Source organism: Cavia porcellus, unplaced genomic scaffold, assembly GCF_034190915.1.
Source record: "Cavia porcellus strain 051 isolate PalLab524CR breed Dunkin Hartley unplaced genomic scaffold, mCavPor4.1 scaffold_7, whole genome shotgun sequence".
In the NCBI taxonomy this organism is placed as follows: domain Eukaryota; kingdom Metazoa; phylum Chordata; class Mammalia; order Rodentia; family Caviidae; genus Cavia; species Cavia porcellus.
In genome coordinates this window covers 21,527,801-21,792,977 of record NW_026947490.1, presented here as the reverse complement: position 1 = coordinate 21,792,977, position 265,177 = coordinate 21,527,801, and the positions used below count along the sequence as shown (strand labels likewise).

Genomic DNA, 265,177 nt, shown 5'->3' with positions numbered 1-265,177 from the left:
GGATTATCCCACATCACATAAACACACCCCAGAGTCAGAAACACCTGGTCACCTGGCCTCATAATCCTAGCACTTAGAGCCTGAGGCAGGAGGATTGATACCAGTTGGAGGCCATCCTGGCCTATAAAGTGACTTCAAGTCCAGCCTAAACGGCATAGCCAGAGCCTACAAAAAAAAAAAAAAAAAGGCTGTACACCTACTCCTACACACCCCAAATGAGGGTTCCAGGCTTTGGGCCAAGTCATCTCAATACAAGGCCTTTAGGCCACAACATCTATGACAAGTGAAATGGGCCTTAGCTTAGTCACCCCTAAATAAGTACTGGTAATTTCCTGAGTCACCCATAAATTAGGCAGTCACCCCAAAATTAGGCATCAAAGTTGGCACACCTAAATGAAGCTTTCCTCATTGAACTCTAACAAGCATCTGAAACCCGAAGTAAATTACCCATGATCTGGACAAATGGGCCCAATCACTGCATTCAGTCTGTGACTTTTTCTCAACACACTCAAACTAGAATAGGGGATTGGCTGGTGTGCACTTGTGATCCTAGCACTCTAGGAGGCTGAAGCAGGAGGATTGAAAGTTTGAGGCCAGCCTGGGCAATTTAGCAACTTAGTGAGACCCTGTCCCAAAATAAAAGTGCCAGCAATATTAAGACAGTAGTAAAGCACTTGCCTAGCAAGTGTGAGGCCCTGGGTTCAACCTTCAGCATCGGGAGGGAAAAAAAGACATTAAAAAGATATGTGTACTTCTTTTTTTTTTTTTTTTAATTTTTATTGATACCAGGGATCAAACTCACAACTGCCTGCTTGCAAGGCAGGCGCTTATGCTGCTGAGCTAAATCCTTTTGCAGATGTAATTTAGAGACTGTGTGTGTGTGTGGGGGGGGGGTACTGAGTCTCAAACCCAGGGCACCTTAGCACTGAGCTTTATCTCCAGCCATTTTGGATTCATGTTGAGACAAGGTCTTGCTAAATTGTCCAGGCTGGGCTGGAATTTACAATCCTTGAACCTCAACTACTCAAGTAGCTAGGATTTACAGGCATGTGCCGCTGGGGCCAGCTAAGGGAATGCTCTTGAGATTAGGTCACTCTGGATTTCCTGGGTGGGCCCTGAAGTCACTAATGAGTGTCCTGATAAAGCACAGAAGACAGGGCAGAGAGAGAAGCAAAAAGCCATGTGACGTTGAGGCCAGAGGGCTGCAGCCACAGGCCCAGTGATTCTGGGAACCACCAGAAGCTGGGAAGGATTTGCCCTGGGAGGATACAGGGGAGGTGTGTCCTGTCCCACCTTAATTTTGGGCTTAGAGCCTTCAAATTTTGAGAGAATGAATTTCTGCTGTATATTAGACCACCAAGATTGATACAGCAGACATAGGAAACTAATATAATGCTCAAACCAAGTCTCGGGACTCCCAGACTGATTCAGTGATTCCCCCTACTATGCCCCCAAAATAAGGATGGGGACTGTCACAATCACATGCTCCAAACTAACCTCAGTTCCCTGGACTAAGCTTTTGGGTCTCAGACCAGTTATCTAGCATTGTAGCACTTGGGACCCAAAGTCACCCTGAAATTTGTTAGCTATGCCCAGAGTCTCATTCAGCTCTCAGGACCATCATGGAAATAAGCATCAGGCTCCTCCCACACATCCAACCTGCTGGCCACCACAGCTTCCCCAGAGGACAATGACACTGAATCACAGCCAAAGGAGGCGGCTGGGCCTCCAGGCTCAGCACCCTGTAAGTAAAATAAGCACTCAGGCCTCCCTAGTGTTAAACTCTAACCTGTGCATCTGAACCCCAAGAGCAGTCCCTCTTGAACTAGATATTGAGACCCTGAAATTAAGCTACTCCTAATTAGACATCTGGGCTCCCCAGGATCTGGGTCTCCCTGTCAGTCATTCCTAACTAGGAATCTGGAGGATTAGCCTTGGACACCCCACATCAGGCAACAACACCCCAAACTCCATCATGCCTAAGCTAGATACAAGGAACAACAGGTACCTCACACCTTAGCAAATGGGTCTTGAAGCTTAGTGAGCCCCAAATTGAATGGAAGTACTATACTAGGAACTCATAACCAGTAACCCCAAAACTAGGTATCCAGTCACCTCATTCCAAATGCCTCCTCACAAGGACAACCCTCCAAAGAGGCCCCTGCTGACAGTCAACCCAGAGTGATGCTGGGGTCACCACTGTGGTCACCCTTCAACTGGACAGCAGGCATGTGGACTCCCAGTTGGTCACCCAAGCCTCAGCATTTGGGCAGTGTATGTTAGGCCCACTTTAGTTTAACCTCTAAATTAGATGCTTGTTTTTCATCAGCTACCCATAGACTAAACCTACTTGAAATCTAAGCCCCAGATTTGCTCACACCAATCTAGAGCTCTGAACTTGCTAGCCCAATCTCCTCATTTTGATGGTGTGGTAAGTCACTGCTAGGTTGGATTTAGGGCCTTAGCTTTTGTCAGTGTTCAGATTAGAATTTAGGCCACAATCTCCTTTGCCCCTACCTTCAGGGCCCTACATAGAGAGCCCGAAGAGGGGCTCAAATTAGGCATCTGACTCCAGTCAGTCACCCACAAGTTCACCATCCAGCCTCCTAGCCTCAGATATGCACCAAACCATGACCTGGGGCCCACGCTCAGTGATCCCCGAACTGGGCACGAAAATTCTAACCTGTAGTCAACTCTGAAGTAATCAATAGGACTTCAGAATCAACACATGGGCTGCTAAACCCGGTCACCATCACAAACCCTAAAGCCAGGTGCCCTAAACTTGACAGATGAGTCTCAAGACTCACAGCAAACTTGGCAGGTGAAACACCACAGGAAGTCACTTCTGAGCTAGACCCTGGGGTCCCCAACTGTCAACTGTCATTACTAATATGAACATGGGTAGCTCCCCATAACACCACAACACTGGAGACATAGTTAGCCCAGCTGTCTGCCACCCACTTCAGGAAGCTGGTCCCCAGACACCTGGCAGGAGACACTCTGGTCACTTCAAACTTAGTTCCTTGTTTTTTCTACTAGAGACTGAATCCACTGAGATACATACCAGTCTTTTTCTTTACTTGTCTTTGTTTAAACTTCTTTTTAATCAGCAATAGAGATTAATGGGTTTCATTTTGGCAAGTTTGTGCTGGTACATACCATACTTGGGTCACTCCCCCTATTCCTTTCTTGCCTTGTCCTCCCCCAGTTCCACATTTTTGGGGGGTTCAATGCATATAATGTACTTAGACATGTGTACTGGTCACACACATCCCCCCACCTTCCACGCCTCCTACTCTTATTCCCATGCCCCCGTCGAGTAATAGTCTTCTACTTACATTTTTTTTTGGATTCCACATGTTAGACAGAACAGTCAATATTGGTTTTTCTGAGTCTGGCTTATTTTACTCAACATGACAGTCATCAGGTCTATTCATTTTCCTACAGATGACAGGATTTTATTCTTCTTTATGGTTAAATAATACTCTGCTGTGTATATATACCTTGATTTCTTTGTCCATTCATCTGCTGATGGGCTCCAATGCTGGTTCCATATCTCGGCTGTTGTGTGTTATGCCACAATAATTGTGGTATGCAGGTATTCCTGTAGTATGCTGCCTTTAATTCCTTAGGGTATATCCCAAGGAGTGGTGTGGCTGGTGATTCTATTTTTAATTTTTTTTTGTCTTTTTCCTTTTTATCGGTACCAGGGATCGAACTCACAACTACCTGCTTGCAAGACAGGTGCTTATGCCGCTGAGCTAAATCCCCAACCCCCTATTTTTAATTTTTTGAGGAACCTCTACATTGAGTCCTAGAGTGGCTATACTAATTTGTGCTCCCACCAGCAGTGTAGAGCAGTTCATTTTTTCTCCACATCTTTGAGCAGATTTATTGTTTTTTGTCTCCTTTAATTTTATTTTTTGTGACACAATAGTTGCATTTATGCTGGGGAATTGGTACATATGATATTGTATTTTTTTTCCAAGATAGGTCTTGCTAAGTCGCTAAGTTAACCAGGTTCAGGTTGAACTTGCATTTTTCTTGCCTCAGCCCCTGTTGTAGTCAGGGGTTGTACACAGAGAGCAATTCAGATCAGGACATGGAGCTTATAATATTTTTATAATGGTCACCGGAAGTTAACAAAGGAGAATGCGGGAAATCTATCTGCAACACCAGCGACATAGATTATTTAGTCAAGAGTCTAAACCCCATGGCAATGTCCCAAATGAGTCCAGATAAAAACCCAGAGCTCAGGACAATGCCTCCACGAGTCCAACTGGAAGTCCAGAGCCCACAAGAAGGACTCACGCCAGTCTCTTTTACGGATTCGTGCTGGGAAGACCCAAGGGTCAGCGGTGGAAGCCAGAAAGTCTATGCCAGCAGGATGAAGGAGCTGTGCTAGTGGGATGAGGGTTCTACGCTGGAGCTGAGAAGTCACACAATAAAGAGCGGGCTATCCTGAAAGGCACCACAGCTGTCCTCAGCGACACAGAGGCCCCGAGCTCCTCCTCCGACAAGCACAGTCGGGTACGTGCCAGGAAGCAGCGTGATGAGTTCATCCTGGAGACCAGGCAGCACATGTCTTCCCCTCCGGAGCCAGGAAGCAATGCTCGATGTGAAGACCAAAGCTTCTCTAGGAGAACCAACAGCTCAGACAGCAACTCGTAAGAGAACCCACAATGACTCCTTCACATCTCAATCCCTCCCAACACCTCTCTTCTTCTCCACCTATTTATCCTGGCAACCCTCCTCAGGTGGAGCATCTTCTCTCAATGCCTGCTGATGTAATCCAGCTGGTGTTGTGTTGACCACCAGTTTTCAAACCATAACAGCCCCCTAGAGTGTGTTGGGATTTTTTTTTCTCATTCTGTTAAGAATCCAAATCCCCACATTCAGTATCTTATGCTCCAGCATTTATCTCCCCACCAAAGGAATCTGGGTCCCCAACTGCAATCACCTGTAAACAACGTGTCTTACCCCCCAAAGCCCTGCTTATGCTTCCAAACAAGGCTTTGGACCTGCAGGCGGATGCTGTTGTGTCCAGAAAAGACCATAGAGTCCCAGAGATCTTCACAGTAACTGTGTTTCAACATTAGAGGCAGTGGGGTGCCATTTCTGAGCATCTTCCAATCAGGTGTCTTCGCTTGTCTCTTACTGGCACTGAGATGGCTCTGACTCTCCATGTCCCGCCAAGCCCCACAAGCACATCCTGGGCTTGGAATCCTGAATGCCGTGATTCTCCCAGCTCCAACTCCAGCTCTCACCTTCAGTGGGAACTGCTCAGCTTTCCTGCTGCAAGGACAAAATATCTGGCTCTCACAAACAGATGGAGGAGTGGTTTTGTGGGGTCATAGTTTCAGAGGTTTTAGTCTATGGTTGTCTACGTCTAAGGCTGGTGCATGGCAAGAGCAAAGCACAGAGGAAGAGCATCAGCAAGAGACAGACCCTGAGAAGGCGTGCCCCTGTCGACCCACCACCAGTAGCACATTCAGTTATAGACCCTCACGATCCAGTCACTTCTCCAGGACTTTCTCCTCTCTCTCTCTCTCTCTCTCTCTCTCTCTCTCTCTCTCTCTCTCTCTCTCTCTCTCTCTCTCTCTCGTCTTTTGAGGCAGGGTCTCCCTATACAGTTCAGTTGGTCTTGAACTCACAGAGATCCTCCTACGTGATCCTCCCAAGTGCTGGGATTACAGGCACACATCACTATGCCTGGCTCCAGGATTCTCTTACTGGAGTTAAGCTGACAGTAACATTAACTAGCACAAATCTACCCCTTGTCAACTTGACACCTAATCACACCTCCTTAAATCATACTTAATCTCCAAGTAAACATATCAACAAGTTAATGAGTCTACCTAACATGATGAAGCTATCCTATGTATGATTTAAAATGCAATAATGGCTTCCCCAAAGCCTCAACAGTTCCAGAATCACTCAAAAGCTCATGTCAAAGTCTCCTCTGAGACACAATCCAACCATTCGCTGTGAACCTTTTTAAAAATAAAAATAAAAAAGTTACATAGTCCCGAGGTAAAATGACATAGGCCAAGCTGGTTAAGGGTGGTGTATGACAATAATCCCAGCACTCTGGGAGGCGGAGGCAAGATCACAATTTTGAGTGAAACTGGGCAATTTACCAAGACTACATCTCAAAATTAAAAACAAAAAAGGGCTAGGGGTGTACGTCAGTAAGAAGGCCCTGGTTTCATTCCCCAGTACCACAAACCAAACGAAACAAAAAGGCACAAGGTAAACACACCCCTTTTAAAAGGGAGGAATAGGGGACTAGAAAAGAATTAGACCAAAACAAGACTGAAACCCAGTGGGGAAAACATTAAGTCCTGTAGCTTCATACCCAGCACCCAGGATCCCAGGTGGCGTGACATGAACCCCAAAAGGCTTAGGCAGCCCACCACTGCAGCCTTGCTGGTCTCAGCCCACGGGGCCTCTCTGGTGCTAGTTCTGTCACTACTTCAGCTTCGTTGGTAGATGCTCCATGTTCCTGGCATCTCCAGCTTCCTGGGTCTACAGTGCAGCTTCTGCCTCCCTCTCGTAGCTCCATGCATGGCCCTCTTAGGGCTCCTAGCAGGGGCTGTGACCTCGTGACACATTTTTGTCTAGCCTCTTAGGCCTTCCTCTGAAATCTGGGTAGAAGCCTGCATTAGCCCATGACTTGCAGGCAATGTGCCTGAAAAACCAGCACCACATGAATGATGTTAAAATTTGCTCCAACTTAAGCAGTAATCAAGCTCCTTGGACCAGGGCTGCAGTGGTCTGTGAGTTACTAGATGGCTGAGAACAGTGAAATAAATCCTAGGGGAACAAATTCCCTAGATGGCCTTTCTCAAGCAGAAGGTCCAGGAGCTTCTGTGTCAAATAAAAGGCTTCACATTTGCACTCTTGAGCGTAAGATGGGTCAGGTCTTTCTTTTTGCCCTAAAAACTTCGTAGTTTTTAGTGGCTTTAATCTCTTCAGCAACCACGCCTCCTCTGGCCTCAACTTTATACCTGTTTCTTTGTTAGACCAAAATTTAAGTTTTTCAAATCTTTCTGCCTTGCTTTCTTTGCTCCTGATTCTCATTATATATTTGGCTAAAAGCAGCCAGAAGTACTCATGCCCCATCCTGAATGTTAGACTGTCTTAAAATTTCCTCTGCCAGATCAGTTAGTCTGCCTTTACATTCAGCCTTACATAAAATGTTAGGATACAGACAAAATGTAGACAGAGTTTTTGCCAGAATATAATCCGCAAGGCATTTAGTCCAATTCCCAACAGAGTCCTTGTTCCCGCATGAGCTGGCCTTCACTCTTCACATCCCTATTAGCATTCTCATCTTTGAAGCTCCCACAAGATTCCCTCGTCAGGCTCTGCTTCTAGCATTTTAAGCTTTCTCTATCCTACTTTTTCAAACTTTTCCAATTTCCTCTTGAAAAATAGTTCCTCTTCCAAAACAGGTTTCTGAATTACATGGTCAGGTATAGTCAGAGCCCAACCTCCACCTGTCTGGTACCACTTTTTTGGGTTGGTCAGCTCTCCCATTGTGGGGATATTCACAAGTTATCAGAGAACAGGTTTATTTTAGCTCATGGTTTCAGGGCTTGTTAAGTTAAAGCTCCTTACTTCCTGGTGGCCATAAACCAGAGCAGAGGGGAAGAACATCAGTGGAAGACATATCTTCTGTAATGTTTGGTACATCACATCGTGTCAGGTTGAGGAGTTTACAAGTTTAACTAAATGATTCAGCAGGGGCCAGGTTCCTCACTTTGTAAATGCCTTTATCCTGTGCAAGAGGAGGGCAGAGAGATGGTGTGAGTGCTACACCTGCTGTGGGAGAGTACAGCTCACAAAATAAGGGGGGAAAGAGGCTTGTGCTCTCCTTTTTGCTGTTGTTGCTTGTGCTGTCTTCTGCCGCCATCAACCGTTGCTCCTCTGCCAGGCCACTCTGCTTTGAAGTCAACTGATTATGGATTATGACCTCTACAAGGTCATGTGAGCTAAATAAACCTTTCCTTCCTTAATTTTGGGCAATGAGTATTTTGTCTCAGCAGTAAGAGAAAAGTAACCAAGACAGAATTTGGTATCAGGAATGGAGTCACTGCTGTGACTGTACCTGACCATGTGGTTCAACAGCCTTTGGGAATGACTTGTGGGAAGTTTGGAAACGTTCAGAGATGCCAGTTGAAAAAGTAGACCTGGAACATCTTAGATTGTTCTGGATGGGAGATTCTGGTCAGAGATCAGAAGACCGGAAGGCTGATAGAAATCCTGCCTGTAAAGACCAGGCGAGGAAGGTATCTGTTGGAGAGAAGGACTGCATTGGTTGTTGGACTCCAGATGATGTATGTTATGGTTTAAGAGAAAGTTTGTCTGTATGTTGCTCATGTTCAGATACTTTGCCTGAGACTGAGATTAAAGATGGTGGACTAATTAATCTGGCAGAAGAAATTTCAAGGCAGTCAAATGTTAAGGTTGGATATTGTTGGGAGTTTTAGCCAGATTTATATTGTAGATAAAGAACAAAGAGCTCAGCAGGATGATTTAAAACGTTGCAAGTTTGGCCATAAAGGAGGATCCGGTAAAGCTGTGACCTACAAAGATAGAGCTGAAGAGATCTTGGTTGCTGAGAAGTAACAGGAAAATATAAAAGATGGCCAGATGGCATCACAGGAAACAATAAGACTCCACCCTTTGCCATCCTTAAAACTACAAAAGTGAAAGAATTTGCTTTGAGATAAAAGCTGCAGAGTACTATGCTCCAGAATGGTGGCAGCATAAAATACTTGTTAGTCAGAATTGGATTCAGAGTTCCCAGTGATCCAAGCACTCAACTCAAACAGCCCAGAGAGAGTAAAGCTTGGCTATCCCTCCAGCTGGCAATATGTTGGCATCATCCATGTGGTGATTGCTTTAGGCACATGCAGAATGCAAGAGTTTTGGGTGTAAGGAGGCTTCCACCTTGATTTCAGAAAGGCCTGGGAGGCAGGCAGTGTGCCCTTGTGAGGACAGTATGTGAAACTGAGGTGCACTAGAGATCCGGAAGCTTAGAAAAGCCAGGAATGTGATCACCTGAGGAAAGCAGCAAGGAGGGAGCTAAGCAGGACTAAGAGAAGTTGTGGGAGCTACAACCACTCGAAGTGCTGTCGGGGTGGAGCTATCCAAACCCTTTGGAGCTCACGGTGTGCCACAGATTGCTTCAGATTCTGGAAATGGAATTACAGGACTTAATGCTTGCTCTACTGGATTTTGAACTTGATTTGGAATCCCTGTTTGTAATTTTTGGAATGAAAATGTTTATCTTGTGTCATTGAATGTTGGAAGCATTTAACTTTTCATTTGTACAGGGGTTTATAGCTAAGAGTTTGCCTTACGTCTTAGAGGAGACTTGGGATTTGGACTTTCCAGCAATGCTGAAACTGTCAAGACTTTAGCACCTCTTAGAGATGGACTAAATGCATTTTGCGTAAAGGGATGCGTATGAGCCTTTTAGGGGCCAAGGATGGTTCTAATGTAATAAAATATTGATAGACTTAGTACTAATTCTTTTTTCTTAAGGCAGGGTCTCACTATGCAGTTCAGGGTGGCCCTAAACTCATTTTGTAGCCTAGGCTGACCTTGAACATACAGCATTTCTCCTGACTCAGCCTCCTGAGTGCTGAGATTACAGGTTACTACAGCTTCTTAAGGATTGTTAAACCTGTGTTATAATGTTCGAGTTGTGAAATTAAGAATAAGCGTGTCATTGTACCTAGAAACTGGTTCAAAGAGATGTGTCTGGCTGCCAAGTTGACAAGGGGTGGATTGCAGTGGTTGATACATTATGACAACTTGAGAAGTTTAGAAGTTTAAGTGATTCGGCATGGGGGACCAGGGTCCTCACTTTGTAAACATTCTCATTCTGTGCAAGAGGAAGGCAGGGAGATGGTGTGAGCACTATACCCACCCTGGGAAGTTAGGCTGCGCTTGTTGCTTTTACTGTCTTCTGCCACCATGCACTGTTGCCTCTGCTATGCCACTCTGTTTTGGAGCCAGCTAATTATGAACTGAAACCTCTACAAACAGTGAGCTAAATGAAACTTTCCAGGGCTGAGGATTTAGCTCAACACTGTAAGCACCTGCCTGTCATAAGTTCAATCCCCAGTACCACAAATAAATAAATAAAACTTTCCTTCCTTAATTTTGGGTGTTGGATATTTTGTCTCAGCAATGAGAGGTTTAGTAACCAAGCATACCTTCAGTGACCAACCTCTTCCAACTAGCCCCACCACTGAGCTATGCATATGAGGGGATTCATCCTCTGATGAGTATAGTGTTCCTATGATCCTGTCATCTCTCTAGAAGTCCCTTAATCCAGTCAAATTGACAGTTAAGATGATCTGGCATATTCAGTAACCCCCAAACATGGCTCTATTCCCCTGGCTATACTTAACTTAGAGGTCTGCGTTTATTCAAGGCCCCACACCTTCATGCAAAGGTAACCCTGACTCAGTTGCCCCAGGAGCACTCAGGTATCTTTACTCTTAAATTTAGCCATTAGGAACAGGCCCAGGACCTCAGGAGGTCCTGGAGCAACACTTCCTGCCACCTCAGATTTAAAAAGATAATTCTTAGCCTCACCATCTCCAGTTGCACCTCTAATCTCTGTACCCCGAGCTCGGCCTGTCTCTGTCACTTGGAACTGAGAGGCTGTATTGCCCCAAACGTGACAATCGATGAATAATATCTGGCACATCAAGATAGGCAAATGTGATCCCACATTAGCAAACTGAGCACCCAGTTCCCAACCAGAGCCATACAACTAAATTTCTAGGCGTAACCACCTAGCACCTTAAAAATGTCCTCAGATGCCAGACTCTGTCCAGCAACCTATACAATTGAACCCCATTATTTTACCCAAAATCAATCTAAGACCTCCATGTTAGTTGGCTTTTCATTAAGACACACTACCAGATACCCACAATTTATTTATTTATTTATTCATTGGTACCAGGGATCAAACCCACAATTTAAAGTAGGAAAGGTTTAACTTGGTTCATGTGCTCAAGAGAGTTAGTCCATGGTCAGCTCACTCCAAGGCAGAAAAATCATGTGTGAATGGCCTGATATATAAAAGATGCTTAGTTTATGGCAGGCAGGAAGCAGAGTTGGGGAATAGTACCAGAGAAGAAGGGGACAGAGACCTTATATGGTACCCAAGGTTCACCCAGACTTCATGATCCAGCCTCACCCAGACTTGTGTTCTTACTAAATCCTTAGGCAGCTCCCACTTGAATCATGTCAACGTTTGGGCTTAACCATGACTTCCCCAAAAGCAGATAACCAGCCCCTGTCCTCCATCATTCAAAATATACCCAGGGACCCTTCCTGAGTCAGTCAACCCCAACAGTCCTTGGTAACTTAGATTCATCCCGTAAAACTGAGTAACAAACTCTCAATTTTTGTCACTAAAGACTCACCTTGGGACCTGGCTCTGTCATAATGAACTGGTCAGTGAAGCACCTAGTCTCTACCCCAAGCTAGATAAGTGAACTCCCAAACTAGAAACCCAGACCTCTGTAATTTACTATCTGCAGCCACTTGGCCAGGCCCCAGCAAATCTGCTGTCCAAGCAGACAATCAGAGCTATAGCTTCTGAATCCTTATATCATTCAACTTATTTATTTCTCAAGCTTTCTCATCCTAAACCATGTCCCTAAACCCAGGGTCCTTACTCCAAACTAGATAATAGTTTTTTGGTCTCTACAATCCCAAACTTGGCCCTTGGCCTTGGGGTCCCTACCACTCCAAATGAGATAAGCAGAGAATAAGTCTCAGGTAGCTCTATGCAGTTCAGAAGACCCCAATTTCTGCTGCTCTAAACTAATCACTGAGCCCTCAATATGGTCCGCAAACTGTACTTTTCAGTTTCTTAACCTAGCTGTCACTCCAAAAGAAGCTAGACCACATTTTCCCCATGATGGTACCAGGACTCCCAATCTGATCATCCAAAACTAGGCAATTATACTCCAACCTGCCACCTTGTATTAGTCTCTGTCCCATCTCAGGGGCAAAATATGTGACACCCATAACTTAGAAGGGGGGTCTATTTTGGCTCATGGTTTCAAATAGTTCAGTCTGTTGACTGGCCCCAAGGCAGAACTAGCATGGTGGTTAGGCGTGGCAAAGACAGCTGCTTACCTCCTGGCAGCCAGAAGCAGACAAAGATCAGGGAAGAGCAAAGGATTACCCTTCCAGACCAGTCTGCAGTGACTTATCCCTACAATCAGGCCCTACCTCTTAACAGTACAGAAACTCATCAAAAAATTAATACACTGATAAGTATAGTATTCCCATGATCTAATTGCCTTCCAAAAGCTCTACTCCTGAACATGTGAGACTTTGGGGGAGCATCTTAATCTGAACCATAACACACCCTAATGTAGATCTTGACATCCCAGCCCACACAGGAACTCAAGTCTCTGACACCTCAGACAACTATGGTTCATGTCACTTCCAATAGATAAAGATCCCTAATCTGTCACTTAAAACGCAAGAGCTGACCCCACTGTGTCTTTAACCTCAAACTATGTTAGCAGGCATTCCCCAAACTAAGCTATGAGATCCTCTAAGGTGCTATAGCTTCACGCTAGGCAAAGGAACTTCTTCCTTAGGCTCTGTTGTCCTAAATTATATAACAGGACCCTCAGGCTCTGTCTCCACCAGCGACAACTTTAGCTACTGCAGCTCCACACTAGACAACATCACATTTCTCTCCTGCCTCAAGCCAACAACCACACCCACTGGGTCATTCTCAGCCAAGGGGACACCCTACCTTGTCACCCCAAAACTAGAGCCTGGACTAGTGCCTCACCACTCAAGATTTGCCACCCAGAACTCAGACCTCAGGAATCCTCTGTGTCATCTCGAATTTGATAATAGATCGAATTCTATGACCCCAAACTGGAAGCCAATGTGGTCAGCCCAAACAAGCCAACCAGATTCCTGATCTGAACTCCAGGCGTTCTCCACAAAATAGACAACCAGACCTTTAGCTTTTGTCCCCTAGATGAGAGAACGAGCCCTCCTGTTTGTTATCTTAAACCAGATATTTTAATCCCAAGGTCATTTGGAGGAGGCAGGTGGGGAAAGTCCTCACCAACCCCAAAAGAAACTTTTTTTTGGTACCAGTGATTGAACTCATGACCTTGTGCTTGCCAGGCAGGCACTTATGCCACTGAGCTAAATCCCTGGCCCCTAACAGAAACTTCTAGTTTCTCGGCATCTTAGTGAATCAACACCAGAATCAAGGACCTACAACGTTACCCCCGATTTGGCTTTTGGTCTGAGTCTCAATATCCCCCTCAGCCCAGCCTGCTGACCTGATGCTCCAGTGATCTGTCTCAAGTGTGTGGCCTTGGACATCTCCAAACAAGAGAACTGACCCATATGCAGACTGTGATGGGCATGGAGACTCAGTTTCCCCAGGGAACATTGGCATTGAAACACCAGACAACACACCCTATGATACCCAAAATTGGCTTGGGGACTCTGGCCTTTGAGTAAACCCAGGTGATCTGACTGGACCTCAGGCCCCCTAGGTTCCCAGCCTGCTGAGGTCTCCCAGGTTGTCAGTTCCTGGTTCCCTCCCTGCATCAAATCCAGAGGAAGCTCTTGTCTGCCCTCTGGTGGCTCATGCTGGAAGTGAACCTTCAGTGGTAGTTTCAGTCCTACTTGGACCAAGACAGCCAGGCTTCCTGGTCTTTCCATGATGCCCAAGGCCTGAAACCCGGGGTCATCCTTGCCTGTTACTCCCCACTCAGCTCCCACACATGTCAGTAGCCAAACTCTGTCCCTCCTTTTCCAGAATCTGTCTTCTTGTCATTCCTCTCCACCCCACATCCCTACCCTCCCCAGGTTGGACTATGCCTGATCTCACACGCAACCCCAGAGGGACATTTCTAATACCCCTGCCTGACTCTGTCTCTTCCTTATACCAAACTCTTCTGCCGTCCCACATTACCTTAAGCTAAAATCCAGAGAGCATGGTCAGGCCGCAGGTCTTGTGCCATCTGGCTGCCGGTATCGTCCCCAGCATCATATCCTAAGGCTGCTCTATTCACTGCAGTCACAGGGACAATGACGCTATTGAGCGGATCCGACCTTGGGGCCTTTGCACTGGATGTCCCCTTTGACCAGAATCCTCTCATCCTAGACTTCCAAGGGGCCAAGCTGCAACTCATTCTCCAGCAGGCCCTGCCTTCCCTCCAACTGCTTCCCAGTCTCACCGACCCAGGCGCGCTCCGATTGGCTTCAGGGGTACTCCTGAGGGCTTCTTGCTGATAGCTTGGATTGCTTGTGTATCCAAGGTTCCCTCACAAAGGTGAGCTCCAGGAGGGCAGGCGCTCCTGTTTATAGCACTGCTGCCTGTGCAGCATCTGTGCCCACACAGCATAGAAACAGAGCCCAAACCATGGTGTACCTCTCTCCTCTCTCCCCCTGGAGTAACCTAGGGCCTTTGCATTGAGCTACATTCCAGCGCTTTTTAGTTTTTATTTTGCTATTTTTTTTAATTTTTAGTTTGGTACTGGGAATCAAACTCAGGACCTTGCGCTTGCCAGGCAGGTGCTTGTGCCACTGAGCTACATCCCCAGCCCTTAATTTTTATTTTGATACAGAACCTAACTCACTTTATGTGCCCAGGCTGGAATTAAGCTTTCAGACTTCCTGCCTCAGCCTCCCAGAGTGCTGGGACTGCAGGCATGTGCCACCATGCCTGGCAAGAACAGCATTTAACACAGCAGACTGAGGTCACTGGCCTTGGACAGGCCTATGTACGCAGTTGGTTTCCTGGCTGGTGCCGGGGATCTCAGATCCAGGAGGCCCTTCTTTCCCAGTAAGTGTGGCTCATTGTGTCTAGACTGCTTGTGCAAACAATGCTGCGAGTCTAGAAATTTGGTTCACAGATGCACCAGTAACAACCCCAGGTACTGAGACTTAATGTTTTACATGTGTTGTCACAATGCATTGCTAAAGGGAGAAGCTTGTCCTGTCCATGCAACCATGCTGGAAGAAAGCTGAGCCTGCTGTGCTCTTACATTGGCCCCCAATATGTCTCCTCTTGATTCTTTGTGTCCTTGCATGATAATCACAATTTAGGGGTTGGGGATTTAGCTCAGTGTACCACAAAAAAAAAAAAAAAAAAAAAAGATAAAAATATGATAATCACAATCTCAGGATAACTGTGCACTACACCCTAAGTTTTCAGCATATCACTGAACCTCAAATCTCTTTTTTTTTAGATGGAGTCTCACTGGTTTCGACTAGGCTGTTTTGACCTACTGATCCTCCCGCCTCAGCCTCCTGAATACTGAGATTACAGATATATGCTACAATGCCCACGTTCCCTTCTCAACTCCTCTCCTCCTTAGTACCTGACCTCTTATAATATTTCGCTTACAGGGCTGGGGGGTTAGCTCAGTGGCGTAAGTGCCTGCTTGGCAAGCACAAGTTCATGAGTTTAATTCCTGGTACTAGGAAAAAAAATTTTCACTTCTATAGCTTGCTGTTTTCCCCACACCTAGAGCATCCCTGGCACGCCCCTGAAGAGGCCCACAAAGACACAGGGAGATATTTACTGAATGGCAACTGTAACGGCTTTATTTCTAAAGGTGGAGCTCCTCTTTGGACTTGTGAGGAGACGGGTGCTTCTGGCCCGAGCAGCACGGAGGTGCAGGACAGGGGTGGACAGGGATTGGTGACTGGCCCAGGAGACCAACAGGTTGCTGCAGATACCTCACACAGGCTCCATCTGCAGCTCCTCCCCTTCTGCGGCCTCGATCTGGTGGAAGGCAGCGTGGGAGCCAATGACCACCAGAGTGGCACCTGCAGAACAAGCAGTTTAGAGCCGCGCCTCCTCACCTGGCCTCCCCCACCACCCCCTCACCTGGCCTCCCCCACCACGACCCTGTACTCACCCAGGACCCAGAAGACAGCTGAGCCTGCACCAGCCAGCCAGAAGAACGGGAAGGAGATCCCTCCAGCCAGAGCATACTGATGGGCCGGGCTCACCTCTCGGCCTGAGGGCAAACAGCACTGGCTGGCTGTTCTATCCCTGACCCTCGGTACCCTCTCTCGGAGTGACCCCTGCTGCCTCCTCACAATCTGGGGTCACAATCTCTGGAAGCTTCAGGGTTGGACCCAGACTCCCCAGCCCCATCCTGTTTCCCCAATGTCCCCTGTACCACAGAATACAAGCCTTCCTGAGGCCCTGCTCCTCTCCCTCAGCCCAATTTGCTCTATAAAGTCCCAGCCTCCAGCTCCCTAGCCCTCCCTAGCCCACCTGTATTCAAACTGGTGGCCTCGGGCCCAAGTCTGATTTGAGGATATGTTCTTGGAGAGGTTTCACAAGAATCTGGTTTGTGGCCAGCACTGAGTGATCTCCCATAACAATGCAGCTTTCTGGCCTCTCACATAAGACTGGAAAGGGCAGTCCCATGCTCCATAACCGTAAGTGGTGGCTGTGATTCAAGGGCTCCTTTCATACCCTGCCATGCACCCCATCTTTTGCATGAACATATCTTGAAGCCCCTTTGAGGACTTTTTCTTAGGTCTGTCTGATTTATTCCAAATCCCTGTTCCTATACAAATCTTGGACTTTTCCTGGGTGGAATTTCCCCTGGCGTCTTTTTTCCCCCATACATCTCGTTAGCATGCTGGAGCCCTATGAGTCAGAGGCCTCAATTTCCCTCTAAGATCTTCCTGGTCTCATCCCAGGGAAGGAGGACAGACCTTGGCCTGCATAAGGCCGCCACCTGGTGTCCAACATGAGCAGTTGCCGCGGGTGCTTCCCGCAGAAGTCAGGGAGTGGGTGGGTCCTGGGGCGTCTCATTCTGAGTTTGGGGAGCTGACACTGGATGTGAGGATCATATGTGTCTGAGATTTTTAAAAAAATTTTTTTAAAGGCTAGTCAAATGAAGCAGTGGGAGTGGAGAAGGAACAAAGAAATCTGTAACTGGTTGTGATCAATTAGTTGTAAACACCACTGCACTCGGACCAGCCTTGTGTCTGAGATTTTACAGACCAGAGTAGATGATCTAGCCGACTTGGGTCCCAAGGACTTTGGTTTGGGGTCTGAGATTTTCATCCCAAGAAAACTAGGAATCCATCTGGGCAGGGCTTTCTCTCACCAAAGAGCACAAGCTTGGATTGCAGTGTGCGCAGATAGAGAATGTAACAGGCGCCGAAGAAGACAGCCAGAGCGACTAGCAGCATGGGAGATGTCACCCTGGAGAAAGAGGACAGGGAGAAGTCAGGCATGTGGGTTTGGGCCAGCAGGGGGCCCTGGCCTTGTAAACTGGTGGGTGGAGGCCCGGGAAGGCTGAGTTACAATAGTGGGGGAGTAGAAACCTGACTCTAGTGACAAAATAGCAGAGGTAGGCCACGGAGGCCGGGCCCGGGTGGGGTGGGTCCATCTGACCCGAGGGCGCGGCATGGGGCAGGGCCGGGCACTCACACGCAGTACAGGATGAGGCCCAGGAACACGAACACATAGTTGCTCTGGTAGTATTCCACGTTTCGTACCAGGCGCTGGCACAATTCGCCCAGGTTGCGGGGTCGTGAGAAGCGCTGCTGGTCCACAAAGGCTCCCCAGGGCCGGATGGTCGCCCGTCGCCGCTCCAGCCACTCCCGGCCTACGCCAGAGGGAATCAGCTTCGGCAGCAGGGTCCTGGCAAGAAAGCAGGGGGTGGGGACGTGGGGGTGGGGACAGCGGCAGATCAGGATGGGGCACAGACCTGGGGGTAACGGGGGAGCGGGGGCCGGACTCTGGGGCCCAGGAGGGCAAGTCCCAGGAAACCTGGGTACCAAAGAAGAGAGGGCAGGGGACCCAACTTTAGGGTCCCTGAACAGGAGAAGGGGTACTAGACTTCTGGTTGGGGGCTAGGACCGCCAGGATTCGAGCAAGAGGGGGATCGGACTCCCGCATCTGGGGTCAGGGTGACTGGAGCTGGGTAGCTCACGTGGCGCTCAGCCCTTCCGCTTCGGCATCATTCTGCTGGTCCTTCTGGGCTGCCATGTCTGCTCTGTGAGGGGTACGCCTGCCGTATCCAGCCGGAAGTCCTGCAGACCCCGCCGGCTCCGTCGGAGCCTGGCTCCACCCGGCGGAGCCGACGTGGAGCAGCTCCCGAGCCGCAGGGGGCGGTAGTTGCGCCGTCGAGCATTGTGGGAGTTGTAGTTCAGACATCGGCAGGCAGGGTGCGCGCCACTGTGGTCTGACTCGCAAAGTACCTAGGGAAATGTAGTCCCTGAAAGCGGCGAGCCCCCGCTCGGCATTGTGGGATTTGTAGTTTCAAATGTGGAGTTGGGCTGGTGAATGACAGAAGCGAATGTTGGGTGTTGTGTACTCTCTTGGGGGATAGTGTGGCCCCGGTGCAGAGCTATTTTCCTGACTCTACAGAGCATCTAGAGAACTTGATAAAACAATGTTCTTGGGTCCAATACCAGATGTTCTGACTCAGTGGGTCTGGAGTGAGCCTATCAGTTGCATTTTTAATAACTTCCCAGGCAATGCTGCTCTTGCCGGCCTGTGAACTACATTTTTTTAGTATCAAAATTGTAGACAATCTGTGGAAATCAATTCCTTCCTTAAGAGGCTGGGACTGGGGAGGGGACTGTGGTTGCTGGAGAGAAGCTGTCCCATCCTTGGACTCTTAGGGATAAATGGGTTAGTATTAAGGATGTCCTTGCACCACCCCACACCTCTGGATAGGAGGGAGGCAGTGGAAAAAGAATGGGTCAAGGATTCTTCAAAGAGGGAATTATTATGTGGTATATATACACACTTGTGTACTCTTCAGCCATAGAGGATATATTTGTGGGACTATGAATGCACCTTGAGTCCAAAATCCAGGAAAAAAAAATGGGACACAGAAAATTAAATATCACACAGTTTCTCTCATAGGAGAACCCAAAGTGTAAATAACTTACAAGCAAAATTCTAAAAGAAAGATGATGGGGGGGGGCTGGGGATTTAGCTCAGCGACATAAGCACCTGCCTTGCAAGCAGGTGGTCGTGAGTTCGATCCCCGGTACCGATAAAAAGAAGAAGAAAAAAAAAAAGAAAGATGATGGGAAACCAGAAGATAAAATTTGTGGAGACAGGAGGGGGATCTGTGGGTGGGAAGAGACAGGATGGGCAGAGGAATAAAAAAGATCAAGGTGCAACATGTGTATGTACCAACCCTGCATAATGAATATATTTATTATGTACTGCAAACAGACACTAATACATTTTTTTTTAAAGAAGAGAGATTACTATCCCAAAAGAGCTGAAATTTTGGAGTTGGACACAGGAGAAAACCTGGGGGGGTGGCTTTGATCTTGTCACCTCTCTGAACCTCAGTGTCTGCATCTGGATGTAATAATGAGGTTGCTTCAGTTAAATGCTGCATTTAAAGTGCTTGAAAGAGCCTTGACATTGTTTCTTGGTTTTGTTACCAGAAATTGAACTCAGGACCTTGTGCTTGCCAGGCAGGCGCTATGCCACTGAGCTACATCCCCAGCCCACCACCAGTACATTATGAATATTCTGGTTATTTCCACAGTTCAGTCTCCTCAAACTTAACAGTAACATGTTAGGAGCTTGGATGTCCCAAAGAGTAGCTGTTTCTGAGGACTGGGCCACTCTTTCTCCAGGTCCCACAGGCATGGGTCTGTCTTTAATCAAATTTCTCCATGGCCTGCTCCAGCCCAGGTGAACAATTAGAAATCAAAGGCAGAGCTCTTAAGGTCCCTAGGCGGGCCATAGGTGGTCCCTCAAGAAATATGCCTGGGAATGTCAGAAAAACTGAGCATCCAGGGGGATGAGATCCTGATTCTCTAAAGCTGGGTGAGGCAGTAGAGGAATATCCAAGTGAGGTCTTTCTTTCAGACAGGATCTTGCTATATACATAAGGCTGTGTAGCCCAGGCTGGCCTCAAATAAGGCAATCTTCCTGCCTCAGCCTCCCATGTGTTGGAATTACAGGCAAGCACCACCATACCCAGCCCAAGTGACTCAACCTCAACTCTTGCCTTCTAAGGTCTACACCACTTAGAGTTTGTGTTTTGGGGCCTGGTAAGAGATATTTCTTCAGGAGTGGAAGAATCCCCTGACACGTGCTGGTGGGCACTTGGGTGTGCCACTGGGTGGGTCCCAAACTGATCAAATAGCCAACCTTTGAAGACCAGTTTAGCTGGTTTCTGTTTATTTCCCTTTTGTCACCCCAGGCTGTTAGTGTACTTAGCTCAGGTTTTCCAACCTGGGCCCAGTCTTGTTTCAGAAGTCAAGAGGACCAGGAATGTACAATCATCCGGGAGCATTACCAGAGGAGCAGTGCCAGAGTTCAAAGTGATGAGGATGCAGAGATAACTATCAGAGAACCCCCAGGACAAGGAATCCCGGGAACTAGGCTAGTGGCAGAGGTCCAGCTGCATCTTCCCATGCTAGCAAGGAGAGTCCTGTTTTGCCTGTGTTTATAGGAGCTGCGCGTTTCCTCAAGAGAAGCACGTGAAAGTCCTTTTGTTCCACAGCTGGCTTCTAGCAGAGGACATGCAAAGGACTAGAGGTGCCACAGCACATCCATGGCAAGACACAAGTCTGCAGAGGAGGGGGTGGTGGGGCCCAGAGGCAGGGACGCTGGACATGTGTTTTCTGAGTGAGAGTGTGGAAGGAACTCTGGGAGTTAAGGTCTTGGCACAGGGGCAAGAGGGGAAGGAGCCCTTTGAAGCAGGAATAGTGGAAGAGAGGGCCCAAGACTGAGACAGTGTGCAGGAGGAGGGTGATGCATCCCTGGGACAGGGGCCCATGGCAGATGGGCCCTGAGTTAGAGAGTGCTGGAGGATTATGGGAGACAGGCACTGGCTCTGAAGCCTCGTTCCTGCCTCTTGAATTCCAGAAGAAGGGGAGCTAGGAGGGCAGGAAGATGTTAGCACAGACAACCAGGAACCTGAGTGATAGTCCCTGCTATGTGACCACAAGAAATCCCTCCCCTCTCTGGACCTCATCAGCCCCTCCTTGCATTAGATGAGCAAAGCAGTGTGTTCCAGTCATGCAGCTCCTCCTGTGACCACCAGGGGTCGCAGCACACAGGGCCTCCCACTGCCTCCGGGCTCAGCTCCGGAGCTGCTCTCCTGGCCGCTGCCTGCCTGCCTGTGGCAGGTGCCTGCGTACGCCATACACTCAGCAGCCGCCAGAGTCCCGGCCCCAGACACCTGCACCGGGAGGCAGCAGCTTATCTGGCCCAGTTCCTCCTTTCACTTGAAGCTCTGGGCTGTAGGGGAAAGGCAGCTTCGAGGGAAATGGTTTAGTTGTCCAATGTGACTACCCACGTGACTACCACGAAAAGGACAGAGGATGCTGACTGGTCACAGGGACAGTACTGAGCCGCCAACTGGGGACTTTCATATATTGCAGGATGCAGACGGACACGGTGCCTTAGAAAGGGTCTGGCAGGTCCCACTAAAGCTGGACACAGCCTGTGACCCAGCATTTCCTCTCCTGGGCAGGTCTGTACCCAACAGAGATGGGTGCATGGTGTCACCGGGAGACAGGACTGAGCCAGGCATGGTGTGCGCACCTGTGATTCCAGCACTCCAGGAGTCTGAGGCACCAAGACTCAAAATTCTAAACCGGCCTGGGTGACTTAGTGACCATGGGACACTGTCTCCGTCCAAAATATGGACAAATTAAAGAGCAAAGTAATGAAATAATAGGAAGCAGGGAGGTAGGCCTTTTGTAAAAGGGAAGGGCGCCAACAGAGGCAGGGAGGGGAGGGGATGAAAGAATTGCAATGTGCCATGTATGTGCACCAACTCCTGTGATAAGCCAGATCATTATGTATTGTGGACTTTACAAACAAGAGCTAGAGTATATAGCTCAGCGTGAAGGCCCTGGATTCAATCCCACGATCATAAGTAAAAGGAAAAAAATGACTGGAATATTCCTATTCCTCATTAGAGTAGCCTCCAACCTGCAAAAAGCCCCAGCATCTGTGAGAGGATAATGGGTAAACTGTGTTGTCACACAATGGAACACCACACAGGGGTGAAGAGACAGGCTACTGATGTGTATAACGACATGGGGACGCCCACAGTGTGTTGTGGGGAGCATGGAGTCACACACACAAGCCTGTGGACTGTAAAATTCTACATAGCTGGATATGGTGGGGCATGCCTGTAATCCCACCACTCCGGGGGCTGAGGCAAGAGGGTCAGCTTGACTTCGAGGCCAGCCTGGGTACATAATCGAGGTTAAGGCCAGCCTGAACTACATAGGAGACTCTATCTCAAACCACACCCCCCAAAAAGATTCTGTTTTCATGAAGCTCAAGAACAAAGTGATATGGTACCAGAATCAGATCAGTGGTTGCCACTGGGGGCTACACAATGGCACTTTCTGGGTGGATGGAAATGTTGTGCCTGATGTCATAGAGGTGATTACATGAATGTAATTTTAAAACCACAGAGTTTTATTCTTGCGATGTATGTGCTTTGAGGCAGGCATGGTGGTACACACCTATAATCCCAGAGGGAGGCTGAGGCAGGAGAATTGAAAGTTTGAGTCCAGCATGGCCATTAAGTAATTTAGCAAAAACAACAACAAAAACAGACAATAAAAAGTGCTGGAGATGTAGCTTACTTAGTATGAAGGCCCTGAGTTCAATCCCCAGTATTAAAAAAAACTCCCTAAAACCCAAAGATGTGTATGGTTTGCTGCTGAAAGCTGACTTTAGTAAAACAAAAGAAACTGGCATAGGGATCCCTGATGGGTCACTCTTAGCTCCTGTGTGGCCATGAACAAGTCATCCCCCTCTCTGTGCCTCAGGTCTCCTGGGGATTAAATGAGCTACGATGTGCAGAGTACTTAGCAGGGGCATCGGCGGTCACTGCCATCATCATCTCCACATTGTGGCCCCCCAGGGTCCTCCGCCCACAGGAGGGGATCTCCCCCCACCCCAAGTGTCATTCACTTCCTCTCTGATCTTGTTCCGTATTCCCACTCCCCGAAAGTTCGCTGCCTCACTTCTGTGGAGGCTAAAACTCCATGATTCAGTGACTGCAAGTGTCTTTGGCTCCTAAGCTGATGCCAGGCGTGAGTCACCTGGGAGTGGTGCCAGCCAAAGGGACACATCCTGCCCATGGCCCAGCCAGAAAGCAGCACAACACGCAGCCCACTGCTCTCTCCCCTCGGATATATTTCATAATTGTCCGGAACCAGAGATGGCACGAGCCGGGGACCAGGGCTGACGGGGAGTAAAAAACAGCCCAGGGAGGAGGCTGGGAGGGGTAGGGACAGAGGGACGAGGAGGAGAGAGTAACAGACACAGAAAAGGGGGAGGCAGGGCTGTGGGGGACAGAAGCAGCCAGAGAGAGGGAGACAAGGAGGGCAGGAAGGACCACGGGGGGTGGGGGCCAGGCGGGGCCACAGGGAGAGAGGGCCCCTCCCTCCAGAATACAAAATGGCAGGACCGGAGGGGGCTGTCCTGGGCGTGGGGGCAGGGAGGAGATGGGCAGTGTGGCAGGGCTGAGGTCAGTAGTAGGTTTCTTTCTCCACCCAACCTAGAGAGACAAAGAGGAGACACAGAATGAGAGATGGAGACAGACAGGAGGACAGAGGTACAAATCTGTAGTGGGGTGGAGGCGGAAGGCACAGAAATAATAACGATGAACCCGAAAGAGAACCACACACTTGGAAAGACAGACAGGAGGAGGCTCAGAAAGACAGGAAGACAGAAGAGGGACAAGGGAGAGGAATTCAGATGGGCACCAGGAGGGGAACACACAGAGACTGACATGGGACAAGCCACCCATGACAACCTGACCCCTTCTCAGGCCCCCAGCTGCCCCATCCTGGCCTCTCACCCCCAGGGTTCCTGCGTAGGATGAGTTTGCGGATTTCATCATAGACGAAGATGAGGAAACTGTAGGGGAAGGCACAGAACCACCAGCTGGGCCTGCAGAGCGGAGAGAAGGGCATGAGTGCAGGACGCGGGGCAGAGTCCCTGTGGGGATGGCAGGGTTGGCCTCCCAGCATCCTCTGGAGCAGCAGAGGGGGCTGCCCTGGGGCCTGCACAGCGGCTTTCTTAAGGACGGGCCTTGGGGAGAGGGCCTTGGGGGTACTGCAAGAGGGACAGCAGTGGTACACAGAGTGGGGGATCCAGAGAGACTCCAGGGGAAGTGGGGCCAGAGGTCCACAGCTGTGCCCAGGGCTTATCACGGGCTTGGCCTGTGAAAGTGTCTCTTGGAGGAAGGCTCTGTGGAGGGGACAAGAAGGGGTAAGGGTGCTTACTTGAGAGGGTACATGCGAAGGGCCACGTCCATGCCAGGGCAGTAGGACAGGAAGGCAGCAAGGGCTGTCTCCTCAAACAAGCCGAAGATCAAGATCTTGTTCCTGGAAACAGAGGCGAGGCAGGGCTGAGCCTCCAGAACCCGCCAGCCGACAGCCAGAGCCACAGAGACAGGTGGAAGAGACAGAGATGGTGATGCAGGCCCAGAGAGAAGCGAGAACACAGAGGCAGTGACAGATGGGCAGAGCCCAAGAGGAGGGACCAACAGAGATACTGAGACAGAGAGAGACACAGACACACAGAGAGGTACAGAGATGGTGGCACAGAAAGGAGAGGGGACAGACGGACAGATGCAGTGGTATAAAAAGATAAAGCAGAGCTGAGGACCCCAGCACCCCTTACACCTCACCGGGAGACAGACAGAGACAGAACTCAGACACATGTGATCCTTGTTTAGAGGCAAAGCTGGAAGTTCAGGGCATGAGTGGAGGGACAGACGGACACATGGACTGGAAGGATGGTTGTGCAGCCGCCTTGCACTGGCCCTCACTTCATGCCCTGCTGGAAGACTGAGTTCCTCCGGGTCTTGCAGATGATCAGATCGGCCCACTGGACGACCACGATGCTCACAAAGAAGGCCGTGTGGCACGTGAACTCTACCACCTTCCTCTGTTCGTATGTCTGCAGGAGAGAGGACGGGTGCAGTGTCACCGTATGGCTACAGCCCTGGCCCAGGTCCCACAGCCCAGATGCCCATCTGCCCACCCCTGCACAGGCTACCTAGGCCTCAGATGTGCTCCTGTCTCAGAGCTCATAGACCCGGGGCAAGGAGGAGATGTGGGGAAGAGGAAGGTGGGGCCTCAGCTATCTCCTAGAGACCAAGGGGACAGACAACAGTTGAGTTTTGAAAGGACAGACAGAGAGGGAGAAGAAGGCCTGGCAGGTCAAGAGCTTGGGCAGTAGAAGCCAAGGCCCAAGCTGGACCAAAGCTTTAGGTAAGCCCAGGTGTGTGGGGAGGTCAGGACGCTGCCCCTCGGGTACAATGGTAGGACTGGACCCCTCATGGCTTGCACAACTTGTCCAGGGCTCCTCTAGTGGGCAGAGATTCTGGCTGTGGGGCTCCCCAGCCAGATCCACTCACCCACTGCTGCCCGTAACTGTCCTCCAGGTCATTGACAGTACGGTCATCCCAGTTCAGCCGGATGCCGACCAGGTTGCTGGGCAGGAAGCCATTTTCTGCCAGGATCACAAAGTAGGAGAAAAAGCCACCAAGAGCCTGGATCATCCCTGGAAAAGGAAGGAAGGGAGCCGAGTGGTCAGCAGCAGGCCCATGAGACCCTCTGTGGGCCACCTCAGTCCTCTTGCCAGGCCCTGTCATCTGTGGTTTTGCTTTGTTTTGTTTTGTTTTGTTTTGTTTTAGACAGGGTCTCATTACACAGTTCAGGCTGGCCTCAGCCTCCCACATGCTGGGATTATAGGTGTGTGCCATTACTCCCTGCAGCTCTCCTCTGGAGGACCCAGGGGAGAGCTCCTGGGATGGCTGCCTGGGCCAGATGCCTTTGGGAGTGGCCTGTCCTGCATGAATATCTTCAAGGCTCTGCTCCCTGACCCAGCCACTGGAATACTGCACAATCCCAGAGGACCCCACTTGAAGCCTGGATTCAAGAATGAGCTCCCCCAGGCCTCTGACCACCAGAAGGCAGTTTCTGCTTGCTGGGATATCCCAGGGCAGCTGGTCTGCACCTGTAGGGCTCTGCAGACATAGTTCCCAGCAGCAGGGGGCGGAGAAGGACAGGGTTGGGGCTCTTGCCCCGCCCTCAGATCATTCTCAGGCTGGCCGCACCATTTCCACCCCGTAGGGCCAGCAGGGGGCTTGCGGTGCCTCTGCAGGGCAGCCCTCAGCCAGGCACCTCGCCCCTCACCGATCTGTCCGTAGGCCATGCTGATGAGCCTCTCATTGACCAGCTTGTCTGTGCGTGGGTTCCTGGGCTGTCTCTTCATGATGTCGCTCTCGGCAGCCTCATAGGCCAAAGAGATGGCAGGGACCTGGGAGGGAGAGCCCAGGTGAGCGGAGAAGGGAAGATCCCACCGCCCCGCTCTGTCGCTGCAGGCTCACCATGTCAGTGCCCAGGTCAATGCACAGAATGGTGATGGTGCCCAGGGGCAGGGGGATGTTGGCCATGATGAACAGCAGGAAGGGCGTGATCTCGGGGATGTTGCTGGTCAGGGTGTAGGCGATGGATTTCTTCAGGTTGTCAAAGATCAGGCGGCCTGTTGTGGGGAGGCAGACTCAGAGCTTGGCAGCTCCACAAGGGAGCCCCAAGCCCTGCCTCTCCCTGCCCAGTCCTTGCATTCTTTCTAGTCTGTCCCCCACCCATCCACACTTTTGTTTTTTCGTTTTGTTTTGAAACAGGACATTGCTATGTAGTTCAGGCTGGCCTTGAACTCACTATGTAGCTCAGGCTGGCCTCAAACTCGCAATCCTCCTGCCTTGGCCTCCCGAGTGCTAGGATTACAGGCATGCACCACCACACCCAGCCTTTACCCCTCCACATTCGCACACAAACTTTTGACCATGTTGCCTAGTTCAACCGTCTTGAAGTGCACCCACTATGGAAGCCTGTTTGGTAGTTTCAATAAAAATTAAACATCTTACCCCAAGAACACAGGAACCTAACTCCTGGTTTTGTATGCAAGAGAAATGAGTGCTTCTGTCTCCCAGAGACCCAGTGCAAGAACATTCACCACGGCATTATTCATCACTGCTCTAAACCTGTCAACCCAGTGGCAATGACAGGTGTTTAGATGAATAAACGTTGGGACACTCATGCAGAGGGACACAGCACAGCACAGAAAGAAAGAAGCCAGAGCCAGGCATGGTGGCACACATAGAATCCCAGCACTCAGGAGGCTGAGGCAGGAAGATTGCCATGAGTTCAAGGGTAACATGAGCTACAGGGTGAGCTCAAAAAAGTCAGCCTGAACTCTACATAGAAGACCCTATCTCAAAGAAGAAGCAGCAGTGGCAGCAGCTATGGACCCATTAACCCCAGGATGACCCCACTCATTGCATGTATATAAAAAATGTGGCTAATATAGTGTGTACCTAGTAAAAATCTAAAGACTAAGCCAATAAGCCCCATCTTCCAGTTTTCCCCTTGTGCTAAGAGGCCATGAGTCCCTGCACAAATCATGAAAAACAAGTAACCTGATTAAAATATGGGCAATGACCTAAATAGACACTTCTCCAAAGGAGACATGCAAATGGCCAACCGTTCTATGAGAAACTGTCACCATCACTGATCATCAGGGAAATATGCAAATCAAAACCACGAGATGTTCTTTCAGCTCGGTAAGAATGGCTGTTACAAAAAAGGAAAAAGATGATAAGTGCTGGTGAGGATGCAGAGAAAAGGGAATTCTTACAGGAATGTAAATTCATATGGCTTTTATGAAAAACTGTGTAGGGCTTTCTCAAAGACTTAAGAAAGAACTACCATACGATCCAGGAATCCACTCCTGGGTATATGTCCACAGGAAATGAACTGTCTGTCAAAGGCAGCTCTGTACTCCTGCTGCTGACAAGAGCCAAGAGCTGGAAACAGCACCTGACGAATATGTACAACGCCAGCCACAAAGGACATGTGCATCTTCTCCCTCAGATGTACAATTTTTACAAGTTGATGTCATAGAAATGAAGACCAGATGATGGCAGTTACTCTGGGAAGATTAGGGTGGGGAGGGGCTGAGGGAAAGTTGATCAGTGGGTATGAGTAAAGTTAGACAGGGGTACGGGCTGGAGGTGCAGCTCGCAAGAAGCGCATCTATGGAGCTTGTGGGAGGCCCAGGGCTCAGTCTTCAGTACCACAAAAAGAAGGGGGAGGAGGAGGAGGAGAAAAGGAGAAATGAGAAGTGTTTGAGGAAGTAATCGCTTAACCTGATTCAAACATTACAGTGTGTATAGCTGTCAAAAGATCACATGGTACTGCATGTATGTATAATTTTTTTTATGCTTTTAGGTATCATTTAAAGCAAAAACAGGCCCCATAGGCTGCAGAGGGATCACCTTCGTGTAACAAAGATCCCTGGGTGTCCCCCCTGACCGTCATTCTTTCTCCCTGCCCCTCACAAACTACTTGCTTCTCACCTCAGCTGTGTTCCTGGGTGAAACAATGGCTTAAGAGTGGTTAAGCCCCAGTGTGGCCAGATCAGCCATGCCCTGGTCACTTGGAGTCGGGCATTGGTTGTAAGGATTTCATGATGCCAGTTACTCCTCTCTGGTATCTGTGGAATTTCACCTAATGAAAGGTAAGCTTTCTTCTACTTCAGTGGGGCTTCTTTGCCCACACTGTCTAGGTTGGACTCTGGTTACTAGCTGTCCTGGCCCCTGAGTGCTTCCCCCTTAGCACTGTTACAAGTTGCGATTATGTCTTTAGCATGAGCTGGGGTGAGGGGATCTCTCCCAGCCCAGGAGAGCAGGGACCCTGTCTGCACTGCTCACAGCTGCGTCCCTGGAGTCTGCAACAGACAAGATACAAGCCCAGGAAGTATCTGGAAGGTCTGAGTGCCTGGATCTGTGCACGGCTGCATTGCATGTGCGTAGACACTGTCTGTGGAGAAGAAAGTCAGCCAGGTTCCTCCTGGGACACTGGACACGAGGGCTGTGGGTCTCTAATGTGTCACTCTACTGTTTTCCCTCTCTATTAACCAAGCTAGTATTTACAGCGACATTTCAAATGGGGAGAGAAATGGAAGAAACAATCACCAAAGTATAAATAACACTTATTTCTGGATGGTGGGGCTTTGGGTGGTTTGAATTTTTCTGCATTGCTGCATTTTCTATAGCTATAACGAATTACACTGATGATCAGGATGAAATGACATAGGAACCAGCCACAAGCTGCCTCACCTCAGCACCAGCCCCAGCCGACTGCACTCCCCAGGTCCCTCACTAACATTTCTCGGCCACACAACTTTCTCCGCCTGCGACTCCAGCCTCCAGGCCATCCAGGTCACGCTGACCATGAGCCTCCCAGGAGCCTCTGCTTCCTGGCCACTGCACTAAGCAGGTATTTTGTTTTTCATTTTAGTTTTTCGGTTCTGTTTTATTGTTGTTGTTGTTATTTTTTGTTGTAGAACCCAGGAGGCTCTACTACTGACCTATTCCATTTTCCCTTTTTATTTTTAATTTGTTTTGCTTTGTTTTTGAGATAGGGTCTCACTCTCTAGCCCAGCTGGCCTTGAACTCACAGTGATCCTCCCGCCTCAGAATTACATATGTGACTCACTACGCCCAGCTTGTTTTCAATTTTGAGACAGAGTCTTGCCCAGGCTGGTCACAGGATGGTAATCCTACCACAGCTCCCAATGCAGTCGGGATTATATAGAGTTATGTGCCATCACACCATAAGGAGTAGTAATTTGTTCTCCCCCAGCACTGAGGATTGAGCCCAGGACCTTTGCATGGAGCTACATACTCAACCCTTGCCTTTTATGTTAATTTTGAGACAGAGACTCCCTAAGTCATAAGTTGTCCAGGTTGAGTTTATATTTCGGATCCTCCTGCCTCTGCTTCCCAGAGTGCTAAGATTATGCACATGTGCCACCACACCCAGCGTGAGTAGTGCTGTGCTTCTAAATGCTTCAGGTCAGCTTTGTGCAACAGATTGGGTCTGTGGGTGCCAATGCAGTGACCCAAAATGCATCAGCCCAGTCCTGCCCCAGGAAGCTCCCAACCCTAGGAGCAGGGAAGATAAAGAAGGTAAGCTTAGCTCCCCCGCCCTGCTCCCATGCCTGGCAGATACTATGATTTGTACTATGCATTGCGCTGCTACTGTGATATTGTGCCCCTGGCCCTTCTCTGGCTCCCTGTAGTCACCCCATCTCCAATAACACCCCAGACCAACTCACCCTCCTCCACACCAGTGACGATAGAGGCAAAGTTGTCATCAAGCAGAATCATGTCAGCTGCCTGCTTGGAGACGTCAGAGCCAGCAATGCCCATGGCCACCCCGATGTCAGCCTTCTTCAGAGCAGGAGAGTCATTCACACCATCACCAGTTACGGCCACGATTGCTCCCTGGAGGATGGAGAGGAAGAATAAGATCCAGAGACCTCTAATGTTCTTCTCCTTCAGACCCAGGGGTCCAGGCCCGGCCCCCTCCCTCAGACCCAGGGGTCCAGCCCACCTGTCTCTGACAGCCCTCCACAATGATGAGCTTCTGCTGAGGGGAAGTGCGGGCAAAGACGATCTCCGTGTGATTTTGCAAGATCTCGTCGATTTGCTCTGAGGTGAAGTCCTTGAGGTCAGTGCCATGGATCACACAGGCCTTGGCATCCCTGGGAAGGGCAGAGGAGAGCCAGCAATCAAGGTCAGGGTGAGGAGGGGTGCAGGCTAATTGACAGATGGGCTCTATACAGACAGGAGAGCCAGAGGCCCAGGCCTAGGAGAAAAAAGAGGCCCCCAGTGTGGGGTCCAGACCTCAGGAAGGACTGAGAGGCAATGAGCTATGCAGGCAAAGGGGTGAGGAGACAGACACACAGCTAGGCCTCAGGTGGGAAAGCTGAGGAAGTCCGAAAGACAAGACGGAGGAGAGACAAAGACAGAAAAGAGATTGACACAGAGAAATACAGGGCTTCACTTAACTTTCTGAAACACTAAGCACTGGTAGCCCATTCAACGTATTTCCTTTTGATTTATTTTTGGTGGCAGGGGACCCAGGGCCTCGTGTGTACTAGGTAAGAGCTGTACAATAGAGCTACCTATACCTGCAGCGCTGGTGGCCCATTTTACAGGACTCTGAGGCTCAGAGATGCTAAGTGACTCATCCCAGGCTGCACAGCTGGGAGGTGACCCCAGCCTGCCAATCCCTGCGGCTGCAGCACAGGGCGCCACTTTCACAATCAGGTGGAGGACAGGGAGGAAAGGAGATGGGTCCCCCACTGTAGTGACAGCTTTGAGGGCCGGGCAGGGCAGCTCACCGGGGGTTGACCTGGCTGACAGGAATGTTGAGCCGGGCAGCAATGTCCTCCACGGTTTCATTGCCCTCAGAAATGATGCCCACTCCCTTAGCGATGGCCTTGGCCGTGATGGGGTGATCGCCGGTGACCATGATGACCTGCAGGAATTGTTCTTTAGGGATGGCCCAGTTTCCCCTGTGGGTCACCAACCCTGCCTCCCTGCACTGGCCCAGGCCTCACCTTGATGCCCGCACTGCGGCATTTGCCCACGGCGTCAGGGACGGCTGCTCGGGGAGGGTCAATCATGGACATGAGGCCCACGAAACAGAGGTTATCTGTGGTGAAGTTCACGTCATCACAGTCGAAGGCAAAGCCCTTGGGGAACTGCTCCTCAGGCAGGTAGTAGTGGCAGAAACCTGGAGCAAGGACAGGTTGGGGCCATGAGGCTTCACCTGGGGACCTCCATGCCTGCACGAATAGTCGGTTCATTCTCTAAGCATGCCCCTCTTTCTCATTCATGCATCCACCTGTGGTGCGTTCTAGCTTTTTTTTTTTTTTTTTTTTTTTTTTTTTGTCTTTTTTTTTTCGTTTTTATCGGTACCAGGGATGGAACTCACTACTGCACACTTGCAAGGAAGGCGCTTATGCCTCTGAGCTAAATCCCCAGCCCCGATGTGTTCTAGCTTTGGGCAGCATCGTACCCTGCTTTACCCCAAGGAGCCCCCAGAGCCGGTCCAGTTGCCCCATGACCACACTCAACCCTCAATGCGCACCGAGCACTCGCTCTCCCAGGCCGCCGAGCTCCAGGTAGGCGTTCTGGAAGGCCTCCTTCATCTCCTCATCCAGTGGCTGCTCCTTGCCCTGCAGCAGTATGGTGGAGCAGCGGTCCAGGATGCGTTCGGGAGCACCCTTCATCACCAGCAGGTATCGGTTGTCGTTAGGGTCCTCGGTCTCGTGGATGGATAGCTATGACAGAGCAGGGGCAGCACGCCTGAGCATGGTGGGCCCCAGAGGCTGCCTGTGTCCAGCTGGGTTACGGCTGTCCCGCCCGCTGCCCAGAGCCATGGGCACCAGGACAGAGGTCCTCCAGGAGCATTGCCTACAGCTCTCTTAGACTGTGTGTGTGTGTGTGTTTGTGCATGCGTGTGTGGTGCTGTGCACTGCACCACACTTTAGCTTTACAGTGAGCTACATCCCAAAGCTTTTTGACACAAGGTCTTGCTAAGTGAGCAAGTTGGCCAGAGCAGGCTTGAATTTGATTCTCCTGCCTCAGCTTCCTATACGGCTGCAATTACAGTACCAACAAGCCCAGCTAAAAGATCTCCTTATTTATTTATTTATTTATTACATATCCAGCCCTATTTATCTGTCTCCTGGATTCTCTCATAGAGATATCTGCTTATCCTGTCTCTCCATCTCTTGCACTCTGGGTTTCCCAGAACCCCTGGCTATCTTTCTTTGATTGTGTGTTCACTCTCTCTGCCCTGGCCTGCTCCCTCTTATCTTGCCTCTAATGGGCCACCACATCTGGTCTTCTTGCCTCTGTTTCTTTTCTTTTCTTTTTCTTTCTTCTTTTCTTTTTTTTTTTTTTTTTTAGGTACCGGGGATCAAACTCATGACCTTGCACTTGCCAGGCAGGCAAGCCCTTACACTGCTGAGCTAAATCCCCAGCCCCCTGATCTTGCCTCTGAAATTCACCCAGAATCTGGCCTCTTCCTGCTTCCACAGCTGCCCCCGGCCCTGGCCTGGCTACTGTCACCCCCACCTGGATTCCTGAGATTGGTGACGGTGAACCTTTTAGAGCTTTCAGTGGTAACAGACTCGGCTCACTGGGGCACTCGTGCTATTGGTTCGCCTCTGCCGCCCTAGATCCACGCTACCCACATGGGCCAGGCTGGGCATGGCTCTGTGGTAAAGCACTTATCTAGACGCTTGAGGCTCTGGATTCCATTCCTAGCACCGCAAAAAGTTAAAAAAAAATGAGTGACTAGAAAACGAGGTGGTCATTTTGGCAGGCAATTTGGCAGTTTCCCAGAAGGCTAGAAAGAACGACCACATAACCTGGCAACCTCTGAGGAAGAGAAACACAAACACACATCTGCATAAAGGCTTGTGTACCAAAGCTCCCAGCAGCATTGTTCATAAGAACCAGAGGATGAGTAGAGCCCAGATGCCCACCAACGGATGAGAGTGGTCAAGCCAAATATGATCTATACATACAACAGGATATTAGCCTTAAAAAGACAGGAGGCTCTGACACACACCATGGATGGATCTGGAGACCGATGCTAAGTGAAAGGAGGCAGACATAAAAGGCCACAGGCTATAGGGTTCCATCTTTATGAGATGTCCAGAATAGGCAAGCCCCCAGAGATGGAAAGTAGGTTAGTGGTTGCTTAGGGCTGGCAGGATGGAGGAAGAGGAGGTGGGTGTTAGCTAAGGGGTGCAGGCTTTTTTTCTGAGGTGATAAAAATGCTCTAAAATTGACTATGTAGGTGGATGCATGTATCTGCGAAAACATTCAAACGACTAAATTATACACTTTAAATAGATGATCATGGTATGTGAATTATAGCTCCACAAAGCTATTTAAAAAGATGTGAAGCCTGGCACGGCTTCCTAGCATTCTGGAAGGCTGAAGCAGGAGATCCAAACTTCAGGCCCAGCTTGGACAACTTAGTGACTTAGTGAGATTCAAAATAAAAAATAAAACTAAGGCCAAAGAATGTAACCCAGTGCAAAAGCCCTGGGTTCAAGTCCAAAGTAAGTAAATAAATAAAGTAAATAACAAATAGGTAAGTAAATAAGTAAGAGGAGATATGAGTGGCACAAGCACCTGCCTGGCAAGCATGGCCTCAGCACGCTTTGCCTCATGCCCTTGTCTCCGGCTGTCTTGTACCATTACAATGTCAACTCCAAAGGGGAGCGGCTTCACTCTTTCCCTCACCACTGTGTGTACTGTCAGCACCTAGAACAGGGTCAAGATGTGGTGGCTGCTCAAAAAAAAAACATTCGACAAATACATGAACATTGCTTCTCTGCCCAAGAGACCTCTGGCAGGTGCCCAACCTCTGCTGCATGGAGCTCTGTGCTCCCCTGCCTCTCATTCCAGCAAAGGTCTCGTGCTTCCTCTTGCTCACTGATTTGGCCAGTTCCTCTTCCTATGAGCCGGGTGTTATCATTCATTCCCAATTTCTAGGAGGGGAAACTGAGGCTCTGAAACCAATATGTTGCCCAAAGAAAGGGGGAAGTAGGGCAAAGATGACTGTTGCAGGGGCAGAGAAAGTGAGGCCTCAGCCCCAAGAGCCCCGTCCATACCTGGTATTTGTTGGTGGAGTTGAAGGGAATCTCGGCTACTTTCTTGTTGCGTTCCCGCATCAGCTTCACGGAGCCAGAGGACAACTCGATGCATTTGAGCAGGGCAGACTCGGAGGCATCCCCAGCCACGTCCCTCTGCGGGAGAGGGTGCTGTCACACAGGAGCGCAGAGCGGGGGACTCAGGCACGCCACGGGGAGGCTGGCACTACACCTACCTTGAGCACAGGGATGTTGTCCTGACCACCCTTGAAGACAGCACGGTTGCAGAGTCCAGCGATGTGGGACAGAGCCACCCAGGTGTGCGAGCTCTTGTCGAATGAGGTTCCTGAAGGAGACATGTGTGAGGGCGAGGCGGGGCCCCTGGGGACAAGTGCCCATAGCTCCCCACTCTGGGTCCCCACTGACCTGACTGGTCCTCGGTGGTGTCAGCCTCGTGGATCTGGTTGTCAAACCACATGTGGGCAACAGTCATGCGGTTCTGGGTAAGGGTCCCTGTCTTGTCTGAGCAGATGGTGGACGTGGAGCCCAGAGTCTCCACAGCCTCCAGATTCTTCACCAGGCAGTTCTTCCGGGCCATGCGCTTGGCGGTCAGGGTCAGGCACACCTGGAGGACATGCAAGGGTGAGTGAGACGCAGGTGGCAGCCTGTGGCAGGTAGGGATGAGCAGCATGGATGCCACAGCTGCCTGCCTAGCCCCAGGAAATCCTTCGATGGCCTGGCAAGGACAGATATCACCCAGCAGTGCTGCTCCCCAGTACAGACCACTAGAAACAGGCTCAGATGTGTTCCCGAAGACATGCTCCGGAATGTTCACAGTGGCAACATTTCTAATAGGCACAAATGGCAAACAACCCGGTATCCACTAAAAGCTGAAAGGATGAACTAAGGGATCAAAAATGGAATACTATACACTGATGAAAAAGTAAAAATGACTGCCACCTGTAACTGTGTGGATGGAGCTCAAACACAAGTTAGCAAAAATAGGAACTCTGGATTTAACTCAGGGGTAGAGTGTTTGCCTAGCAAGTGCAAAGCCCTGGGTTTGGCCTTCAGCATTAAAAAAAGAAAAAAAATTTAAATGTTAGCCTAAAGAGTCAAATAAGAGCTCATACAGAATTATGCCACTGATATTAAGTATTAAAAAGGCAAAATTAATCTGTGATGTTAAAAGCCAGATTTGGAGGCTATTATATATTTTTTCCCAGGACTAGGGATTGAAACCAAGGCCTTCACACTGAGTTACATCCCCAATTTCTTAATTTAATTTTTTAAATTTTGATATCAGTTCTTAGTAAGTCATTGAGATGCCCAGGTGGGGCTCAAAACTTGCCATCCTTCTGTCTCCATCTCCCAGAGTGCTAGGACTCAAGTGATTGCTGCCATACCCAGCTTTAGTAGTTAATTCTTCATGGAGGGCAGGTGGGGAAGACACTGTCTGAATGAGGTTGTGAAGGGGGCTTTAGGAGATCCCACCAAGGTACAGCTGATGCAGTGTGCTGTTGGCATCCTCAGATGTGTCTTCCTAGTATGTGCAGGCGTTGCATGTACGTGATTGCCAGTAAGAAGCCTTTAGGCATCGTAGTAGGTGAACTTTGCACCATATTAAATAGAGGAACAGAGGGCAGCACAGTGCTCCTAGGATGGCCCCACCCAACTAGACCTGGAGCTGGATGGTAGACATGGGCTTAGCTTGCATGAAGCCTGGGTGCCACCTCCAGCAACATCCACGGAACAACAAAGGAGGCCACATCTAATCCACGTGGGCTTTGTGTATTTTCCAGGTATTTTTGTATTTAGTCACTCAAGTCTCCATTTATTTATTTGCAAGACCGGGACTTGACAACTGTCATTTTTTTTTTTTAATCGGTACTGGGGATCAAACTCATGACTGCCTGCTTGCAAGGCAGGTTCTCATGCTACTGAGCTAAATCCCCAGCCCTGACAACTGTCATTTTTTAACTTGACCTCATATGTAGACTTTTTAGCCATGAGTGTACGCGTGTGTTCATCTTAACTCAGTAAATTAAAAAGTAATAGGATCGAAGGTTTTTTTGTTGTTGTTGTCTTTTTCCTTTATATCGGTACCAGGGATCAAACTCACGACTGCCTGCTTGCAAGGCAGGCGCTTATGCCACTGAGCTAAATCCCTAGCCCCAATAGGATTAAAGGTTTTTAATGCTCTATGGTATTTCTTTAGATGCTGGCTTGTTGCTTGTTGATTTTGATTAGGAGGCCCTCCAAGTTCCAGGCTCCTTCTCATTCAGGAACAGGAGGCTCAGACCCACAGGATTCTTCTCAAGAGCACTGCGATCCAGGTCCAGCCCTCCTCCCTTAGACCGAGGGGTGCAGGCCCCAACTCCTTCCCTCAGACTCAGGGACCAAGACCCCAGCTCCTCTCTGTCAGACCCAAGGCATCAGGCCCCAGCCCTCCACCTCAGACCCAGGACGCCAGGCCTCCACCACCCTCTCTCAGACCCAGAATCCAGCCTCACCGTGACAGTGGCCAGCAGGCCCTCTGGGACATTGGCTACAATGATGCCGATGAGGAAGATGACAGCTTCGAGCCAGGTGTATCCAAGAATGAGGGAGAGGATGAAGAAAGACACGCCCAGGAAGACAGCCACGCCAGTGATGAGCTGGATGAAATGCTCAATCTCGATGGCAATGGGTGTCTTGCCCACTTCCAGGCCCGAAGCCAGCGTGGCAATGCGGCCCATGACCGTGCGGTCACCCGTGGCCACCACCACACCCCGAGCAGTACCTGCAAGGCCAGAGGGTTGGTGCCAAGTGAAGTAGGGTTCATGAAGGCTTTGAGAAGTCCAGCCCTCTGAAGCATATTGCTCTGTGTACCCCCCTTGCGTGTTCCCAGTGAGCCTGCCTCACCTTCCACACAGTTGGTAGAAAAGAAGGTGATGTTCCGAGTCTCCAAGGGGTTGTCATGTGTGCAGTCGGGGGAGCGGGTCTGGGGCTCAGACTCGCCGGTCAGAGAGGAGTTGTCTACCTGGAGGTGGGAGCAATGGAAACAGGTCTCTGTCCGAGGCCTGGGGTCAGAGGGCATGTATCCAGAGGGGTTAGAGGGGAAGCCTCTGACTGATGACAAGCTAGAAGCCTGGTTGCCCAGAGGGCCCAGAGGACAGAGACTGGGATTTTGAGGCAAGAAGGTACAGGCATGCTTGCCAAGGTCTTAGATACATGAGGCTGTCTGAAGACTGGGGCTGAGTCCTGGAATCCTGGGTCTGAGGGAGGAGGCTGGGCCTGAACCCTCAAGTCTGAGGGAGGGAGCTAGACCTGGACCCATGTCTGAGGAAGGAGCCTGGGCCTAGACCCCTGGGTCTGAGGGAGGAGGCTGGGCCTGGTCCCCCAGGTCTGAGGGAAGAGGCTGATCCTGGAATCTGGGGTCTGAGGGAGGAGGGACTGGGGACCTGGACCCCCAGGTCTGAGGGAGGAGGCTGAGCCTAGACCCTTGGGTCTGAGGGAGGAGCGACTGGGGGCCTGGACTCTGGGTGTGAGGGAAGAGTGGATGGGTCACAGGGCAGGGGGTATTGCGGGTAGACTCCTTGGTGAGTCTGCATGGCTGGGATGCAGATCCTAGGCTCACCTTGCAGCCATGAGCTGAGATGATACGTAGGTCAGCTGGCACTCGATCTCCACCCTTGATCTCTACTAGGTCCCCAACCACCACCTCCTCAGCGTTCACCTGCATCTTTTCACCTTCCCGGATCACTAGGGCTTGCTAGGGGTGGTACAGAGAAGAGTTACATCCTGGACTCCTTCTGTCTGGTGGTCACTAGTCATGACCCTCTGCCCACACCCTTCTAGGCCCTTTCTGGGCACCCCTCACCTGGGGAACCATGTTCTTGAAGGACTCCATGATCTTGGAGCTTTTGGCCTCCTGGTAATAGGAGAAGCAGCCGGTGATGATCACCACGGCTGCCAGCACGATCCCCAGGTACAGCTGCAGGGAGACATTGAGATTTAAGGTCACGGTTGCCCTGAGCCACTCCTACCATCCTGAGTTTGTAGTCTGGAAGGAGCTTCATGACAGTGAAGGTCTGCATTTTGAGTCTCTTTGTGTGTCTGTCTGGGTTTTGTACATGACTGTGTCTGAATTTCTGGGAATAATTGTGTATCTGTGTCTTCTTGCCGCCATTCGACAAGCTGAGTGTCTGTCCTTGTGTCTGTCTGTGTATCTGTGGATCTTTCTTCATGCCTGGCCTTGCACTTACAGGACTGTTTGTGTTGGAATCTCTGTACGTGAATCTCTGTGTTTCTCTGCTGGTCTGCCTTTGTCCGATGATTTGCATCTGTGTGTCTGTGTCTGAACCAAGTGGTTATGGTTTGAATCTGTGTCCTAGTGTGACTGTCTGGGTTCACTCTGTCTGATTCTGTTACCCAGTGATAGTGAAAGTTGGCTGTCAGAACCACTGGCCTGGAGGAACAGGGGATTCTAGGGGACACTGGCCCTGTGGACTGTGGCTATAGAAAGAAAAAGGACAAAAGTACATTTTGAAAACTGTGAAGGGGCAGGGAGACATTGAAGCTCTGTGTATCCCTAAATGTGTGTGGCTCTGCAGAGGGCAGGATGGACAGTACTCACATTGTCACCAGAAGGGTCGTCCTCAGTGCCCGCCTGGATGCCATAGGCGAGGAAACAGAGGATAGCCCCTATCCACAACAGGATAGAGAAGCCCCCAAAGAGCTGGCGACAGAATTTGACCCATTCCGGTGTGGTCGGTGGCGGTGTGAGTGCATTAGGCCCATCTCTGGCCAGGATCTCCTGTGCTTTGCTGTGTGTCAGACCCTAGGAGACACAGGGCTCACACAGAACAGTCCCTAAGCAGCCCTGGCACCCCAGCATGCCCATCACCCAGGACACCAAGCCCCCCATCCTCCTTACTCAGGCCCTGGCGTCCACCCCAGTTCTCACCTGCACGCAGTCCGTGTTGTACTTCCGGCAGACCTCTTCTACGGACATCTTGTGCTCCGTCTGAGGAACAAAATGTAGGGGAGGTGATGAGAAAAGGCCTGCCGGAGCTCTGGGGGGCATGCTGGGGGGGCCACAGAAGTAGGACTTACCATCGCCACCTCTTTCTTGAGGTCATCCAGATCCCGGCGTTCCTTGCCTTTGTTTTTCTTGGGCGAACCCTTGTCATCTTTCTTGTCCTGCGAGGTGGCGACACGATAGCTGTCAGAGCCACCAGACTGCGGGCGAGAAGGGATTCCAGAGGGACACCGGCCCTGCGTGCCCCAGCTCACCTCCTGGTCTGGGTCCCTGTCTCTCTGGCTGTGAGGCCGTCTCTGGGAGTCTCCCTCTGTCGCTCAGGGCCTCCCTGTCTCTGCCCAGGGTCTCTGGGTTCTCCTAGAACCTCAGAGACTTGTCTCATCAAGTTGGCCTCACTGTCACTGGGATTCCGGGACACTGTCCCCTAAGGTCTCTGTCAGCTTCTGCCTGCGTCTCTCTCCGCATCTCTGTGGGTTGCTTCTCTTCAGTCTCTGTCTTTCTATCTCTGTGTGTTTCATTCTGTCTGTTTCTCCCTGAGCCCATCTGACCTTCCTGGGCCTCTGTCTCTTGCTAGATCTGTCACTGCCTTTCTCTCTCTCTCTCTCTCTCTCTGTCCCCCCCACCCCCACCCCGCCCCAGCTCCAGGTTTCTGTACCTCTCTTTTTGCTGTTTCTGTTTACATCTCCTGTTTCTTTCTCTCTCCTATACTGGTCTCTATCTCTCCCGGGCTCTTTGCCTCTCTTGATCTCTCTTCCCCCATCTCTGTTGTCTCTATCTCTTTGTCTCTGGTTCTCTCTATGATTTTTGTCTCCATCTCTCTCTGATCTCTTCCTTATGTCTGTATCGTATGGTGTCTATCTTTGTTTCTTGGAGATGTTTATCCAAATCCGTCCTAGTTTCTGTGATTCTGATTCTCTCTGGGCTCCTTCCTCCAGGGTAGGGGCTGCTGAGGCCCGCTGCTGAACATGTCTCTGCCTTTCTCTCTCTCTCTCTCTCTCTCTCTCTCTCTCTTCCTCCCTCTCTTTCTCCCTGTGTCTTCCTGTCTTCCCCACTCTTTCCCCCTTGGTATCGCTGTCCTTCCAACCCCAGAGCTCCAGGTCTTCCCATATGTCATGTCTTCTTAGCTGGTTCTCCTTCTCTGGACATCTCTCCAGCCCCATGGATATCTGAGTCAAAGGACTAGAAAATCTTGGCAGACCTCACAGGGGAGTCTTAGCTTGAGAGATAAACAGAAAGGCACAATCAAGTCAGCCAGAACCAGGGGGAAAGATGCAGAATCAGAAAACACTGGACTTTAGAGACACGTTCAGCAGCAGGCCTCAGCAGCCCCCACCCTTGCAAAAAAGGAGAGGCAAGGGTACTTCAGATGTTGGGCACAGCTGGGACAAAGGCCTACATGGGTAAGCAGCCTGCTGTGCATAAGCAGCCAGTCCTGAAGATCTTGACGGATAAGACGTGGACTCTGGCATCTCGCCTGGGAGACTGTGGAAACCACAGATGGTCTTGAACAAGGGATGGGCACAGTCTGATCTTGGAGGACTGAGTAGGAGCTAGCAGGGATTTGGGGTACAGACAAGCAAGAGGCACAAGCATCAGACCTAGCTTAACATGGGCATGGTGTGAGGGGAGGGACTGAACTTGCAGCCTGGGGGCCTGGGTGGATGAGAAGGGTAGTGTCCAAAGCTGGCAGGAGAGGTGGGCTGAAGCCAGGTGCTTGTAGCAGGCTGAAGCCAGGTGCTTGTAGCAGGCTGCTGACAGATCCTGTGGGCCCAGGGCCAGGCTGGGATCCAAGGCTCAGCGAGGCTCAGCGCTAATCTCCTTGTGACCTTGCAGAGGCTGAGCTGTCTGCCCCCAGACCTGAGGCTGAAACCAAGAGTGCCAAGATGGGCAGCAGCCTGGAGGTCTGGGAGCCTCAAGAAGGGGTTCAGTGGGGTGGGAAGAAGGCTTGGCCCCGAGCCAGCCCTGCAACAGCACTGCGTCTCAGACATGGAGGCACAGAAGCTTAGGGCACAGTGTCTTGAGGGACCAATCCTTATCCCGACCTTCATGCCAGGGGCTGGGGTCTTGAAATTCCCAGACAGGATAAGCATAGGTAGAGAGATGTGCCTTGGGGACAAGAAGTTATGAGGTCAAGGTGGGAAGTGACCGAGGACTTAGAGGAACAGGGCACTGGCAGAAGTAAAAGAAGCCAGTTGCCCATCTCTGAAGCCCTAGGGAAGGCCGAGAAATTGCAGCCTGGGTTTCTTTGAGAGCGATGGCTGGTGTCCAACCCGTTCCCTAGATCTTCAGACACAAATAACTGGGGGCCTGGACTCCTGGGTCTGAAGGAGGAGGCTGGGACATGGACCCCTGAGTCTGGAAGAGAAGCCTGGAGCTTGGACTCCTGGCTACTGGTGGGGAGAGACTGAGGTCTGGACTCAGGATCTAAAGGGGAGAGGCTGAGGTTCCCAGGTCTCTGGCAAGAGAACCGTAGCTCCTGCTTGCCCTTGTCATGACCAGACTCCTTGGGGGGTAGTTTCCATCTGTTGGAGTGGGAAGCTGAGGCTTTCCCAGGCAAGGCAGGGGAGCAGATGGGCACACTGCAGGGCAGGAGCACCTCTGAGGATGAGGGACACGCCTGTCTCGCTGTAGCCCGCCTCTGCAGCTCCTCGCCATTTTCCATGCTGTCTGCCTGCCTCGAGCCTGCACAGCTCAGCCTCTGCACCTCATTGGTCCCCCACCTCGGTGCGGATGGCCGTTATCTCTGAGCTTGTCCCCCCTTGACCTCCACTTCTCTCCTCTGGCTCCTCCTCCTAGCATTCTGGCAGACTGTGTTGTCTCTGAACAGGAAATGTCTACCCTTGTGCGCCTTCATCTCAGTCTCAGTTTCTCATTTTGTCTCTCAGTGTCTCTCCATGTCTCTGTCTCTCCACGTCTCTCTGCTTGTCTCTGTCTCCATTTGTCTTTCTCTCTTTCAGTGTCTCTCTGTGTGGGCCCATTTCTGTCTTTCTATTTGTCTGTCTCTCCCACCCATATGGAAGCCCTTTGCTTCCCCTCCAGTCCCAATTTCTTTCCCTAAGAGCCCCCACCCCATTTCTCTAAGGCATTTTGGCCTCAGTCTCCCCCCAATCCTCCCTCATTCCCCCTCCATTCCACTTACCTGAAAGCCATCACTAACTCCCACCTCCCTCTTCCCCTTACTCCTCCCTCCACCCAGTTCTCCTCCCATCCCCCATCACTCTCCCCAACCCACAGATCTGCAGCCCCATCCCCCACCTCCATCCCTGGGCCCATCAGCCTTCCTCCGCCATCTTTCTCCCCATCCCTCTGGTGCTTTTTCTCAACCTCTGCCATCCCCATGACCCATCTTTCTTAATCTCACCTATCCCAACCCACCCACCTCCTTCCCTGGCTCTCCCCCCAGGCCCCGCCCCCGACACACAGGGAGGAATCCAGGGCTGCAGCAAGGGTCAGGTGGTCAGTTAGGGAAGGAGGCGGCATCTGCTGGAGAGACTCACAGACAGAGAAGGACACACGGACACAGACAAGGGCATAGCAGGCGCTCTCCCCCACCACAGCTTTGCATTCGCACACCCTTAGGCAAGCACTCAGTCTCAGGCACTGCTCTCCTGCCCCTTCAGCCCTGTGTCTGCTCCGCCAGATTAGGGGCTGCACACACATTCCGCAGCCCTAGTCCGAGCGCACTGCAGACTCCCCCACAATCAGAGCCTCTTTCTCCTGGAAGGAGAAAGAGAGGTCATCTGGTGTCCATCCCAGAGCCTGGCCATCAATCCACCCCGCCAGAGGACGTGGGTGTTCAGTACCCCCAGATACACTAATGCAGCTCTCTGACATCCCTAAACGCGGGTTACAGGCTTTAACACAGCAGGGGCCACAGAGCTCAGGCAGCCCAGGGCCTGCCAGAGTTGGGAGTCACGCACACACACACACACACACACACACTCGTGCACCCGCGCAACCGAACACATGCAACCACACACATGCAGCCCCGCAAGGTCAGGCAGAGATGCGGGGTCCAGCCCACGCTCCCGCGGGCCCCAGCACACAAAGCCACGCCGACATGCGGACATGCGCCACAGACCCCCGCCGACCCAGCGGCCCCGGACAGCAGCCACACAGCCACAAGGACAAATAGGGTCAGCAGGCCCACATGAACACGGGACATAGACCTGGGACGCATGGGGGCCTGGAGCCCTCGACCCCAGTGTCACTGGACCCACAATGTCACACATGCAGCCGGCACCTACCCCCATCCTGGCGGTTCCGCGGGGAGAAGGGCTGGTGCGTGGGCGGCGGCCTCAGGGCGGGCTCAGGCGCGGGCTCGGGCTCGGGCCTCTGCAGCGCCCGCGCCTCGGTCGGAGCGAGCTCCGTCGGTCCTCAGTCCCACCGCACAGAGGCTGCGGTGCCCGACGCCTCCGCCTCCTCATATGCCCGCGCCCGTAGTGGGGGGCGGCGCGGGCCAATCAGGGACGCCGCTGCGCTGATGGACAGCCCGCGGCCCGGCCCCCAGTACTGCAGCTGTCCTCCCCCCTCACCACCCCATCTCCGCAAAGTGGCGGCGCCACCAAGAGGGAGGAGCGCTGCGAAGGAGGGGGAAGTTGGGGATCCCGGCGACCACCCCCTCCCTCGCGGCGAGAAACCTGGAGACCTCCTGGGGCCTCTGAGGAGGGGGCAGTGAAAGAGGAAGGACTCTGAAAATCCTGTCACTGTGGAGTACTGTAGGGAGAGGACTCAGTAAGGGGGTGGACACAGGGAGGGGGAAAGCCCCAGTGAACCACCGCAATAAGGCAGGGGCTCCACAGCACCCCCTCTGCAGTGAGGCGGGTGGGGGAGGGACGAGTCTAGAGCAGCGTTGTTCAGGAAAAGTCCTGCAGAAGCCTCATATCTGAGCCCACTCTTAGGGGAAACTGAGAAGCACAAGAGAGTAAGGAAGACCCCCCCCCCAACTGAGGAGAGGTGGTACAGAGAGGAAAGAGCTCCTAGGCCCCCTCTCGGTGCGCCCCACCACCACCACCACGGTGTGCCCCTCCACTTCCAAGACTGAACTATCCCATAAGCCACAACCACACAGCACGCAGGAGACACAGCATATATCCAGGCTGCACCAGGAGGCTCCGGAAATGCTCAGCAACACAGGTAGCCATCACCACAGCCCACACATCCACCACCACCGGATCACAGTCACGTGCCCTCATACATCAGCCTGGACCCTCGAACACCCACCATATATCACACAAGCACGGGAAGCACATGCGGAGCACGCATGGTGCACATCCACCACATCCCAACAGAATCACACTTAGTCCTAAAGTACCGTGTAGATCCATGCCCCTTCAGGACACTACACTGCAGACTTTTGGGTCGCACTCCCTACCACACCTGACCTTGCACCATCTCCCAGACACTGCCCCGTGCAACCCTGAGTCAGTACATAGCTTCCCTCAGCACTATCACAGACACATAGGCTTCACACTGCTCCCAGACACACCGCACAGGTTTCCATGGGCACTACTGTGTAATCACATTCCCATCACTCATGGTATGTGTATGCACACACATACACAGTCCCACAGCTGGCACCCCATCCCAGGTCTGCACACATATACAGTGCCCAAACACCCATCAGCCATCCTCCTGGAACCTGAGGAGTCAGGGCTCCCACCCTCACTCCAACACCACCTTGTGAAGAGCACCCTCCATTTTCCCGGGGGAGTGGTAGGATATGGAGTGGGGGGATGCCTAACCTATGGCTTTCTTAGCATAGGCATCCCTCCCACATGTGAGATATGAGGGACACAAGCAAGGGACAGGAGTAAGCTTGGTGTGTATGCGTATGTGTGTGGGGGTAAGAAACCAGGGCCTGGTCAGGAAAATATGTGAAAGGACACAGTGGCTGAGGCACAGAGATGGAGGAAGAGTCAGAGCCACAGAAAAATGGCCTTAGACAGGCACAGAGACAGTCCAGGGAACAAGGAGGCAGGGAGGTTTCCCCAGCACACAGAGCTTCATCCCAATTCTGTTCTCTGACCTGTCCTCATCCTTCCTGCTGTCCCTTGTTGCCACGGTAATAGGGAGACTGACTCTGCAGCAAAGGAGGCTGGGTCTGCAGGCCAGGCTGTTGCCATGGAGACTAGGAAAGGAGGAGGAGCCACATCTTTTAACTCAGGTGCATCACCTCCAGACACCCCCACTCCCCAACTCTTCCCCTTCTCCAGGAAAAGAGCTGGTCAATATGCATCTCTTCCCTCTCCTCGTGCCTTTCCGTGGAGGTCTGGGCCAGGACCATGGAAAATGGGACTGCACAGACAGGGGAGCCCGAGGAGGGGGGCAAACTCTGGGCTCCAGGAGATGTAGGCTGTCTTCCTGCTCTCCAGCTGAACTAGGGGAGTATTGAGCCCTCATGTACCACCCCAGACACAGACTCAGGCCCCCTCGTGTGCTCCCTCCCAAGCCACGAGCCTGGCTAGACTGATGACTATGCAGCATGCTCCGGCACAGGCTCTGCGGAAGCAGGGGGAGGGAAGACTTTGGAAGGTCACAGGGGTGGAGGGGGACATAGGAGCTCGGCGTGAGATGTAGAAGAAGAGCTAGAAGAAGAAAAACACAGACTAAGACCAGAGAGGCTGAAACAGACGGAGAGAGACAGACACAGAGAGAGAGGGAGGTAGAGAGCAAAGTCAGAGATGAGAAAACAGGCAGACAGCAAGAAGTACTCAGTGAAGGTGAAAGACACCGGGATTTAGAAAGCCTACTGAAGACAGGTTTGTCAAGCGGGGGAGACTGGGAAAAAGACAGACTTTGAGCAGAAACTTGGTGGGGGAAGATGGCTCAGAAATGGGGAGACAACAGAGAAGATCAGAGAGAGGAGACCCCATAAACGTCTGCAATCCTGTTCTAGCCGTCTCGAGTCCATCCTGGGATTTAGCATCTCTAAGAGATGTGGAGGCCATAGAGAGATGCTGGCGTTAGCCCTGAAGGACACAAACACAGCAAGGGCCCGAGACACAGAAGGGGCAAGGTGGGGATTAAGCGAAGCGGCCCTGGGGTGCTGGATGTCGGGAGGAGAATCTCTCCAGCTGCAGCGGGCCTGCCCGAGGCCTGCGGGAAGCGGTCTGACCCCGGAAGCCAGGCCCCTCACTGCTGTCCACCAGGCGGGTGCTGAACGGACAGCTCCCGGGCTCGGCGTCTGCAGCTGCCTCTCTCCAGCCCTCTCTGCCTTTGCTCATCGCTGGTCTCCGTTTACCCGCGCTGTGTCCCTTACGCTGCCTGGTTCCTCGCTTCCTCCACCTTGTTCTCTCCCCTCCTCCAGTCTCCTCTCGCCCCCATTCCTCTGCCATCCCTCCCTCTCCTACCTCCCTCCTAGTCTCCTCTGCCTCATGTCTACCTCTCCCCTACCCACCCCGTCTTCCTCTTTCCCCATCAGCTCCATCTCTCCCCTTTCTGCTCGGCCTCGTTTTGGTTCCCGCCGTTTAACCTTCACTCGTCCTTTCTCAGCTGCAGTTTCCACAGAAACCTCCAGTGGGGCGCAGGAGGGCGGGGACAGAAGGCAGACCCACCCTTTTCTCTGCTTAAGCAGCCCTTCAGCCTCGTCGGCCCCCACCGGGATTCCTTGCTTCCCCTCTCAGGGTCTGGGGGGAGGCCCCGAATTCAACAGAAACACAGGGTCACAGGCACCGTGGCCTCACTGACGAGCACTCACGCTCCCGATTACCAAGTCGCTGAATCACCCTGGCCCCAGGACACGCTTCCCACCCTAGACGCCACCCCAGGCTCTGACACAGGGAGCTGGCTCACTGGCCCTCCCTTTCTGAACCCCGTTTGGTTTCTCTCCGTGTTTCTGTTGCCCCCCATCTTCGCCTCTCCAGAGCCCCGCATCGCTCCACCTGTCTCGGGGTCCCTGTCGCAGACTCCCTGTCCTGAGAGGAGGTCAATGGAGGGGCTCCAGCTGCTGGGGCCTAGGCTGACCTGATGGCTGCAGGCAGGGCCGTGGGTGGAGTCACCCTCAAGGCTGTGGTTCCAAAAGCCTCTAACACCCTCCTACCCCCAGGAAACGAGACCCGGTGTCCCCAGTTTTGGGGTTTTTGTTCTTTTTTTATTCCAACAGGGACTGAGATGTGGCATGGGGAAGGGTAGGGGCCCAACTGACCCCTTCCTGGGGGGGTTCTCATAGAAATTTCGAGGTTTCTCCCCCGCAAAAAAGAAAGAGCGGTGGGGTGCCACGGGACACCCATCTGTCCAGAGGTGCTCCCCACCTCCAGCAGTGTGAAGGCTCGCGTCAAGTCTTGGGGCGCCTGAGCAGTTCCTGGATGTGGTGTTCCCGGTTTTCGGGAGCAGCCCCGCAGTCCTGGGCCCTGGAGTCCTCGGCTCCTGTGCTCTTTTGGCCTCCGCGCGGGGTGCGGAGTGCGGGCGCTCGCGGCGCGCTCTTGTGAGTCCGCTAGGGGGCGCAGGCCAGCTCCGGCGCCCGGCCTTGGACTTCGTCGGGAACCCAAGGCAAAATCGCGGCGTCCGGGGCTCCCGGCCCCAAGTCCTGTCCTCCGCCCCCTGAGACAGCGGGGGCGGCCGGGGCCTGGGGCGGGCCCCGTCCCTGTGGTCAGTCCGGGCGCCTGCCCGGCCCCGCCCGTGGTCAGTCGTGCTCGGCCAGCTCGCGGGGGCCGGCAGGGCCAGGTCGCGGCCGGGGCGGACTGGTGGCCTCGGCAGGGGCGCCCAGGCCACGCGGGGGCGCGCCGGCTCCCGAGGCCCGCAGCGCCTGGATGCGCCTGCACTCCTGGCAGACGCGCACGTGCGTGCAGGGGGTGGGGGCGGCGGGTCGGGGTCCACCGGGCGGCCCCGGGTCGTCCAGGAGGCGCTGCGGGCCCCCGTGCGCGCCGCCCGCGTCCCCGCCCGCGCCGGCAGAGTAAAGCTTGCCGTTGCTGAGCCGCATCTCGCGGACGGCACGCAGGGACAATAGGGCCCGGCTCGGGCCGCCCGGGCGCCGGCGCCGGCGGGAACGCGACGTCTTGCGGCAAGACACGGCGTGGCGCAGCTCCTGCAGCATCTCCTGGCACACCGACACCTGGAGGCACGCGGGGCATCAGGGCCACCGTGGGGAGCGCTCCCCGCCGCCCTTCTCTCAGGCTTCCTTCCCTGCTAGCTCGCCTCTGCGCATCCCCACTCCCCTCGCCCTTTCCCTCTGCACCTCCCCCTTCTCCACCCCAATCCCTTTTTTAGCTTGTGTTCTTCCACCCTCTCCAGTCCCAGGACTCTTCACTCAGTCCTTCGTCGCCTCTTTTCTGTCTCCACTCTCCAGCTCCGTCTTCCTTCTTGCGTTTGTCCCTGAACCTGCCCTTCACTTAGGAAAGCTCCTGTAATTTCTCGTCTTCACGTCTTAAGTTTTCTGATGAGAAACTCGTCCCTGCAAGGCAGATCACTGAGTGCCTACTGTGTTCCAGATGCTGTCCTTGCCCTGGGGGATCCAGCAAGGAACAAAACAAATCCCAGCCCTTGGTGAAGTTATGGTCAAGTGTGCATGCATACAGAAAATAAATACCTCAGTGTATGCAGTATGTCGGACGCTGATGAGTGCTTTAGAGAATATAAGGTAGGGAAGAGAGGTAGGTGGTGTGGATCAAGCGATGCTGAATTATGAGCCAGGACAGTTAAGATGGCCTTGCTGACAAAAGCCTTTAGGGAACTACTGGGCAAGCTCGTGCAGGCCCTGGGAGGAGGCCACGTGGGCAGAAACAGAGCAAGATGGAGGTGGGAGGAGCTTGGCAGGTCCAAGGAATCAGCTCAGGTCAGAGACAGGCATGGCGGTGCAAAAGGAGAGAGAGGGCAGATGAGGTCAGAGGCGCCGGGGCCTGCTCTGGTAAGGCCTGTAGTCCTTGGAAATCAGATGGGAGCTACTGAGGAGACTGAAGTAAAGGACTGCAGGGTTTCCACGGGATTGCTACAGGTTGCAAAGAAGCCGAGGGCAAGAGCAGGAAGCCCACAGAGGGAACTGTGACAACCCATGCAGGACGTGCTGGTGGCTGGACACTAGCTTGTGAGCAGAAGCCAGACTCTGGGTATATGGTAAAGGTGGAACCAACAGGATTTACTAAGAGACTGTGAAAGAGAAAGGAGTGAAAGATAACTCTACATGAACAACTGGGAGGCTGGCATTGCCTTGTGTGTGTGTGTGTGTGGGGGGGACCAGGGCCCAAAGTATAACATTATGCACATATCACACGTCCACGTGGTAATGACAGGTATGGAGCTAAATTTACAAACCCCAGCTCAGGGAATTATGGTAGGCAGCTTCTGAGTTTCTACACTCTGGTCATCACACTCTCATGTGATCATCTCTCCCACTGAATCAGGGCTGATCTGTGTGACCAACAGAATATGCCTAGGTTGTCTGCAAATCTGACGCCTGCCTTGCTGTGTCACTTGGGTCATTTGCTCTGCAGGGCATCAGCTGCCATGGCCTGAGGACACTCAGGCAGCCCCATGAAGAGGTTCTTGTTTGAGGAACTGAGGCCTCCTGCCAGCTGCCCTTGAGTATATTCATCATGTGTTTTTTCATGCTTTGACATTTTAAAAATTTCACAGGCTAGAAAGACAGTGCTTCTCCTAGAAGTAGCCAAATCCTAGATAGCAAAGCGCTCAGCCACCTTTCATATGCAAACCAAACCATATTGATGCTGTACCCCAACCACCCATTTTACCTAATTTCACACACCACCAATATTTATCCTGCCCTAAATCGATCCAGGCAGCTACAAAACAACTAGAAACAGCTCTGGAGTTCAGATTCCTGAGACGGACAGGACTCAGACAGGCGGATCCTGAGCGATGTTTCCTGTCTTGCCTTTTTCCTCCTTCTCACTGCCTTCTGACCAGATCTGGTGTCTCCCCCCTGTGCTGTTTTGCCTCGTCCCAGGAAACATAAATAATAAGAATCTCCTTTCAATGGCACTGGCCTCTGTGTCATCAATCAAAGTCCGATGGGTACATTCGAGACAGTGCGAAATTGTGCAAGGGGACACTGCAGTCCCAGCAGTCTTTAGACCAGTGGTGGTGAACCTGTGGCAGGTGTGCCGCGGTGGGCACCTCGTGCCCTCTCTGTTGGTGTGTGAGCCATGTGTGTGGAGTTTAATTACAGTATTCAGGCTTAATTGCAGCGTTGGCACTTTGCAATAAATGAGTGAGTTTTGGGTTGCAGTTTGGGAACTCGGTCTCTAAGGTTTGCCATCATTGTTTTAGACCATAGCAGCCACGGCCAACATCATGACTGTGACCTCACCAGCGACTCAGAGGACCAACCATAAGCTGCTTTCAGTTCCTGGTCCCTGAAACTGAACTGATACAAGATTGCTATCTTAAACCTGTTAATTTTGCTTGTTTGTTTGTTTTGGTCTTTTTCAGACAGGGTCTCATTATGCAGAACTCTAAACTCACTTTGTAGTACACACTGGTCTTGAATTTGCATCCATCCTCCTGCTTCAGCCTCCCAAATGCTGGGATTACAGGCATGCGCCACCATGCCCGGCTTGTTAATTTGTTATAGTAGCAATGAAAGGTAATACCAGAGTCATCAGTACACCATGGTGGTAAAAGCCATTCATGGGACAAATGGAGAAAGAGAAGCAATATGAGGATGGAGCCCTGGGACCTCCCACGACAAAGAGGCTGGGGAGAAAGAGGGACAGGACAAAGGAGCCTAGGAAGGAGTAGCCAGAGAGGGAGGAGGAGAGAACAGCAAGCAGAAACAAAGGGTGTTGAAGCTAGAGAATAATAAATAATGAATAGTATGCAGCCTGCTGCCCTTCACAGAAATGAAGCCCGAGGCTCAGGCACTGGATACCAGATGTGGAGGGTGCCAGTGAAAAGAACAGAGTGGTGGATACAGAAGCTGAATTGGAGCAGGCCCAGGAATGAATTGGAGGGAAAACACTGCAAAGGGAAGAGAGATAGAGCCCTTGGAGACTGAAGCAGCAGAGAGATGAGGTAGCACAGTATCTGGGAGCACTGGGGTCCAGACAGCCTTGATGGCTCAGTCTGACAGAGGGACAATGGCTGAGGTGGAGGAGAACAGGAGAGAGATGGAGGGCTGTTCTCAGGTCGGGAACCTTCTGAGGAGTAAATGGACCAAGGGGAAAAGAATGCAGGCTGTAGGTCTCCAGAGCAGGCTCCAAGCCTGATACGTGGTCGGGGGTGGTGGCAGATAGAGGCTGGAGGGGCTAACAGTCTTGGGGGTGAAAACAATAATGGTCCAGAAATGCAAGGGGAGAACCTGGCAGCACCCAGGGAACTCTGGAAGCAATGGCTCTGACAGCATAGGGCTGCTCAGCTCAGCTCTGTTCTTGTCCCTTGTTTCTCTCCTTGCTTTACCACTTCTGTGGCTCCCTATACCCCTCTGTGCCTTGTCACCCCCTTTCCCTGTATCATATTGCTTCCTGGGCTTTCCTGTTCTCTGTGCTTTCTCATGCACTGGTCTCTCTGTCCCCCTGTCCGCTGTCTTCACCTCTCCTGGGACTTCTGTTGCCCCAGGAGTCCTCTCACCTCTTGGCTCCCTAGGTTCCTTCTCCCCCTTGCGTGCCTCCCCCCTCTCCAGATGCCCACCGTCTGCTGGCTTTGGCTCCCAGTGCCACAGCCTTCACATGTCTCAGGTCTGGGGTCCTTCTCTCCCTGACCCCATTCTGCCAACCTTCTCACCTCCTCGGACTCTGCTGACCTCCGTGTGGACCAGATGAATTCCATAACAGCCACGAAGACAGCAATGATGAGGCCACATATGAGCACGACAAAGATGCCGCCAATGTTCTCCATGCCCAAACCTGGGGGGCAGGGGAGAGCCACAGGGTTGGGGCTGTGTGGGCATGGTGGCCGCGAGGGGGTCCTCAGGTGGGGCACGCTGCAGGTGGGGGTGGCTGACCTTTAGCTCGATGGTCCTCCTCCTTGGGGCACCGGCCCCCCTCCCACCACTTGCGCTTCAGGATCTCCAGCCGGTTGTTCTCTTGGAGCTGCAGGATGGCCAGTGTGATCTCATCCCGGAATGGGGAGCCTGGGCCAGGCACACAAGAAGGGGTGCTGTTGGGGCCCTGCCCGTGCTAAACCCCAACTGCCTCCTCCCAAGTCTGTCAAGTGCCGACGCTTCCCTGCTGCCTCTTCCTAGTCTCTTCACACACAGCCAGAGAGGCTGTTCGGGAGCAGCAGAGCAGGCCTTGCCTTGGTGAGACCTCTGCCGTGGCTCCCCACTGCTGCTAGATGGAGGCCTTCTGTTGGCTGACCAAAGGCCACCACTCTCAGTGGTCCCTGCTCAAGGCTCTCTCAGCTCTAGCACAATGGCCTGGCAGGTTCCCAAATCTGCCAAACAAAGTCCCACCTTAGGACCTTCGGCTCTGCTGGAACAACCTCTCCCTCATCATTCAGGTCTCTTTGCTCAGTGCTGGCGGTGCAGTCTTCTAAAAGCACTTTATTTTAATGGCACCAAGCACCCCACTTCCTGTCAGTCTTTTCTCCTGCACTTGTGCCAGAATATTGACACACCTTGCAGCTCACAGGACACGGCTCTGTGTTCTCAGTCTCTGCTGTCCACTGGCTCACAGGCAGCAAGGCTGAGGCATGGCAGTAGCTGCTGTGCTGGCCCAGAGTCCAGTGTAGAGCAAGTGCAGCAGACCCATTTGCCAACAGAACGATCCCTGTCTTCCCCTCCTCTTTCCTCCTCGCTTTCATGTTTTCCCCATCAACCACCCTTGGGCCCCTTCACACCCTGCCTGTACTTCCTTCCTTCATTTCTTTCTAAGATGCTTCTTGAGCACCTACCAGAGGCCAAAAAGTAGGGATATGGGTGAGTGTGGTGATTAATATTTATCAGGCATTTCCTCCACGCTAGACCCTGGGTTTACAGAAATTCATTTAAGTCTCACAATGACCCTGAGGCAGACACTGCCCCCCAGGGCAGCTACTTCTGAATGAGGAGGTAGTTCTCTTTCCTAAGGTTATACACTGAGTCAGGGAGCAAAGGGGGATCTGAATGAAGGTTGGTGTGACTCCAGAGCCTATCTCTAAAGCACCAGGCTACACTCCTTCCAGCGACAATGTCAAGTCTCCTGCAAAGCTGCTAGGGTCTGGGTGATTTGCTGTACAATCACAGGCTACTGATGCAGGCACCATCAGGACATAGATGATTTTTAAAAGCCAAAATGCCAGGTGGGCACAGTGGAGTACACCTATAATACCAACACTGGGACGCTGAGGTAGGAGGATCACAAGTTCAAGACCAACGAGGAAATTTAGCAATTTAGCTGTCTCAAAATAAAAAATAAATAAAGGGCTCGGTGCAAAGGGCTCCCTGAGTTAATTCCTAGTATTGAAAAAGAAAAGTGGAGAAAAGTTGGTAATGGATTCATGTCCTAAAGAATAAACAGGCATAACCCTGCAGATCTTACTATGGTCCTTCTTCTCTCCCACCTGTCCAGGATTTTCTGAGGACCTGCTCAGCTGTGGGCCTGATTCACAACATATGAAGCAAATAAAACCAAGTCTTCACCCTCAGAGGGCCCTTGGGCCAATAGTGGAAGACAGCAAGGCCCATGATTCACATGTACTGAGCCATACACATAGAGTCCCTAGATTCCCCCAACAACCTGAGAGGCTGGGACTGACCGCTCACTTTCCAGGTGGAGAGTACAGAGGTTCAGGACGGTGAGGACACCTGATGCCAACTACAACACCCCTGGCCTGCCTAAGGACGAGCCTGGCCTGGCCCCAGCCTGCTCACGCATCTCAGCTCCGGAGGCACAGGGCCCCGTTCCACACCGTGCTGCGGCCGTACCCAGTGGCATGCCGATGCCGTAGCCCTTGGTGTCGAGGAGGCCCCCAATCTGGGTGAGGTTGCAGTTGAGGCGCCGATGATATTCGTTCATGGTGGACTCCAGCAGAAAGGCATAGCGGGAGTTGAGGACACGGGCAATGCCCTCCTCGGTGCTCTTGACAAACACGCTGGGCTGCTTTGACTGCATGTAGTTCCACATGCGCTGGTACGTCTGGTACCTCGAATTCTGGGCAGGGGAAGCATAAGGGAAGATAGGTAAGGGCCTCCGCACCCCTGTCCTTTTCCCTGGGGCGTCTCCCTCACCCTGAGAGAGTGAGGAAAGTAGAGGAAGACATAATGAACTGAAGATAGAGGAGAAAGAACAGACTGTTTAAGGTGTTCCCCATACCCTTTCTTCCTGGGTGCCCCACTGCACCCCTGTTGACATAGCAGCCTCCCAATCTCTGCCTGGGAAACTCAGGAGTTTACCGCCACCTCGTCTCCTCTAACCCTCCAGCCTGTGGTCTCTGTTCAGCTGTGGCTTCCTCTTGACAACTGGTGGGCCCCAACCCAGCTTCAAGGAAATTTCTAACTTTAATGGTCACTTCTTGCTCCCACCTGCTCAGGTGCAGGGTCCAGTCTTAGTGCATGCTTACCCTGGCTTCTGAGGCTTCTAAATCTCTGACCTTTGCCAGGCTTGCTTTCCTTTCCTTTCCTTCCCATCATCCCAAATACAAGGGGTTAAACTCCTTTCACCCTGCAGGGACCTTCTTCCTCTCTGCTGGCCATGGTCCTAGCCCCAACCCTTTTAGCAGCCTCCTCACTTGCTTGTTCTATACTGAATGGCACCGATTCAAACTCAGGTCCCACATCTGTTCCCATGCTTCCACTGAAGGCTTAGGTCCCCAGCCAAACAGCAATGCTCCCAGGAGAGCAGGAGTGTATCTTCTGCTCTCCAGCCTCCCTGACTACCATGGAGGCTCCACCTAGTCCCACTTGGAGCTACGTGCATGGCAGGGAGGATTGGGGTGGCCCCACCTGGAAGAAAGTCATGGTGGAGCCAGCGTGGATGGTGCCGTACTCAATGTTGGTCTGGTCCGCCAGGTCATCGGCCGACTCCACGGGCACCTCCATACGCTGCACGGTGAGGAAGGCGGCTAGGTTGGCCGTGTAGGAGGAGATGATGATCAAGGTGAAGGCCCACCTGAGGGGGGAGGGGTGAGCTACAGGCTGGAGCCATCCCTGCCACCTTGACAATGACCGTGTGCCCACTGATGGTGCCTCCCTCTACCACCGTGGCCCTGACATTCGAAGTGATCAGTGACTGCTGACCAGTGGACAGGCCACAATTCTAAAGCCAGACCCCCTCAGTTTACATATTGTTTCCAGAGACTTCTACTTTCAGATATGAGAATAATGTGGTCCTGACATACTTTCCTGCTGAAGACAGCTAGAAAAATGGACCAAATATAATAACTACTAAAGACAGAGGACAAGAGACATCACAGGATTGTGATCTCCAAGAAAAGTAAAAGGGGAGCCTTATCAGGCTGGTTTGGTTTTTTTTTTTTTTTTTTTTTGGCTTTTTCGTTTTTATTGGTACCGGGGATCGAACTAACGACTTTACGACTGCCTGCTTTCAAGGCAGGTGCTTATGCCGCTGAGCTAAATCCCCAGCCCCTATCAGGCTGTTTTGCTCCATTTAACTTACAAACTGCAGCACAAAAGGAAATCCAAGCCAAAAAAAAAGTAGCCCAGCAATCCTGCAGTTTTGAGATGGGGATCAAAGACGGCATATCAGGGGGCAAGATGGCTGGGATCTGTAGGACCAAATATCGGAGAAGAGGGAACTACAAAGAAAAGGACAGTCCCCTTGAGTCTCTGGCTGAATATCAATCTGTGAGTGGTATAGGGTGAAGCTCCATGGAGCCAAAAAAGAAGAACTTTCCAGGAGAGAACAATTCCTAGCGTTTACCAAGGACTGGGAATTGTTTGAGCTTCTTGAGCCAAAGAAGCACTATCACTAAATATATGAGACACTCATTAGGGAAGCAAGTGCAACATTCTAGAAATTGGGCTAAGTGGGCCCGAGAAGAAAGGCTACACCAGGCCTGGCCGACAAGAGCTTAAAACAGGCCTCAGCAGATCAAAATAATTCACAAGTCAATGCCAGCAAAAGCCCAGGACACTTGGAATGGTTTTGTTTGTTTGTTTTGGTGGTGCTAAGCACATGCTCTACTACTCAGCTACACTGGCAGCCAGAAGTACAAGACCCTAACAAACATGCTCCACAATGTAAACAACAGAAAATTCATAGTGCATGTTAACTAGTTAAAAAATGCCCAAATCTACAAAGGAAGATACGACCTACAGCCAAGAGAGAAATCCCTTAAGTAAAACTGACCCAGAATGGACAGACATGATGGAAAAGCCATGGAAGTACATTAAAACGGCTATTATAAATACAACTGGAATGCTGGAAATATGCAGAAAAATATGAAAATAATGAGGAAGAAAATGGAATACATAAAAAAAGAAGTAAAGGAAACTTTTAGGGATAAAATACATAATACCCAAAAATTTACTGGACAGGATTACGCAGAATAGATACTGCAGTAGAAAAGATCAGTGAAATTGAAGACAGCAAAAGAGTCCATCCAAAACAAAAATAACAAGAGCAGAAATGACTGACCATGGCCAGGGCTTTAGCTCAGTGGCCTAAGTGCCTTCCTGGCAAGCGCAAGGGTATGAGTTCAATCCCTGGTACCAAAAAAAAAAACAAAAACAAAACCAAGACTGACCATAAGTGAGGCCCCTAGATTGGGAGAGTCCCTGAGTCCCATCCCCAGTATCTCAAAAAACAAAGAGGGAATAACCATCTGCGACATTTATGTATCTAATTACAGAGCCTCAAAATTCATGAAGCAAAAATTGAAAGAACTAAAAAGAAAAACACACAATTTATTTGTAATTATAAGCAGAGATCTCAACACTCCTCTCTTAAGTATTATTAGGACAAGCAGACAGAAAATCAGTAAGGATCTAGAAGCCTAGCATAACCCACTGGGCCTTGCTGACACTTTAGAGCAACTACACCCAACAAGAGCAGAATACACGCCCAGAACCAGTATACACAGAATGGTCACCAGGACAGACCCTATGCTCAGCCGTGAGACAAGTCCCTGAATTTAACAGGATTAGAGTGTTACAGAGGCACTCTGACTGCAACAGAACTAAATTAGGAATCAGTAATAGAAAGATCTCTGGAAAATCCCCAAATCGTGGCTCAACTACTGTGCAGATGGATGACCTTGGAACTGAGTTTTGTTTTCTTACTCTGAGGCAAGTACAAATATGGGCCCTTCTTCGTGGAGTTTTGTGAAGAGTCAATCCAGCACACAGAGTATCTATGGGTGTGAGGGGCACTGGGGACTTGAACTCAGGACCTTCACACTGCGCTACGTCCGAGGTCCTTTGTTTTTTTTGTTTTGAGATAAGCTCTTGTTGAGTCACCAAGTTGCTGGGGCTGAGCTTGAACCGGACATTATTCTCCCTCAGCCTCCTAGAGTACTGGGATTAGAGGCATGTGCTACCATGCCTTGCTAAGTGTCTGCTCTTATTGTCTCAGTGACCCAAGACTGATTTGGGAGGGGAGGCGCCCACCAGGCTGGCTGCAGAACTGTGGGGCAGCCCTCTCTGTTCTCACGCTTGGCAAGTAAGAAGAGCCACGCAAAACTGAGGGGCTGAAGACAGAGAGACTGAGGGCCTCCTGGGTCCCAATCTCCAGCCAGGATAAATAACAGTCAAACTAGCAAGTGGCCTCTGCAAACTGCAAGGCACTGGGTGTACTGTAGAGCTTGACAGAAGGATAATAATACAGCTTCCTGTAAAACAAAACCCAAACTCAAACCCACAAGACAGGGGATGACACAAACTCTCTGGAAACCAAGCCTCTCCAGAACTACCCCATGGGTCAATGTTATCATTTGCTCAAGACAAAATTATCCAGGGCTGGTACCCACCAGACACCATGCTAGCCCTTGAGGATGCAGCCTGGCTGACTGGTGGTGGCAATTGGACAGGAGAGTGATGACAGGTCCACTTGCCAAGAGACAGCAGGGGGAGCACAGATGAGGAGTCAGACTGGAGAGCAAATATGTAGAGTTTGGACCTGCCTGTCAGGCAGCCAGGAGGAGCAGCCCAAATTGGCTGGATACATGAGCAGTTTGGATGTACAGCTAGATAGCTAGGAAGCCTGGGAGTGGGAGCAATGACCCCAAAGGAATGTGCAGAGTGGTGGTCGCTGGCGGGGTGTAAGTGGGAGGAGCAGGGGAGGTGGTGAAGTGAGGGGACTCTGCTGGTTAGGGTGGTTCCAGCAGGTCACCCAGGAAGCCCCTGGTCATGCTTCCTCATTAGTTCCGATGGCTCCAGGAACACTCTCTTTTACACTCCCAAGTCCTCCCACACATCTGCTCACTTGACAGATGTGTGTCTCCAGATGTGAGTCTCCAGATGTGACCTCAGCACAAGGACTCAGCAAGCCAGGTTCCTGTCCTTTTGGGAATGACACTGCAGGAGTGGGATGTCAGTTTGAACAACAGAGTACATGACTACCAGTCAGTACTATGCTTAGGTAGTCACAGCCAGTACGGCGGCTCCGTGGTACAAGAAAACTCAGGTATTTTTTGCATGGTTATAACATAAAATTAAAATCTCCAGAAATGCATCTCTTGTTCAGATTGAGGAACCAGATGCTATTTTGTGTGGGACTTTCCCAATTCCCCGTGTTGGGAAGTCACATCTCAGACAACTACTCCACCTGTATTTAAGTCCCCAAGTCAAGATGCTTGGACCACATGCATTAGCAAGTCATCATGTTCACCGTGACTTGTATCTGCACAAACACACTCATTTGCCAACTATTTCCAAGTGTCCAATAACAAGTGTCAGTCAGTTTTAATAAATAAGCCAGATGTGGTGGTGTATGCCTGTAATCCCAGCACTTGGGAGGCCAACGCAGGAGGATCACTGCAAGTTTGAGACCTACCTGGGCTACAATGTAAGTTTAAGGCTAGCCTGAACTCATACCAAGACCCTGTCTTAAAAAGACCAAAAAAAATTAACAAACGATCTTACTTTTCATCATTCCAAACTTTGCATTTTGTCTTCTGGAGCAGCCACACCCATGCATTTATGTACTGCTATCATATTATTGTAGATTTTCTTTTTTTTCTCCTTCATATTACAATTAGGATATCATACTGATTTTTTAAAAAAAATTATATGTGTAGATAAATATATTACCTTTGAATTTCAGCTCAGGATAGGAAAAGAAATATTTAAAAAACTGTTTCGCACATTAGGAAATGGAGAGAGGCAGGAGGAAAGAGATATAAAAAGAATTAAGATGCATTATGAGCAGGGACCAACTCCACAATGAATGTAATCACATGTACTGCAAACAAGTATTAACAAAATTTTTTTTTAAAAAAAGAGGGCATTAGGTGTGCATATTGAGCCATCACTGGTGTGCAGCGGGTCATGTGAGCAACACCAAGGAGAAAAGCAATCCATAGCAAAATGAAGCTGAGGACCACGTAGCCAGAGATGAGAGGACACAGCAGCCCAGGAGCAAGGACAGAGTCTGCAGAAAGAGGTGACTACTGACACAGACTGCCTGCGGGTAAGACAGGGATTGAATGTATGAATAAGCAGTCTCACTCCATCCTGGGGCGTCAGGGATGGGCGGAGGGGAGAGGCCAAGTGTGGCATGATCTGAAGTTCTGGAGTTTTCTTGCGGAAGGATGTGAGGGAAGGAGGGCCTGGGGAAGGGCTGAGGACAGGGGCTGACAAGAGGGCTGAGGAGCTTACCTGGAGATAGGAGGCCATGAAGGTGAGCAGAGCTCAGAGAACAGGGAGAAGGAGGTCAAGGGACTTAGTTAAGGGAGTGACCACGAGGCGGTCTGGAGAGATGGGCATGTGGTCAGAGAGAAGCTTTGGAAACACTGGCATCCAGGGCTGAACTGTCCTAAAGGGTGGGCATGGCTGTGGGATGTGTGGGCATTGAAGTCCAGGGGCCCGGGAAGCAGGTTCCAGCTGGGCTGATGTGGGTCAGGTGCCAGCAAAGCACCTGAGGGTGGCGGTACCAAACTCCCTGTCACCCCACCTCTGGAATGTCAGTCTTAAAAGGACAGGGACCTGGCCTGCTAAGTCACTGTACTGGGGTCACATCTGGAGACACACATCTGTCAAATGAACAAACAAATGGGAGAACATGGAGTGCAGAAAGGTGCCAAAGGAGGGCGCATGACCAGGCGCTTCCTAGGTGTCAGCGAGGTGAGCGAGAATATGCAACTAGAAGGCACGATTCTCCATTCTTGGGGAGAGGTTCCCTGATCAAGAGCCAGAAAGGGCTGCTCAGCCAGGGGCAGTGGCACATGCCTGCAACTCCAGCATGCTGTAACACTGAGGCAGGTGCTTCGATCCAAGCTCAGCCAGGACAACTTAGTGACTCAGCAAGACCGGTCCAGGAAAAACAAATGAAAAACAAAGAAAAAACAAACAAAAACCTTTAAAGGACTTTGGATATAGCTCAGTGCAAAGTCACAAGAGTGCTACTAAAACAGATGGGGTAGGGGACACCACTGGTCCCCCGACCTGAAGTGGGAATCAGGCTAGATTTGTCACAGCAGTGCTCCTCGAGCCCTCTCTTAGCCACCTCCTTACACAGCCCTCTCCCCTCCTCTCTGAATGAGTGTCCCTCTGCTTGGTGTGGGTGACTCTGTGCTGGCCTTTAGGACTCAGTCTGGATTCTCTGTTGTTTCCTCACTACTCCCTGACTATTTCTCAGTAATGCATCTTACAGGCATCTGATGCATCATTATGTTGACAATATAAAGATGTTCCGTTTAGGGTGTGTGGTAGCTGAATAAACCCCTTCCCACACCAGATGTCTGCTTCCTAACTCCTGGAAAACACGAACTCCTGGAAGAGACTTCACAGGTGCAATCAAGTGACGTGAGTGAGATGTGATCAAAGGGTGAGGATGAGATGAGAGACAACGTTCAAGTTGCCCAAGAGACTCTCAAGGGTCCTTCTGAGCAGAACAGGAAGTCAGAGTTAGGAATTTGAAGGTGTTACATTTCTGGCTTTCAGGTGGGCAGGGGCCTTGAGCCAAGAATGTAAATGGCTTCCAAAAGCCGCAAAAGGGAAAGAAAAGGCTTCACCCCAGGAGGCTCCAGACTGAACCGCATTGCCAACAATTCGATTTTAGCCTCTTTTGGACTTATGACCTTCGGAACTGTTAGATAATACATCTGTGGGTTTTTGTTTTTTGATTTTTGGTACCAGGGATCAAACTCACAATCTTGTGTTTGCCAGGCAGGCACTTGTGCCAGTGAGCTAAATCCCCGGCCCCATCTGTGTTGTTTTAAACGATATTTTTTTCCAGCCACAGGACAGAAATACAGGGGTACCATTAGAAAGGATGCAAATTCAAAAACATTTAAAAATCATTAAGACTTGAAAGTTTCAAAGCCAGTGGACCAAGGGAATTGCAAATGACTGCCATATGGCAGTTAGTTCCGCTTAGCTGGGAGAGAGGAAAACCTGTCACCTATTAAGGTTAGTCTTGAACAAATTTAAAACTTGACAATGTCAGTCCAGGGATATAGCTCAGTGGCACAGCACCTGCTTTGCTTGATCTTGAGTTTTATTCCCAGTACCAAAAAAACAAAAAGAAAAACCCCACAGTGTCTTTGAGACATAACCTTTAAATAAAATGTGACATCCGGTGTTTCTGCGTTCACTTGCACAGTCTCAGCTCCTCTGTCTTTAGGGGGCAGGGACAGGACTGACTCTTCCTTGAGTGCTGGCACATGGAGGGGTTGGACAGGTCCACAGGTGCAGGCACTTGATGGGGAAGAGGTGAGGAGGCAGTGTTCTAGGCTAGGTGGCTGGGTGGGCCGCAGAAAACCTATTGTGGGCCTTAGGGCCAGGCTGGGCCTGGGCAGCTCTGAGGGCCAGCACAAGGAGTGGGCCCAGTCCTAGCCTGGCCTTTCCTCCAGCTGAATGCACACTCTTTAATAAGCCACTCCTCCTTCCTGGGTCTTCTAACCTATAGAACAGGGAGGACATTCCCCATCCTAAGATTTGTTTTCTGTATTCCTACTGAGCATGAGGCAAAGGAGTTGTACGAACCGTAGCCAACTGCAGGGCAGCAAATGCAAGGCCTGGGCAGACAGTAGAAGAGGGCAGTGTGGGATGAGGTTGATGCCTGTGAAGATGCTGGCCACTACCACAAGATCTTGCAGATCTGTAAGTGAACTTACCCAAGTTTTAAGTGTTCACATCTAAGTCTCCACTTCTTGAGATTCTGGGCCAGTCACCATTCACTGTTGATGGCCGGCCCCAAAATGGAGCTTCCTGGGAATTGTTCTAGGGGCAGTTCTGCCTAGGCTACTGGTTTGCTGTGGCATGTCCAGGACTCTACAGTGACCAAGGCAATGTCCATGAGAGCAACAGAAATGTCCTTTGTGCCTATAACACCTCAAGTTAGCACAAGGTAAACCAGCACTATCCTGTGATACCTGATTGAATCCTTACGGCTGAGACATGAGCCTTTTTAATCTCTATTTTTTTAGATGGAGGAGACTGAGGCATTGAGAGGGGGCATGGCCTCCCACGGGCACATAGATAGTGGTGGTCACACTAGGGCTCAGCTTCCCTCAATCAATTCCCTACCATAAAGTTTATTGTGAGGAAAAGGGAACCCCCTGGGAGAACACAGCTGTCCCCTCAGCCTCCAGAACTCAGAGATCCCTCCCAGCCCTGCCATAGCAAACAGAAAACATCTCACCAGACTCCGCTGACACAGCGCGTGGACAGTGCCCGGGGCATGATCTCTGAGCCTTGCTGCATGAAGCCCCCCACAGGGAACCAGAGGCTGTTTCCCAGCGTGTACTGGTTCTCCAAGATGTGAGGACGTGCCCGCAGACACGGGTGGGGGTTATACCACTCGTAGGGGCTCAGCCTGTGGAGAAATGGGTAGGTGGATGGGGCCACGATGTGGAGGGAAAGGAGAGAAATAGAGGAAAGAGATGGAGTCACAAGTGATCAAGAAAGAAGGGGAGGTATGGGAAAAGAGGAGTAAGGCAGAGATGGGCAGAGGCACATAGGCAAGGAAAGAAATAGAGGAAGGAAGGTATAGGGGATCGAACACCCCAGAGTGAGGATCCAGCAGAAGAGGAAACGTGCAAGTCGGGTGCACGGCCCAGACAGTGCCTCCATCCCACCTGTCCTTCCCAGGCTGCAGGCTGTGGACTCACCTGGCAGCCAGGAACAGGACACAGCTGACAGCCAGATAGGCGAGGAGCATGAAGAGCCACACAGCAGGGGAGAAGGGATCCAGGAAGGAGAAGTAGCCAGGCTTGCGGCCCTGTAGGGAGAGGGAGTGAAACCTAGAGCTGCCCCAAACCTGAGCCATATATTCACCTCTGCCCCTGCCAAGGACCCATGAGCCAGAAAGCCCCATCCAAGGTCTGGTGGGAGTCCAGCTTCCACTTGCAGCCCCTGCCTCTAGCCTGCAGGTCAGGCTGCAGCCCATGGTCCCCAGGAGAAGTGTACCATATGCACTCGGTAAAGGATGCTGATCCCCAGGGTCATGAAGGGTTTGGAGAAGTCGATAACTTTCTCGCGCTCAGCTGTGATGGTGAATGCAGCTACAGCCAGGTCTGCCTTCTGCTGGAGGGGAAGCAGGGAAGGGCAGAGGGGGAGGAGTGGAAGACAGAGATGGGCAGTTAGAGAGGATCACACTTACCTTTGAGACAGAGGGGTGAAGAGGAGAGAGAAAAAAATCAAAAGGAGCCGGCAACCTGGACTGGCTCCAGGAGTCTACCTGAAGCCAACTAGGCCCTCTGGACTGCCATCTGTTATAACAGCCACCTGCCACCTCTGTCCTGTGTGGCTGTCCCATCCCAGCCATTTCTCGGTCCTCTCTTCCCACCAAGTTTATCATTAGGGCCCTGCTTTATAAAACCCACCACTCACACCGTCCCCTCTTCCTGCCCCAATGTCATACAGACAGCCTGAGTCTGGACACCAACACGCTGTTGGTGTCCCACTTCAACAAATAAATACTTCAGGTCTTAGTTTTACCTCTTCTGTAGTACTGTTTAGTAACAGGTGACATTTATCAAGTGCTTACTATGTACTATTTATTAAGCACTTACTATGTGCCATTTACTAAGCACTTACCATGTGCTATTTATTAAATGCCTACTATGTGCTGTTTATTAAGTGCTTACTGTGTGCTAGGTTCCATGCTGGATAGCACTTCACAGATTATCTTGTACACTCCTCCTACAAGCTGCCAGAGCCATGCCTAGCTCATTTGATAGATGAGGAAACTGAGTTTCAGAAAGGCAGAGGTACCAGTGAGTAAAAGCTGGAGCTAGAGACTACAAGGGAAGGGCATAAACACTATTTTCCTGACCCTGGCACACACTAGTGATATACATGTTTGATGCCACCTCCTGCCACCAGGACCAGGAAACAGCTCAGCTGACAAGACCTTGGAGAAGGATATACACAGTCCCCAGGGCCAGAGGTGCTGAGGTCCAGGTCTAAAGTAGAAAAGGATGGAACCAACTGAAGGCTATTGGCTGAGGGTTGGCTGGTATATCCTGAACCCCTTTCAGAATGCGCTGGTTAATGTATTTATTTATTTTTTGCAGTACTGGGGATCAAACTCATGACTTGCCAGGCAGAGGCTTATGCCACTGATCTAAATCCTCGGCCCACACTGGCTAATTTAAAAGGGACATTCACTCTGGCTCAAGGGGACATCAGCCAGCTGAGGGCTAGACACAAGGCTGGAGAAAATAAAAAACCTGTATTTCACATATCCTCTTGCAGTCCAAAACACGCACACATTACATGTGCGAGGACTGTACAGCCAGTCCATGCCACCACTGACCTGTGCTCAACACCCCACACCCAAACATGTGCCAAGACAAGACTGAAGCAGCAGCATGCACCACTCACATGTCAGCTCAACAGAACAGACTCAGTGGGCAGTCCAGCAGGGCCCAGCTCATGCACATGTGCATGCACACACACACACACACACACACACACACACACACACACACATGACAGAGCAGGCAGAAGCAGGGAGCCTTGGCTCTAACCCAGCTTACAGCAGGACCTTGGGCAAGAGCTTTCACATCCCTGAGCCTCAGTTTGTGCACCTATAAGGAGGAGGCTGGGTGTCATGTCACCCACAGCTCCTTTGGTCCTGAGTTTAGAACCAGACTCCCAGGTTGTCCCCTCCTGGATACTGACTTCATCCCCTGGATCCTGATGCTGGAGATGGAAGGAGCCCCTAAACCTAAATTCAAGAAGAGCTCCCCAGGGTGCTGACATAAAAAAGCCAAAGTCCTAAAAGAGCTGTCAGAATGCACAAAGGGAATAAAGGCCTCGACAGAACCCAGGGTAGAGAGACAGGGGCTGGTCAGAGTTCACCAAAGTTGGGGGAAAGGTCACCCAGGCCCTAGCCCAGTCTGTAGCCAAGGAAAAGGACCCCCCCACACACAGCACAATGTCAAAGCACAGCCCTGGTGATGGAGAGGTGGCCCAAACTCAAAACATAACACAGTCAAAAATAGGAGGCAGGAGATCAAAACACAAGAACACAAGCCTAGGTCACTGGGAGATGACACAGAGCCAAAGGGTTACAGAGGAGTGGCACAGGCTGACAACAATACCCAAGTTCAAGGAGGAAGCAGACAGACTCCAAATGAAATCCAGAGCCAAGGAGAAAAAAAGATGGATCCCAAAACAACAACTCAGTGTCAGAGAGAGTAGACACTGACCCAAACGGTGAGCCAGAGCAGAGAAAGGCCGCACAAATGCAACAAACAAAACAAATGCAGAGGGGAAAAAACTAAACGCAGGGCCCAAGAGAGAGACGGCTCTAGTCCAATGTAACAGGCACACAGAGATTGCTCAGCTCCAAGGCAAATCCTAGGAGTGCCATGTGTGGCAGAGGCCCAAACCCAGCTGGGTTCTGAAAATACCTGTGGGAATTCCTAGGTGCGAGTGGTTATTCCCTTTCCTGTGCACTGGCCATGCTTATGACTAAGGTGTGAATCATCGTGGGAACAATCCCAGCGGATAAGGGAATCCCGTTATTCCTGTGCACCTCCAGGAGTCTGTCCCTGGAGGCCCAAGTCCTCAATTCAGTGCTGAGGGAGTGCTGGCCTTTCAGATGGGCTTAGAAGGGCCCTGGTGGTCCTCAGGACACGTGCTCAGCACCCCACTGCCTCATACATCTTCAGGGCTCTGCTGCCTCTTTCCATGCAGCCCTTTCTGGCCGCCAGCCCTCTTAGCCACCCCAAGGCCCTGCTGCATCCCCTCCTTCCAGTAGCAAAAGCAGTGACTCTGCTCCCCAAACACTTTCAGATCTGCCCACTTCTCTCCACCTCCACCACCCCGGGCCATGCCTCTGCTGTGCCTCTCAGAGCAACTGTATTTGCCTTTTCATCACCCCCTCCACCTCTCATAAACTCCTAGTCTATTCTCCATGCATAAGCCAAGGTGTTATGGATTAAAAACTGGTGGTCAACTCAACGCCAGCTGGATTATATCACTATAGTACTGAGTGTAGATGTCCCACCTGAGGAAAGTTGCTGGCTTAAATAGAGACATGGAGAAGAAGCTAGGCGTTAATGCATTGAGGCGTTGGGTTCTCCTACATGTTACTGTTTGAGCAGTTGGTTCTCCTGGAGGACTCTGGTCCTCACATTGAGCATTGTTTCCTGGGTCTGGAGGGGAAGACGTGTGCCGCTTGGTCTCCAGGATGAACTCGTCATGCTGCTTCCTGGCATGTACTCCACTGTGCTTATCGTTGGAGGAGCTCAAGGCCTCTGTGTCACTGAGGATGGCTGTGGTGCCTTTCAGGACAGCCCTGGTCTTTGTTATGAATGTGGCTTCTTGACTCTAGCATAGAACCCTCAACCTATCAGCATACCTCCTTCACCCTGCTAGCATGGACTTTCTAGCTTCTCCGCTGGCCTTTGGGCCTTCCCAGCACAGATCTGTAAATAAGACTGGCGTGAGTCCCTTTCGTGGACTCTGGACCTCCACTTGGACTTGTGGGAGGCATTGTCATGAGCTCTGGGTTTTCACCTGGACTCATGTGGGACACTGCTGTGGGATTTAAGCCCCTGACTAAATATTCTATGTCCTTGGTGTTGCAGATAGATTTCCTGCAGTGTCTTGTGTTAACTCTGGGTGACAATCATAAATCGTATTATAAACTCCATGTCCTGATTCTAATTGTTCTCTGTACAACCCCTGACTACAACACCAAAGGGATCTCCCCCTGTTGAAGACCTTTAGGGCATTATCACAGCAAAACCGTTTTATGGTCCGGGGCCCTACTTGAGCTGGGACCCACCTGCCTGCCACACCAGCCCTGCTCCCCTAACCCTCCCTGCTTCAGGCACTATGGCCTGCTCCTTGCTCTTCGATACAGCAGGTTCATTTCCTACCTTGCTGCCTTTACCCTTGGTCCTCCCTAGCTCCTCTTTACTGGAGGCTTAAATTGTGCCTTACCCCTTCCACCTTCTCCACAGCAGCCTCCAGACCCTAACTTGCACCCACCCAAAAGTCCTTTGTCATATTACCTATTCCCCTGATTTGCAGTTAGGTTACTTAGGGATGGGCTGTCTTCCCCACTACATGATAAGCTCCTGGCCTGTTCAGTCCCCAGGGCCTACACAGAGGAGGCTCCCCACAAATGCTAACTTGGTTTCGGCCACATCCAGCCTCCGAACGGCCCCCACAGCTCTCTGCCTACCCTTGCTCCCATTTCCAGGCCACTCACCATCCTTGTCTCCTGCCAGTTTCCTTCTGCCCACTGTTCCTTTAAGCAGGCCATTCCCATAGCCTGGCCCAACCCTCTGAGGGCACTCCACACCTTCCCTCCTCTGGGATCCCTTCCAGGGGCTCCACATATCTGAATACCACCTGTCTCACATCAATCCGGAATGTTTGCCTTCCTGCCTCTGCTATAAAACTACAGGCCTTTCAAAGACAGTGGACTGGATGTGTTGTGCTTAGCACAGCCCAGCATAGAGCAGGGTACCTTGCACATCCCACCCCATCCTCCTCTGCTGAAGCCCCCCAAATTTGCTGCTGCCTCCTGGGCCTCTCAGCCGCTGTCAGATGTAGTGACTTCTTCCCTGGTGCCCCAGTGGAGCAGCTCCTTTTGCCCCGAGAACAATCCCATGCATAAGGACACCATTTCTACCATGCACGCTGCTAAGAAACTGAGGCACAGAGAGGGTAAGTAACTGATCTAGTAGCCCCAGTGACTTGGAACCATTATCCCCTTAGGGGCTTTTCTTTCTGCTGTCCTATCCCTCCAGGGCTGGGGGGCCTCTGAGGTGAGGTCTGCCACTGACCCCTCTCTGGTTCCCAGGGAGGACAGGAAATGGGTGCTGCCAGACTCCAGAGGGACAAGCAAGTTCTAGAACCTCTGAGAGATATATGGCAGCCTTAGCTTCCATCCTGTCCCCCAGCACTGCTTTGAGTTTCATCTTCCCGGACCCCATCCCAGGAAAGGGCTGGAGGGTATTCTGCACACAGCCATCTCCTTCTCCACCTTAGCACCCTCCTGACTGTGGCCCCAAACACTCATGGAATTGAGTTGCTCCTTTCTGCTTCTGCTGCCTGATCTTGCCCTGGCCATCATCTCTGACCAGAAAGCTCCTGGGCTACTCAGCTAGTAGCTTGAGGCATCTCAATAAGATACAATCTGGTCACTCTATCCCCCTGCTCAAATGCTGTAACAGTGCACATCATTTGTTAGCCATCAGTTAAATCCTCACTTGGCCCCAAGAGACCCTGACTGCACTGCCCCTCTATTAAACTCTGCTCCATATGGCCCCTACAACCTAGCCTGCCTCATTCCCTGCCATCTTGCCCTCTGTCCCTGCATTGCAGTGACTCTGCCCATTCCATTTGTTCATTCATTCATTCATTTAGCTACTAAGCAAATCTTGGCTCATCAGCCCACATTGGCCACATACAATTCTAGCTTTGGGAATACAGCCATGGAACATAAACACGCTATGTCTGGTAGTAATAAGGGCTATGAAGAAAAATAAAAACCAAAGCCATAGAGGCCCGCTGAAGTCACTACTTTGGGTACAGTCCCCGCTGTGAGGAGGTCTGACATGAAGGAAATACGGGGCAAGACAGGAGAAGTCTGGAGGTGAGAAGCCAAGGTTGCTGCCATCAGGGAGGAGGCAGCAGAACTGCAGAGGCGGGAAATGCAACAGGGCGGGACCAGAGCTCTAAGGTCTTCAGGCCCAGACTGTGCTGAGGGACTGGCTTTTACCCTAAAGGTAATGAAGGACATCCTGTTGGAGGGTGTGAGCCAGAGGCAACATGATGTGGATGCTATGAGAACAGACCACAGGCAACAGAGGGACGTGGGGACCAGGCTGTCAGCAGCAGATGCCCAGGGAGATGAGAAGCAGCAGTGGAGGTGGAGAGAGGCGATCGATTTGGGTTTTGCTCTGAATATAGGACAGAAGGATCCTTTGACGCTGCAATTCCATTCTAAGCTCTTTTCAGAGCCTCTCATCCCCAGCTCACCCTCTTTTCTCTGCAGAAGTACCTCTAAGAGAAGTCTTCCTCCCCCTTAGTAAACACCTCCACTTTACCCCAATGGGACGCAGATAGTTGTTTAATCTTTGGAATGAAATCAGTAGATAGGGGCTGGGGATTTAGCTCAGCGGCATAAGCGCCTGCCTTGCAAGCAGGCAGTCATGAGTTGGATCCGCGGTACCGATAAAAAGGAAAAAGACAAAAAAAAAAAGAACAGAAACCAGGAAGAATTCAAATTAGAAACGACAGTGTAAGGGAGGGGTCATTTAAATGCCCAAAACCAGTCAAAATACTTGCGATTGTCTCGCGCTCTGAATTCAACCTCGACAATAGGTTACTGTAACCCTCGGTCCCGATTTGCCACCTGCTGTCAGACTTCACCAGTAGGGGGCGCTAGAGGAGGATGCAAGTGTGAGGAAGCCTGCTCCTTCCAGTCTCCTCCGCCTCTGCCTGCCGGCCTGCTAAGATGCCCCAGGCAGCAGAAGAAGCTAATTTGCCTCTTCCTGCCCCATCCAGCCCCGCTGGGGGTTGCCAGTTTTAGCTGCGGGTGCTCTCTTCAGGGCTTCAGTTTCACCCCATTTTTAAATTTCTGTTTAAGTTTTTCCCTTTGTTCTGTCAGAACTGAGGATGTACAGCCAGGCATGGTGGCATGTATCTGTAATTCCAGCACTCTGGGAAGCTGAGGCAGGAGGATGGCAACTGGGCAATTAAGAACATCTCAAAATTCAAAGAAATAAATAAAAAGCACTGGGGATGTAACTCAGTGTAAATGCCCTGGATTCAATCTCTAAACAAAAAAAAGGTCGGGGAGGCAGGGGAAAACCTACCCACTTGTTTGAGCATTGTCTGTTCTCCAGACAACAGAAGGGGTGAGTGGTGACAGAAAGGACTAAAAGTCAAAAACATGTACTTTCTGGCCCTTCAAAGCAAGGAGTCAGAACTCCTGACTTGGAATTCTCTCATCTAGAGAGAATTCTAGGTATAACACAATTATACCCAGAAAAAAATTTTTTTTCTTCATTCAGATACCTGTATGGTTTGCCCCCTCACAAAATTGGACCAGTGCAGATAGGACATACCCAGGTCTGGATAGGAGCTCAGTCCCTAGGCACACCTAGGCATGGTCAGATGCTGAGTCTCTAGCAGGGCCCAGGAAGAAACAGCCCTTAAGCTGTTTCTCTAAGCTGCTCTCTACGGGAAACGGTTAACCGCAGATGGCACCGTTTTGCTCCTGTGCGTCACCTACTGGTGCCTGCTGCAGCTCCATACAGCACCCTGTTTGCCCCCAGCCCTTCGCAGATCTGTGGATCTGGTGGGTTAGCAGGCCCAGAGGGAAATCAGCCTGCAAACAGCTTGGACTTGCTGCAGAGCTGGCATACACACTAGGTTTTACTAGAAATGAAAAGCTGTGTGGACTGAATGGAAGGCAAGTAGACTGGGGCTGCACCACCCAGTGTGCAAGCTGCCATCGGCATCCAAAACCCTGTCAGATGTCACCAGCACCAAGCAAACACAGGGCCCTCCTCAGACCCTGAAGTTTGATTTCGGTAGGACCCAACTCTGGGCTTCCAAGTTTTTATTCTCTCAATCTCTTCTTTTATTGCCTCGGTCCTAAGCATGGCAGCTATTTCCTGCAGTTGCTAACTGTGTGACTGATATCTTTTTATCCTTCGTTAGCTGGTTAACAACTTTATATTTCATTCACAATACTTTATATTAAATCCTTTTTGCTCCACTAATGATTCTAAGTAAAGTAACTGGTGGTATTTTCATCTCCAGATTGGACCAGACTTAAATGAATAAAAGTTGTTTGGGGTTTGTTGTTTGTTTGTTTTGCCAATTCCTCTGACAAAACTACTTCCTGCTCGTCAGATCCGACCAGCATAATGTTGTCAATGCAGATCAGTGTGAGGCTGTGAGGCTTCTTGAGATCAAGTTCTCAGCAGCCTGCATCTCGGCAGAAAGCAGGAGAGCGGATGTTGCCCTGAGGCAAAGCTGTGAAGATGTGCGCTCGGGGCTTCTGGGTGGTCTTTGGAAATTGGTATGGAGAGAAAGCCATTGCCAGGTCACTAGCTCACACTGGCTGCCAAGGGCTGTGTCGATTTGCTCCAGTAAAGATACTTCATGTGGGACAGCAACTGCAATTGGAGTCATCACCTGATTACAGTGATAACAACCCACAGTCACTCTCCAAGATCCACCTGCCTTCTGTGTAGGCCAAACTGAATGGGGTAGGGTCAGTAACCCTGCTTCTTTCCAGCCGTTAATGGTGGCACTAATCTCTGCAATTCCCCCAAAGGATGTAGAATTGTTTTTGAATTACTATCCTGGGAAAGACAGGAATTCTAGGGGCTTCCACTTGGCTCTTTCTACCATAATGGCCCCAGCTCCACGGGTCAGTGCACCAATGTAGGATTCTGCTGGCTGCCATGTATGTGTATTTCAATTATAAAGCCAACACCTGGGAAAACAGAGAGTCCATGGCCCTATCAGGCCCATTTTGAGTTGAATTTGAGCTCAGACACTATCAATCACCTGACCATATAAGCCTACCTATAGCACACCACTCAAACAGGAATAATCAAAATGATTTGCTATCTATCAAAATAACAGGGGATTGCCTATCACTACAAGCCAAATGAAACATGCAATGCTGAGAAGGAACTTGTTTAGAAACTGGTGTCATCATTCTAGAATGGAATTCAACAATAGAAAGAAAAGCCATTCAGTCATTCTGGAGAATCAATCTAAAGAAAATACGCTAGGTAATCTTGTGCACCTGTAGTCTCAGTCTCTTGGCTAAAGGAGGCAGCAGGATGGCTTGAGCCCAAGTGTTTGAGACCAGCCTGAAGACCCAGCAAGACCCAGGCTTAAAAAAAAATAATAAGCTGCAATGCAGGCAAAGCTTTTGTGCATAAAAGATGTTTGTTTGCTGTTGTTTATAACAGCACACGCTTTAAAATCTAGCAAAAACTAAATATAAAGGATAGTTAAAATAAATAACAGAACAGCCACAAGCAGATCAATACATGTCTATGCCACATTCTGTTTTGGTTAAAATAACCAGGTACTATTTTGGGCCTTTCTAATTGGCAAAGATTTTTTTTGAAAGATTGATAATTGATAATTGTTGACAAGAATATAGGTCATTTGACATTGTCACGTACTTTTGGTGGGAATATAAATTGACAGAATTTGTTTGAACAATCATTTGGCAGTATATACTTAAAAACTATTCATACCTTTTGACCCATGATTTCCACTTCTTAGAATATATCCCTCACGAACATTCCCACAAATCCATGGGCCAAGTTGATAGGGTCATTGCCTATGCTGGCACAAAATGGAAACCACCCAGGTATTTACCATTATGGGTAATTCATGCCCCCGTCACTCAGTGGAATCTCTACATCTTCCTTTGAATTTCAAACAAACATCTCAAAGAATCCATATCCAGTGGCACTGGGGTGGAAACCAGCCTTCCTACTCATCTAGTTGGCTCAGCCAGACCTGCAGTCTCCCTGTCTGTATACCTCCAGTCTGGCAGCCCACCTGCTGTAACTGTCACTCAAGCCCCAGCCAATGACGTCTCTTGTCCATTCCTTCTCTCAGCCAACCTCCTATGTAGACCATTTTGTTTCTTCTCCTTCACACTATAGCTATTTCTCAAGAGAATGGCCAGAATCATTTTTAAGCAGTTTAAAAGATTCAGTATATCCATGCAATGGAATATTATTTTGCCATAAAAAGAATGCAGTACTGATACACACTGCGATGTGGATGAACTTTGAAGCATCATGCATAACTGAAAGAAGCGAGACACAAAATGCCACATACCCATATCAGCTAGGCCTAGCACTCAGGAGGCTGAGCTAGGAGGATGAAGTTCAGTGCCTACCGGTGCTACATAGAACATCTCAAAAAGAGTAAGACACCAATACAAAAACGGGGGGGGCCAGGGGTGATGGTGGTGGTGAGATGTTCCTCAGCAGCAAAACACTTGCCTAGCATACAGAAGCCCTTGGATGCAAGTTTCAGCAGAAGAGGGAGAAAAGGAAGAGGAGGAGAAAGAGGAAGAGGAGGAGGAGGAGAAAGCACCTATGTACTGGATGATTCCATTTATATAAAATATCTATAATAGGTAAATCCACAGAAGCAGCAAGATTGGTAGCTTCCAGGGGGTTGGGGAGACAGGGAGAATGAGGAGACTGTCAATGACTCCAGGGTGTTCCTTGGGGGTTGCGAAAGTGTTTCAGAGTTAGAGAGATGATAGTCCACAACACAGAATATGCCAAATGTCACTGAACTGTGTGTAGCCTGTAAATGGTTAATTTTGATATATAAATTTTATCACAATAAAAAAGAGGCACACCCCACTTCAACTATACAATAGCTTTTCAACACAATAAAAATAATATCCAACATTTTACCTGCATCTACTAGATCCCACCAAGTGGTGATCTGAGCCCTCTGTTGGACCTCACTGCCCCTACTCTCCCCTGCTCTCTTGCCTCACCCAACCTGGCCCAGCCCCTTCACTGGCCGCTGGACACAGGCAAGCTCAGTCCTGCGTCCGGGGTTTACACTCTCAGCTCTCTCTCTGGAAAACACTCTTCCTCAGGCCCGTCTGCTCATTAGCAAGAATTTACCGAGCACCTGCTAAGCATCAGCTTGTGCTAGGCACAGGAGATACAGAAGTGAGGCACACAAAGTCCTTATCCTGTGACCTCTTCCCAGTGGGTCTCGCACTCCAGCACTGGAAATCCACCCTACAGGCATGCTACCACTGAGCTAAATGCTTAGCCCTTTCTGTTTTCTCATTTTTCTTACTGCTTGACTGTGTATCATGCTGTGATTATATATATAATTATATAATCTAGGCAAGTAAGAGACTGGGGATTGAATCCAGGGTCTTCACTCTGAGTTATAGCTCCAGACCTTTTTTTCTTCCTTTTTTTTTTTGTTTGTTTTAAAGAGAATAAAACACAGAAAAATAAAAAAGCATACAAACAAAACAACAACGACAAAAAAACAGTGATACAGGATTTCAAAGCGAGATAGGAAATTAACAATGGGTGTTATATTGCATATTGTTATCTTCAAAATAGTTGCTTAGCTTGCCAGACACAGGCATGCAAAAACTGATCAAACAATAGAGACTAAGTGTTCCTTTCCATGAACACAATTAGTGATATGATTATCTTTGCTATCTCGTATTTATATATATGCTTTTTTTCCCGTTCCTCTTCCTTCTTTTCCTCATTCCAGTTGTTCTTCCCCTTTGAGCAGTTTCTTTCCCTTCCACTGTATTTTCTTTATTTTGAGGGTCTAAGTCACTCATTTGCCATGACGGGGCTCAAACTTCCTGAGCCTCCTACCTTACAGGTGTGCACCACACTGCCTGGCTAAGAGGCTGCTTTTAAGTGGTCTATGACAACTTTTTTTGTTTTTAGTGCTAAGGATTGAACTCAGGGTCTCACACATACTAAGCACCCATCTATCACACAGCAACTCCTCCAGCCATGTGACAGCCTTCGATGCCACGTGGAAACACACAGTGCTTTTTTTGATGCATATACATTTTGGGCAAATGGAATTATATTTAATATATATTATTTTATAACCTGAAACACAATATAATATCAATTTTTTAAATTAAGGGTTCAAAAATCTACATATAACATGAGATAACTGTTTAACGCATTAACTAGTGGTATCTTGCAGCGATATTCTTTCTCTTCTCTACACCTACCTGTGATTTTTTTTCAATATGTAAAAATCCTGGAATTGGAAGACAAACACAACTTACTATTTGAAAGTGTCAATCTAAAGGACTTGATGCAACCCCGGAGACGGGGCCAGATGAGGACCACAAGCAAGAAACCTGAAACTACGCACTCTTCTTGGCTGAGGAAAAACTGTGCTGGTGCGTCTCCCTCTGGATGGAGGGACCACAGTGGCAGTTCTGCAGACCCCTTGACAGAATCATCATCTGTTCACTAACAACTCATTGGGCACCTGGTATGTGCCACACAGGCATGAAGAGCTAAGCAGAAAGGCTCCACCCCGGGGTGAGGATGCCACCAGTGAGGTGCGTAGGTACTATCCCAGTGATGACAGCATTTGCACCCTGTACTGACCTCATCTGTCCCCAAGGCCGTTATTCCCCATTTTTAGAGACAGGAGCAGCCATGTCTACATGTCACACAACCAGCAAGGAACAAATAAGTGCAAACTTGAACCCAGGGCTACCCACGTCCAAAGCCCACCCTTTGAAGAGCATTCCTAGACATAGCATCTCACTAGTGAAGACCACCTGCAGACCAGGCCTTCTTTACAAATGCTCTCATTTAATCCCCCTAAAATTCCAGGTGGGAGTAACACCAACATCATTTCAAGAGGGGAAACTGAGGTTCAGGGAGATGAAGTGGCTTGACAGGGATCCTGGGGGACCAGTGGGAACCTGGAGCTGGCTGTCTGGTTCCCAGTTAGTGCATTGCGGTACTGGATGCTGTGGTCACCTTAGGCCCTAATTCAGGATCAGAGCACTCATTCCCCCAGCTGCCCAGGCTGTTGGGGGCTGATGGCTCCTAGCAGCATCAATAGGAGACAGTTTCTCACCTTGGGTCCTGGCCCTCCCAAGGGCAAACATGTCCACTGACATGTTAGTGGGGGCATAAAGCCCCTTGCCTCCAGGGGAGATGATATCCTTGAAGGTCATCCCAGCTCCAGAACTGTCACAGGCTGGCCGAGGGCCAGCCATGACTGCATTACAGCTCAACTCTTCCCAAGCTCTGGACCTGTGACGGCTGCTCTGCTCTGGAGGTGAGGCTAGAAGGTGCAGACTTTGCTAAGGCACTCAGGACTTTGGTAAAGCAGGTATGATCAGATTTGCACTGCAGAGAGATCCTATTGGAGGACGAACTAGAGTACAGAGTCCTGAAGATAGGGATGCCAATGAGAGAAGCAGGAAGGGAGAAGGCCAATTCCAGCAGCGGCCACTGGGTGGAATAAATGGACCATAATTTGGCCCAGGATCCCTGACCAAAGGTGGCTAGGGTGGGGAGATGCCAGTACTGTGGGCTGTCTTCCATCTAGAAGTCACTCTCCAGCTCTGCGCTAGCCCACCGGGGTGCTGTCCTGGCTCTCCCAGTCATTAGCTTCGTGGCCTGGACAGGGAATGTTAATGCCTTGCCTGTGCATTTGAGAAAATGTGGCTAATAGCAATCCCTCCCTCACTAAAGGCTGTGACTCCTTAATAGGAGTCAATTACACAAGTGCCTGACTGGTCCGGAATGCTGAGCATTATTGGACTATCCCAGGCTTCCCAAGTACCTCCTGGGGGTCTGGGACAGGCACAAGTGTAGTCCTGTGTGTTGGAGGCAGGTCCCTTTGCTACTGAGCCCCAGCTCTCATGCTGGTAGGAAGGCAGCGATCCTCTGGGCCATGAAGGATCATCCCAAGGGCAAAGCAAGTAATCCTTAGAATGTGCCTGCACATGGTGCGAAGTCAACTAACAGCAGCTGCTTCTGCTGTGGTGACAAGGTGACAATTCCCACGTGCCTCTGCAGGCCTGGCCACCCCACAGCAAGCAGCACAGACTCAGTGAAGCCAAGTCCCACCCTTCTTTCTGCTCCCAGCCTGCTCCTCCTCCACTGTTCTCTCCCTAAATGTCATCGCCAGCTGCCCCAGCCAGACAGGGGAAGAACACCAACTCGCCAGCCGCCTCCTTCCTCCCGCACCCCACACACACACACCAGCAGTTGCCAAGCGCCGAGCTCTGAGCCCTCCCTGAATCTTCACCATTGCTGTGCCCCAGCCGCAGGCCCAACGTCTCACCTGGAGCCTCCTTGCTGGCCCTGCTACCTCTGCTGCCCCCTCTCACTGAAGCCAGGTCACAGCATTCTGAAAGCATCCCATGGACCTGCTGAGGCCCAAACTCTTTAACCTGCCCAGCGAGGGCAGGGCCAGGTCTGACTTGTTCACCGCATCACTGGGGTAAACTGCAGGACTAGGTAAACAGGAGGTGATCAATAAATACTAGCTGGGTGGTAAACAGACAGATGAGCGCACAAGCACATGCATGAGCTGGCTGGCCATGCTGACAGGAATGAGAACAATACAGCCAGGTGTGCTGGTGCATGCTTATAATTCCAGCGCTCTGGGAGGCTGAGGCCGGAGGATCACAAATGTAAACTAGCCTGGGAAACTTAGCAACTTAGCAAGATCCTGTTTCTGTCTCAAAAAAGAGAAAATTTAAAAGGACCAAAGATGTAGCTCGGAGCAAAGGCTCTAGGTTCAATCCCTAATATTACCAAAAAAAAAAAAAAAAGGGGGAATCATTGGATACAGGCACACAGTACCCCCTCCTACCAGGCCCTGTTCTGGTGTGGACTCAATCATTTCAGGCTCATACCCATGCCAGGGGATACGTCTCCAGGTTTACAGGGGAAGAAGCTAAGTTAAAAAGAGGTTAAGTAACTTGCCCAAGATCACAGCTAATACACAGCAGAGCCAAGAGTCAAATAGGACTTAAGACTCCTGGTCACAATCACAGCAACAAACCATGAAAGCTTACCCCAGGCACCAAATCTTCTCCCTCACCCTACCAGAGAGACTCAGGGGTGCACAGGCTAAGCCTGACCCGAGGCCAGGCAGCTGTGAGCACTGTGGCAGACAGCCTTCTTTGCTGATGAATAAACTGCAGCCCTGTTCATAGTGATTGCAGTGGGGGCCACTCCCTTGCAGGCTGCTTATATATGGGAGTCCCACAATGAAAGGAAATGTCTTTTTTTTTTGTCTTTTTCTTTTTTATCGGTACCGGGGATCGAATTCACGACTGCCTGCTTGCAAAGCAGGCCCTTATGCTGCTGAGCTAAATCCCCAGCCCCATGAAAGGAAATTTCTAAGCTTGCATGACTGAAGTCCCAGCTGCAGAAACAGGCATGGGCAAGCCTGGCTGTCAGGCAGAAGCAGGGTTACCGGATCTGGGCCTCCTCCCCTGTCTCCTTAGGTGCCTCTTTGGGCTTCAGTCCTTAAAACACACCCTGAAGCAAAAGCTTTCCAGCAGGAAGCCTCACAGGGCAGTGCCTTGGGGACTGGCGGGGAGGCAGGGGTGGGGCAGCTGGGGGGTGTTGGGTAGGGAGACCAAGCAGCTGGGACTCAGGGGCCCTCCCGCTTCTGCCTTCATCAAGGCCACTATGCTTCTGTACAGGATTCTGAAGAAGCTTTCAATCTGAGAAATTCTGCTGTTCAAAATAATTTTTGAAAATCAGTACCCAAAGGATAAATGTCCTTGTTGGGCAAAGTGCCCCACTCGTGTCTACCCTGGTGACATTCAGGGGCTCAGATGAAGTAGATTCATCTGGCATGGGAGAGACATCCAGGTGAGAATCGCTGGTGCTGGTGTGCTCAGCCAAGTCCAATGTCAAGGCCACCCTGACTGTTCCTGGCAGCAGTTCCCTGATCTCCACACTAGCTCTGGGTGTGCCCTAGCCAGGGGCCTATGTGGCACAGCGCTGCCTCTGGGCACCTGCCCATCTGGTTTCTCTGCCTGGAATAAACATTCCATATTGGCCTTCCTTCTGACAAGCAATGCATGAGGATCTTGCCTTTGCTGCCTGAAACATTCACCTCAGCACAGAGCCACCGGGTAGGATCCTACCTTCGGGAAGGAAAAACCAAGGCTCAGAGAAATTGCTCACCCCAGGTTTGTTGGACTCCAAAGCGTTCTTCCCACTGTACTCTTTCCCCTCACCTCCCGTGGCCCTGCCTCACTCCTTTCCTCACCTCCACCCAAGTCCCATCCACATGAGGGCCCCTCTGCCTCCTCCAGTGCCCTCTCCTCTGCTCCAAGCACATTCCCATCCGCTGAGCCCCTCACCTGGTGCTTCGCAGCCTTTGTGAGTCAGTTGGGCATCACCTTTGCTGGGGAGCCTGCCCTGGGTGCCCAGGCTGGTCAGCGCCTGCAGTGGGCACCTCTTCTGAGTTTCCTCCATCCCGGCCCTCCTAAATCTGGTTGCAGTCATTTGTTTCCTGTGTCTTTAAGGGACTGTGAGTTGTTGGAGGTAGGACCCAGGTCCTCAGTGCTCTCCACTGGCTAACACTGAGCCCCAAGAGAGGCGAGCCACCCCCAGGTACTCCAGGAACACCTACTGAGCGAGTGAATGTGAATCCACAGGATGCCAGCTCTCCCTGTCGGGTGCTGGCTACAGTGAGTTCAGAGGACATAGCCCCTTCTTTTAGCTTCAGCTGGTGCAGGAAGCCTTCCTTGACCACTTCAGACCCTTGCCTGACTCCTAGTCCTCGTCAAATCACTCAACGTGTCTTCATTTGCTTTTTGAGCCAAGGTTTTGTTATGTAGTCCAGGTTGCCTGTGAGCTCATTATGTCACCCAGGTTGGCCTTGAATGCACAGAGATCCTCCTGCCTTAGCCTTCTGAGTGCTGGGATTACAGGAATGTGCCACCCTGTCTGGCTTCAACAAATCTTTGAGCACCAACTAACTCAATGCATTTAATGAAGTGAGCCACAGGGAACTGGCACACCATCACCCATCTTCATCTGGTTCCATGGCACACTCAGGTGCAGGTGCCCAGCACTGGTACCATCAGCCAGGTTGGTAGAGAGGCCCCTAGGATATATGCGGGGCTGCCACCTGCCTACCCTCCCTCTTATCTGCCCCATGGCTCTGTGCCCAGCCCCAGCCCAGCCATACCCGGTTGATGAGCTCGCCAACCATGCCAGTCCAAGAGCCGTTGGGCTCAGGGGCCCCATACAGCCCATCCTCAACCAGCCGCAGGCGGTAGCGGAAGCGCAGCAGCTCGGCCAGCTCCCGTAGCATGTCCACACAGAAGCCCTCGAAGCGCTCGTTCCCCGACAGGGCCTGGAAATTGGGCCGACGCATGACATACGGGTTCTCCTGGGTAGGCAAGAAAGGAGAGCAGTTAAAAGGCTGGCATTTTAGGGCTAAGTCAGGGATTTGGGACCACAGGTAGTGCTGGGACACCTGGAAAAGGCAGCTAGATCAGGAATCTGTTCAAAGAGGGGGAATGACAGCTTCATTGCATATAGTCTTCACTTAAAAATGCTTGAAAGAAAAAAAAAGTTAAAAATTTAAAAGTGCAAAAAAAAGGGGGGGGGGCGCCTGGAGGTTTAGCTTAGCGGCATAAGCACCTGCCTTGCAAGCAGGCAGTCGTGAGTTCGATCCCCGGTACCGATAAAAAGGAAACAGACCAAAAAAAAAAATTTAAAAGTGCTTGAAATGTTAATCCCAGCCATTTAGGAGGCTGAGGCAGGAAGATCACAAATTCGGGACCAGCCTAGGTAACAGGAGGAGACCTTGTCTCAAAATAAAATTTTAAAAGGGCTGGAGATAAGAGCTCAGTGCTAGGCCCTGGATTCAAACCCCAGGACCAGGGAGTAAGAATAGCTCAAAGTAGAAACAGGCCTGCTAGCTGGAGGGAAACAAAACAAAACAAAACAAAAAAACCCACATGAACCTTGCCAGCCTCTAGCAGATTGCAGGGATTGCAGACCGCAGACAACCTGACATTCATTGGTCTCCAGCCTAAGTGCCTAAGAGACAGGAGAGAGCTTCACAGAAAGCCAGCTTGGAGAGAACTTGTGCCAGGCTAGAACAAGAGTTTCAAATATTTTAGTGACCCACAATGAGACAGTGTACTCTGCCACACAAGTCACCCCCTCACCATCACAGGCAATGAGTATCATTTCCACAAAACAGTCCCGGCCCCTCGTGACTCCAGTACACTCCAGTATTTTTTATTCTGCTCTACTCCACCTTTTCACAGGGCCAGCAGTGACTTGGTAAACTGATTTCATGAGGCATCTACGGCCAAAGTGTCTCCCTCACCAGGCTTGGTCTCCAACCCTGCACCACTACGAGGGAAGCAGACCTGAGGTGCCAGATGGTGCGACTTCAAGAGGATTTGGAAACCTAGACTGATTTGTAAAATCCCCTGATTATAAATGTTAGCAACTAATTCAAATTCTAATACTCGGTTAAAAAAAAAGTTTCACAGGCCAACCCACACACACCTGCCAGTTTGCAGTCTGTGGCCTTTTGCTGCCTTGGTGCTTACTTCTAAGAGGCACAAGCAGGATTTACTGACCCCAATGCACAAAAAGAGAAGAAAAGAAAGAATGAAAAAAAAACATGTAAGCCGAGAACATCCCGTGTGTTAGTAAGACAAGGGCATGAAGATGACTATGACAAAAGGAAAACTTACACTGCTCTAGTTATTGTCTAAACAGTCGTTAACGCAGTGCCACCCTGGACTGATGAATGAGAGGCTTAGGAAGCAGATGCAGGGGTGGATGCCTATAATCCCAGCCCCTTGGGAGGCACAGGCAGGAAGATCACAAGTTTGGCATCAGCCTGGACAACTTAGCTGGAGCCGGTCTTACAATAAAATTAAAAAGAGCTGGGAGTGCAGCTCAGTAGGAGTGCACTTGCTTAGGATTTTCAAGGCTTTTGATTCAATCACCAGCACCAAAAAAGTCTTAAGCCATAGGTGGAAAGTTGTGGCAACAACTCCATGACGGCTGCTATGCTGTGAGCACTTGCCCTGTGTGTGTTCTGTTTCCTTATTTAATTCCTCACAGAGACCACGTGCCAAAATAAGCATTATTATTAGACTAGTTTTTCAACAAATGTGCACACTGTGGCTCACAGAGGGCAAGTGACCTCTGTCACCTTTCCTAATTACTGAGCTCTCTGGTAGATGTGAACAGAATATGTTGCTTCCTCACCTATCACTGTATGAAGTCCACTTTCTCACTCCATTGTCAAGCCAGCCTTGTGACTTGTTTTGGCCAAAAGCATGTGGCGGAAAGGGAGTTGTGCAGATTTCATTGGTTGATTGATTGGTACCAGGAATCAAACTCAGGACCTTGCTCTTACCAGGTAGGTGCTGTACCACTGAGCTATATCCCCAGCCCATAGATTTCAGAACTTTGGTCTTCAGAGAAGCCTCTTCGGACAACTGTGTAAGGGAACCCAGGGCAGCCTGCTGGCAGATGAGTGGATTGGGTATGCCAGCCAACAGTGGGCTGGCTACCAGCCGCATGAGCCCCGGTAAGACCATCTGAGAACTACCCAGCTGACCCGTAGAATCATGAGAAATAACAAATCACTATTAGGTCTCTGGGTATTTAGAGTGATTTGCTACACAATGACAGAATGACTTACCATGGGGCCAGGTCCTGTCATGGGCCTGGACTACAGATTCCATGGAGGTTCACAGCTAAGGGATTATGCGATGGAGAGAAACCAATGCTTTTTTTACTACCAAGATGCCTTTCCAAATCCAAAACTGTGCAACTGGGAGCAGGAATGTGAGATAATACTAATAATAGCAGCAGCAGCTAGCGTTTCTTGTGGGCTTGCTATGTGACAGCTCTTCTATCAGTGTAGGAGGTCGGTATTCTTACCTCTGCTTTAGCGCTGAGGACACTGAGGTCCAGGGAAGGGAAGTGAGAAGTGGCTAAGAAAGACAAGCCACTCTGACTGCAAAGTTCTGCTCTCTGACCCTGTGTTAAAGTGTATTCACATGGACGTAATTAGAGGAATGGATATGGGAGAAGTCAGACAGGGCAGGGGCATCATATTTGGGTACTGAAGCTGAAGAAACAAAAATCAAGACTCTTCGAGCCAACCACCTATACTAGAGTTCAAAGGTTCTCATTCAGCCCTGTGTGTGTGTGTGTGTGTGTGTGTGTGTGTGTGTGTGTGTGCGCACACGCGCGCATGCATTTCTGGAGATTAAATCCCAGGAGTGGTTAGTTATGTCCCCAGTCCTTTTTGAAACTGTATTTTGAGACCGGATCACATGAAGTTTTGCAGGTTGGCCTCAAATTTATCCTTTTCCCCTGCCTCCCAAGCTAAGATTACAAGTATGCACTAACCCCATGCCCAGCCTTATACAGCTCACTTGCTATACAGAGGAAGAAACCAAGGCTTAGAGAGGTAAAGTGCATATCTCAAAGCCAGACGTTAAAGCAGGGTAGTGGGGAGAGGGGCCAGAGCTGAAATTCACAACCCTATTTCTGTACACTCTGAAGGTTTTATTCCCTCTACTATGCCAAGACAATTTCCAAATGTAAAACTGAGGAACTTGGGTTTAAGGTCTCAAAATCAGGACCTGAACTCACACAAAAACAGAGATGGGAGCCTCCTATATGCTCAGGATCTAAAAGCAATGACCTAGGACTCAATTCAGAGCACTGGGCCTTCACAACCATATGTCCTCTAAGGAGCCACCAATCTAAGGTTTTCAGACATCAAAGAGAATCGCATGAGAAGTCCAACACTATGGACAGGCAGTGGAACACAGCTAAGTCAGATTCTAAGAATCCATCCTCCTAGAGACTCTGTTTCTATGCACAAAAATCCAGGCCCAAGAAAATCACTGCAGCAGTATTCATGATGGGAACAAAGAGTGAAACAACCTAATTTGGGACAAGTTAAAGAGATCATCGATGTCATAAAAGAATCCCAGGCAACTACAAAAATAGCAAAGTCTATAAGATATATTAAGAGGGGGAAAAAATAAGCTACAGAACAGTGTGCACAATATGCTATTCTTTGTGGAAGAAAGAATGGGGATGCAACATTTCTGGGATGATGGTACCTCTGAGAAAAGGAGGGATCAGGGGAAAAGAGGCTGATTTTGTCCTTCCTTATTCTTTTTATCCTTTGATTTCTGTTCTCCCGAGGTTTATGTTATCTCCCAATGCTAGGAATCTTTAAAAATTGAAGTATTTATTTAAAAGTATATGGAAATAAGCCAGGCATGGTGACGTAGACCTGTATCTCAAGCCCTGGGGAGGCAGAGGCAAGAGGATCTCTACGAGTTTGAGGCCACCTTGGGCTACATAGTAAGTTCAAGGCCAGCCTGAATTACATAGCAAGACTCTGTCCAAGAGAAAAAAAAAGTATGTGGAAATACAAAGAATCAAAAAGAGCCAAAGGAATCTGAAAGAAGAACATCAAAATTGGTACCTTTACTCTACCTACTAACACTTAGTTAAACCATGGTCTTAAGAGTAAAGGTGGACAAATGGACAACAGACTGGAGTGTTAGCAAACCTGTATCAAAATGGATATGGATTTCCAGTGAAGATAAGACTATGGGAAGAGAGAAAAATGATTGTTTTAATAAATGGGCCAAATTAAACCTCCATATGAGAGAAATGTATTCTGAACCCTACCCTCTTACTTCATAAGACAAGTCTAGCTGATCTGTACATTTTAAAAGTCCCTCCCCACTCCCAACTGCAAATCAGAGATTAAACTGAAGGTCTTTGCACTGAGCTACATCCCATCCTCCCTTTTTAGTTTTTATTTTGAGATATAGAGTCTTACTAAGTCTTGTGGGTGCCCAGGTTGGGATGATCCTCCTTTCTCAGCCTCCCGGAATTCTGAGATTACAGGCATGTACCACCATGCCTGCCTTCAGATTTAAATGTAAAAGGAAAAACTATTAAGTTTTTAGAAAACAGATAGCAAAAGGGGCTGGAGATGTAGTTTAGTGGTGGAGTGTTTTGCATGTGTGAGGCCCTGGGTTTGATCCCCAGCACCACAACAAAGAAAATAAAACCCAATGGTTTATCCTCATGAACTCGGGGTAGGGAAAGGATTTTTAAATTCTAAGAGCATTAATCACAAAGGGAAAAAACTGATAAGTGAACAATAAAATTAAAACCCCAGTCACTTTATAAAATTATACAAGTGAGAATGAAAAGGCAAGCCACAAAGGAATTGTCAATACATACAGCTGACAAAGGAAGTATATCCAGAATGTATAAGTAACTCTAAAATCAATAAAAAGGTCATAGAGCCCACTTTTTTAAAAAAGAAAGAAAAGAAAAAACTTGAGCAAGAACTTCCCAAAAGAAGACTTCTAAATAGTCAATAAACACAAAAAGGTGGTCAAGTGAAAAGAAAAACCACCGTTATCTTGGTATCTTTATACACTCACCACTGGAAAATGAAAAATAAATTCTCAGTCGCACACTGCTGAGGGGAATGAAGTAGTACAATCACTGCGAAAAATGCTTTGGCAGCATCTATGCAAGCTAAGACACACCTGCAGCCAACAGTGCTCCTCTCTGAGCTGATCCAGCAGGAGAACCAATGCAAATGCCCCAAAAGTCGTGGCACAGAACAGCAAAAGTGAACCTTGTAGACATGTGTGCCCAAAGTGCAACCTAAAACACTTTTATTTATTGCAAGGTGCCAACACTGCAATTAAACCTGAATACTGTTTAGTTTAGGGGAAAAAAAACTCATACATTAACACCTTTTATCTTAAAAGAAAAACACATGTGCCATAGGTTCATTACCACTGGCCTAGAATGTTCCCAGTAGTACTGTTCATAACAAAAAAAAAAAAAAAGGAGAAACGGTTCAAATGTCCTTCTACATGTGAAGAATAAGTAAACTGTAGACACATCCACAACACAGAACACGTAGTGAAACTAAATCACATGCAAAAACATGGATGGATCTCACTATGTCGAGCAAAAGGAGCTGGATGAAAGAGAACATGCACTGTGGTGTGAGGTTGACACAAAGCTGGGCTTGGTGGCCTGTGTCTGTACACCTAGCACTTTGGAGGCTGACACAGAAACTACCCCAAGTTTGAGCCTCACCTAGGCAACCTGGTGACTTAGTGAGACTCCATCTCAAAACACAAAAAGGGCTAGGGATGTAGCTCAGTGTGAAGGCCCTAGGTTCAATCGCCAGTACCATCACTGACAAAAGGGCCAGGGGTACTCAGTGACTCTGCAGTAACCAACGTTGAGACAGCAGTTCCCCTAAGCAAGTCAGTGAATGGAAGTGGAGCAAGGAGGCTTCAGAAGTGGAGGCTGGTTATGTAAATGTTTTGGAAAATTCAGTGAGAAGTAATTAACAATCTGTGCAAGATTCTATGTGCACGTTACACTGCAATAGAAATCTCTTATGGCTTGGTGTAATACTTGCCCAGCATGTTTGAGGTCCTGGGGTTCCATCCCCAGCACAAAACAATATAATAATAATAATAATAATAATAATAATAATAATAATAAATAATGTCTTTTAAAAATTCAAGGAGGATGGCTTTTAGAACATCCTCACAAGCTGACTGCTTTTTATGAACTTGGGATCCAAATCCAGGTTCATGATTTTCTGGAGTATAATTTATATGATTCTGATCTACCCCAATTGCCTCACTCTGTTATGAACACTTTGACACCCTCACTATAAAGAGGAAACCTAAGGCAACAGAAGGGACCTGCTCAGGTCACACAATATGTAGACAGCAGTGTCAAGTTCAGAAAAAGAGTCCTGAGGACTGGGGAAAAAACAGAAATCAAAGCAAAGTGGAGCAAAGGATAGACACACAGGTTGCGCCAACTCAAATGACCCTGTGCACTGTTAGCTGGGCGACCTTCAGCAGTCACTTAACCCTCCTGTACCTTAGTTTCTTTGTCTGAAAGTCAGGGTCGTAAAGGTACTAATCTTGGGGAGGTAGTGGAGACTTAGGTAATGCTGGCAAAGACCTCACAGCGTTAGCACTACGATTGCTATGTTCACCAAGGACAAAGGCTGGGGAGGCAGGGCGCTCATAAGCACGCAATAGGCCTTCCAGCTGGTACTGCTGGGGCTCTTGGGGCCTTCACTGCTTCCACGGCCCCTCAAAGTACATCACTGGACCCATTTTACAGATGAAGGTGAGGAAACCAGTTAAAAGACTTGAAACTGGGGGCCCAGAATAAACTGGGGTCTGTCTCCCCCAGAATAGGAGCTCAGACTGCCACAACAGCCACTAAAGACCGAGGTGAGGTCATGGCCTGAGGAATGGATCATTAGGACTGACTGTGTGCTTGAGGTTGGGCTGTGGAAAGAAGGCCCCAGCTTGGTCTCATGTCCTTGGGATTTCTGCAGCTTCACCCGCCCCTCAGGCTCTCTCAGCCTTGAAGCTAGCTCGCCCCTTCCAGCTGCAGAGCTGTCAGCCCCATCCCAGGGGCAGTCCCAGCCCATACCCATCGTTTCTTCCTGCTCCATGGTAAAGTGCAGGTGCCAAGGCCCTCAGCCCCTTCCCCCTGCTGTCCCATAGGCCCCAGAGCACATGTGTCCCACCACTTATCACCTATCACGTGTTCTCCTCTGCTTGGCAGGTGTCAGGTGCCATTCTGGGCCCTTAGGCAGAACAGAGAAGGAGGTGAGCCCTGATTCACGTCTTACCAGGCACCCAGTTGGATTCACATCAATCCCCAAGTATGTGACACAAGCCCCACCCCAAAATCTGTGTCAGAAAATGCTGGTGAGGGGCCACAGTGTGGTCAATGGCACAGTGCTTGCTTACCACACATAAAGCCCTGGGTTCTAACCCCAGTACCCAAAAGATAAAGGGAAACAATGATGATGGAATGAAATGTAGCACTTTGGCTTATACCCACCAAGGCTGCTGGCCTCCCAGCTGTGCTGACAAGCACTTCCTGAGTCCTTGCTCCTGCTGCCTGAGATATTCTCTATGCACAATTTTTAAAACCCTGTCTGATGCCACCTCCATCCACGGGGAGGCCCTTCTTGGGCTTTAAAGCTCTGTCAGTCCCCTCTTTCTCCGGGAAATCCTTGTTACCCAGGGTAAGAATTACTATGTCCAGGTGCGTCACCTCCATCAGGCTGGGATCACCTCCCCCAGTGCCACTTGAGTGCACCTGTGACTCATTTCTGTGCCTCCAGAATTTGTGTAAGACCAGGCACACAGCAGCTTTAGTAAATATTAGCGGAATGAATGAGTGAACCAATCCATCAAGAGAAGAATGAACCTCATGAAGAGAAGAACAACATTAGCTTTTGGGCCTTGGGGAGCAGGGAAGAATGTGAGAAAGGGATGCATCTGACCTCTTCTCCCTGACTTCTACACCCTGCTCCCCACCAAGGACCCCAGGGATTTTCAGGAGGCTTCACGGACTGACCATATACCACATGGCCAGCTGCTCCTAGCCAGCCAGCACTCAGGGCCTTTGATGAGGCTGTTACCAAGTGTCTGGTTTTCTGTCTGCAGCCATCTGTTGCTCCGCAACAGGTTCACTGGCCCTCATCTAAAGGGATATGGTACACTCTAGATCAGGAGTCCCCTAGGGAGTGACCGTGTGACTTGCTGCTTCTGAGGGCCTCTGACATCCTGTGGAACTCTGCAGAAACTCCCTCTGAACATCAGTGCTTACAGCTCTTATCTGGCCCAGCTCACAGCATGGTTGAGGGCTTCTCAGGAATCGGGGGAGCCAGTAGGTCATGAATTTGACTATAGTGAAGAGTGTGGCTGCCTGGCACATCCAGCTTCCAGGCCCAGCTTCTCAGGGAAGCCCTACTGTCTAGGCCCTGTATGTCACCACCTCTCTGACCACAGTATGTGGCAGGAGGCAGCAGGCAGCAGGCACAGTGGTGAAAGCACAGGCTCCACTGGGGTCTCGGTAGTCTTCTTATCATCAAAAGGGGGACAATAAGGCCAATCCTGCGGGCTGGCTGTGAGGTTTCAAGAGCAACACCTGATAAGGGCTTCACTGTACCTGGTGCAGAGCAGGTACTTGGTGAACAATGGCCACACCAAGGTCACTTCTTCTCTGATTTTGCAAAATGCAGGAACAGCAGCCCCTGAGGTACCAGACATTGTCCTTAGCTGGGCTCAAGAATGGAGAGGACTACAGCTTCAGACTACAGCACTTAGAGACTCAGGCTCTGGAGCTACAGAGGCGCAGCCTTCAGTCCTGGCTATGCCATGCATCTGCCATATGATCCCAGGCTAGTTGCCTCACCTCTCTGATCTTCCAATTCCACATCTTCAAGATGGAAACTACACAAGTTGGAATGTATCAACACACTAGGATGGTAAATGTGACAAAATGATCATTCTACCGACTGTGATTATTGAAAACCTCCCATTGACCAGAAGCCCAGGGCTGATCTAGTTGCTACGGCAGATTCCGTACCTTCCCCTCCTCTGGCAGTGGTTAGGATGGTGATGCTTTCCATGGTCACAAGTTGGGACACAGGATGTGAGTCATGTTTTCTGCTAGTCTGTGCACAGAGTCCTGTGCACATCACAGGGAGCTAGGACAGGGCTGGGCCCTGCATTTGGACCTCTTCCCTTACTGACCTTTCCCTAGCCCTCAACCACTCACCAGGATGGTTGTGACCACCAGCGTCTTGTTGGCCAATGTCTGCGACAGATTGATGTCCAGGGTGGTGGCATTCATGGCCAGGGTCCGGTTAGAGTACCACACCCCAATCTGAGAGCAGAGAAGGCACTGTCAGCACAGGACCTACCAGGGAGGGTCTCAGCAGCTTCTGGGCCACCCCACCCATACCCCAGAAGGGCTCTGGCATTGCCCTGAGCCTGCTCACCTCTCGATGGCCTTGCTGAGACTTTTCTAGGATGCGCAGGGTATAGTTGGTCCTCTGCCCTTTGCTGTTGAATTCCACCCGCCCGGTCAGCCCATCATACTCTACCTAGCAGGGCAGGAGGTGGGGCAGAGGGAGGGGTGACAAGGCCCAGAGATGGGCAGAAAAGTCCAGAGGGGACCAGACATTCAGAGAAAGGCATAGAGACAAGGGTGGAGGGGACAGAAAAGAAGGAGCAGGAAGGCTCAGAGTCATAGAAAAGACAGCACACAAGGAAACACAGGTAGATGGCACACAGGAACAGACAAGGAACAAGTCCCAAAGACAGCATGCAGACCAGGCAGCAGAGAGCAGCAAGAGTGAAGAGAGGAGATACAAGAGTGAAGAGAAAGCCAGGACGCAGGGGCAGGCAGCAATGGAGGGAAGGGACAGGGCAGAGGGCAGCAGAGTGGACACAGTGAGTGCCACCACCTGAGGTGGTCACTGCCCACCCCTGCACTCTCCCCTGCCCCTGGCTCACCATTCGCAGGTAGTTCATGAGGCTGGTCCCGTGGGGCCAAATGTTGGCCGAGGTACAGGCCAGCGGCTTGACGCCAATCTCCTGGCTTCGGTTCAGCTCTCGGACTGCACTCACCACCACGTGCACAGCATCAAACATCAGGGCAGCAGACAGCTGGGGAGGGGTAGAGGAGGGTGGGGAGGTATGGGAAAGAGGCAGTTTAGCCAAGAGATCCCCCAAGTACCCCTATGGTGTCACCCCAAACCTATGGACAGCTCTCCTCACAGGCATGGCTCAGGGAGGAGGAAGAGGTCCTGGTGTCTTTCCCGGGACACAACACACGGAAGACAGTGGGGAAGATGTGCGTGTCACCCGTACCTCGGTGGGACTAGCTCCTCCAGACTATGTGTGCAGGAAGACTATGTCTGGAGAAGCCCAGGATACTGAAAAACTCCTCCAAAACCAAGGGTACATTTGAACAAACACCTGGCAGTGAGGGGGCAGCCACAGGTTCCGTGGAGAAGTATACGGGAAGCCAAGGATGAGCACACACAAAAGTGTAAAAGTGCACCCATTCCTGGGCCATTGAGGCCCCTGGAGAAAGCTGGTGTGGCACGGCACGGGAAGTGGAGAGGAAGGAAACACAGGTCAGACATACCCAGGACTGTACCACAAAGCCTCTGGAAGTGCCCGGGAGTTCTGTGCAGGATCTAATTTGAGCAACGTCCCCTGTGAGTGTCTGTGCATGGTGTGTTTTTGAGTGTGACTGGGTGTGTGCTCACCGCAGGGCCTGGGTAGGTGCTGGCCTCACAGTTCTCCCTCCAGGACATATTGAGGCTGCGCACAAACTCAGGGTAGAAAGGGTGGGAGGTGTTGAACATGGAGAAGCCCAGGATATTGGAAGAGTCCTCCACAATCCCATCCAGATGCAAGATAGGGAAGTCCTGGAACCGAAAGGAGGTGCTGAGGGCTTCACACAGGGCAGGTGTGGAGGCAGGGCGACGGGAACCAAAGGCAGTACGCACCATGGTGGTAAGGATGTACTTGTAAAATGCTGAGGTCATTCCCAGCTCCGAGGCCTGCAGAATACAGGAGAGACCAAGAGACAGTATGAGAGGCAGGCAATGGTGAGGAACCCAAGAGAGGAAGGGAGACTTAGAGACAGGCCTGGTGAAAAGACACCTAGTGCGAAACAGTAAGAGATGATCATAATCATGATGGCAAGGCAGGGAAGAGACGAGAGAGGACAGAGGGACTTGGTCCCTTGCATCCCACCATGCTGGGTGCTGTTGGGGGTGGGGCAAATAGATTTGTTGGAGAAGCAAATAGGGCCCTCTCCTGAGGGCATTCATACTTCCTCCTGGAGAGAGACAGGGTAAGCAGCAACAGAAACCCTAATACTAACTCCCATGTGGCCCAAAAGGGTTACTATCATGTGGGCCATGGGGTGGTCATACACGTCAGAAAAGTACTCGTCAAGAAAAAAACCAAATCTTGAGGTTCATTTTTGGGAAGCCCCTTTCTCACAGTACTGGAGAAGCCCTCTCCATGTCAGGGGTGCCCCATGGGGACTTCCATGAGAAACGCAACATTACAAGGTGCCAGTTTCCATTTCCATTTCCAGGTGGCAGAACCTGGGCTCGTCCACGAAGTCCTTGCAGAAGGTTAAGCTAAGAGTGGATGAAGCATCCAGGATCCCTGCCCAGGCTGACATGCTTCCAGCCCAGAACCTTGTCCCTAAGCCATCCTGTCTCACGAGCTCATTCATACTTCTTCCTAAGGGCTGCAGTCAAGGGTGATATATGGTTTTAATTAAAAGAAAGAAGAAAAAAGTGGAGAAAATACAAATTTGATTATGAAGAAAAACTAAGAGCATAGAAGCTTATGAATGATTAATGAGTGGGGTCACTGGTGGACAGAATATGCCAGCTCTACAGAGGAAGGTCCTAGTGTTCCAGGCCTTCCTTGTGTGCTACTGAGCCAGTCACCCGCAAAATGCTCAAGACACCAGCCCTATAGGATTAAGGACTGACGCAAAGCACTCCAGCCCAGAGCCCAAGAGCGCTCTTAATGGCTGTGACCTGGGCACATTCACCCTGGGCCAGCATCACACTAAGCGCTACTCTTGCCACTCACTTACTAACTCTCACGACAAGGCACCAAGGTAGGAACTGTCACTGTCCTCTCTTCAGAGACATGAGGTGCCCTCCAGGGCCATGTGATTGGGGGGGGGGGTGGCCAAGCTGGCAGACAAATGTTATGACCATGAAAGCACCTGCAAGTAAGAAGAGGGTCTCAATAACCTCTCCCCACTACCCAGGCCCCAGAGCATTAGGTGACTTGCTGACAGTCATTCAGGTTTCTGCTCCCTGGTTCTTTCCAGAATAAGAGATGGAGGGGGGCCCACCTTACGGAGGACGAGGTGGGAGATGGACGCATTGGCATCAATGATGATGGTGGACACTTTGTCATCTCGGATCTCCTTGAGCAATGGCGTGGGGTCCCGGCTGTCATCTAGCATCCTCACTGACAGCGTCTCCTTGGAGATGAGGAAGCCACGTACCAGTTCCTCCAATCGCAGCAGGCCTGAGGGAGTGCTGGGCCTCAGTTTAAAAGAAGAGTTCTATCTTCTGGCTACCCAGCCTCTCTTTTCTCCTCCCCAACATGGGGTACCTGGGCAGAGGACTGGAGGGATACACCAGGGAGATGGGGACAACTTGGGCCAGCTGGGGCCCTCACGATACTGGGCTTGAAAAAAAAAATACTAGGTCCAAGGATCCAATGCCTGAGTGTCCTCCAAGCAAAATTCCAGTGTAGATTCCTCCTAGATCTTCAGACTCTTGGCCCTGTCTCCATCCTGACCCTTACTGGAATGTCTAACATCACACTCAACACTCCTTGTCCTGACCACCAGCCCCTGTGCCAGTCTCCCACACTGGGCAAGCAGCAGGTACAGCCAGAATGCTGACGGGAAGCCCTGGCTCTCTCTCTCTCCCTCATCCATGCCCAGTCCATTTAGGCTCTATCTTCAAAACATACTGGAACCCATCACAACACAGCACTGTTACCGTCCTGGCCCAAGCCACTGTCATCTCTTGCCTTTGGCAATAGCCATGCTTACCCATTGTCTGTTCCTTCCACAGAAGCAGAAGGGTGAAAGCAGAAGTGCATCTACTCTGCACCAAGCCCTCTGATGGCTTCAGACCTCCTCCCTTCCTTGGCTGTGGCCACCCAGCCTCCTTGGCCTCCTCACTGATCCATATACGCAAAGCTTTCACTTCTGTCCTGCAGCCTTGGGCCTGGTGGCTGCCTCTACCTGGAACCCTCTTTACTCAGGTCCTCACCCCCTCCAGGTCATTACCCACCTGTCACCTTCTCAAAAAGGCCTGCACTCACCATGTCATTTCTAATTATCCCCGACTCAACTCCCAATCCTTATTACGTGCTATCATGTTTCCATGGAGCTTACTAAGTATAACCGTACTTATTTACAGGGTTTGTTGCTTAACTCCTAGCCTCAGAATAGAGGTTTGAACAGTGATTCCCATCTGCCCTACTTTCTGCCATCTCCTGAAAGCCAACAGTCTGCCATATAGCAGGTGCTCAGCACGTACTCTGGAAAAAGGAATTCCTTCCAGGGGTTCTGAGGCATGGTCCATTCTCTCTCAAGCCACCCACAAACCCACCAGTATACTGGACATCACACTTTTTTTTTTTTTTGGTACTAGGGATCGAACTCATGACCCTGTGCTTGCCAGGCAGGCACTTAAGCCACTGAGCTAAATCCCCAGCCCCCTGGACATCACACTTAAAACATCTCCAACACATGCCACAGCCAGCGTGTGCCCCTTCTCACCACAGAAACCTCGTGTCACCCATGACCATACCCTCTCCACTCCCTCCTCTACTCTCCTTAATCTGTGCAGGGTCTCTATCCCCATTGCTACAGCCTGAGCCAGGGCCCTCATGTCCCAGCTCCTGCCTCTCACAGGTCTTCCTGCCACACCTGTCTCCTCCAGTCTGTGCTCTTTCTATGACATGAATCTGGCCACGTTCTCTGGCCTCACTCTGATCCAAAACCTTCCACATGAACCTCATTCCTGCTCCTTTCTCCCACACTCTGGCCACAGAAGCATCCTTGAGCCTCTCAGAGGGGTCACACTCCCTCAGCACTCCACCTTTATTCCCACCAGCCCTCAGTATCTCCCCACAACCTTCAGGTTCATCTTAAATGTCCCCTTCTCAGGATGTGGGCTCTGAACCTCCGAGATAGGCGAGGACCCCTCCCAGAAGTTCCACACACCTCCTGGTGCCCCATGTATCACTGTCTCAAGAGCTCAGTGACCCATGGCCTCCCCTGGACCCAGAGTCCCTTGAAAGTAGAAACCAGGCCCAGCACTGGTCCCTACCAAACCCCCAGGGCCCAGCAGGAGGCCAGATGAGCAAGAGCCCTAGTCACCAGCTGTGGATCAAATGGGTCTCTCTGGGGGCAGAAGGGGATTTCAGTTTCTGAAAAGGGAAGATAGGGTGAGAACCTCATGCCCAGATCACCTCGGGGTTCAGAAGGTGGGGACACTGAGTGATTATATGGGTCTCCAGAGCTGTCAGGAAGCCATGTTTGGGGGGGAATCAAAAATAAAACATCCGGTTATCCTCCCTCACACTCAGCCTTGGCACAGATGAGGCTGGCCGAGGGGTAGTTGAAGGACTTGAGGATTCGGGAGACTGCCAGGCTGACATCCTCATTACTGGGGTACAGGCTGACAGACGCGAAGCGAAGGTACTGAAGACGGGGTGTCTCCTCAGGACCCACCTTGATGTGGGGGATCTGGACAGAGAAGGAACTTCTGTTTGCATTCCGCTGCTCCCCAACCTCACCTCCCAGGTACAGATCCCTCACAGCCCCACACTACCCCGCCTCACCTCCTTCTCCCCACAGATATGGCTCACAGTAGAGGCAGATGCTGGGCTGGAGGAGGGCCCCAGGACCGACACGACCCCCTTGGGGAGGATCTGACACACTGCAAGGGGCAGAGAAGAGACCACAGAATCAGGGATCCTCTGTTTCCTCTCTGCCCCACCCACCTCAGGGCCACCCTGGTCCAGGAAAGGATAGGACACTCAGGGCTGCCTGATCCCTCTCCACCATCCCAGATCCAGAGGCCAAACAGTGACCCTGCTCAATGCAGTGTACAACAGAAGGAGAAAGAAGAGAGAGAGACAGAGGGACAGAGCCATAGAGGGACAGGTCATGCAAAAGGAAACAAAGGGAAGCAAAGAGAGAGTAACACCAGGGACCTCCTTCTGACCTGTGGACCCAGTGCCAGTTGCTCTGCCTCCTGTTTCTCAGTCTTTCCAGCCATGTCACCACCTACAAGTCACCCAGCACTCCTCTACCCTGAAGTCCCAGCCAAGCGCCCCTGGTTCTCTGGGCTCCAAACATAGCCTTTCGCTGCATCTACTTACTCCTCCTTCTCCTCAAATTCATGTGTCTCAAGACTCAAGAGGTGGGCACTTGGTGTTTTCTCCCGCTCAGGACCTGTTCTCATGGAAGAACTCTAACTTTTCCTGGGAGACTTGCACTGCCCCTTGGTCCCTGTGCTTCTCAGGACGTATTATTGGCTCTCAGATCAGTTCTAGCCCAGCCCAAAAACACAGTGACTGGTTCAGAGACAGGTATGGGCTCAAATCAGACCAGAGAGACTTCTCCATGTCTTCTGCCACAATTATTATTGGGTTTGCTAAGTTGGTGAGATGTAAGCCATCTTGTCACCAGTTAAGAAGGATATTCCTGAAAATGAAGCCAACCCGCAGGAAAGCAAGACCCACAGATAAGACAGTGCTTCCTAGAATATCATTTGAGCACCTGGATCCAGCTATGCCATGCTTAAAACTAGTACCTAGATCTTTCAGTGACATGATCTCATGATATGGGTTCTTTTCGGTTTTGGAGGTGCTTTTTTGGCTCTGAGGATTGAATCCAGGGCCTTGCACATGCTAGGCAGGTACAGTGGAACCTTGGATCATGAACTTAATTCTTTCCATGATTCTGGATGCAAACTGAATTGGACAAGAACTAAATCAAATTTTCCCAGAAGGTCAACACTGAACCTAACCACTGAATTTGATTTTGGTTCTTGTCCAATTCGGTGTGTGACTGAAATTGTGGAATTAGTTCATGAACCAAGGTATCACTGTCCTCTACCACTGAGCTTCTCTACTCCTAATGTCTCTCTCTCTCTCTTTTTTCATTAAAGTAGCCTAAGCTGCTTTACTAACTAAAAGCATCCCGTCTTCTCTAAACTTGTTCTTTCTGTGACTTCTGAGTTGGTGATGGTCCCACCAGTTACACAGACCAGATGCCTGAAAATGATTCAGGCCTTCATTCCCTCTAATAAGAGAATAATTAGTCATCAAGTCTGGCCCTTCTTTGTCCGCAGATTTTCTCACATCTGTCCCCTTTTCTCCAACCTCTACAAGCCTCCTCACTCCTTATCCAAAATCAGCCTCCAAATTCACCTTCCCGAATTTCTCGGTCTAAACCCACTGACTGTTTGTTACCTATGGTCTTGGCTCAAAGTGGCATCTTACAACCCTAGCAGTGCAGCCCCTCAGCCAGCCTGCCAGGTTACCCAGCCTTTTCTCCCACTGTCCTGTCATACTCTAGCCCAGGCATCACTCATGACCCCTTCCTACAGGCCCTGAATCCAGGTGGTCAGGGCAGCCTGAACCGTACACTGCATTTCTTGGCTCCAGATTCTTCCTCATGGCCTCCTGCTCTAGAATCTTATCAGCAACACTTTCTGCCTCCTCACTATCCATCTTCTCCCAGATAATGTATTGCTCTGTATCTGCCCAAAAAAAGTCTGGGGGTGATCCCCAGTACTACCACCAAAAAAGCAAAAAAATCTGGAAAACATTGTACCCCATTCTTCCTCTCATAACTTGAAATATTCATAAATATAATAAAGCTTCTGATAAGGCCTGCAAGAAACCTGTCTAAAACATGTCCGGGTTTTTTGGAATAAAAGAACCCAAAGCCACATGCGTGCTAAGCAAGTATTGAACCACTGACCTACACCAATCCTTAAAACACATTTTAAGACAGCAACTCGCAAAAGTCTACGAGCTAGCACATCTGTTCATCTAGCACATGTTAACAGTCATTCAGTCTATCAGTATTCAATAAACACTTCTGCACCCCTACCGTGTGGCAGGTCAGGTCCTACGGGGCATACTGGAAATGACATTACCCTTCTACATCCTGCTTGCCCACCAAGGCTCTGCTCCAGCTTAGCCTTTACTGACTGGCATGCCCCTGAGACACCTGGCTCCATGGTCTGGGGTCCTGTGCCCTGAAGCATCCACCTCTGGGAAGGAGAAGGCAGAGACAGACATGAAGGAAGCAGGTAAGAAGAAGCCAGAAGAGGACAAGGCTGAGCTGAGGAGGCCAGGGGCAGAATGATGGACTGAGGGTCCTGGCCTGTGCTGCCTCACTCCATGCCCCCACGGCCCCGCTCACTGGTGTCCGTGGTCTCGTACTGGCTGTCCCGCTGCAGCTCAAAGATGTCTACTTCCACTCGGGCCTTGGCTGGGACCTCGATGATCCCGTTGATCTGCTCCCGGGCCAGGGCCAGGGCCAGTCGCTCACCACGGCCACACACTGTCTGGTCATCCAGGATTGCAGCTGAGGGGACACAGGGGTTGGGAACCAGACTTCCTGGGTCCTGAGGAAAGAGAGTCTGGGGTCCTGGACTCCTAGACTCTGGAGGGAGAGTAAAGGTCTAGACTCCTGAGGCTAGAAGATCTGTAGGGGTTGGGTCTCCTCGTTGCTGAGGAAAGCTGAGACCCGAGACCCAGAATCCTGGATCCTGGGGGACTGGCATGCCTGGGTTCCCAAAGAGGAGTCCCAGGGCCTGTGGGAGGGTCTCTGTGGAGCCCGGGATGCTGTAGGGCCTCACCCATGCGCAGTGATGAGAGCACCTGGCAGCTGGGGCTGGCAAAGGCAACAATCAGCAGCAGCAGCAGCTCAGCCGGCATCTTCCTCCCCTCCTCATGGGGACGCACCTGCCGCGGCCCCCACTCGCCACCTGCAGGGACAACCCCGACCCAAGTGGAGATTGCTGATACAGGGGGACAAAGTCCCTTAAGAGGACTGCTGGATATGGTGGCAAACGCAGCCCCCAGGACATTGCTGGTGAGGAATTTACAGCTCCAAAGGATTTGATCTGACTCCAAGCTCAATAGTACTAGGTCACTACTAGGAGGGAAGCGCAGGCTCAGAAGGGCACTAGAGAGGAGCTCATAGCACTCAGATCTGAGGGGACAGGCACTGCTAGAGGATGTGCACAGCGATCTAAGCAGGGGTGAGGTAATTAGAGATTTCGGGTGGGACTAGTTCCAAGAACCAGCCTCACCCCAATAGGAAATCAGGAAGTATTACACACCCCACACACTCCTGTCCCCACCCAGTCCCACCCCTGTATCTGGGCAGGCAGCCGTCACTAGGCAACAGAAACCGGCTGGAGAGGATACAGTGGTTGCTAGGCAACCCCATCCCAAGCCTCACTTGCCACCTTCCTGACGTCCCTAGTTCCCATAATCCCATGGGGAGCGAAGCCTAGACATCCGGGGTCTGGGGGATGGGGTAGAAGAGTATCCAGGACTTAAAAAACTTAGGGAAAGATGGAAAAAGAAAAAAAGGAAGAGAAAGGCATACAGATGAATGGACCCAAAGTAGCAATGAAGTAAAGTAAAATGACCCAAAGTAAAATGAAGAGGAAATAACAGAACACAAAAGACAGACTTAGAGGAAAGAAGAAACAAAAACCATGCAAATATATAATGGTACAGGAATATGTAGATTAAAATGGAGAGAAACAGAAGAGTTGCAGGGAGCTAGGAATGGGGCTAAGAGAGAGAAAGAAGCAAGTGGCAGAAGATGAGATGTACAGATACAGACAGTGCAGAGCAGAGAGAAAAAGACAACAAGGCTGCCTGACCAACAGGACATCAAGACACAGAAGATGAAGACGGAGTCCGAAGAGAGACACTAACCCACAATGCAATAAACAAGAGTCAGAAGAAAGTGAGTATGGCTAGAAGTGAGCTGCCTGCCAGAAGTGCATGTCAAACTGCTGCCCCCACCCTGCTCAGGGGATCTCAGGAAGAAAAAGACAGTGTGCAAATCTTTCCACAAATCTCCACCACAGAGAGTGAAGGATTGCTAAGGTAGAGGGAATGCTCTGGATGCACCTGGCCTTCTGCAGAGGAATCCCTGGGCAGGGTGAGTTTGACCAGATGTTTATGCAGTTTTCCTTGCCAGAGGGCTGCGCCCCAAAGGACTGAATACTTGCGTTTCCATAAAAACAGTTATTGTTTGGCCCAGAATGCTATAAGGTGAGCCTCACATCCTCCTGCACCCCACTTAGTCCCCAAAGAAAGAGGACTTAGGTTTATGAGATGCCAGAATGAGAACTGCTAGGAACAAGCAAAGATGCAAGTGGATACCTCAGATCATCAAACATGGCCAGGAAAGCCCAGGCAAGGGCAACAGGAGACCCCTGTAAGTCCCAACTGTGCCCCCATGCTTCACTGTGTGACCTTGAGCAAGTCACCACTCTCTTGGTCTCTGAAAAGGAGAGGCTGGGGGCAGGAGGGTATGTTGGACAGGCTAGTGTCTGCAGACTGTAAATCATACCTAAGGTGGAGGCTTGTCAAGAGTGGAAGCGCAAGCCACACTGGGTGAGCCAGAGAGAGAGCTCTCAGGGAAAAAGTAGAGAAAAGGCCCAGGAGAGGGTGGAAGGGAGGTGGGTCATCCTTGGATATGTGAGGCAAATGGGCAGCAGAGAGCAGAAACAGAAAGACCCAGAGAGAAGAAACAGAAGGGCAGGGACCCACAGGTGGTAAGCATAGGTAGAAACCGAACAGAAACAGTGCAGGCTGGGTACGGCGAATGGATACAGAGAACCAGAAAGGCATGCATTACACAAAAGTGGTAATGGGGCTAAATAGGGCCAGAGAAGCACGCCCTCGAAGTGAAACCTAAAGAGGCAAAGAGCAGACAGAGCATGTGAGAGAGGAGGGCAAGGGCTTTAAGCAGGCCTGGGGCTCACCGACCTGGAGCCCAGGCCAAGTCAGATAAACATGGTCAACCAAAGAGCGGACAGGCCGAGGTAGGGGACCTACAGGAGTTTGGGGAATCACCAAAGGTACAGCAAAGATGAGGAGGCAAATAAGGTGAGGGAGAGGCCCTCCCCAAAATGATAAATAACAGCAAGAGCAAGAGCCATGAGGAGTGAAGCAACGAAACTCTGAAAAGAGGACTAACCTAAGGAAGATGGCCAGGGGATGAGAATGAATGCTGGAGCTGCACAGCAGCCTAAGAAGAAGAAGAAGGGGCAAGAGGGCGTGAATGGAAAAGCATGAAGGTGAGAGAGATGGGCTTACCGACCAGAGGACAGGAACAAGGAGAGTTGGGAGGAAAACTGAGGCACGGAGAAAGAGTGAACATGCTAGGGGGTACAGGCAGCCCACAGAGAGGTGCAACCACCCGGCAAATACCAGGGATGCTTGCCAAGGTCCAGAAGATCCCAGAGCCTGCAAACTCCCGGCTGTGGGCAGGAATGGGAACACAACGGCCACTGGGGTAATGCAGAAGTAGGGAGACAGCACGGAAGACAGGACCACGGGGAATGAGGAGAGGTATCTACAGAGTGAGGAAGGGGCTAGGAACTCAGAGTGGGTCAGGGTGAGGAAGCTGAAAAGCGAGGCAAAAGCCAGTCTCTCAGCCTCTCAGGCTCAGCTGGAAAAAGAAGCAAGGACCGGGAAAACAGAGGTAGAAAGATTGGTTAGGCTGGGCATGGACACCTCCAAGAGAGACGGGTGAGAGTTTAACAGAGGCACAAACTGACCACAGAGACATGGTTATGCTAACAGCAAAGAAGAAAGGAGTCGGGCAGGGTCAAAGAGAGGTCCGAGAGACACCCGAAATGAACACTCAAAAGCAGAAAAGACATTCTGAGGAGGCAGGCGGGATGTGATGGGGACAGAGAAGATGAGAGGGAGAGAGAGACAGAGAGAGAGAGAGAGAGAGAGAGAGAGAGAGAGAGAGAGACTGAGACTGAAACAGTGAGCAGCAGCAGGTCAGGGACTGTGACCCAGGGCTTGGAGAAAGCAGTGGCAGGGACCCCCTGGGAGCCCCAGAGAAGTGTCACACCGCTAACAGCTGGTCACCCCCTGAGACCCCAGGAAGCTGAGCGAGTAGGCCAGGTGTGAACTGTGTACTCACAAGAAGGGGTGCGAAAAGGTCGGTCGCAGTGAATGCAGGTTGGGGAGGGGGGTGGAGGGCAGGAAGCAGGCCCCTAGTCGGTGAGGTTCCTGCCATCTGGGGAACAGGGAATTCAGGGACCCTGCCGGTGGGGAGTGAGCCCTGCCTTCCAGGACCCAGGACCCAGGACCCAGGACCCAGGACCCAACCCGATCCCCGCCCTGCAGACACTCACGGATCCTGGTGGGACGGAGGGCTGGGCTCCCTCGAGGCCCGAGGAACGACCACGGAGATGCTCTGGCTCTGGCTTTGGGTGACGGTGTAGTGGGGCAGGGGGAGAGGGCAGTCCACGGGGCCCCCTCCCCCGCCACCGGCAGTGGCCCCCGACTAATCCAAAACGGTGGCTCCCGAGGAGCCGGGAGGAAGGACAGGTGGAAAAGGGGAGGGCGGGCCAGGAGGGAAGCAAGGGGAAAGGAGAAAATGGAGGAGAGAAAGGGAGAGAAGAGAGGGGGAAGGAGCAAATGGAGGGGAAGGAGAGAGGAAAGGAGGAGAGGAAGGTGAAAACGGAAGGGAGGGGGGCACAGGCAAAGCCGGGGGAGGGGGAAGCCGGCCCGGGAAAGGGCCCCCGCCCCCTCCCCTAGCCAGGCCGGCCAGGGGGGGCCACTGGGGGCGAGCACTGGGTGGAGAAAAGGAAGCCGGCCATCGGGAGACGTGGGGGAGGGGAGGGTTTCTTGGGGGGGAGGGGGTCACCCCGTCCCCCCCTCCCCCCAGAGCCTTAGCCCTAACCTGGAGGGGGTTAGGGACTGGAGTCCTCAAGCCCTCAGCCTCAAAGAAAAAAGCATGCTGGGGCCAGGGAAAGGCCAGACAGTGGAGAGGATGGGGAGGATGGGGCGCTGGCAGCCCCAGAGAGGCCGAGCAAGGGGCAGACAAGGTGGAGAGAGGGAGAGGCGGAGCGGGAAGGGAGGAGATGGAGAGGAGCAGGTGGAAGAGGAAGGCGGAGGAGGGTGGGGTGTCCCGGGGGCGGCCCTCACAGGGCCTCGGAGGGAGGGCTGGGCCACGGGCTCCTGTCCCCTGTGAGAGCAGCCGCCGCCGGCTCAGTGTCCCCAGCTGGGCCTGCCCGCCCGCTGCCGGCCGCCGCCACCGCTGCCACCACCGCTCCTTCTCCCTTCAGAGGCCGCCGCCTGCCGCCTGCCGCCCGCCGCCCGCCGCCCGCCGCCCGCGCTGGGTCCTGGAGCGCGCTTGGGGGGGGGGGTGTAGAGGGAGGGAGGGAGGCAGGGAGGAGGGCAGGCTGGAGGAAGGGAGGGAGGGAGGCCGGCAGAGAGCGAGGAGCGAGGGGAGTCGGGGGAGGGGGAGCTCGTATTGGTCGGTTGGTAGGGGCTGGGGGGGGGGGGCGCGAGGAGAATGCTGATGAGAGGCCGGAGCTGCATTGGATGGAGGGCCCACCCCCGGGCCACCCCCTCCACCACACCATGCCACCGCCCTGCCCAGGCAGCCCTGGGCACAGGAGCCCAGGGAAAAGAGAGGCAGTGAGGAGACCTGGGGACAAGGCTGTGGAGATGAGAAGACAGGGTTACAGATATGAAGCAAAATGCAGAGAAATAAAAAGATAGCCACAAAGACCCAGAGAGGTGGGCCAAACCCCCCACAAATCCCACAAGGACAAGGACCAGAAAGGCCCCCAATGAGAAAGGTCCACAGAAGCCAGCAAAGGGACCTCAGAGACAAGGGGCAGCTTATAGACACAGAGAGGCTCCTGAAGATGGGAGATGGGCCAGACACAAAAGAGGCCCACACAGATGGAAAGCACTTCTTGGGCATGGGGAGCAGTCTGCAGAAGGGCACCAAGAAGGCAGAGCAGAGAGGAGGGGGAAAAGATCCAAAAGAGATGGAGGAGGTCACAAAAACAGGGTGAGGAGAGGCCCAGGGACACCTAGTGTTCCACAGAGACAAGATGTAGCTCACAGACACAAGACACCCACTGAGGCGGAGTGGCTGACCCTTGGAAATGAGGGGAAAGCACCCAGAAATAGAAATAACACTCATAGCGAATATGGGAATTCTCCATACTGCACAGAGAAATCCTTGGGGCACGCAGAGATGTGTGAGAAGAGGGCTTCATTCCATTCCCGGGTAACCAGAGAAGAGATGCTGCAGAAAAGGTGGACAGTGCACAGGCAGGGACCTGAAGGGGAGAAACAGCTGGGGACTCTCTCCTAGGAAACATTCTGCTACCTCTCTCAGGAGAAGAGCAGGGCAGGGGGATGGAGAATCTCTCTACACAGATCTAGTGGGGGTGGGTGGTGTGCGACTGGATGGGGGTGAAGTTTGGGGGAAAGGAACATGACAGTTGGCGCTGAAGGCTGAGCCCGTGACTCACCACCACCCCCACGCTCGTGATGGGGAGGAGATACTGACACACTCACGTGCCATTCCCAGCACACGTGACCATGTGCCCTGCACACACCTGGCACATGGCAACTGAGACCACACACAGGCCTGGCATGGGGACCTCTGCAGCTGGTAGGTGGGCCATCCCCATCATACATATGACACATATATCTGACCACTAACCTCCTCATCCTTCTTGGGTAACACCTACAGCCTCCTAGCACCTCCTACAGCTCCAGCCAGGCCTGTGGCCCAGACTAGGCCTTTGCTTATGCAGGGACCCTAATATAGAACACCTATTTTCTCTAAATGCAATCCATTACAGAAGGCTTGGTCCACTGCTACCATCTACAGTATGCCTGACCAGGCCTCACTTTAGTTACTCCTGTATCATCTGAAAAGACCTCACTAACTCAAATAAATTGGAAAGTCCAAGTAGAAGGTTCTAATCTAGGAAAAAAGACTCTAAAAAGCTAAATTCATCCCTTAGATTTTTCAAGTGAGGAAAAATAGGCCTCAACAGCAGCAAAAACCTGCCTAAGTGCACAATACCAGTCCAAGGCAGAGCCTGGTTTCTTCTTTGGCTCCCATGTCGCGTGTCATTGCCCTCAGGACAAACCCAGACTGCCTGAGTGCAGACAGGCCCTAGCTTTAAGAGCTCATTAATTTCCAGCAGCCTCTTGCTCTGCTTGTCATGCACCCTCAGCATACAACTAGAGACCATCCTGCCTGCCAGGCAATGGAGGCTGGGGACTAAGAGTACAGCTCTTAGGTAGGATCAACTTCTGGGTTGGAATCCTGGCTCTGTCTTGTCCTAATTATAGGAATTTGTACAAGTTACTTAACTTCTTTGGGCCTCGATTTCTTTGTAAACTCAGGAAAGTAGTTTTTCCCTCAGAGAGTTTTTGAGAGGATTAAACTAAGTAATGCATAGAAAGCACTAGGCATAATTTCTAGCACATCACCTCATACTCAGATGTCAGCTATTAATTTTGGGCTCCTTGAGATTCTAATAAATAGCTTTGGCTTCATACCTCACAATCACCCTTTGAGACAGAGGCTGTTATTTTACCCCCCATTTTATAGATGAGGAAACCGAGGCAAAGAGGAGTTGCTTTGCTCAAGGTCACAGAAAGTGACAGGGCCAGGACTGCAGTCCAGGCAGCCTGGTATAACCAACATGAATCATCTTAGGGAATTAGTAGAAAGCTAGGACACTCAGAAAGTAACAGAAAGGCAAAGCAAAGGTGACTAAAAAGTCAAACCTAGATCTTAAGGTGTGTGGCTTCCTGGTACCTTTTTGGCCTCAGGTGGGTAAATACCTCGAAGTTTCCTCATCTGAGAAATGAGAAGGGTCAGGGAGGTCTGACCAAGTGCATTTCTTCCAGCTCCCCTGTCCTTGAGTGCACGGGTAGCTCTTTGAAAACGCAGTGGTGATGGTTTTGGTTTGGGGATTTAAACCAGGGCCTTGTGCGGGCTAGGCAAGTGCCCTGCTCTTGTACTTAGCCACACCTTCAGCCCTCTCTGAAAACACTGGCAATGGAGCTGGGCCAGTCTGTTGGACACACGTGGTCTCATCTTCCCTGAGCTGTGCAAGGTCAGTCACCCTGACAGGTGACAGGCAGCAAATAGTCTGTTACTGCTATAGGATCACCTTCAGGCTCTCACTCGAGACTGTTCTCTGGTCCTCTAACCGCGTTTCTTTGAACGAAACTTGCTCTTTTTCTTCATTTCCCATTTCCTCCCGTATCCCTTGAGTTTTTCTCGTTTCCCGACTCCTCGATTTACCAACACAGTGTATCCAACCCATCCCACTGCCCCGTTCCCTTTTTCCACTCTCTTCTTTTTTTTCCCCTGTAATAGAACCAGCCTGGTATCTCGGTTCCCACGTTTATTCCTCCTTGTGATCGATGCCAGTTCCCCCTCCCCCCTCTTCTTTCACTCTGGGTGGTGTTTCACTTTCTCTCTTTTGCCCTCAGGAGCTCCAGCGCTTCAATTCCACTCCTCCTGCTGTCGGGTAACAAACACCTCAATTGCCGGCACCTCCCCCAATATCCAATGCCAACTCTAGCCTAGCACCCCCAAGATGGCGCCCACAGTCTCGCCCCGCCTACTGACGTCATCGCGCTGGCCTCCGTTCAGCGCTCCTCGAGTCGGAGGCGGAGTCGAAGAAAGGTTGGAGGAGGAGCATCCTCCAGGCTAAAGAGGCGGGCACTATCAACCTGAGGGCTGGCCAATGAGTGAACGTCGCTAGAGGATTGGTTAGGCGCCAAGGGAGAGCCCTACCCTTTGCCCTATTGGCCCAAACCTCATAGACATGATTGTCGATTGGCTGGGCAGCAGGTGCCAGACGGGCAGTGATTGGGCGCGTTTTGCCGTCTGTGCAGCGGCCGAGGAGGAAGGTGGGAGGGGCGTTGCTGAGGGCGGCCGGGGGCGAGAGCTAGGCTGTGGAGGAGGCGAGAGGAGACGGCGAGAGCTAGAGAGGACGCGGTGCTAAGCTTTGGTGTGAGGCTGGCCGTGACCGGGGCCTGGGGTGTTCGAGACAGCTGAAGCAGGTGAGTACTGGCGGGCCCTTGGAGGACCAGCTCGGCCCCCTCCCCACCACCCGGGCCTGCCCTAATCTCCCGGCTTGCGCAGTGAGGGCCGGAGGGGACGCGCGCCGGGCGGCGAGGGCGGAGCGGCACCAACGGCCGCGGGGCGCGCGGACGGCCGGTCGGGGGCGGGCCGGGACGGAGGGTGGGAAAGGGGCTAGGATCGCGTGCAGGGCTGAGCAGGGCACGGTCTCCGGCTGCAAAATAGGGTGGGGGGCTGGATAGGAATGGAAGGCCTTAGAGCTGCTCTGGAGGAGGCTTCTAGGCGCCGTGGGCAAAGGACTTGGGTAGCAAAAGTAGTCCAGCACTGAAGAGGGGCGGCTAGAGGACTCTTGGGGGTCAGGCACGGGAGTGAGGGAGAGTTTAGGGTGCAAGAAAAGAGATAATGAAGTTAACGTGGGGTGGAAATTAATTATGCCTGGGGAGAATGAGGGTAGAGGGCTTGGTTTGAAAAGGTATTAGGAAACAGATATCCCGCAAAAGGAGGTTAAAGGAGAGGTCCAGGTGTGAAGAATGGGGTTAAATTAATGTGAAGAGGTATTAAAAGTGATAGCTGGGGTGGGGTAACTTTTGGAAGTGTTGAACAGATTCTCTGTAGAAAGGGTTATGTTCATGGGGAAAGAGTTCCTGTCGCTGTGTCACACGAGTGAACTGGAGGGAGGTAGTTTTTGTTGTTGTCGTTGTTTCAAAGAACTGGTAACTAGGCCAAGGTGAAGATGAATTTGGATATCCAGGAGAGATCTATGCTAAAGAGAGAGGCATAGTTTGGATATTTCTGGAATTAGAACGAGATGCTACATTGATACCGAGTCAGGAAGGGTTTTGGTAAAGGAAGAGGGGAGTCTGTCTACTGGGTTAGGATGCTGATAGGGGTTCTGTAGGAGATGAATTTGGAGTGCCTGGGTATCCCTGAAGGGATTCTGGGCAGTGGGAAGGGAGTTTAAATCACCAAAAAGTGATCCGGATATCCCTAGACTGAGTTCATGTGTGGGGATCTTTTTGCAAAGAAGTGGTTCTTTTTTATATGGAGTGGGGCTTTGGGAATCCCTGAAGTGAGTTAGGGTTGGCATGGGCTTTTACCCAAAGAAGAGAGTCTTACTGGGTGTGGTAGCTCACGCCTCTAATCCCAGCACTCTGGAAGGCTGAGGCAGGAGGATCATTGTGAGTCTGAGACCAATACGGGCTACAAAGTGAGCTCAAGGCCAGCCTAAACTGCATAACAAGACCCTGTCCCAAAAATACAAAAAAAAAAAAAAAAAAATCTTATGTTGATATGAGGAGGAGATTTGGACATTCCCAGATGAGTTAGAATTGGTGTGTATGATAAAACGGTATTTAATATAACTAGACGTTATGGCATATGCCTGTAATCCCAGCATTTGTGAGGCTGAAGCAAGGAGGATCACTAAGGCCAGCTGGGCTACATAGTGATTTAAAGGCCAGCCTCAACTACATAGCAAGACCCTGTCTCAGAAAGAAAAATTAAAAAGAAGAGAGATTTAAGTCAATGTGAAGGTTCTCAGAAGGCATTAAAATTGTAGGTTTGGTTTTGGTACAGAGAAATGGTGATTAACGTGAAGACTGAATACCATACCGTGGAAACATGTCATAGGATTACAGGAAAGGTCTAGCTACGAAGAAAGGATTAGGCTTTTATGAAGATGGATCTGGATATTCTGGATATGGGAGTTGGTTATGGTAAAGACCCTTGATTTATTGAGGTTTAAGTAGTTTCAAGAGGAGGGTCTGGGTATCATTAAGAAGTGGTTAAAATGGGAAAAGTCTGGATGTGGAGATGGGTTAGAGTAATGTGAGAAGACTAGAGGAAGGATTGGTTTGAATGGGGAATCTGGGCACAGAAGGAGACTTTGGTTTGCAGTGATTGTGTGTAAAGAAAGGTCTTGTCAAAAGTGAAGTAGTGACTGAATGTTTGGTGTGTGCTTGTAATCCCAGCACTTAGACTGAGGCAGGCGAATTGCAGTGAGTTTGAGGCCACCCTGAACTACTTAGTTCAGGGTCAGTCGGAACTACATAGTGAGCCTGTCTTAAACAAACAAAAGTGAAGTTGCATGGCATTGGGGCAGTTAAGTGATCTGGGTATAAAAATAAGTCTAAAACCCAAAGGCCATGGGAGGTATGTGGCTGAGAGGAATGGGTCAGGGACCTGTGTGAAGATTGTCTTGAGCACCTTGGTGAGAACATAGGGAGGAGAGCATAAATTAGAAGGAGCTGTGAGTGGAAGTGACAGTTTCTTTATACAGAACAGGACCTTGGGGACCTACTGTGACTGGGAGGATAAGGGAATTGGATAGTTTATAAAGATCTGGTGGGTAGAGTTTGATAGGAATTGGCTGAGAGGTGAGATAGGGGTAGAGGGACTATCTTCCATGTTTGATGTTTTTGTTCAAGGAACAAAAGATTGTTAGGGTGGGGAGTTAGAATGAAAAAAACTGAAGAAGTTTTCAGGGGTGGGGGTATATAAGGTATTATATAGGTAGGGGAAAGAACTGCCCCATGGAAGGACTGATTTGTCCGCATTCTACCCTTTTGTAGGTGAGGACCTCGATGCTGCCATGACTGAAGAGTCAGAAGAGACGGTCCTGTACATCGAGCACCGTTATGTCTGCTCTGAGTGCAATCAGCTGTATGGATCCCTGGAGGAGGTGCTTGTGCACCAGAACTCCCACGTGCCTCAGCAACATTTTGAGCTCGTGGGTGTGGCTGACCCTGGTGTCACTGTTGCCACAGAGGCAGCTTCAGGCACAGGCCTCTATCAGACCTTAGTACAGGAGAGTCAGTACCAATGCCTAGAGTGTGGGCAGCTGCTGATGTCACCCAGCCAGCTCCTGGAGCACCAGGAGCTGCACTTAAAGATGATGGCACCTCAGGAGGTAGTGCCAGCTGAGCCACCACCCAAGGTACCCCCACTGAGCTCCAGTACCATCCACTATGAGTGTGTGGATTGCAAGGCTCTGTTTGCCAGCCAGGAACTTTGGCTGAGCCACCGGCAGACCCACCTCCGGACAACACCTACCAAGCCGTCTGCCCCAGTGGTCTTGGGGTCTCCAGTTGTCCTGGGTCCCCCTGTTGGCCAGGCCCGCGTGGCTGTGGAACACTCTTACCGGAAGGCAGAAGAGGGTGGGGAAGGGGCAGCTATTCCATCTGCAGCTGCCACTACCACTGAGGTCGTGACTGAGGTGGAGCTGCTTCTCTATAAGTGCTCTGAATGTTCCCAGCTCTTCCAGCTGCCAGCTGACTTCCTGGAGCATCAGGCCACCCACTTTCCTGCTCCTGCCCCAGAATCTGAGGAGCCTGCCTTACAGCCGGAGACTCTGACTCCATCACCTGTAGAAGTACCTGTGTCTCAGCCTGACCCTCTGCCAGCCTCTGACCACAGTTATGAGCTGCGCAATGGCGAAGCCATTGGAAGAGATCGCCGTGGGCGCAGGCCACGGAGGAACAACAGTGGAGACCCAGGCGGGACAGCTACCCAGGAGCTCTTCTGCTCAGCCTGTGACCAGCTCTTTCTCTCGCCCCACCAGCTACAGCAGCACCTGCGGAGTCACCGAGAGGGTGTCTTTAAGTGCCCCTTGTGCAGTCGTGTCTTTCCCAGCCCTTCTAGTCTGGACCAGCACCTTGGAGACCACAGTAGTGAGTCCCACTTTCTGTGTGTAGACTGTGGCCTGGCCTTCGGTACAGAGGCCCTCCTCCTGGCACACCGGCGAGCCCACACCCCAAATCCTTTGCATTCGTGTCCGTGTGGGAAGACCTTTGTAAACCTCACCAAGTTTCTTTATCACCGGCGTACCCATGGAGCAGGGGGTGTCCCTCTGCCCACAACCCCAGTTCCACCAGAGGAACCTGTCATCAGTTTTCCTGAGCCAGCCCCAGCAGAGACTGGAGAACCAGAGGCCCCAGAACCCCCTGTGTCTGAGGAGAGCTCAGCAGAGCCCGCTGCCTCTGGCACCTATCGTTGCCTCTTATGTAGCCGTGAATTTGGCAAGGCATTGCAGCTGACCCGGCACCAACGTTTTGTGCACCGCCTGGAGCGGCGCCATAAATGCAGCATTTGTGGCAAGATGTTCAAGAAGAAGTCTCATGTGCGGAACCATCTACGTACCCACACAGGGGAGCGCCCCTTCCCCTGCCCTGACTGCTCCAAGCCTTTCAATTCACCTGCCAACCTAGCCCGTCACCGACTCACACACACTGGGGAGCGCCCCTATCGCTGTGGGGACTGTGGCAAGGCTTTCACACAGAGCTCTACCCTGAGGCAGCACCGCCTGGTGCATGCCCAGCACTTCCCCTACCGCTGCCAGGAATGTGGGGTGCGTTTTCACCGCCCTTACCGCCTGCTCATGCACCGCTACCACCACACTGGTGAGTACCCCTACAAGTGTCGTGAGTGCCCACGCTCCTTCTTGCTGCGCCGGCTACTGGAGGTGCACCAGCTCGTGGCTCATGCTGGGCGCCAGCCCCACCGCTGCCCATCTTGTGGAGCGGCCTTCCCCTCTTCACTGCGGCTTCGAGAGCACCGCTGCGCAGCAGCTGCCACCCAAGCCCCACAGCGCTTTGAGTGTGGGACCTGTGGCAAGAAGGTGGGCTCGGCTGCTCGGCTGCAGGCACATGAGGCAGCTCATGCAGCTGCCGGCCCCGGAGAGGTCCTGGCTAAGGAGCCCCCGGCTCCTAGGGCTCCGAGGGCCACTCGCACACCAGTCACTGCCCCAGCAGCTGTCGGTGGTACTACCACTACAGCCCCTGCAGCTCCTGCTCGACGCCGGGGCTTAGAGTGCAGCGAGTGCAAGAAGCTCTTCAGCACAGAGACATCATTGCAGGTACACCGACGCATCCACACAGGCGAGAGGCCATATCCATGTCCAGACTGTGGTAAGGCCTTCCGTCAAAGTACTCACCTGAAAGACCACCGGCGTCTGCACACAGGTGAGCGGCCCTTTGCCTGTGAAGTGTGTGGCAAGGCCTTTGCTATCTCCATGCGCCTGGCAGAGCATCGCCGGATCCACACTGGTGAACGGCCCTACTCCTGCCCTGACTGCGGCAAGAGCTACCGCTCCTTCTCTAATCTCTGGAAGCATCGCAAGACCCACCAGCAGCAGCATCAGGCAGCTGTGCAGCAGCAGCTGGCAGAGGCGGAAGCAGCTGTTGGCCTGGCTGTGATGGAGACTGCAGTGGAAGCACTGCCTTTGGTGGAAGCCATTGAGATCTACCCTCTGGCTGAGGCTGATGGGGTTCAGATCAGTGGCTAACTACCCCATTTTGTGCTTCCACAACTGTGCCCTGTTGCTGAAGGCCCTTCTCTAACATCCCCATAAGCCTCTGTACATACTGTGTCCCTTCCTCCTCCCCTCCTACTGCCATGTAAGTTCTAAAATTGGATATATTCTATTTTCAGAGGGGGGTGCTCTGGGGTCCTTGTTATGCTTAAAGGTGCCCCCACCCCACCTGGTGGCCCCAAAGTGAAGTCAATAAATGTAAGTTGAACATTTATGTCTTTTTTTTTTTTGTCAGCCCTAGTTGTCTAGAGTGGAGTTTGGGGGTCATGGAACCAGGTACTGGATCTGACTTCATGTGGCTGTGTTCCCAACACCCAGAACAAGGCCCAGTAGGTAGTAGGAGCTCACTAAACCCTTGCTGGGTTGATAAGTCTGCAGAGTCCTTTGGGCATGGCTCTCAGGGAAAACTTCCTAGATGGAGGCAATGTGGCACTTTTGCCACTAGAGGTCCTTGCAACCCTATGGAAAAGCTTAAAGCTATTTGCATGTAGAAGGAGGCGAAATTTAAATAAATCTTGAGAGAGCTGCGCTCAGTGGCACACACATTTAATCCTAGCACCTGGGAGGCTGAGGCAGGAAGATCATTGCAAGTTCAAGACCAGCCTGAACTGAATAATGAGACACTGTTTCAAAAAGACAAAAAACAAATCTTGAGGGTTTGTTTTTTGAGACAAGGTATCATTAGGCAGTTCAGACTGGCCTTGAACTCCTGATGATCTTAGCCTCCAGATTGCTGGGATTGCAGGTGTGCACCACCATGCCTGGCATTCCTGAGATTCTTATCACCCTTGTCCCTCCACTTCCGTCTCCATGTGGGCCATGTACCCTAAGGCAGTTAGGCTTTTTCACTGGATCTTTGCAGGCTGTCAGGTCAGGCCTGATCTCTGGGGCAATAGAGGAATGTAGTTCCTGGGCCAGACCCAGCAGTGGATTGGAGAATAATGTAGCTGGGGTAGGAAACATGAGGTGCCTTGAAATATGCCCCCACATATATACACATACCAAGCTATAGTTAGACTGTGGCATAGTCAGTAGGTCTTCGTTGGAAAGTGGGAGTAGTAGGCTGGCTGGCCAGCCAGTGTTTGAATGCCTAGTATGTCTCAAGTATTTTCTTGGAACACACTAATATTGCATTGTCCTGTGAAGAGAACAGAGAAGGAGTCTGAAGTAAAAAGCATTGAAGTGACTTGGCCAAGATCAGCTCAACCCAGACAAAATAGAGCTTAAATTTAAGTCTGGTTTTATTTGGTTATCCAACCATCTGCCTTTTTATTCACTGTGTTTGTTTTACATAGTTGGAGAAGAAGCAAGATAGGGAATATGTGGCCAATGGGAATGCTCAGTTGCTGTGCTAGTGTTTCCGCAAGACAAGATTTCTCCAGATCTTTCTATTGGGAGGAACTCTTGGAACCCCAGGACATGAGAGGTAAAAGGGAAGCTATTTGTGTTGACACTTAAGGAAAGGAAAGACTAGGCTTCCCTTTTACTCTGCCCCCTTCACCTCCTTCAGGCCTTTGGCCCTCTGTGGGTACTGAGGCCCTGGGACATTTGAAAAAAATCACTGGTTTAATCTGTTGCTTAAAGAAAGTTACCAAAGCCACACAGGCAGTAGAACCAGAACTAGAATTCATCTCTCCAAATGCCGCTGCTTCTTTACTAACTTTTAAACAACATGTTTGTTGTAATAATTTCCAGAAAGAGAAAGCTTTATGTACTTGGTATTCTGACAGCACTTAATGAAGATTAGTTCTCTGTTGAGCATTTGTTTCCCACCAGAGCGTGTTGATCACAGACATCTTTAGTAACTACATACCCTCCAGCCTTTATAGCCCAGCATGCCAGATCCATCCCCCTAATCCCCAAGAAAAAAAATTCATTCCTGAACTGCCTCTTCTCAAAAAGCTATAATATCCTGAAAGTCATCAAATAAGTCCTTAGTACAATTACCAGATAAAAATCAGGCAGGATCAAACAAAGGGACAATAGAGGAGGGTGCTGTCTACTTAGGGTGCTGTTTGGCCACAAGATAAAAGGTAGTTTCAGCAGAGAATAGCTCTGTGACAGTGGAATAACTCTCTTTCCTCCATTGTTCTGTTTTGGAGCCTATAATAAAAGCTTAGACTCCCCTGAGGAAAGTTTATGTGTGCAGACACAAAACCAGAGGATCCAGGGGCTGGGGATTTAGCTCAGCGGCATAAGCACCTTCCTTGCAAGCAGGCAGTCGTGAGTTCGATCCCTGGTACCGATAAAAATGAAAAAGACAAAAAGAAAAAAATCAGAGGATCCATTGTTCCCTATGCCCTACTGAAACTTAACAGATGATGGATGAACCATTGTTCTAAAAAAAAAAAAAAGCACTAGTTATTTGTTAAATGCTAATGTTCAAACAGGACAAGCAAAAGTTGTCAAGCTTTAGTTATGGGTATTAGGCAGCTCCCCCTGGGATTTGGATTCTGCAAGAGCATTTAGGGTAACACTCAAGAATCAGAATTTTATATACTCCAAATTATAAATGAGATTTGTGAAAGCCAAATAATTAAAAGGATAGAACACTGCTCCTTTAGTGCCCAGTAGACTTTTTGTTTTGGTTTATTCAGGTTTTTGGAGTTCAGGGGATTGAAACCAGAGCCTTCACAATTAACTACATCCCCTGTCTCACCGCCCCCCACCTTTTATTTTGAAATAGTGTCCTGCCCAGGCTGTGCTGAATTTGGGATTCTCTTGTCTCACCCTCCCTAGGTGTGGGGATTGCAGTTGTGTGGCACCATGCCCAGTTTCCAATATGCTTTTGATAAGAGGAATCCCAAGAGTGTTTGTGGAAGGTGGCACACATTCACCAGTTACAGGTGGAATTTTTTTGGGGAGGGTCTTTTTGTGACTGAGTCTTGCTATGGAGTTCAGGCTGACCTTGAGCTTTGTAGTCTATGCTGGTCTCAAACTTGTAACAATCCTCCTACCTCAGCCTTCCAAGTGTTGGGATTACAAGTGTGCGCCGCCACACAGCTTGACAGGTGGATACGTTGAGGCTTCAGGACAAGTGCCGCTCCTCCCAGGGTACTCTCAAGTGTGGCATCTGTCTGTCATGGGATGGTCTATAACAGTGAACCTTTTAGAGCTTTGAGTGATAACAGCACACATGTTATAGGTTCACCACTGCTCTCTATAGGGTTGACTGTAGCAACTTGAACCCTGGAGACTGGAAGGAAAGACCTTCCTCATCTGACTTTTTTTATTTGTACTAGAGATTGGACCCAGGGCATTCACGCTGAGCTACATCTCCAGCCCTTTTGTACTTTCTGTTCTTTAGGGGTTTTTTGTGTCTCTTTTCTTGTTTCATTTTTTTCTTTTTTTTTTTTTTTAACCAGAGTCTTACCACATAGTTCAGCCTGCCTTAAACTCATTATATGTAACCCAGGGTGGCTCCAAACTCACATCGGTCCTTCTACCTCAGCAACCTGAGTTTTGGGATTACAAGTGTGTGCCACCATGCCCGGCTTATATTTTTATTTTGAGATAGGCTCTCACTAAATTATTAAATTGCCCAGGCTGGACTCAAATTTGTGATCCTAGAGTGCTGGAATTAGAGAAGTGTACCTTCGGCATACTATTTTGAAACTCCATTCCTGCTGATTAGTCTATAAGAAATGAAGAGGGCCTTTTTTTTTCTTCTTTTTGTGCTGGGGATGGAATCTAAGGCCTTACATATGTGTTACACAACTGTTCTACCACTGAGCTATAACCCCCAGTCCTTGTTTTTTCTTTTAACATGTTCCCGCTGGCTTTAGCCACTGGTGGAACATGCATGACTGCCCTGTCAGCTGGCTTTTTACTAATTTATTTGTAAAAAGAATAATAAAAGTGACTAGATCTGTTTGTACCACCAATGGCATAAGCCACCCAAGGGGACAGTCATGCATGTACCATCAGTTGGTCAAGCCACCTGGCAGACAAATTACAATGCCATTGTGATAGGAATAGATTGAAGGGAAAAAAAAAAAAAAAAAAAAAATCCCATTGTGAGCCCAAATGATGCAGTACTAATATTTTTTATATTACTAAATTATCAAACCCCTCCTCTAACTTCCTGCTCCTGTTCCCCTAGCCTTCCTTTGAATTTGCTAGATCCTATTTGAATTTGCTTGCACAGTAGCAAGGAAACCCCATGGCTTGCTTTCTCAGACTGCTAAGACTACCTGATTTTTGGTGGTAACATGGTTTGACCTGGCCTGTTGTCATTTATGCCAATGATCTATGTAAGATGAGCAAAATAACTTGAGTGAGAGTTGTACCTCTGGGGCTGGGGATTTAGCTCAGCGGCATAAGCGCCTGTCTTGCAAGTGCCACAGTTGTGAGTTTGATTGCCAGTACCAAAAAAAAAAAAAAAAGTTGTACCTCTAAGAAGAAAGGGGTCGCAGCGTATATGTTATACTACTAGACAGCCTCGAAATCCACTCTGGTTTTAAAGCATCTTTTTAATTCTCTGAAGAATCATCCAAGATGGAAGTAGAAAAGTACTTGCTGGTTTCTGGTCTTCTTAAGAGTTTCATTTATTGAAGACAATGTGCTGGAGATAAGTCCATCCTAAAGCATTCAATTCTCTCAACCTTGTGAGGTAGGTAAAGCATCTCAATTCTCTCAACCCTATGAGGTAGGTATTGTTCCTATTATACAGATGACAAGGGGGAAACTCATATAACAAAGATCTCATAAAATGTCAAAACTCTGATTTGAATGCAGGAATCTGAATTTCATCCTGAGTTAAGGCTTAGTTTTCTTTTTTTTTTGTTTTGTTTTGTTTAAAGGACTGGAGAGCGCCCTCGGGTCTCGAACCACTGGACCAATTGGCCCTGGGCGGTTGGGAAGCCAGACTCGAAGGAACCGATGGGCTAAAGCCAGCCCCGAGGCTTAGTTTTCTTAATGGTGAAAAAAAAAAATTGTTCAGGCCTTCAAAATACGTATTATTGAACAGAAGTGAAATTCCTGCACCTCTCACCCCTGCCCACCTCACACATCCCTATCTCACCTTGATTTCCTCACCACCTTTCCCAGAAGAAAGTTCAGAGACCAAACGAGAGCAGGTATTGTTTTCTTTCTGTACAGTTTTTAATTTTTTATTTTTTGATGTTTGTTGTTCAGATGAATGACACACTCAAGTTACAAAAACGGGGCCTTAAAAGAAGCACATTGTACAATGAACAAGCAGATTGGAGTTAAGAACACGGAAACGCTAACCCGCTACCACGAGAAGAGACAGGGAAGGGGGTGTGGGGCCGGAGAGGAGGGGCTACCAACACAAGGGTCAGACAGCTGAAAGGAGGGCTAACCCGGTGGGGACAGAGGGAAGGCAGGTGTACCCCAGGACCTACTCAGCGTGTGGGTGCCACCACCTGTCTCCCTCACCCACTGCTTGCCACCCTAAGTCTTCCCACCCCATTCCAACCTGGTCAAAGCAAGTCAGTGAGAGACACCCACCTCGGAAAGCACTGAACCTATCAGATCTTTACGAGGCAGGAGGTCACCCTGTCCCAGTGCAGTCCCGGATCTGGGAGGTTATGGTGGCAGCAGTGGGGATAAGAAGTCAAAAAGGAACTAAAGGCCCTGAGGTCAGGCCCTTTGCATTTCCCCAAAGACTCCTGCCTCTTTCCCCAGCCCACCTGATGCAAAGGCTCTCAGCAAGTTGTCTGCAGAGGCCCCTGTCACCCTGCAAATATATAAATAAATAAATACTGGGCCCCAGGGCTTGGGGGACAGGTTAGGGGAGGGGCAGCAGGGATAGAGGAAAGGAGGAAGGGGGAGGCAGAGGGGAGGGGTCACAGACATAGTAAATAGTTGTCTCCGTCCCAGCAACACTGCTCTCTTTTTTTGGTTTTTTTTTTTTTTTTTTTTTTTTTGCTCCTTTGTTTATTCACAAAGGAACTAACATCTCAAGGACAAATACTTAAAAATATACATTATTTTTTCTTTTTTTTTTCCACCTTTGTCATCGTCGTCTTGCTTTGGAGACTGCTGAGGTCAAAGTTTAAACCGCATGAAGGAACTGCGGCTTGGAGTTTTTGTGTATTTTTTTTTAATTTTTATTTTAAAACTTTTTTCACTTTTTTTTCCCAACGTATAAAAAGGTAGCGGAGTTGTCTGTGGGTTTTTTTTTTAATGGTTAAATCTTTGGTTTGTTTCTTTTTTCTCTTGGAGGCCTTTATCTCTCGCACTTGCCTTTCCCACTCAGAGACTGGTGGGGGCCCGCGTGTCTCAATCTTGCTCCGTCTCATTCTCTCTCATTCAATACCCCTCACTCTGGGCTAGAGGTAGAGAGAGGCACCCTTGGTTTGGGGTGGGTGAGAGAAAATAGTCAAGAGGTCCCCACTACTCGGCTAGTCCCTTACTAGGTCTCCCCGGGGTGCTGAGCCTAGAGAAACTCTTGGCCTTCCCCAGGGAGCTGTGTGGAAAACTCACAACTTTTCTGATCTCAGTCCCAACTTCTCAGAGGACTTGCGGGTCCCTGTGACTACCCATGCCCATACACACTTCCAGCCCTTTCCTTTCGCTTCAAGGATTCTACCTTCCCCCTCCCCAAGAAGAGAACAGAGGTGGTTTAGTTACTGGCATCTTTTTTTTTTTGGCACAATTAAAAGGCCCACTCTTGGGGTAGACCCAATCTCTGTCCCTCCTTTAAGTAGGAGGTCAGGGACGTGGAGAAGGAAAATTCAGAGGGCTCCCTCTGGCCCTAGTTCACTGACTTCTGTCTAGCTCAGGCTGCTGCCCACCCTGCTGACATCTTGAGCTAGCCCAGAGCCTGGCCCCACATAAAGCTCCCCAGCCCTCCAACTCGCTCACACACAGACACACGGACACAGGCTCTGTACAGACCACAAAATAAAAAGGATGAGATAGTTTTGTTTCCCGGAGTCAAGACGGGGGTCTGTAGTGGAAGGGGTAGGTGGGGGTGGGGGGCAGGAATTCCCCCATCACCTCCCCAACCCTGACTCCTTCCAGCCCCCAGCCCCTTGCCCTGGCTGGCCCCCAGCCAACGATATTTGGTTTCCTTTTTAACATTAAAGTTCTATGAGGTATTTGGTGCCTTATCTCGAGTCCTCGGGGGAGGGGGTCCCAGGGGGGAGACCTGGGGCTCACCTGCCCCTCCCTCCCTCCCTCCCCCCCTTCCCAATATTTGGTTTCACAGCTGTAGTTAAAGCTTGGGATTTGGTTATTTTTCCCCTCCCAGGGATTTTCTTTTTTCTTGTTTTTTTCTTTTCTCAGTTTTGGGGGTTGGATGGGGAGGGTCCCCATCACTCCCAGATGCACGGGGGTCCTTCCACCAGTGTCAGGGCATTGCCCCATGCCTGTCCACTTCCTCCGCTCTGCCCTGCTCCCCCACGCTGGGGTGGGGAGAGGTCTCAGGTGATGGCACTGGCCAGGGAGGAAGCAGGATGAAGTGGGTGGTGGCGAGTCCTGGATTTTCTTCTTTTTTTTGTTTTTTTTTTCCTTTTTTTTTTTTTTTGTTTTTGTTTTTGTTTTTTGTTTTGGTCTAGAATAATAGCTTTTATTTGAGTCATCTCCACCATGCCTTCCATGCTGCCTGTCCTCTCGGAGGGGGTTTTTGGTTGTAATTCCTTTTACTCTGTCCTACTCACACGTCCTTCCTATCTGGTCAGGAGCCCTTGGCCCCCTTTCTACCCTTAGGTGGGGACCCAGGCTGTCTCGCCAGTCCCTTTTCAGGAAATCAAAATGGACAAACTCAGAGGTAGGGTGAGGGCAGGGAGTCAGTTCAGTGGAGATGCTTACATTCCAGCAAGGATGGGCTGACGAGGTGCCAGGCCCCATCGGTGCCAGGGGTGGGAGGGGCAGCCACTCCATCACTGCCCAGTCAAGGCACCCGAGGCCCCTGCCACGGCTGAGTCTCTCTCTGCTGCCTCTGTGGCCCAGCCTGGTAGTTTCATTTCCTGGGTGGGAGAAGGGAGACCAGAAGAAAAGAGAACGCTGAGGCCTGGGACTCTGTCTGCCTCTCCTCGGAGTGCCCAGCAGAAAGTACGGAGGCCGCCCTGGCCTGTGCCAGGCTGTCCCCTCCCTCTGCTCCGGCCCAGCCAGGGGCGGAGGCCACTCTGATTTCAATGGCTCGCGTCCTTCACAGCAACACTTTGGTTTGAGGAGAGATACAGAACAAGATTGAGAGAAGTGAGGGAAGAGAGAAGAGAGAAAAGAGGGGAAGAGACAAGAGAACAGAAAAAGAAATCATAGGAGAAATCAAACCACCCAAAAATTTAGTTTTCCTTTGTCCATTCTTTTTGCTTTCTTCTTGTTTTTTTTCCTGTCTTTTTTTTTCTTAAAGCTTTTTCAGTTGATTGGGGGGGCGGGGAATTTGAGGCTCTTCACCCCTGTCCCTGACACCCTCTCTCAGCCCCGCCCACCCGCTTCCGTCCACCCTAGCTGAGGGACAGGCCCTGCCCCAGCCGCCCCCCACTCCGGCTTTCCCGAAGACAACGTCCATGAGGTATTTGTGAAGAGAAAGAAGCATCCTTCCTTCCATCCGCCTTGGGGACCAAGGGCCTGGACCACTGGTGCAGGGGCTTGGCTCCACCTCGCGGCTCCTTCTTATTCTCGAAGAGTCCTCATCTTCTTTCCCTTAAATATATATATATATATCTATAAATTCTTTTTTTTTCTAGTTTTAATTTATTGTTTGTTTGGTTTTCTGTTTTCGTTTTGTTTTTTGTTTGTTTGTTTTTGGTTCAAAACTTTGTTGGCCTCCACAATAGCAGGAGGGCAAGGTGGCTTCCCAGCAGTGTCTCTCTTGTCCACTGTCAAGATGTGTCCAGGGCTAGGCAAACGCAGGGTCCAGCCAAGACTCACAGAGGTCTTGTGGGAGCGGTGGCCACCCTCTGAATGGGGACCACAGGGCATGGCACTGTCCCCACCACATGGACCTGGATGAGTTGCCATCTGGAGGAATCCACCACTGGGGTGCGTGCGTGTGTGCATGTGGGAGAGGGGGAGGTACGTGCCAGTGTCAAGGGGCACAGGGTGGGTGGGGTGAGGCGAGTCATCTTTTTGGTTTCTGGTTAATGTCAAAGAACATGAAGGATCCCACGGATAGGCACTGGAATATGAATTTGTTTTCAGGGAAACTGACAGACAGGATGGGAAAAAAAGACAACTTGAGTGCCCTCACCTGTCTTCTTTCCTCTGAAACCTCCACCTTCCCCTAGTTGGGGAGGGGGGGCAGATTCCAGAGCAGAAAAGGGTGATGGTGGAGGAGGGACTGGTGAGAGCTGAACTTGGCAAAATGGCCTAGCCCACCCTTCAAAGGAAAAAGGGAGAGGTGCAGGGTTTAAAAAGCCATCCCCAGACCTTCCCCTGAACTCTCCTGGGGGTGGGCGGAGGAAGGAGGTTAAAGCAAGGCCCCCTGCCCAGATGGGGAGAGTTGTGGGTCAAGGAGGGGAATGGGGACACATGATAGGGACACATTCCGTTGAGCACAACACTAAAAATTCTGTACATCCTTTGGATGAAGCTACTGAATATTTGGTGTAAGGTTGTTCAGGCCTTTCTTTTTCACTTTCTGGAAAGGACATTTGGTGGATGGTTCTGGGCCCAGGCCCTCTGCTCCAGGCTGTGCCCTGTCTCTGCTGGCCCAGGACCGAGGCTGGAGTCAGCAGGCTGGCACATTCTCTTGTTTCTTCTCTACCCTCACTGGGAAGGGCAAGAGTGGGGGATGACCCCACAGCCAGGGCTCACAGCACGAGGTCCAACCTGCAGGAGGCTGCTCTGCGCCTGGCTGGGGTTCTTATTTGGTGTGTAGCAGTGAGGGTGAGCACTCTGAGGTCTGGCTCGCGACTGGTTTTTTTGGTTTGATTTTGTGGGGAATTTTTTGGTTTTTTTGGTTTGTTTTTCACCTCTGGTTCCTTTGGGGCAGCTGGTTTCTGTTGTGATTATTTTTGGTTTTCTTTTTTGTTGGTTAGTTTCTTTCTTGTCTTTTTTTTTCTTTTTTCTTTGTTTTGTTTGTTTGTTTGTTTTTCTTTTTGTTTTTTGGTTGGTTGGTTGGTATTTTTGGTCTTTCCTCTCTTGTCACTCCTGCTCCAAGGATTTACTGCAACCCCACCAGTGGCCTCTTCGCCCTTTTCCTGGGCAGGAGACCAACGTGAGGGTCAGAGGAGTAGGAGGGGAGGCACAGTAGGCCCTCACTCGGGTTTGGACCCTGCCTCAGGCCCCCCTGGGCCTCCAGGGGTCTGTGCCGCCGCCTCGCTGCAAGTGGAGGAGGATGAGGATGAAGAGGATGAGGAAGAGAGGCCAGGAGACTTGCTGGAGATGGAGGCTGCCACGGCTGCAGCCGCTGCTGAGACTAGGCCCACGGCCGGAGGGGCGCTGAGCAAGGGCAGCCCGGCATGGTTCAAGAAGAGTGGTGAGGTCACCAGGCTGGGGCTCCCCGGGGCTGCGCTGGCTGCCCCCAGCACCAGGTTCCCGCTGCCATCAAGGCTGGTAAGGGGCAGGGTTCCACCAGAGGCCAGGGCTGGTGGGGAGAGAGAGAGGCTGGGCTGGGGGCACGCCAGGCCAGGGGAGACCTTCGCCTCCAAGTGTCCTGCCCCAGCACCCCAGCTATTACCCCGTCCTTCCCAGTGGCCCTGTCAGCACCCCTCACACTTTCCCCAAAGGTGAGATGGGGATGAAGAGGCAAGTGATGCAGTGAGCAGGGGCAGGATGGCATGGCTGGAGCAGCAATGGGGGGGCCCTGGAGGCAGAACTGGTGGTGATGGGAGTGACATGAGGCAGCACGCACCTTGGATAGTGGCCAAAGGGTTGTTGCTCACGAGGGCTGGACTCAGCCCGGAGCTCAACCCTACCATTGTGCTTCTGCAAGAGCAAAGCAGAGGTGTTAGCAGGCAAGAACCTGAGGCGGGACTGGGTTGCAGCTCCCCACCCTGGAAGCAACAGCGACCCTGCTTCTCCCCTCAACCTCCAGAAAGGTAGCTGCACACTTACCCCGTGCTAGGGTTCAGGCCCGACAAGCCGATAGCCGAGTGGCTGCCTTGAGGGCTGGGATTTGTGCTGTTGGTGGTGGCCGGGGGTGGGGGAGTGACAGAGGGGATGGAATTGAGGGGGGGCACGGCCCCACCCCCGCCCCCACCCCCTCCAGCTGTCCGGCTGGGGTGGAGCGTCCCCACAGCTGAGGATAAGGTAGTAACTGCCAGAGAGAGACAGAGATGGGGGTCTTCAGCTTCCACTGGTCCCCCATGGAGGGAGCCAGGGTCAGGCCCTGCTTGTCATCCATTCCCACCACCTCACTCAGTATCTCCTTAGCCAGAACAGACCTAAACTTCTCTGCCCTTCTTCCCAGAGCCCAGCCCAGACCCACTTCCTTGTGCCTCTGCCATGGGTACAGTGATCACAATAATCAGTTGCAGCAGCTACCACTGCTGAGCCTGTGCCCTGAACTACATCCATACAGACAAGAAAAGGGCGCCCTGGAGATAAAGCCTGAGCGCTCTCTCCAGGAGCCGGAGAGTGGGAGCAAGGTTCAGACAGCTGCTGGGCAATGAGGGGAAGGGGACGGCTCAAGTAGCCAGCTAGGGACAGAGATTCCTGGCTTTGTCATGTCCCTGTGTGTCCCTGGGTGAGTGCCTTCACCTCTGTGAACTGCAGTTTCCTCACCTGGAAAATGGGGATAATAGAATCTATTTCATTAAATGGATGTGAGAATTAAATCAGTCTCTCTTCTCTCTCTCTCTCTCTCTCTCTCTCTCTCTCTCTCTCTCTCTCTCTCAAAAAGTATATATATATACTTTTTGGGTTTTTTTGAGACATGGTCTCCCTATGTAGTATAGTAGGCTGGCCTTGAACTCATCCTATAATCCAAGTTGGCTTCAAACTCATCCTCCTCCTTAACCTGGCATGTTGGCACATGCTATGATCCTAACACTAGAGCTGAGGCAGAAGGATCACCATGAGTGTGCCTGAACTACATAGCAAGACCTTGTCTCCAAAAGCCACGAAAAAAATAGAAACAAAACATGATCCTCCTGCCTCAGCCTCTGGAATGCTAGGGTCAGAAGCAGGCATCATCATGTCCAACTTTTTTTTCCAGTACTGGAGACTGAACCAATGAACTCACACATATTAGGCAAGCACCTACCACTGGCCACCTCCCCAGCCACTTTTTATTTTGTTTTGGTTTTTAAGATAAGTCTCACTAAAATGCCTACACTGGCCTGGAACTTGCAAATCTTCCTTCCTCCTCCTCTTGAATAGCTGGGATTATAGGCATTGGCCACCACACCCAGCAGTCAGTATATGTTATAAAGAGCTTAGGATAGTGCTAGGTATTATCCTCTTACTGCTTTATAAACCCCCAGGAATTATCTCTTAACCTGAGAAGGCAGTGTAGTATATTTATGTATGTATTTTTCTCCTTGGTGCTGGTAATCAAACCTTTTTTTTTTTTTTTTTTGGTACCAGGGATCGAACTCACGACCTTGCACTTGCCAGGCAGACGCTTACACCACTGAGCTAAATCCCTGGCCCCTATGGTGATCAAACCTCATATGTGCTAGGCAAGTGCTCTACTACTGAGTTATACTCCCAGTTCCTACACTCTTATATGCATGTATTTATGTATATATACATACTTGATGTATTATACATTCATAATAACTTTATAAAAAACGAGGCTAAAAAAAAAACAAAGGCTCAGAGAAATAGAGCAACTTCTTGAGTTCAATTAGCTTATAAAAACGCAGAGCCTGAATAGTGGCCTGTAATCCTAGAACTCCAGGAGGCAGAGGCAGGAAGATCACTCTGAGTTCGAGACCAACCTGGGCTACACAGCAAAACTCTGTCTGAAAACAAAACAAACAAACAAAACCCAAGGATGTCACATTTTAGTAATGCCTTGGGCTGGGGATTTAGCTCAGCGGCATAAGTACCTGCCTTGCAAGCGTGTAGTCGTGAGTTTGATTCCTGGTACGTTTTAGCCACCCCATGTTTTTCCTCACAGGAAATCATGTAGCAAATATTAAGAGTCCAGTTGCTCTGGTAAAAGAGGAGTGAGGTCTGCCCTCTGTCTTCCCCATGCCCCCACAAACTTCCAGACTCAGCCTGGAAAGTTGGTGGTCCATGACCACCCAGAGCCTGGAAAACCTCGGGCTATAGCCCATGCCATGTCTTCCCAGCCCTCCTCACCAGCTTTTGCCCTCCCTGACCTGTTGTGCTCAGGCTGCTGGAAGCTTGGGACAATGGTAAGGTCCCTGCGCCCCCTTGAGGTGTGACCTGGGGAGAGAGGAAAGGAAGTGCAGTTAGGTTACTGTTTCCTAGTGGATACCCCCACTGCCATGTTTCCTAGGCATGGAACACCCACTGCCTTGGCCCCGGGATGGCAGGGGCGGGGGGGGGGTGAATATAATGCCATGTTTATAATATGTCTGCATTTGTCATCACATCCTGCTTCACATTTAGCCTAGGTCAGTGGTGACAAACGTGTGACACGAAGGTGCATCAGATAACAGTTGTTTTTTCTGAACTAAAACGTCAGTATTCAAGTTTAATCATCACGTTAGTACCTTGTGATAAACAAGCGGGTTTGGGGTTGCAGTTTGGGCCTTTGGTCTCTAAGAGGTTTGTCATCACTGCCCTAGGTGATCCTGAGCCATGAGCAGGAAGGAATGGTCTCCACAGAGAGGGCCTCCTGCTTCCCGTCTTATCCTCCCCAGGCTGACTACAGCAGTACCCTGTCCACAACTGTCTCAGTCCTCCTAGAAACAGCACAGGTGGAGCGGGCAAGCAGGACAGGAGAAGCTGTTTGCCAGGACAGAACGCAGGCCAGGAAGGAGCAGGCCCAAAGTATGCCTCTGCGCATGTGCAGGGGGCTTGAGAATAAACTGATGCAAATTTTTGTGTCCGGGTGTTAGACTGTCATTACTTGATTTTCCAGAATCATCTTCTGGCCTCCTTCCTGTCTTACCTCCCTCTAATCTCACCTTCTTCCTTTGTCTTTTTTGAGACAGGGTCTCGCTACACAGTTCAGGCTGGCCTCAGGACCACTATGTAGCCCAGGCTGGTCTCAAATTTACAACGATCCTCTTGCCTCAGCCTCCTGAGTGCTGGGATTACAGGAGTGCACCACCATGCCGGGCTAATCTCACCTGTCCATTAGTCCAGCAGCCTTGCTGAAGTTAACTCTGGCCCTCCTCAGTTGAAAAGTCTTCCTTAGCTCCTTACTGCCCGTGGTTTAAAATCACTGTGCCCACGGTCGCTCACATAAATTGTGACACCAGTCACATGGGCCTGCTTGGGAGTTCCTCGAAGCAGGCTTGGCACTCTGATGTCTAGGCTTTTGTGCCAACCAGTCCCTTCACCTGGGAGGCTCTTTTTCAAGTGACCAGCTAATTCCCTCATCTTTTGTGTTTCAGTTTAGAGGGTCCCTTCTTCCTACATAATCTGGAGCAGGGGACTCTTCTCTGGAGCACCACAGCCCTTCCCATGAATCAAAATACAAGGATGGAATAAAAGATATTCCAGATATATGTGATACCAACCAAACTTGTGTATAGTTGTGATCCTGAAGGGCCCTCCAGGGGTGCAATGATGAGCCTGCCAGGTAAGCAAGCACCCCTTCCAATCTCTGTGAATACTTGATATCATACCTGCCCTGGGTGCAGGTATCCATCCCTGCATAATTATGTCACTATAACAACCAGCTCTGTTAGTATGTACCTGCGTGTCCTTGTAACCCACATAAGAGCTGGAAAATGTGTGTCCCCATGTGACTGCGGTCCCTACGTGGTAGCCTGCGTTTAAGAAAAACACTCTTAAAAAAAAAAAAAAAAAGAAAAACACTCTTAGCCCCTGTTCTAGGCTCTGGACAATCAGGTAGGTTTGCTTCACACAGATGCCTGTCTGGCTTGCCCCCCCACACACACACACACAGGGCTCCCAGTACCAGGTGGGGGCTGTAGCTGGCCGGCTTTCCCGGGCTGGGCAGCATGGGGGCTGCGCTGCAAGGGTTGATGCGCTTCTCCTTCTGGCGCCGGTTGCAGAACCAGACTCGGATCACTTCCTTTTCCATGTGCAGCTGCTCAGCAATCAGCAGGATCTCCTCTGAGGTAGGCTTCTGGTTCTGCGGACAGAGGGCTGCTTAGTTCCGGCCCTTCCTTGTGCCACCCCTCTAGAGGGTCCACCCCTGAAGGTGAGAGCTCACCGCTAGAAAACTCTTCTCTAAGGCGAAGCGGACATTCGTCTCAATGCTGGTCCTCTTCTTGCGTCTCCGGCCGGGCAACCCATCGAAACCCAGGCTGGGGCTGCTCAGCTGGTTGGGACTGGGCAGGCTTGAGTCCACAGACATAGTCTCTGTGCCGGGGGAGCAGATGTGGGTTTCAGAAGCCACTTCCCTAGGCCACCTCTGGCCCGCCTCCTGCCCTCCATGACCTGGGAGCCTCCACCCAGCCCCACCTGCATCATTTAGCCACTTCTCCAGCAGGGGCTTCAGTTTGCACATGTTCTTGAAGCTCAGGTTGAGGGCCTCAAAGCGGGAAATGGTCGTCTGGCTGAAGTCATTGCCGTAAAGCTTGCCCATGGCCAGGCCTACATCACCCTGGGCCAGTAGGGTGGAAATAGGGCAGAGATCAGGGCAGGGCCTTCTGGCACTGGGCTAATCTGTGAACTAGCAGGACATACCACCCCACACTGCCCATCGCCTGGCTGACAAGGTGGTCCCAGACCTGCGTGAAGCCCAGCTTGATGCGGCGTTGCTTGAAGGTTCGGGCGAACTGCTCCAGTTCCTCCAGATCACTGGGCTCCTCGGGATGGGATGGCGGCTCCAAGCATTTAGGGGGCTGCGGGTGTGAGAAGTGCGAGTCGGGCAGCGTGGGGCGGGTCACGGCCTGGTCAAGGTGGGGCAGGTGGATGAGTGGGGTGCAGGATGGAGGAGCAGGGTGATGCTCAGCAATGGCTGTGTGGTCCCCACTCCCTCCTTCCAGTCAAGCCTCTCCCTACAGACTCCCATCTACCTGCCCAAGGAGGCCTCTCCACACTCGCTGTCCAGTTGTTCGAGGTTTGACTGTTGCCTCACAAGGGGCAATGCCTGGGACTCTCTGCCCTGATCTTTCGAGCTGCAAACTCTCAGAGGGAGTAGCTATAGCTTTACTCTTTCTCTGGAGCTGGAGCGGGGAGAGGTTTCATTTTTCCTCTTCACCAGCCACAAATTAAGGGCTGGTTCTGCCACTATACCGCTGGGTAATTTGGGGTAAGCTTCGTAACCTTCCTGGACCCTGCTTTTCCCTCCACACGATAGAAACCATCACTGCTGTCCCGTCTGCTTATTGGGGTATTGGGAGAATCGGGTTTGGAATAAGTGGGTTGTCCAAACCCACAGAATGTGCAACACCACCACTCCAGTGTTTGAGCAATGAACTGTGATAATAATGATGTGCTGGTGTCGGGTCACAGATGATAGGACAGGAAGCGCTCCGATCGAGAATGTTGACGATGGGGAAGATGATGCATGGTGGAGGGGGGAGGTATGAGATCTCGATCTCCTATTTAGTTTTGCAGTGAGTCTGAAATTGCTCTAAAAAATAGGTCTTAAAAATTAGTACATAGCATATAAAATAAAAGTGCTTACAAATGGACAGAGGGGACAGTTAAGGCCACTGACGAAGAAGCAACAGCTCTGTCTGTGAGGCTTCGTTGCCCGGAAAATAAAAGGTCTGAAGCAGGTGGTGGGTACAGCGAAGTCTGTCACCCAGGTCCTTGATGATCCAAGCCCCTGGAGCCCCAGAGGTTTTTGTGAAAATGAGAAGTTTTTCAGATTTTAGGAAGCCCGTCTAGGGCACAAATTATAGATGGTGTGATGCCTCAGTCAGGGTCAGGGGTCACCTCACAATCACACCTATGACTAGTCCTGCAGTAGCAGGATATCCCACTGAGAGGGATAAGGAAAAATCATTCATTGCTTCATGTCAGGCAGTGCAGTTTTAGTGCCCACATCACAAGCATACTTTGACTCTCGAAGCATTTTGAATTTCAGCACTGCAGCCAAGACCTGGAATGGTCTCTGAACTTTCTAGTCTTTATGAAATAGTTCATATATTTTTGTGGTTCTGGTGCTGGGCATTGAACCCAGGGCCTCAAGCATGCTCAGCACATACTCTACCACTAAGCTACTCTCCCACTCCTGCAGCCCTCAGAGAGTTTTGGAAGGGCTATAAAAAATAAGTAGGAAGGGACCAGGGATTTAGCTCTGTGGCACGTGTGCCTGCCTGACAAGCACATGATCATGATTTTGATCTCCAGTACCCAAGGGAAAAAAAGAGTAGAAAAAAATTTAAATGTATCAAAAATGTCTGTAATGTCAACATTACAGACTGAGGCTGTGACAGAAAGATCATTACAAGTTCAAAACCAGCCTGGGCTACAAAGTGAACCCAAGCCCAGCCTCAACAGCATAGTTATAAAAAGATTCTTCTTAAAATCTTAAACCCAGTGCAAGATCATAAGTTTGATCCTTGGTACCAAAAAAAATAAAATAAGTCTTTTTTTTTTTGTACCAGGGATTGAACTCACAATCTTGTGCTATCAGGCAAGCCCTTGAGCCACTGAGTGAAATCTCTAGCAATAAAATAAATTTTACAGCTGGGTGTGGTGACTCACGCCTGTAATCCCAGCACTCAGGAGGTTGAGGCAGGAGGATTATTATGAGTTCAAGACCAACCTGGACTACAGAATGAGCTCAAAGCCAGCCTGAACTGCATAGAGACCCTGTCTCAAAAAGAAAAATAAATAAATAAATCTTACACTCAGGCAGCAAACTGAAAGGCTTTAGAGTCCATGTGATGGAACACTGAGGTCCCTGGAGAGCAGGGATCCTATCTAAGGGTGCTTGTGTAATGGCCATGGGTCCATTCTTGCCAAATATTCTGCTTTGTGGAGAGAAACTGAAAATTGGCACTTTCTGAGAATTAAGTTGACCAAATAGGGGTCAGAGAACTCTCCAGTCACAGTGCTAACAGAGACTTCAGAGGCATTCCTAATATAAAGGCTTGCAACCTTCTGAAATGTTGAATGTTTGTGTAAATGTGCATTTTGGAAGAATGGAGATCAGACTGACATCCTTCATCAGACTCTCAGAGCTGTCCATGTGTCTGAAAGGTTTAAGATCCTACTAGTCTGGTTCAGTTGTCCTCATCCTCTAGTGAAAGGAGCTTGCCTCGATAGGAAATATGCCTTACTCGAGGTCCCACAGCAAATCCGTGGCAGAGTAGGCTGAGCCCCAGGGTCCCCAGTTGCTGTCTCAGGCCTGTGGCTGCGGGAAGGGAAAGTTCACCCCCTCACACCACCTGTACTCCCCCAGTCCTTAGCTGGCCCTGCTGCCAGCCTAGCCTGGCGCATTTAGTAGACAGCCTCACCTGTGTGGGAAGCCCGGCCCGGGGCTGGGAGGTCAGAAGAGCTCCCTGGGTTTGCTGAGGTAGCTGGAATAGATTTGGCGTCGGTAGCAGGCCTGGGGAGACAAAGGGGGACACACAGGGTGAGGGAGGCAGCTGAGAAAAGACCTGTGGAGGCACCAGGGAGGTGGTCAGTAGGGCCTTACCTGGCTGACTCTGCTGGGCCTGTGGCAGCAGGAACTGAGCAGGTGTCTGGAGGTGGTGGCCTGGCACAAGCACTAGCTGCTGGAGCTGCAGGAGCTGCTGTATGTCCTACAGGGAGGTGATGGACAGAAAGACGGTCTGAGTCCTGGCAGGGTTTCATCCTCTCTGCATTACCTGAGCCCCAAGGGCCTGAAAGCAGGAAGGAGGCGACCTGGCCCTAGGCAGGGAGGGATCGTCCCCCTGTCTGAGTAGCACTCTGAGCTGAGGGCACCCAGAGGCTTCTCAAACACAGGATCCCAGAGTGTCAAGTGGGTGGTCCTGCCAGGGCTCACTCTTTATCTTCTTTTTCCTTCCTGATGAAATTTTTGCCTTGTTTTACATTCCTACTGAATAAATAGACTTAAAAATAAAAGGTAAAGCAGAACAAGTCTTTCACCTTTTTAACACACTCACAAGGCAAATGATATTATTTCTGAATTTGCTTTAAAATTCTCAGAAAACACAGTGGGCATATAAATGTATGCAATACTGTTATGGGTTGAAAAAAAGGTATGATGGACTCCTCACCCCCTAGAATCTCGGGGGGTGATGTATTTGGAGATGGCATTTTTGCAAGAGATTAAATTAAAATGAGGTCACTGGAGTTAATCCTAATCCATTATGAGCAGTGACCTCATAAAAAAAAGGCAAATTTGGACCCAGACACAGCAAGAAGAAAGATATGAACAGGCATGGAACACGAGACCATTGATAAGTTGAGGAGAGTGGCCTAAAACAGATCCCTTCTTCCTAGCCCTGGGAATATGTCATGCCTACCAACCCCATCACAGATTCCTGGCCTCCAGAACTGTGAGGCAAGAAGTGTCTACTGTGACACCTTGTGCTCCTCTGTCACAGCAGCCTTAGCAAACCGTGATAGGCACTGTCTACCAGAACTGAACACACACCTCCTTATGACCCAGTAATTCCACTCGGGTTTAAACCACCTTAAATGCATGCATGTGTCCTCCATAGTCCTATACCAGAATGTTCACACACACCGTCTGAAATGGCCAAAACCTGAAGATGGCCCTGGTACTCATAGATAGCCCTACAAGAATGGGTAAATTCCACCAAGGTGATTCAATGAGAACACATTTGATTCCACTCAACAATGAGAATGAGCAGCCACAATCTAAAATGACATCCAATAATACAACTTCCCAAACACAGTATGTGAAAGAAGCTAGTCATAGTAGAGAACATTCTGTGTGATTCTGTGTGTGTACCACTTATATACTGGAAATTCAGGGAGCTTCTGGGTGCCCATTATGGGGGTAAGCAAAGTTTGTGGGTGCCCCCTGAGCTCTATACTTATGACTTGTGCATGCTTCTGTATTTGTTGTACGTCAGTAAAAAGATATATTTTTTTTTGGTCTTTTTCGTTTTTATCGGTACCGGGGATTGAACTCACAACTGCCTGCTTGCAAGGCAGGCGCTTATGCTGCTGAGCTAAACCTCCAGCCCCCAGTAAAAAGATATTTTAAGGAGAATGAGACAAGGAAAGAGGAAGAGGTAAAAATCCACCCCCTTCCAATTGAAATCCTATTTGCATGCAGGACTGGAAAAATCTTCCCATCTGTTGAGTTGAATTATGGGTTTGTTGTGTTCATTAAATCATTCTCCTTATCCTTGTGTCTATTTGAACATGTTCAAAAGAAAAGCATTGTATACACACACACACACACACACACACACACACACGCACGCATCCATAGGTGCACAATAATCACCTGGTCTATGAAGCCCTCTATACGGACGCCTGTGCTAATCTCCCTGACCTCATCTCCTCTGCCGTGTCCTTCTCTGGCTATGCTCTAGCCATTTAGCCTCGTTCTCTTTCCAAAAACACCAAGCTTGTTCCTGCCTCAGGGCCTTTACCATACTGTTTCCTAGTCTATGAGGACCCAGTTCTTACACAAATTATATAAATCATCCCACCACCATGTCCGCCTTCATGAATGCCCATTTCATCTTGTTTGTAAGACTTTCCACATCTTAAGGTGTAGCTCTTTCCATTCATAGCCTGCCACCCTCCCTCGCGTGTCAGCTGCACGACAGTGAGATCTTCCCCTGGGCGCCACTCTGTCTTCAGCACCAGAATCACATCTGGCTCTCAGTAGGTGCTCTGCACATGTATGTGCTGATCCAAGACTAATACATCATCATTTCCTTTGCAAATTCGATGCATACACAGTTGAAAGTTATGTTTTTTCCCCTTCTGTGAAATTTGCAGTGTTAGCAGATGCCCCTCAATTCTAGATGCTAATATTATTCTAAAGACCAATTTAATGTTCCAAAAAGTGAGCTAATTGAGAAAAAAAACAAAAGCAATTTGACAGAAAAGGCTCACTTCTCTAATATATAAATTATAATTTATAAATCCATAAGAGAAAAAAAACTAAAGACATAGTACAGGTAGGTCTGGGGAGGGCCCACAAGAGGAATAAAATCAGCACCAAGTGAGTACGTGTTCAGATCACCCACAGTACGATAAACAGAACAGTAACAGCACCAACTATTTTACCTCTCAGATTAGCAAAGATAAAAGCAGTGTGCAACGCAACACGTGGGAGTGTGAAAAAACAAACACTCTTGCACATGGCTGGTGAGGGGAAATCAAAACTACAAATTACATGCCCTTTGACTCAGCCACTTCACTGCGGGAAATTTACCTTAGGGGCACATGTACGCATGTACAAAATGACCTCCATGGAAGATATTCCCTGCATCAAATGGGATTCCAGCAAGGGCAGAAACCAGTTGGGCACATAGCAACAGGTAGACTACTATATAGTCATTAAAAAGAACAAGGGACCAGCCAGGGAGACCCAGAAAGAAATCTGCCTCTGCCTCTCCACCTTCCCTACCCATAAGCAATGGGACTTGACACAGGCTGAGATGATCATAACTGAATTAGGGACGCAACCTGACATTTGTGTTGTTTGATTGACTGTGCAAGCCTGGGGCAGGTAATCTGAGCAGCTATTTAGAGAGTAACAATATGCAATATAGTAATGATGATGGATTTCCTACTGTCCTATCAGTGTTCTCTTTCGCTTCATTTTACTGTTTTATTCCCTTTAACAAAAATAATAAATAAAAAGAACAAAGATGCTTTTTTGCAGGGAGTACTGGAGACTGAGCCCAGGACTTCACACTGAACTATACTCCCAGTCCTTTCTATTTTTATTTATTTTTGAAACAGGCTCTCATTAAATCACTGTGTATACTTCCTGCCTCAGCCTCCTATACCACACCCTCCTCGGGGGTGTTTTCTTCGTCCTGATACAGAACAATTTCCAGACTATTCTGCTGAGTGGAAATCTCAAGAGATAGAACAGTGGGTTTGATGTGCTGCGGTTGGTGTAAAGAAAAAACATCTAAGTATTTGCTTAATATATAGATGATATCTGGAAAACTATTTCTCTAAAAAGCCACACTGTAAATCCTTCTCCGTTTTGTGAATTTGGAACATTTACCTGGTCCAAGTAAATAGATTTCCCCATCCCAAACGGTACACGGTGAGCAACGTTCATTTTATCATCCAGTCATCTTAGAAAAGTTGAGTTGCTGCCTGCGCCCTGCAGGGGGCGCCGCTCTCTCAGTGTCCGCCAGGGGAGGGGCGCTCCCCCTGGCATTTGGCCGCGCAAATGCCAATCACCTTGGAATCTGCTAAGGGCTCTGAAAACCTCACCGTACAACCTCCAAAACCCAGTTGGTGCTGCCTTCCTCCTCCTGGCTCCACCGGCCCAGTAACCCCGGCGACTATCTCGCTCCTGGGAAGCTCAAGCTCCCGGGCCTTCCACTGACAATGGGTCCTTCTGAGCCCTGGGCCACAATTTTGGTTTCACATTGTGCCTTCTTTCTTTCTTTTTTTCTTCCTTTTTGTCTTTTTCGTTTTTATCGGTACCAGGGATCGAACTCACGACTGCCTGCTTGCAAGGCAGGCGCTTATGCCACTGAGCTAAATCCCCAGCCTCTTTCTTTCTTTCTTTCTTTCTTTCTTTCTTTCTTTCTTTCTCTCTCTCTTTCTTTCTTTCCTTCTTTCTTTCAGGTGAGTTGGGCGCGTTCATGATGGTATAGCTACAGACCTGCCTTCTTTTTCTCTCAAAGGCACTCTAAACTGATGCTCTTTAAGTCTCACAAAAGGAGACCCACTCTGCTCTGCGTGGCACTTGTTTTTTTGTTTGATGTTGTCCTGATTGTTTTCTGTTGGCACTGGGGATTTAACCTGGGCCCATTGCACTGAGCTACATCCCCAGTTTTTTTGTTTTTTTAAAAAATGTGTTATTTGAGGCAGGCTCTTGCTAAGTTGTCCAGCCTTGAACTCATGATCCTCCTGCCTCAGCCTCCCACAGTGCTGGGATGACAGGCACCACCATACCCAGCTCGGTGCTGCACTCTTCACAAGGCAATGCATTTGCTGATGTGCATTTTGGCTCTGCTAATTGAAACTCTAGCAGCCAGAAGCATGTCTTACTCTTCTTATATTCCACACCTTTCATGGGGCCTCAGAAGCCCCCATTAAGTGCCCACTGAATCGAATCTGACAAAACCGGAAATAAAGCCTTATTAGCAGTATAGAATGTGTGTGTGTGTATGCGTGTATATGTACCTTTCTTCATACTGAGCCACAATCCAAACCCTTTTGATTTTTTTTTTTTTTTTTTGAGACAGAAAGCCAGGCATAGTGGTACATGCCTGTAATTCCAGCACTGGGGAGGCCGAGGCAGGAGGATCGTTGCTGGGCTAGAAAGTGATCTCAAGACCAGCCTGAACTGCATAGTGAGACCCTGCCTCAAAAATATAAATAAATAAATAAATTTGAGACAGAGTCTTTCTAAATTGCTAATGTGCCAGCTTGGCTTGAACTTGGGGTCTTCCTGCCCAGCCTCCCAGAGTGCTGGACCATGCCCATTGTGCCAGCCATGCCATGCCATGTCACCATGCCCAGCTATTGCCAGTATTTTTCTTTAGTGTGTTGATGAAAATATTTACTAACTCATGTCTCCTCTGATCACGACTCTGAATGAAAACTCCGCTTTCTCTCCAGAAGCCTAGAAAAAAGATGCCTGCAGTTTTCCTTCTGAATCAGCAGGAGAAGGAAGAATCAGAAAATACATCCGGGATTGCACAGGGTCTTATGATAAGAAGTCCAAACGGAAAACAGCCATCCAGTGAATGAGATGGAGACTCAGGGGTCAGCTTTGATCCTCAGCTTCCGTCCTCTTCCCTGTTCATCCAGTCCACCCTCGTCTCTTACAGGCTCCTTCTCTCCACTGCCACTGTCCTGGCCCAAGTCACCATACGATCTACCCTGGCCACCCATTCTTCATGGAGGTGGCTACCTAGTAGGATGGAGTCCCAGACTTGCTTATCCTTGAATTCTCTGGTGTCTGACAAAACTGATCACTCTCTCCTCAGAATCAAAAATATGTAAAACATATAGGGCTTTACATGAAGTTAGTTGTATTGGAATCTAGTTGTTCTAAATTGTGACGTACCAATCTGTGGGCTCCTTCATTAGCATATTAAATAATAAGATCCAGCAATAGGGCTGGGCTTTAGGGTTTTTTTTTTTTTTTTCCTTTTTTTATCGGTACCGGGGATCGAACTCACGACCACCTGCTTGCAAGGCAGGTGCTTATGCCACTGAGCTAAATCCCCAGCCCCCGGTTTTTTTCTTTTTGAGCCAGGGTCTCACTATGCAGTTCAGGCAGGCCTTGGGCTCACTTTGTAGCCCATGCTGGTCTCAAACTTGCAAGGATTCCTTTGCCCCAGCCTCCCAAGTGCTGGAATTACAGCAATAGGTCTGATAAGTACCATAATTTCAAAGCAATGAGGAGCAAAAACAATACTTTAAGAGATTTGCAACAAGAAGAGAATATAAAGATCTCTGTGCATCCTATTAGTGATAAAGTCTTAGTAGTACCAACAATTTTCTGACCTGTTGCCTATATTCATAATAAAAGGAATGTACATTTTCAGTTAGAGGACAATAAAAATAGAGACTATTTTTCCCATCCAAGTTCATGGAACATGGAACCTCTGAATTCTATCCACAGACTCTTCCTGGGAACTGATCTGGTCCCTTTTCTAAAATATAAATAATAATAAAAATAAAAATAATAAAATAAAATATAAATAAAAGGCTTGATGGCTCCATGAGTAATCCTAGCACTCAGGAGGCTGAGGCAGAGGATTACTGTGAATTCAAGGCCAGCCTGAAATAGATATGTCTTCCATCACATCTGTAGTTGAATTCAACTCCCGGGCTTAGCTTTTCCTGCCCCAGCCCCCTGCTTGCCTCTCCGTCTGTCCACCTCCTGACCCTCTCACCCCTAAGCTTGGTCCAGCCACAGCAGTCTCTTTGCCGCCGCTGAAACCAGAAAGGTCTCCCCGCTGGCAGCGCCTCGCTGTTTCTCCTAGACCTACACATGGCTAATCTTCCTTTTCCTCTGCCACTCTGTTATGCCACATTCTTTTCTTTCTGCACCACAATTATCTGCCTCTTGTCTACCACGCAGGTAGCGCTACCATCAACTCCATGGGTGTACAGCCTGTTCACCTAATATCTGTCCACTAAAGGAGCAAAAGAACGAGAAGACTCTGGGTGATCGGTGAGCAGGGTCAGGACTGGATTCAGCCGGTAGGGGGACCCATTTCTCCATGCTCTAAAAACCTCATGGCTCTGTGTGGCCACTTGGGGGCGTGTGACACCCCAGTCCGATAGTGGAGAAGTTACAGTACATTGAACTATGCTGGGGAGAGGCCCCTGTGCAGCATTTTGCGGATCAACTGCTCTGTCTCTAACCTGCGAGGAAAACTGGCTCCAAGGTTAGCATCGCCCATGAAAGCTGAGCGGGAAAGGGACCAAGCCTTGCTATCACTGTATTCTAGAGCATATGGCTAACTGGCAATCAGTGCGTTCTCAATGAATGAATGAGGCAAAAACCTCAGAAAATATTAACTCTGTTTGGCCACAGCTAGAATGTCGGCTGAAGACTGGGGGGCAGAAAGACAGTTTATAAGGGTTAGGGGAGGGGTGCGATCGCTCACTTTCCCATCTGGGCTTGGTTCCACCTGGGGAGAGAGAAAGCCCTTAAGAGTAAACTTGAGGAGGCCCGGGCCCCAGAGCTGGCCAGCTGTGACATGGCCCAGGTGCTGCGCCTCACTCCAGTGCACAGGGCGGACACCCCATTCCCCTGTGACTCTGACCCCTGGAGGAGCCTCACACAGTGCCTGGGATGGTGTGGTGACACTTGTTTGCTATCCCTAACATGGCAAGTTGTGACAAGTTACGGACTCCATTCTGAAACATGGAGTTTCAGCTTCAGTCCAGAGCAGGGGTCTAAGCACCATGTAAATGATACTGTGAGCCATTATGCTCTAAATGTGGGAGGGAGGTGGAGTACCCGTCAATGAGTACGAAGTTTCAGCGAGGAAGAATAATGCTGATGTTTTACTACACAGTACGATGTTAACAATAACGTATATTTCAAAGTAGCTGGAAGAGGGAAAAAATCTGACACATGCCTGGAATCCCAGCACTCAGGAGGCTGAGGCAGGATTGCCATAAATTCAAGTCCAGTCTGGGCTACATAATGAGTTCAAGGCCAGCCTGATCTATATACCAAGACCCTTCCAAAAAAAAGTGAATATGGGAGGAGAGACAGAGACAGGAAGAGAGAGAAGGGAAGGAGAGGGGAGAGGAGAGGGGAGGGAAGAGAGGGAAGGGGAGGGGGGGAGGGGAGGGGAGAGGAAAGAAAGAAAATTTTTTGCAGGGCTGAGTATCAAAGCCCTTCTCACACATGCTAGCAAGCACTCTACCACTGAACTGTACCTGTGGATTTTAAATGTTTTTACCACACAGAAATGATAAATGCCTGAAATTATGCATATAGTAAGAAGCTTAATCTGCTCATTCCATACCATATCCGCTCCCTCTAGGGGCTCAGGTCCCCAAGGCCAGGTGGGGCTGATCCGACCGTCACAAGAGCTGGGCCACCCACTCCCACCTGGCCCAGCAGACAGGGTTGGTCCCCCTGGGCAGCAAATGCAGCAGTGCTGGCACTATTTCTGTCTGCCCCTCAACGAAACAGGGAGACAGAACCCTGGAGCTGGGCCCGATATTCCAGGCAGGGTTTCCAGTGATGTGAGCCAAGTGTTCCTATTTCTTTGTCAGGCACCTAGAGCTGAACTTTGGCCTGACTGATGCCTTTACTCCCACCCAGCTCACCCTTCACTACCTGTTGCCCTCAGCTGCCCGAGCCTGCCCTGGCCCCTCACTTCGTAGTTCTTGCTCCCACTTCCTGGAAGCCCCTCCTCTGGACTTCCACCTAGCACAGTCCTCCGCCCCCAGTCTCCTTGGTCCCCTCTGAGACACTCAGCTCCACCCAGTGTTTGTTAAACTTTATTTTCTATGATCCTATTAGGCAAACAGGGATCCCCCCCATTAGCACCTCCCCCCAATACAAAATGATTTTTTTTAAACAGCTAATGTAAATTTTTGGTCAATGCCAACCCCTACTCCAGACATTCTGAATACTCGCCTGGAAAGATGCCTTCCCTTTTCTTGGTTGGAAAACTGCAACAAAACATCTTTCATTGATTCAGTAAACATCCACATAGCCTCCTTGGTAGAAGGCATGCTGAGCTCTGGACAAATTACAGAACTGTATTATAAACAACCCTTTGTGGGTACAGGCTAAGAAATCCCAGGAAAGTATCCCGCAAAGTGTCTGACAGACATTATGGAAGAGGGACTTTCCTGGCATACTTGTGAAGTGACAGAGATTTTGAGTGCTTATTTTTTGTTTGTTTGTTTGTTTGTAGTGCTGGGGATGGAACCCAGGGCCTCACAAAGTCCGGACAAACTCTAGTTCGTGTGTTCTTCTGACTCTTTTTTGGGCTTCTCAGTATTTTTCAAATGAAATCTTCCTTAGCAATGCTGCTCAGTAAAGAGCCATGTGTGCCAGGAGGAAGGCAGATGGCACAGCTGCCACTGCAATCTCTGGGAACCCTGTCCTGAGAAGGAGACAACTAACTCAGGCAGCAGCCACCGGCTGTGTGGTTAGAGCCCCAGGCTCCCAGGCCTGGCCTCCAGGTCCTGCTCATAACATGACATGGGGATGTCATTATGCCCTACGGAGCCCTGGTTGAGGTAAGCATGCATGGCGTCCTTACAAGAAAAAAGACATTTAGATACAGGGACAGGCATGCACAGGAAGAAGGCCATGTGACATCAGAGGCAGAGGCCGGAGGGATCCATGTCCGTCCTTGGAACACCAAGGGCTGCTGGCACCACCGGAAGCTAGAAGAGGCAGTGACGGTTTTCCTCCAGAGCTTTCAGAGAGCCTGGGGCCCTGCTGACACCTCTGATTTTGGACTTGTGATCTGGGACAATATATTCCTGTTTTTTTTCTGTCACCTAATTGGTAGCCTTTTGTTAGGACAGCCCTAGGAAACTAACTTTACCACTAATTCATGATTCATTACCGGACACTCCAGAATGGGAAGAAACAATGCAGTGAATGAGATTCCTAACTCAGAGATCACAGTAGCTCCTTTCTGAAAGGGCATCCTGTTGGGTGCATCACAGGATAAGATGTAAAACACTGATGCTAATTCTCGGCCTTTCATTTTGTGTCCACACAAGTCCCATTCACGGGGGCACCTCTCATTTTCCTCACTTGTGGGCTGAAGACGATGATACGAACTCTCCCAGGAGGGTTCCCTCCCAGGAGGCTCTGAGCCGTACTTAGGGAGACTGTAGGGAGACGTACACCAGCCCTAGGCCAGGGCTCCTTAGTCAGGGTGGGACTGGACCCATCTGTAAGATGGGATGGCAGCAGCTCTCAGGGCTCACTAGGGTTGCTGAAACCTGCCTGGCACATGACTGCTAATCAGGAGGGTCAGGGAGACTGGCCGGCCCCCCCGCATATGCACAGGCACACTCACTGCTTCTGCTAGAGGAAGAGCATGGCCCAGTGGTCCCCCCTTACCTGTGCTGTGAGCTGGATGGGTTGGGACAAGGTGAGCTGTGGGGTCCCAGGGGGCTGGCTGGCAGGCTGTGGTGGTGGCAGGTCACCTCCCCCAGAGGAGGCTGGGGGCTGTGAGGTCGAGGAGGAGGCAGAGGAGGAGGAAGAGGAGGAAGAGGAGGTGGAGGAAGAGGCAGCGGCGGCGGCGGCGGCAGCGTTAGCGGCGGCGGCGGCACTGGACTGCTGCACAGCAGCGGCCAGCAGCTGGGCCTGGGCTTGCTGCAGGAGGAGCTGCTGCTGAGCGGGCATCAGTGCCGTGAGCTGTGGGCAGGGAGCAGGGCCGGAAGGGGCAGAAAGCAGAGAAGGCAGAGAAGGGTTAGAGCCTGAGCCAAGCGGGTGAGGGCCAATCTTCCTAGAGGACAGAGGAGGGTAAGAGGCAGCGTGAGACAGTGGCCGTGGCCTTAGTGGGACTCCTCGTCTGTGAGTCCTGTGGCGGGGTGGAGGTGGTTGGTTTTTGCCCCTGTTCTCATCCTTTCCCGTATACTTACCCCAGCTAGCTGGCTGCCCGTCAACATGAGTTGGGCCTGGGGCAGGTGAGGCTGAGCCGGCTGGGGGTGCGGGGGTGCTGCTGGGGCTGAGTCACCGCTGGGGTCTTCAGCCTTGATCTGGGGAGGAGAGAGGCAGGGTCCGGGACCCCAGAATGTTAAGTGGAGGCCAGAGAGAATGCCCACCTGTGAACCAAAGAAAGGGCACATGTGTGGCAGTGGCAGCCTCAGGCTGGCACAGGAGAGATGCCTGAAGTATGGAGGTGAGACTCAGCTCAAAGGCCACAGACCATGCCTCCGGCTGCAGTTTCCTCACCGGTCAGATAAGGCTACCACATCGCCTGCACCCAAATTCCCTGCAAGAAACCACCTTCCTCCCTCTGGAGAGCACCTTTCTCCTGCTAGGAGTCAGTTTCCCCATCTGTAAAATGGGAATTGGTGCTCCTAGGGACCTAGAATATCAAATAATGGGGCTTGGGATCCCCCACCCCTCATCTGCTTCAGCCAGATGAGTATCTCTTATTTGCCCAATGGAGTAAGGCTTTGTCAGAAGGAAGAGTATTTATCAAAATCACCATCTTGGAACCTGGGCCACAAATTCAAAGGATTATGGAGACAAGCAGAGAGCACAGATGGGTGATGGGGCAGGCTGTGTGCAGGAGGGCTGCAGAGAGCAGGCCCCGCCACGGGGAGGCCTGAGCAGCTCCTACTCTGCTCCCACTTATCCTTCATTTCAGAGTCTAAAGCACAAACAACTGCCGGACAAGCAAAGCACTGTTTCCGACAAGCCAAATGTGGCCCAAGGGTTGCCAGGAGCCAGCCTCTACACCAGACATCCAGCAGCCCCTGCCCATCTCTTCCTCATGTTGCCATATTTGTATCAGGCACATAGGACAGACCAGCACAGAGGCTCCCTGCTTTTTTCTTCTCAGCCAGGCAGCAGGGGCTGTGGGCTGAAAGGTTGCTGGTCACAGCCACACACATCGGTGGGACAAAGCACAGCTTCATGGGTCACACACTCCGGGCCCAGAGTGGACATTAGGGAATACACCGCACCATTTTGCAAAAGGAGGTCCAGAGGGGCTGGGGATTTAGCTCAGTGGCATAAGTGCCTGCTTTCCAAGCAGGCAGTCGTGAGTTCGATCCCTGGTACCGATAAAAACGAAAAAGACCAAAAAAAAAGGAGGTCCAGAGAGGGAAAGTGTCTTGGGCAAGGTGACCCAGGAGGCTGTCAGAGGGATGATATTCAAAATGCGGACAGATAAACAGAGCGGCAAGAGCGCAGGAAGAGACAGATGAGAGACATCATGGCCCACACTTCGGGACACAGGTGTCAGGATATTTTGCAACTACAGGGATGCAGCATGAAATGGCACTGAGTATGAGAAGTCAGGGAGATGGATGTCCCTGGCATTGTTCAGGCCTTGGGAAGGCTGGTCACGTCCCACTTGGGCTGATGGTTGTGCCACAGGTGTGCTTGGCTTGTGGAAATTCAGTCATACGCTGACCGCTGACTGTCTGTGAATGTTTTGCTAAGGGTCATATTTAATATAAAGTTTAAAAAACAAAATGGCGAGAACACTAGATCCCTTTGAGGCTTTTTTCATTCTTTCTGGTTAATCTCAAGAAAGTGTGCGAGTGGCTCAAAGATGTCTAAAACATCTGCAAAACATTGGCTAGTCTCCCCTTTACCCAATGGGAGAACAGGTTTTGGACTGGTTTTGAGTTGATCCTTCAGCCCGCAAGAGACTCTGTGTAATTTTAATAATCATTGTATTTATTTCCATGGCAAGTGACTCTGGTTTTCCATTCATGAAATTTCCATTTAAAAACCATTTATTCAAGCTGTTGAGTTGATCGTGGATGCTGAGCTGATTGGTGGGTTCCAGGGTGGGGGGTGGTGTTTTCATTTTACCCTTTCTATTTCTGTGTATGCTTCACACTTTCCATAATAAAGTGTTTTTAAAAGTGGAGCCAATTAAACAATAATTATGTAAATACTTGTACACAGCGGGAGGTGGACTTGTCCAAAACCATCTCAGCAGCACGGGATCGCTGCAGTGGGGGTAGGGGGTGGACAGGCAAAGGGTGGGGCCAGGGTCAGCTGTGGACAGGACCCAGGACTGGGAAGCACAGGCTGGCGTCCCTAAAAAAAAGAAGGCTGCTGCTGGCACCACGGCTAAGAGGCAAAATCTGAGATGGGGGGATGCAGAACTCAGTCCTTCTCAGCTGGGCCCAGTTCAAAGTGCTCAACACAGAAGAGACAGTACCAGCTCACCAAGCTCATGGTCTCTCTGTGGCAGCATCTGGGCCCACTGACATGAAAGGAACCTCAGGCACCGTCCAATCTAACTACTCCCTCCCCCACCAGTGTTCGAGAAGAGGAAACTAAGAAGCCCAGAGAGGGGAAGTGACTTCCCATGGTCACACAGCAGGGCTGCAGCTGGGTGGGGAGCAGTTTCCAGCCCCCCACCCCATCCTTCAGCCACCTCTGGTCAGGGTTAGGATCCTGCTCATGTCTCCCCTCTACCCCTATCTTTGGTACCACTTTCAGATCTCCAAACAGGCCTACTGCCCGATACCAGGTTGGAGGTGGAGGCTTGGACTCAAGGTCCCCATAAGCCAAGCAAGGCCTAGCATAGGACTCCATCTGGATGTGGAATTTGTACCATCTAGCTGCTTCTGGCTTCCCGAATCATCCTCTGCTCCCGCATCTCCAAAGCCGTCTTTCCTAGGTCTGGCATCCTCTCTGCTCCACGCTGTCCCTTGTCCCTGAGTGAGTGCGTGTTGGGGGACTGGATAGTGCAGGTCCCTTTAGTCAGGGAAGTCGGGATGGGGGTGGGGCACTGGCTTCCTGTTGTTCATTGCCCTGGGGCTCTGGGGGGGATTTCCCTGGCCACCCCCACCCCCTAGGGAAGGGGAAGGAGCTTGCGTGAGTCACAGACCTGGGACAGGAACCCGAGGGTGAGAAGGGGTGGGAGAAATCTTGTCACTGGGTGCTCTCTGGCCCTGGGCCCCTCTCCCATAGCCCGTCCCCTTCCCTGGATGTTCCCAAAGCAGTGCTTACCTTGGTGCTGGGGCCAGTCGGGGACACGGAGAATGGGGAGGCCTTATTCTTTGGGTTCTGCAAAGAGAAAGTTGGGGCAGGGAATGGGAACGGTGCTGTAAAACAGCTTCAGACACCCACCTCTCGGTGGCTTCAGAGTCCCCCAGGCCCCTCCCCTCCTGCCACCTGCCCCTGACCTGATGGTTAGTGTCTGGTCCATTTCTTTCTGTGTCTGCAAAGAGAGGAAAAGAATGTATTGTCATCAGCTGTGTCCTCACCACACCTGTCTTCCCACGGTTTCCCCAGCTGCCACATTTCGTTGCTCACTGTGACTCCTCCACTCACCTGTGTGCTCTGACGGGGAGTCCAGACCTTGTTTCTCGGCCTCCAGGGGCTTAGACATTCTTATTTCTAGGGACAAAGAAAGGATGAACATAGAAGGAGCTGGAAGAATCCCAGAGGGCTTTCAGGCCCTCCCCTGCAGCCCCTGAGCCTTTCCAAATGCTCTGCCTTCTGTCATCCTTGAGGTCTGTCTCTGAGCAACCGGTTCTCTCTGTTCTGGGCCTCTGCCCTCCTCTGGTAGGACAAGAGCCTGCCCCGAGGGCCCTGGGGGATCTCGCCTTAACCTTTAACTCCCCCAAAAGGTGTCACCCACAGTGAGGCCTGGGCCAGGGAGGGAAGCGAAGGGTGGTCGTGAAGACATGGGTTGCCTGAGAGGAGGCCGGAGAAGGGCGGGCAGGCGGGCGGGCGGGCAGCTGAGGCTCCCATGCTGCCCCACCAGGTTTCGGGTGAGACACGTTTTCCACTCTGAGTGGTGCCTGGGAGACATGGTGGGGCTGTAGTGTTTCCAAACAAGGGAGTTGTCAGATCTCGGGGTGTGATTCAGCCACCCTCTGGCCCAACACTTTCCCTGTCCCTGTGTCCCCCCCTCAGCCTGCCGTCCTTCTCGCCTTCAGCACAGAGAGCTGGCCACTCCATCTTGTTGTTCTCTGACTCCAGATCCACCTGCCTCTCCCCCCACAACCACGTCCTCCAGTCTAACCCTAGACCTTACCCAGGACTTCCGCCTTGAAGCCCAGGTGCGCCTTCAAATCAACCCTACTAATGGAACCCCGATCTATGGTTCCTGAGATCCAGGAAATGAAAGGAGGTGACCAAGGGGAGGTGGAAGCAGCAAGCAGGGCACCAGAGGAAGACACCAGTGGAAAAAAATGCTCCGAACACACAGCACTGACAGTGAGTGTGGAAAGTGGATGCTCATCACTGAGCTACGCAGAACTCAGGGCACACATAAGTGGTGGGTGCTATCATTACCCCATTTTTCAGAGGAGGAAACTGAGGTTCCAGAGGGATGTTCCCCTCCCCATGAGCATGGCAGGACAGAGGCACCCAGATTGGACCCAGGTCTTTGTGATTCCAGAACTCCAGTTTGTAAGCCGAATCACTCCAGTCTACTGGACCCCAGTCTTGACTTCCACTGTAGCAGTTCCCAGCCTAAGCTCCAACACTAACTTCTACCTTTCCTGGTCCTGGATCCCAGCACAGAGCTGGGCTTTTGTCTCACCCATTTTCAGTCCCCTTACCTTGTGCCCAGATGGCCCAAGTCTTTCATCTGACCTCACATCTGGCCTCAGATCTTATTTGTGACCCCCAACAACTTACTCCAAAATCCTCACTTAGGCCATGATCCCAGCCCTATGAAAGGAACTGTCCAACCTTTGTGTGCACTGCCGCCAAGATATTTAAAGAAAGCCGGCTAAAGTGAGGAATGGGAAGAACTCAGCAGCAGAAAAAAAAAAGTCTAGGAATTTTGCAACTGAGAATTACTCAACATGAAACACTGCTTGAGTTTTAAATCCCTGATTCAAAACGCCAAGTTGTTGCTTCCTGGTGGATGTCTAGATTGATACACACACTATTCAGGAAAGCTGAAGAAAGGTCTCCCTCTGAAGACAAAGCACACCACTCCTGGGCGTCCACTCAAGACAAACACACTTCCTCTCACCAAAGGACACAGGTATAAATGTTTCTACCGCCTTTTTATAGTGGCCCCAAACCCAAGGCCCATCCACAGGATGAACAGATAAACAAAATGTGCTAGGTTCATAAAATGAAACACGCCACAGCAATGGAAAAGAACAAACTTCTGCTTCATACACACTTCTGAATCTCTCAGACTGAGGGAAAGTCACCAAGCACGAGGCTAACGTACAGTTATGATTCTAATTCATAGAGTTCAGAAACAAGCAAGCTGATCTCAGATGATCAAGGTCAGATTAGTGGGTACCTCTGGGGAGCGTTGGCCAGCAAAGGGCAGGAGGAAGCCTGTGGGAACTGTGCATATGTCAAAATTCATCAAGCGGCACATACTTAAAATTTCAGTACCTCATGACATGTACATTATGCTTTTTTAAAAAAGCAAACAAACTAAACGCTTAAAAAGAAAAGCCAGAATCTAGGCCTGCTAAGGTTTAGGCTGAGGAAAGCAGGGATGGGGAAGAGATGCTTAGGATACCACGGGAGCTCTGCGGTTGGGGCACTGAATAGCTAATGATCAAGAGAAAGAAGTAGGGGAAGACAGGGCGGGCAGCAGGGTGTGGTGGTGCACGCCTGAAATCCCAGCACTCGGAAGGCTGATGCAGGAAGATCGCTTCGAGTTTGAGGCCAACATGGGTTACTAAGTGAGTTCAAGGCCAGCCTGAAATGCATCGTGAGACCCTGCCTCAAAAAGCCAATAGTAATAATAATAAATAAAAGTGACGAGGCCAATATCCTGGCTGTAACTCGCTCAAACCTTAGGCCTACTGCAGGCACACACGGGCCCTCATGGAATCCTAAATCCTGCCCTTATAGCACTCCTGAAGCAGCCTTAGACTCCCCCGCTGGCCCTTCTTCCCACCAGTGTCCATATTGCTCAGGGCAATGCTTCCTGGACCCAGCTCTGGCCTCCTTAAGAAACACCGAGGCCCCAGCCTGGCCTTGAGATTGGGGCCCGCCACCCTTCCCTGTTCATCTCCTGCCACTGACGCACCCTGTTTTTGGGCTCCAGCTGAACATCGCTCTCTGCTTGGTGGCTCTTCCTGGCAGGCAGCTGGGACCCTGAAGGGCTCTCATGCCCTGCCTAGCTAGCAAATGCCCCTCCTGCCCACAGACAGGGAAGACTCCAACCTCACACTCTAATAAAAGTTGTATCCTCATCTTTGGCCTCTGCTGGGGAAGTGAGTTTGTCCCCTGAATTTCACATGCTGAATTCTAATTTCTAGTACGTCTGAATGTAACTGTGTTTGGAGATCCTCTTTAGAGAAGTAAGGTAAAATGAGGCCATTAGGGTGGGCTGTCATCCACGCTGATGGGTGTCTTTATAAGGAGAGGAAACTGGGACACAGACCCACACAGAAGAGAGAGCATGCCAACGCAACAGAGATCGTCATCTGCAAGCCAAGGCGAGAGGCCCCAGATGAAATCAACCATGCCAGCACCCGATCTCTGACTTGGAGTCTCCAGGATTGTAAGCAAATACATTTCCGTTCTTTCAGCCTCCTCGTCTCTAGTACTTCATTATAGCAGCCCCAGAGGATTAGTTCAGCCCCGCACTCCCGGGGCTGTGGCATCTGTGTCCAGGCTCCGTGCCTACCAACCAGGTGGACAGGCCTGCTCGGACCTCACCACTCCGCCAAGAACAGCTTCCAAAGGAGTGCTGAACATCCCTCCCTGCAACTCTTGCCGCCTCCTCCTGCTCCTCATCTCCCCTCCCCTGCAAAGCCCTCCCTGATGTCCCCACCAGGCGTTTGGTCCCTCTTGCACACCCTGTCCTACTCTGTCCATCCTAGGCAGCGATCTCTTGACTATGGGCTCCTTGAGGTAGGACAAGATCACTGCCTCAGGCCCAACTGTGTCTTTGAACTGCACACACATGAGGATTCCCTGATAATATCTAAAGCAAATCCTTGTCACCACCATCTCCCTGATACCTTAAATCTCCAGCTCCACCCCATCCCTAAGGCAACTTTTACTATAAACCTAATTGGTCACTGGCTTTTTGTTTTTGGTGGTACCAGTCGCTAGGGATTAAAACCAGGGCTTTGCACTTACTAGGTAAGCACTCTGTCACTGAGCTACACCCTCCGCCCTTTTTTATCTTATTTTGAGACACAGTCTCACTAAATTGTCCAGGCTGAGCCACGTGAGGTAGTGCATGCCTTGTAATTCCTTATACTTGGGAGGCTGAGACAGGAGGATTGCCCTGCGTTTGAGGTCAGCCTAGGTTACACAGTGAGTTCAAGGGTAGCCTTCTCGAAAATTAATTAATTAATTAGCTTAGGCTGGCCTCTAGTTTGGCCTGCCTCAGCTTCCCATGTAACTGGGATTACAGGTATGTGCCACCAAAGCCACCTCTGCTTTAAATCTTTAAGGTAAGGCCACTCCAAAGAAACGGCAGCTGGAGACAGAAGTGGTCTGAGAAAAAATGTCCAATGTTCTGTTCCCCTTATTCTCCCTAAATTTCTCAGGCCATTTCTCAGAAGCTCCAGCCCTCTCCATCCAGCACTTGGCTGCACCACAGCAGATGCTGGAGCGCTGCCCTTGGCCTGAGGCTTTCTTGCTCCTGCATCTCCTGTCAGAGCCTGGTCTGAGGGTCATCACGTCATCCCCCTCAAGGATAAACAGGGCTCCATGTTCACCATGCGCTGAAAGCCCACTGTTGCCTTGATAAGGACTTGAGGGTGTCAGCCACTGGGAACTGGGAGAGGCCATCAAAGGTACTGTTCAAGGCCATTCATGGCAGTGTACACCTGTAATCACATCCCTCGGGAGGCTGAGGCAGGAGGACCGCCAGAGTTCAAAGCCACCTCGAGCTATATAGTGAATTCAAGGCCAGCACTGCACTACAAAGCAAGAGGCTGTCTCAACACTCCCCCTCCCCGCAAAAAAGATTCTGCTTCAGCCCATGTCCAGCCCTTGAGTGTACACCACTCCAACCAACACTGGTTTCAATGGTACAGAAGATGACCTCACCCTCTAAGTTTTAAAAGCCCCTCCAAGGGATTCTAATGTGCCCCTGTGCCTTGGCACCTCCAAAGCCCCTCTTGACACCACATTTAAATAGGAAAATCACTTGGTTATTTATGGTTATCCCCTCCCTGCCATTCCAGATAGTGCGTAACTTAGAGGAACTGGCAGGGAATAGCGGTCCATAACCTACAGGCCCCTTTGAGCTGTGTTTCCCCTTGAATCCCACCATCCTTGGGACAGATTCACCCAGGGCTGCCCAGGCCTGGGCACCCTTACTTGCCTCATTGCTTCAAACCTGGCCTTTGAGTCCCCTCGGCCCTCCCTGCCCCTCCCTCCCCGGACTTTCACTTCTCCTCCACGTTTCCCCCAGCCACTTTTAGCAGACTTAGGGCCAGCTTCTCGTTAGCACTTACCGAAAATGGGGCTAAATATAGAGGGCCCAAGGACTGCCCCTCACCCCTCCTGGCCTCCCTTGGCCGGTCCCCTGGGTCCTCTGCCTGCACAACCCGCCTCCAGCAAAGCTATGGCCTAGGAGCCCCTGTGGGCAGGGTTTGCACTGCCAGGAACCTCTGTGCACCAAGCTCACCCAGCCTCCAGCCTCCCTAGGAAGAGCGCCTCACCACCACCCCCAACCCACAGCTGTCCCCGATGGCCTCTGGGGAGTGAGCACTTCTGCGCTGTCAGGGAGGGCAGGAGATGCAGGCAGCAGACACAACAAGAAAGGTGGCCCACAGCTGTGCCGAAAACAGACAAGTGTACCATATAACACATACCAGAGCCACGGGCGAAAGGGCCCAGCCAGCACCACATGACACAGGTGCTCACAGACCCCGGGTAGAAATGTTCACAGGTCTGTAGCCAAAGATACACGCCCGGAGGTGATGCCACAGAGAGGTCCACAAAACACACTAGGGATGTGTACACAAACATGCATTTGCACATCTGCACCCAAAGTCATCCCCAGATGGGCAAACAAACACCCAAAGTGACACACAGACCCATGGCACAGACACACACACTCACAGCCAGGCATGTATAAACACTTCACTCTGGGGATGATCACTGCAGACCATGGAGCCAGCTGGTGGATGTGGAGCCCCAGACGAGACGTGGCGAGTGATCTGCCCAATGCCACATAAGGTGTGAGTTCTTGTCTTCGAGATGTGTTGATTCATGTCCAGGTAGGAAAAACCCAGGCCAGTCCTCCCCAGGAGAGGTGTTTCACAAGGAATCTCAACTAAAGGGTCCAACCTACTGCCCACACTGGTGAGTGCCCCACACCACCTAGACAAGGACATCAGTGATGGGGCAGACACCATGCAGCCCAGACTCCCTGACCTCATGTTCACACTGTACACACACACACATACAAACACACACACACACACACACACACACACACACACACACACACACGATGAGGGCTGCCCAACAGGTAAACACGTGCCTTCTTGTACCCTCTCCCTGCCCTCCCACTTCCCCATCTCCTGTACCTTTCTTCACATCCCGACACAGACATCACTGCTAAATTGGGTATCTTCTGGCTCCCATAATCCCTTGTGCCTCCCCATCCTGACCCCAACACTGCTCCTGTGCCTCTCCCATCCCAGCCCTGGCCACTCTATAGGATCACCGGTGACAGGTCAGACTTTACCAAAGCGGCCTTTTTCAGTCATGTTTCTAAAACCCAGCCTAGAACTGCTCAATAAATAAATACAGGGGGCCGCACGATTGACCCTGATGCACACACACAAGCCAAGGCTCACATCCACGAACAGCCAGAAACAGGACAACGACCCACAATCATGCCTATGTGGCCACAAGTGAAAGAATCATGAAGAATCGACTCCTTGCCATGTTTCAGGCACTGTGTTAGGTACATTACATGTATCACCTCATTTAATGCTCCCATAGACTTTGTGTGATAACTCACAATACAGAAAAGCACACATTTACTCAATGAGATAACAAATACAAATCGCCATGTACAGTGCCTGGTATACAGAGTCCACTCGGTCACCTGGCGTTCAGTTGGGGAGGTATTTCATAGGCATATAAACATATAAAGAAATCTCAGGGGGTGGTAAATGCCATAAAGCAAAGCGAGGGGACTGAGGATGGAATTAGTGCCAGTTTACCTGGGGAGCTCAGGGAAAGCCTCCCTAAGGAAGTGACAGCAGGGGCCAATGAAGCGATCCCCGAGATCAGTGCCAAGGCCAGCTCCACAATGGCTCACACAGTAGCCCCCTACATCAACGCCTACACAAGCACACAAGAACTACTGTGTGTGGGCACACACACACACACACACACACACACACACACCTCTTCACAAATGCACACATACACTCAAAAGGAGAAGGCCACCACCCAGGTCCAGTGCCTTGGCCTTCCGCCCCTTGCGGCCCCCTCCCATTACCCCCCAACTGGTTCTCCATGGAGAGCCCCACTATCAGTGCCTGGCTCCCTTCCTCCCTCCCTCTCTAAGAGCCGGTAGACCAGGGCAGTGGACATGGGAGAGGGGGTTGGAAGCTCCTCTTACCTGATGTGAAAGATGAGGGCAAAGAGGAGTGAGGGAGGGGGAGCCCACATGGAAAGAGGGGTGCTGCTGGGATACAGAGCAGAAGGACAGGAGCCAGCTGAGCAGAAGCAGGCGGGGAAGGCCAGGCGAGATGGCCAGCAAAACGAGCCCAAACGTGTCGCCTGTCCTCCCCACCAGCTCGAAGGCACTAGCCCCCTTACCTGGAGCCCCCATGCTGGAGTGAACCATGCTGCCCGCCCCAACAGGGCTGGGGGAACAACTGTGTCATCTCCCCACCCTCTCTGGGGGCCAGCACTCCCTACCGGAAGTCACCCAGGGAGGAAACCACAGGGCTGATCCGCCCCCCTTCGGAAGGGAAAATACCCTGACCCGCAGACCCGCCCCAGCAGCCAGCCAACCCCAAATCATATGTGTGAGTTTGAGGGGTGGGAGTTAGCCAAGTGGAAAGCAAGAGAGCTGGAAAAGCTGCCTCCCCCAGGCAGTGCCGGTGCCGCAGCTCTCCTGCTCCCGCGGGGCAAACGCATCCGGAGCAGGGCTGAGGCTCTGGGAGAGGAGCTGGGCCCACAGCAATAACAATAACAATACCAGTTTGACACCAGCTGGCAGTTTATTGGGGGAGGGCTTTCTCAGTGCTTGGCCCTACACTCGTACTTGATAGGTGTCATCTCGGGAAGTGGGCACTGTTATTTGCCCCATTTTACGGATGAAAAGATTGAGGATCAGAGGAGAGAGGCAGATTTCTCAAGAGCTAAGAAACACAGCACCCCCAAAGTAGTGCGTGGTGGAGATGACCACTCCCCACACCGGTCTAAAGGTAAGGCGCCTGGGGTCACCCTGGGAGGAATCAGCCACCGTGGACAAGCACAGTATTGGTGACGGGTCGAGGCCTCAGCCGGGGATGGCGTGAAGTCTGTCAGTGGGCAAATGTGGGGGTCCAAGGCTCTGGTGGAGGGAAGCACCGGGTTGCCTGGCTGCCTCCCTGAGTGAGGGCTTCCCCTTTTAGCTCCCAGTGCGGTGCCTCCCTACGCGCCCACCAGAGGGCGGCAGCGCCCAGTCAATGGGCCGGAGGGCGGGGCAGGCTGCGGAGGAGGGCGCCCCTCCCTCCGCTCCTCTCCCGCCCCCCTCCCCGCTCCCCGCCCCCATCCCCGCGCGCACACCTGCGAGGGTCACACAAAGGCGCAGGACTCCAGGCGCACCGTGGTGCAGACAAAGGCGCGCCCGAGACTGCTGCCTGCGTCCTCCTCTCAGTGCTCAGGGTTCGACGCTGCACAGCGGCCTGGCGCCTCCAAAGAGCCCCTCTGCCTGCGTGGCACACCCCAGGGCACGCGCCCTACGCTGAAGATCCCCCCAGCCACACGTGCCAGGACTCGCCCAGACACACACGAACGCTCAAGTATTTCTACACCCGGACCCCACACTTCTCACAAACGCACTGGCAGCTCTGCGCACCAGCCAGTCCTTCCTCCTGACCACGGTCACTCCCCTATGCGCACACGCCCCCCCCCCCCCCAGTACTGGGCAGCCCATGAGCACAAGGGCACAACTACATGTGTAGCCATAGCCAGTCCAGGTCCAGCCATGTGTACCACATTCACACGTGTGCACACCAGCAAAAGACATGACCCCACCGGTGGAACTCTATGGACATGTGTGCCCAGATACCCCCGGCAGACAGATGGACATGACAGGAATGACTGTGGTTCTCACATCTGCACACAGAGGGACAGTTTCTGGACATCTACATTCCACCACATCCCACAGGGTAAAGGCCGTTTCACAGAGGACATCCACAGACCGCATGGTCACTGGCCACGGAGTGTTTATCCACCAGGGCCTTCTGGTAAGCAGTCTGGAAGCAGGTGGGTACTGGAGCCTTGTTTTGAAGCTGCATTTCCCCAATAATCTCTGTTTTCATTTAGGAGGGGCTGGTAAATGGGGGTCATAGGACATTGTGGATGAGGCTGCAGGCCACCCTCATGCAAACCCCTGGACATAGTCAGCGTCTTCCATATCAGGAGTGGGCTTGTGGACATGACTGCAGGCCAAGCCCTTAAAGCAAGAAGGAGAGAAGGTCCACCAGCTTCCAGGACTGCCCTCCCAGATCTGGAGTTGAGTCCTGAACTGGGAAGGCCTTACAAGCTCCCTGGAGGGGTGAATTCACCCCAGTTCTATCACTTGCCATGCTGCCGCCAGTACCAGTGCCTCAGACCGGAACTGAGTCCCTGGGATCGGGACAGGGAATCTTAAAGCAGGGTGGATAGGCCCAAGAAGACAGAGGGGCAGAGTTTGGGGCACAGCAGGTGGCTAGGACCTGACATCCAGGGATGGGGAGGCCCAGGCAGTGGGCACGGTGGACTCCCTGCCAGAGAAGAGGCTTCTGGCAGCCGTGCCAAATGAAGCAGGTAGGGTGCAGGCACTGGGGAGCAGTGAGGGCCACTTGAGGTGCAGGGAGCCTGCAGGGAGGTGGTACAGGGGAAGCCAGGCTGGGCTCAGGGCTGAGCGGTAATTAAAGGAGACGTAGGGGGCTCCCCAGGGCCAGCGGGGCTGGTAACTGACACGCGGGCCCCATTGCTCCGCTCATATTTCTCACTGGATCGATACGTTTGACTCCCGACAAGACAATAATCGCTTGTACGCGGCCGGCGAGTCGATCAAATACATTATTAGAGCGAGGTCCCCTGGGGGCCTGCTGGGGAGTGGTGGGGGGAGCAGCTGGCCCACCGGGGACAGCAGAGTGAGATTCTTCACCCCTCAGGGGCCCCCTGCCATGGCCTCTTCCTCCTGGCACCCCAGGGGACCCTTGCTGTGGCTCAGTTCCTCTCTCTCTCTCTCTCTGACTCCTGCTATCTTTAGCAGTCTCTCTATTCAGCCCCCAGACTCATCCCTGCCCCGTGTGGGGTCTCAAGGTCTCAAGGGCTCCTCCCTCTAGGTGCTGCCCTCATCAGCAGGGTGGTTGCAAGTGGGAATCTCAGACCTCCATCCTGGTGGGAGACCGAGTCCTCGAGCCATGCTATGAGTCCATGGCTGGACTAGGAGATGAACTGGGTCCCAACCATTCACTTCCCTCTGCCCAGTCTCCTTTCTGCATCAAAGCAAGCACAGTGTCCTTCAGTAGGGTCCAGGCCAGCAGCAGCAACCTGGGCAGAAGGTAGAGAAATCTGTTTCAGGGGCCTAAACAAGTAGGAAGTCAGGATGGTAGGGGTGGCAGACAAACCCACAAGGGATGTGTGGCTGGTCGTCCTGCTGGCTGTGTAATTCTCCAGGGTCCTCGGGTATGTTCGCGCCATGCCCACCTCAGCTGCCCACTCTGGGCACTACTCGTCCACCTCTTACTCACTTTCCACTGTTCTGGGCCCAGCCTATTTCCTACTGACGTGCCACCTCATCCCCGGGGCCTGAGGCCCCTCAGGATTACTTGACTCACAACCCCAAGTCAAAGTCAAGCTCTTTTTAGGGGTACCCTGCATCTGGGGACTTCAAATATTTCTCCTCCTTCATCGTTATCGTCAATACCAGTAGCAGTAGCAACATCAATATCCATTCTATTATTTAAAGCATTACATTATTTCTAAATCTTCACAGCCAAGGAGGTAAAAGTTATTAATCACCCCCCATTTTACTGATTAGTTGAGGCTTGAGAGGTAAAATTACCTGCCTCAAGTCATACAGCGTGTGAATGGTAGAGTTGGGATTTGAACCCAGATCTGCCTTTCCCACAGCTCCTTCTGTCTCTCTGGGCCAGGGGCCTCCTCTTAAGAGCTTTGGAGTGCTCCGCATTATCCAGTAGACAACAGGAATAGCCACTCGCTGCCCACAGAGCAGAGGTAGCCAAACTGTGCCCACTGAGAAACGAGTTCCTCACAAGCCCAAGCCCCACACTCACAGGTCTTAGAGTGTGAATATTCAGCAAGGTTCTGGAGTTCTCCTCACCCCATCAGCTCCTCCTGCCCAAAGGTGAATCAGTGTTCCTCCACTTCCTTCAACCCGGACATTTCCTGCAGGACCCTTGGTGCTGGGATCTGAGAGCCCAGAGATGAGTCTGAAACTGCCTGCAGGGAGCTTATAGTCGGAGGGGCGGACTGGAGCAGATAAAATATCCTGCTAATCCATCTCCCTGCAAGTATCCCCTGAACACTGCTGTGTGCCAGGACATTGCTGGGCTCAGAGTACAGAGGGGTCAAAGCAAAACAAAGACATGTCTTCACCACCGCATGGCCTAGTCTTTTGGAGGAAGAAGCCATCTCTAAAAGCCACCAGATAAATATGTGATCCCAAGTTGAGAAAAGTCAAAAGTAGATACATGGGATACCTGACGTAAAATAGATGATGGCACCTTGCAAAAATCTGTCCTGGGGATGTGGCATTTACACAGTAATTTGACACAGCATTCAGGAAGTAAAGGATATGAGGAACAGCCATCTGGGCAGTGGGGGCAGAGGAGACGGTGGCCCCGAGAGAGCAAAGATAACATGGCAATTTCAGGAGCAGAAAGGAGGCCTGCAGAACTGGTGTAGAATGAATGAGGGGCAGGAGATGGAGATGAGGTAGAGAAGGGGCAGGGCCAGACCCCACAGGATCTTGACGGCCATGGGAACTGGTTTGGAATTTACTCCAAGAACAGTGAGAGGCCACCGAGAGGGATTCAGGCATGGCGGGTAGGGAGATTGCGTGGGCACCTAGTGGATGACTGTTGCTCCGGCTGGCCACACTAAAGGTGGAGAGTGTGCAGAAGCTGATGCAGTGGCAGGAAGAGATGCATACTTCGGGGCTGGGCTTGTTTTCTTCTGAGAGGAAGGCTGTGAGAGGGAAAGATCATGAGGGACTGGCGTGGGGTCAGCCTGGGGGGTGACTATGGAATCCAGATGACTAGTGCAGAAGAGGGTGGGAGAGTGGTTCGGGCACCGGTGAGGACGGGACCCCAAACACGATGAGCACACACATTCAGGCTGGAGTCTAGAGGGCCAGGAAGTTGAAGAGGGGATGCCTAGACCAGCCCTGGTGGACAGTGGAATGGCAAGCAGATGTGTGGGGAGGTCAGAAGAGACCCCTGGAAGATACCTTGCAGGCAGCAAAGTTGATGGAGCAGGATGAGGGCAGATGCTTAATAAATACACATTGACGGGGTTGGGGATTTAGCTCAGCGGCATAAGCGCCTGCCTTGCAAGCAAGCAGTCGTGAGTTCGATCCCTGGTACCGATAAAAAGGAAAAAGACAAAAAAAAAAAAAAAAAAAAAAAAAAAAAAAAGAAGTAAATACACATTGACACATTCAATCCTTATCATAACCCTGCCCCCAGCAGCTTCCCAAATCCGCCAGGATTCCCAGTTCACCTCAAGTGCAAAGAGAAGTTCTGTTATGTGGCTCAGAGATAAATGTTCAGAAACCAATCAGGTTACTGTTCTGAGACTGCCCATCTGGTGAATTAGCATTAGCCCTCTGTGCTCTTGGGCCTCAGTCTCTCCTTCTCTAAGAGGGGAGGTGTACTGGGGGGCTTGGAAGAAACAAGTAACACAGCTTGATGATCAACTAGTTATGGGACAAAGGGAGAGAGAAAATGAATTCCAGACTCACCGTATCTAGGAGGTGGCTGAATATACTCAGAACCAATGACTCCTCACTACCACCACCTTAGAGGCGGGGATGGTTATTATCCCTATTTTAAAGACAGGAAGCTAAAGTCCACAGTCACCCAGCAAGGCTGGCACAGACCCAGAGTCTCTGGCTCCAAAGCTTGTGCCTGAACTGCTGTGCTGAGCTCACTGCACCTTATTCTGCTTTGCACGTGTCTCCCTCAGACTGTAGGCCTCTCAAGGACAAGTTGTTTGGCATCCATTGCCACATGCCAGTCTCCAAGAGAACATGTCCCCACTCTGGGCCTCCCCCTGAAGAGGCTCTACCCTTGCCCCCCTCCCCAAGCCCTCATGACCCCTGCTGGGCCTAGACTTCCAGGAACTCTAGAAAGCTCCACCAACTCAGCAAGCAGGAACTGCACAGACTCCTCGGGGTCACAGCTCCAACCATTGTGCAGGGAGCTGTCCAAAAGCTGAAATGTAACTTCATCCTCATCATCCAGAACCTTACAGGAACTCCTTGAAACCCTCAGGACAAACCCAGCTCCTTTACCACAGCCACCGAAAGAAACACTCTTCGGTCCCGTCTGTCCACAGGAAGCCATTCTCTGTTCACATTGAAGGAAGCCAGATTCGTTCCCTCCTTGGGACTTTTGACCGGACTGACCCTCCTGAATTCTGCCCACCTCTTCTCAGCCCTCGCATCCTTCAGGACTCAGCTCCGAGGTCAGCACCTCAAAGAGACGCCCCCTGCTTTACACTCCACTGCCCATTTTTATTTTCTTGCTAGCACTCTGGAAATCAGTCACTGTCTGCTTGTTTATTGTCTTTTTTTTTTTTTTTTTTGGCCTAAAATGTAAGCTTTCTGAAAACAAGTGACCTTATGCATATTGTTCGCCGTGGTATTCCTGAAATGTTATCAGCACTGGGTACATAGTAGGTTCTCAAGCTCTAGTTTTGAGTGAATAGGTCCCTCCAGGTTCCTCTGGCCCACAAATAGCTTCCAAGGCTGGCTCTGCAAATCCCAGTGGATGTGGCTCTGTAAGCCTCTTCAGCCATTCACTCTGAGTCCACCTTCTTCCTCCATTCAACAAGGAGTTCCCCTCGGTGCCCTGCCGCTCCTGCACACTCTGCCACATAGATTCTACCTTCTGCCTAGGTCTCTGCCCCCTGGAATCCTTCCTCTCCACCAGAAATCCAGTTAACAGTAAAGACCTCAGTCTTCCCACAGCTCTGGACAGCACCCCTGAACTTCAGTGCTCATCCTCCTGCCTTGAGTTACTCTCCAGTGAGGGTACCCTGTGGACTCTTGAGGACAGGGCTGAGTTTAATTTGTCCTTGGAGAGTAACAGTTTAGTCCTGGGCCTGCATAGAACCAGGGATCCAGAAATGTATGTTGAATGACACTTTCTCCACCCGCTGTAACAACATACATGGGTGAATAGAATGACTAGTTTGCAGGCTAGAGAGATAAAGGACAGGGTTCTCCCACTCATTTGCTATATGGCTCTAGGCCAGTGACTTCCCTCTTTCAATCTCAGTCTCCTCATCTGTGAAATGGGAGTAGTATCACGGGCTGAGATGAACTTCATTAATCACCAGTATGCTTGCTGGTTTCACACTTTCAGGGTTTGAGACTATGAAAACTCAGGAATGATCTTGATGTCACCAAAAGGATAGTGGCTAAGTAAATGAGAGTGTATTCATGCTCAGGAGTCCTATGTGGTTATGAGCGAAAATGAGACTGATCTATGGATATGGGCATGGGAAGTTCTCTAGACACTGTTCAAAAAAAAAAAAGCAAGCCACAGAACAACACGGTATCATTGACGTAAAACACACTATACACTTTCTATGCTTCCACGAGTATTAGGAAGATCCAGAGGCAAAGATCCAGAAGGGCACTCACTAATGACTAACACCTTTGTTGAAAGGACCGTGACCAGCGAGGCAGATGGGACTCAGAAAAGAGTTTAACTTTTTCTATGATAATTTTGATTTTGCAACTGAGCATATATTCATTTTAAAAACTTAAGAGTATATTAAGTGATATTCAAGCGGAAAAGCAAAGAAATGATTATCCTGATGGTGAGGGTGTTGGATATCAAGAGCAGCGGGAGAGGAACACATCTGAGAAAGGAGACAGGGCCAGGGCCTGTGCGTGCTGTGTGCCTTTGACACCCCAGCCTGAGCGGTGATGATACAGATGTTTCCTCAGTCGTGATTCATAAAACTGTACCTGTATGTCTCATCCAGCGACCATGTGCTTTCCTACCCATGGCAATATCATCTGCTCCCCTCCCCTTCTTATTCCTCTACCCAGAAACAGGCTTCGTATAATTCGTGTTCTGCAGGGTGCGCGCCATCGCGGCAAGCACTGAGGGGCCGGGCTGCTGTCCAGGGTACTAACTGGGAGGCCATAGGGGAGGCCGGCCCAGCTAGCCAGCGCGGTGCTGCTGCGACCTGCGCTTGTGGCCGGCCCCGCCCACCTCTCCCGCTCTCCCGCGCCGCTCTGCCACGCCCTCCCCAGCTCAGTTCCTTCACCTGGCCTGGCTCTGGGCTCCTGCAACCCAAGCCCAAGTTCCTTCTCTCTGCTGCAGAATCCCTGCTCTTGCTGTGCCCCTGCCTGGTATCTTTCCCCAGATTTTCCATGGCTCATTCTCTCACTTACTGCCTTTTCTTCTAGCACTATCTCCTGACATTCAAGTCTTCATGTGTTACAGGCTTGCTTATTACCTCTCTGCCCCACTTGGATCTTTTGTCTGGAGGACAGACAGTGTGTCTGTCTTGTTCTGTTTTATCCTTCTTTTTAAAAGTGTACAAAATTGGATTAATTATAATCTTTGGCTATGGCATACTCCCATCACTGGGCTGGACAGAGCTCTTTTGTTGTTGTTGTTGTTGTTGTTGTTGTTGGGGATATTTTTGGTTTGGTTTTGTTCTTTGAAACAGGGTCTCACTATGTAGTTTAGGGTGTTGAACTCACTATGTAGCCCAGGCTGGCTTTGAACTCATTGTGATCCTCCTGTCTCAGCCTCCCAGGTCCTGGAATTACAGACACACACCACCACACTGGCAGCCTTTTTCACTGTTCATTTGTTCATTTCATTTTTTTTTAATAATGTGTTAATGTGAACCCACCACTCAACTTTCAGATTAGAGCTGTGACAATCACACTGATTTCTGTCTACAGGGTTCATCACTGTGTCCTCAGTGCCTGCAATGAAGAGGGTACTCAGTGTCCATTTGCTGAAAAAGAATCTGAAGGGACAATGACCTCCACCCTCTACCAAAGGGAACAAATGGCAGTATCCACCTGGTCTCGAAAGGAGGTGGATAAGGGTGGAAAATAAATCAAATGTCAGGCCCTCTGCTAAGTACCCACTTTACAGATCAAGGGGCTCACACTCAGCAAGGTCAAGCCACTCACCTGGGTCACACAGATGGAGCTATGGTCAGCATAGCAGAAGGACTCCAAAGTGCATGCTGCCATCATGCTTCTCTTCCTCAGACTCATCCCCTTGCCTACCTCTTCCATCAGGCCTGGAACATGACCAAACACCTGGACTTTGCTATCTGAGACGTGCATGTGTCCCCCCTCCCTGTCCTGTAATTGCTTGTTGCCAGTAAGATCTGTTCCGCGTTGGTTGCTGCTATAAAACTAAACAGTTTTCCTACCCCTGGTTGTGGGCCTCTCGTACATTCTGCAGGCGCACACAGCTATGAGGACGCCTGATGCCTTCAAATTCACTTGCTCCTGGTACCACCTTGCTTGGAGCTTACTTCCTCCAAGGAGCCTCCACAGGGAAGGCTTCTCCTCCACCTTCATATAGATCTCATCCTGACCATGAACTTCTCAGTGCTGGGGGCTCCAGACACTTTGGGATTCATGCTCAGGCCATGCAGAGATGCAATCCAAGCCCCTGCCTTCCAGAGCCTCCCCTGCCTGTATAAGAAAAAGTAACACCTGAGCTGGAGAGTGGAAAAGTGCAGGTCAGACCCTCACTCTGTGCACACCTCTGAGCCTCGAAATCATCACCAGTTCCAAAAGTGCCCTGTGATTCTTCCACTCCCTACCAGTCTAGGCCACCGTCACTGCCTACCTACACTTCCGTGCCTGACTCGATCTCATCTCCTCCTGACACCCAGAGCGAATATCCTCAGTGCCCGAAAAGCACCTCTAACAGTGACTGTTCCACAGACCTGTGAAAAGCATGAGTTAAGTGGACCATCATGGAGAAAAGCACCCAAGTCTTCTTTGCCTCCGTTCCCGCTTTTCTTTTTGTACCAGGAATTGATCTCAGGACCTCGTGCTTGCCAGGCAGGTGCTGTGTCACTGAGCTCTATCCCCTGCTCCATGTCCACTCTGTAAAACTAAGATGATAATTCCTCCCCTACCAGGTGTAGTGAGGTTCCAGAACATAAATGCTGGCAATGCTCTGGAAAATGTCTCCACCAGTGTAAAAGCCTGGAAGAGCTAGAACTCAGAGGACGGGCCGGATTCAGAGAAGAGAAGAGCAAGAAGGGCAAGAGGAAAGATTATCTTTTGCCACGTGACCTTATTGCATTTTATATTGCCTGTTTCACTGACTCCTGTGAGGTGGTAGTTATGACCCAGAGGAGTAAACTGAGGTTTGGAGAGAAGCCCCCTGTCATTGCCACAGTGCCTGTGGCACATGGAGCCTGAGGTGAACTCTTTGTGCTGGGGTCATATTCCCCAAGCACGTCCCTAGCCATGGGCTTTTGACAGACACTTCTGGGTTGAACCAATGAAGGTCAACTGGAGTCAGTGGGCCTCAGTGACAGTCCACTTACTAGCGAGTGACCCTGGGCAAACCACCTGCCTTCTTCCAGCCTCAATGTCCCATCTGGAAAGCAGGACTAATATGCCTATAGCTAGAGTCAGCAAGAGCACATAGGTCAAGTGCTTAGGAACCAAAAGGGGTCCATGAGGGTCGCTTCTTTTCCAATTGGGGGAACAGCATGCACGAAGGATGATGAGAGGCCAGTGGAGAAAAAGTAATTATGGAGGACCTCACAAAGGTGGGGCATCTGGAGCCAGTGGAAAAGGAATCCCAAAATTCCACCCAGCTGCTAACACAGTAAGTGGGAATCGTGTGTGTATCCTGAGCTATAGAGAATAGCCAGGCACAGTCTAGCATGGGACATATCGGTAGGTGGGCCTCTGCATTTTCATTATTATTAAACATAAATGGCCTCATCCTGAGTCTTTGGGACTCTCCAACACAGAGCTCCTCATTCCCTTGCATACCTGGGGAGGTACAAGGCCAAGGAGAGGAGGTGTGGATGCCACCCCACTGCTGGAGAGTTGCTGGATTCTGGAGACATCTGTTGATGTGGATGGGGAGGACTCACTGGGTCACTGAGTTCTGGGTGAAGGTGGCAGCTCGGAGAGGAGACACAGGGTCATCTAGGAATCCTCCTCTGCTTAAGTACCTCCATCTGTCAACCTCTTCTTAATTCAACTCAGAGACATCTGAGTGCACTGTTGCTTTTACTAGCTCTTCCACCCCAGCCAGCTCTAGCAAAGGCCTCCTTTGTTTCTCTCCACTGTCGGGCCTGATCTATGGCACATGTTCTCCCTCACTCCACCACTCACACTCCACAGCTATCCCCTGAGCCCTGTCCAAGTGGCAGATACCAGGCTAGGGATCGGTGATCCCGTGGGAAGCTCACAGTGGAGGTGGGATCTGAGATCGTCAATCCATCCTTGCGTTCCTCCTTAAAGCAGGACTCCAGCCAACCTTGGCATCCCAGGCATGGCTGCTTCTCCAGCTTCATCTTCCCAAGCCCCCAAGGAGAAAAGGAGAGAACAGGACTGCCACCTTGAGATGTCATCACAGGAACCCACGGGCTGACCGTGTTCCCCTGAGGGAGGATCCTCCCAGAGCTGCCCCTGAGTCCCTCCCCGGGGACTGAAAGAACCCTGGGCCTTCAAGGGCCAGAGGGGCTGTGAATACCATCTGAACAGCTTGTTTTTTAGGGGAAACCAAGGCTCAGGGCAGACGAGTTGAATTAAGCAAAGCCACACAGCATATCTGCGGCAGACAGATGGATTCATCCTTCAGGTCTCCAGGTCTCTGTTGATAAAGATGAGCACTCAGTCCCACAAATACTGGCCCTCCAAAAGAAAGAAGAGGGGTGTAAGACCCTTTTCCCACACTTTCTGCTGATGTCCCAAGGAGCCGGGCCTCTGTTTATTTTTACAGCTGTGAGAGGGTGGATGAACCAGAGAGATGTGAGGATGTGGGGTGAGACAGAGGATATGGGGGAGGCAGGTAAAAAACCTGCAGTGGGGCAGAGAAAAGAGGGGTGTAGGCAGTGAATAACTGGGGCCATGGAATAGAACGGAGGGTAGAACAGAGAAGTGTGTAGAGGTTTTTAAATTCCTGGAGGTAAAGGCAGCCGTAACAGAGAGAGTCGGCATCAGAGAGACAGAAAGAGAAGCAGAGATAGAGAAGGACAGAGAGACAAAGAGAAAACGGAAAGAGGAAGTGAGGGAGAAGAAGACAAGGTGGGGCTCTGGGGCCTCTCTAATTGGCGTCTCCAGCACCCACTTCTCAGCCCTGCACACCAGTGTCCTACAGGGTGTGCGGTGCTGTCCCCACCATGGACAGAGCTGAGACAGACACTAGGAGCGGTGTCCAACATCCAGCCAGTCTTTCTCCCCTCATCCAGCCACCTCCCAAGTTCACTGCGGAGGAGGTGAAGGCAGGCACCAGAGGCTGTAACTCGGCCCAGAGACAGGGCCTGGCGGTGCCTCACCTACCAGGGTTACTGCCCCCCACCATGGCTGACCTTGCTGGCCAGGCTGTTGCTCCCCAGACTCTAGCTAACACCCCCTTCAACCTGTGGCCATCATCTTCCTGCTGCCCAACCCAGACCCTTGTCCTCCTCCTCCTCTGGCCCATCCCTGAGCCCCCCTCAAGTCTACTCATCCAGAACCCACCTTTCTGCTTCCCCTGGGGTTTTGAGGTGATGGAGGGGAGCAGAGCAGCCTAGGTGGGGGCCGAGGGCTTGCTGGATTATTGAGGATCTGCGGGGACTGCAGCTGACATGGACGAGGAGGAGGAAGAGGAGGGGGGTCTTGGTGATGGACGATGCTGGTTCTTTGGTGGGGCGAAGGCAGGGAAGGGGGATGGAGGAGGGCTGGGGGAGGGGTGGTGAGGAAGCGGGTTGGGGGGGAGCAGGACCAGTCTCACATTTGGCATTCAGGGCAGCTGACAATAAAAATGCTTTATTGCCAAGAAACTGGATCGATCGGGGCTGGAGGGGGCCGGCAGGGGGGACGCGGAGGGCTCAGCGCAGAGGCCGGCTGCCCGGCCTCTGCAGCGACCAGGGCCCGAGCCGCCCTCCCCCCTGCGCCCCCCTCCCCGCCTCCTGCCCTTTCTCTCTCCTGCAGCCACCGCTTAGTTCTTATTATATTTTTTCTTATATATTTTTTCCCCCAGCTTCTCCTGCTCCTGTTTTTTTTTTTTTTTTTTCCTTTTAATTTTTTTTTTTAAACTCGCTTCACTCCCAATGCCGCAGGCCAGGTGGGGGTGGGGTAGGGGCATCTACCCAGGCCAGGCTCTACCCATCGGGCTTCCAGTGCTGCTAGTTCTGGGGTAAACCCCACTTTGCCTCTGTACCCCTCAATTCAGTCAGGTCTCCCCACCCAGATCCTGGCCCGCATGTGCCTGTCTTCCCCTGCCACCCTTCCTGAGGGCCCAGAGGGCAACTGATGCCCTGGTGGGCCTAGGACCCTGGTCAGACCTTCCTCCGCTCCCCCTTACCTGGCCCCCTGCTCACTTCCTGAGCCATTTGGCTGATGGTCAGAACTGTCCATCAAGGGGGCTCGGAGCCTCTGGGGACCCAGATAGGAGAAGGGAGGGGGAGAGGTCGGGGGTCAGGCCGAGTCCCCTCAGCTCATCTCTTTCCCCTCCCCCTTCCTAACAAAGGGAACAGCAGCCTGATGCTGGGGGGGCTGGTACTCTGGGAAGGAGGAGAAGGGCTGTCGGATGGCCATGGGCAGGAGGCGGGGTGGGGCCGCCTGCCCCTCCTCTGCCGCCCCCTTGGGTCAAGGCTAAGGTGATTCCTCAACCTCTGAGGCTGGGCTGGAAGGGGAGGAGGATCTGAGCAGACAAAGAGCTGAAGCCCGGGGGAGTTGGAGGCTGGGGGGGATGCACCTGGGACCCGGTCAGTCTTGACTGAGGGAGGGGCATCAGGCACCCTCCTGGCCCTGGTCTCACCTCCCCAAGGCCCTGTCTCCCATCTGTACCAATCTCTATGAATCTCAGAGCCATACAGAACCTGTGAGTTGGGACAAGGTTGCATGGGAATAGAGGGGAAACTGAGGCCCAGAGGGGCCTGAGCCACTGGTAGGACCCAGGATGAAGGCGCAGCTCCGAGTGCTCCGTGCTGATACAGAGCCTTTCTCTTCCCACTCTTCTTCCTACAAGAAGACATCTTCTTCCCCTAACCTCCCCCTCCCAGGTCAGGGTGACTTAGAGAGAAGGGGCAGGTGGTAGAAGGGCCTGGGGGAGACTCAGACTCGTCTCAGACCAGTGGGAAGGGCGATGGTCCAGAAGAAAGAAATCTTAGAGGTGACCTGCCTCTGGCCCAGCTCTGGCAAGAAACTCAGGCAGGAGGAGAAGAAGCCGGAAGACAGGGCACGCTCTGGAACAAGCAATGGACAGGGAAAAAGGCCTTCAGAGAGGTTTCTCTCTGGCTCATTGTCACAGAGCACAGAAAGATCCATAGTCCTGTCCACCCCAAAGCCCACAGGACATTGCTCTGGCTGCCTGTGGAGGGCAGGGTAAGGCTGTGAGTCCCCTTGCCCACGGGGCCCAGAGAACTGCCAGAGAGACAGAAAGAAATAGGCAAACCTTCCACGCTCAAATTCCCCTACCAAGGCTGAAGAGGCTCCCAGGGACAGGGCCGTGGCCAAAGGGAAGACGGGGAGACAGGGTAGGCCTCTTTTCGGGGGGTGGGCCAGGCTCCAACCAGCCCCACAGCCTGTGCAGGAGGCCCCAGATGGGCAGAGGACTATAGGGGTCCTGGCTGCCCTCCCCCAAACCTCCCCTCCCTTCTCTCCCTCTCTTTCTCGGCTGGCTATCGACCGGGGCTGTGACATGGTAGATCAATACGGCAGGGATATAAAGCCGGCTGGCTGGCTGCCTGCCTCTGCTTCTCTTTCTCTCTCTCTCTCTTTCTCCCTTGCTCTCCTTGCTTCCCTTTCCCGGAGCCGCACCCAGGCCCCCTGCCCCTATGTACCCCTTAACCCAGCTTCCAAGGGGCCAGGGCCCCCACCACCACTCCCCTACATCGGGAGAGATTAGGGAGGCTGAGAGCTTGGACAGCCAGGAGAGGGGGTGAGTATGGGAGTGGGCAGGGAAGCAGATGGGGATGGGGGTCACACTTGCAGGTAGGGACCCTGGGATGAATTGAAAGATAGTCCCGCTTGGGAGAAAGCAGGTATCCTCTCAGGTGGGAGCAGCTCAAGGAGAGGGGGCCCTTGGAAGGCATGAGAGGGACAGAGCTCTGGGAGGTAGGAAGGGGCCCTGGGAGGGAAAGGAGGACATTCCTGAGCCCATGAGGCAAGTGAAGACTGGGGGGAGTTGGAATAAGCTACAGTGAAAGGATGCCCAAAAGAGTGGACAGCCCAGCAAGCCTCCCAGCAGAGCCATGGACTGCCCCATCCTGTGGGTGGAAGCTACCTTGGCCCTATCCCACAGCCTGGCCTGCATGCCTGTGGGACTAGGGCACTCGTGAGGCGGAAAGACAGAAGATCCCCAAGGGAGGGCCGTGGTGTCTGAGTGGCAGGTCCTTAAGCTCAGTTGGGGGACTCAGGGACTGCACCCCAAAATGTCCTGGCTTTTGAGTCACATCTGTGTGTGACCATGGTCTGTGTCCCAGCAGCGCCCAGGGGCAGTATACGTGGGTATTCCCTATCCCTAAGTGTCCCTACATATCTGTCTTTCTGTCCGTTGGGGAGTGTGGCGGCATCCTAGGAGCGTCCCAGGGGATATTCTGTCTCCCCAGGAAACACAGAGGCTGCGTGTTCCTGTGTGCCCTGAGACATCCACGCGTGGTGGAATGTATGTGTGCCCGCCGGCGCATGTCTGAACATGGGTGCTTCGGTGAGTGAGTGTCCCTGTGCCCGTGCCAGTGGGTGGCCGCGTGTGTGCTTCGGGCCCTGCGTGGCTGTTTCTCTGTGTTCTCCAGAGGCGCTTTCTCTTTCTAAGGGTTGGAGATTCCATGTGGTTTCTCTGTGTCTACGTGCTCTAGGTGACCCTGTGTTTTGATGGTCGAGAGTACATTTCCACAACTGGGATGGAGGCGCTGGGTGTGTCCCTGCGTGTAGCATGGTGATGCGGTGCACACGATGGTGTGTGAGGGCGGAAGGGGAGGGCTCCATGCCTGAGCCTCTGAGCTGGGGAGGGGGTGAGGCAGCACAAGCCGCCACCGAGACACTGGCCAGCCCATTTTACCGCTACATCGGCTCCAAATACAAGAGTAAGGGCCTGCCTGCCTCCTCTCCCTTCCCTGCCAGAGGCCCCAGACCCCTACCAGGATGGGCCCAGGCCCCCCTTCCTTCTTTCACCTTAGGCAGGTAGTACCTCTCTCTGCTCCTCAACACCCCCACCCCGCTTTGGTGGACGCCACCTCAACTCCACCAAGCGACCTCCGTCCCTCCCAACCCCCCCAGCGCCACCCACTCCCCCCACCTCCCCCAACCACAAGTCCAGTCCAACCCAGACAAAAGCAATTACTCCTGAGGTAGGATGTGAGTGTGGGTGTTAGAAACAGAAAAAGAGGGGGGAGGGCGGGGGAGCAAGAGAAACACACACACAGGCAGGGATGGACAGCCAGAGACCCAGAGAGACAAGCATCCAGAAGAGACGGACAGAGTGAGAGACAGAGGGACACACAGAGCCATCCGCAGGGAGACGCAGCGACAGAAGATGAAAGAAACCAGAGGGGACCCAGACACAGAAACAGGAGGCAAAGGCAAAAGGAAAGAGCAGAGGAAGGGGCACACGGAGGGAGCATGCCAGAGAGACGCACAGAAAAAGGGATCGCATGGCTGCAGAGGGACAGAGAGAGAATGCACCGCGACCCAGGAAAACCAGTGACGAGCCACACCAAGAGAGGACACAGATAAAGACAGAATGGGAGCCGAGAGAGGGAGAACTAGAAAACAGGCATTCAGGACAGCACGCGAGGCACAGGGAGCAGAAGACTGAGTGGGCAAATGAGGCAAGGCAAGAGGCGGAGGAGAGACAGAGATGAAAGACAGACAGGCAGACAGAGGTGAAAGGAAGTTGGCGAGATGGCTAAGCCAGGGAGGAGCAGAAGGGAAGCCAGGTCCAAAGGGAGGCATCTCTCTTTCTCTCCGTCCTGTACACACTCAGGTTTCTCCACACCCAAGCCCTTCTCACTGTCCTCTGGGCCCTGGCAGGAATAGGAGAGGATGGACAGACGGACGGTCTCGGGCAGCAGCAGGCCTGGGCTCGAGCACAACGGCGAGTGAGAGCGATATTCTCTGTCGGCCACACGCCTGTCACTTTCACCTTGCACATCGTGGATGCACACACTGGGACCCCGGAAAAGCTTCTCACAGTCTGCCAAGCACAGTGGTCCAGGTGAGGGCTCAGGAAGCCAGGCATAAGGCATTTCCTGCTGCCCCCCGGGGTGCCCGCCTTTCCTGGGGGCCCTCAGCTTGGTTCTTCTTTCTTTCTCAAGTCCCTCCCTGCCGTGCCCCATCCTGCCCTGGGCAGGGACCCTTCCACTGTTCTCAGGTGCTCACACTTCAGGCACGCACCCATCGCCTCCCATCTCTGCATGCCTAGCTGTGCCTCACTCCAATGTTTCCACTCATCTCCACTCCTCTTTGTCCGCTCTTGGATACTCCGTGTCCTGCATTTCTCCTTCACAGGGTGCTCTCTGAGCCTCCCTGAGCCTCTCCCTCACTCTGCTCCCCTCTGGCATCTTCCTGGACCGCCTACCTCAAATGACCCACCTGGCCCTCTTATCCACCTCGTGCCCCACCCAAGAGGACTGCAAGAAGATGGCAGCGCAAGAGGAGCCAGAAGCTGTCCCGGAGTGGCGGGGGCCGAGGGGAGACGTCCACCCTGTGCCTTGCCCCCTCCTTCCTGTGTTTGCCTCCGCCCATCTCCACCAGGCCCGCTGTCTCCACGTGGCTGGCTCTGGAGATAGAAGCCAAGACACAACCCACACCTTCCCCAGACCCAAGGGGCAGAGATGCAGGCTCAGAAGGAAAGGAGGTGGCCAGGGAAGAATGGAGAAGCTAAACTACAGATGAAAACCAAGGGAAGGAACAAGGAAGAGGATGCAGTAGAACTCCAGAGCGAAGAAGAGGAAAGGAACGGAGGCCAGGAACAGAGACGTGCTGGGCAGCACTGATGGGACAGGCCAGTGGAGGCGGGGCGCTCCGGATTTCTAGCAAACCTTACAAAACACTTGTAGGGTTGAACTCAGATCTTTCCTGTGCTTGCCAGCCTTCACCACAGAGCTCAGAGGAGTGTTTCCCTCTAGCAGAAACTGGAGCCAAATACCTGCCCTCAGACTTCGAGGCCTATGCCAGGATGCAGGACACCTGGCCTTCATTTGCCGTGGACAACAAGGGGTCCCAGGGATCCACTGTTCCCAAATCTGCTAAGAAATCTAACCCATCTTTACCTGTTCCACATCTGGCCAACAAACTCTCAGCTGCAGCTGTCCCCACCCACTTCATCCAGTGACAGCAAACCCAGCCCAAGGGATCCCGTGATGTCTTGCCACCTCCCAGCATCCCACAGTAGTGAACAGCCCACTCGTATCCGGATCCGTCCAGAGCACAACACGGCTGCCCTCAGCCTGTGCCTGCACCCTGGCTCACAAACCACCACTTAGGGAGCACCTTGCGGGTTCCACTCTGAAGCCATCAGTCGCTCACATCAAGAGAACTGTTGCCCCACTAGAGCCCCGTGCCAACCATCCCGAGCCACATGTGCAACAGCACACTCCAGACCTACAGCCAAAGTCCCCCCGTGTGGTTTAGGAGGAGGCTGACTGAGCCCAGGGGTCTGCACAAATGCCCGAGCTACCTGCTTACTTCTGAATCTCATCAGCACCCCCGCCCAGCCCCTGCAGGCTCCCACAGGGAGACCACCCCCACCCTGTGGCTCAAGGCCCACCGCTTGCAGTCCTCAGTTGTCTCCTGTCCCCTCACCGGACACAGCCATGACAACCTTCCACCCATAGCTAAGCCCCTGCTGCCAAGGCCTGAGACTCCCTCGGGGAGCTCGGGTGCCCTGTGGCACACCCCTGGCTAGTTTGTCTGAATCATCTTTGTGACCCTGGGACCCATTTCACATGTCCTTTCATGGAAATATGGGAGGACTGAGGGAGGGAGAATCGAGGTGATAACAGCCCTGGTACTCAGAGGGCACTAGGCCCAGGTGACTAAGGCCAGGGGGCCCCATTCAGCACAGTTTCTAACAGTGAGTAAGAACCAGCGGGCCGGCCACCGCTTCCTACCTGAAATTTATGCTTTGTCCTCTTCTAGAACCTTCCCTCACTGCCTTCCTCCATTCCCTAACCCAGGTCAATCTATTCCTCCATTCCCTAATGCAGCACCTGCAGTTCAGGTTGACAGTGTTTGAGCCTGACTTTTCAGGGACCCTGGGAGGCCCTTGTAGACCCACGAGGGTCCTCTTCTTTGCCCCTCCAAGGATAAGTCAAGGCCTAGTGCAGAACAAATCCCAGGAAATGTTGGCTGCAGGAATAAATGGAGTTTACATGTCTGCAGGAATAAATATGAGTTTACATGTCTGTTTCCTCACTCATTAATTCATTCAACAAACACTTCACATTTATACTGTGCCGGGAACTGATAGAGATGCGTTAGGCAGATGGATTTGTAAGGTTTCTCTATACTGTGAGGCTTACGGAGTACACACTAAACACATAAGATGTGGTCAGAAATGGTGATAGTGCTCAGCAGGGAAGGGAGGTACAATCCAGCCCAGGGGTTGGGGAAGACTGTTCCAGGCAGGGGAACCTTAGATGGCTGAAGGAGGTGGAGGGGAGGCAAGAGTGGAGAGGAAGCCCTGGCATGGCTGGGAGGAGAGCCAGGGAAAGGGCCGGAGCAAGCCAAGGAGAGAGCACCATCTCAGCAAGACAGCAGAGTGGTTCCCTCCCTCGTCCTGGGACTCTGGCTGGCACACACAGCACTGAGGAGGCCTCCAGCGACGTTTGGGGGAATTACTCGCCTTCCAAGAGTGGCTATAAAGGTAAAGCTAGCGGGGGATGGGGCCATGTCTGTTGTACAACAGAATTATACACCCGAAAGCGTGTGGTTTTCTTCAAAGAGGTCTCTCTGGGGGCTGGATTTTTCCTTGAACCAGTCATATTTTGGCAGCAGCCTTCAAGGCTGGTTTACAAACTCCATCAGCGAAACACATCTCCACTGTATCTGTCTCTAGTCTTACTGCAAAATCCACAAGCAGCCCTGGTATTATCCAACCCATTTATTGCTAGATTCAGCAGAGTTGGTGCTAAATCGAACTTTGGGTGTTCTCCCAAAACAGATTCACCCCCAAAGCACAAAGATTTGCCACACTGTGGAGATTCCAAAAACTATGGCGGGTTTTGGTAAAGTGGAAGAATGACAGCTTTAAGTTCGGGAAGACTTGAATTCAAATTCTGACCCTATCATCAATTCGACACATGACTTTAAACAAGTTGCCTTGAAATAAATGAATAATAAATAAACAAGTTGCCTTTTCTCCCTGGTCCTCAGTTTTCTTCCCTCTGAACAGGTGATTAACACCCACTTCACAGGGGTACAGTGGGTATTAAAGGTGAAGTGTTTAGAATAGGCAGATGGGGGTCCCTGATAAGTATCAGTTTCCTCACGAGGACGCAGCAGCTCTCTGGGGTTCACATTAGCAGGTGTGTCATGAATAGGTCGTACAACCTTGCTTACTTAATGAACGTCTATTTGAAGACGGAGAACTAAAATTAGAGACCTGACTGCAGCCCCTACCAATTTTAAAACATAACCAAAGCCCTCTGTTACTTTAGCCTAATTTTCTGGCCCTCCTCCACATCAGACTCTAACTCCTGGGTCTGCAACTCCAAAGCCCTTAGACCTCTCTTCAACCTCAAGGGCATGAGAGGGCACGAGGGTGCCTGGGAAAGCTCCAAGTCTGCTCCCTGAAGAAGGCACCCTGCGGGAAACGCATGTCCCGGAACCAGGACATCGTGTTCTTTGCCTGCTAGAGCAGGGCCTATGAGTGACGGCCGGGGTCAGAGACTTCTGTGGTAGCACAGGAGGCAGGCTATGTGCTGTCCTGGGAGCCGGGCTCTACGGCTGCAGAACAGGACATCTGTGGGCCAAAAGTAGCTTCGAAAGTGTGGTTTGGAAGCAAGCAGATTTCTGTGAGTTGCCAAAAATTTTTAAATTGGGAGATTTCACATAAAAGTCTGGATATCTGGCTTCTCTGGGAAAACTGAAAATCTAGCTTCTGTGTCTGAGCAGTCAGCGCCCACTCTGCTCTGCACTCCCTGCATTTTCCAGTCCACCACGGTCCTTACCGTACCAGGCAGCAAGTCCTGGGCAGTAGCTTTCATTTACTTTTTCTTTTTTTAGTACCCAGGGCTTCCCACTTTTTAGGCAAGTGCTCTACCACTGAGCTGTATATTTTTGATTTTGAGACAAGGTCTCACTAACTTGTCCTGGTTGGCCTTGAACTTGTGATCTTCCTGCCTCAGTTTCCAGAGTGCTGGGAACTACATGCATACACCACTGTGCCTGGTCCATCCACTTCTTAAGTGAGTTGGTGATACAGCAAAGGCTTCCTGGTCAGGAGGCCTCTGAGGACAGCCAGCACCTGCCTGGGCTTCTGAGGTCTGCGTGGCTTAAGCCACTTTGGCTGGAGGAGTAGCCACGTGGGGTGCTCCACCCCTCCCCTGGTCCTCACTGGTGGAGCTGCACAGAGCTGAATGGAGCAAAGACCAAGGGAAACCGCCCGGGGCCCTGCTTCCCTGACTTGAGTGGCCGGAGAACTCCAGCTTTAGTCTGCCAGGTTTGCTGGGCTCCAACGAGGGGTTTCACAAATCCTTATCGATTTGTATCTCAAGCCCCACAGAGGCTACATGTTTTAGACAGTAACTTCTTTCATCTTCACAAAACCTCTGCGTGGTAGATGCTATGAATTCTTCTTCAGAGAAACTGAGTCATGCCAGCTCAGAGCCACCTGTCTACCCTTCCTCTCCCCGCTTCTCTCCTCAGCACAGTGGTTAAGGTGAGGCCTGTAATTATTCCCATTTTTAGATGCGTACATGGAGATACCAACTTTCCCAACTCCCTTACAGTTAGGACCTGATCCCAAAGTTGTGATCAGAACCACCAAGTTCCCGTTTCCCCTTTACCAAGTTCGAACACTCAACTGAAGAAACACTCACAGTCACCAACACCCAGAACCATGCTTTTGCCAGAAAGCCACAGAATGCGTGAGAGAAGAAAATACAGCCTGTCAGACTCTATCTGTGGAGGGATAAGAGCAGCATGGGGAGCAGAGACTCTCACGGGGAGGTTGGGGAGAAGGATGGAAGAGCAGTGACATCGTGAGCACACAGGATCCCTCAACATAGCAACAGGCAAAACTTCGAGGTGCGGCCTTACCTCGTGTGCAGACCCAGCGAAGCTAATACATTCAGGCCACCAACCCGGTCCAGCTGACAACCTGGAGAGGGAGGAAGAGAGAGAATGGAATCAGCATCCCGAGGAACTGGTCTGAGGCTCGTGTGGTATGGTGCACCCTCTTCCTCTCTCACCATCAGGAGTTGCAAGTTGGTGAACTGTGGAGGCAGGTGCCTGGGACTCAGGTCCTGCTGGCCACTTGGTGCCTTCTGTGATCATTTCTGGCCTCTGAGCCTCAGGGCCCCCTTTCTCACAGTGGGCATACTGGTGCCTGCACTTGTCGAATATCTGTTTTCCCCATCACACAGGAAGCTCCTTAAAGGGCAGGAACTGGGTCTTGCAGCCTTAGCATTTGGCAGAGGGCCTGGCAAATTTGAGATGCTCTGTAAGTACATAATAGATGATTCAATAAATAGATGGGAGGGTGAGTTAGTTAACGAGCAAACTGCATACCTCAAAGGACTACTGGGAACTTTGAAAGAGTTACTTATTAGGAGGTGCCTATGTGCCTGGGGAGATGGAAATAAAAGTCATGATGATAATATTTATGACTTGTCCATTTGCCTGTTTATTATTCATTTTGTTAGTTAAGAAATAGTGATGTTTTTCTAAACTGGCTCTTTTTTTTTTTTTAATCGGGACAGGGGATCAAACTCACGACCGCCTGTTTGCAAGGCAGGTGCTTATGCCACTGAGCTAAATCCCCAGCCCCTAAATTGGCTCTTAACCAAGTGTAGGATAGAGACTGGAGGCTCACAAACAAGTTAGGGAGACAGGAAAAGGTCAGAGCCAACACAGTGCAGTAGACAGAGCGTGCCAAAGAATCCTAGAGGTCGGGGATGATTTAGGGAAGAAGAAACACCCAGGCCAAACCTGGAAGACATAAACTTCAGTCAGATAAGGACCCAGGAGGATTGAAAGGGTGAGGCCTTCGCCTGCCTAGGTTCAGTGACGGAGTGGGGGAAAGATGAGTCTTCAGTGATTATAAAGGCTGTACCCTGCCAGGTCTCAAGGCCTGGACCAAGCCTCTGGGGCTTCATCAGAGACTGGGAGGGACATGGTGCAGTTTGTCTTTGGAAAGGTCCTTCTGCACGTTGTGTAGAGACAGAGGCTGGAGGGACAAATAAGAGGTGAGAGACCCATCTCAAAAAGTATTCACCGTGCCTCTCCGCAGCCCTAACGGAAGGAAGAGGAAGAGTGAGGGTTGGTCTGACCTTACTTTAGAGATGTGGCCGCCGAGGCTGCAGGGGTGTGACTCACTTAGGATCACATACGGCCCCAGAAAGAGCAGAGCTGCTTAGAGAGCTCCATTCTACAAGCCTCCCACTGCAAACTGCTTCTCGGACAGGCAGTTTTCTTGGAAAAACTGCTCGAATCCGCACAAGGGCCACCCTTGCCTCTGCTTGCAGTGGGCATTCAGAGAAGGAGCCATGGACTGTGGGAGACTTCCTAAGAGAGACAGAAGTACAGGGAGGCCTTCCTACCGGGCAGGTACCAACGAGTGGACAGGGAGCGGTAGACAGGGAGCCGTAGCTCAGAGAGGCAGAGCCCTGTGGACAAGGTCACAGAGCCAGCAAGCCCAGCCCCACTGACATCTGTGCGCCCCTGTGGTTGTGCTCCTCAGAGCAGAAGGGAGGCTGGGTTCAGCCGTCAGTGTTTGGTAGGCCGGTTTTCCACCTAATGGCAGACTTACTAGTACAGATGGGAAGACTGAGGCCCAGGATCAGCCAAAGGCACAGGGATCTAGGGGAGGCATCAGAGTTCAGAAGGAGAAAAGAGGAAAAAGGATGTACAGAGACAGAGAGAAAAGAGGTGAGGAGACAGAGACAGAAAGAAGCATTAATAGGCAGAGAAGACAGAAAAAACCCCAAACAGGATAAGAAAGGGGGGTGAGAGGAGCCAAGAGTCCCCCAAGCCTCCCACTCCTCTGTCTCTCCCTGGACCTCCATCTTCAGGGACAGGAGGGGATCAGGACCCTGGTCTCTGGGGCAAAGGAGGGGCTAGGGTTGCTCCCCCTCAGGGGCTGCTCCCCCACCCCGACCCCACCCCACCCCAGGCCCAGAGCTAATCAGCGGCTGTCATCTCCACGGTGAGGTCTTGGTTAAGGAGATTTAGGGCCGGGATCAATAGGAAATTTAAAAATCGATGCAGCGCGCAGGGCAAAATCGATGGCGTTTAATCGCCTTGCCGATTCCCAGTCAAAACAATTAGCCGCGCTGAGTGTTGAACACGGCGGCGACACGGCATTAACCGTCAATATTGGTGTAAGTGATGGCGGGGCGAGTGGGGAATCCCCAGGTCCAGGAGGGGCTGGAGGCCAGACGGCGCCTCAAGGCTGGGGTCTTCCCCCAAGGCCGCACCCCACATTGGCGCTTCCCTCCAGCAGGCCCACACAAGCCTCTCTGCATACAGTGCCCATGGACTGCACCACCCTGGCCTGCCCGCCTCCAACTCTCCCTGTGCCACTTCCTGGGCCCTGAATCCCTCAGACCCCTCTGAGAGAGGGAAGAAGACTCTTCTCTCAATTCAACAGCTTCTCCAGGTACAGGCACCCTGGCCAGGCTGGAAGCTTTATTTTATCAGTGCCCTGAGACTGGAATCTGTTTAGAAGATGCCTTCTCCCCACTTTAGAGATGGGTACTCTGAGGAGGATCAGAGAGCTTGGCCGCTGGCTCAGTGACCAGGCACAGGAAGAGGAGAAGCCAAGATCTGAAACCAAGCGTCTGACCCAAAGCCTTGCTGCTTGGAACTGTCCCACACAAGGGCTGGATTCCAAGGTTCACAGAGGAAAGTAAGTTCAGGGCAAGGTCCAGGCCCTCTGATCTCCTCCCAGGCACTATCTGTAATGGTTGCTTGTGTCTTGGGGTTGGTCTGCCACCTGCCTGACAAATGGTGAGCTACCTAAGGATAAGATGGAACCTGGCTCCTGGGGGGTGGCCAGTATTACCTAGCACAAGGTATGACCCCACGTGGAAATTTGGGACTGAGCTGAGGATGGTGCCAGCTGCCCCTACAAACACAGCCTGCCCACATACAGCCCCACTAAGGGACGGTAGACAGACACCAGCACCCACATTCATATCACTAGAGAACCCTCAGCTCAGCAGCCTTAGTGAGAGCTGCCCACGTTGCCTAGCTCTGGCTATGTGCCAGGCATGGTCAGATGCTCTGCAGGGGAGGTCTCTCAGAATTCTCACCACCTTTGATGAGCATCATTCCCATGGTACTACCAAAGACATGAAGGCTCAGAGAGGTGAAGGCAATTGCCTGAGGTCACACAGCCAAGAGGAGCAGTTCAGCCTGGCCGGAATCCGAGGGGCACAGGATGGACAGAAAACAAGATCTAATGACTGCAACTAAGAGGCTTAGATGTGAGGAGCGGGGCAGAAATGTGGCACCTGGACACAGGACCAGAAGTAGCCCACATAGGACCAGGAGGCTGCCAGATCTAGGGTTCTGTGCAGGAGGGCAGAGGCCTCTGTGGCCACCTGCTCCCCGGCACAGCAGAGCGGGAGGCAATGTGTGGACAAGGGAGGGGACCACGGGATGAGCGGGGGATTGATCTGACAAGGTCCTAATCAAATGGTCAATATTGCTGACCCGACTACTTAACCTATTGATAAGCTGGCAAGGATGGAGCAGGCAGCGAGTGGGCTCAGGAGTGAAGCCGCGAGAGGGATGGGGAAAGCCTACTGGGGGAGGGTGCTGGTCAGAGGGACCAGAAGAGGGGGCTCGGTGCAAACACACCGGCCTCCTCTCTGCTGGGTCACGTACCTTCTGTTTGGAGGTTTTCTCTGCTCACCCCAGTCTCTCGGATCCCCAGAGCATCCTGGGTGAGGCTAGAAACAGTCCCCAGCCCCAATGCCAGCCCGAGGTCCCCTCAAAAGGGCTTTGGCTTTTCACACACATGAGAGACTTCAACTCTGAGCCTCAGTGTTTTCATCTTTTAACTGGGATCATTGCAATCAGGAAAGCTTAAAAACAACCCAGAAGTCCTATGATTGGCAGAAGAAACTGGAACAGAGTTTGGAGTATCCAAGCACTGCATTTGCATGAGTTCTTTGAGTAAACTCATAGGTAGGCTCTGTTCAAGAAAAGTCTATGTAGACAGAGACATATCAGGAAGTGAATGAGTTTTTCTTTTTTAATTTAACCAGATTATAGTGGTAGGCTTTTCCTCAGCTCTCTGAATGTATGTTTTCTACAGTGAATATGTATCACACCATGTGTTCTTGCATTTCTCATTGAAAAAGTATGCCAGGTATGGGGACCCTAATCCCAGCCCTTGGAAGGCTTAGCCTGGACTACACAGTAACCCCCTGTCTCAACAAACAAAAACTGGGGCCAATGAACACACTGTCAACAAGCTGGACTGTGGCCAGGTATTCGGGGGCCCACAACGAACCCAGCTTCTCTGCTTCCCTTTCCCTGCCAACTTATCTTATGGCCCTCCTTTCCCATCCAAGCCCCGCATAGTTCAGTGTCCTGCAGAACGTGAATGCATCTGAAGTCCAATGAATGCAAAGAGTTTGCTTCTGTGCTTCCTGTTCTAGGTCGATCCATGACATCAGAGGAGCAAAGCAACTTCTGTCTCCTCCTGCCTTCAGGAAACTGGCTGAGGGCTTACAGCCTTGAGGAACAGCTGAAGGAAACTGAGGCCCAGAGAAAGCAAAGGAATCTTTACTCAGCTGGTTATGACGGAACCTGGACCAGAGGCTGGAGCTCCCCACTCCTGGCTCACAGCGTCTGACTGTGAGGACGGTAGAATTGTAAGAGCAAGCACGCACGCAGACTCCTGAGATGGCGTGTGCTCCCGCAGGCAGAAGCTCTTGGGGGTTACAAGCCGGGCCCACCGCGCCCTTGCTCTGTGACTGGACAAATCACTTTACCTCTCTGAGCTTGCCTGCTCAAACATAATATGGAGACAATGACACACCTTCCTCAGAGCGCTAGTATGAGGACTCAACAAGGCTACGCTTTATAAGGAACTCAGTAGAGGCCCTGACACAAAGGAAGGGGAAGACAATGGCAGAAATATTATGATTATCAGCCACAAAGGAAGGGAAGAGGTTTATTTTGGTAACCAAAGGAAATGAGCCCAAGAAGCAATGAAGACATTTGGCCAAATATGTTACCTTCCTTCCTTCCTTCCTTCCTTCCTTCCTTCCTTCCTTCCACATGCATTTCTTGGGTCTAATTCTAGGCCGGACCCTGCCCTGAGCTCTGCAATCCAGATAGGAACAATGGAAGTTTCCACTGGGTTGAGAAAGGGGAGGTAGGGATGGTCCCTCGTCTCTGAGAGGGACCTCAGTAGGCCTCCAGCTGTCCCCTGGGGATTCCGCTGCGAAGAGCCATGGGTCTCCCACCCCAGCCGGAGCGATATTGCACACACACTTCAGCCATGAGTGTGTGCGCACATTGGCGTAGTAAGCTCTGTGCAGATGGGTTATGCTCACTTTTGTAGTTCGCAGCACCAAGCACCAGGACTGACACTCTGGGAGCACTCCAGGTTCACTTTTTTTTCATCCATTTTTTTTAATGATCAAAAAACAGTTTAGAGCACCTACCACAATGCCTAGCACCCGGCAGGTAGGCAATAAACAGCAGCTATTATTAGTGTCTATCCTAGTACATGCCACTGCTCCTCAACCCCACAAAAACCTTACTTTGCTGACCAGGAAACTTGAGCCATTAAAGAAGTGATGAGATTTACCCACAGCCACACAGCCTAGACCCCATGCCAGCTGTATCCAAGCCCACTGCCTGAGGTCCCTCCCTCCTTCCTGGCTGGGTGCAGGGGCTGGGTGAAAGGTGGTCACCTCCAAGCAGTGGACAGATATGGTACTGGGGTCAGGGACAAACTAGAGTCAGGGGAGGGATGGGAGAGAGCCGGGCGCGGAGGCAGGAAGCATACAGTTCAGAGTGGCTTGGGCAGGACACGGGCTAGTTAGCCAGGGTCCTCCTTAGCACTAGGGCATGCAAGCCCCTTGTCTGGCAGGCAGACATCCTCCACATTTGCACTGGGCGAGTGGGATGATGGGACATCTGGCTCCAGTTCATTCAACAGGCACCACTGGGCGCTCTATGCCAGGTACTAGGAACCGAGCCGTGAACGAGACAGTGTTTCTAGCCTCCTGCCAGTGACCTTCAAGTGGAGGAAGAGCTACAGTAGACAAGAAAACCTTCCTAAAAGCCAAGGAGGGGAATAAAGTAGGTAGGGCTGGGAAACGATGGTATTATGATAGACCCAGTGGTCAGGAAAGTCCTGTCTGTGAAGGTGGGTTTCGAGCTGCAGCCCAAATGAGTGGAGGTGAGAGCTTTCCTGGCAAAGCACACAAGTAGAAAGCCAAAGGAAAGAATAAGACTTAAGGAACATGGCCAGGGATAGTGGTGCATGCCTAACACTTCTGAGGCTGAGTCAGGAGGATTGCCGTGAGCTCACATCCAGCCTGGACTCCATCGAGAATTCAAGGCCAGCCTGAATTACATAGCAAAGATTAAGGAACAGCAAGAAGATGAGTGGCCTGAGCTCCTGGAACCAGGAAGAAAGGTAAAAGTTGAATAGGTGGACAGACCCCAATTCACACAGGGCTGGTTAGCCAAGAAATGTGATTTTTGTAAGGGGAAGGAGTGATAGACTCCCTCATTGTGGCAGATGAGTTCTTCATGCCTTCAAAACCAGGCTCCACCTTCACCCCTTCCCCACGTGTCTTGTGGAGCCTTTGGACCTATTCATTCTTCAGGAACAAGTCCCAGAAGCCTTTGATAAGTCCCTAGCATTCCTGATAGATTGTTGTCAAGGCCCAGCTCCCCAGTCTCAGGGACAGGAGGGTCTGACTCATCTGTGTAGTCTGGCGCCCAGCTCGGGCCTGGCTGCAGGAGGCCTCGGGAATCTGGAGTATCAGTGGTTGCTAAGGGGGTCTGTAACCTCTGACCCTAGCCTCAGCAAATCTCCATTTGAGGGCGAATTATAGTTTGTTCACTTCTTGCCAGTAGCCAAGAGAGGAGACCAGGAGCAAGGAGAGGCAATCCACCCCTACCTCCCTGACCGGGCCTCGGCCAGGGTTCCCAGAGCGAGCGGGCAGGGCAGGACCTCACTGGTGACCTGCTCACTAGGTCTCTTCCTGCAGGGTCTCCTCCCTCACCCCATCCCACCTCTTCATCCAGTTCCAGGGGATCCCTGCATAGCTTAGCAACTAACTCACATACTCCACACGGCACCCCCTCCAAACCCTTCCATGACTACTGGCCACCCACAATAAATCTTGAGCCTCACAGCCCCACCCAATCACGGCAAACCTCCTCTCCCCACCACTCAGCAGCCCTGGGCCTCCCACAGCACTGGATACATTCTTTGTCTGATCACATCTCCACACCTGCGCACAGTGCCTCCGTGTAAAGGCCCTCGGCAGCCTAACTCTCCGTTCCCCAAGGCTTTCCCTCTAGCCGTTCCTGGGTGCTGCCCCAGTGCATTTCCTGTGCCTCTATTAGAGCCCAGAACCTGGATCCAGGGTTGGAGGGACCCCATTTCCTACCTAGGGAGGTGTCCGGAAGAGTTTCTAGAGGGGCAGATATGGCACAGTGAGATGGGGGTGGAGACATCCGAGTCCTACCTTACTTCAACCTTGATGGATTTTGGGAGGGAAATATGTGCATATTTAGAATTAGAGAGAGAGAGAGAGAGAGAGAGAGAGAGAGAGAGAGAGAGTGTGTGTGTGTGTGTGTGTAATGTTCACCTTAAATGTTACCTCCTCCAAGGAGTTACATTTGAATCGCTACTTTAAACCAGGCTGCAGCCCAACAGTGGTTCATACTTGTAATCCCAACACTTGGGAGGCTGAGGCAGGAGGATCACTGTGAGTCTGAGGACAGCCTGAACTATATAGTGAGTTTAAGACCAGTCTAGACTACATAGCGAGACCCTGTCTCAAAACAAATTAAAAACTACACCAGACTCCTCCATGATCCCCCGATACAACCTCTTCTGCCCAGATGTTACTGGCTTTTATAACTAACTGTGCACTATGGTCTGATCAGTGCTGGTCCTGTTGGCTCAGAACTCTTAGAAAGCAAGGCACAGGTCTGCTTTGAAAACCAGTTTCCCCGAGTATAAGGCAGAGCTGAGCGCAGGTAAAGGCTGAGGTCCCATATGATGAGGGAGTTAATTACATAAACATTTTCAAATTTGTGCATCTATCAATTTTCACTTCACTTGCAGGGGATGAGTTTAGGCTGGGGAACATTTGTGTGCAGAGGCTCAGGGTATGTCTCATTCAGTCTCCTCGTGTGGCTCCCCTGTGGGATGTCTGAAAGTGGCTAGTGTACACTCAAGGACTTGTGGGCTTGGAAGCCACCACATACCTGTTTTTGTACATTTTCTGTTGAAAAAAAATCTCCACATGAGGAGCCACCCTGGTGTTTGGCATTCGACTTGCCCTGTGATGTCTCCATACCTACGTACTGCATAGAAACCTGCGTTTTCATACTTGTGTGGATGTGTTTATCCCTGCTTCCAAATCTGGTGTGTCCATTTATGCACTTCTGTAGACACAAGCACAAGCGTCGGTGTAGACCTGCATGCTCTAGCACCAACGCATTCACTGGGAGAACCTTGGGCGGAGGGCATGGTACCCAGGTCTCATACACGTCTGTCACGTGTTTCAGAATCTGATATTTGCATGCAAGTCTACTTCAGTGTTTGTGCATCTGTTAAAGACTTGCACAACTGGGGCTGGAGACTTAGCTCAGCGGCATAAGCGCCTGCCTTGCAAGCAGGCAGTCGTGAGTTCGATCCCCGGTACCGATAAAAAGGAAAAAGACAAAAAAAAAGACTTGCACAACTTGTCTAGTTAGCAGTGTACATGTGTGCTGTCCATGCATGCGTGCACAGGCAGCGGTGATGATGTGTACCAAGGAATAACACAGACACATGTACACCTGTATGTCTTTCTTCCCCTGACTGCTACTGCCTTCCCAGGCTGGACAAGTACCTCTTCTCTATCTCTGTTTCTCACACCCACCCTTGCTCATATGAGCTGTGCAGATAGGGAGGGGGCCGGGGTGTCAGCAAGCTCCTGTGTCACAAGGTTAATTTCTCCGCAGCCAGGCAGGCTGGGCCCTGAGGGGAGTGGTGGGGGAGGGGCTGGTCCCCACAGCCCCTCTGATAAATATGTATTTGGGGCTGCTGTGCTCAAAGGTCATGGGGGGAGAAGGAGGAGGAGGGGTGGTCCGCGCTGTGCTGGCCTGCTGGGTCTCAGCCGAGCTTAGCATGGGTTATGTGACCCACTCCAGAAGGACAAGGAGACTCAAAGAGATTCCCCCTTCATCCTGCTCTGGCCCACCCCACCCACAGCCATGCTCAGAGGAAGCTGCTGTTGTGGATACACAAATATTCAAACTCTAGAGCAGCCAAGAACACAAGCCCTCACCCCCAGTATCCAGACAGAGGCTCAAACGAATGCACAAAGACAGCCTTGTGGGCCACCAGATGCATGGACAGCTGAGAGTCCAAAGCCAAATCCATACTTTCTCCCCTACCTCAACCTTCAAGCCAACACCGAGACATATATATGTGTGTGTATGTGTCTGCATAAAAACACACAAGAGTGCACAGCATCTCACAATGAGGATTATCCCTGCACACTCGATGCACGCACACACACAACACACACACACACACACACACACACACACAAAGGTACACAGGATCTAACAAAAAAGGTTCCCAGGCACTTTATGGGTGGGTAACACATATATACATATACACGCTATAACAAGCGTGCCAAAAACACAAAGTTCTACAGGCACGATTTGACAACTGCAGATAAACGTCCAAACATACATGCACACAAACACGCACACTTACACTTACAAAGACCCCAAGATACTTATCTGAGGCAGGATGTGTGGGGGAGCCAGGCTGGGGAACCCACCCTGCTGCAACATAGCCCTGCTCTGGCCTCTCCCCACAGAGGTGAGAATGGCTGCCTAGTCTCTGGTCTCTGGCCCCCCAGCCAGCTTCAGCCAAATGCGCCATCATTTGTCCAGCTCTGAGTCACATCAATTGTCGAACCTCCCCTCCTTGCTGACCAGCCATCTCGACCATCGGCGGCCTCAGCCATTAGCTGGCTCCTGCCTTTGGCCTGCATTTGTTGAATCTCCCTTACCTGGAAGAACCATTCAGATCAATGGAGCCCTTTCGGGGTCTGCCTGAGCCTTTTCTCAAGGAAGTCGGATGGACCTTGTTGTGTGACCCTCGGCCCATGCCTCAGGGCAACCCCCCTCCTCGGCACACTGCTCAGGCTGTCATTCTTCAGTGACTGCTGGCCACAGTGGTTCTGGTGGATTTCCAGGATGTGTGTTTGAGTGTGTGAATGTAAGTCCGCTTGTAGAAATGTGTGTATGGGTGGTAGGGCTACAGCTGTGCTTTAAGTCAAAAGGAATATATATATTGTGTGCATGCGTGTGTGTGTGTGTGTGTGTGTGTGTGTGTGTGTGTGAAAGACAGAGAGAAAGAGAACAAGGGGTTAGGATGTCAGCAGCTGTGCTTAAAGTCAAAGAGTGTACGAGTGTACAGTTGTGCATACGGGGAGACAGAATGACAAGAGCTGTGCTTCACATGGACGTGCATGCATGTGTATGTGGGTATGCATGTGTGTGCATGCTCTAATGCAAGAGTGATGTGGTGCATGGATCTGGGTTTGGTGTGAGGGGCCATGAGGGGCTGTCTCTGTCTTGGGCATGGGGGGCCAGCACGGCACCGGCATCAGCCTCTGGTGGTTGTGAGCCAGTGGAGTCTCTCAGACTCGTTGCCTATGTTTGTGAAAGTGACAGATGCTGCCTCCCTGGCCTCACTGCAGCGGATTAAGTCTGAATGCCACATGAGTCTGCACCCTGGTGGGGGAGGGTCCTCAGCCCGCTCTCACACTTGCCCGCATGGCCCATATCCCTGTCCATTATAGGATCCTGGGACTGAGGACTAAAAGTACTGCCCTGATTGGTTTTTGTGAGGGACGCCAAGATAAATGTCCCTGTATGTGCACTCGCACAGGCATATACGTGTTCATACATTAGTCTGTGTTGTCCAAGGCACAATGTTGTATGTGTGTGTGTGTGTGTGTGTGTGTGTCTTACTCAGTACAAGACAGCTACCTAGCCAGATCAAGTTCAAACTTCTCAAGCAGCATCTGAGCCTCCGTAGATGAGGCCTTTCTATACAAGGCCAACCTCTGTCCATCGTAGGGCCTGCCCCTGGTGTGGGCCGCTTCCCCCCACATTCCTTGACCATCCTGATGCCCTCCCACCCCTCCCCTTCCTCAATGCCTGAGCATCCTTAAAGACCCATTTGGCAGTCTAAACCCTTTCTCTTTTCCCAGATTCCCAGTGATCCAGAAGCTCCCTTTGTGCTCACAAGTCAGGCACCCAAAATCTCCTCTAAGACTGAGTTTGGTTCCTACTCCGAAGTCCAAACCCAAGTCAGCTGGTGGTTGTTGCCTGACAATGGTTTTTAGGTAAGGAGAGATCATGCTACCCTCAAGTGATCGCATGCAGAAACTAGAGCACTTTATTCATTCAGGGACTCATATCAGAATGAACACCTACCAAATGCAAAGACTTTGTATGTGGGACCGACACCTCCAGTTTCCCTGAATGTGTCAAAGTTAACAATGATGCTTGCCCCAAGTAGCTAAGGAAATTGGGCAGATGCTCAATCGCAAGCTTTCCCTTCACAATACAAAGAAGATCCAGATCCTTGAAACACTCATTGAACTAGTAAGGCATCCGTCCACTGACAAGCCTTGGGAGACTAGTTTGCAGATGGACTTCTTAGAGGCCAGGGAGGAAGTAGGGGAAGGGTTAGAGTCAGTGGAAGGAAGTGGTGCTGGGACAGCTATGGGAAGCAGGGTAGATCTCTGAGGATGAAGTTCAGTGCCAGGAGCTGAGAAACCTTGGTGCTAGCACCGGCTTGGGTACTTAGGGGCTGAGTGAATAATGTGAATCTCAGAATGCTCATCTGTAAAAGGAGCACCATCAGGATCACTATAAAAGTTGGGAATGCATGAGGGGCATCACTATCACTGTCATTGTTCTTAGGTCAGGAGGCATTGGGCCCAACGGGCAAATGATTATAGGTATATTTTGAAGGACAAATAGATCCCAGGCTCAGAAGATACCACACCCACCATCTTCCAACAATTCTCAACCATTACTATCCTGAAATCAGCTCGTGCCAGATAAGCAAACTTTCCCCTTGCCCCAGTCGATGTCCAGGCAGCCCCTAGCATGCCCCTTCGTCCCCCAGCCTCCTGATAGGTCACGCTGTCACACAAACAAGATTATGCACCAAGATCCACACTGTGAGGTGCTGAGGTTTGGACTCCTGCTTGGTTGTTACATTGGTGGCGAGCTGCTGTCCTATGAGCCCTCCATGCAAGCACAGAATATGTCAGAACTAAATGGGAGGTGGCCTAAAGTGACCACTGGTGGACCCACCAGAGAAATATCTGTCTGGCATGCCATCTAGAATGAATAGACTGATGAATTCTATTACAAACAGGAACGCACACACACATGCACACACACGCACACACACCCTTCTGGCTGAGTTCCTTCCCCACCACGATCCGACACAGATACTTTCTATTTTCCACATAAAGACTGGTAGGCAGACTAAGGGCCCTAAGGATAACACTGTCACCTGCCAAGAGATTCCAGCAACCTCAAGAAAATGAGGTCTGGACCTCCCCAACTAGCACGGCGGAGCCTCTCTCTGCCCAGCATTACCTATAAGCCAGGTAGTAGACATGGAACCCTGCTCCCAGCACCTGGAGATGCTGCCTGTGGGCCTGAATGACTTCCCTCCTTGCTGATTAGCCACTCTCTGACACAGGACATTGTGTTGCCACAGAAGAGCCAGGGAAGGCTTGGTGGGCTGGCAGGCTCTGGGCAGGGAGAGCTTTTCTTGTTTTGTTTTCTTGAACCCCGCTTCAAGGTTGCTGTGCAAGTATGCTGCAGCCACCACCCCCAGGCCCCCATGAGCTTGGTGTGCTCACACTCCCTCAGTCCTCACAGCCTGCTTCGCAAACCCACACACCTTCTTCACTCAGATGTACACAGACCTGTAACTATAACAATAACAACAACAATAATAACTCCAGGCAGAATGGCACTTGCGTCTATGTGACTTTCTTTAATATAATATGCATTCTCGTGTACATATACTACATTCGGACCTAGTACCCATACACAGAGCTTCTATTCCAGACACGCTGAACAGAAGTGTCACGTGTCCACTGCTGATGCCAGACTCGACACAGACCTGCACACGCGTGGATGCTTCCACACACAGAGTAAGAGGGCCCCTGCGCGTATACGCACAAGACAAGGGAGAAACCAGTTCAGATATATTCATGACACTGGCTTACGTGTGCACTACCCGTGGTGGGGAACCCAGGTACCCTAACTCTCCCCTACCGAAAACGTATCACGAATCTACACCTTTGGTTCCTCATTTTACCAAAGCGCCCAAGCCCTGCACACAGTTAGTGCTTTCTCCACACCTCTTCCTGTGCATGCAGGCCTTGTACACATGCACGCTGCCGCCATGGTCTGACTCTGTACACATCAACCCCACATTGCGCACCTCCCCTCATACCCTGGGGGTTGGGGAAGCAAATTCAGCCGAAAGGATGGCAAAAGACTACACAGTACTGAGTTAAGTGACTGAGTCTTCCTCTAAATCCAGGACCTACTCCCCAGCTCCCCAAACCTCAGGAAGGAGGAGAAAGTGGGGAGTGGTCATCAAGCTACATCCTTTCTCTTGGGTTCTTCTACCTGGGACTCGAAGCTCTAAGAACCCTCTCAGATGGATAGCACCCCCCAATTTCCTCTCCTCTCCCCTTCCCACTAGCCAGTGGGGTTTTCTTCTCTGTTCACACCCTTCTCTCTTAGTGGGGCTGAGTCCATAGCCATGAGCCCTCATTTAAGACCTTCCCCTCCCCCTCCTACACCCCATCGAGCATTCATGAGGACTTCTCCAGAGACCAGAGAGAAATAGGGTGGCGCTAAGTAAGGCCCCCTAGCTTGGGGAGGGACAGAAATACAGGGGATTTTGGAACACAGGTCAGGTTAGGCCCTGGTGAGAAGTTAGAGGGTTCTTGCCTTTGCACAGCCCTGCTCCCCAGCACCCTGTCCAGTGCTGATGCTGCAAAAGTGATGAATAAATGAAACTAAGGGAGGGGTAGGGGTGGAGGGCAGGAGAAACGAGTGGCAGACAGGAAAGAATAAAAGAAACAGCAAAAGGGGGGAGGGAGAAAAGAGAAAAAGAAAGGAAGGCAGTGGAGAGAAGGGAGACAAAAAAGGAAGAAAAACTGAGAGGAGGAGGGAAAGGTGTTCGGTGAGAAGAGAAAGAGTGAAACTGGGAAACGGAGAAAAAGAAGCCCGTAAAGAAGACAGAGGAAACGGAGGCGAGAAAGGGCAGAGAAGGGGCAGAAAGAGAAGGCAGCCCAGAGGCGCAGGGAAGCACCAAAGGGGTTCCTCAAGTTACAGACTTGGCCCGGAGAACTGAGGGGTGCACTGTAGCTCCCCAACATCACTCTGGGGCCCTGGAGCTCGGCTTTCCGCCTCTCTCCCCACCTCAGCCGCCACCGCCTGCCTCTCAGGGCCCCATCCCAACTGATCCCTCTCCCCATCTTCCACCTGGCCTAGTGTCCAAGGCGCCCCTGTCCTTTCTCTCGTCCCTCATGCCCACCCCCAGCCCTTTCTTGTTCCCAGTGCCCTCTTACCTTTCCCCCCCATGCACCCAGCTGGCTTCGGAGCTTCAGATATCATCACCAAGCCATATCCTCACCACCATCGTACTAAAACCGGCCCCCACGCCCCGGGAAGGGAGGGGGAAGCAGGCAGCACTGCCACCAGCCCTGACCTCCCTTCATTTTCTCCACTGCGCCCCTTCCTCAAATACAGGATCAAAATGGGGGTCCCTCCCAGCCCAGAGAGCCTCCCTGAAGCACCACAGCCAGCCGGGAGCAGATGCCACTTCGCCTCCCTTCTCGGATTTCGCTCCTTTTTGTGTGCGGTGGCCCGAGCAGCGATGTTTTTTATTTGCATCACCTTTTTATTGATATTGCTATTATTTTTCTTTTTCTCTTCTTTATTTTTTTCTTTTTTTGGCGTGGGGGACAGCAGCGGCGAAGCGCCCACTGCCCGTCCCGCTGGCCAGCTCCGCGGCCGGCTCGGGCTCTTTCTCTGGGCTGCGCTCGCTCCTGGCTCGTCTGCCTCCCTCCTTTCTCTGCTCCGTCTCGGCTCTGGCGCGTCCTTCCGCTCCGTCCTCTGCCCTCGCCCGGTCCCCTCTACCGCGAGCCCCTGGCGCCTCTCCTTCCCCGTCCTGCCGGCCCCTTTCCCCTTCCCTGCTTCCTCGTCTCCTCTTCGTCCCCATTTCTTCCCATCCTACCCACCCCCCATCTCTCCGGTTCCCTCACTGCCACCAACGGCAAGCCGACTCCCCCACCCCCGGCTCCCAAATAATAAAAATACCCAGGCAGGGGGCAACGCTCCGGCGGGCGGGCGCCGGGCGCCGGGCGCCGGGAAGGAGGCGAGAGGGCCGGGGCCGGGGCCGCGGCGGCGGGGCGGCCGAGCGCGGTGCGGAGCGAGCGGCGCCCGCGCGGCTCCCGCCCGGAGAGCTCTCTGCAATAGGCCGAGCCGGCTGCATTAAGCTTCTTGCAATCAATAAAGCGCGGGTCAGATTATGCAAAGCGCAGATATTAATATGCAAAGTTTTAAAGATTTTTAAATGGAAGGGCGAGCGCGGCGCGGGCGGGCGGGCAGGGGCTGCGAGGGGAGAGGGAGGAAGGGAGGGCGGGCGGGCGGCGCGCAGGCGAGCTGGGGAGAGGAGGAGGCTGCCCGCCGCCCGCTCGGCTGCGCCGCGCCGCCTTGCCTTACCGCTGCTCCCATCGGTAGGCGCCGCTGTCTTCGCCATGCGCGTCAGCTGCACGGCTCCGAGGGGATGGCCGAGGAGGAGCCGCCGCCGCCAACGCTACCCCCGCTCCCGCTCCCGCTCCCGCGCCCGCTCGCTGCCTGCTGCTGGCGCTGCTCTGGCCGCTGCTCCTCGCCCGAGCTGCCGGCGCGAGCCCAGGCGCGCGCCATCCCCGGCTCCCACCTTGTCCCCATGGCAACCCCGGGCCCAAGGATGCTCAGAGAGAGCGCGAGCGAGGGGGGAGGGAGAGGGAGAGGGCGGGGAGCGCAGGGGACACGGAGGCAGGGAGCGGCCAGAGACCCGCAGAGACACAGAGACACGCAGAGACAGAGACACGCAGAGACGCTCAGAGACACACAGAGACAGAGAGACGCAGAGAGACGCTAAAGACAGACAGAGGCAGAGACAGCGGTGGGGAGTAGAGGAGGGACACTGGAAACAAGGAGAAGCCCTCAGACCCACGGAGACCCGCAGAGATACCAGAGACACAGAGATACACAGAGCCACAGAGACAGAGGAGAAAGGAAAAGAGGCAGGAAGCAGAGGGAGACTGAGAGACAGGAGAAACCCCGAGTCCCAGAGACTCACAGAGATACTCAGAGATTCCCCGAGTGGCAGAGACATAGAGATAAGGAGACACAAGGAAAAGAAGACCCGGGAGGGAGAGACAGGAGAGGTGGAGAGCAGAGGGAGACTCAAAGGCAAGAAGAGGCCCTAAAGCCAGAGACTCAAAGAGACACCCAGAGACAAAGAGGAAAAGAAGAAGGAGGGAGAGCGCTGGTGGCACGGGGGACATGGAGGCAGAGCGATGTCCAGGGACCCAAGAGACAGACACGGGGCAGAGCGGGGAAGTGTGGAGCAGATGGGTGCATGGCCACACAGAGAGGCACCGGGAGCCAGAGACACCCAGAGACAAAGAGGTACAGAAAAAGAGGTCTTTGGAGAGAGACACAGACCAGAAAGATAGCGCAGAGAAGCACACACAGAGATAGAAAGATACAGGTCCGATGGATAGATAGGCGGACAGAGATGCAGACACAGAGACAGAGATTCACAAAGACATGAAAGAGATAGAGGAGCACAAAGATGAGAGACAGACACAGAAGAAAGCCAGGAAAAGACACAGACAGACAGAGAGAGATAGGGAGAGACACAGAGAGAGAGAGAAAGTAGCAAGACAGAGTTGGAGAGATATAGTGATAGGAGGACAGAAAGACAGACACAGAAATAAGAGCCCTGTAGGAGCAGAGAGATATGAAGAGCCTTTGAAAGAAACAAATGTGCAATGCCAGACATTGACAGAAAACCAGAGATACAGAGACAGGCAGAGAAAGGGAGAGAAAGAGATAATTACTTAGACAGAAATATGCATATTCTAAGACAGATCTGAGAAGCAGGTAAAATAAAAGACAGTAAGACCAAGACATCTAAAAAATAATAACGATGAAGAGACAATCAGAGACAGAAACCAAAGACAGAGCCATAGAATCAAAATGATGAAGAGAAACACAGAGATATTCATGGACAGAGACCACAAGGACGAGACAGGCAAGGAAAACCTAAGGAGACTCAAAGCGACATGGGTGGATGGAGACAGCCCTGGAAGAGGCTTTCTGGTGGGCAGAGATCCACAGGGAGACAGGAGAGACAGGAAGAGATAAATAGACCTAGACAATGAGACCAGGGGAAGGGGTCAAGAGACTCAGACCAGAGCGAGCACGAAGGGGCAGCTAGGGCTAAGCGCAGATGAGGGTGAGCGGGCCTAGGCGCAAGTGGGAGAGGGAAGAACAGAGAGAAAGGCAAGGCAAGGCCAGAGAGGAGGGCACTGCCCAGCACGGAGCACCTCCCCTGGGCCAGGCACAGTATTGCCGAGGGAAGGGGAAGAGCCGGAAGGCCCAGCAGGACGGCGGCCTGGGACCTGGGACCTGGGACGGGGAGGTCAGGGAAAGGGAAGGGAGCCAGGCTTCTGCCCCCCACCCAGACTGAGAAAGGGTTTGGTGGGGAGGAAGGGAGACGGGGAGGGAAGGGAGATGAAGGAGGCCTCCGAGTGATCTATCTCAGTGCAGCAGTGACTGAAGCTCCTGCCGCTGCCCTTTGCTTTGTCACTGGTGCAGCTGCCCCTGTGCACAGAGCGGGCACAGGCGACCCTTGCAACACGTGTGAGAGGAACACGGGAATCACCAGCTGTCCGCGTGTAAAGGGAAGGCTCCAAGGCTCCTGGGACCTAGGCTGCAAGTACATAACAGAGATAAACACAGGAAACACCTTCCCCGCAGGCTTACAAAGTGAGTACCTGGGACCTGTGCCGCTGTGCGTAATAGACACAAAGATACCATAACTATCACTCCTGTACAGAGCAGCACCTTGGGACCCATACTGTGTACATAACACAAATGAATGCAAGAAATATGGACCAGTGTGCATGTAAAGTAGGTACAGGGACTTACGTGCTGTACTCAAATTAGCTATCTAACCACTGAGAGCTCCTGTACAGAGCAAGCTCCCCAGTGTGTACACCGTATAAGAACAGAAGTCCTTACCCAACTTGTACATGAACTAGGCATGTGGAGCCATCAGGGCATGAGCATAAAGCACGCAGAACCACCCAACAGCTACATAGCAAGCAGCTTCCTAGGACCTACACTGTGTAGTGCACATGGCAAACAAATTCATTAAGTACCCTCTCCCCTACAGCCAGAAAATGGACACACCAACCCAGTAGAACTACCTGGAGTGAACCTAAACAGACACCCACGAGCAGGTTCTGGGGACCCACAGAGTGTACATAACACAACTAAACCTAAGAATACCAGTCAGTCATAATAGTGTATGCCTGTAGTCCCAACATTCGGGAAGGCTGAGGCAGGAGGAACCCAACTTTGAATCTAGCCTAGGCAACTTTGGGACTCAATGAAACCCTGTCTCAAAAAGTATATTTAAAATAGCCAAGAATGTAACTCAGTGCAAAAGCCCTGAGGTTGATTCTCAGGAATGGAAAAAAAAGGACATACCCCACTAATATACAAAGGTACATGGGGTCCATTAGCAAGACAGGAACTCAAAAAGGGTGGGTGTGATGGCAAATATGAATTGCTCTCTAGGAGGAGCAGAGACATTTGGCCCTGCAATGAATATACCTCATAGGCTGCTGAGCACTCCATTCTTAGACAGGTAGATCCAAGAGCTACCATCAGAGGAGCTGTGTACTTGCTAGAAGGGAATCCTGTTTCCCTGCCTCACTCCCAGTAACACTCCCAGGATGGGCACATGGGGGCTCACCTCCTTAACAGTTGCCAAGTACACTATAGAAATTCTGTATAAAAATACCCATGTGTGTGGGGGTGCTGGGGATTTAGCTCAGTGGCATAAGCGCCTGCCTTGCAAGCAGGCAGTCTGAGTTCGATTCCCTCCCCAGTACCGATAAAAAGGAAAAAGACAAAAAAAAAAAAAAAAAAAAAAAAAAAAAACATGTACAGTAAGCACATATATGTCAGTGTGAGGGACTCCAAAAAGTTGATTTGAGCAGATGTGGCACCCACACCTGTAATCCCAGCATTTGAGATGCTAAGGCGGGAGGATCACAAATTGAAGTTCCAGGCCAGCCCTCTCTAAAAAACGAAAGGGGCTGAGGATGTAGCTCATGGGTAGAGCACCCCTGGATTCAATCAGTACAGCACAGAAAAAAATAAAAGGGGTGCAGGAGAAAGCAGGAGGAGAGGAAGGTCCTGAAGATATAAACAGACAGGAGGAGGGAGCGGGGAGGAAGAGAACAAGGACAGGAGGAAATGACGGGAGAGAAAGGAGGGGATACTGTGCAAAGGAGGCCTGTGGGTGAGTGCAGGCTGCCAGAATGGTGAGCACAACCCAGGTGTGTTTGCACAGACCAGCACTTGGGAGGCGCAGGCGGGAGGGTCACCATGAATTTAGGGCCAGCCTGGCCACTTGTAAGACTCTGACTCAAAAAGTGGACAGAAGGAAGACAGGAAGGAAGGAGTGAAGGAAGAAGGGAGGAGGAAGGCAGAGAGAGGGGAGGAGAAGAGCAGGCCAAGGTTATCAAGAAGAGGGAAGAGGTCTAGGAAGAGGCAACCGAAGGGGGACAGGAAAAAGAAGGAGGGGCCCAAGGGAAAGAAATGAAACGCAGAGGCCCTTCAGTATGAACTGTGGGTTTCTCCAAGGGCCTCCCACGGAATGTGTTTGAGTCAGAGCAGGAAGCGGGAAGAGGGGAGCAAAGAGAGAAAGAAGGGGAACTGATAACCTAGCGGCCAGCTGCCCTGTTCATCCGAAGAGAGAGAGAGAGAGAGAGAGAGAGAGAGAGAGAGAGAGAGAGAGAGAGAGAAGAGAGAGAGAGAGAGGCCCTGAGACACAAAGGAGGATGCCCAGAGCTGGGGAGGGTCCCAGAAGAGGGCTCAGCGTTGTAGAGTATCCCAAAGCCTAAAGGGGAAGGCAGTGGGAGATGGGGCAGAAAGCAGGGGTGAAAATCTAAAGGCGGGAAGGAAGCAGGGGAGCAAGGGGCGAGGGGCTGCAGCCTGCAGAGAGGAGGAGGAGCGAGCGGGTGGACTGTGAAGCAGCTGTGTGCAGCACAAAGGCCGCTGGCATCTTGCACGGGGGGCTTTCCTCAGGCACATCTGTATCCAAAGCCCTCCTCGACTTGCTGTCGCTGGCCATTAGGTTCAGTTCTATTTAAGAGACACATTCCAAGCACCACTGTGTGACAGCGCCATGCTGGGAGCTCCAGAAACAAACAGAGACAAGACACAACTCTGTCCCCACTGCCATTCTCACCCAGGCCGGGCAGGGAAATAACAGTAAAGATGCAGTTGCTGACACACAGATGAACTTCAAAACCTAAATGAAAGCAGCAAGACATAGGCTTCTTCCTATAGAATTCCATTGTATGAAATTCTTGACAGAGGCCCAGGGATGTAGCTCAGTGGCATGAGCAACTGCCTAGCAAGTGCAAGGTCCTGAGTTCAATTCCTGGTATTAAAAAAGGAAAGAAAGAAATTTTAGATTGAGTAAAACTATTGTGACAGAAAAGCAGAGCAGGGATTGGAAGGCACTGAGGGAGAAGATCAGCAGCAAAGGGGCAGGAAGAAATGTGGGGGTTAACAAAAATTTTTGAGTCATGATGGTGCTGGTGGTTACATGGTTCTCTCCACATGTAAGCCCATCAAATTATATATTCAGAGTTGGTGAACATAGACAGACATGGTGGCACATGGCTGTAATCCCAGCACTCTTGGCAGGCTGAGGCAGGAAGAGGACAAATTCAAGCTCAGCCTGGATAACTTAACAAGACCTTGTCTCAAAAAGGAAAAAAAAAAGGGCTAGGATGTAGCTCATTGAGAAGGGTGCAGATAGAGGACCACAAAGCTGACCACAAATAAGCAAGTGATTACAAGTCAGAACATCGAGGTAGGGATGCTATCTGTGGGAGGCAGGAGGAGGAAAGGGCAGCTTTGGGAAGAGGTAATTCCTGAAGCCAAAACTGATGGATATGGAGGAGGTAGGTTGGGTGACTGTTTTCATGAAGAAAGAACTTTCACATGGAAGCAGGTAAAAATTTCAGGATGTTTTGGGGCCGGACATGGAGGTGCATTCCTGTAACTCCAGCACTTTCAAGGCTGAGGCTGGAGGATCATTGTAAGTTCAAGGCCAGCCTGGGCTACAAAGTGAGTTTAAGGCCAGCCTGAACAGCACAGTGAAACCCTGTCTTGAAAAGACAAAAAAAAAAAAAATTTTTTTTTCAGATGTTCTGAATACAGAATATAACAGAAGACTAACAAGAAATGAGAACATTCAGGTCCTAAATTCAAATCTATGGCTCTTGTCAGTAGCATCTTCTAAGGCCCAGGAGAGAGAAAGTATAAAATGGAACTGGGGATTTTGTAACTTGCCCTCTGTCCACTCCGTAGAAAGGGTCTCCTGCACCCTGGTCTTCGCAGATCTCTTTCCTACTCCTTTCACTTGGAGATGCCTGACCGGCCCTGGAAAACATCCTTTGCTATGTACCGAGCCCCAAATCCCTGCTTGCCCCCTCATCTCCAAGGTTGCAGGTCCCGGTGAATCCGTGCTCCCTGGATTCCACGAGGCCGCTGCCCCCTGGTGGTTGAAGCGATGCATGACTGAGGACGAAGCGTAGCTCCAAAGCCAGGCCCTGTCTCTCCCCTTCCTAAATGCAGCCTAGGCCTCTCACAAGCTGTCCCGGCTCCCTGATTAGGCCTTGTCACGTTAACAAGCGCTTTTCAGTCCTCCCCGACTCTCCACTGCAGCACTTGGCTCAACCGTCTTTGCGAAAATTTCTTAGCAGCTAAGAAACTTTATTCTCGAGTTCTGCTGTCTGGGCTGCTCCCATACAGTGAATCATGGTCTCAGATCTTCTTTCTCTAGTTGGCTCACCCTAAATTTGTTTCCAGTTTAGCTCTGCATTCTAAGATGCAACCTCAGCTATCCATCCACCTCTGGAGGTCCCCAAAACTCCAAAAATCATTCAATCTGAACATGTCACCTTCCTCAGCTCTATGTCCGCTGTCCTCTCCCCATGATGACACCTCCATGCAGTCTATTTGAGTCAGATAAGTGGCCCACATTCTACATCTGTGCCTCTTTCTCACATTCACATCCCCCCAAGCTCAAAATCCACTCAATCCATAGAGGTCCTTAATATTAAAACAAACTTCACGGCAGACCAATTGTCAACAGGCTTTTTCTCATAAAAAGTCATTTCGTGGAGTTCCACATCACAGTTCTCAAATCAGTCTCCTTGTCCATTCTCTGCCCTAGTGCCGTAGGTCAGGACTCTTCTGTGCCTGCCTAACCACTCCAGCTGCTGCCAATCTGGCCTCCCAGCTTCCAGACTTGCCCTGCTGAGTCCATTCTCCACCCGGGACCCTGACTAGTGTTTCTACAGTACAAATCTGATTAAATCACTGTGCTGCTTCAAACTCTTTTTCCAGAGGTTCCTGTTGCTGATAGAACAAAATCCAAACTCCTTCACCCACTCTCGAGACCCTTCACAGTATCTGGCTCCTTCTTCCTGCCCATGACTGCCCACCATGCTCTTTATACTCCAGCCGTCCCAGACCACCACCTCTTCGTCCAACCTGTCCCCTTTTACCTCGTGGCTTTTGCACATGCAGTTCCCTGAAGCTGGAATGTCTTTCCCACTCTTGTCCTCCTAGCTAATGTCTGTTCAACTTCAAGAACCAGCTCATTTATTATGATTTAGACTGTGGATCTCCAGTTGATATATTCACCTACTCAGGGCAGAGTTTGAGAAGCTATTTGTGTACCAGCGCCATAGAGAGCACCAGGACATAAAGCCAAATGGGTTCCAGTTCTTGCCACAACAGACTCCTAGCCCAGTAAGAGAGACAAATGCACATGAAGATGACGAAAACACAATTTGCCAGGATACAGAACTACCCTAGAATTTTCTTGAGTTCTTTAAAAAGGAAAATAATCTTCCTAAAGTGGGGAAGGAACAGCATGAGCAAAAGCATGTACGGAAGAGTAGACTACGTGCAGACAGCTAGCTCTCTGGGGTTGCTGAAGCCTGGACCACGGCAGAAAACACGCTGGGGAGGGTAGAGGGGCCCACTCAGAGGCCCCGGCGAGCCACTAGAGGATTTTGATCCAAGGAAGCTTTGCATTTTTTAGAAGATACATTTGAGAGGGACTGGGGATTTAGCTCACCGGCATAAGCACCTGCCTTGCAAGCAGGCAGTCGTGAGTTTGATCCCTGGTACCGATAAAAACGAAAAAGACAAAAAAAAAAAAAAAAGATACATTTGAGAGGACAAAAGTGGAGGTGAGAAAGAGCAGGAAGCTGTCACATAGCTTAGGCAGTAGCCACTGCCGATGGTGAAGGCCAGTTTTACCCCACTGGTGTCAGGGACATGGAGAGGCTGGAGGTAAGCCTAGAGGTGAGCTAAGTCATCAGGGCTTATGTTTGGGTGTGAGTGCGTGGGAGAGGGTGGTATCAAAGAAGACGGCTACATTTCCCACTGGGATGCCTTGGTGGATGGAGAGGCCACTCACTGAAACAGCAGAAAGCAGGAGGAGGCGCAGAACTACTCGACTAACCTTTTCTTTGGACCTCTTCTTCTGAAGCGTCTATGGAGGGGCAGGGGATTTAGCTCAGTGGCATAAGCGCCTGCCTTGCAAGCATGCAGTCGTGAATTCAATCCCTGGTACCAAAAAACCCAAAACCCTACATGTGAAGTGTTTATGGGAGATATCCTAGATCCAGCAAAGAGCTATATCACTTCTGCAATGTTCATTAGAATATATTCATGGGCAGAGTATCTTGGTTAAAAAGTCTGGGCTAAAGATCAGGGCATCATCGGCATACAGCTGATAGCTGAAATCATGAGGGTCACTGACATCCCTTGGGAGGAATAAGTAGAACATGAAGGGACATAGGACAAGGAAGGGCCCGAAGACAGAGCCATATTTCAAAGGTGGACAGAGGAAAAGAACTCCTGAATGGACCTGAGAAGAAGGTGTCAGGGAGGAAGGCAGAGCGCTGTGAGCATGCCCTAGGTAGGTAGAGGAGCTCGATAACCTCCACTTCCCAGGACCCAAGCTTTTCTGTGACCCCCTTCTCCAAAGTGCGGGCCACAGCTACAGATGCACTTCTGATGAGCAGAACAAGGCAGAAGTGATGAGATACTAGGTTATAAAAAGACGAGGGGGCAGGGAGCATAGCTCTGTGGTAGAACACTGGCCTCAAGGCCCTCAGTTTGATTCCCACCAACATACAGCCGCGCACACACGTAAGTGTGTGCTTCACCACTTCCAGTCTTGTTAGCTCACTCACCCTGGGGGACAGGATGCTGACCTAGTGCCCAACAAGTCAAGCCTTCAGAAGATAACACAAACCCTCAGCTCAGCAGCTCCTGGATTCCCCAGCCACAGACAGTGTAGGCTGGAGATTTAGCTCAGCGGCATAAGCACCTGTCTTGCAAGCAGGCGGTGTGAGTTCGATCTCCGGTACCGATTAAAAAAAAAAAAAAAAAAAAAAAAACACAGACAGTGTAACAGGTGTTGGTTGTTTTGAGATGCTAAATTGGGTCGATTCATTATGCAAAAGAAATGGAAGAGAAAGATTTCCAAGAGAGAAATACTGATTAGGAGACTTAAAAATTGCATTCGCAGACTCAGAAATGTCCTTGTATTTGGCAAAAAAAAAAAAAAAAAAAAAAAAAAGTCATTAAAATCCTCACTGTAAATAGCTTCAGTGAGAAGAGACTCAAATATCTCATCTGAGACTGGGTGAAGAAATCTCTCTTGTCATGGACATTCATTGTTTCTGCCTGCCTGCCCAGCATCCGTTTCCCCATCATCTATAACAATTCCCTGACTTTGTTCTGAGTAACCACCACAGCCTACCAAATACATTTCTGTGAGACTGTCCAGCCAGGGGTCTCACTGTCCACAGGCCAAGAAAAGTCACATGACTCGAGCTGCACCAATCAGAAGCCCTCCCTGAAATTTAAATCATGAGCTAACCTGACAGGAGGCCCAAACATGGTTGGAGCTGATTCATGCTGCAGCCAGTCCCCTACGAGCACTGCCATTCCTTCCTGCTGCCTCGACGCCCACTGCGACCCTGCTCCCAGTCCTTTCTGAAGGCTGGGTCTTCATTCTCTCCCTCTGTTGTGGTTGCCACCCTCATTTCCTTCTAACAAATTCCCTACTTAATTTTTTGGGGGGCTACCAGGGCTCGAACTCAGGACCTCATGCTTGCCAGGCAGGCGCTTATGCCACTGAGCTAAATCCCCAGCCCTCCCCTACTTAATTTACCACGAGTCAGTCTCTGTTGCTGGCAGTCAAAAAATCCTAAATCACATTCTTTCAAGAATTTGGGATGAGATGAGGATAACAAGCACTAGAGAGACACAGTATGGGAGAAAGTAGAGTTGTTTGGTTTGGTTTTTTGGTAGAATTGATGGTTAAACCCAAAGCATTTGTGATAAGCTGTATCTTTAGCCCTTCTTTTAAAAAAATTTTTTAAGACAGGGTTCCACTGCATTTTGCCCAAGTTGGGCGTGAACTCGCCAGTCTCCTGCTTCAGCCTCCCAGAATGCAGGGATTACAAGCATGCACCACTACGCCTAGCATGAGTTAGTTTTCAAGGTTGTATAAAGTTGAATATGTTTATTGGTTGCCAAGAAGGAAAGGGGTGATGGAAGATGTGAAAACAGAGGGGCAAACAATGATAGAACAACATTCCGAGGAGTCATGATGGGATGGGGAAAGCCCTGGTGGGCGGGCAACAAATGTTGGATACACACAGGTTTGAATAGACAGCTGAAGGCAATGGCAACCCTACCTGAGACTGGGAGGGCCGGGGGATCCTCAAGGGAGGGCAGTGACAGAGACAGAGTCAACCAAGAAGTTAGAGTGACCCATATGTACCACTTTGCCATGGTTTTTCTCTAAGCCAAGCTCAGCCCTCTGGACCAAAGCTGGACAGTGCTGACAGATGTGGGGAGAGAAGGTGTATAGGGAAGTGCTGAGTGGGTGCTGGTCATTTTCCACTCACCCCTCCAGGTCCACCCGCCACCCTCTTCACCCATACAGATGGCATCATCTGTGTAGGTCCTCTTTGTCCTCTAACTGCTAATTCAGTTCTCCCTGAGAAGCACAGCAGTGCTTTACGGAGTGGGGAAAGAAACCCTTGTGGATATTTGCTCTACTTCCAGCTCTGTCTCAGTATTTGGGCTCTGGCACTGGCAGTTCACTGACTCCCCACAACTCCTGCTCCTCTTGGCCACGTTCCATGGCTTTCACGGGGCTCCAGTGATGCCCTTTCTTCTCCTTGCTCCTTCAAACTTAAGGGTGGTCACAGCTTCCAGCTGCCTTAACCTCTCTTGTTGGTTCCCTCAACCCTACCTACGCCCCTGCAGATGGAATCATTAAATTATCTTCAAAATCCCAGCTGTGGTGCTTTCTGTTTCCTGCTGAGACCCTGACTATTAGAGAGTTAGTGAGAGACATCAGATGGTCCACTCTGGGGCTCTAGCTGGGCAGTGAAGGGAGAGAAGCCAGGAGGGGTCTGACAGACTGGCAGACAACAGAGGGATCAAGGGAGTGGAGCTCCCTGTGAGTTGATGCCACAGGTGTGACAGCCTCGAGGCCCTGTCAGACTTGGAAGGCAGGTGCTGGGATCAAAGAGTAGGGTCCTGGATTGTGAAGACATCGAAGACAGGACTAGGTTGTGATTCAAACCAGAAAAATTTTTTTCCTTTTTGCTGTACTGAGGATTGAATCCAGGATTGAGCCTAAGGATTGCTGAACTATATTCCCAACCCTTCTTAGCCTTTTGGATTTTGAGGCAGGGTCTCATTAATTTGCCCAGGTTGGCCTCAAACTTAGATTCTCCCCCTCAGCCTCCCCAGTAGCTGGAGTTATAGGTGTGTGTCACTATGCTCAGTTGATATCATAAATGTTAAATTTTGGACTTAGAAGGTTCTGTCTTAGAAGTCTGGCTCTGCCACCCTACTAAATGTGTCACCCCAGTAATGATCATCGAAATGTGTCATCGAAATGTGTGTATCCTCCTATTGGTAAAATAATAATACTAATAGTATACTAGTCCATCTGTTAGTAACACAAGGACACTAATGCTAATCTTCTGTGCGAGATAAATGCATGTACAGCATTTGACACAGCACCAAGCACATGCGTTAAGCACTCGGTAAATGTCTGCTAAGTATGCTACACTTCCAGGTAATGACTCACTCCAGGTGTGGTCATGGGAGTGGATGGATGGAGTGGGATGAAGGTCACTAGAGACAAGGTGGAAAGACTTATGAGGCTAATCACTGGGCAGTGGATCATCACGGGCAAGATCAGTATTCCAGCAAAACAGCGCAAGTCGAGGGAGGGAAGAAGGAGAGAATACTCTTGCCTACTCCACAGGCTCCTCCTCTAGGAATCAGCAACTTCCCGAGGGTGACATTCAGCCAGCCGTGGGGTGGCGGCCCTTCCACCCTAGAACTACAGCTCAGTTTGTCCATAACCTTATGGTGAACAGCACTGTGACTTGCTCAGAGCCTCGACTGGCCACATCTTGGCACCACACTAAGGTTAAGCTGGTTCCTCCAGCCCCTGCCAAGGTCCCCGCAGCTATTCAAGAAGCTGAAGGAAATAGTCAGTAGTGCTCAAACTGGGAGCTTCAAACAGCTCACTGCTAAGGAAGCTATCTATGCTGAATGGTTTGGCAGCCAATACAGTGTGGATGTGGTTTTGTATCGGAGAGATCATAGGCAATGGTGGCTATAGTGTTTGAATGTCTTCAACATCTGATTAGATCTGATTTAATATTTGAGTGTTGTAGGATCACCTGTGATCAGAATATCTGCTATCTGAATAAAATAAAATGTATCAACTAAAAAAAAAAATCAGCAGAAGCCACCATGTGATCCCAGTACTCAGGAGGCGGAGGCAGAAGGATCAGAGCAGGTTTGAGGGCAGCCTGGGCCACATACATAGCAAGCCTCTGTCTCAAAAAAATAAAAGTCACTTGGGAGCCTGAGGCAAGAGAGTCATCACAAGTTCAAGGCAACCTGAACTACACAATGAGATCCTATCTCAAAAAAATTTTTTTAACCATTGGAAGAAGAAAATATACAAGAATATACTCTACATTTCCACATTAAATCACCTGACAATACCAAGTACTGGTGGGACTATAAAGCAAGGACAATTCTCAGTGTTGTTGGGAACGTACACAGATATGGCCACCTTGGAAAAATAATAGTAGGGCAAAAAGTCTCCTAAAAGATGTCCAAACCTAATCCCTGGGCTTGTGAATGTTAACTTTTTTTGTTTTTGATTTTTAGTACTGGGGCTTGTGCATGCTAGGCAAGCGCTCTGCCACTGAGTTTTATTTCCCAGCACAACCCATTTTTTTTTTTTTTTCTTTTTGAGACAGGGTCTCACTTTGCAGACTGGACTCAAACTCACGGCAATCCTCCTGCCACAACCTCCCGGAGTGCAGGGGTTGCAGTCCTGTGCCACCATACTTAGAATGTAATGTATTTCTTTTTTTTTTTTTTTTTGTCTTTTTCGTTTTTACCGGTACCAGGGATCGAACTCACAACTGCCTGCTTGCAAGGCAGGCACTTATGTCGCTAAGCTAAATCCCCAGCCCCCTATAATGTATTTCTTGATGTACGTTTATCCTTATAACAAGACAAGGGTTTTTACCACATTAGCCATAACACGTCTTACGCACTTTTATGAATGCTGTTATATAACTAAAATGTATCTCAGTGATAATTTTTTTTCTTGATACCAGAAATCAAACTTAGGACCTTGTGCTTGCCAGGCAGGTGCTGTGCCGCTGGGCCCAGTGGTGATAATTTTTAACAGAATGAGCAGGGCGCTTCCCAATCCCTGAAGCTTCCTGTGTCCCTCCACCTGTGTCCACTAATCTCAGCTTCTGCTACTAGCTCTGTCCTGGCTCCGACCACCCCAGGTTCACCAACACAAGTGTTTGCCAGAGCCAGTGCCCACACTGGAGTCCCCTCAGGGTGTACAGCTCATGCCAAGCACACAGAGGCTTCATGGAACACTTGTTGCCAAACCCCACGCACACTGCCTCAGGTCACCACCTCACATGGTCACCATGCTCCATGAAGCTCTTTGCCAGTTCCTGCTCCCCACACAGAAAACATAACAGATAATGGTGATCAAACAAGGGGGTGGCTGACTCCGCTTTTTCACTCACCTTTCACCCTGTCCACCTGTCATTCTATACCCTCAGAACATTCCCCAAGGCCCTGGAAAGGACCATTCTCTCTGTCTGCAACATATCTTCGATCATTCTGTTGAACTACTCATCCTTCGAAGGCCAGCTGCAGGCTCTGCACTGCTGTGTAACTATGGCCTACTTTCCTCATAAGCCACACAGATCCCTATTTCCTACATGCTGCTTCGCAGAATCTCATTTCCCAATCCCTGAACCTCTTCGAATTCGTGTTGTCCTCATGGCCTCCACTGGGCCCACTCTTGGACTTTTAGGGCCTGTCAGTCACCCACAGCATGCTGCTTGCACTGATCAACCCAGGCAAGCTCCAGGCTGCTTGCATTTAGGAAGGTTCTGGACCTGTGAGGTGCTGCCTGGAGGTTCTCACCCCCAGACTTCCTGGGATGCAGGTTGCATGTGCAGGGTTCCTGTAGCCTCCCTAGTGGGTATGCTAGGCCAGCCACCAGAGGGCAGTTGAAAAGGGTGGAGCAGGGCCTCTACAGAAGGGCCCTGGCAGGAAGGTGCCCAGGCAAGGGCGGAGTCTGCCACTGCCACACAGGGAGACCAGCTTTATAGCTTGAGGAAAGCAGCCTGTTGGAATTTAGCCCAGTAGTGAAAGGTTTGCAAGGGCTAAGGTGAACAGCAGCTCCCATGTCTAGGCAGGGTTGAATCCAAGCAGAGGAGAGCCTCAAATCCTAGATTATGGAAAGAAAGCTCATACTCTTTTTCCACCAGAGAGCCCTCCACCTGGAGGATGGGGTTTGACCAAGGGAGCCCCACGCCCACCTTGCTGCCCAGCCTAACTGTTGCTATTAGAATAGAAATACTCAACCTCTCAGTGTCTCTATCCCTCAGCAAAGTCACTTCCCTGAGCCCACTTTCTATCAAAAATGGGGATAAAATCCACAAGGAGTGGCTGGGTATTAGCAGACTTTGCCCCAGGTGTGGCAGCACATCCTTGTAATCCCAGCATTTGGGCAGGCTGAGGCAAAAGGAGCAGGTGAGTTCAAGGCCAGCATGGACTAGGCAGTGAAACCCTGTCTGAAAGAACAAACAAAAGTAACGCCTGAAAGCTAGGCGTGGTAGCCCACGCCTATCATCTCAGCACCTGGGGAGGCTGAGGCAGAACTGCCACAAATTCGAGGTTGACCTGAAGTACACAGTGAGTTCAAGACCAGCCTGAACGACGTAAGGAGACCCCAGTCTCAGAAAAATAAATATATAAACAAAAATAAAAAGGGCTGAGGATGTTGCTCAGCACAAAGGTCCGGGGTTAAATCCCTAGTAGCGCACATGCACATACACACAAAGATCTTGAGTAGGCACCAAGAGAAGTTCTCCCTCCCAGATGGTAAAGGCAGGGCTGGACCTACACAGCAGCTGGCTGGACCAGCCTCAGCTCCCAGACGGGACTCCGCTCTTAGGCTTACCCTCTGTCCTTGCATATCAGCAGAGGTCAAGGGGCCAGGACAGGTTCTAAAATGTGGGTACACCCACATTTGGTTCTAAAATGGTACACCCCTCCCTTAGGAAGGTCTGGCTCTGGGGAATCTCTACCCATTGCATGCAATCCCCTAACCCTGGCTCCCTCCCCCTCAGGAAAGAGAAGCACATATTGTGTAACAATTTTGAGTTCCTGAGCCCTTACATAAAGGAAGGGGAAAGGCAGACCACAACCTCAGCTACAGCCACACAGCAGCAGGCAGAAGTGCTCTGCCTCACCAAGGGCAACAGCAGACACCCAAGTTACCATCAGGTTGTGAACCTCCACGTGTGACAGTTGGAGCCACATGGCGTGGGAATTCTAGGCAGAGGACCTGTAGTGTGGCCTGGCCTTCCCGTTTCCAAACCTTGGGGCTTCATCAGCCTTGAGGATGACTGGCTTATCTCACTACACTAGTTAAAAAACCTGGGAGCCACCCTCCTCCAAGAACATAGGGGAACAGAGCACGTGTGAACAGCTGGGGCATTCCTGAGTCCAAGGCAGTATTTCCTTAACTGAGGCTCAGACAGCAGGACAAGCCGGTGGTAGCCCCTGGCAGATGAGCCAGCGTCCTGTGGTGCCCCAGGGACACTCCTTCCCCCCGTCAATCAAGAAAAAAGTCCTAGAAAGGATGGGGGATGTAGCTCAGCAGTACAGCACTTGCCGAGTGTGCAGAGAATGTGGATTCAATCCCCAGTGCCGCCAAAAAAACGAAAGAGTCCTAGAGTCTTGATGCCCACCTGTGCCCCTTCTAGGGCAGTTTTATTGGTTCATTTGCAAAATGTCTTCCCATCAGCCCAGATCTTTACTTTTCCTTTCCAAGGCAGCCAGTCCTGGCCCTGGCCCCATAGCCAACAGCAGACCTTGGTCTAATTCTGCCACAACGTGTGATACTCTGGGTAAGGGTCCAAGTAAGTGCACGTCTGTGCCAGGTCCTGAGGAGAAGAGGTGTGGCCAAGACAGCTGGGTCTGTGTGGGGACACTGGGCAGAGCCCTGGCTGGCGTGAGATGTGTGGGCAAGGTGAGCAGGCCCTATGTGCACCCCAACTCCAGGGCCCACGAATGTGGCTGAAGCCCAGGTAAGGGCGGTAAAATGAGATCCTGAGACAGAAGCCCTTAGGCCAAAGTGTGTGGAGCAGGCCAGGGCAAGGGCTGGAGGGGGCAGTGCATGAGTGGGTACCTGTATGCACTAGCACCCACGTGCACAGAGACCCGGGGGCAGACTTGACGGACGGGGGCTTTGGTGAGTGTGGTTGCACCTCCACCTTTTGCATCTGCAAGCCTGAGTCTCTGGCCTCCTGAGGGTAAGAGAACACACCTGCGGGGTGGAGGGCGTTTGGGAAGGAAACCTGGCTGGAAGTGGTTTAGGCCTCAGAGCCCACATCCTGTAGAAGAGGCTGTCAGGGGACCTGCCGTGGGGAGCAGTCTCAGGGCTGCCAGAACGACAGTCCTCTAGGGGCAGAGATGGTCGTCCTCCGAGGGAGAAGGTGGACCGGAGACCTTGAAGTGGAGTCTGTGCTGCCAGATCCTCGATCAAGAGGCCTCTGATGGGCGACGCCCCCCATCTTCTTCCATCAGCAGTAGGCGGCGGCGGCCGGCCTCGTAGTCGGCCTCATCCACACTGACCAGCAAGCGGACAGCCTCCCGGCCCACAGCCTCGCGGAGGGCCTCAGTCAGGAACACGCCCCGCAGGGCCTGCAGCAGGGCGCCACTCAGGTAGTCACCCCAGAAGGCATCCAGGTAGGAGAGCTCTGAGAACTTGATATCACAAACCACAGAGCCCAGGTCCCTGGAGCGCAGCACTGCAGTGGCCTGACCAAACACGTCCAGCTGCCGAGCCAATGCCTGGGGTCGCCGGGATGCCACGCCTTGCTCTAAGGCTGGCCCGTGCTCACAGTACTCTGCTCGAACCCGAAGGCGGATGTCTGTGGGGGAGAGAGAAACTGTCAGTGGGTGCCGATACCCTACTACCCCCTTCCTCTCTGGGCCTCCTCCCACAGGCCCCTCTCTCTACAGCCCCTGCCTCCTAGTGGCAGCCACACCCCGGGACCGTGAAGTCCTTACACCACTTACTCCACGAGTTCTGGCCCCTTACCTCCCTGATCTCATCTCTCTCCCCCAGCTCACCCTTCCTCACTGCTCCTCCAACTCCAGGCAGGCTCCAGGGCAGCCCCAGCTCTCCCCAGATCTCTTCCCCCAGATCTCCACAGAACTTGCTTCCCTAACAGTTGCAGGTCTTCCTTCAAGTCCCGCTTCCTGATGAGGCCCACCCACCACCCCCATCCTCCAGCAGCACTCCCAGCCGCTATTCCCCAAGACACGCATCACCTTCTGACCTACTCCACAGGCTGTTAGGCTATCATCTGTCTCCCTGAATGGACTTTTTGTCTATTTCATTCACTTGTACAACCTTGTGGCTCACAGTAGATGCTCAGTATGTATTTGTAAAAGAATTGGCACAAGGGGCTGGGGATTTAGCTCAGCGGCATAAGCGAGTCGTGAGTTCGATCCCCGGTACCGATAAAAAGGAAAAAGACCCAAAAAAACAAAAACAAAAACAAAAGAATTGGCATAGAATTAAATGCACCTGCCTTCAGACAAGCAGCCTCATACTCACCCCTACACAGTGAGAGTCCTGGGGCCAACCACACCTCTATCCTCCCCAGCAAGCTCCAGGGAGGCAAGGGCCTAAAGCAGGCCCTGAAGGCTTAAACTTCGATGCACTACTGGGAACCCAGTGTTCTCTGTCCACAGGCCAAGAGGGTGGCTACAAACACAGAGTTGCTGGGGCCTCTAAGCCACCAAGAGGAAAGAAAGAAGCCCACACGGGGGTAAAAACAGAGGGGAAACCTACTTCAGCAACGATCAATCCTTTTCTTAAACAGTTTAAAGTTTCTGTGACAACTACTCCTAAATCTGCCCAGATTGAGGGGGCAGCGCTATGCAGGGAGCAGAACTGTCCTGCATATATGAGCCAGCCCTCTAGCTTCTCCTTGGACTGTCTGCATACGCACTGTGAAGTGGGGCTGACAAAGCACCATCAAGACAGGCTAGGAACAGCAGCAGCAGCCACCACTCACCCTTTCTCCTCCTGCCTGAGACTGCTGGCGATCTACTGGTCACTGCTCCAAGTACTCACATTTTAGAACTCACTGGATCCACAGAGGACCCCATCCAGCAAGCCCTACAAACATGCCAATTCTCAGAGAAGGGAACAGAGGCCAAGCGAAGGGACTCACCCATGCTCACACAGCCAGGCAGTTACAACGCTCAACCAACCTCCTATGCCCAGGGTGCAGGCTTCTCAGTCAATGGAGCTGACTCCCGAACTCAGGACCTTCAGACACTGCTGTGTGACCTCAGATAAGTTACCTCTCTGAACACAGGTTCCTATCTAACCCAAGATCCAAGTCCCGTAGAAAAGTACTGTTATGAGGAGTAAAAGAGGAGCAATGGATAGAAAGAAACACTCTAGGGCTGTGCAGAAGAGCAGCTGCCAATAGCTGGCCATGCCAAGTGCCTGGCATGTGGGAATGTAGCTCTCAGGACTGTGGGCCAGGGACTGCCTTAGGCTGACAGATGAGGAAACAAAGCTCTGGGTGGGGAAGTTTCCTGCCCCTGGCTCCCTTCACCTCTACAGATGTGTCAGCGGACAGCAAAACGCAGGCAGGTCCCCTGCACCACCAGACGACTTCTCACCCCACCTACTTCCTTCTTCCATCCCGAACCCTTCCTCTTTCTGCTTAGAGAGGAACCCCATCCTCTCCTCTCAAAACCCAGGGAAGCCTGCAGCCTCAGCCCCAGCCCCTTCCGTGGCTCTTAGGCCTCACTCCCTCCATCCTGAGGACCAGATAAGCTCCCTGGATCCTCATCCCTGACCCCTGCATGCAACTGGCCACGCCTGTGCAATGTGGGCAGGAACCAGGGTGCCAGGAGCAACAGCACCTGCCCAAGGCCACACAGGGCTGCAGAGGCAGAGGCAGACCCAGCCGGCGGAGTCCCACAGACCTGGAGGTGAGTCCTAGTTCTGCCACTCTCTAGCTGGGGGGCCTTGGGCATGTGACCTCACCTCTCTGAGCCTCAGTTTCCTCATCTGAAAAATATAAACAGACAAACAAGAAGTCCCTGCTGCATGGTGGGGTCATGAGAATTAAATGAGGCAACTAATGCAGTGCCTGACTCAGGGTCTATGACACACAGAAGGGCCAAGAAACAGCAACTATAATTTCAACACCCACCTCTACCCCATGGCCCCAGCCCTGCCCTCACCTCTCTCACCTGAATCCCTAGGCCAGCCTCCTCCTCCTCCATTAACTGTCCCAACTGCTACACCCTGCCCTCCGGCCACAACCAAGTGATCCCCCAACCTCCCCAACCCAAAGGTCTGTCCATCCAGGCCTTATGGTGCACGCCTATAGTCTCAGCACTTGGGAGGCTGAGGAGGAGGACTGCCATGAGTTCAAGGCCAGCCTGAACCACATAATGAGAACCCTGTCTCCAGAAAACAGACAAAGAGCAGCCTGTCCATCTCCTCATCCTCAACACCCCCACTCTCCACCAAGGCTTAGTTTGAGGGTCTATTTTCTGGCCAGCTGATCCTCTTCCAGCTTGCCCTTCTCTTCAGAGCAGATGTTATTACACTTGTGCAGAAATCATCTATCTCCTCACCATATGGGAGTGGGCAGGGGACAGGCCAAGGACAGGTTTATGGGGCTTCCATTCAACAGGGGTTTACTGAGTGCTAGGTATGTGAGGGTGACACAAGGGCCTTGCTGCAAGCGGGACACAGAGGTGTGTCGCCCACAGTCAGGTAGCACTGCCTGTATGCCACACCTCACCCTTGGACTGTCCCTGCCTCACAAGCACCTAACCCTCCGGGCACTGTCACTACTGCCATTTCTGTAAGAGGACATCCTTCACCAGTCCTCAGTCCAACTCGGACCCAGATAACGTGATCAAGGGAATCACAGTGGGAGAGGACAGGAGGCTCCATTGGACAAGAGAAGATGAACTTTACCTGAGCCACCATGCCACCCCGGCCCTGAACTATGTGCAGCCTCTCCATGACCCCTCTTCCCGTATTCCATCCAATCCTGCACCAAAACGTTTACATGAAATCTGCTATAGGTAGTCACAGGACTGTTTTTCACACCTGCCAACCCGTTAGATCATCACACAACCTTGTGAGGCAATGCTGTTACTTCCTTTTTGCAGATAGGGAAACCGAGGCACAGAAGTTGAGTCATTTGCCCAAAACCAGAATTTTGAGGTACCTGACTCCAGATCCCAAACTCTTAATTACCCCTATCCTATTTGATGCCTCCCATACAAGCACATACACAAATATACAATTAAAAGATACCCTGAAGCCCAAGAGAGAAAATGATACAGAGCTAGTCATAATTAAACATAAACAAGCACAAATTCTTCTCTAGGAAATGACATTTAAAGTGAAATAGACAGAGGACACTTAAGATTAGCCAGGAAAATAGGAGAGACAGGAAAAATGATCTATTGGAAGAAAAAAGAACACCTGTGAAAGTCCAGGGAGAAAATAAACTTGGGGCATTCACAGGCCACAGCTAGAATACTGCAGAAGAGGACAGACAGTAGGACTAGAGGTCTGGTCTCTGCAAAAGAGAGATCTGGTTATGCAGCCTCTAGAGGGGTGACCATACTCTCTACCTCAGTGGGCTCCTCCCTGAACAGTGCTCACCCCAGCACCTGCTCTGGTGGGGCAGGGGATTACATGGCTGAACATGCAGCCGGCCACACAGGAAGAACAGGACCACCTGACTGAGAGAAACTCCAGCTGTTCTGCAGGAATGGGATGGTGACAGGAAGAGGGCCAAGACAGCTGTCCAGGATGGGAGCAATGGACAGGAGAAAGGCATGGACTCGTCCAGGTGTGGCAGTGAAGCACGAGGCAGCACAAGCACCCAGTACCCACACACCACGGGCTGAGAGCTGACCAACCTGCTCCCATGTAGGCAGTGGCAGTGAACTGCTTCTACCTCTGAGGTGGGAGGCTCCACCTTCCCAGAAGGAGCAGCTGTTGCTTCCTGTGCTCAAGTAAGTACAGCACCCACCTCACCCCAGGGGCTTCTCTTCTTACCCCTCAGGGGTATAGAATGAGATGCGGAAGGGGGAAGGGCTTCCTAGTGGGACACCAGGCCCACCCAGAACAGGTCCTGCCTGCGCTGGATGTCTGGGAGCCCTCAACAGAACCTCACACAGTCTTTCCTCCAAGGGTTCCTAGGTGGGTGGAACGGGTCAAAGAGGACCTGTGCTCCACAAGCACTGCTGGGAAATTTCCAGCCTGGGAGGAAAGAGGCAGCCAGCATGCTTCCATGGAAACACCCCACACAACCACTTACTGCCACACCAAGGCCAGCTCGGGGACTCCTGGCTCACGGCTGCCTCACTCCACCAACTTCGAAAGGTAAGCAGCCACTGCCTGCTTCCTGCTGGAAGAACCACCACCCTGGAAGTGAGCCCAAAAACTCAAAGTATCAAACTGGAGTCTGACCAAGTCCCTCTAGACCCAATTTCCAGAACACAGACACAGGAGATCACACTAAATCAGCCCTACTCAGGATGCAATCCACCAGATCTAGTCTTTGTGAGATGCTATGGGACAAGCTGCTCTCCACAAATATAACACTGGGCCAGGGGTCCGGGGTCAAGATGACAAGAATCCCAGGGATCTGGAGAGACTTTGAAGAACCCTATTTATGAGACAATTATAGAAATTTGTACACTGATGACATATGTGATAGCAAGAATTACTATTATATTTTTTGGTAGGATATTTTAAAGAACATTTTTTCTTTTGGAGATACACAGTGAAACATCTACCCTTGAATAGCAAGAGAGCTGGAACATGGCTCATGACACAAGAGCAGCCATAAGGGTCAACAGCCAAAGTTTGGTGATGGGTTCTCAAAGTTGTTTTACCAATGATTGATTTTGGTAGATTTTGCATAGTAACAGTTGGGGTGGGGGTAAGCAAAGCTGATCCTGCCATTCCAATGCTTCTACTGCTTTCCTTAACTCAAAATATGCAAAGCCCAAGGCCTGTGGTTCACAGAGACCTGCAGAATCTGCCCTGGTTACCTGTCCTGTCCTCACCTCTAGCAGTCTGCCCTTCTATTCCAGCTTTACTAGCTTCCTCACCACTCCCTGACCACCATGGGCACACTCATGCTCACCCCTCCATCTGGAACATTCTCCCAATCCCTGAAGCTCTTGACATGCCTTTCCCCTCTGACTACAACATGAGCTCAATGTTGGCAGGGGCCTCAGCCTGCTAGGCCCTGTACTAGTAAACACTCAACAACAAATAAACAGTAGATTTGGTAGAATCCTAGCACTTGGGGGCGGAATTGTGAGTTCAAGGCCAGCCTGAACTTCCTGGCAAGATCCTGTCTCAAAATTAAAAAATAAAAGAACAAGTGTCAGCCCACCTCTACCCCTGTCTCTCATACTAGTGACTTCCTTGGCCGTGGTCTGTTTCCTTCTTTGCACTATGCCACCCCTATCTCAGTGGTTGTTTTGAGAGTTCAAGTCAGAAGAGTAATATATTTGGCATGTACCCAACGGACAGCCAAGAAAGATGTGGAAGCTCCGGGGTTCTGTGCTCACACCAGAACCCCCACGCGCCCTTCTCATACCTCAGGCACTTGGGAATTTACTGTTGTCGATGAGAGCAGCTCACTGGGGTCAACCCCCACAAATGCACCTGGTTTGCTGGGGCAGGAATGTCAGGCTCTTCCTCAATTGGGTCAGGAGGAACTTCCACCCCTCACATGAAACCTCAAGGTCTCCTTAAGATAACCATGCCCATTTTCCAGAGGGGAAAACTAGGGCCTCAGTGGGGATAGCCTCGCTCCAGCCCTGCCCTGCCTAGTGAGTCAGCAGTCAGACCTGCTTACCCATCTGAGTTAAGACCCAGCCACACCCTGGCTAACAACCTCCTGCGCTCAGGGAAGACATCTAAAGTTTGGCACTGCCTGCTCCCAGCCCTGGCCCCTCTGAGACAGTGACTCCCTGGGAATGCAGCCAGCCTGGTGGCTCTGGTAATTGGTACCTGACTTTCAGGAGCATCACCACTGGACAGTCACTCCCCAAGCCCGGAACTGTCTGAGGACATGAGACCAATTCTGTTTCTGTGTTCCTGATGGCACCCAGCACAGCCCGAACATGGGGAACGCCCTTCCCAGCTCCCTCGGGAAGTGGCATCTCCACAGGGAACAGGGAAGAGGGCCAGGAAGAAGGCTCCCTGAAACACTCCTGCACTCGTAGTACACATGGCACCTGTCACACTAGCCTGGGTACCACTTGTCTATCTCCTCTGTAGCCAGGGAGTTCTGGAAACAGACCATATCTCACACCCTCTGTTTACCCAACCCAGGAAGGAGAGAACCAGAGATGGGAGAACTTGCCTATGGTTATGTCCTCCCCACAGGACTAGGTGGGATTTCTCTGGGGCAAGGACAGAGCATGAGTCTCCACAGCAGATGATGCCCCTCCACCCACCGGACCCTGTCTGCAGTCAGCCATACAACCAGAATATTCCCTTGTTCCACTCCTTCTTATGCTCTCCAACCTGACTACCCCAGGCAAGACCTCCATCCCTCTGTTGTGGGCACACACAGCATCAACACAAGATTCCCTGTCTCCAGGTGATTATTTAACACGTATTCAGCAGAGCCTATAGTAGGAGCCCAAGGCTGCCTGATACATTCATTTTACTTACTGTAAATCCCTTACTAGCAGATTTTCTAGAGGGGATTAGAGTTATTTTTTATATATATATATTTATTTCTTAATTATTATTTTTAAATTTTCCAGTGACAAAGTTTCACATTAAAAGAAAAAAAGAGGCTCTGCAGAGTAAGTCTGGGTCACAGGAAAAGCAGGAAAAAGGGAGAAAAAATTTTTAAAAATGTACCTTACTCTGTGGGGTAGGCTACTGTTAAGAGACATGATAGACTATTTTGGAGTTTTTGGACCTCCTATGTAGAGCCTCACTAAGTAGGGCCTCACTATGTAGAGCTCAGGCTGGCCTCAAACCCATAATCCTCCTGCCTCAGGCTCCCCAGTGCTAGGATTATAGGCACATGCCACGACACCAACTTATAATTCTTTTAAAAAGAGGCATCAGCTGACAGCACTCCCTTGCTCAAAACCTTCACAGGAAGCCTACCTCTTCATAGCACCTATCAAAGTGATCTTCAGTTCCACTGGCCTGTCACCCAACTACAAGGTCAGAGCAAGAGCTCCCTGCTGCACTACCACCCCCACAAGCCCACTGCACAGCACCAGTGAGACTAAAGGCATAACTCACACAGCACATGCTCTGGGCCAGGCGCTGTTCCAAGCATTATCATGTGGTTAACTGGCCTCTTCTCATGGCCCTGGTCAGGACCATTATCAGCCCTGTTTTACCGATGTGGAAACAGGCCCTGAGAGGTTCAGTCACCTGCCCAAGGTCAGAGAGGCAGCATATTTCAGTGCCAAGGGCAGGATGTGAATCAGGCAGCCTAACCTGGGGCCCTTGTTTTGTGGCCCAGGATATTCCACCACTGTACGAGACATGACTATGAAATAAGTAACCCCTGCAGATGTTTGCTGAAAAAACAAATGAGATTACAGAAAAGGCTTCCTGGGGCTGTGTGGCACATGATTTCATCCTTCAACCATGGCAGAACACAGACAAGCAAGAAGGCAACAGAAAGGACAAGAATTCACTGTGCTACCTATGGACAGGTGCAGTAAATCCCACCTATAAATCCCAGCTATTCTGGGAGACAGAGGCAGGAGGGTCACAAATTCAAGGCTGGCCTGAGCAACTTTAACAATACCCTATCTTGATATAAAAGTAAAAAGGCCTAGGGATTAGCTCAGTGGTAGAGTATCTGCCTGGTATACACAAGACCTTGGGCTCAAACTTCATTACCACAAATCATAGTAATTCTCCAGAGCTGAGAGGTGCCTGAGAGTTGCTGCCTACCTGTAAGGGGTTTCTGCCCACACTCCTAGCCTATAGCCTGCCCTGGTCACTATTCATGTACTCCCAAAGCTCCCAGACACCTACCACAGGTCACTTTGCCTTCTGATGTGGGCCTCGTAGGCTCCTGCTGCTGTTGAGGGGCAGGTGGGCCCCCTCTCCGCCGCCTTCTGGCACCACCACTAGGGCGGCCTCGACTCCGCCGTTGTCGCTTGGTTGGTGGGGAGTCTGAGGAAACAGAAGGTGTAGACTGAGGACCAGGATGATAGAAAGTGCCACCAAGGTAGGTGTCCAGGAGGAACTCAAGGCCAGTCTCTGTGCTGTGAGTCTTTGGGAGAGTCCCTTTCTGTCTAGAAGATGGGGTACTACTGACAATCATCTGCAAGAGCTCACACCAACATTCAGTCGACTCCTTTAGGTCTAAAGAAGCCCTTAACCAGGTGTGGCACACACCTGTTATTCCAGCACTTGGGAGGCTGAGGCAGGAGAATCGCTATGAGGCCAGCCTGGGTTACATAGTGAGTTCAAGGATGGTCTGAATTACATGGTGAGACCTTGTCACAAAACAAGCAAAGAGAGAGAAAGAGAGAGTGTCCTTGCACTCACACATCAGGAGACAAGCGTGACAACAGCCACTAGGGCAGCATATATAATCATGAAAGCCTGAACACAATGCAAAGATCTGACAAGGAGCAGGATAGAAGCTTTCCAGGACACTGTGTTATACTTTGCATAACAAAGAAAGTAAGAAAACATCCTTGTTATTTTTACAAGATAAAACACTAAGAGCCCCTTGTGGTAGCACAGCACTCAGGACGTTGAGGCAAGAGGATTGCTGTGAATTAAAGGGCAGCCTGGCCAAAGTAGTGAGTTTAGGGCCAGGCTGGAACTCACAGCAAGAACTGCCTCAAAAAAACAAAAGCACTGTAAGGACATGTCAAAATGAATGAAACTACTTACCCGCCTACTTTGGGGGAGTAATGATACAATTTCCTTTTATTTTCCTGAGCCACCATACCCCCTACATTTCTTTTTTTTTTTTAATCGGTACCAAACTCAGGACCACCACACTTGCAAGGCAGGCGCTTATGCCGCTGAGCTAAATCCCCAGCCCCTATACCCTCTACACATCTAAGAATATCTTTTTTCATACTTTAGTTTTGTCTTTTGAGTAATGTAACTGTTTTATACACTCAAAACTTAAAAGGAAACTAAAAGAAACAAACCATAAAAGTAAACACAAGCCAAAACATATAAACCTAATTGTATATACAATTAGTAACATGAATACTCAGAGAAAACAATTATTTCAAGTAACATGGAAAAACATTCTAACTGCAAATTCCCAGTGGGATATGACCAAAGAACCAGAACCACAAACAAATCTCCTGCTTCACCCAGAAGATGCCTTCAAATAGCAGTAATGACTCTGTAATTCTGATGCTATTCTATTATAGTATAATTTACTATTAGTATAAAAAGTTAAAAAATCCATTTCTCAATTTTAGTAAAAAAAAATCCTTAATCTATTTTCGAATTAAAAATGTACTAACAAGATCTTAAGGGGTGTCATGTGCCTGTAGTCCCAGCACTTGGGAAGCTGAGGCAGAAGGATCGCTGTGAGTTCAAAGCCAGCCTAGGTTACAAAGTGAATTCCAAGCCAGCCTGAACTGCACAGGGTGGCACTGTTTCAAAAACAGCAACAGGGTTGGGGATATAGCTCAGGAGCATAAGCGCTTGCCTGGCAAACACAAGGCCCTAAGTTCAATTCCTGACACAAAAGGGAGAGAAAAGAAAAGAAAAACAACAATAAAAACATAGTCTTTATCTCCTCTCACAGACACAGCCTAGTAACAATGTGACCACTTAGCACCCAGATTAAGTACCATGGCCTCTAAAGAAACCAGGCTAATTAGGAAACAGCTGATTCTAAAGATGGGGAAGGGAAAGTTCAAGGTGATATCAGCAAGGCCACAAAGCAAAAGGCAGCCAAAAAAACAGGGAAACATAGCAGAAAGACAGAGACTAGTGTGCTCACTTCAGCAGCACGCAGGGTAAAAAGACACAGACCAACCACTTTAAACTTTAACAAGGTAGATAAATAATGACTCCATAGTGACACTCAGAAAAATGTGAGAGAACGTTATGGAAAGAATTCCATCTAAGAGAGGTAGAAAAAAGAAAAGAATTGGAAAGTCACTCTTTTGCAAACACCAATGTGATAGATGGTTTAGTGTAAAACAGGCAAGGTTCACTAGCACATACTAACCCCACCAGGCAAATGGCTACTGGGGACCAGGATGTCCCAAATATTATCCTACAGAATGTTTAACCTTACCAGGAAAGAAATGTCTCTTTACAGCTAGGCGTAGTGGTGTACACCTATAAAGGCCATGGCACAAGAGAATTTTAAGTTTAACGCTAGCAGGGTTACCTAGTAAATTCCGAGGCCAACATGGACTATGCAGTTGAGACTTTGTCTCAAAAAATAAAAGAAACATTCTTTTACAACAAATATGGCAGATATCACCTTCACAAAGTCATTAAATTTTCCCCTTACACAAAAGAATACTTCATGATGTGCTCCAAAATGAAGAACATGGCATCAGTTAAAAAGTGACTATCAGGCTGGGGATTTAGCTCAGCGGCATAAGCACCTGCCTTGCAAGCAGGCGGTCGTGAGTTCGATCCCTGGTAGCGATAAAAATGAAAAAGACAAAAAAAAAAAAGTGACTATCAAAATGTGTAACGTGAATCTAACCAAGCCTCCAAACCTAATTCCCACTCCACAGGAAATATCAAGGCAAGTGGGTATGGTAGCACATGCCTGTAATCACAGCACTTGAGAGGCTGAGACAGGAGTATCAATACAAGTTTGAGGTCAGTTGGCTGCACAGTGAATTCAAGAGCAGCCTGGATCATGTATCAAGGCTCTATCTCAAAAAAAACAAAAAAGAAAGCTATATGGGAGATAGACACAATCAAAAAACAACCAGACATAACCAGAAGCAATCAGAACATTCCACAAAACAATTGCCCTGGACAGGTCAGAGTTGAAAATGAAAAGGAAGCACAGGCATGGTGGTGCACACCTGTAATCCCAGTATTTGAAAGGCAAGGCAGGAAGATTGCCATGAGTTCAAGGCCAGTCTGGGCTACACAGTGAGTTCAAGACAGCCTGGACTACATAGTGAGAAGAAAAGAAATAAAGAAAGCCAAGCATGGTGGCTCACACTTGTTTTCATTTTTTTTTTTTTTTTTTTTTTTTGAAACAGTCTCACTGTGCAGTTCAGGCTGGCCTTGAGCTCATTTTGTAGCCTAGGCTGGTCTCGGACTCACAAGGATCCTCCTGCCTCAGCCTCCCGAGTGCGTTTGAGACCAGCCTGGGCTACAAAGTGGGCTCGAGACCAGCCTGAAATGCAGAGACCCTGCCTCAAAAAGACAGAAAAAAAAAAAAAAGCAATAAAGAAAGGATGGAAAGAAGGAAGGAGGGAAGCAGGCAGCTGCATGTGTGGGTAGCTCAGTGGTAGAACATATGCTTATTAGCATGCATGAGGACCCCACCCCCATCCCCCTCCTCTATAAAAGGTCTGAGGTTGTGAAAAAGTTTCTGTTCTACAGTTTGAGACTGAAGAGGGAGGGCAAAGGAACATAAAAATAATTAAGATGTGTTATGTGCATGTACCAGTTCCCCAGGATGAGTGTGATCATTATGTACTGCAAAGATGTACTAATAAAAGGAAAAAATTTTTTAAATAAGTTTTTAAATATATAGGGAGAGTGCTTACTTCAGTAGCAAATATACTAAAAAAATGTGTAGCAAGAGATTAAGGAGACATAACTTGCATACATAACAACTCAACCATGCACATACCCTAAAACTTGAGACAGTCTTGAAAGAGATTTGAAAATGGATCATTAGGACATCAATATTTACTTCTTTAGAAACATAATGATCTGGAAGTGGTACAGGAGACTATCCTTATTTTCAAGTGATGCTTGCTAATGAGGAGTTAATCTGCTGATGCCTGTAATTTACTTTCAGAGAGCTCAACAAAGAACCCAGAATTACATATACACATGTAAAGCCAACTGGTAAAATGTTAACAATCATTTAATCTAAATAAAAATGTTTAACTCTTATGCATGTTTGAAACTTTATGATAATAATAATAAACTGAGAAGGGAGAAGAGACAATAAATTAATTGAGACATGGCAATGAAGCCAATTAGAGGCATCTGACATGAATAAATCTCAGCAACAGGTCTAGCAAAGACAATCTGGTACAAACTGATACCTACAATATGGTGTCCCTTAATTAAAATAGAAAACAACATGAAATAATTCTGTGCGTTGCTCAGGATACAAACTTCCTCCTGTAGCAGTAATACAATAATTAACAGAGACACACTGTGAAAATGAGAGCAAAGACCCCTCACGCCACTTCATGGGCCAAGATGAGGTGGTTTATCAGCATTCAGAAGACATAAATGCCCACCATGCCAAACCAGCAGACTCACCTGTATTCCACTGGCCCTGCTGAGAATCTGAAGTGCTGGATGAAGAGCTGGACTGATGATGGCGCCGGCAGCTGCCCTCTGTCCTTTTTGAAGAAGAACTGGAGGTGCCAAAATTGTAGCGTTCAGGGGACACTGGAAGGAAAACAGAAAGAAACATTAACAGCCTCCTGCCAATTTCAGGTCCAGTTTTCAACTCCTGCTGCTAGACGAATACCTGGACCACAAGGTGCCTAAGTCCCTCAGAGGTCACACTCAAACACCCTCTGCTCAGAGAGTGCTCAGACGGTTTCCTAGACAGAGAACTCATCCCATTCTAAGGCCACTCAGCCTGTGCCTACAGCAGCTCCGATTGTCAGAGCTATTCCATAAGCAGTCATGATCATGATCTCTGTGATGGCCCCTTGTCCCTCATCAACTGCCCCATATTTACCCTGAAGCCCCTAGAAATAAGTAGATCTCTGTAGGCTTCCCAGTCTTCTCTTCTAGAACTTGACTCTCAGGCACATTTTTCCGCAAATGCCATTATCTCTTCTAGAGGTGTCTGTCTGGTTATCCAAATCTTACAGCCTTGCTCTGGGCTATGAAAACCTATAATCCCCCATCTCCAACCTGGTCACTCCACCTCACTGCAACCAAGTGGCCAACAACCTACACATGCACAGGTCTTCCGGCAGTCTGAAACCCTCCCAGCTCCCTGCTCCTCTCACTGTTTTCCTCTCCCAAGTCAAGGGCCTCAACTCTGGGGACAGGTCAGTTAGATTTGAATCTTGGCTTCCACACTTTCTACCTATGTTACCTGTAAGCTCCCCTGTCATGTTATCTTGTTGCTTGGGCGCTCCTATATCCTGCCATATTGGCTTCTCATGATATCAAGATCATTCCCACCTCAGGGATATGATGCTCCATTTTCCCTCTGCCTGGGAACTTCCCTAAGACTTCTTCATGGCTGGCAGTACAGCCTCAATTTAAATAACTCAGAGGTCTTCACTGGTTACCTAATCTAAGGCAGCCTCCCTTTACTTGGAGGCACTTCCTACATCCCATTATCTTGGTTTAGTTTATCTGTAACCTTAACCTTCTTTAACAAATAATTACGCATTTGTTCGTCATTATTTTCTGATGCTCCAGCTACATGTAAACCCTATTACCTTATACCCTCCACACCCAGTACACAAAAGTCAAGTCTTACATGTGGCAAGCTGCTTAACTTCTCTGAACCTGTTGCTTTCCTTGTCCAGCAGAAACAATAACAGTATTTCCTCCTGGAACTATTAGTAGGATACAAAACAGACGGTTTCTATGAAGGACTTAGAGCACTGCCTGGTGTGAACCAGCCTTCCATAAACAGCGGTTGGCATTATTATTGATGCGGTCAAATTCCACAAGCTCACTCCTAAAACCAAGCTTCCTCCCTCTTTTGTTTCTCATTAATATTATGCGGAGGGGGAATGGAATGAGACATTATCAGGGCACCACAGGGTCCCAGCAGGACTAGACCTTCTCCCCACAGGAAGTCTGGCACACTTGCATTCAACCTTACCAGGCCGGCGCCTTTTGCGAGCCAGGTGAGGCAGCAGGTCGTGTCGGGCCAGCACCCGCAGGAGTTGACCCAGCAGCCGAAGGTTGCTCTCGTCGCACTGCCCACGGCGCTCCAGCTCCAGTAACAGTTCCAGGCCACTGCGGGCGCGGGCCAGGCCGCCAGCTGCGCCGGGGGCCTCGTCCAGCAGGAAGGCCAGAAGCTCCAGCTCGCACTCGGTCAGCTGCCCGCCCACCACCTCGAACATACGGTGAAGCGACAGCATACCATAGTAGTCCAAGCACTCATCCTCCTCCCAGCTCGGGGCCGGGGTCGACCCAGACAGCGCCATTCCCGGGGGAGGGATGCGGAACAAGCTCAGAACCAGGCCCTAGAACCCACACGGCGGGGAGGAGGCAGCGGTCAGCGACGCGGCGGTCGGGACTCCACACCGGCCAGTGGGTGTTCCCCCTCCCAGGCCAAACAGGGCCGCCCCCCCACAGCCCACGAGCGCCTCGGCTTCCCTCTCCCCTGGAAGGGAATGGTACGGCCCAAGGTCCCCTAGTAACAGGTCCAGACGCCAGACTCTGCGGCTTCTCCGACTGTCCGGCCAGCACAGCCCGAAGACCCCTCCCCGGGTGGTACGTTCCAAACTAGCCTCAAGTGATTCGGCCCAAACGAGAATCACTGCCCATTCCAGGGCACTTTGTCCACGGCACACGGTGCCTTTGCGTAGGAAATGTCCAGATGTGGCCCTTGCCTCAGTTCACCAGTATTTTCCACTCAGGCCCTCCACTCTACCCAAGTGGTACCTTCCGAAAGGGACCCTCAGCCCAGATCAGCCAGACCCACCAAGGCAGCCCTTTGCTCTAAACAGGTGGTACTGTCCGAACCCGACCCCGGCCCTATAAAGGGCGGCCCCACCCTATCTCCAGCGTTCGAGTGGTTTCGCCTGCCCGCCACCAGTGGCCCTTAAGCCTCTTGGGATCCTCACCGGATTCCGGGGTCCGATTACTCCTGGGCGACGGCCGCAGCCACTTGTTTTGGATCTTTCTGGCACCTTCTCTATTATTACGCCTGCGTCACCTTGCTCCTCCTTCTTCCCCCCCCAACTCGCGCAGGTGCGACTACCACGCCCCTTGGGCGCAAGCGCAGAACCAGACCTACAAGCCCCACCCTCCGGGGCCTCCAGACCCGCCCCCCAACCGAAGCTTCCGGCCTGTCGGGGCTGCGCTTGCGCAATGTGAGAACCTCCCTGGGTCTGGCACTCCAGGATCTCTTACGTCTCTCGTAGGTGACTCAAGACGCCGGCCCCAGTTGCTCCACATCACTGCCTGTGGATATACTAATCTCATAAACTACAGCCCCCTGCTGATCACAACAAAGACGCCCACATTATCACTTGCTCAGCTTCCCGAAGAAAAGGTTTACAGTTAAGACTGTCTCGGCTCCCAGTAACGTCCAGACCTCTTAGAGTAAGGACCTGGATTCTCCTGTAGCACTGTCCTCCACTGTTAATGGAAACCAGAAATTACATCTCAACTGTACAGTCTCATGATTCAGTTTGGAAACACACCTTTGTCCCAAAGAGCACACACCCAACCCCCACCCCATCTATAAATTCCTCCCTATAGAGGCCAGGATTCCCCAATCTCATGTTCAGAACTGAATAACCCTTCTTGCAAATCACAATAGACCCCTGCATCCCGATATGCACATTTCTTCCCTCCAGGATCAAGGAGTCACTCAAATACCTTCTCCCTAACCTGCACTAAAGAGAACAGGTCTGTCAAGGCTGTGGTGTCTACCCGGCTCCTGCCGCAGGGCTTTGGGCATGACAGGCACCACACCCATTTAGGTGACTCAAGGTCAGTGCTAGCACGTGCCTGACACAAGTCTCCTTGCTGACTGGGTCCCACCCCCGAAATTATCTCCCCTGGGGGGAGGCAGGAGCCCAGCGTCTCGCCTGGCATTAACTCAGTACGGGCTCTGCTTCGGCTGCAGCGGTGGCTCTGAAAAATCTCTTTATTTCTCTGGGTCTTAGTTTTCCACCCATCGAACAAATGGATGGCAACGATCCCTTACGAAAGCATAGTCCTGAACTGAGTACACAGTGGGCGCACAAGTAATATCGTTAAATGAAGAGAAAAAAGAAACAGCAATTTTACAAACTCGGAAGGACTGTGTCCACGTTAGACGAGGTACCCACGGGGTATGTATGAGGCCCCTCCCTGAGCGCCTCTCCGTATCTCAACTGCCCCACATCACACGTTGGATGATAAAGGTATCATCCAATCCCTTTAACAGCCTGTAAAGTGGACAGGAGTCAAAGCCCAGTACATGGATGAGCAAAATTTAAGACCCACACAGGAGAAGTACTTCAAGTTTGGCTGGCTTCAAAGTTGTATTCCCAGAGTTTCTCGGTCTCTTCACCTATGAAATGACACCTGTCAAGGCGTCCTTCAGGCCAGTTCCCTCTGTGGGTTGTAGCTCTCTGTGCCTACTTCTCTCCGCTGAACTTTCAAACTCTGAGCAGAAAAGGAGTGGCCACGGAGAACTGCGCAGACGCTTCTCCGTGCCGGGACCCCGCCCACAGAGCACAGCTGTGTGAGTGGAGAAACTCTCGGAGACCCGCCCGAGAGTCACCACGCAGGCGCAAGGGCGCGTGCACTGCGCTGCCAGCTCTTATTGGCCGCCACGTGTAAGGGCGCCGCCCAATGGGAGGTATGGATAGTAAGGGGTCTCGCACGCCTGGAGCCGAGGGTCTGTGTCAGAGCGGCAGGACCTGTTAAGGCAAGAGAAATGGGTGGAGGGCGCAGCGGGGCGGGTGGGGAACAGAGCGCTGGGCGTACGAAGAGGGTGGAGGGAGAATGGAGAGGACCCTGGGGATTGAAGAATCTCGGGGCCTGTGCTAGGGCGGGAGCTGAGCCGGGTGGAAGGAGAGCGCTCCTTCCTGTGTGCCGTGGAGGCGTTGGTTGCCCTCCTGCGGTGTGCGGTACCCTTAAACTTATCTCCCTCCTACCCCCTGCAGGTACTTCTCGGGGTGCTGAAATGAGTTTGGCAGAAAAAGGATGTGTAGCAAGAAAGTTGAACTTTGAGGTCGTGATGGGTTCTTTCCCGGTAGGACTTAAGAACTGAATACATGAAACTCCGCCTTTCGTCCCCTTAGTAGTTTATGGTCCCATGATTGGGTAAGAGGAGTGTAGACAGGGAAATAGCAAATTGCAGGGCCGCCTTCTAGAGAGACATTTGTTGGGTCTCTACTTTGTACAAGTTTTGTAGCATGCTCTGGGCCTAACCCTGGGAAAGTTCTCTGTTCCAAGTGGGGCAGCACTCCCTGTTGGTTGTTTACAGGAAGATCCTTTATGGAATGACTGTTGCGAATGGCTTCTGGAACTCAAAAATTAGTGAGGAATTTGGAATAGGTTGATAAGGAAAGTTTAGCTCCTGGGCATTTAGCGAATCATTTACTGGGGAGTACTTACTGAGCACCACTTGAAAACAAGGCCCTGTGCAGTACTGTGTATTGTAGGAATTCACGGTGAAATGGGCAAGTTGGTTTGGTAGAAATGAAATGTGCTTAGGGATGGTTAAACTCTCAGGGCCTCCCTGCCCTAGAGACTTATTCATTCACTAAATATCTCCTTGGTGCCTAGAGTGTGTTGGGCATTGTTTTTGGCAATGGAAATACCTCAGTGATGAAAAGGCTAATATCCCTCCCCTCAGGGAATTTAATGTGAACTAATTGGATGTGCAGGTATGTAAGCTAAACTCCTCATGCCCTCTGGCACTAACACATGAGGAGAAGAGATAAAGAAGGTGAGGATTTCAAAAAGTCCTGGTTTCAATCCCAAGTACCACACCAAAAAGAAAGAAAGAAAGAAATAGAAGAAAAATCTGCGGGAGGGGATCATTTGGTGAGAGCTATTGTGTGAAGGGGTCTGGATTGCGTTTAGCCCACACCGGAAAAGAACATGCAGCCCCTAGGGGCAAATTTGAAAGTTAAAAATACCTGTCCCTGATCTGTGGTTTTGTTGGTGACTGGGGCTTCCACAATGAATCAGACCCACCCTGCCTACAACCTTTCAGTCTGTAAAGAGCTAAAACACTCCCACCTCATATTTGTTATGATAAAGGAAGCACAGGATATCATAGGAACCCCCAAGGAGGCAGAAGTGGCCTTACCTTGAGGATATGAAGGCATTCCTAGAAGTTTCACAAAGGAGATACAGGGTAGGAATTTGCCAAACAAGAGGAGAGAGTTTTCTTAGCAGAAAAAATAGCATCAAAGGCTTAAGTTCACAGCCACTTTTTTAGCAAACTTCAAATAGTTACAGCTAGCGTTTATCAAGTATCAGTGACATTGTGGTCAGTACTAGTTTAACCCCATTTTACAGGTGAGAAGACACTCAGAGAGGTTTTAAGCCATGGATATCAGAGCCAAGCTGAGGGAAGTCTAGCTTAAAGGCCTGTGCTCTTAAATTTTTTGCCGTGTCTCGGTATGCATATGTAAAGGAAGGAAGGAAGATGTTGCAAAATGAGGAAACTGCACAAACAAAGACTAGGAGGCTGGAAAAGTCATGTGCTTTCAGAAGGAATATGACTGAACCTCTCGGAGAGGGCTACATACCAGGTCAGACTGAGGAGTGTTCTCTCTTCTGCAGGTGCCTGGCTAGTGTGATCCACAGTAGGCTTCAGAGGCACAGGATCATTGAAGACTGAGATATAAACATTGGATTAAGATTTGTTGATTGATAGGGACTGGTGAGTAATGGGATGAGCAAGGGAACTCCTGAGACATCCCCTTTCTCCTGGGTTCCTGGTATGTCACTGACTCCTGCCCCTCCTTCTCCAGGCACTGCCTTCCCCACAATGACAGAGGTCGTGGCTGAGTTGGCTGAGATGCCAACACAGTCACCAGGGACAGTGGAGATGCCAACATCCGTGTCGTCCATGTCAGGGGAGATGGCAGAGATAGCAACAGAAGTGATGGAAATGACACCTGGGGAGGCTCTTGCCTCCTCCCTCTTCTTCCAGCACCACCAGTTCATGTGTTCTGAGTGTGGCAGCCTGTATAACACACTAGAGGAAGTCCTCTCACACCAGGAGCAGCATGCGCCCACTGTGTCAGAGGAGGAGGCACTGACTACACAGGATGCCGGCCTGGAACCAGAGCTAGTAGCAGACACTGAGGAAGGGCCTTTCCAGTGTGGTGAATGCAACCAGCTCATCCTGTCTCCCAGTGAGCTCCTGGCCCACCAGGATGCTCATCTCCGGGAGTCTGCAAGCCAGATTCAATACCAGTGTGGGGACTGTGCAGAGCTCTTCCCCTCACCTGAGCTGTGGGTGGCTCATCGAAAGGTCCAACACCTCTCCACTACAGTGGCAGAGTCGTCAGCACCACTTCCTTTGTCTTCCTCAGCACCATCCTCTCCACCACCTGAAGTCAAGATGGAGCCTTATGAATGTCCTGAGTGTTCTATCCTCTGTGCCACCCCAGAGGAATTCTTGGAACACCAGGGCACTCACTTTGACTCCCTGGAAAAAGAAGAACACAATGGGTTAGAGGAGAAGGAGGAGGAGGAGGAGGACAATGAGGATGACAGTGATGAAGAGTCAGAGGAGGAGGAAGAGGAGGAAGCTGTGGAGTGTGCCATTGATACTATGGGGGGTAACAAGTCCACTACTGGTGGAGCCCAAGGCCACGGGGATTGTCCCCAACACTGTACCTCTGTAGGAGCTCGCCGGAGACATCGAAGAGCATCTCGAGGATCAGTGTCAGCTGCCCACCCCTTCCACTGTACCCAGTGTCAGCGCAGTTTCAGCTCAGCAAACCGGCTGCTGGCTCATGGGCGAGCCCATGTTGGGGGCACACACGAATGTACAGCCTGCTCCAAGGTCTTCAAGAAGGCAGCCTCTCTTGAGCAGCATCTGCGGCTGCACCGAGGAGAAGCTCGCTATCTCTGTGTGGACTGTGGACGGGGCTTTGGCACAGAACTCACATTGGTGGCCCATCGCCGGGCTCATACTGCCAACCCACTACATCGCTGTCGCTGTGGCAAGACATTCAGCAACATGACCAAATTCCTTTACCATCGGCGAACACATGCTGGGAAAAGTGGGGCTCCGGCCACAGCAGCAGCAGCAGTCTCCCCAACTCCAGCACAGCCAACACCCCCAGCCCCACCCCCAGCCCCACCTGCCCAGCTGCCCTGTCCACAGTGCCCCAAGTCTTTTGCCTCAGCCTCTCGGCTTTCCCGACACCGGCGTGCAGTGCATGGGCCCCCTGAGCGGCGACATCGCTGTGGGGTTTGTGGCAAAGGCTTCAAGAAGCTGGTCCATGTGCGCAACCACTTGCGGACACACACAGGTGAGAGACCTTTCCAGTGCCATTCTTGTGGCAAAACATTTGCTTCTTTAGCTAACCTCAGCCGCCACCAGCTGACCCACACAGGTGTGCGTCCCTATCAGTGTCTGGACTGCGGCAAGCGCTTTACACAGAGCTCTAATCTGCAGCAGCATCGGCGGCTGCACCTGCGGCCTGTCGCCTTCGCCCGTGCACCCCGGCTCCCCATCACCGGTCTCTACAACAAGAGCCCCTACTATTGTGGTACCTGTGGCCGCTGGTTCCGTGCCATGGCAGGCCTACGGCTGCATCAGCGGGTCCATGCCCGAGCCCGGTCTCTGACACTACAGCCTCCCAAATCACCACCTCCTGCCCCACCCCCAGCTCCTGAGTCTCAGCAGACTATCATGTGCACAGAGCTCGGGGAGACCATCGCCATCATTGAGACATCCCAGCCACTGGCACTTGAGGACACACTGCAGCTGTGCCAGGCTGCACTCGGGGCCAGTGAAGCAAGTGGGCTGTTGCAGTTAGACACAGCCTTTGTGTGACATAGCCGAAGAGCAACAATAAAAGGGTTTGGTCGCAACAGTGAGTGTGGGTAACCTGGGGAAAGAGGACCACCCCTTAACCCCTCTGACAAGCCAATCTGGCATTCACCATGAGATTCTTGTACCCAGTGACTCCTCAAAACAGTCCTGCCAGGTTTCCCCTGGCAGCTTTGTCTTCCAGAGGAAAAACTGAAGGTCTGAGATCCCAAATGATTTTGGCCAGGTCACCCAGCTGTGTTGCTAAGTGGGGTTTGCCAGGATTCTTTGGGTGACCCTTGTGCTCAGCAATATCAGAGAAACTTTACTGAACACTGACCATATTCCAGGTCTGTGCTGGGCATTCCATGTACCTTTCAAGATTGTCTGCTTGTTCCCTAGCCCTAGCCTTTCCTGGATTTTGGGCAGCCAGGACATGGTGCTGCCTAGCAGAGAAAGGCACTTACTTATCTTGGCTTCCTTCATCTCAGTTTCGACAGTGTAGAAGGAAATCTGTAGGGACCCTGATACTAACTTTAGATGGGGGATTCTGAAGACCTTGTGATGAGTCAGACCGGTTCTGTCCTCACGAAGTACAATAGTAGGAGCACACCCAAGTACAGATGGTCTGTTCTCCAAATGTGGCTCACAGGTTCCTTCGGCCTGTGTCTGAAGGCGGTCTCCTATGTGCTATGCAATTTTTGGAAACCAAAGCCAAGTCAGGTCTAAGGATTTCCTGGGTTATGATGGGGATGTACAGGGGCACTCGGATCCCAGTGTAGGGAACAAAGCTTCATGAGAGAACAGGTATGAAAAAGTCTTCCTAGAAAAGGTTGTCCCTGAAGAGACAGTAGGAATCTGCCAGAGGAAAAGAACATTTCAGGCAGACAACTCTACAGGAGGACAGTAAGTTCTAGTGTATTTGGAGACCATCCTGAAACTGAACATTGGACCGCAAACCATGACAGGTACTGCATTTAGCACTGTATGTATACTGAGATCCCCACAGGCTTGAGACAGATCTCAGTCTCATCCCTCTTATTCTGGTGAAAAGACTAAGGTCAGCACCTTCCAGAGTTACTGTGAGATTTGAACCCAGACTGTTCCCCAAGCCCACAGGTTTAGCTATTACTCTGCTAAAGTGATTAAACCTGAAACCGCATGCAAGACAGAGGATTCGTTCTAATTGGAAGAAAAGTAAATCAGGGTCACAAAGCAGTTGAGATTTGAGGGGGGACTTAAAAGATCAAAGGTCTTAGAAGCAGGAAAGGATCCCCAATTTTTTCAAAGGGTGCCTGCTTCTGAGCTGATGCAGGTCAGTGGGGCAGGCTCCCCCAGGCCTCCACACAAGGTGCTCAGGTGGATGAACTAGAATGCTGCTGGGGCTGGCAGTCGTCCAGGAGGGAAGCCTAGGCCTTGGGGTTGGGCTGAGGAGTCCAAGGCAGTGTTGCGGGGGTGGGGAGCTGTCCTAACAGGATTATCAGGTCTCCTTGGGATCAGAGTGATGTGAGTGGGAGGCTGGCAGTGATCTAAGAGGGAGAACAAGCACAGAGCTGGGTAGGGACTATAGAGGTGGAAGTAAGGTGAAGGACACCATCTGAATACATGGCCAGCCCCTGAGGAAGGGGTCCCCAGCAACCCAAGGCCTACCCCTGAGCCAGACCAGCCAACTTCCCTTGTATAATCTGTGTTCTATGTGTCTATTTTGCAATCAAGGAGAAATCCAGGCCAGTATTGAGCAAGAAAAGGGCAGTCTGTTCTGGGCAGTATATAAATGTCCCTAGGCAGTTTGGGGTCCAGGGCCCACAGGAATAGTCTTGGCACTCCTGTGACATGTCTCAGGTGGAAGCCAGTGGAGGACATACAGTTGCTCCTCCCCAGGCTCCCTTTCCCTCCCCTTCTGCAGTCTCCTGCCTGTGCTCACTGCTTGGCACCATGTGGAGGAGGTACCATTTCCTTCTGCCCGTAGCCCCTACCATCTGGTCCTAGCATATTTTTAAAAGTGAAGTAAAAAGCCAAACTGTCTATCCCAGCCTTCCCAGGGCTGTCAATTCCCAACACCCAAGACAGCCTGAGCAAATAGGTGCCCTGCTTAGCACCCTGAAATGCAACCTTGAAAATCTATTCTGGCTCTGTCTTGTGTCCTCTACCCATGGCAGGTAAATTTTTGACTGACTCCTTACCAACCATGTTTCCCTGGTCCCAGAGCAGCCAACAGCTTAGACTCAGACGGCTTTCTGTTCAAATCTTGAGTCCGCAGCTTAAATTCTGGAGAAGCCCTTTAAGGGCTCTCCAGTCCAGTCACTGGTTACTGAGGATCCCTAAGCCTCCCTCCCTAAGCAGGAGATAACTTACACAGGGTCCCAGAGCAGGCTCCTCCCAGTAGAAAAGCCCTAACTCCACATGCAGAAGGGTGTGCTAGGGTCAGAAGGGTTGGGCACCTAAACCAGGGCCAGAACTCAGGCTTCCCAGTGCTTCCTGCCCAAGATACAGCCCATTCCTGACCCTGAATGGCCCTCCAGACAACCCCTCACCTTGGTAGAAACAGACAGCCAAAGAGGAAGCAGGTTTTCATGCCAATAATTTATTGAACGGAGGTCTGTACACAGGCAAACCTTACTGTGGAAACTTAAGACATCAGGAGTTCTCCCCATTCCCCCAGGGCCTCTATGGTAGGGAGACCAGTGAGGAGGCCTTGGGAGCAGAGGACAGGAGTGTAGATACAGCTGTAGGAGTGGGCAGGGCCAGGTTGGATGGTGTGAATCAACTTTTTCTTTAAGAAAAAAATTGTAACAATCTATTTACACCTGGGGACCAGGGAAGGGGAAAGATGGAGTGGTCTGATTCTATTTACAAGAGTCATAGGAGGAGAGCGGGGAGTTGGAAGAAGTAGGGGCTGGGGAATATGAGGGGGCAAAAGGGGTAGGAGTTCCTCATGCCCCCAACCCCATCCTTCCTTCCTTGTTTTCCCTCCTCACAACCAGTTAAAATCCTCTTAAAAAGCCCATCATAGGAGTGAGGCTGGTAACGGAGGGACTAGAGGTGGGGGTAGGGACTCATTTACCTCTGCCCTCTAGTCTAGGGGCCCAGCCAGGATAGAAGTTTGATGGGCTACACCTCCCTCTTCCCAACCCCACTTAGGGCTCCCAGATAGACATGGGGAAGGAGTTGGTGGGGTCCTCAGGAAGAGTTAGTGAGGGTAGGTGTGGCATCAGGCGCCTGCCAGTCTGAGCCGGTCTGATTCTCAGTTAAAGCTGAAGGGGAGGAAAGCAGTAGACAGTTAGCCTTTGCCTTTCAGATCCCATGCACCCTCTGCAGAGTGGTAAGATGCTACATTAAAAAATTAGAAGCTGTCATTTTAGGTCCAGGGTTGCAAACTCAAATGCCAAAAGGGCCAGTCTGACGATTAAGTGCCTCACACCAGGGAACCAGGTTCCATATAACAGGAAGCAGCTGCAGCCAGCCCATCGCCAGATGCAGTCAGTAAGAAAAGCAGGCCCACTGCTGCCGAGTCTCATTTTCTTCACCAAAGTGGTCCAATCTTAAATATGGTTGGCAGGTTCAACTTTTTGTTCACACCAAACATTTCTTTGGTTTTCCAGTTAGCATTTTAAACACAAGTGTTGGCAACGATGCCCTACTCTTTGAAGGTAGTCACTGACATGCTGTAAGATGTTTTAGTTCTGAAGTGCTGCTTAACCCTCAGCAGATACCCCTCCAACTTACCTTGTGAGGATGAAGTGAGCGGAGTAGTGCCGGCTGGGGACCTCAAGTGAGGAGGGATGAGAATGGCATTGAGAGACGGTTGGATGGAGAGTTCTAGAGACAGGGATTAACACGCCCAGTCAGGGAGGAGCCAGGGCATCTGGAAACCCAGTGAGGATTATGATGGGGCACCAATCAAAGACCCAGGTATTGGCAAGGTCAGTTTATAGGCACTTTTAGTCACGAAAGTCTTTTAAGTATAAAACTGGAAAGAACCTAGAATACAATTTTAAAGCACTGCTGAGGTAGCTATGCTTCTCCCAAATCAGGGGAACAACTTTCTGAGCCTTATACCTGCTTTGTACCCTGCTTGGCTCCCCATTTGTATCACTCTTACCACCAGGACTGAAGTTGAAGAGTGGGGGAAGCGGGCGGTTGTTGGGGAGCTGGGTTCCAAGACATCGGAGTTCATCAAAGAAGCTGTGGGCACAGGCCTCTAGTGGAGAGAGTCTGGAGGACGGAGTGTACTCTAGCAGGCTTGAACAGAGAGCAATGGCCTCAGGTGGCGTCCGAGACTTGAACACCTATGGGGAGGGTGAGTGCAGGGTCACAAGGGTGAGAGATGGTCCCAGCCCGGCGTCCTGTGGCTCACTGCCCGTGGCAAATACAAATGCCTGCCTCTCGCAAGCCCACCTTCCAAATAAGGAAAGAGGCACAATAACTGAAAGGAAGTCAATTTTGTGTCTGGCAGGCAGCCAGCCCAGGTCCTATGATTATATGAGCTTTGCTATGAGTTTCTGTATCTCTGCCACAGAAATAGAACCTTGATTATCTGTGGGTCAGTTTTTTAGATTTCATAAGTTTTTGTTTTTTGTTAGTTTTATTTGAGACAAGGTCCCACTATGTAGTTCAGGTGGCCTGAACTCACTATGTAGCCCAGGCTGGCCTCGAACTTGAGGCAGTCCTCCTGCCTCAGCCTCCCAAGTTCTAGGATTACAGGCGTGGGTCACTATACGTAACCAGATTCTATAAATTTAACTGTGACGAGTTACTGACTTGCTTCCTGGTTTAACTTTAAACCCTCCCAAGTCATGATTCTGAAGCCAAGTGCCAGTCCAGTTGGCCTTTAGGAGACCCATCCTTTATCCCTAACCTACCTTTGTCCAGGGGTGAGCTTTAATCTGGGGGAATTTGAACTCTGTATAGTTGGGGTTCATCTCTCGTATTTGTTCCCGGGTTGGTGTTCCCAGTACCTGTGTAGTGAGGGAGAGGTCTGAGACAAGGCCCCCTCTCCCTTAGCCCTGCACCCACATCCCTGACTCCACTCTCACCTTGATGATCTCCACCAGCTGGTCTACCCCACTGTCTCCAGGGAAGATGGGCTGGCCAAGGAGAAGCTCAGCCAGGACACAGCCAGCTGACCAAACATCTGAAGGGGAATGGGTGATGTTCACGGCTGGGAAGGCAGGACCACCAAGCTCATCCCTTCACAAACATTTCTGTTTATTTCCCATGGCCACATTTTCTCAGGTCAGAAAGGAAGCATTTGGCTCAAGGGCACATACAAAACACGGGAGCGGGAACTTTAACTTCCACGTCTGCCCAACTTAGCTGCACTCCCCAGAGCACATGTCCTTCCACCCTGCTTTGCCTGTGCTCAGAAACCCCAGTGAGAGCTTTGCTTGCCTCTCTCCTCAGAGGATAAACCAAGCCCAAACTTGCCAACAGGCACCTGTGTCTTCTGGGCCCCAGGAGGTAAAGTCTCAAATCCTAAAATACCTTTCTCACCTCCTGGCCTCACTCTTGCCCATGGGAAGAGCTTCAACCTATTTTATTCCTCCCCAATCTGTTCCATGACCCTCACTGCACAAATTCATGCCTAGGGACCACAGTCCCTTCACACACCCTTTCACACTCATGCCTAGAAGGTGACACTGTCTTCCTCAGATACAGGACATGGAGGCCTTAGCAATAGGAGGCACCTTCATGGCAGTGAAGCTGTGCCTGCTACTTCCCCCGAAGTGCCTACCAGCCCTTCCCCCTCCAGGTGAGGACGGGGAGCTGACCAGGAGGCACCTAAGCTAGGACAGGCTCTGGAGTCAGGTGAGCTTCCAAATCCCAGCCCTGCCCCATCGCAGCAGTGCAACTATGGGAGGTGGCTTCCTGGCCCCCAGCCTTAGGACGCTTATCTAAAATGAGCGTGCAACAGCCATCGGCCTCCTGAGCTTGTCAGGACTGGTTAAAAGAACAGATGTTAAGCCTTTATCGCTAAGCCTGACACACAGTGCCCAGAAAAAACTCAAAACCTGCCTCAACTGTCGTTCCCAGTGCCACCCTCCCACAACTCTGACCGATGGACGAGGTATAATCGGTGGCTCCAAAGATGAGTTCTGGGGCTCGGTAGTAGCGAGAACAGATGTAGGAAACATTGGGCTCCCCCCGGACCAGCTGCTTTGCACTGTGGGAAGAAAAGGGTGAAGGTAAACAGCTACAGAAGGTTAAGATCCCCGTCCCCTTACCCTTTTAGCCATCCAGCAAGCCCAGGTCAGTCCCACCTGCCAAAATCGCAGAGCTTAAGGACAGCAGTGTCGGGGTCCACCAGCAGGTTCTGGGGTTTGATGTCACGGTGACACACACCCTGGGAGTGGATGTAGGCCAGGCTCCGGAATAGTTGGTACATGTACACCTGGGGCAGGCAGGGGACAGATGGACTCCAGCTCAGCTCTTCCCACGTAGCACACCATCACTGGGCCACAATCTTGGATTCTCAAACTTCTGTGCATACCAGTTACTTGGAGGGTTGCTAAACCAATAGGCCCCCAATCTCATGGAGATTTTTTGGGTTGTTTTGTTTTTCTACAGTACCAGAGATTGAATTCAGAATCTTCACACCAAGTATATCCTTTTTTTTTTTTTTTTTTTAATGTTTATCCAGAGTCTCACTAAGTCACCAAGTAGCCCCAGCTGAGCTCAAACTTTCTACCCTCCTGCCTCTTAAGACTATCATATCCACCCAACTAACAGTTTCTAGTTCTGTGATTTCAGAATGGGGCATTTCCAACAAGCCCTCCAGCACTGATGCTAGGCCCCAAACCAAACTTTGACAACTATAGCTGTAACCGCACCCCATGGCAGAAGCCTGCTGAGTAAGACTGACACAATGGAAGGCCTTGTCACAAAATAGACTGGGGAGTCAGGCACTTGGCTTCCCCCTCACCGAAAACCATTGGTTCTTGAAGAGCTCTGCCTCCTTCACTCGACAGTGAAAACCACCCACAAGCCAGCCCCCTCTCCAGCTCAATTCTGCTGCCTCTCTCCCACTTACTGACTAGAACCCAAGTGTCAAAAGATCAGAGATCTTTTGAATTTTGATCACCTCTGCTTCCTTGGAGCTAAGACCAGTGTCTGCTCACCGGTTCTCTACCCTGTACAAAGGGTTCCTCCTTTGTCCCTGTTCCTTTCAGCAAAATTTCATTACTTCTCCATGCACCTGCCCCAAATCCTTCCTTGTTCTTTCTTATCTCCAAACCAGGCTGTGCTAGGATGTCCTTTTTCCAAAATCCTATGCTCCCTCTAGTACAGCAGCACCTAGTTGGACAGTGCCTGTCAGCCCTACCAAACTAAGAATTCTTTGAAGGCAAGACAAGGGTCTCAGTAAGCTGTGCTTCTGGAATTTCTACGCACTGGGCCCAGCATGCAGGCAGTTACAGCACAGCTTCACCAGTCCAGAGAACTCCCTGTCTAGGAGGCAAGGTCCAGCAGCAGCAACCAGTAACAGAGCTGTGTCAGCTTGCCTAGGAGGGCAGTGCGTAAAGTCAGCACAAGGAGCTGCGTGGCCCTAAACAACCTCCGGCAAACAAACTCACACCTCCTACTTCCCAATGTAGCACCTGTTTCAGCCTCTGTCCTGAACCTATTATTCCTGGGTTTCACTTGTTTATTGATTTATCCAGTCAGATACCTCATGAAGATCTATGCCGCTCATGACAGTGCCAGGCCTGGGGAATGATCCTACAGATGATGTAGGAAGATGAATCCAACACAACTAGTATTAGTAGGATCCCAGTTGGGATCTGAGCAGGTACTCTGCAGCCTCTTCCTGATTCATTCAGCCCCTGCCTTGACCCTACTCTCCTTTGCCAAACTCCATCTAGCACTACAGGAGCAAAGGCATAAAATATGGGTCCCCAGAAACCAACATAAGCTCAAAGGTGAGGGAACCTATAGAACCAATGAGGCTGTGAAACAGCCTGCCTGCCTACCTTGACATAGATGATAGGGATGGTCAATTTGGCCTTGGTGAAATGGCGGGCCACCCGGTACACTGTCTCGGGCACATATTCCAGCACCAGATTTAGGTAAAGCTCATCTTTCTGGAGATAAAAAAGGAGAGGTGTGAGGTATTGGGAGCAAGGGGAAAGGGAAAGTGTACAAGGCACAGTAAGTGAAACACTGGACCTCATAAGAAAGGCAAGCAGGTAAATGGGTGGAGTTAAGGTGAAGCCACACCCTCACCCTGGGCACCCCAGTGTCTCACCTTTTCCCCACTGGAGTAGAAAAAGTACCGCAGTCTCACAATATTGCAGTGGTCTAGCTTACGCATAATCTGCAGCTCTCGGTTCTTGAGGACAGAGGAAGAAAATAATACAACCAACCCTCTCTCTCTGCCTCCCCTCCTTAGTACTCTCACCTCAGCCCCATTCCCCCTCCTGCCAACAGAAAAGGCAGCTGTCTTTGTATCACCGTACCAAAGCCCTTCAGGGACATCCTGTAATTCCTCACTCCAAACCTCTTCCCTTCGCACTCATCAGCTGGAGGCCTGTACACCGATTCCAGAACACAGACGTGTTCTTTTCAGCCCACCTTTTAAAAGTTTTTCAATTTACTGCTGACATTTAGAAACCAAGTCACTTCACTTACAAAGCCAGTTCTCAGCTTCTCATGCAAAATCAGATGAATTGGCCACACAAAGCTTGCCACCCTACACAAGTAACCACAAACCAGTACTGATGATCCAGTTCACCACTGGTCCCCACCACTTGCTGTCGCTCTCCTAGGAGGCATCTCAGACTTTGAACCCTAGCTTGGCTCTTGAGTTCCAGACTCCAGGCTTCCATTTTTCATCTTTGGAGCTATGCTTCAGTCTCTTCCTGAAAGATTCATTCTGAGCATTCTCCCCTATTCTCCCCTGGGGTCTCAGAACTCCCTGCCCCGACCCCTCTCACTTCTGGAAGTCAGTCAACCCTAACCAACTTCTGGCTGACAACTTGGAGTTCATCCTGCCTGACAGTCCTTACTGTCCAGACCCAGGCCCTGACCTAGCCTCAATTCCTCTATATCCAGGGTAACCTAAGTTCCAAATGCCAGTACTCCAGAATCAGTTATTCTTCCACTACCATCTCCATCTAGTTCCCTAGGCCTCTGCTGCCCAACTCCTCCTCAGAAGGGACAGTGCCCTATACCAACAAAAGTAGTTTATGAACACAGCATTGGCTAAATTCCATCTTGCACTGGCCAAAGACCTGGGGCAGAGGGCTTGCACCTTCAGTGCAACCAGCACCAGCCATGCCATCTCTTTTCTCTGGGAAGAAATGTATCCAAGTGGTTAAGGTTAAAGGCTTGGGAATCAGACAGGCTAAGTTCTAGTCTCTTGATAAGGGGAATCTATATGCAAATTTCATTTCTGCTTGCTTAACATGGGAATACCACCACCAACAACCTTCAGAGAACCTTAGGTACATTAAATAAGAACTCACCTATTAAACAAATATCCAATAAATGTAACTCTCAGCTCTCCTGGAATTAACTTTTTCCATCTTCCATTCAACTGATTCTCTTCCTTCCCCTTCTCTGACCCATGTGCAGGTCCCCTCTAAAGACCCAGGTGCTAGCTCTCTTGCTGGGAGCCCTCACCAGTTATGCCTAGTCCCCAGAACTGCTCATTTCCATTTTCCCCAAGCTACCTTGAACCTCTTGTCCTGAAGAACCTTCTTGATAGCCACCAGCTCCCTTGTCTCTGCCAGCCGTGCCTGGTACACGACCCCAAATGAGCCATTGCCAATCACTTTGATGTCTGTGTAAGCCACTTCTTGAGAGCGCTCTGGACCTTGGCCTAAAGTGGCTACCACTGTGGTCACCTTCCCGCTGTCACCTGGGGAATAAAGGGGACACACAATCCACTGACATTTCCTCTCCAGCTACCCTCTATTGCAGGGCTCTGGGAAGGAAATCTCTGCAAAAGGCCTTTGGGGCTGAGGATATAGCTCAGGGGTACAGTGCCTGCCTGGCAAGCGTGAGGTCCTGAGTTCGAGTCCCCGTACCAAAAAAAAAAAAGCCTCTGGGGGCTTCTCTGTCCCTTCCCACCTTCTGAGGAAACCCCCAGGACCCTTCCCTTCTTTCTTTCTTTCAGGAACCCATAAATCCTGCCTCCTCCCATATGGGAAGACAATGACCCCTAAACCAAAGATTGTCAACCCCTAATTTCCACTTTTCAGAAGTATCAAATCACTGGTCCCTATTGATACTGGGAGACACCATCAACCCTAGATGTTGAATTCATGTGGAGTGGGCTCACTGCCTTCTGGACCCTCCCATAGGAAAAGCATGACCTAACCACTTCCACTTAAAGAATAGCAACCCTGAGGTACTCCTACTTTATCATTTTCATCAACCTGGAGAACAGGTAACTTCATCCCTGGCTCCTGGTGACAAAAATGAATATCTCTCTTGGTATGAGACTAGTGCCTTGACCCCCATTTTGGGGGGGGGGACAGCTACCCCTGCCCAAATGTATCAGATCAGGTACTGACCTGACTTCTTTGTATGTGTGGTCCAGAGCAGCACCAGATGAGAGGATATTGAGCTCGACATCTATTCTCAGGGTGCTATTCCAGCCTCAGGCCTTTGAAGGCTAGCTCGCATTCCCAAATCCCATTCTCTGAATGGCACCAAACCTTGGTGCCATTCCTAGGAGACAGTGGCCTTTTTCCTTTGGGAAACTAACAAACCAAATCCATTTAGAGGGACCAGCAACACCTTCTTTTGGAGGGAAGTAATTCTACATTGCTGTTTTATCCACGGCTAATGACAGCGTACCACAGAATGATTAAATACGTGTAACCTCAAATCTATGGGGAGTTGTGACCCATCCTTCATTTCAGTTTTACTATAAAACACCCCTCCAGCCTGATTTTTCTTTTCTTGTAAAGAATAGAAATAACAGACTTGTTTTGAAACGTATGATGACTCCCCATCTGTTTTTACTTCTAAGTAACTACTAATGGCTACTATTGAGGGTACAGCTCTAGATATTTTGGGTTGGTAATGTCAGGTCTTATGCTTCAGACCTGGCCCTGTTCGTTGGCAGTAGAGTAACCCCAAATCCCAACCTCTAAGAAATATACTGTTCAAATTCCCATTCTCTAAAGGAAAGTTAATGCAGATCTCCTTTTTGTGGTGGTGGTTCGGCGATGTTATTCTTGTTTTCTTAGGAGACAATTACCCTAGATTCCCCAATTACAAGTGACCATGACCTCTGGTCCTGTTCTCTAATGAATGGCAACGTCAGATTTATGTTTATAAAGCTCAGCGACCCAAGACCTTGATACTTAAAGAATCAATAACTGTGACCCCTGTTTCTCTAGGTGTTAGTAATTCGCATCCTAAACTCCAAAATGATGTTAACTCCAAACCCTTTTTCAGGGAAGGAGAGAGCTCGATCCAGTTTTGGGTAGGGACAGTGACCTCGAGCACATGAAAGGAACAAATCGATGTTTGAGGACCTTGGAAACCCAGATCACCACCCCGACCGGGCACCCCTCATACTCACGGCCCAGCTTCACTCCGGGCGGCGGGAAGCTAGTGCCCGCGCCGGGCCCGCCGCTGCCGCCTCCGCCGCTGCCGGTGGGACCACCCCCGGAACTCGAGGCTCCCACGCCCCCACCCATGGCCCCGACAGACGCCTTCCCGCCGCCGGTGCCGCCTGGGCCAGAGGCCGAGCCCCCAGGGCCGCCGCCGCCGCCTCCGCCTCCACCGCCTGGCTCCGCGAACGAGCTGGTCCGCGCCCGGCCCGAGCCCCCAGGGCCGCCTCCCGAAGGCCCGCCGCCGCTCATGGCGCCGAGCGCAGGCCCAGGCCACGGGGCTCGGGCTGCCTGGGCTGCACCCGCCGCAGCCGCTGCCGCCGCCTCCTCCTCCCCCGAGCTACGGCCTCTTCCAGGCCGCGCCGCTCGGGCTCCGGCTCCGGCCCAGAGCCCGCCGCGGGGCACGCCGGGAGATGCAGTCCGCCTGGCGTCGGCACCGCCCTCGGCCCGCACAGAGGCCCGCACGGCACGCCGGGAAATGGAGTCATCAAAGGCCTAAGCGCAGAGGACAGGGCTGACCGTTCGCGCAGTATGTCGGGAAATGGAGTCCTGGGTCATCTGTGACCCAACTGTGCCTAAAGTGAACCCCTGAGGCACTCTAGAAAACAGAGTCAAAGTCACACATTCACTTCTCTGCAACAACAGCAAGCTTTTAGGTGTGCCTCAGAAATGTAATCACAGCTGCTACATCCCTGAGCAGTGCAGGCTGCAGGCAGATGCATGCCGGGAAATAGAGTCCAAGGGCTCAATCTTTTGACTGTGTGACTCTTGATGCCAGATGCACTCTGGGAAATTGAGTCAGAGTCCTTAAAATCCCCAACTCTCGGGCCGTGAGGCAAACTGGGAAATGCAGTCGTGGCCACACCCTCGCCGCATTGCAGGTGTAAAGCGGTTACAAAGCACGCCGGGAAATGGAGTCCCGGGTGATACTTAAAACCCAAGTGTATAACTGCAGTTCCAGAAATAGGCCAGTAAATGGGAGTAGACATCGCTCTTCACCTACTCTATATTACTCAAAGCCACAATCCCTGCCGGGCAATATAGTCGACCCAAAGGCATCCACGTAGTTGCTACAGCAAGCCCTGATTTCTTCTGGGAAATGGAGTTCAAAGCCTTCTCCCCATTGACTGAGGAGGCGGGATCTGCCACCAGCCCAAAGCTTGCTGGGAATGGTCCAGAATGGATTTTGACCCTTTGTGAAACTATGCTCAGAGGATTGCTGGGAAGTGGAGTCCACTGGGTAGTTTTGGGGACGTGTGAGCGAAAGATTAGGGCCGGAGTTCCCTGGGTAGACAAGAAAGTGATTCCACGCCTCCTTCCTGGTCCTCTGGTCCAACGAATGAGCCCAATTCAATCAGTGAGTGCTGAGGAAAAACTTCAAGTACATTTAAATTGCAGGTAACCACCTATCAGAAAGAAAAAAAAAATGCCTTCTGCCTATCCCCGCGAAGGGTTTGAATAACAGTCTCCAGTGGTTTCTCGGAGTACTTGTCTTCGGATACAATCTAGCTTTTTCTAGTAATGTGGGTACACCAGGAAGCTACGACAAAGACAGAATTTCTGTTTTGAACCCTCATTCAGCTTTTTGGATACTTATGCTTCCTAAATTACATGATTCTGGAGGACCCTAAATAAGCCAGGTAACAAGAAGCAGCCTCAGGTTTGTGCGCGAACTGCGTCGCCCGGTTTATCAGTTAGCACCCGGAAGAACAGCAGCCCCAAAGGGCGCTGGGAAACAGAGTTCTGCGTCCTCCTCCAGCCCCACCCCGGCAGCGCACCGCCCCAAACGCTTGGAGCTGGAATAAAAGCGCTCTCGTGTTGCGCTGTCTTGAGAACGGTGGGAGATGGGAGCATTGGGACTTCATTTTAATCTGAATTTGTGTTCACACTAGTTGTCCTGCCCTTTCTGAAGCCTTTAAAAAGTCTTGTTTGATCGGCCTGCTCCTGTTGGCAATTTCCCGCGGACACAGAAACAGACGGTAATGTTAAATGCCTTTCAGCCTGTGTTCTCCAGGACGCAAAGCTCAACATACTTCCACTCCCTTGCAGACGCATCACGCACGCCTCGCAGCGGGTGTTTCTGGGACCTGTAGTTGCCCAGCCAATGGTAGCTGCTGCCCTCTGACGACACCTCTGAGTTAAAAAGTAAACTGAGTCAAATCCCAAGGCCTAGGGATTCACAGAAGGGCCTATAAGGTTCACAAGGGCGGCAGATCGGGGTGAAATACAGGCGGTTACTTAACCTCCATAACCCGTGGAATATAGCAAGAGGCCACGTAGACCAGCGCCTCAAGCAGATTGAGGTCCCTAGCAGTTTGATCCACAATCCTAAGCAAATTTTAATAAGGTTGTATGTAAGAGGTGAGAATATTTGTAGAGGAATGATAAGAAAGATTGTGAGTTTCCAAGAAGCCTCTAATGTCTGGAAGGACTGAAGGGAGTCTATAAAAGGTACAGGGCCATATGCATTTGGGAACAACATTGGGGATTGGTAGGGAAGTCCAAGCAGATTTACGATGTCTGTAAAAGGTCAATAGGATAAATTACTGGTGACTAAGGAGATCTCTGAGCAACCCGAGGGGGTGAGGGGTGGCTGAGAAGCATTAGGAAGGGGCTTTGTTGACCTGTGTAGGTGCTGAATTAATCTGTGAAAGACACCTTAAAGGGCTTTCTGCTTGGTAGCAAGGACTTCACAGGATATGAGCAGGACCAATGACATCTTCTAGCAGAAACATTTCAGGCTCGGAAACGGATTTAGGGAGGCAATTGAAGACTGGGGGAGTAGCTGGGGTTTTCAAGGCAACATGCCACTTGTGGCATCCCACACAGAATCTGGGGCCATAAATTTGGTGACACCATGGTCTGATCTGGAGAGTTCTGAAGCTGAGCATTTAGGAATGATAGTGATTAGAGGCGCTTGGAAGATGCTGGTGTCCAGCTAAGACTAACTGGGATCTTGCTTTCCTCCTGCCAGTGACATCGACTTTCCCCATCACCCCAGTATCAACTCAGCTGCATCTAAATTGCCAGGAACTATGCCTCATCCAGAAATAGCCTGGTGGCCCCCACCCCAGGGAATGACTTACATCACCCAGGAGAGGGAGCAGTTGCTCAAAGGCTGCCATGGGAGCCTGCTTCCTGCCAGTACAGTACTCCAGCCCTAAATCCTTCCTTCACTGCCAATTGACTGTGTCACCTAAGACCACCCACCCAGGGCTGGTGCAAGCTGAGATTTAAACTAGAGCGGGTAGCAGTTGCCAGTCAACCTTCCTTACCCCTCAGGGTTGCACAGGGTGGAGTTTCATCATGTAGGGAAGAATTTGACAGTTCCTGGGCCTTCAATTCCCACCCCATCTCCACAAACAGCTGAATGGCCTTGGGGTAACCCCTTCCCCTTTTTGGGCCTCAGGCACCGCATCTGCACTGCCTGGGTTGGTCCAGTTTCTTAAGGGCAATTCCAGCCTGCATTCTTCCTAGTTCTTTTGTCCCCAATTCCACCCTGCATCTGAGCTTCCAGGCAGTTCCTCTCTCAGATCATATGATCTTTGAGACCCTAATTTAAATCCAGCCATTTTGGCTTTAGGAAGGAAAAATTCAGGAGCCATTGAAAGGACCTGGATTTCAGAGACAAACCTCATTTAAAATCTTTGGCTCAGGTTTAGGGCATTAGGCATTTATTTAACTGCGTCCACTGCCCTTCCCTCTCGGATGCTGAAGGACCTAAAAGCACCACACCTCCTAACTTAGCACCTAGTATATCAGTCAATACCAGCTGTGATGAGCTAGATCCTTCTCAACTTGCTAGTTGGACTGAAAGGTCATTTATTAGGTCTACTTTTACTTTTGTTATTTTTGACAGTCTCACTATGCAGTTCCAATTGGCCTTGAGCTTGCTTTGTAACCCAGGGTAGTCTCAAACTCACAACTGTCTTAGCCTCCTGAGTGGGATTAGAGGAGCGTGCCACCATGCCTGGCTATAAGGTCTACATTTCAAGAGACACTGAAAACCTTGTTTCCAAAGGACTCCCAGTAATAGAATCCTAAATTGAGCTATGTGGGCAGGAAGCTAAAGCAAATGCAAAAAAAGGAGCTCCTAAGGAGGTCTTCACCGGAGACCTGGGGGTGTGGTTAGAAAAATCAAGGCTAGAGAAGGTAGGCATTTCAGGCAGTCAGAGCACCAATAACAATAGGATGATTAGTGAAGGGCCTAAAAAGATTCCAAGGACAAGCAGATCCCAACAAGAGAGAGAAGTACACCACCAGAGTGGGCCTTAGACCACCTTCAAGCTCTGGGATTTATGTGACACCTAAGTTTAGGAGGAAGATCATAGTACTGGGAATTAAACTCAGGGTCAGTGTACCAGCCCTTTTTATTCTGAGACAGGGCCTGTTACTTGGCTAACCCAAATTTTTGATACTGCCTCAGTCTCTAGAGTAGCTGGTGTTCTGCCCATTCAGGAGGTAGTTCCTAGCCACAAATCCACCAGAGGTGTGGCAGGCAGTCTAGTCCTGTCCTTCACTATTAAGCAAGGGCTATAGCCCTGCAGCAGCTGTACCCATCCCTAGTACACATCACCGCATGCAAAGGTCCAAAGTTTTATTATTTTGAATACATTCTCCAGCGTCCCCCTACTTCCCGACCCACCCTCCATACCCCATACAGAATAAGGCTTGACCACAGCCCCCCACCCCACCCCAGGGACCCCAGTTAGGAGGCAGAGAGGGCTTCCAGTTTGGTTTCAGGGCATCCCCTTCCCATTCCCCCCACCCACCTGCCCATGGGCCAATCCTAGGAGCAGCTGGGGGCGAAAGGGTAGATCGATGCTGGGGTGAGGAGTGGGAGAGGGAGAGCAGGCACTTGTACAGATTTGTGGCCCATGGTTGGCACCCCTCACCCTTCCCCCCCACACAAACACCCCCTACCACGAAATTTTTGGTTCATCGTAACATTGTCCTTCTCCTGCTGCAACCTTGTGGGGTATGAAAAACCCAGGCACTCATGGCCCCTGAAGGGGCAAGGAAGGCAGGGATGGGGTGAGGGTGGTTGGGGGACAGGTGGAGAAGAGGTACAAGAAGCAGAGAACAGGGAGGGAGACAAGGCTTTACTTCCTAAGAGATTGTAATAAAAAAGTTCCTGGGTGTTAAGGCCAAAGCCCCATTCAAATATAAATTCCCCAGATGGAGGTGGCCCCCTTAACTCCCCCCTCCCTCCCCCACCACCATTTTACCCCAAGCTTAGAAACCCAGAGACAGGGGACTGCTCCTAGCCCTGGGCACCCGCCCACCCCCATCATTAAAAACAAAAAACCAAAAAAAAAAAAAGTAAAGTTTTATACAAAATGTGGGGAGGGGAAAGGTAGGAGGCAGGGAAGAGACTAAAGAGCTGCCCTCACCTCCAGGGCTTTGGGGGGTTAAGGCAGCAAAAGAAGCATAGGGAGTGGGGGTAACCTGGGCCCCCTGACCACAGCCCTCAGGAATCTCGATGCTCCAGGGAGAGCTGGGCTGTGGCATGCTGGAGATCAGAGCTCACCCGCCTTGGGGTGAGGGGTCCCCCAGCCTCCCCAGGACCCTCCCCTCGAACCTTCTTGTCCTCGCCCTCATCCTCCAGGCCCCCAGTGGGGCCCCCACCCCCCTCCAGGCGACAGTCTTCACTCCAGCGCCGCTTAAAGCGCAGTTTGAGAGGCATACACTGGGCTGCCCCGGGCACCTCGCCAGGCTCCGGTTTGGGGGGTGCAGGCGGGGCACGAGGTGTCTTGAACACCTCTCCATCTTCCTCATCCTCGTCACTGATGTCAGTCACCTCCACTTCCTCGGATTCACCTTCTGAGATAGGCTCCACCTTGATCTGTGGTGGCGGTGGGGGTGGCGGTGGGGCCAGCACCCCTGCTCCCTCGGCCATTCCGCCCACCCCTGCGCTGCCACCGATGCTCTTGTCACCTCCTGGAGCCTTCTCTCCAGCTGCCCGCTGCCGGCGTCCTAGCGGGGGTGGCTGCAGCTTAAACTTGAATGGGGAAGAGGAGGAAGAGGAGGAGGACGAAGCCGAGGACTGGACTGGTGGGGTCTCAGGTGCCATGGGCGGCAGTGGGCACTTGTCTGGGCGCTGGGGCTGGGGCACCACTAGGCCAGGATAGTGCAGGAAGGCGCGAGGGCTGAGGTGGTAGTTGTAGACGCTTTGGGTATGGGCCTGCAGGTACCGTTTCATGTCCTCGGGGCTGAAGGAGAAGTGGGAGCCTCCCCCTGAGCCACTAGGGCCACCACCACCACTGGGGTACATAGGACTCAGAGTGGGCGAGGGCGTGTAGGCCAGGTGGGTGGGTGTCATGGGCAGGGCTGGTGAGAGTTGAGGGGGTAGCAGGGAGCCAGGCCCAGCCAGAGGTGACACAGGGAAAGGGCTAAGGGGCTCCGGTCCACCCCGGGGCCTGGGATAGACACGGAAGACACTGGGGTCATGGGGCAGGCGGGCCAATGGGGGCCCTCGGAAGGCACCCAGCTCTGGAGGGCCAGGTGGTCGTGCCCGAGGGTCCTCTCCCAGTGGCTCCTCCAACTCTGACGTGCCATCACTACAGTCACTGACTGAGCCACGACCCAGACGCCGGGCTACCACAGCAGAGAAGAGGGAGGAGGAAGATGAAGAGCAGGCTGGTGGCGAGCGGGGGTCCTCGGTGGGGGATAGCACCTCGGAGGGCGTCGAGGGAGGGAAGCGGAAGTGGCTTCCGCCGGACGGCACTGGAGGGGCACTCTGTGGCACTGCACCCCCTAAGAGGAGAAGGGAGACTTGGTGTCAAGGCCTTTGGCCTACTCTAGGACAGACCCCCTCATCCTCCAGGGGTCACTTGTCCCCATTACTCACCAGCCAACCCCACATCGATGAAAGGGTAATTAACCAGCACCAGTTTGTTGAAGTTGAACTTGTAAGTGAACCGTTTTCCCTTGGTCTTGTGCAGAATGCGTTTGTTGTAATAATAGCTGTGGATGTAGAAACAGTTGGAATAGTCACCCTGTACTCCAGGGGACTCAGACCTAGACTACATACCTTGACACTGTGCGGGCACTGCATACAGAGGGAACGAGAGAAATGTGGGCCACATGAGAAAAAAAAACAAATATTCTCTAGCTCTGATGTTAGTGCCATTCTCAAGAAAGGCTGTAGCTTACCCAGTCATACAGCTAGGATGTGATAGAGCCAGGAGTCAAACCCAAAGCCTGTTCCCTCAGGTCAAGGGCCTCCCAATTAGTGGGGCTGTCCACATGTGCCCTAGGGCCCATAGCAACACCCTCCTCACCGCAGGGCCCGGCTCAGCTTGTCATAGTTCATCTGGGGCTTGCACTTGCGGACGCCCCAGAGCCGGGCCACCTCATCGGGGTCCTTGATGACGAATTCCCCGTAGTCCCCCTGCCAGGCGATGACGCCCTGGTACTCCTCCTTCCGCAGCAGTTCCAGGATAAAGTGCCACAGCTGGATCTGCCTCGAGCCAGGGGATGACTCCGGCTTGTAGGCCCAATCCGGGAAGGCAAACCCTGGGGACAGGAGGTGGGGAGTGGCCTGGGGTCAGGATGCCAAGTCCAAGGCTATGGGTTGCATCCCAGGGTCCACCTCCTACCCCACCCTCATCATGAGGAAAGTCCTCTCCTCTCAGCCAAGTGAAGGCCTGAGTTAGAGGGAGACAGTGTATGTCTATGTGAGGGGGCTAGACAGGAACTAGGGGGAGGGGGAGGGGAAGCTGGAGCCTGCTCCAGCGACACCGGGAGAAACAGGAAACCCGTCGGCGGCGGGTCCCGGGGCCAGTGCCAGGGGGCCAGGCACCAAGCCAGGCTGGCGGGCAGGGCTGCCAGTGGGGGAGGGGTAGGAAAGGGCACACGTGGCCAGCCAGATTGGGGCACAGCCCCCAGCCTATCTTCACTTCCATTCAGAACCAGTAGCATTCCCTCAAGCTCCTCTAGGCCCATCCTTTGGAATATATACTATCTGCCCCCCAAGACCTAACAGTCTCTACTCCCATCCCAGAACTAGGGGATTTTTTTTTCCTTCTTAAAAGGACCAAGAGGGGTGGAGTAGCTGCTTGACGATGAGGTCAGCGCTTGCACACACAGAGGCTTCTGTCTTCCCTGGAGAGTGAAACTCAGACTGTCTGAGAACCCCCCCCAAGTCCTGGACCCTCTGAGTTGCATGGCCCTCCCCAGACCCAGGCATCCTGGTGAGCCCAGGCACAGACTGAGCAGGACAGCGAAGCAGTCACCCTCTTCCCACTTTTGCCTTCTCATCCTCAGCTTCTTCCCTGCCCACCTGCCTGGGCCACCCACCCCCAGCATTAACCTTGGGTAGAGGTTGGTAGTGGGCTGGCTGGTCCCTGGAGGGGGTGGGGAGCCTGGAGGGGGGGTTGCGGTTGTTGTCATTTCCCAAACCCCCGGGTAATCAGGGGCCATCAATAATTCAGCACTAGGCAGCCGGTAATGGAGGGGTGGGAGGAGGGAAAGGGGAGGAAGAAAGGGGGGGGAGGCAGGGCAGGGGCCCTAGTGTCTCTAGAGAGAAAAGGCCAAGGTAGATGGCTAAAGATGGATAGGGTCCCAAAGCCCAATCAGGCTGCAGAGGTCAATTTCCCTCTCTTGGCCTCAGCTCAAGCAGGTACCAACCAGGCTTCTGGGCAAGACTGAGCCTCCCCAGTGACTCCACCCCAATCTGGAATCCAACAGGGGATCCTTCCCCTAAGGAACACAGATCAGTAATTCTTGATCAGAGATGAGGCAGACAGAGAGCCCTGCTCTCACTAGAACTATTCTAAATCTGGAGCTCACTGTACCCCATATGGACCCAGAGCCCTGGCCCCTAGTCCCAGTGAAACAGGGAAAGCCAGTATGAATTCCCCACTTAGTCCCTGCCCCATTCAGAAATTCAGGCCTCAAAGCAGCCCCCAGGGCTCCAGGAATATGACCTCCAGCTGTTCAGGTCCAGAGTCCTGCACCAGCAGCCCTGCTCCTTTTGGTAGTGACAGACACTAACCACCCCTTCCAGGAACCTAGGCATCCATACATAGACCCATCTCACAGGAATTCAGGCTCTCACCCATTACCCTCCTCTTGCTTGAGAAAAAGAACATTCAGTGTCTCCCTTGGGGACAAGAGGTCTTTGGGAGTCCAAAGGTCTTTTGGAATCCAGCTAACCAAAGGCAAGCTGCATGTATACTGGAAGCCCCTCAAAAAAGCTCCTGGCACCTCTCAAGGAAACAAGCTCCATGCTACTCCCACTTCAGCCCCAATCTGGCTCCCAGACCCAGGAGGGGGGCTGAAGACCCTGAGACATCAGTCTGGGGGTGGAGGGGGGATACGACTTCCACCCTCCCCCCAAAATTAAAGCCACCCTTCCCAGCCCACCCGCCCCAGCCTCCATGTCCCTGTAACCAGGCAACGTGTGCAGCGACAGTCCTGGGAGCGGGGGAGCAGGAGGCTAAAAATAAACTTTGCAGAAGAGAGGGAGTGAGAGAGACTACATCCAACACAAAGGGAACTAGGAAAGGAGGTGGGGGGGCCCTGGAAAGGCCTCAAGCCACGTTCTGGCAGTTGTCCTGGGCCCCCTTGTTAACCTCCTTCCCTGAGCAACAACCCCCCCAGGGCCTGGACAGTGGGTGCCACTCTTGGTAAGGACCCTTACCCACACTCAGGCCCACCCCAATGACGGCTTCCCTCATCGGACACAGCATACACCAGGGCCTGTTCCCCGCTTTGTGGGGGGGAGTGGAAAGGGGGGTGACGTCAGGGTGTCTCAATGGGGCTCTGTTCCCCAGGCCTTAGAGCCAGGAGCCAGGCACGGGCAAGGGGAGCATGTGTGTGTGTGTTGTGTATGAACCCACGTGCTTGTATCAGGGAAACACCAGCCCTGCATTAAGAAAGCTTGGGGGTGCAGGACCTCTACAGCCGGGACCAGTGCTGCAGGTAGAAAGAGAGCAGCTGTATGGAGCAGGGATTCAGGAAATACAAACAGGGTGTAGCGGTGGCAGCAGACAGGAAGGGTTTGGGATGGCTGTGTCCCAGAAGGCACACCTGGATCCTACAGAGGTGTAGCAGGGATTCTCCCATAGTGCAAGCTTGGGTGGGGGCATAACCCCTGGGAACCCCCAACTTTACATAAGAGCTCTAACTTTTTAACAGGGAGTTTGGGTGTTGGAACGGAGGGGTGGTGGTAGAGGAAGAACATGCTGGCCTCCATGGGGACCCTATCACCTCCCCCACGGCATGCAGCCCTCGATGGCGCCAGAGCCGGGAAGAAAACAGGAAGTGGGAAACAGCCACGGCAGAGAAGAGGGGCCGGGATGGAGGATCGGATGGAGGGGCGTAGAGCTGCCAGCAGACAGAAAGACAGACGATCTGGAGGCCTTTCCGAGGCCCTCCACCCCACCCCCCTCAAGCCCCCAACCAGAGGACACACACTCACACACGAGAGTCTCCGACCCTAGACAGAGTAGGGGGAGCAGCCCAGCCGGTCGGTTCGGGCCAAGGCCGGTAGCTGGAAGGGAAGATGAGGTGGGGCACCTCTGACCCCTCCCCCGGGAAGGTTAGACTCCTGCTACCCCCAGGGCTGAGGGACCCTAGAGCTGCAAGGAGCCAGGAGTATGTGCGATGCACGTGACTGACCCTACAGCACTCAGCACCCTTGCCCACCCGAGTACCCCTTCAGGTCCCCAATCCCTACGCGCCGGAGTCCTGCTCCGAGCCCTTTAAGAGCCGCCCCCACCCGCCAAGTAGGGGCTGGGGTGGGGTGGGGTGGGCCGGTCGGGGCACACACCCGCACACAGGAGTCCCAGCCGCGGCCGCCGCCGGGGAAAGGAAACAAGTTTGAACAGCGGCGCCCGGCGCCCGGCCCCCTTCCCCCTCCCCTGTCCCGCCCCGGGCCGGATTCCGACAGGGTAGACGGGCAGGGGGCGGCTAGGACCCCTCCCCCCCGCGCGCTCTGGCGCAAAGTCCAGCCCGCGCGAGCTCGGGGACGGCTGGAGAGGGGAGGGGGGGAAAGTCCGAGTGGGAGGGGGGTTAATCCCGCTGCCCCCCGCCCGCCAATCGAGGGGGAGGGGAACCTTGGCCCCTTAAGGAGGAGCAAGTTGGCGGGGGGGGGGGGAAGCAGAGGGAAAAGACGGCCCACAGAAAGAGAAGGGCTGGATCCGGGAGGAACAAGGGGGGTAGTCTATGCGTGCCCCCCCCCGCCCTCCCCACGCTCCTCAACCCAAGGCCTCCGGCGGCGCGGGAGGAAGGTACCCAGGTCTCTCTGGAGCCACCTTAAAGCCGCGCGTTCTAAGGTCGGAAACAAAAAGTTCCTTTTTCGAACGTTCGGGCTGCGCTTTGGAACTTTGCGACTCGGTGCGGGCGGGGGAGCGAGGAGCCGGCGGAGACAGGCGGGGGAGGGGCGGCACAGCCCGGACCCCGAGTCCCGGGTTCCCCATTCACGCCCTCCTAGACAGTGTCCCATATACCCCTCTAAATCGGTGCGGGGCACCCGCTGCCGTGAAGGTCACGGTCCGGACCGCGCAGCGCGGAACCAGGGACAGCAGGCCCCCTGGACAGGCCCCCCCACCCCGCACACGTCCCGGCCCCCAGAGTGCAACGTGACAGAGCGGCAGGGAGGGACCCTACCACCCCCGTGATCCCGGTAGTTGGGGGAGCCCACCTTTCGGGACCCGGACAGGGAGAGATCAGGATCCGCAGCACCCACACCACTCCAACCAGAGCCATGAACCGGGGGTCCCAGATAGCACCCCCGCTCGCGCCGCGAGAAGCAACAGGTCTCGAGTGCTTGGGGGTCCCCCAGAACTAGGGATCACCCGGACTATCTCGGACCCCTTCGGCCCCCCCAAAGTTTCTCTACCCGGTTTCCCGGGGCAACAAGTCCCCCACACGTGCTGCCCCCGCCCCCACCTGTGTCCGCCGGGGTCTTCATGCTGGGGGGCCCGAGGCGAGGCGCCCCGACTTCGGGCCGCGGCTCCCGGCGCCCGCGCTGCCCAGTCCCGTCCCGCGCCCGATGGGCCGCCCTCTCCGCCTCACCCGGCCTCGCCTCTCAGAGCCTCTCCCCTCCCCGCCGCCGCCTCCCGGGTTAATATCGCACTCCGGGGCCGGGACGCCCACGCCCCCCGGCCGGCGACGTCACCGCCGCGTCGCCATGGAGACACTGCGCCCGCCCCCTCCCAGCGCACTCACACACGCTTGCCGGCTTGCAGCCACTGAGGACCCGCCGGCTCTGGGCTTAAAGGGGCCGCGTGGCGGGGGAGAGAGGAAGAAGGCCAAGAGGGGACCAGGTCTTGGAGGTCATGACCTTTCTCGGAGGCTGCAAGTCTACAGATAACTTAAAGTTCTCAGCATTTGCTATCTGCCCCTCCCCTCCTTTTCTGCCTACTGAAGGCTCCAGAGCTTCCTTTGGGAGATGGAGGTTGATGTGAGGAGGCAGATACCCTCTGAGTAAGGTCAGAAACTTTTGTGGGGAAGGGCACAGACCTTTTGGGGGTTAGGGAGAATCTCATCTGCAGTAAGGCATAGTCAGGACCTTAGAGGATGATCAAGACCACAACATTTCTCAGTCTGGCTTTACTCCCCCACCACTACCACCACCAAGAGCCTGAATGGGGGCAGCTGTCCAGGGGTGGGGTGGAATGGGTGGCAAGCATTTCCCAGTATCGGAAATGGGGAGGCGGTTGTAGTCTTCGCTCCTGTGGGGATGGGGTCTTGGCTTTCTGGATAGCCTTAGTACAGCTGGGGAGGAAGTGACCTGAGAGAATGCTCCGGGAGCCACCACCACCATCCCCAGGCTGCAGCTGTCCTGAAGAAGCAGCAGGCGCCGGACATACCCCCACCTCCACCACTGGGGCAGGGGGTTCCGGAGATGGGGCCAGGATGCGAGGGGGCGACCTAAATCTGAACAAATGTCCTCCCAGGATGGGACTGAGGGTCCCCAGAAGAGAGGAAGATCGGGCTTAAGACTTAAGGCTGGAGCATAGGGGAAGTGTTAAGTCTGTTCTCAGCTGCGGCTGAGAGGGATTGATGGAGCCTGAGGCTCCGGGAAACAGGAAATCGGAGTGCTGGTCAAATGGATGCAAGGAGCTGCCCAGCAGGCTAGAGGACAAATAGAAGCAAGATTCACAGACAGAGCTAAGACAGAGTCTCAAGAATGACTCGTGAGTTACCAAAAGAGAGTATGAGATGAGGAGAGATGGAAAGCCAGTACAGTAGATGGACTGAGAGGCACTGACAAGCCAGGGGAAGAGAAGGCCTGCAGGGATCTGGCTCTGGATGCGTCAAGCATTGCTGGGTGCCTCCTTAGACCAGCTCCTCAGAAAGTCTCAGGCCTCCTTGAGGAGACCAAGGCCTCAGGGGAACAACCACCCCCTTAGAGAATTATGTAACCTTGCCTACGGACAGTGCAGCTCCCCCACGGATATTGTAACCCTCTGGGAGCAGTGTGGTCCAGCAATAATCATCATCATTGTTAGAATAACAGCTCCTGAATCCGAGTGCTCACAATGTGCCAGGCGCTTGGCCAAGCATTGTCAGGGGCATCTTCTCACTTTATCCTCACAAAATCCCATGAGGGAAGTTACTATTGTTATCCCCATTTACAGATTAAGAAAATAAGACTCTGGGAGGGGAAATGAGTCTGTCAAAAATCCTATAACCAGGAAGTGTTGAAATTAAGATTTGCCTCCCGATCTGTCCAATTCTAAGCATCTAACCATTACTACCTTCACTGGAGTTCCTTCCCCACCATGCTCCTCCAAAAAAATTTAAAAAGATGACAGTACAGAGTTTCAAGTTTCAAGCTGACCTATTGGTCAGCTACCCTCCCACCAGCAAGACAGGGACTTGGATTACTATCCTAACACTGGTATCTCCTACCTGTCACAAGTGAGTTCACTTCTTTAAGCTTCAGTTTCTTTATGTGTAAAATAGGGATGCTAAGAGACCCTGCAGGACAGGGTTATTATGAGAAATGAGGGATGGGAAATAAGTATACAAATGTTGAGCTAAAGATATAGTTAAGTTGGGGCTGGGGATTTAGCTCAGCGGCATAAGTGCCTGCCTTGTAAGCAGGCAGTCGTGAGTTTGATCCCCGGTACCAATAAAAAGGAAAAAGACAAAAAAAAAAAAAAAAAAAAAGATATAGTTCAGTAGCAAAGTGTGCTTGACATGTGCAAGGCCTGGGTTCCAGCCCAGTCCCCCCCCACCAATAAATAAAAATTAAAAGGTAATAATTATCATAGTTAAAACACAAACTATTGGGGCTGGGGATTTAGCTCAGCTGCATAAGTTCCTGCCTTGCAAGCAGGCAGTCGTGAGTTCGATCCCTGGTACCAATAAAACACACACACACACATACACAAAATATAAACTATTAATATAGTGGGCTAGGGATGTAGTTCAGTGGCACAGCACTTGCCTGGCAAGTTTGAGCTCCTGGATTCGATTCCAGAGTACCAAAAAAATTAATACAAATAATTATCATAGTGAAAAAAAGAAACAAATTATTAACAGAGTGAACTATATACCTGATAGATAAAGTGAGCACCGCTTATCCTGCAGACTCCAACTGTAATAAACACTCAGCAAAACACTCCAGCAATAAACACACAGCACCAACAGTGAAATTGCCCACTAATGTCATAATCCCACCCTGACCAGTTGACTGACTCTGTGAAACAGCTACCATGGGTGGTGGGCATTCCTCATGGGAGGTCTGAACCACTGGTAGAAAATGGTTGTATTGGGGCTGGGGATTTAGCTCAGCGGCATAAGCACCTGCCTTGTAAGCAGGCAGTCGTGAGTTCGATCCCTGGTACCGATAAAAACGAAAAAGCCAAAAAAAAAAAGAAAAGAAAGTGGTTGTCTTGATGCAAACGTCCCCTAGGCCTTGTGTCCTTGGTGGTTTGTACAAATCTATCTACAGATCTCAGGGATCCATGTGGAGCCTCTTGGATAATTCAGTGACTTCATGGATCCTGCAACCCAGCTCCAGAGAGGGTAGTGACAGGAATCCCCACCATTACTGTGTGAGATACCAGAATAATGTGAACTTGTGGTGGAAATTTTTTTTTTTTTGTCTTTTTGAGATAGGCTTTCACTAAGCAGTTTGGGCTGGCCTTGAACTGATTTTTAACCCTGGCTGATCTCAAACACACAGTGATCCTCCTGCCTCAGCCTCCTAAGTGCTGGGACTACAGGTGTGTACCACCATGCCTGGCCTTGTGGTAGAAATTATTCATCATCAGTGACCACTCCTTGAAGAGAGGCCACACCTTCATTAAGCTCCAATGAAGAAGACACCCTTCTCCCTCATGTCACTGTGGAAAGCCCCCAGCTAACAGGTGAGAAGTATAGCCATACCCAAGTCAGGAAACACCCCCATGAACAGTGCAAACAACTCTGACCCAACAGTGAGGACATGCCACTCCCATGGCTCATGACCTTGTTCTAGTTTGCCCCTCTGACACAGATAACATTTATCCTGCTGTTTTCAGGCAGAGGTATAGACAGAACTTGTCCCCACAGAGGTCCCAAGGTACATAGACTTTGTTGCCTCACTCCTAAAAGGGAACAACTCACCATCAACCTATAAGCAATAAGGAATCATTAAGACCCTAAGAATAGAACTAGGTGTGGTGGGTATGTGCCGTAATCCCTGCACTTTGGGAGGCTGAAGCAGGAGGACTGCACTTGTGAGCCCAGCCTGGGCATTTAACACTATAGCTAAATTACCCTGGCTCAAAGTTAAACAAACAGATGTTTGTGGATATAGCTCAGAGTGAAGACCATGATTTCATTTCCCAGTATCAAAAGAAAAGGAGTAGGAGAAGAAAGAGGAAGAGGAGGAGGAAGAAGAAGAAGACAATGACAACTCTAACAGGCCAGCCTGGCAATTTAACAATACTCTGTCTCAAAATAAATTTTTTTTCAAAATAAAATTTAAACTGGGCATGGTAGGGCACACCTGTAATTCCAGTAGTCATGAAGCTGAGGCAGGAAGATCGCTGAGAGTAGTCAGCCTGGGTTACACAAGCGAGTTCAAGTCCAGCTTGAACTACAATAGCAAGACCCTGTCTCAAAATAAATAATTAATTAAATAAAAACTTAAAGGGGACTGGTGACATAGCTCAGTTGTAGAGCACTTGCCTACTGTCTATGACTCAGCCCAACTAGAGAATAGCCACCAGAAAGAGCGCGGCCATGCCTAAGCAGAAGATGCAACGCAGGTGTTATACCGCCTTTTCCTGTCTCCCTGACTGAGGTGTGTGAGGCCAAGGAGTCCTGGGCCCTCTGCTCCCTATCCACACCTGTTACACAAGCTCCATCAGTTCCAAGGCAAATTTTCTTTTTCTTTCCTCGTGTGTGTGTGTTACTAGGGGGTGAACTCCAGGCCTTCAAACTGAGTGACATCCCCAGCCTCCTTCTTCTTTCTTTCTTTTTTTTAATTTAAAAAAATTTTTTTCTTTCTCTTTTAAAGATTGGGTCTCACCAAGTTTGCTGAATTGTGCAGGCTGGGCCAGGTGTGGTGGTGCGTACCTGTAATCCTAGTGCTCAGGAGACTGAGACAGAAGAATACCTGTGAGTTCAAGAATAGCCTGGGCTACATAGTGTGTTCAAGGCCAGCCTCAACTACATAAACTTTCTCTCTCTCTCTCTCTCTCTCTCTCTCTCTCTCTCTCTCTCTCTCTCTCCATATACATAATAAATTCTGTAATATGGGTTCAAATTTGAAGAATTTACAATAATCCTTTTTGATTAGCCTCCCAAAGTCCTGGCATTACAGGTGTGCACCACCTTGCCTGGTTCACAGCTAAATTTCTCTTACCTGCCCTCGACTCTTGTCTTACCAATGTGTCTTCAGATTTCTCAAGCTTGCCACATCATAAAAGATCTTCCTGCACTCCCCAAACTGTTCCCGCCACAGGCAGTCTTCTCCATCTCAGGAACCCACAACTCTATTTTGCTGGTTGTTCAGGTTGAATCCTTTAGAGTCATTGTTGTGTCCCTTGTCTCATCTGACATCTGACTTTTTTTTCTTGAGATGGTATCCCTATGTTACCCACTTTTGCCTTGGATTCCTGCAGTCAAGCCATCTCAGCCTTTTTCACCCCATGTCAGCCTCCCAGGTAGCTAGAACTACACAAGGTTGTATCTCTGTGCCTGGCTGAAATCAGCTATTTTTTATTTTCATCTCCACCCTAATCACTTCCTTGGCCTCCCTGGCCCCTGTAGTCTGTGCTCTAGCCAGAGTGGTTCCAGTAAATCAGATTATATTCCTTTGCTTCTCCAACCCTCCAGGGCTTCTCCATTCACTGGGAGTAAGAGGCAACCCTGCAATTGGGCTATCCACCCATGCCTGGGGCACCTCCAGTTTTGCCTTTCATTTGCACTCCAGCTCCACTCTGCCTCTTTACTGGAACACACTGGACACCTTCTTGCCTCAGGGACTTTGCTTCTGCTGCTCCACTTGACAAGAAGGCTCTCCTCCAACATGTCTACATTAGCCCTACACCTCATCTGCTGTGAGCTTTTATCACTACAAAGCACTTTTCTAATAAGGCTACCTGCCTGCTCAAGGCGTGTGTGTGTGTGTGTGTGTGTGTGTGTGTGTGTGTGTGTGTGTATGTGTGTGTGTTGTCTTTTTGAGACAGGGTCTCACTCTGCAGTTCAGGTTGCCCTTGAACTCACTCTATAGCCCAGGCTGGCCTCAAACTCAAAGCGATCCTCCTGCCTCAACCTCTTAACTGACTGCTCAATTTTATATTGTGACCCTCTTTCTGGATCCTTATGAATCTTCTCTGTGCTATTTTTCTCCATAGGATTTATGGTCATCTGACATGTTCTCCCTCTCCTATAATGTCAGCTCTGAGGCAAAGATTTTTCACCTGTTTTGTTACCTGCAGTAACCCCAAAGTTTGGCACAGTGGCTGGCAAACCATGGAGGTATAAGCCCAACTTTCGACAGTGACTCCCCCATATCCAATGCAGTACAATACATGTGATCCCCACAGAGAGAGACTTCTCATAGCCAGTTAGTGCCAGTGCACTCCCACTAAAGAACATGGACCCCAAAACAGGAATCCCCCATAAACAGTCCTATTGAATATTGCTCCAAAGAGACAAGGCTGGCCTTGAACTCACTATGTGGTCCAGGTTGATCTCTAACTCATGACAATCCTCCTGCCTCAGCCTCCCAAGTTCTGGGACTATAGGTATTCTTACCCCCACCCCCGCTTTGTTCTATTTTCTATACTTCCTTATCACCAGTGTCTAGGCCTGTGGCTATCACAGAATGGGCTGGTATTGTGTGCTTGTGGAGGTGAACCGAGTTCTCCCTGTGCAGCTGGTATAGACTGGCAGCAGTATGAACCCACACAAATGGCACAGTGGCCATCGCTGATATAAACCCACGTATGTAATGGGACTATGACATGGACAAAGAAACTTCAGGCTCAAAAACAGTATGTACTTGCCATAGGGCACATGCCTGTATTCCCAGCACTTGGGAGGCTGAGGCAGGAGGATTGCTGCAAGCTTGAGATCAGCCTAGACAAAATAGTTCATGGCCAGCCTGAACTACATAATGAGAACTAGTGTCAAAAAAAAAAAAAAATTGGGCATGGTGGTGCATGCCTGTGACCCCAGCACATGGGGGGTTGAGACAGAACAATCACCTCAGATTGGAGGCTGGCCTAGAATACATAGTAAGTTTAAGGCCAACTTGCACTATGAAGTGAGACCCAGTCTCAAGCAAAAACAAAATAAAAACAAAAACACACTGGAGCCAAATGAAAACAAAAACAAACAAATAAAAATCAGTGTGTGCCAAGTATAGTGGTATCTACCTGCAGTCCCAGCACTTGGGGAAGCCGAGCAGGTAGCTCAGAAGTCCAAGAGAGCCTGGGCAACTTTAAAGAATAGGGGCTGGGAATATAGTTCAGCAGCACAGCACCTGCCTGGCAAGTGCGAGGAACTAAGTTCAATTTTTAATACCCAAAATAAAAGAACTGGAGATATAAATCAGTGAAAAGGCTCTGGGTTCAAGTCCCAATACCAAAATAAAAAAAAATAGGGCTAGGGATGTAGCTCAGTGGAAGCGTACCCATGAGTTTGAGCCCCAGTTTAAAAAAAATACCACCGTGCGAACCCCAATATTAGCAATGTAATCCCCATAAATGGTGTGAACCCATATTGGAAAGCAACCCACATAAATGGTATGAACCTCCATAAAAGCAATGTGACCCTTATAAACAGTTTGAGACCCAATGTAAACAATGAGACACTCATAAATACAGTGAGATCCTCATGAAATCATGATCTCCATATAAACAGTGAGACAGATATAAACAATGTGTACCCCCATATAATTTCCCTCACCCAGTGGTCAGAGACAGTATCACTTGCCTTTTTTTATTTTTCTTTCCAGAACTGGGGGTTGAACACAGGGCTTCATACTCTTCATACTGAGCTCATTCTTGGCCCCTTTTTTATTCAGTTTGAGACAAGATCTTGCTAAATTGCCTGTGCTAGACTCGAACTTGGGATCCTCCTATTTTAGCCCAGTGTGCTGGCTACACGGGTGTGACACCACCATACCCAGCTCAGTTCAACTTTGTTGACATGATGTGAATTCCTCTATCAACCATAACCTGGGTAATCAGTGTAGATGACCATGTAGTTAGGCTCACCTTCATAAGCAGTGTGCTCATGAATTATGTAACCCATCATAAACATGGCCTCGGGGCTGGGGATTTAGCTCAGCGGCATAAGCGCCTGCCTTGCAAGCAGGCAGTCGTGAGTTCGATCCCTGGTACCGATAAAAACGAAAAAGACAAAAAAAAAAAAAAAAATGGCCTCATGCAGCGCAACCTATGGACACGATGCTTCACATTGACAATGTCATCTGGGGATTTAGCTCAGCCAGTGGCATAAGCATCTACTCAGCAAGTACAAGGTTGTGAGTTTGATTTTGGTACCAAAACAAAACAAAAGACATCATCATCCCCTTAGGTGAATCTCGAGTGGGTATAATATAGGATGTGAATCCTGTAGACTCAGTTCATCAGTTTTATTAAAGTTATAATGTTAAAACTTTTTCCATAGACAGATACCTCATATTCCATTTAAACTCTCTAGCCCTTTGTGACTTTCATAAAATTATATGATCTGTACCCCAAAACAAATTATTCTCCTATAAAAAGTAACTAAAAAATAGTGGTTGGGGATTTAGCTCAGTGGCATAAGTGCCTACCTTGCAAGCACATGATCCTGAGTTCGATCCTTGGTACCGATATAAAAAAAAAGTAACTAAAAAACAAAGAAAGAAAGAAACAAGTCAACCAGACATTTGTGGGATATGCCTATAATCTCAGCACTTTGGAGGCTGAGGCAGGAGGATTACTATGAGTTTGAGGCCAGCCTGGGCTACATAAGGAATTCAAGTCCAGCCTGAACTGCATAGCAAGACCCCATCTCAAAAAGATAAAAACAGAACAAAAACAAAAACAAAAACAAGCCAGATTCAGTGCTGTACCCTGTAATCCCAGCAGTCTGGGAGACTGAAGCAGGAGGATCATGAGTTTTAGCCCAGCCTAAGGAACTCAGTGATTTAGTGAGACTGTGTGTCAAAATACAAAATAAAAAGCTTGGGGGTGTAGCTGAGGGGCACAGCACCTACCTGGCAGCATTAGGTCCTAAATTCAATTCCTTGTACCCCCCCCCCAAAAAGTGCAGCTTAGTGAAAAAGCCTGAGTTCAATCCCCAATACCAAAAGCAAATGAAAATACAACTCCTGTTTGCTAAAACAGCTTACTGAATGCAAGACCCTAGTTTATTTATTTATTTTTTTGGTACCAGAGATCGAACTCAGGACTTTGCAGTTTCCAGGCAGGAACTTATACTGCAGAGCTAAACCCCTGACCCAAGACCCTAGTTTAAACATACATCATTTCAACCTCAACTCAGTTTAATGAAGTAGGGTCTCTTATTATCTCCACTGGAGTATGATGCTTCCTGATAGAGACTTGCCACACAGATATTCTGACTCCTGAAATCCTTCCAAAACATATCACCACCATTAGGGCATGCACAAAGTACAGACAGAGTTACCAATTGCAATTAGATTGTGATAGCAATCTAAAGTCTTCAAATTGTGTGACATGCTCTCTGAATGAAGATAATCACTATTGGAATGGGGTGTAGGTCACTGCTAGTATGTGTGCTTAGAATGAGAAAGACCCAGGCTGGTGTGGTGCACACCTGTAATCCCAGCGCTCAGGAGGTTGAAGCAGTGAGGCTGGCCTCTCACTGTGAGTTTGAGAGGCCAGCCTGAACTGCATAGGAAGATCTTGTCTTTAAAAAAAAAAAAAGAAGAAGAAAGCCCCGGGTGGGTTTAGCCAGGCATAGTGACACACATTTATAATTCTAGGACTCAGGAGGCTGAGGCAGGAGGTTCACCATTAGTTTGATGCAGCCTGGACTACAAAGTGAGTTCAAATTTTGCCTAGACAGCCTGAACTTCACACTCTAGTGGTGGTGATACTGCTTAGGATGATTTCAAGAATCAGCATATCCATGTGACAAATACCTATCAAAGGAAAAAAACGGACAACCTTCCCTTCCTTGTTTTTTTTTTTTTTTTTTTTTTTTTTGGTACTGGGAATCGAACTCATGACTGCATGCTTAAAAGGCAGGCACTTATGCCAATAAGCTAAATCTCCAGTCCCTATCCTTTTTTGTTTTTTTAAATTACTTTTTTGTGACCAGGTCTCCCTCTATAGACCAGGCTGGCCTTGAACTCACTATGTAGTCCAGACTAGCCTAGAATTTGTGATCCTCCTGCCTATCTTCCAGAATGCTGAGATTTTAGGCTTGCATCATTTTGTCCTGTCAACATTGCTTTATTTATTTCTACTTAAAATATATATATATATATATATATATATATATATATATATTTGTGTGGTGGGGGTGGGGGTGGGGGTGTGTGTGTGTGTGTGTGTCCTGGAGATCTTGGGATTGAACCAAGCTGGGACTTACTGTGTGCTTGGCAAGTGTTCTACCATTAAACTCTTTCCAACCTTTTTTTTTTTTTTTTGAGACAGGGTTTCCTAAATGGCCCCAGGCAGAGCTTGAATTTGTGGGAGGGGTTTAACCTTCTTGTCTCAACTTCTGAGTAGCTGGAATTTCAGATGTGTTGCTAGTATACCCCCACTTAAATTTACTTTAACTGATAAACACTGTACATGTATATGGAGTGCCATATGAAATTTGTGTTGTTGGGGATTTTTTTTTGTTCTGTTTTTTGAGATGGTCTTGCAATGTAGCTTAGGCTAGCCTTGAACGCACTGCGTAGACCAGGCTGGCCTTGAACTTTGGTAATCCTCCTCCCAGTTAGAGGCATGTGCTGCCGCACCCAGCTCATATGCTATTTTCATACATGTACACACTGAGGAGTAAACAAATCAGGTTTAACACTATCCACTTAAACATTTATCATAGGGGGCTGGGGATTTAGCTCAGTGGCATAAGCACCTGCCTTGCAAGCAGGCAGTCGTGGGTTCGATCCCTGGTACCGATAAAAATGAAAAAGAAAAAAAAAAAAAAACATTTATCATGTATTTGGGTTTGTTTCGTTTTGTTTTGTGTTGGTGGTCCTAGAATTGACCCCAAGGACTTCACACTAAGGTATATCTCTAGTCTTTTATATTTTTTATTTTGATATTTAGTAATTATCTAGATTATCTAATTATCTAAATTGCCCAAGTGAGTGCTTGCTTTGGCTGCACGTATACTCAATTGCTCAGGTGAAACTTGAATTTGGGATCATCCTGTTTCATTCTCTCAAAGTGTTGGGAGATTACAGCTGTGCACTACCATTCATAGCTTCCATTAATATATATATATAATATATATATAAAATATAATATGTATAATATGTATTATATATTTTTTGTTGTTGTTGTTGTTGTTGTTCCAGGGATCAAACTCGTGACCTCATGCTTACTGCACTTGAGTTGCTGCATTAAATCTCTGGCCCATTTATTACTTCATGGTAAAAAGATTCAAAATGCTTTCCTTCTTCCTTTTTTTTTTTTTTTTTTTTTTTTTTTTTGAGGCAGGCTCTCTCTATATAGTTCAGGCTGGCCTAGAGTTCATACCAGTCCTGCCTCAGCTACCCAAGTGCTCGGATTATAGGTATGTACCATGCTTGGTCACTTCTAGTTTCATGACTATAGAATACATTATGGTACCAGGTATGGTGGCGCATGCCTGTAATCCTAGGACTCAAAAGGCTGAGGCAGAAGCATCAGTGCAAGTTTGAGGCCAGCCCATACTACATAGTGAGTTCAAGGCCAACCTGAACTACATATCAAGACCCTGCCTCAAAACAAAAACCAAAAGAAACACAAAAACAAACAAAATATACTATGGTTATCTGTAGTCTCTGCTGTGAAGTAGCACGTGCTTATGCTGTTCAGTGTTTTGTACATGTTGATTCAGTACATCTTCATTTTAACCTTAGGTCATTAGATTTTTCTCATGCCCCCCCTCCCGACTTTTCTTTTGAGACACGGTCTCAACTATGCAATTCAGGCTGCCCTTGAGTTCACTTTGTAGCCCAGGCTGGTCTTGAACTCACAGTGATCCTCTTGCTCCAGCCTGCTAAATCCTGGAATTACAGTTGTGTACCACTGAGGATTGAACGCAGCTTCTCGAATATGCTAAGCAAGTGCTCTACCACTGAGCTACATCCCCAGTCATTATTATTCTCTTTTAAAAAGTGATAGAGCTGGGCATGGTGGCACATGCCTTTAATTCCAGCTTTCAGGAAGCTGAAGTGGGAAGACTGCTAGGAGTTCGAGGCCAACATGGGTTACATAGTGATTTCAAAGCCAGCCTGTACTGGGGACCAAGACCCTGTCACAAACAAATAAACAAAGAGTTGGAAATCTAGGCACAGAGGGATTGAGCTTCCCAATATCACAGAGCTGAGAAGAAGCCTAGCTGGGACTTAACCCCAGCAGCCTGGTTAAGCCTGTGCTGTCCTGCTTCTGTAGGATCACTCCTCATGACACATGACAGTGTAATTTTAATGAACTGTGTAACTAAGTGAACTGGTTTATGTAATTCTACCAGGGGCAGGGTACAGCTCCCTGTACACTTCCTTTCCTGAATGACTGGAGAAATAGCTCTCAGGCAGTGTGAATTCTCTTTGAGGGATCCTTCAGGCATGGTATAACTTGCATAAGCAGTGGGGCTCTTTCTGTGAACATTATAAATAGACCACAGTCAGAGATAATCCTGAACTGCAGGGGAGACTCCCTTCTACTATAATACAATGCTCCCAGAGAGGATGAATTCTTTCACAGAAAATACAGACACCCTTTTCTCCAGTCTGATTTTCCCTCATACCTAATGGGAGTGGACTGTGGAACATGAAACTCCATCCCGATCAGTGGAAATCTCCCCCAAACACAACATAAGTTCCTGTGGACGGTGTGAACTTCTACCCAGTGGGAACTTTCCCTCAGACTGCATGAGAGTTAACATTGACAGTTCACACCAGCATTCATAGAGAACTTAATGTGAACCCCTATTGTGACGGCATGAGCCATTCCCCCAAGGGTCTAAGTGGGCAGTATGAACAAACCTCCACCATAGCAGTATTGAGAACTGAACTCAGGCCCTCATGCATGCTAGGCAAATGCTCTACTACTGAGCTAACTAAGTCTCAAGCCCTGAAAGTTCTTGATGAGTGTAAAATTTCTCCAGATTCACTCAATGTGCATAATACAAGATGCCCTATAAAGTTTTCAATTCTGGGTCCATGTAACACAGAGGTATGAACTATTTTTATTTTATTTATTTTTTGGTGCTGGGAATTGAACTCACGACCCAGGGGCTGTGCTGCTGAGCTATATCCTGGCCTTAACTACTTTTTTTTTTTTTTTTAGTACCGGGGATCGGGTTCATGACTGCTTGC

General features: G+C 50.9%; 9 protein-coding genes and 1 long non-coding RNA gene across 38 annotated transcripts; 3 read left to right on the top strand and 7 right to left on the bottom strand.

The window, feature by feature from the left end:
- Positions 1-15,609: 15,609 nt before the first annotated feature.
- Rabac1 (Rab acceptor 1) lies at positions 15,610-18,173 on the bottom strand. Its single transcript, XM_003464544.5, has 5 exons — positions 17,997-18,173; positions 17,492-17,704; positions 17,166-17,263; positions 15,954-16,055; positions 15,610-15,861 (listed from the first exon to the last, which is right to left on the bottom strand). The coding sequence occupies exons 1-5, from the start codon at positions 18,050-18,052 to the stop codon at positions 15,773-15,775; spliced, it is 558 nt and encodes a 185-aa protein (XP_003464592.1). The 5' UTR covers positions 18,053-18,173; the 3' UTR covers positions 15,610-15,772.
- Positions 18,174-23,189: 5,016 nt separating this feature from the next.
- On the bottom strand, positions 23,190-44,001 carry Atp1a3 (ATPase Na+/K+ transporting subunit alpha 3). 2 transcript variants are annotated; one of them, XM_013146833.3, is made up of 23 exons: positions 43,829-44,001; positions 39,656-39,742; positions 39,507-39,566; positions 39,177-39,380; positions 38,421-38,534; positions 38,178-38,312; positions 37,463-37,580; positions 37,072-37,340; positions 34,985-35,183; positions 34,795-34,904; positions 34,580-34,714; positions 32,035-32,227; positions 31,502-31,677; positions 31,283-31,419; positions 30,490-30,640; positions 30,212-30,380; positions 26,418-26,572; positions 26,224-26,347; positions 25,443-25,588; positions 24,852-24,982; positions 24,304-24,405; positions 23,877-23,968; positions 23,190-23,573 (listed from the first exon to the last, which is right to left on the bottom strand). In XM_013146833.3, exons 1-23 carry the CDS (start codon positions 43,832-43,834, stop codon positions 23,545-23,547), a joined length of 3,042 nt encoding a protein of 1,013 aa, XP_013002287.1. In that variant the 5' UTR covers positions 43,835-44,001; the 3' UTR covers positions 23,190-23,544. The 2 variants fall into 2 exon arrangements, with proteins under 2 accessions (XP_013002287.1, XP_063108246.1); XM_063252176.1 differs by having other exon boundaries at positions 39,656-39,781; positions 43,829-43,989.
- Positions 44,002-47,651: 3,650 nt separating this feature from the next.
- Grik5 (glutamate ionotropic receptor kainate type subunit 5) lies at positions 47,652-103,423 on the bottom strand. Of its 6 annotated transcripts, none has more exons than XM_063252177.1 (20): positions 102,451-103,422; positions 98,908-99,036; positions 98,469-98,633; positions 95,870-95,967; positions 95,609-95,774; positions 93,354-93,532; positions 91,972-92,025; positions 91,729-91,890; positions 90,968-91,120; positions 90,451-90,555; positions 90,228-90,335; positions 80,752-80,955; positions 63,982-64,098; positions 63,684-63,793; positions 63,215-63,388; positions 55,396-55,561; positions 54,379-54,604; positions 52,477-52,605; positions 52,257-52,378; positions 47,652-48,633 (listed from the first exon to the last, which is right to left on the bottom strand). In XM_063252177.1, the coding sequence occupies exons 2-20, from the start codon at positions 98,984-98,986 to the stop codon at positions 48,205-48,207; spliced, it is 2,946 nt and encodes a 981-aa protein (XP_063108247.1). In that variant the 5' UTR covers positions 98,987-99,036; positions 102,451-103,422; the 3' UTR covers positions 47,652-48,204. The 6 variants fall into 6 exon arrangements, with proteins under 6 accessions (XP_063108247.1, XP_063108248.1, XP_063108250.1 ...); XM_063252178.1 differs by having other exon boundaries at positions 63,982-64,095; positions 102,451-103,421; XM_063252180.1 differs by lacking the exon at positions 80,752-80,955 and having other exon boundaries at positions 63,982-64,095; positions 102,451-103,423.
- Znf574 (zinc finger protein 574) lies at positions 101,013-112,695 on the top strand. Of its 4 annotated transcripts, none has more exons than XM_063252188.1 (3): positions 101,013-101,376; positions 106,583-107,158; positions 109,748-112,695. In XM_063252188.1, exon 3 carries the CDS (start codon positions 109,768-109,770, stop codon positions 112,456-112,458), a length of 2,691 nt encoding a protein of 896 aa, XP_063108258.1. In that variant the 5' UTR covers positions 101,013-101,376; positions 106,583-107,158; positions 109,748-109,767; the 3' UTR covers positions 112,459-112,695. The 4 variants fall into 4 exon arrangements, with proteins under 4 accessions (XP_063108258.1, XP_063108257.1, XP_003464591.1 ...); XM_063252187.1 differs by lacking the exon at positions 101,013-101,376 and adding an exon at positions 104,542-106,200; XM_003464543.5 differs by lacking the exon at positions 101,013-101,376 and having other exon boundaries at positions 104,542-107,158.
- Positions 112,696-117,566: 4,871 nt separating this feature from the next.
- On the bottom strand, positions 117,567-190,607 carry Pou2f2 (POU class 2 homeobox 2). 18 transcript variants are annotated; one of them, XM_063252199.1, is made up of 17 exons: positions 190,440-190,607; positions 174,483-174,543; positions 145,010-145,075; positions 144,862-144,896; positions 144,686-144,742; positions 141,622-141,804; positions 141,098-141,394; positions 131,054-131,159; positions 130,872-130,963; positions 128,187-128,348; positions 127,918-128,059; positions 127,667-127,815; positions 127,409-127,585; positions 125,673-125,739; positions 123,457-123,658; positions 123,254-123,327; positions 117,567-122,986 (listed from the first exon to the last, which is right to left on the bottom strand). In XM_063252199.1, the coding sequence occupies exons 3-17, from the start codon at positions 145,065-145,067 to the stop codon at positions 122,658-122,660; spliced, it is 2,130 nt and encodes a 709-aa protein (XP_063108269.1). In that variant the 5' UTR covers positions 145,068-145,075; positions 174,483-174,543; positions 190,440-190,607; the 3' UTR covers positions 117,567-122,657. The 18 variants fall into 18 exon arrangements, with proteins under 18 accessions (XP_063108269.1, XP_063108270.1, XP_063108268.1 ...); XM_063252200.1 differs by lacking the exon at positions 190,440-190,607 and adding an exon at positions 174,635-174,872; XM_063252198.1 differs by lacking the exons at positions 174,483-174,543; positions 190,440-190,607 and adding an exon at positions 152,417-152,572.
- On the top strand, positions 168,870-171,625 carry LOC111755383 (uncharacterized). The gene is made up of 2 exons (XR_002789939.2): positions 168,870-169,434; positions 169,728-171,625. It is a non-coding gene; the product is annotated as an uncharacterized LOC111755383 (long non-coding RNA).
- A 15,835-nt stretch (positions 190,608-206,442) lies between the features above and the next one.
- Dedd2 (death effector domain containing 2) lies at positions 206,443-222,917 on the bottom strand. The gene is made up of 5 exons (XM_005001303.4): positions 222,759-222,917; positions 221,789-222,155; positions 220,249-220,380; positions 215,815-215,955; positions 206,443-207,640 (listed from the first exon to the last, which is right to left on the bottom strand). Exons 2-5 carry the CDS (start codon positions 222,114-222,116, stop codon positions 207,249-207,251), a joined length of 993 nt encoding a protein of 330 aa, XP_005001360.1. The 5' UTR covers positions 222,117-222,155; positions 222,759-222,917; the 3' UTR covers positions 206,443-207,248.
- A 1,575-nt stretch (positions 222,918-224,492) lies between these two features.
- Positions 224,493-228,699, top strand: Znf526 (zinc finger protein 526). 2 transcript variants are annotated; one of them, XM_063252225.1, is made up of 3 exons: positions 224,493-224,557; positions 226,429-226,528; positions 226,620-228,699. In XM_063252225.1, exon 3 carries the CDS (start codon positions 226,637-226,639, stop codon positions 228,659-228,661), a length of 2,025 nt encoding a protein of 674 aa, XP_063108295.1. In that variant the 5' UTR covers positions 224,493-224,557; positions 226,429-226,528; positions 226,620-226,636; the 3' UTR covers positions 228,662-228,699. The 2 variants fall into 2 exon arrangements, with proteins under 2 accessions (XP_063108295.1, XP_003464588.1); XM_003464540.5 differs by lacking the exon at positions 224,493-224,557 and adding an exon at positions 224,612-224,884.
- A 2,506-nt stretch (positions 228,700-231,205) lies between these two features.
- On the bottom strand, positions 231,206-240,593 carry Gsk3a (glycogen synthase kinase 3 alpha). Its single transcript, XM_063252240.1, has 11 exons — positions 240,171-240,593; positions 238,306-238,493; positions 236,880-236,963; positions 236,605-236,715; positions 234,898-235,028; positions 234,694-234,800; positions 233,674-233,771; positions 233,500-233,595; positions 232,740-232,926; positions 232,364-232,456; positions 231,206-231,891 (listed from the first exon to the last, which is right to left on the bottom strand). The coding sequence occupies exons 1-11, from the start codon at positions 240,451-240,453 to the stop codon at positions 231,818-231,820; spliced, it is 1,452 nt and encodes a 483-aa protein (XP_063108310.1). The 5' UTR covers positions 240,454-240,593; the 3' UTR covers positions 231,206-231,817.
- A 4,188-nt stretch (positions 240,594-244,781) lies between these two features.
- Erf (ETS2 repressor factor) lies at positions 244,782-252,264 on the bottom strand. Of its 2 annotated transcripts, none has more exons than XM_005001350.4 (4): positions 252,100-252,264; positions 247,485-247,719; positions 247,052-247,167; positions 244,782-246,957 (listed from the first exon to the last, which is right to left on the bottom strand). In XM_005001350.4, the coding sequence occupies exons 1-4, from the start codon at positions 252,119-252,121 to the stop codon at positions 245,672-245,674; spliced, it is 1,659 nt and encodes a 552-aa protein (XP_005001407.2). In that variant the 5' UTR covers positions 252,122-252,264; the 3' UTR covers positions 244,782-245,671. The 2 variants fall into 2 exon arrangements, with proteins under 2 accessions (XP_005001407.2, XP_063108300.1); XM_063252230.1 differs by lacking the exon at positions 252,100-252,264 and adding an exon at positions 250,628-251,720.
- Between the last annotated feature and the right edge of the window lie 12,913 nt (positions 252,265-265,177).

Coding starts and splice junctions, on each gene's coding strand:
- Erf (XM_005001350.4), bottom strand. CDS start 252,121: ATGAAGACCCCGGCGGACACAG. Junction 247,720..252,099: donor GAAGACCCCGGCGGACACAG/GTGGGGGCGGGG, acceptor TCCTGTCCCCAG/GGTTTGCCTTCCCGGATTGG. Junction 246,958..247,051: donor CATCGATGTGGGGTTGGCTG/GTGAGTAATGGG, acceptor TTCTCCTCTTAG/GGGGTGCAGTGCCACAGAGT.
- Atp1a3 (XM_063252176.1), bottom strand. Junction 32,228..34,579: donor ACTCCACCAACAAATACCAG/GTATGGACGGGG, acceptor GCTCTGTCATAG/CTATCCATCCACGAGACCGA. Junction 24,406..24,851: donor GTCTTCCAGCAGGGCATGAA/GTGAGGGCCAGT, acceptor CTCTGTTTCCAG/GAACAAGATCTTGATCTTCG.
- Pou2f2 (XM_063252198.1), bottom strand. CDS start 152,444: ATGGTTCACTCCAGCATGGGGGCTCCAG. Junction 144,897..145,009: donor CTCCCCGTCAGAGCACACAG/GTGAGTGGAGGA, acceptor CTCTCTTTGCAG/ACACAGAAAGAAATGGACCA. Junction 130,964..131,053: donor GGCCCAGCAGAGTCAGCCAG/GTAAGGCCCTAC, acceptor TTGTCTCCCCAG/GCCTGCTACCGACGCCAAAT.
- Znf526 (XM_063252225.1), top strand. CDS start 226,637: ATGACAGAGGTCGTGGCTGAGTTGGCTGAGATGCCAACACAGTCACCA.
- Grik5 (XM_063252177.1), bottom strand. CDS start 98,986: ATGCCGGCTGAGCTGCTGCTGCTGCTGATTGTTGCCTTTGCCAGCCCC. Junction 90,556..90,967: donor TCATGAACTACCTGCGAATG/GTGAGCCAGGGG, acceptor CTGCCCTGCTAG/GTAGAGTATGATGGGCTGAC. Junction 52,606..54,378: donor CGGCATCGGCATGCCACTGG/GTACGGCCGCAG, acceptor TGCCTGGCCCAG/GCTCCCCATTCCGGGATGAG.
- Rabac1 (XM_003464544.5), bottom strand. CDS start 18,052: ATGGCAGCCCAGAAGGACCAGCAGAATGATGCCGAAGCGGAAGGGCTG. Junction 16,056..17,165: donor ATCCAAGCTTGTGCTCTTTG/GTGAGAGAAAGC, acceptor GTTTGCCCTCAG/GCCGAGAGGTGAGCCCGGCC. Junction 15,862..15,953: donor AGCTGTCTTCTGGGTCCTGG/GTGAGTACAGGG, acceptor CTTGTTCTGCAG/GTGCCACTCTGGTGGTCATT.
- Znf574 (XM_063252186.1), top strand. CDS start 108,850: ATGAAGATGGATCTGGATATTCTGGATATGGGAGTTGGTTATG. Junction 108,893..109,747: donor GGATATGGGAGTTGGTTATG/GTAAAGACCCTT, acceptor ACCCTTTTGTAG/GTGAGGACCTCGATGCTGCC.
- Gsk3a (XM_063252240.1), bottom strand. CDS start 240,453: ATGAGCGGCGGCGGGCCTTCGGGAGGCGGCCCTGGGGGCTCGGGCCGG. Junction 233,596..233,673: donor AGCTGGTGGAGATCATCAAG/GTGAGAGTGGAG, acceptor CTCACTACACAG/GTACTGGGAACACCAACCCG. Junction 232,927..233,499: donor AAGCTCACCCCTGGACAAAG/GTAGGTTAGGGA, acceptor CCCTCCCCATAG/GTGTTCAAGTCTCGGACGCC.
- Dedd2 (XM_005001303.4), bottom strand. CDS start 222,116: ATGGCGCTGTCTGGGTCGACCCCGGCCCCGAGCTGGGAGGAGGATGAG. Junction 215,956..220,248: donor GCAGGGCCAGTGGAATACAG/GTGAGTCTGCTG, acceptor CTGTTTCCTCAG/ACTCCCCACCAACCAAGCGA. Junction 207,641..215,814: donor AGAAGGCAAAGTGACCTGTG/GTAGGTGTCTGG, acceptor TCTCCCCCACAG/ACATCCGCCTTCGGGTTCGA.